This window comes from Pongo abelii, chromosome 19, assembly GCF_028885655.2.
Source record: "Pongo abelii isolate AG06213 chromosome 19, NHGRI_mPonAbe1-v2.0_pri, whole genome shotgun sequence".
NCBI classification, from domain to species: Eukaryota; Metazoa; Chordata; class Mammalia; order Primates; family Hominidae; genus Pongo; species Pongo abelii.
In genome coordinates, this window is record NC_072004.2 from 18,199,450 (window position 1) to 18,429,148 (window position 229,699).

Genomic DNA, 229,699 nt, shown 5'->3' on the forward strand with positions numbered 1-229,699 from the left:
GGTTCAAGTGATTCTCCTGCCTCAGCTTCCTGGTAGCTGGGATTACAGGCACCCGCCACCATGCCCAGCTAGTTTTTGTATTTTTAGTAGAAATGGGGTTTCACTATGTTGGCTAGGCTGGTCTTGAACTCCTGACCTCAAGTGATCCTCCCGCCTCAGCCTCCCAAAGTGCTGGGATTACTGGCGTGAGCCACCGCATCCTGGCACAGTAGATACTTTTTATATTATTATTAAGCAAGAATAACATTTTACATGTTATTCAATTTACAATTATTCTTATTCAATTTACAATGTGCTTTCAGGAGCATCTTCTAGAATCCTCAATTCTTTAGTCCAGATAGAGGCTTTCCACTTTCTGGGTGAGGGAAGTTGGGCTTAGGGAGGTTAGCTGATGTACCTTGAGGGCAGATTAGGACCGAAGGTTGATAGGTGGAACCCAGTCCTCCCATGACTTTTCCATTCAACAAAACAGCCAATAAATAGTGTCTTGGCTGGGTGTGGTGGCTCACACCTGTAATCTCAGCACTTTGGGAAGCTGAGGTGGGTGGATAGCTTGAGCCCAGGAGGTCAAGACCAGCCTGGGCAACACAGGGAGACCCCATCTTTACAGAAATAAAAAAAAATTAGCTGAGTGTGGTCACATGCCTGTGGTGCCAGCTACTTGGGAGGCTGATGCAAGAGGATCGCCTGAGCCTGGGAGTCTGCAGTGAGCTGTGATAGTACCACTGCACTCCAGCCTGGTGATAGAGACCTTGCCTCAAAAGATAAAAATAAATGGCGTCTTAAATCCTGAGTCCAGCACTGTGAACAGTCTATTCCTTTATTGACACCACATCTCATGGGAGAAAAAAGCTTATTATTGCTTAGACAATATGAGATCAGAAAATACACACAACAGGGGAGCTTTGCCCTGCCACTGATGTAAATTCCCTTAGCATTTCAACTTGCTTAAAATTTAGACCTCAACACTTTATACGTTTCCTCAAAATCTCAATGATGTTTCCAGCCATGTTCCTTCAAGCCTCCTAGGGAGGTGGGACCTGAAACGTAACAGAATGGTTTGTCAGAATATACTGTAATGGCTGATTTAGGGATCCTGCTATTTGGGGGTCCAAATGCCCGTGCTTTGAGACTTAGGCATCTTCTCTGAGGACCACAGTCACAGTGTCGAGAGCAGCCCAACCGCATTGCCTGTCCCCATACCAGAACACAAAGCAGGTTTTGGACAGATACCTCTGCCTGCACATTTTCTCTGTGTTAAATAGAAATATAAACCCTTCACATATGGAAAAAAAAAAATGCTTCCACATCTCTGAAGAAATACAGAAATTAACAAAATGGAGCTTGAATAGAAGTGCTGAGCAGCTGAAAACATTCAGAATGAAAAAGGAGCAACCAGACCACTGCAACAGTTGCCCAGAGGGGCCCTCGGCCTGCCCTGGCACACAGAGGTCTCCGGCTGGCGCTGGAGAGCTCCACAGCCACAGGCCCAGAGAGGACTGGTTTCCTCTAATGGAGCTGCTTTGGTTTACAAAAAGGACAAACTCACTGCTTAAATACCTTTATTATTTTTAAAAAATTATTTGGACATTGATAGCTCTGCAAAATACTTCTCCCATCCCAAACCCTCAACTTCTTCCACATGTCCTCCATAAAGAAACAAAATATTTATACTTTGTGCCCATTCAAGTCTAATTTTTAAAAACATTTAAGATTCAAAATCAAATATTATTTTTCTTTCCCACAACTTGTTAGTAATTTTAAACCACAATACAACACAGTTAATGGCATTTCTTTTTAAAAATTAGCTTATCAGACTATTTTATGAGAAAAAAATCAATTCAAGGCCTTAGTGAGAATATTATATTCTCTGTTTCTGAAAGCAAAAGACATTGAAAAACCCCTTTGCTCCTCTGGAGTTTGTGATTTCAACATAACCAACAAAACCAGCACACAGATTGACTTCCTACTTAACAGTAGGTATTGTTTTGTTACTTTGGGACCGCAGCTGAAACGCTATCTAAACTTGAAAAGGGTGGGTGGGTGGAAGTCCAGCACAGAAGAGGGTCGAGGCTGAGGACAGCAGAATGGAAGCTTTCTGAGCAGTGGAGTAAGAACAGCCAAACCCCTAGGATCCCACCTCATGGCAGGCTTGTTTGGGGTGGAAGACAGTAGAATATCTGCAATCTGCACTAATTTCTTAAGGATGGATACAAGTGTCAACCAAAAATATTGCACATAGTTTCAGAGGCATGTAAACCACTGAGAAGTTTCAGGAAAGCATAACTACAGATGAAGATGATTCCCCAAAGTTCCTTCAGGAACAGAGAGAAAGAAGTTGATGTTGGTAATTCAGGAGTTACTAAGAGGAGGTGGAAAAATCCTTAATCCTTTCCCTATCCTCAGTGGGCAGACTTTTAAATGAACAAATCTTCTCATAGATGTGTCTGAAGGATCTAGTAAAGGTATCACCTCTTCATTTTTCCCAGTACAATGGGTGCACTTCATTACCTGGGTAAAAACGGAAGGAAGAAATCCTGCCATAGGACTTGGGCTGTTTGTCTAGAACACAGCAGTGTTTGCAAATGGCCCTTCCTGCCCAGTCAAGCCACTACTCGGAGCCACAGCATGAGCCCTGGATGAGCTCAGGGATGACCTCCGGACTCAGTACTCCAAGGGGAGGCCTATATCCCTCACAGGCCTGTAAAAATGCAGAAGGTATGGGCTCGCATGCCGTTGAGGGGAGAGCTGAAGAGAGTGGAATGGCACGTACGGCAGGAAGGACAGCACAGCCCCACGGCCTCCTTCACTTGTCCATCAGCTCAACCAAGGCCATCAGCTCAACAAAACCACAGTGAGCATCTCCTCACATGACAGCAGCTGGGCTTGACCACAGCCAGCCCTTCTGATGCCTTGTTGAATTTCAGGATTGAGGAGACTGTTCTGACTCATCTCTGGGAATGAATTATTTTTCCCTTTAAGTCATCGGGCCAACTTTTTAGGGTTCCAAAGCCCTGACCTTCCTGAATGGGTGGGTTGCCCCTCTGTACACAGTCCTGGGATATCAGATTTTAGATATCACAAGTGCCCACTGGCTACTTTCCCAAATACCTCTCCCTTAAGGCTTCCCCTAACATTCAATCTCAGTAACATACAGTACATATGTCAATAAAATTAAAGTCACTTCTTAAGAACAGAAAAGGTTTCCCATTGCTCGTCTCATCTCACTGAAGGGCTTCACGTTCTCTTATGCTGCCCGCCCGTGGATATGCAGCCTCCAGGTTGCTTTGCTCCTGGGGGTTATGATGCAATCTTGTTTTTAAAGCTTTTCCTCTTGTATTCGGAGTAAGTCTTGTAAACCACCAGAAAAATGCCAATTCCCCAAAGCCCTGCCCATGTTTGTGGGCTACAACTGATGCCAACCTATTAAGCTTTTAAAACATTTAAAAAAACAAAACACCATACACACACACACACACACACACACACACACACACACTTTGGCACGTGAGCCTCGAGTTATCTGAGCATGTTCATGTTTCCCACGCCTTCCCCTGTCCCAACATTTCAGAGTCACTGTTTTCAGAGAACGACGACCCCTTCTGCCTCATGGAAGGCTGCCGCCAAGCACTGCTATTTTTGAGTAGCAAAAGGAGGAGGCACAAATGCTAAACTGGCCCCAAAAACAGTTCTTGTGTTGAGCACTATAATTTAGGCAATGCTGCAAAACTTTTGTACCAGGATGACTAGTTTCAAAACTGCTGGTTGATTAAATATACATATACATATAGATATCGATATAAAAATTACTAAGTCAACATTTGCTGTTTTCAATGTGAAAACGATAAAATGTAATTCTGAATAATTGTGCATTTGCCATAGGGTCCTCGTTAAAGGGACCATAAAAATAATTTTGTAATAAAAAAATTCTTATTTTTAAGTTTAGTATTGCCCTCAAGTTCAAAAGTTTGGAGCAAATGTACTGAGTAAGCAGGACTGGAATCTGTTCCTGCCAGGGATCTGGAAGCCTTAAATTTAGTGATCCCTGATGGCAGGCCCAGGGAACCTGACAGCCACTCACTAGCTTTGCACTGTTAACAGTACAGGGCTCAGCAGCGCACGCTGACCCGTGACACAATCAGCACTGAAGACTGAGGCAGCCCAGCAGGGACTGGAGCCTCTGCCTCTCGTGTTGTTGGTGGCCGATGCTGCGGCAGCTAGCCAACTCCCTGCACAGAGCTCTGGGGGGCACAGAGGTACTGGGGCTCTGCCTTCTCTTGAGCTACCAGACAAAGCAACCGGCGGGGGGTGGGGGTCTAGGGCCTGGGGACCACTGAGCACCAAGGCTGAGGGTGATCCGGGAGCAGACCTTCTACTCGGCTGGAGGCGAGACGGAGGAAGGAATGGGCATTTCAGTGATGTAGAAGTTAGCTGTGCAGGAAGGAAAAGTGCATTTAAGGTAGCTTAAAAACGGGTGAAGACCAAACTGCCACTGAGGGGAGGAAGAACGAAGACTGCTCCCTCCACCTGCCCCACGGGCCAGCCATGCTCCTTGGATTCTGTGGGTTAACATTCATGCTTTGTGATGCGAGTCTGCTCGTGAAGAAACAGGAACACACTTCTCCTGGTTCTGGCAGGTACACAATTTTCTCAGCAAAGTTCTTTTTTGCCAAGTTCAGTTTTATTTGGTTGCTGTTCTGAACCGTTGTCACCGGAATTCATAGATGGGTGCACTGTGTTCAGGAACATGGGTTAGATTGAGGGACTGATACCTGCAAGGAGGAGGAGACAGAAACGGGAGGTAGTCATCTAATGCACCCTGAGCAAAGGACATTAGTAACCCCTCAAAAACCAGAGCACCCGACAAGTCACATACTTGGACTGAAATGCACATTCATTTTCTATTTCTCAAGTTGAACCTAGTTTGATTTCATTCATTCTTTCTTTTTTTGGTTAATCCTCCTGAACCATGCACAAGATGAATGTTTTTTTTTTTTTCATTCTGCTCTAATCATGAAGTATGGTATGTTTTATAAAAAGGAGACCTCAATAAGCTCTGGGAGAAGATGTAGACCCACGCCCAAGCCCTAACCTCACCGGCTGCTCTGCCCTCTCCTGCTGTAGCATGTAATGCCAGGCTGTCATATCCTAAGAACTTTATGGCTAGCATAGGCATAAACTGATTCTCATGGTATCTGAAGAGAGCGTAGAAAAATTAATTTCACTACTGCCTTAAACTGTATTTTACCTTTCATTTAAATTTTCTCACTTTCCTAGGTACAGTATTAAGCTTGGAAAACATTAGTGATATCTGAGGTGTTTGCCTCCCCTGTTGGCAGGTGCTCCAGAGAGTCATGCAGAGGGAGGAGAAACAGAAGCCGACAATCTACATGCTGGGATGACAACCTCGGGCACATTTAGAGTCAATGTCTAGCATGTGGGCTCTCCCCTACTTGTTTCATATAGGAGTGTGGAAGAACGTAGGAAAAAGCGGCTTATTTCTTACCAAAAACAAATTATCAGGAAAGAAATATGCATTAGCCATCAAAAATATGCAAATTAGAACTACAACGAAATACTGCTTCACATCCACTAGGGTAGCTATAATTATAGAGACATGATAACAAGTGCCAGGGAGGATGTGGAGAAACTGGAACCCTCATACACACTGGTAGGAATGCAAAATGGTGCAGCTGCTGTGGGAAACAGTTTGGCAGTTCCTCATAAAGTTAAATATAGCAGTACCGTATGACCTAGCGATTTCACTCTTAGTTATATGCCCAAGGAATTGAAAGCAGCAACTCAGATATACCCATGTTCACAGCAGCGTTATTCACAAGAGCTAAACAATGGAAGCAATCTAAGTGTCCACTAAATAATGAATAGACAAATAAAATGTTGTATACACTGGCCGGGCACGGTGGCTCACACCTGTAATCCCAGCACTTTGGGAGGCCGAGGCGGGTGGATCACCTGAGGTCAGGAGTTCGAGACAGGCCTGGCCAACATGGCAAAACCCTGTTTCTACTAAAAATACAAAACTTAGCCAGACGTGGTGGCAGGCGCCTGTAATCCTAGCTACTCGGGAGGCTGAGGCAGGAGAATTGATTGAACCCGGGAGGCGGAGGTTGCAGTGAGCCGAGATTGTGCCACTGAACTCCAGCCTGGGGGACAAGAGCGAGACTTTGTCTCAAAAAAAAAGTTGTATATACCTGTAATGGAAAATTAATTGGCAATAAAAAAGAAGTTCTGATACATGGTACAACATGGATGAACCTTCAAAGCATTATGCTAAGTGAAAAAAGCCAGAAGCAAGGGCCATATTTTGTAGGATTCCATTTATATAAAATACCTAGAATAGGCAAATCTATACATATGTAAGAGAAAGACTAGTGGTTGCCCAGGGCTCAGAGGGGATAAGGAGTTTGGGATAATGGCTAAGGGTATGGGGTTCCTCTTATGGTGATGAAAATGTTCTAAACTTGATAGTTAGACAACTCTATTAATATACGAAAGATCATTGACTTGTACACTTCTTGAGATGCAGTCTCACTCTGTCGCCCAGGCTGGAGTGCAGTGGTGCAATCTCGGCCCACTGCAACCTCCGCCTCCGAGGTTCAAGTGATTCTCCTGCCTCAGCCTCCTGAGTAGCTGGAACTACAGGTGCGTACCACCACGCCTGGCTAATTTTTGTATTTTTAGTAGAGACAGGGTTTCACTGTATTGGCCAGGCTGGTGTCGAACTCCTGACCGCATGATCTGCCCACCTCGGCCTCCCAAAGTGCTGGGATTACAGGCGTGAGCTACTGTGCCCGAACCAAAGCTGTTATTTATTTATTTATTTATTTTTGAGACGGTGTCTCACTCTGTCGCCCAGGCTGGAGTGCAATGGCCCGATCTCAGCTCACTGCAAGCTCCACCTCCCAGGTTCACGCCATTCTCCTGCCTCAGACTCCCGAGTAGCTGGGACTACAGGTGCCGGTCACCACATCTGGCTAATTTTTTGTTTTTTAGTAGAGACGGGGTTTCACCGTGTTAGCCAGGATGGTCTCGATCTCCTGACCTCGTGATCCACCCGCCTCGGCCTCCCAAAGTGCTGGGATTACAGGCGTGAGCCACTGCGCCCGGCCAGCTGTTATTATTTTTAAAAAGGTTTATAAAAAGTTTTACAAACTTGCATGAAAACCATTACTGAAAGCCTAAAAATCGTGGCTACAGGGCTGGCATTTACTTGCAGATATAATTTCGTTACCACTGAACAAGGAATCTAGGGTAGGATCACTTCACATATAACAAAGTGTGAAATACTGGAAAGGAAAGAAGGAATTTTTACCTTCAGAGAGGAAATCAGGCATTTTATCATATGGTTTGCCCTCCAGGTACAGCAAGGTGCTTAAAAAGCAGCAAGGAGGCAAGAGAATCCCTCAAAAGGTGGCAAAAGTTAGCATTTAGGCAGAGTTCAGTCCTTTACTGTTGGTGACACACTGGACAGGACTGTCCACTCACAGGCCCCCAGGTCACGAGCCTTAAATCAAATGCATGTTGGACCAACTCTAAGGAATGCAGCCACAAAATTTAAAAAGCTGCTGACAGCAAAATTCACACTGTCCACTACTGGATCAATTCACATTTTAGTTACTAATTCAATTTGCAAGGATTAAATAAAAACCAGCAAGATTGAGATAAACATTGCCAAAAATACAGTATTTCTTAAAAGTGCTTAGAAATGAGTTCTTTTACCTATATTTCATTTTCATCTCATTTACTCTGCTCTGTGCATAGGGATAAGGCCTTATTGTGAGCAACTGAGATCACTGAAATAAGCTCTCAGCATCCAAATAAAGCACAGAATCTATACAGAGACAGGCTAAGATGTTGCTTTTGGGTTTGATGAGCCAAGGGAGAGCCAGCTGGGCAGCAAGCCCTCCCCGTGGCCTCTGTCCTCAGGGGTCCTCACCATTCTGAACTCCTATGGTAGTAGTAGCCCTCTATGGAGGCTGCTGACTTCTGAAAGCAGATGTAGTAGAACCCGGCAAAAGAAGCACCACTGATGTCTTTGATCGTGTGATCTGGGACCAGAAACTGTTCCTGCACACAGATGAAGAGGGTCAGTAACAGATAGCATTCTCTGACCACCCACGGGGCCTCCCTGTTAAGCATCAGCGGGTTCTAAGGACCACTCGAGAAAAATATAGGATCTCATAGTCTAACCTAGAATTGCTGGGTGATGGCGGGCCTGTGGGGTCTCAGCCTGACTTCTGAAAAGCGTCCATGTGCTCCTGGAGTATTCTATATACTAAAGTGACAAACTGTGTCTTGAGCTCACTAGGATCAGCAATTCAGAGAAGGTACCATGGCCGAAACATCTAATACATAAATCAATACCTACTCACCTGCCTGTCTGCCTGCCTCTCTATCTTTCAGAGACCACAGACAATCAACCTAGGAAGAGCTAAGTTTCTGCTCCAGTTCTCAGAACTGTCACCAGATGCTTGATAACATCTAGAACAGTGAGTTGCTTCTGTAGGTCTGTGGACTATTCTGAGTGCAGAGCAGTTGCCAGTAGCCCCTGTGACACCTCCTCCAATAGCTTGACGCCTTGTCAAAAGCAGTCAGAACGGTACTGTTCTTTACCAGGGACCTTAGGAGAGAGGCAAGCTTGCCACCTCTGCTGGAGCTGAAAGCTGGAAACCCAGGTCCTGGCACCTACTTTCCCAGAGAGATGAGGTCAGAAGCTCCAGGGCCTCAGGTGGTCTGCTAAAGGACCACAGATGAGCCACCCTGAGACATTCTTTGGAGGCAAAACAAGTCCATTGCTTTTTAAACAAATTTAAGACACTCTCCCATTCCTTATTCAACTTCTAAAATTGTGGCTTTTAAAATTAATTTTAAAATTCAGGTCGGGTGCGGTGGCTTACGCCTGTAATCCCAACACTTTGGGAGGCTGAGGTAGGTGGATCACCTGAGGTCAGGAGTTCGAGACCAGCCTGGCCAATATGGCAAAAACCCGTCTCTACTAAAAATACAAAAAATTAGCAGGGCATGGTGGCGGGCACCTGTAATCCCAGCTACTTGGGAGGCTGAGGCAGGAGAATTGCTTGAACACGGGAGGGGGAGGTTGCAGTGAACCGAGATCGCGCCATTGCACTCCAGCCTGGGCAACAGAGTGAGACTGTCTCAAAAAACAAACAAACAAACAAAAAACAAAAATTAGCCAGGCTTGGTGGTGTGTGCTTGTAGTCCCAGCTACTCAGGAGGCGAAGGCAGGAGAATTGCTTGAACCTGGGAGACGGAGGTTGCAGTGAGCCAAGACTGTGCCACTGCACTACAGCCTGGGCAACAGAGTGAGATTCCGTCTCAAAACAAACAAAATAAAATTCAAACAATAAACTTCCTTTAACAGGTTGTTTAGTTGACATGTTTCCCGCTAGATGGCAAGCTCGTGAGCATACTGTTCCCTGTTTACTCTCTGCATCTGGCAACCTACTGGAAGAGTGGTGATCCCCACTTCTTTTTTTTTTTTTTTTTTTTTTGGTGAGACAGAGTCTTGCTCTGTCACCCAGGCTGGAGTGCAGTAGCGCAATCTTGGCTCACTGCAACCTCCACCTCCTGGGTTCAAGTGATTCTCCTGCCTCAGCCTCCCGAGTAGCTGGGATTACAGGCATGCACCACTACACCTGGCTAATTTTTGTATTTTTAGTAGAGACGGGGGTTTCACCATATTGGCCAGGCTGGTCTCGAACTCCTGACCTCGTGATCTGGCTGCCTTGGCCTCCCAAAGTGCTGGGATTACAGGCGTAAGCCACCGTGCCCAGTGATCCCCATTTCTTTTTTTTTTTTGAGATGGAGTCTTGCTCTGTTGCCAGGCTTGGGTGCAGTGGCGTGATCTCGGCTCACTGCAACTTCCATCTCCCAGGTTCAAGTGATTCCCCTGCCTCAGCCTCCGGAGTAGCTGGGACTACAGGGGCATGCCAACATGCCCGGCTAATTTTTTGTATTTTTTAGTAGAGATGGGGTTTCACCATGTTGGCCAGGATGGTCTCGATCTCTTGACCTCATGATCTGCCTGCCTCAGCCTCCCAAAGTGCTGGGATTACAGGAGTGATCCACCACGCCCGGCCGATCCCCACTTCTTAAAGTGGTTAGCTATGCAAAGTAAAGACCGGGAAAGGCAACTCAATATGATTCATCTTTATGAAAGCTGGCAAGATTTCAAGATAAAACGACTTTTTCCCTGCAGACTGTGGACTAGGGGTTAGTATGTTCTCAAAGTTATTTAACAAACTGGCTTCCTGATTTTGCTATTCTGGGGCTGTATATATCACGTTATCAAAGCAGGGAGCACAAATGACCTTGCAGCTAAAAGCCAATCCATCAAGTCAGTCAGGTGGGGCTCTCTGAGGTCTGCTGAGTCAAAAACCCGTGTTCCATTCCCGGTCCCTCATTTCCTGAGCTGGAGGGAAGTAGAGGAGGTGAGACTTTCCTGAGCTCTGGGAAAAGGATGTGGTGGAGGGGACCTGGCCCACGGACGGTGTTTAAGCCCGTAGAGGGATCTGGGTACAACTGATGACTAAGTTCAAAGCAAGTTTGGCTCTGCCTTGAATCCACAGAACACTTGGAGTGATTCAACTTGGGGGTTCAACAAGATTCTTGGGTGGGAGAAAGGAAAGGGAGAAGACAATGTTAGAGGCGGCCACCTAGGCCCGAATCCACTTGCTACCCACCAAAAGCACAGCGAGGAGGAGCTGTCTGGGACATCAGCAGTTAACCAGTGTGTGCCCTGGAGCTGTGCCCACTTTTTATAGGTGTGCAAAGACCCTGTCATGAAGACTTTGCCATGACAACCAGCTGTGACGAGCACTGGACACGGGGAGCCCTTGGTTAGAGTGGATATGTAGGTGCAGTACAGGGCCTGGCTTGCTGGGAGTCTGGAGGGCCACCTGGTGGGACCTTACCTTCCACCTCATGAAGACGTAGTCTCCATTCTTCAGCTCTTCATAATCAAAGTCATCTGAGTTAAATGATTTTGCATACTGATAAAAAGCCAGAAACTTGCCCTGAAAGCAGAAAAGAGAGTGTGCCAATTGACTGAGAGAAGGAGAGGCTGCTCTCAGAACTATGCTTATGTGCCCAGGTAAACCCACCTTCCCAAGACATGACAGCTGGGGATGCGGCTCCCAAAAGGGCAGCTAAGGCAAAGTAACAGATGGGGTCCTATGGTCACCCCAGTGAATGCAGACTCAACCCTGGGGCAGATACCTGGACTCCAGCTGAGGCCCCACTGCCCTACGCCTGCCTTGTTAACATGGCTGAGGAAAAGGCCAAAGGATGGGAATGGTGAACAGACAGACAAAATAAACAGACGAAAGCTAAGAACAATTAATGAGAAGACCTCTGCAAGTAAATCCGAAGTAGCAAAAAGAGCCATGCAGAACAGCTTAGAAACAGCCTGCCCAGCCTCAGAGAAGAGGGCTTTGTGAAGCTTGTGTCTCTGCATGATCTAGGGGCTTGGGCCAGCTAGCTAAGTAGACACTAGAAACACGTGATAGCCTTGTCCTTCGATATCTGTGAGGGATTGGCTCCAGGACCCCCATGAATACCAAAATCTGCAGATGCTTAAGTCCCAGATATAAAACAGTGCAATATTTGCAGATAACCTACACACATCCTCCCCTATAATTTATAGCATCTCTAGATTACTTATAATACCTAATTCAATGTGAATACTAAGTGAATAGTGGTTATACTGTATTGTTCAGGGAAAAATATCAAGAACAAAAAATCTATACATCTGCTGGGTGTGGTGGCTCACACCTGTAATCCCAGCACTTTGGGAGGCCAAGGCAGGTGGATCACAAGGTCAGGAAATCAAGACCATCCTGGTTAACACGATGAAACCCTGTCTCCACTAAAAATATGAAAAAATTAGCTGGGAATGGTGGTGGTCGCCTGTAGTCCCAGCTACTTGGGAGGCTGAGGAGGAGAATGGCGTGAACCCAGGAGGCGGAGCTTGCAGTGAGCCGAGATCGTGCCACTGCACTCCAGCCTGGGCAACAGAGCGAGACTCTGTCTCAAAAAAAAAAAAAAAAAAAAATCTATACATCGTCAGTACAGATGCAATTTTTTTTTTTCAAATATTTTCAAACTGTGGCTGGTTGAATCCACAGATACAGAACCCACATATATGGAGGGCTGACTCTACATTTACAACAGGAGATTAGGAATAGGTTACAAAACTGTATCTTATGATCCCATTTTTTAAAAAAAGACAAAAAACAAGTATACACTGTATACCCAAAAGAGATTCAGGAAGAGGTTAACAGCTATTTTAGTTTTAGGTGTTGCCATAGGTGACTCCTTTTCCTCCAGCTTTTCTATTTTTTCAAATATTTTTCAACAAGCATGTGTTAATTTGATAAGAAAACATCTTAAATAAAAAATCAAGATACAGAGATATTAAGTCATAGATTTTGTCACATAGATTTATTTTATCATTATTTTTTGAGACAAAGTCTTGCTGTTGTTGCTCAGGCTGGAGTGCAATGGCATGATCTCAGCTCACTGCAACCTCCGCCTCCCAGGTTCAAGTGACTCTCCTGCCTCAGCCTCCCGAATAGCTGGGATTACAGGTGTGTGCCACCATGCCTGGCTAATTTTTATATTTTTGGTAGAGATGGGGTTTCACCATGTTGGCCAGGCTGTTCTCGAACTCCTGACCTCAGGTGATCCATCTGCCTCGGCCTCCCAAAGTGCTGGCATTACAGGCGTGAGCCACCACGCCTGGTGTCACATAGACATTTTTATCCTATGTAGACTGAATATATGGAATATTGACTTTATAGTACCACTATAATAGCAACTTAAATACCACTCAGGAAAATCTGAGGATGCAATACAATATCTCTGATTCTAGTTTATAATGAAAAAATGACAGCCTAGGTGAAGTGTATTAGACATTGTAAATCTCAGACAAACCCAGGTGCAGTACAGAGCTCCAGGAGTCCCACGTGGGAACCTGGGAGTCCTCCATGAGTGGTGAAAGTTAGGAGAAATGCTGAGTACTACAAAAGCAGCCACAAACTGCTGGAGGAGGAAGCACTCCATAGGTTCAGCTCCCTGGCTCAACCACACCTCACATGCCAGTACCAAGGGTGGCCTTCTTAGTTCCTCTCTCACCCAAAATGTTTCAGTCCAGTCTAGCACAGTCTGTAGACCCAGATATCTTCCAATGTTCTAATGGAAGTCAATGGGAAAATTAAGAGTTGCTTTCCAAGTATTTAATTTGTAGTCAACCTAGCCTAAAACTGAGTGTCAATGGGCCTCAAAGACTTTGCTTTTTGCAGGACCAATATGAAATGGAAAATAGAGTTGAATGGGAGAGAGGCTGTGGTTTACTACAAGGAAGAACCTTCTACTCTGGGACTGTACAGGAGAGGAAGGAGCCATCTCGTGAGGCAGCAAGCGATGCAGGAAGAATCTAGCCCTGGGCAGGGGTGGGCGCAGATGGTACCAGGGAGCCCTTTCCAACTCCACCTGCTGGTGCCCAGCACCTTCATACACCACTTGAGCTCCCCCAACCTTCTGGATACTCAGGTCTTGTGCATTCTCTTGTATCACAGAGAGACACAAATGACTGTCTAGTTTTTAGTGTCCATTTGCTACAACAATCAAAATGTATAGAATTCAAAAAACGCTTTAAAAAGCTCAAGTTTAAATTTAAATTTAACTGAACCTCAGTATTTGATAGATCTCCTTTTTTTACTCAAGTAAAAAACAGCTTGGGGCCGGGTATGGTGGCTCACGCCTGTAATCCCAGTACTTTGGGAGGCCAAGGCAGGAGGATTACTTGAGGCCTGGAGTTCAAGACCAGCCTGGCCAACATGGTGAAACCTTGTCTCTACTAAAAATACAAAAATTAGCCAGGCACGGTGGTGCACGTCTGTAATCCCAGCTACTTGAGAGGCTGATAGATGAGAATCACTTGAATCTGGGAAGCGGAGGTTGCAGTAAGCCGAGATTACACCACTGCACTCCAGCCTGGGTGACAGAGACTCTGTCTCAAAACAAAACCAAACAAAACAGAACAAAACAAAACAAAAACCCCCATAAAAGAAAAACCAAAAAAACAGGTTGGGTGCAGTGGCTCACACCTATAATCCCAGCACTTTGGGAGGCCAAGGCAGGAGGATCACTTAAGACCAGGAGTTCAAGACCAGCCTGGGTAACACAGTGAGACTCTGTCTCTGCAAAAATAAAAGAAAATGAGCTGGGTGTGGTGGCACGTGCCTGTAGTTCTAGCTACTCAGGGTGCGGAGGTGGGAGGATTACTTGAGCCCAGGAGGTTGAGGCTACAGTGAGCTATAATCATGCCATTGCACTCCAGCATGGACGACAGAGCAAGACCCCAACTCTAAAAAAAATTTTTTTTAAATAAAATAAAAAAATAAAAAACATGAGTAAGCAAAGCAACTGATCTCTAGTGAGGTGAACTCAAGACAAGGGTCGGCGGGAGTTCTCTCCACAGACTGCTGTGCCAGAACCAGTGGAGAGTTTAGATAGCCAGGTGTGAGAGGCAATGGGAAGAACGAGTTCTAGAATCTTTGCTACTGACACAGCCATTTCTGGTTGGTTTATGGAGGGTAAACCCATTGAACTTCTTCAATGTTAAACAAAAATTCACCATCACCATGGTCAACTAAAGCAAAAGGCTATTAGACAGGTTGAGAAGCTGATTTTTTTTTTTTTTTTTTTGAGACGGAGTCTCGCTCTGTTGCTCAGGCTGGAGCGCAGTGGCACGATCTTGGCTCACTGCAAGCTCCGCCTCCTGGGTTCACGCCATTCTCCTGCCTCAGCCTCCAGAGTAGCTGGGACTACAGGCGCCCGCCACCACGCCCAGCTAATTTTTTGTATTTTTAGGAGAGACGGGGTTTCACCGTGTTAGCCAGGATGGTCTCGATCTCCTGCCCTCGTGATCTGCCCGCCTCGGCCTCCCAAAGTGCTGGGATTACAGGCGCGAGCCAACGTGCCCAGCCGAGACACTGATTTTTGAAGACACGGTACTTATATGACAACAAATGAAAAGATCCCAGGACACTAACTCTGTCTTGAAGCATTCACCACCGCTGAGTGAGAATGCGCTACACTTGACTGCTAAAAAGGGGGGCAGCGGGATTTATAGTGGTGTACTTAAGACAAGACTATACTTGTCTGTCAGGAGCCAGGATAAAAAGAAATGATGTGGCTCTGCCCTGATAAGCCAGCGGGAGGGCACATTCCCACAACATCATCTCCATCTCATGCCAGCCCCGAAGCCGGAGGTCATCACTGCATTTTTCACAGGGTTTTCCCCAAGCAGAGGTAATTTGAAAGGAACAGTGGACAGAAGATGGACAAACAGGTGGGAAGGATAGGGGGACACGAAGATTCTGATAGCTGAGCAGAGTTCTGGCTGGAACTCTGGGGTTGCTATCATCAGACAACCATTTGCGATTTAAGAAGCAGGTCAGATCGTATTTAAACTCTCCTCATAAGGAAGATGGAACAACTGAGGTTTGTGTGCAGTGCAACCTTTTACTTGGCTGCAAAGCCCCAGTAATCTTCAATAAGGGACAAGGTCTCTGGCTCCCAGCATTTCTCCAATTCTCTAGCAGCCCCTGGATGACCCAGCATAGATCAGATTTACTCACCCAGTGTTTCCGATCAACATCTTCATCTGCATCCCACTTGCGAGTTAAGAAAGGGTGTTTTTTACTGATTATTTCTCCTTCAAAGAAGGTCGTAAGGGTTGGATACTCCTATGGTAAAAACCCAAATACCAAAATAAGATGTTGACTGAGAGTTTTTAACCTTTTTACAAAAGAAGAATCAACTTCACTCTAACTTGTTTCCAGTACCTAGACACTGCTACCTGACAATCCAAACCAGAGTTAGATCCAGCCAGTTTGCCAACAGGCTGTGGCAATGGATCTGAATCTAAATCACCCAGAGAATGAAAGGTTTCCTGCATTTTGCCAGCAGCAGACAGCCCTTCTTTGACTTCAATTGTTACATGCTAGTCTCTTAGAAAATAATTTGGATGTTTCCACAAATAAATTTTGAATATTCTAGCATACAAAGCAGATCATAACTTAGTAGATTTTATTTTCCAAGTAAAATATCTTAGATTTTACCCAAAGAGGCTCCAAAATCACTGTGTTTACCGCTAAGGCTCCCTCAAGCCACTGGTTCTCCAACTGGCTCAGTCATTTGTCCCTTTTACACCAATTCTCCAAGGTTCCAGGGTGGATTTTGGGGTAAAATACTTTTTTATTTTTCCTGAGACAGAGTCTTGCTCTGTCGCCCAGGCTGGAGTGCAGTGGCACAATTTCAGCTCACTGCAACCTCCTCCCACACCCTGGGTTTAAGTGATTCTCCTACCTCAGCCTCCCGAGTAGTTGGGATTACAGGTGGCCGCCACCACGCCCAGCTAATGTTTGTATTTTTAGTAGAGACGGGGTTTTGCCATGTTGGCCAGGCTGGTCTTGAACTCCTGACCTCAGGTGATCCATCCACCTTGGCCTCCCAAAGTGCAAGGATTACAGGTGTGAGCCACTGCACCCAGCCTAGAATACCTTTTATTTTGGCTGGGCATGGTGGCTCATGCCTGTAATCCCAGCACTTTGGGAGGCTGAGGTGGGAGGATCACCTGAGATCAGGAGTTCAAGACCAACCTGACCAACATGGAGAAACCGCATCTCTACTAAAAATACAAAATTAGCTGGGCGTGGTGGCGCATGCCTGTAATCCCAGCTACTCGGGAGGCTGAGGCAGGAGATTGCTTGAACCTGGAGGCGGAGTTTACAGTGAGCCGAGATCACGCCATTGCACTCCAGCCTCGGCAATAAGAGTGAAACTCTGTCTCAAAAAAAAAAAAAAAGTAAATACTTTTTTTCAGTGTTCTACATGTTCAGAGAAACTTCTAGTAATGAACTATACAAATGGTCCCTGAAGGTAGTCTTAGAATACCTTGATATACAGGGATACATTTAATTCTGTCACATGAACTAAGAACAACTTATATGAGGAAAAACATATGAACTAAGAACAATTTATACGAGGAAAAACATGTAAATCATATCTGAATGTAAAAACCACGCCATTGAAAATGTAAGCAAGAAGCCATGTGCTGGCTTGGGTGCTTTGTTAATTGCTCTTTGTTCATGCGTTAATAAGTAGGCACCAATGATTTTTAAAAAGATTAATAAGACAAAAAGTTAACATCATAAAAAGTCTACAATTTCTCTGCATTTGTAGAAACCAACCAACCACCCACCTCTCAGGCTACCTTGCCAAGCCCCTGGTGTCTGCCAGGAGCACGGTTATGAGAGAGTCACTGGCCTGGCAAACCACAGATTACAGTCCTAACGTTGAGGACTGCAGAGGGCCCACGTTTTTCCTTCAGATCAGATGTAAGCCCCTCGTATTCTGCATCAAACACCTCATTCTGATGGCTTTGCCACATCTACCAACCTGGCCTGCATGTAGTGCAGGACCTTCCTGAGAGAGGCTGCCACAGTAAAAGCCACTGGCACAGTGGCTCCCAGGAAACGACATCACCACCGCTGCAGGTGACTAGGAGGCCTGCTTTAGGATGACACCGTGGAGGGGATCTGTTTCCTTAACAGTGAACTTAAAATATGATAAATCTAACACTGCCCCAAACCCACAACCCCCCATCCTAACACTGTTGCTGGATTCTTCACATATTTAAATACATAGACTGAAAAAATGAGAGAGGAGAAATTTTCCTAAATGTAAACCTAATTTTTAAGGTATAAGCTAATTTTTTTTTTTTGGGGGGGACAGAGTCTCGCTCTGTTGCCCAGGCTGGAATGCAGTGGTGCGATCTTGGCTCACTGCAACCTCTGCCTCCCGGGTTCAGGTGATTCTCCTGCCTCAGCCTCCCGAGTAGCTGGGATTATAGGTGCATGCCACCACGCCTGTCTAATTTTTTGTATTTTTAGTAGAGACGGGGTTTCACGGTGTTAGCCCGGATGGTCTTGATCTCCTGACCTCATGATCCACCCGCCTCGGCCTCCCAAAGTGCTGGGATTACAGGCGTTGAGCCACTGCACCCAGCCGGTATAAACTAACTTTTAATTATAATCTGTTCTAGGAAAGACTACTAAGGAAAAAAGTTCTCAATAAATCACCACTTGCATTTGAGATTTTAAACTAGAAGCTATTTTTTTTTTTTTGAGATGGAGTCTCACTCTGTCGCCTAGGCTGGAGTGCAGTGGTACGACGTTGGTTCACTGCAACCTCCGCCTCCCGGGTTCAAGCAATTCTCTGTCTCAGCCTCCCGAGTAGCTGGGATTACAGGTACCCACCACCACGCCCAGCTAATTTTTGTATTTTTTAGTAGAGACGGGGTTTTGCCATCTTGGCCAGGATGGTCTTGAACTCCTGACCTCGTGATCCACCCGCCTCGGCCTCCCAAAGTGCTGGGATTACAGGCATGAGCCAACTAGATACTATTTATATTATTTTTCTGAGTTTCAAGCTTTAATCTTTTTTCTGAACTTCCTTGAAAGGGATAGGATGAAATGATAAAGAGGTTTTAATACAAGGCCAAGCCTGGTGCCTCACACCTGTAATGCCAGCACTCTAGGGGGCCAACGCAGGAGGATCACTTGAGCCTAGGAGATCAAGACCAGCTTGGGCAACATAGTAAGACCCGGTCTCTATTTTTAAAAAAGGGAGGGGTGGGGAGGAGGTCCTAATATGATTAAAATACTTATGGTTTAAATCACTAGTTTTCCTAATGAATAATTCTGCATCGACTTCTTTGTAAACATACTTTAGGCAGTATATCGGGGTGACTACAGGGTACCCTCAAACTTTGAGAATTAAATAAAATAAATACCTAATAAATGAGATTCAGTGTGTACAGAAGTCACCGAAAAGATAAAATATTCTCAGAGCAGGAACAGGAAATTCAAGCACTTTATTACAGCCCAATGATGGGTAATTTATAGAGCGAACGAAAAACCATGTCAGAAGAAAGGATATTGAGAAACGAGTAAGAGAGGCAGCAAAAGCAGGAGTGGGCATGCCTTGGTGGGTCTGGCTGTTGTCAGACATTGAAGTCCCCCAACTAATCCTCCCACTGATTCCAGGCTCACCCAGAACTGTCTGGTGATGGGTACCATGACTTTCCATGTAGACCTGTCTTCTGGGGGATTAACATTCAATTGGCCAAGAAGTCAACAGGAACTTCTGGAACATACAGGAATCTCATTCTGTGACAAAAACTGGCACTTTTGTTTTTGTGAGTTTTGGTAGGTGTGACCTGTCTCCCTAGTTAAGCACAAGTCTAGCACAACTTCAGCTGGAGCTTCCAACCCTTCCAAACCCAAGTAATGAGTAAGTGGGGGGCCTGCCCATGGCCCCCAAAGGCTGGGCTCCCAGGTACCCCCTGAAAGCTGCTGGGTTCCCCGGAAAGGTCGCCTCTCTTGACTGATGGATGGCTCAAAAGTGCAAAAGGAATGTTATTTCATATTTATTCTTTACATTTCTAGAATTTCACTTCCAGAAGGCATGAAAACAAACTTTAAAGCTCTGTTTTGCAATGTGGTAATTCCTCAAAGAGCTAAAAACAGAACTATCATTCGACCCAGCAATCCCATTATTGGGTATATACCCAGAGGAATATAAATCATTCTACTATAAAGATACATGCATGCAAATGTTCACTGTAGCACACTATTCACAATAGTAAAAAGTGGGTCAACCTAAATGCCCATCAATGACAGATTGGATAAAGAAAACGTGGTATATATACACCAAGGAATACTATGCAGCCATAAAAAGAAATGAGATCATGTCTTTTGCGTGAACATGGGTAGAGCTAGAGGCCGTTATCCTAAGCAAACTAATGCAGGAACAGAAAACCAAATACCGCCCTTATAAGTAGGAGCTATATGATGAGAACTCATGGGCTCAAAGAAGGAAACAACAGGCTCACGCCTGTACTCCCAGCACTTTGGGAGGCCGAGGCAGGCAAATCACCTGAGGTCAAGAGTTCGAGACCAGCCTAGCCAACATGGTGAAACCCCATCTCTACCAAAAGTACAAAAAAAATTTAGCCTGGTGTGGTGGTACATGCTACCTGGGAAGCTGAGCAGGAGAACTGCTTGAACCTAGGAGGCAGAGGTTGTAGTGAGCAGATATTGCACCACTGCGCTCAAGCCTGGGCAACAGAGCGAGACTTCATCTCAAAAGAAAAAAGAAGGGAAGAACAGACAATGGGGCCTACTTGAGGGTAGAGGGTAGGAAAAGGGAGAGGAGCAGAAAAAATAACTATTCAGTACTAGGCTTAGTACCTGGGTGACAAAATAATCTCCACAACAGTTATATAGGTAAACTGTGACATAAGTTTATCTATATATCAAACCTGCACATGTACACCCAAGCCTAAAATAAAAATTAAAACAAAACAAACACAGCTGTGCTTGTTTGTGAATGTGAGGTAGCTAAGAGGCCATTTATCTCTTTTTTTTTTTTTGACACTTATCTCCTTTTTTTTTTTTTGACACGAAGTCTCACTCTGTTGCCCAGGTTGGAGTCCAGTGGCATGATCTGAACTCACCACAAACTCTGCCTCCCGGGTTCAAGCGATTCTCCTGCCTCAGCCTCCTGAGTAGCTGGGATTACAGGTGCCCGCCACCACGTCCAGCTAATTTTTGAATTTTTAGTAGAGATGGAGTTTCACCATGTTGTCCAAGCTGGTCTCGAACTCCTGACCTCAGGCGATCCAGCTGCCTCAGCCTCCCAAAGTGCTGGGATTGCAGGCATGAGCCACCGTGCCTGGCCTGTCTCCATTTTAGTAGATACTTTTCCATATTGTATATGTGAGGAAGGCAACTACTATGACTAAAACCCAAATTATAGTTTAATTAAAATAAATTAAAAATTTGATATTTTTGCCAGGCACGGTGGCTCATGCCTGTAGTCCCTGCACTTTGGGAGGCCAAAGTGGGTGGTTCATCTGAGGTCAGGAGTTCAAGACCAGCCTGGCCAACATGGTAAAACCCCATTTCTACTAAAAATACAAAAATTAGCCATGTGTGGTGGCACACGCCTGTAATTCCAGCTACTCGGGAGGCTGAGGCATGGGAACTGCTTGAACCTGGGAGGTGGAAGTTGCAGTGAGCTGAGATTACACAACTGCACTCCAGCCTGGGTGACAGAGCAAGACTCTGCCTCAAAAAAAAAATAAAAAAATAAAAATAAAAATAAAAAATTGATATTTTAACAAATATAAATGGAAAAGAAAAAAAAAGCTAAATACAGGTACAAAATTTATTCAAAGATTCATTGTAGTTTTCTGCATTTTACTATTATCTACAGCAACCATATACTAGACTTATAATTTTAAAAGTTATCAGGCTGGGTGCGGTGGCTCACGCCCGTAATCCCAACACTTTGGGAGGCCAAGGAGGGTGGACACTTGAGGTCAGGAGTTCGAGACCAGTCTGGCCACCATGGCGAAACCCTGTTTCTACTAAAAATAAAAAAGTTAGTTAGGCAGGGTGGCGCACGCCTATAATCCCAGCTACTCGGGAGGCTGAGACAGGAGAATCGCTTGAACTTGGGAGGCAGAGGTTGTGGTAAGGTGAGATCACACCACTGCACTCCAGCCTGGGTGACCAAGACTCTCTCAAAAAAAAAAAGTTATTGGCCAGGCGCGGTGGCTCACACATGTAATCCCAGCACAATGGGAGGCCGAGACGGGCGGATCATGAGGTCAGGAGATCGAGACCATCCTGGCTAACACGGTGAAACCCCGTCTCTACTAAAAATACAAAAAAATTAGCCGGGCGTGGTGGCGGGCACCTGTACTCCCAGCTACTCGGGAGGCTGAGGCAAGAGAATGGCGTGAACCGAGGAGGCGGAGCTTGCAGTGAGCCGAGATAGCGCCACTGCACTCCAGCCTGGGTGACTGAGCGAGACTCCATCTCAAAAAAAAAAAAAAAGTTATCACATAGTTGCACAACTTTGTGAATACACTAAAAACCAATGAACTGTATACTTTAAATGGGTGAAATGTATGGTATGTGAATATATCTCAATAAAGCTACTAAAAAACATTATTTAAAAAGAATTCTTCTACATCTAAGGCCTGAGCAGGACTTGCTTTAACTCAACACCCCTGCAGCAGCATAACGTGGTCTATTTATTGCTCGACCAGGAACAGGCAACTCTGGGGAGGGTATGTGCTCATCGAGGCCACGCCATCTGCAGAGGTTTTGTTAAGAGCCTAGGGCTCCCCTTGGGTTAGCCCCCAATGAAGGGCCATTGTCAGTGCCCCCTCCTCAAAGGAGCCTGACTGCTGCTCTCGACTCACGGGGGCTTCCTAAAGGAAGGGCTACTTGCTCCCGATGGAGAGCTCAATGCCATTAGCATTTCTGTATACTTCTTCAAGATTTCGAATGCTACTTACCATTTCTGTGCAGCTTCTTATCACCCAAATGACTGGTTTTGGAGTCAGCGTTAACATTCCAATGCCTTACACACTTGCCGGTTTCCTTACGAAATTCAGTGTTTATGTTCTGCACCCAGTTAACTAATGTATTTGGCTACCTGAGAGTTGAGCATATTCTGTTTTAGTATCTTTTCTCCTACCACAAACCCAAAGGCTGGAATCCTGTATTTTGCTATCACTTCTACTCCTACTTGATTTGATACAATTCTCGAGTTAAAGAAGAAATACCTTTAGTCTCAACAACAAACTTCATAGGAGATCCTTAATCAGTTAAGCTTCTAATAGAAAAGCAGATAGGAACCAGGAGCCAGAAACTTGTCTTAAGACTGAGGCTCGTCAGGACTTTACAAGAGAATCGCATATTAGTATCATATTCGAGTCTGTCATTTTCTCTAACATTGTTTCCTTACCCCCAGAACAAGTCCATTGATTGTCTTAGACAGAGCAGGGATTTTTTTTTTTTTTTGAGACAAAGTTTCGCTCTTGTTGCCCAGGCTGGAGTGCAATGGTGCAATCTTGGCTCACTGCAACCTCCGCCTCCCGGGTTCAAGCGATCCTCCTGCCTCAGCCTCCTGAGTAGCTGGGATTACAGGCACCTGCCAACATGCCCAGCTAATTTTTGTATTTTTAGTAAAGACGGGGTTTCACCATGTTGACCAGGCTGGTCTTGAACTCCTGACCTCAAGTGATCCATCCACCTCGGCCTCCCAAAGTGCTGGGATTACAGGTGTGAGCCACCATGCCCGAACCCGATTTTTTTTTTTTTTTTTTTTAAAGAGAGAGGATCTTCCTAGGTTGCCCAGGCTGGAGTGCAGTGGCTATTCACAGGCATGATCACAGCACACTGCTGCCTTCAAATCCTAGCCTCAAGCGATCCTCCAGCCTCAGTCTTCTGAGTAGCTAGGACTGCAGGCACACACCACCATGCCTGGCTAATTTATTAAAAATTATTTGTAGCGACAAGGTCTTGCTATGCTGTCCAGGCTGGTCTTCAATTCCTGGCCCCAAGTGATCCTCCTGCTTTGACCTCCCAAAATGTTGGGATTACAGGTGTGAGCCACAGCACCCAGCCTGGAGCAGGAATTTTTAATTCTCAATTTCACAGATGAGGACACTGAAAGAAGTTAAAGGTCACAGACGCAGGAAGGGGCAGAAGAATGCCACCCCAGCTCCTTTCCACTGCCCCACCCAGCACAGCACTCTGTCCAAATACTGCTGGGTCATCAGACCATGAGAGCTGACAAAGGCCAGAGGCCCCCTGCAGCTAGGTCCAGACTGGGCATTCCCAGCATTCGGAGGGCCAGTCCAGCTACCTCCCTTCCACTTCCTGTTTCCTTGCTAATGGAAAAGAAAGGATGCTCCTCCTTGCTTTCTAAAGTCCCAGGAATTCTGAGGTTTAAAAAGTTGGTTCAAAGAAAATAAAATACTCTGCACAGCAGGTACTTCTGCTGGAAACTAGATGGTCACTTCCCTTTTCTTTTTTTTTTTTTTTTTTTTGAGACAGGGTCTTGCTCTGTTGCCCAGGTTGGAGTGCAGTGATGTGATCTTGGCTCACTGCAACCTCTGCCTCTCTGGTTCAAGCGATTCTCTGTGCCTCAGACTCCCAAGTAGCTGGAACTACAGGTCCGTGCCACTATGCCTGGCTAATTTTTTTTTTTTGTATGTTTAGTAGAGATGGGGTTTCACCATGCTGGCCAGGCTGGTCTCCCTACCTCAAGTGATCTGCACGCCTCAGGCTCCCAAAGTGTTGCGATTACAGGCATGAGCCACCGTGACCAGTCAGTAACTTTTCATTGTTCCAATGAACTAAGAGGTTTAAAGAACTTAAAAGCTCATTTTTTATAGGACTGATGCTTATCTCAGAAACTGTTAAACTTATGATGAGGGTGGTAGCTATATTCTTATTATTTTTTCCCCCAAAAAGGGTCAAAAATAAAATCAATAGTGTTGGTTGTGACAATTATGACATACTTATAAACTTTTCTTTAAAAGATTTGTGAATCTGTACACTTCTCAATAGGACACACTGAAACTGCCTGTTTTATGTTCCCTATACAGTAGCAATGCTCAGGAGTAGTCTGCTTTAATTAGGCCTCAAGGAGTTGAGACCGCCTGCCCTTAACCCCAATGAGCCTGTGGAGCACACCACAGACTTTCTAGTGCTGGTTCGTGTGAGCAAGTGCTTACCTCAGTAAGGCCTTTAATCTTCAAGTACCCACAAAGGTAAGAGTTCCCCGTGTCCACGTGCTGAAAAGAAAGGATACGCAGCCTGTCACAAATAGATAAACTTACTAGGGGACATGCAGGAGGGTACTCTGCAAATCCTGTGAGGCCAGACTGGTGGTCAGTGAACACCCAGCGCAGCCCAAGGCTCACCCAGTCTCTGGAATCCTGATAAGTTCTCCCCACACACATGCCTGTTCTGCCAAAGCAAACTGATCCCAAGACCCTCTCAATTTTCTTCAGCTGAATATCATGAGACTGAAGTGCCTTTCTGAAATGGGGTGCCCACTCAAATTCATTTTCTGTACTATCTTCAACACATGTCTCCTGGTCATCTAGAGATCTTGAGCATTGCTGGGCACAGGGCCTCTGTCTCTGCCTGTACACATGGTGTCATCCCTAACCTCAGGCTTGACTTTCTTTCTAATGTCTTTCAAGCCTTTTTCTATTTCTGTGTTGCTTAATCACTGGCCTAGGAGGTCTGCTCCTCTTCTAGTTTTTACACTAAACATCATCCTGCATTATCTCTTTATGAAATGGGCAGACTGTTCAGAAATGGCATCTTATAAAGACTTATGTGGTATAAACTTCAGTTATGAACCAAAATGCCAACCAAAAATCGGACTATATTGTGAATGTCCACTCTGTGGATGCTGTGTTTCTTAATGAAAAGAGTCAGGAGCCTAAAATAAATAGAAATAGCAGGCATAGTAGACTTTGAGGTTTAGCAGTCACCAATTACTGGTTGCTGAGACACTGCCGGATGCCTACTCAACAACCAATTTCCTCCTTTTTCACGCTGGCAGGGCCCAGTTTTTGCTCTGGTACCTACCTACCACATAAGACTTGGTCAACCTGAGGGATCTAAGGCACACAGGTGTCCCTATCCCCTTGCAAGTCATGTATTTAGGGGTGAGTGACCCATTTCTGGCCCATCAGATGTGTAAGTCTCCTGGGTGCATCTGTGAAAAATCCCTGGCTTTTGAAGAGGTGCATGAGGAAGAAATGGCTTTTTTGTCCCCTGGTGGTGACAGTATCTGCATGGAGTGTCCAGTCCTGGGGCAGACATCTAGACCACAGGGGAGAAATAGGCCAGGAAATGCTGAGGATGGTAGTACAGAAAGATGGAAAAAACTGGGCCCATCGTAGGCCTCTGAATTAACCAGCCTGAAGCCACGTCACCTCAAAACTCCTCCTGATGTGAGATTTCACCTATATCTATACAGACTCATTCTGAATAGGGAGTTTCAGATTTTATGACAATTGGATTCACTTACAAGGTAAACCCTTGAATTAAAGCAAACCAAGTACAAGGGTACCTGTGGTACACTGAGATTTTAATGTTAAGTGAGGTCTTATTTCAAGAAATTAGAATAGTTTTGTGGTATTTATCAGATTTGTGAACTTGATTACTTCCAATTATACCATAAATCAAATACTAAGCCATGCTTAAAAACTGTAATGAACTTAGTCAACCAGATGATGTCAGCACCAAAGCAAACGAACTTCAATGAAGCCAAAGTGCCTTCACAGTTTGGTGCTGGTGACAAAGGTATTCCCTGTGAAAACTGCCAAAGCATTTTAAATATCCTCATCTGCTGACCTTGGCATTGGACATTATCTAAAACAGCTAATCCACACTAACATGGTTCAGCAAAGAACTTTTATTAAAGGACACATAATTCTAACCTGAGTCTTTAAATTTCATGTATGTAATTCTCATTGAATTCAATATAGTTTGGGGTTTCACAGCTGCTGAAAAGTGTATCAGGTGGCAAGGATACTTGCTAATAAGATTAAAAATTGAAATGTAAATGGCTAACATTTTGCATGGATTATCACATGCTCAAGAATCAGAATTTCAGCTTGGCTTCCATTCAACCAAGTGTCTCTCTGCGCAAATTGATCTTGATAATGGTTGGTGAACTCAAATACACCACAACGCATAAAGCTTTTGCCAAACGGCAGGCGAGCATCTCAAGAAAGATAACAGGGCACGTGTTTAGCAAGAAGGTCTCACAGCACAGCTGTGTCCAACGGCTGTTCTTTTAAATATTCCTTTCACAGCGACCAGGGCTCCCTTCTACTGCTGGCTTCTTAGACGGCAGAGGAGGAAAGAGGAGTCACAGTAAGTAGGGGGTGGAGAGGAGACCCAGTCAGAAACTCACAAAGGTTTGAGGAACTCTTTACACTAGAATCACAGAAAAGAAAGTACTCCAAAACAACAACATCAACAACAAAAACACATGAAAAGATGCACAACATCACAGTCATTATAGAAATTCAAATCAACACTACAGTGAGAGACCACTTCAAACACACTAGGATGGCTACAACAAAAAAGATGAACAGTGAGTGTTGGCGAGGATGTGGAGAAACTGGAACCCTCACCCACTGCTGGTGGAAATGTAAAACAATGCAGGGGCAGTTTCTCTAAATGTTAAAAAAGAGTTACCATGTGACCCAGCAATTGCACTCCCAGGTAGTTATCTACCGAAGTGAAATATACATCCACATAAAAACTTGTACATAAATGTTCATAGCAGTATTATTCATAGTAGCCAGAAGTGGAAACAACCCAAATGTCCATCAACTGATCAATGGATAAACAAAATGTTGTATATCCATTCAATGGACAATTGTCACAATGAACAATGCAACAATAAAAAGGAATATAAGTGCTGATACATATTACCATATGGATGAACCTTGAGGACATTATACTAAGTGAAAGAAGCCAATCTCAAAGGGACAAATACTATATGATTATATGAAATGTCCAGAATAGACAAACAACAACAAAAACAGATGAGCAGTTGCCTAGGATTGGAGTGGGGGTTATGGCTAAGGGTTACAAGGTTTCCTTTTGGGGTGATGAAAATATTCTAAAATTAGGTTGTGGTGGTGGTTAAACAACTGTGAATATACTAAAAACTATTGAATTGTACACCTTAAATAAGTGAATTGTATCTAAATAAAGATACAAAAAGAAAGAAAAGAAACAAAAAGAAGCTGAGTTATAAAAGGCAGAAGTATTTTAAGTCTAAGAAGGCTGTGTCTGACAAACTAGTCCTGGCTGAAAAACCAGATGATGGGGCAACTCACATGCCACTGACTAGTCGTGATGATGACCAAGCAGCTCACCAATCCAGACGTAGGGCAGCATTCATTGGCATGACCACCACCCCCACCATCAGACATCTTACTCAAGTGGCTCCCAGCCATCCACCAGGTTTCTGCTCTGGGCTGCCTGAGACCTATCAGCCCTGCCCCAACTCAACCACCGCTTCCCTTGGTTCATGATTCTCCTTCTGAAAGGAGCTCAGAAGTGATACCCTAATGACAGAAGGGAGCAGCAGTTGCTGCAGTAGCCAAAGCAGACTCCCCTTTGACGCCTGGCTATCCTGCCAATTGTCCCCTACTACATCAGAAACCATCAAACTGAACAACAGGGACAAATCCAAGATCATCCCAAACGTGACCCACCCAGGGATCTCACCTCCAGAATTCTATGACTAGGTGCAAAACAAACCGAAAAACCCCTGTACCTTCATACTCGACTCTCACATTTTAAGAAAAAGAGAAGAGGATCACCACATTAGGCACACAATTATGAAGACAAAAATATTTCAGCCACAATCGTATTTCCATTATAATAAATATCGTGGCTCATGATAGAACTTTACAGCCCAAAGATATGATTAACATGACGATGCTGTTTCAAGTAAGCAGAGAAAATGATTTATTCCCACAAAGCAGTATGAGAATAAAAGAGTGATGAGTGCTCTGCAGTTAGCACAAAGAAAAGGCACCCTCATTGTCTTTTGGATGGGAGACCTACTCTTCAGAAGTGAAACTAAGATTTGTTTTAAATGACCAAGAGGAGAGCTTGAGGAACAGATATACTGTACATTCCACCCTCACACCCCGGGGGGGTGGGGCGGTGGGGGGCAGTGGGGCAGCACACAGTGCCTTTCAGAGGGACAGGTGCTTGCAGGGGCTTCTGGGAACAGCCTGGCAGACGAGGTGTCAGACTAAGGAAAAAAGGGCAAAGGGAAGGGGAAAGGGGTCCTTAGGCAGGCAGGGGTAGGTATAGAGGAGGAAGAGTTTCATGGGGAGGGGAGATAAAAGAGTATTCACCACTGCCACTCCATTTCAGCTGGCAAAAAGTGTCAAGCCTGAGAGGAGTGAGGTGTGGGAAAGGCCCAGACAAGTGAAGCTGTACTTCCGAAGCTGATCAGGGACTGGCAGCAGGTATTCAGGAATCCAGGTCAAACGAGGGGAGGCGACTGGACATGAACTAAAATTGGGTGAGTTAGATTTCCCAGTACATGGGTACCAGAGACTAAGAGGAAGCCCTGTGCCTGTGTAGAGAAAAGTTAAGAACAGGAAAGAGGGTCCCCTGGAACCAGGATCGAGCAAGACGAAGGTATGGGGTGGGGAAGTCTGGATAGAGGCCCGGAAGACTGGGAAAAGACCGCAAATGGTCCCAGAGCAGGGGCAGGAGGCCTGGGGGTGGAGAAGCTGGAAGGAGCTGGGTGCCTGGACCATCAAGAGAGAGAAGCAGTGAGTGGAACAGGGGACCCAGGAGGCAACATCCCAACAGACTGTGAGCAGCACTCAGGGAGTAAGTGCCTGGTCTTGAGGTGAGGCCAGGGCCTGACCAATCAGTTGTGGGTTAGGTGCTCCCCCGTCTAGGGGTCTGATGAAGCCCTCCTAAGGAGATCTCAGGAGGAGGAAGACCCCAAGGTCTGCGGATTCCTGGAACTGAGGAAGGGGCAGGAGGGCATGTCTCAGGTCTGAGAGAACCTGACGTGGGCCCAGACATGGGGAGGGTCCCGAGTCTGGTGAAACCAATGGAGAGTTCTTCAGGGTCTGAAAAGGGCTGGTGGCAGTCCCTGATCTAGGGACGACAGGTCATGGGGAGGAAGGACCCAGGCCTTGCCCGAGTCATGAGGGGCTTCCGGATCCCAGACAGGCCGGTCACGGGCTTCAAGTCTGGGAGTGTTCGAGGTCCGCCAGGAGCCGGTCACGACGGGCTCTGGGTCCGAAGGGGCAGGTCAGGGCTGGGGCTCGGAGAGTGTGAGACACAGGCTGGGCAGGTCCCGGGTGGGAAGCGCCGGGTGCAGGAGGCCCCGGCGGCAAGGGCCTGTTCCGCCGCTGCGGGCTCGAGGAGCCGAGGCGGGCACGGCCCGTGAACGCCGCGAGGAGGCCCTCGGGCCCCGGCCCGGCCCGGCGCTCACCTGCAGCACCACCTCTACGTCGTACGAGTTCCCCTTGCTCTTCTGGTGGCCGCGGAACTTGGAGCCGCTGTAGAGCAGGCTGGTGGCCACGCCGGGCTGCTGGGTGTTGATAGGCGGCGGCGGGATGAGTGAGGCCGCGGAGGCAGCGGAGGCACCGGCCGGCGGGGGACACTCGGTGCGGACCGGCATCGCGGGGTCCCCCGGAGCCAGGGCTGGGGGGAGTGGGAGAGGAACCGCCGCCGCCGCGCGGGAGCCGAGGAGGGTGACGGGGAGGGAGAGGCCGGGGCGCGCACGCGCGGGGTGGGGGCGGGAGGGGCGACCACCCGCCCGCTGCCTGCGGACCAAGCGCTCCGGCCGCCACCGGGACCCAGGGACCTGTGAGCAGGGCCTCCCACTACTGAGCTGGGTCCCCCTCCCGACTTGCCCTCGCGCACACATACACACACACGGACACTCACAGACACACAGACACAGACACAGACACACACACACACACACACACACACAAACACACACAGACACACACCCCGCCCCTTCCGATTGGCTCAGGCGAGCCTGGGGGGCGGGAGCAGGCTCACGCGGCGCTTCCGCCCATTGGCGGGAGAAGAAAACACGTGGCGCGGTGCGCGAGCGGCCAGCTGGGACTTGTAGTCTTCTCGCCGAGGCGCGGCGTGGATGGGGCGGGGCGAGGTGCGTTTGTGATGCTGATTGATTGGGGGTGTGCGCAGGAGGCGCGCGGCGGCGACGGCGCGCCGTTGGTGTCATGCGGAAGATGGCGGCGTCCAGGGGAGGTTGAGGGCTCTGAGGAGGCGTTGAGAGGTTTCCGTACAGCCCGAACGTGCGGCTTTGGGGATCCCTTCGCTCTGTGTTTCCTGCTCCAGGTTTCGCGTCTCGCATCTTCCCAGACCCTCGGGCGCGATGTGGAGGAGCTGCCTCCGGCTGCGGGACGGGGGACGCCGTCTCCTGAATCGGCCTGCGGGTGGCCCCAGTGCTTCTATGAGTCCGGGGCCAACCATCCCGTCTCCAGCCCGGGCTTACGCCCCGCCGACAGGTAAGACCATGACATGTTCTCTTTTGGGTAGGGGCCGAGCTGGGGTAAGGTGGGCTTCGGGCTGCGGCTGTGCAAAGCGAGGTAACTGAGGCAGGGTTCAGGCTCATGAGGTTATGCAGGCCAGTCAGGTCTTTTTACAGATGAGAAAGTGAAGCCCAGACAAGGGCAGACGACCCGAGAGGGAACAGCGAGTCACGCACGATACATTAATTGATATTTGGCCTGTGTAGCTTTTCTCAAAGCTTATAGCTGCCCTCCCTTTAATAAGGAAAGCAGGTGTCATCTTTGTTTTCAAAAGGGGAGGTTTGGGCTCTGAATCAGGACTTCACCTAGGTTAGAGGCAGACTCTCTCGGAGGTTTGTGGTGGCTGTCTGACTGCTTTCCGTGTCTCCACTGCCCAACACAAGACCTGCACAGAAGGGACCTAGAACCTGGGCCTTCATTCCTCCATCCCGGGCACTTCTGCTACAGGTTTCCTGACTTTCCCTCCTACCACAACCTCTGCCATCTGCAGCCTTCTCTCCTAAATAGAAATTGACACCTCCACCTCTGACTGTGGAGTCACCTCCACCTCCAGCTCTGATGAACCTTACAAGTAGTGGCTCTTTCATTGCTGATGGTGAGTGGTGTTAGGGTAAGAGTGAGAATGACTCATTTCAGTGAATGAAGAGCAGTAACACCCTCCCACCATTCAATTAGTTTTATTGTGCTGGAGGCAGGAGACATGGTTGTCTTTAAGACCCACCTGTATGTATTGGTAGAGAAGCTCAATTAAAGAAGAAAAAGGCCTACCTGAATGATGTTCACTGTTCATTGCAAAAGTTTATAATATCCTGATAAGGAACATACAAAGAAGCTGTGAGAACACGGAGAATCGCCTACTCCCATCTTGGAGATGTTCAGGGTTTAGAATGTGTCTTGGGTGAAAGGGCATTTAAGCTGAGCGATAGATGAGTAGGAGTTCAGCAAGATGGTGGGAGAGTGTTGGGTATCTAGAACATGTCCAGGGTGACAGCAAGGTATGAGGGACTTTTCCCTGACACTGCCTGTTTTAGAAAATCCAGAACTTCACAGGCAGTTTGGCATTGTGGCAGGAGTGCAAATCTAGGATCTGATGCTGGCTGAACCTCTGAGGTCTGTGTGATCTTGGGCATGCAACTACTTCCTCATTTTTCTCCATGCGTTGAAGTACTAGGTTGTCTTTGAGGATCTTTCTGGCTGTCAAGTTCTTTTTTTTTTTTTTTTTTTTTTTTTTTGAGACAGAGTCTCCTGTCGCAGAGGCTGGAGTGCAGTGGCACCATCTCAGCTCACTGCAACCTCCGCCTCCCAGGTTCAAGCGATTTTGTGGTCTCAGCCTCCCAAGTAGGTGGGACTACAGGCGTCTGCCACCACGCCCTGCTAATTTTTATATTTTTAGTAGAGATGGGGTTTATATTGACCAGGCTGGTCTCGAACTCCTGACTTTGTGACCCGCCCACCTCGGCCTCCCAAAGTGCTGGGATTACAGGCGTGAGCCACCGTGCCCGGCCAAGTTCTATAACTTTATAGAAATGGGGAAGGGGGCTGGATGCAGCAGGGAGCTGAAGTTTCACCTGTAGGACTCAGGGGAAGGGCCTGGAAATGGGCCATGAAGGGCCAGTAAAGAAGAGGAAGGAAGGGCATCCCAGGGAGGCATAGCAAAGGGGACACATTCAGGAGTTCACCAAGTTGGCAAAAAGCAAAGGGTTAATTAATTTATTTATTTATGTATTTATTTATTTATTTTGAGACGGAGTTTTGCACTTGTCACCCAGGCGAGAATGCAATAGTGTGATCTTGGTTCACTGCAACCTCTACCTCCCAGATTCAAGCAATTCTCCTGCCTCAGCCTCCCAAGTGGCTGGGATTACAGGTGTCCGCCACCACACGTGGCTAATTTTGTATTTTTAGTAGAGATGGGGTTTCACCATGTTGGCCAGACTGGTCATGAACTCCTGACCTCAGGTGATCCTCCCGCCTCAGCCTCCCAAATGCTGGGATTACAGGCTTGAGCCACCATGCCCGACCACAAAGGGCTAATTTAGATTTGTGGATGCTCACTTTACATAATGGTGGCACTTGATCTACTGCCTTCTTTTCCTTTCTAAGAAGCCTAAACTTACTAGTTAGGCTCTTGGAAGTACCTGGCACATGGTAGGTAGTCAAATGTGAAAAAAAAAAAGGAATGAATGAATGAGGAGGGAGGTGCGTAAATCAGGCCCATGTATGCTTTTTTTTTTTTTTTTTTTTGAGACAGAGTCTCGCACTGTCACCCGGGCTGGAGTGCAGTGGCGCAATCTTGGCTCACTGCAAGCTCCGCCTCCCATGTTCACGCCTTTCTCCTGCCTCAGCGTCCCGAGTAGCTGGGACTACAGGCGCCCACCACCACGCCTGGCTAATTTTTTTGTATTTTCAGTAGAGACGGGGTTTCACCATGTTAGCCAGGATGGTCTCGATCTCCTGACCTCGTGATCCACCCTCCTCGGCCTTCCAAAGTGCTGGGATTACAGGTGTGAGCCACTGCGCCTGGCCCCCACCCCCATGTGTGCTCTTTAAAGACCTTACCAGTTGTGAGATATTTGTGTGTATTTGGAGTAGTAGAAGATTAAACCGCAGTGGGTTCTTCTCAATGAACGCTTCAGTCAGCAAGCTGATTGAACTTGGCCACTTAGGAATGGCCATGCCATTGAAGGTTATCAGAAGGAGAGGAGGAGTTTAGGAAAGGGTCACTGAGGTGTTGGAGAAGGAGATATTGCAACAAGAAGACCTACGTGAGATTGTTGTGGCAGTTTAGTTCTGCACTAGCTTATCAGAGGTCTATTGACTCCCAGAGTGGGAGGTGTTCTGGAAAAACCTATCTATTCAGCATATCTGGCTGAGTGCAACTGCCTAATGAAGTCAAGGCTAGAAGTCTTGTCTCTGCTATTTACCAGTTGTCTGTCACCAAGACAAGATGTTTAGCTTCTCTATCACCTCCGAGGCATTAGCTGCCTTGTCATCCTCATAGAATAGTGATGTGGATTGAGGGAGATTATGTAGTCTGTAGATCAGGGTCCAGCCTGCCACCTGTTTTTGTAAATAGAGTTTTATTGGAACACAGCCACATGCATTCATTTACATATCATCTATGGCTACTTTCACTACAGTGGCAGAGTTGAATAGTTGGAACAGATATTGTATGGCTTGCAAAGCTTAGACTATTTACTATCTGATTCTTTGCAGAAAAAGTTTGCTAAACGTTATACATTTGGCCTGAAGGATTTTTTAAAATAGCTTTATTGAGATATTTACTTGCTATACAATTCATTTACTTGAAGTGTAAATATAATGGTTTTTAGTATATTTACAGAATTGTACAGCCATTGCCATAATCAACTTTAAAACATTTTTATCACCGTTAAAAGAAACCTGCACCCTTTAGCTATCATCCACCCTTACTCCTTCCATCCCTTGGCAACTACTACTTTCCTTTGTTCTTTTATAGATTTCCCTGTTTGGGACATTTCATATAAATAGAATGTGGTCTTTTTTGACTGACTTTTTCACTTAGCGTAATGTTTTAAAGTTTGGATTTTTTCTTTCTTTTTTTTTTTTTAAAGAGATTGGGTCTCATTCTGTTGCCTAGGCTGGAGTGTAGTGGCATGATCACAGCTCACTGTAACCTCAAACTCCTGGGCTCAAGTGATCCTCCTGCCTCCGCCTCCCAAGTAGCTAGGGCTATGGGCACACACCACCATGCCCAGCTAGCTTTTTAGTGCTTTGTAGAGATGGGGTCTTGCTCAGGCTGACCTCAAACTCCTGGCCTCAAGTCATCCTCCTGCTTCGGCCTCCCAGAGTGCTGAGATTACAGGAGTGAGCTAGCATGTCCAAACGTTTTTAAGTTTTATCCACCTTGTATCATGTATCAATAACTCCATTCTTCTTTATTGCCAAACAATATTCCATTGTATGTGTAAATATGCCACATTTTACTTATCCATTCATCCATTGGTGGACACAGGGTCATTTCTACCTTTTGGCTAATATGAATAACGCTACTATGAACATTCATGTACAAGTTTTTGTGTGGACATATGTTTTCATTTCTCTTGGTCATATACCTAAGAGTAGAATTACTGGGTCAAATGGTAACTCTGTTTAACTTTTGGAGGATCTGCCAGACTATTTTCCAAGGTGGCTGTGCCATTTCACGTTTCCACCAGCAGTGTTTGAGGGGTCCAGTTTCTCTACATCTCAACAACACTTGTTGTCTTTTTTATTACAGCTGTCCTAAAGGGTTTGAAGTGGTATCTCATTGTGGTTTTGACTTGCATTTCTCTGATGAATTATGTTGAGTATCTTTTCACGTGCTTAATGGCTATTTGTATATTTTCTTTGAAGAAACGTCTATTCAGATCCCTTGACCATTGTTTTTTTAAAGAGAGGGGGTCTTGCTCTGTCACTCAGGTTGTAGTGCAAGTGGCTCAGTTACAGCTCACTGCAGCCTCAACCTCCTGGGCTCAAGCGAGCCTCCCACCTCAGCCTCCAAAGTAGCTGGGAACTACAGGTGTGTGCCACCATGCCCAGCTGACTTTAAAAATTTTTTGTACAGACAGGGTCTTGCTGTGTTGCCCAGGCTGGTCTCAAACTCCTGGACTCAAGCGATCTTCCCACCTCAGTCTCTCAGACTTGAACATTTTTAAATTGGGTTATTTGTTGTTGTTGTTTTTGAGACAGGGCCTCGGTCTGTTGCCTAGGCTAGAGTGCAGGGGTGTGTTCATGGCTCACTGCAGCCTCAATCTCCCAGGCTCAGGTGATCCTCCCACGTCAACCTCCTGAGTAGCTGAGACTACAGGCATGCGCCACCATGCCTGGCTAATTTTTGTATTTTTGTAGAGACAGGGTTTTGCCATGTTGCTCAGGCTGGTCTTGAACTCTTGGACTCAAATGATCCACCTGCCTCAGCCAGCCAAAATGCTGGGATTACAAGCTTGAGCCACCATGCCCAGCCTATTTGTCTTTTTGTTATTGAGTTGTAAGAGTTCTTTATGTATTTGGGCTGAAGAATTTTGATACCTGAAAAGAGTTGGTTAGAGCCACCCTAGGATACAGATGGCCCTGGAGTTAGAATTTCACCTTTAAGGTTTAAGGCCCACCAGATGGCACTGTTGTAAAAGATAAAGGCATTGAGACAGCTCTGAAACCAGTGCTTCCTCTTCTTGGTGCACTGTGGGAGTTGTGGTTCCTGAGGCTGGTAATCTTTTTAAAGGGAAGCACAGTTCTGCATGATCCTACGAAGCTAGGCTGATTTTTTTCATCTTTAAAGACAGGGTTACCATTGATGTCTGCTAACCCTGTATTCACCGAGAACATGGGAGCTTCATAGGTTTCTGGTCTCACATTTTGTCTTATGTGACATTGTTGGGGAACATGCATCCCCCAAATGAATTGTCCAGAGCATGTTCTTTTTTTTTTTTTTTGAGACAGAGTCTCGCTCTGTCACCCTGGCTGGAGTGCAGTGGCACAATCTTGGTTCACTACAACCTCTGCCTCCTGGGTTCAACTGATTTTCAGCCTCCTGAGTAGCTGGTATTACAGGCAGGCACTACCATACCTCGCCCATCTTTCTGTTTTTTGTAGAAACAGGGTTTCACCATGTTGGCCAGGCTGCTCTTGAGCTCCTGGCTTTAAGTGATCTGTCCCCCTCGGCCTCACAAAGTTCTGGGATTACAGGCATGAGCCACCATGCCTGACCCCAGATCATGTTCCTGTGTGCCTGTGTGGAGCCTTTACTTGGCTCCCTTTGCTGTCTTTGCAGTGATCTACATGTCCCCCAGATGTGGCCCCATAGCCCTCTCTAGCATCTTAGAGAATCTTGCATTCTCCTTCTGACCATCTGTCTAGTCCACAACTGCTCTCTCGAAACCCTGGTCCTTCATGCAACCTGTTTCTTCTTCTGGAAACTACTTCCACAGCCCCGCTCCGCAAAAAAAAAAAAAAAAAAAAAAAAAAAAAAAAAAAAAAAAAAAAAAAAATTGAATCAGTCATAAAGTTTGGTACCTCCTGCCTCACCTTCAAGTTGCAATTTAATTCTGACTAATCGTTCCACTTGCCTGCCCCATCACAGAAGTCACCTTATTGTTTGCCTGGTTTAGTGTCTATATTCCTACTGACAGTAAATGGCTGGAGAGTGCAGAGATGAGCTTTGCACATGTCCCATCCCCAGGACTTGTATGTCCTGGAACATGATCAGTACTCACCAAAGCTTGTTCCAAGACATGTTTGCCCCTCCAAGTGTCAGTGGGTCATTCAGAGAGCCCCTGGCTAAAACACATCTATGTGCACCTGCCTTCTAATCTGAGGCCTGGCAGCCCCTAGGCTTCTTTTGCCCTTCTGCCGTCTCATTTTCTGCATGGTTTTCTTCTGCTTGGAGAAATTTTGGTGGCTCCTTCCCTGCCCTCCATCCATCCCACTCCCGTCTAGTTTTTTTTATTCAGTTACAGAAGTGAGCCTGGCCAACAAAACAGAAAAAAGACTTCCCTTTTGGGAAACCTGGCTGTCCCAGGAGCTTTTGAAGGTTCAGCCCTGTGCTGGCAGTTCCTGCCTTGAGTCTGTTCCTCGGCCCCAGGTCTCTTGGGTTCACTTCCCAGACCGGGCCTGGAAGTATGCTAGAGTGCTCACTCTTGTACATTTGTACACTCTGCTGGCTCTTCCTGCTGACATGGGAAGACCCTTTCCCCAGTGTTGAGTCAGAGCTTTCAGAGCCCTTCCCAACTTCCTGCCTGGCCTGGCTTTTATACATGCTGCCCAGCCTGTTGCATTGGAAAACACAAAGGACATGGTCTACCTCACTCCAGACCTGAAAGAGGAAAGGAGGCCTCCAGACCCATGTCTAGCCTGCCATTTGGATATGACCAGGACAGCATGTAGAGAAATTTAAAAGCAGTAGGGTGCTGTAAACTTCTCATTTTAGTGTCAAACATATGAGATAATCAGTGCTGTGATTTCAGATGAAGGTGGTAAATCGTGCCATAGTAAGACAACATCATCTTGGTGGACAGATCTGATCCTAAAAAAACACTTTATTTTATTTTATTTTTTGAGATGGAGTCTTGCTTTGTCACCCAGGCTGGAGTGCAGTGGCGCGATCTCAACTCACTGCAAGCTCCACTTCCCGGGTTCAAGCCATTCTCCTGCCTCAGCCTCCTGAGTAGCTGGGACTACAGGCGCCCGCCACCACGCCCAGCTAATTTTTTGTATTTTTAGTAGAGACGGGGTTTCACTGTGTTAGCCAGGATGGTCTCAATCTCCTCACCTCGTGATCTGCCCGCCTCAGCCCCGCAAAGTGCTGGGATTACAGGCGTGACCACTGTGCCTAGCCTAAAAAAACACTTTAAACTCCTTGTCTATTTTATTCACTCTTGTATCCCAAGTGCCAAGGCACATGGTAGACACACACATATTTTTGTGGGAAAACAATTTGGGCCTTAGTTTAGTAAGTGCAAATGTGGAATGCAATTTTGGGCCCTTTGTAAGTATTAGTGATAGCAAATGAGATTTATAGAAAACTGATATGATGGGAAAACATAAAAATATTTGGAGTAGGCCGGGCGCGGTGGCTCACGCCTGTAATCCCAGCACTTTGGGAGGCGGAGGCGGGCGGATCACCAGGTCAGGAGATCGAGACCATCCTGGCTAACACGGTGAAACCCCGTCTCTACTAAACAAAATACAAAAAATTAGCTGGGTGTGGTGGCGGGCACCTGTAGTCCCAGCTACTCGGGAGGCTGAGGCAGGAGAATGGTGTGAACCCAGGAGGCAGAACTTGCAGTGAGCCGAGATCGTACCACTGCACTCCAGCCTGGGTGACAGAGTGAGACTCCATCTCAAAAAAAAAAAAAAAAAAAGAAAAAGAAAAAAAATATTTGGAGTAAAACCAGTTGCCCACTTCTCCATTACGCTTCCCTCTCCGTGCACACATACTAATTTCTCCTGAATTTTCATGGTCTATTTGAATTAATGAAATTTTAACTTAAGCTTTTTTTTTTTTTCCCAAGAGACAGGGTCTTGTTCTGTTGCCCAGGCTGGAGTGCAGTGGTGCCATCACAGCTCACCTGCAGCCTCAGCCTCCTGGGCTCAAGCAGTCTTCCTGCTACAGCCTCCCTAGTAGCTGGGACTACAGGCGTGTGCCACCATGCCTGGCTAATTTTTAATTTTTGTATTTTTTTTTTTTTTTTTTTGAGATGGAGTCTTGCTCTGCCGCCCAGGCTGGAGTGCAGTGGCGTGATGTCAGCTCACTGCAGCCTCTGCCTCCCGGGTTCAAGCGATTCTCCTGCCTCAGCCTCCCGAGTAGCTGGGACTACAGGCATGCGCCACCACACCTGGCTAATTTTTGTATTTTTAGTAGAGATGGGGTTTTACCACGTTGACCAGGCTGGTCTCGAACTCCTGACCTCAGGTGATCCACCTGCCTCTGCCTCCCAAAGTGCTGGGATTACAGGCGTGAGCCACTGCGCCCGGCCTTATTTTTGTATTTTTTGTAGAGATGGGGTCTCATGTTGCCCAGCTTGGGTCTTGAACTCCTGGCCTCAAGCAGTCTTCCCACCTTGGCCTCCCAAAGTGCTAGGATTATAGGCATGAGCCACTGCGACCAGCATTTTTTTTTTTTTTTTTTTAGCATTAAAAGCAAACTATTTGGCCGGGCATGGTGGCTCACGGGTTGGATCACTTGAGGTCAGGAGTTTGAGACCAGCCTAGCTGGCATGGCAAAACTCTGCCTCTACTAAAAATTCAAAAATTAGCCTGGTGTGTTGGCACATGCCTGTAATCCCAGCTACTCAGGGGACTGAGGCAGGAGAATCACTTGAACCCAGGAGGCAGAGGTTTCAGTGAGCTGAGATTGCACCACTACACTCCAGCCTGGGCAAGAGAGTGAGACGCCATCTCAAAAAAAAAAATAAAATAAAATAAATGAATAAATAAAGCAAATGATTTACTCTTTTTTCTTCCACATGCTGCATCATTATTTCCAATAAATAACTTCAGTTAGGGTCTCCAAAGACTTTGAGACCTCATTGAACGCATGAACAAGTGAACAAATGAATGAATGAGTGAAAGTTTTGTGTTTGTCACAGACGTGAGAGACTGACTTATAGCTTATAGCTTCCAAAATGTGACTTCTTTGTTATCAGTTGAGGGAATCTGCATAATTCCTTAGAAGTGCTCTTGGTTGTTAATCCCTCCAGGGTAAAAGAAGGAGACTGTTTCATGTAAGATTTTATTCAAGTTATTTTCAAAAGAAAACACAGGACACAGATTTTCCCATTCTTGAAGGAAATGTTTGGAGTTCCTGTTGGATACACAAGCAAGCTGGTTAATTAGGTTAATTAATTGGAGAGAGGGGATGGGAAATGCCCTTGGGAGCTCTGCATCCTGCCTATATATCACACACGCACACCCTGCGCACGCACATTGGCTTTCCACTCACTCCTTAGAGGCATCAGAGTCTTGCCTGAAATGGGTCTCTAGCTTTGTCCCACTCAGACACCGACTTTAGGTTTGAACTCGTTGTGCTGGCATGAGGTGGCACTGGTGGTGGGGAGGGTGGGAGAGCATGCCGAGATGCTCCTGATCAGACTTGTCCCCAGGCTGGGGGGCTGGCAGAGGTATGACCAGCATGTTCTGTTCCTCGCTTCTCCCTGGAGATCGGATGCTCCCTTCCCCCAGCTTTAATCAGAAGCGGTTGATTATACCGTCTTGAGTAGGGCAGACCTTGAATGGGGATATGAAAATCAAGCCAATCAATCAACATTAGCAGTAATGATACAAGCTGGTCCTGTCGCTTCCTGAGTTGTCTCAACGTTATTTTAAACTGCCTCTTTGAAAAATCTTTCTTACAGAAAGGAAGAGGTTTTATCAGAATGTCAGCATCACACAGGGTGAAGGTGAGTGTCTGAAATTTTGGCTGCCTCTTTTTTTTTTTTTTTGTGAATGGTTGGGAACATTTTTCATCTTCAGCTGGTTCCGTGGTGAGATTATCCTTCCTGCTTTTTGTCAGATATTTCTGTAAGGGATTCAGAGTTGGCTTTGTCTGCACCAATTCAAGTGGCTAAATATAGGAATGGTCACTTGATTCCACTTAACAAATCCCTGAGAGTTTTTCATTTGATCTTTCAAGGTGGCTTTGAGATAAACCTGGACCACAGGAAGCTGAAAACTCCCCAAGCCAAGCTCTTTACCGTCCCCAGCGAGGCCCTGGCTATTGCAGTGGCTACTGAGTGGGATTCCCAGCAGGATACCATCAAGTACTACACCATGCACCTGGTAACAAGTTCACAGTGTGAACCTGGACCCTGAGACCCACCCAGGGCTTCGTAGGGTAGACCCCTTACCAAATTCTGACAAGGCCCTGGGGGATGGTCCTTTGCCTGTCTGGCCCCCAGGTATTCACCTCCTCTCGAGTTACTAACGTGCTAAACTCTTTCCTTGTCTGGCCCGGCTACTTGCAGCTCTCTCTCCTAGGAACACTGTGCTGGATGGCTGGTTTCTCCTTTGGTTTCAGGACAGATGTTACCTTCATTGACTGCCCAGCTCTCTTATTTTCTATGACAGCAGCTGGCCATTTGTTTTGTCAGCACTTAGGCAATTTATAATTGTTTTATGTTTGCACATTTATTGTCTGTCTCCTCCACTGCCTGGTAAGCAACAGAAGGGCAGGAGCCATGTCTGTTTTACTCACCAGTGTCTGGACAGCCACTAGCAGGTAATTTAGTTGGTACTCAGTAAATATTAGTTGAATATAAGATCCGCTGGAGGCAGCTGGGTGAGGTGAGGAAGACTCCCTATAGAACCAGCCCCCTCGTCCACACCAAAGTGGCTCGCCTAGGCACCAAGGCTGCCTGGGGAAGGAAGGGCCCAGCCAGATTCTTAGGTCCAGCCTCTGCAGATTCTAAACTGTAACCTTGGGCAGGTTGCTGCCCCTTTCGCAGCCCCATATTCCCCACCTATTAAAGATGAGTGATAATAGTACCCACCTCACAGAGCCTGGTCAGGATGAGATGAGATGATGCAAGACCCTTGCATGATGGGGACCCTTGGCATGGTCCCCAGCACTGATTGGGCACTCAGTCAATATAGGAGTCAGCTGCTGTCATCCCAGCCGCTGCTGTGCTCAACCTTTGCATACCCAGGTGGGCCTCCTCCCAACATCACAGCCTGCTGAGGTGCTGGCCTGGTCCTTGACAACCTAGTGAAATTAGGGTGATTAGGGCTACAAACGAATAGGGTAACCTAAGCAGCCTATTACTGACAAGGTAAGTCTGGAAAAAAAGATTTTTTTTTTTTAAACAGTCTAGGTCTGTTGCCCAAGCTGCAGTGCAATGGCACAATCTTGGCTCACTGCAACCTCTGCCTCCTGGGTTCAAGCGATTCTCCTGTCTCAGCCTCCCAAGCAGCTGGGATTACAGGCGTCCACCACCATGCCTGGCTAATTTTTGTATTTTTAGTAAAGATGGGGTTTTACCATTTTGGCCAGGCTGGTCTTGAACTCCTGGACCTCAGGTGATCTGCCCACCTCAGTCTTCCAAAGTGTTGGGATTACAGGTGTGAGCCACCACACTTGGCTGAAAAAAATAATCTTGATCCCAATTTGCATGGTCTATTTCACTGCTTTCTAAGGTGTAAGGGAGGCAGCTGGTAAAGGTTTCCAGTCAGATTTGAGCTCCGTCACTGATACATGTCTTAATAACTGTATTTGATGATGTACTTAACCTAACCTGTCTGGGCCTCAGTTTTCACGTCCCAGATGGACATCATAATAGTACCTATTCCAAAGGATTGTTGTGAGAATTAAATACACTAGAGCCTGGTAATAAAAGGCATGTGACCATGGGGGAGGTTCACTAATCCTGGGGCTGCTGCACGCTTCCCTTGAGTCCTGTGAGTGTCAACACAAAGCATTTGGCATGGAGCCTGGTTGTGGCACACTCTCAGTAGCTGTGCTGCTGCTCCGGTAATGCAGATGCCTCTGGTGGAGGGCTGTGCTATGGTGCTGTCTGCTATGTGTCAGATGTGGTATCCTCAGGAAAGCAGGGCTTTTGCCTGAGCCCCGCAGGCAGTGACAGGGTGGTTTTTGCCTTTGATTCAGACCACATTGTGCAACACATCATTGGACAACCCAACCCAGAGAAACAAGGATCAGCTGATCCGGGCAGCCGTGAAGTTTCTGGACACCGACACCATCTGGTAATGGACATTTAGATGGGCATTCCCCTTGGATTGAGACTATTTTTCCTGATTTGCCCAGATGGTTATCAGTGGAAGAAGAAACCCTCTCCATTTATTGCAAGGACAGGGAAGGTGGCCCACTTGACTTTGGCACTTGGCTGCTCTGTAGCCCCTTAGGAGGAGGACTCCTCAGGCTACAATGGTGTCAGAACATGGCCACCCCTCTTCTCTAGCCCAGAAGCTGCTCCTTAGGCTGGGAGGGTGGTTATGGAGCTCTTGCAGGTGCCGTGACCACAGGCCCCTTAGGCCTAGGGGGGGCCTGTGACCTTAAACTTCTGCCCACTGACACTTTCTCAGGTAGGCATCCTTGGCACTATGGATGCTGATAACTAGGAGTGTCCTTCTCCAGTTCTGAATTCTCCTCTGTGTCTATGTTTCTTGGCTAATTGTTAAGTGATGCCGAAGGAAAGTTGAGAAACAATGGAATTGATTGAGCAGCACCATGCCTGCTAGCCCAGGTGCTCTAGGATCCTGAGTCATCTCACGATGACACAGGAAGTCAGCACTGACAGCTGGAGGCATGCTTTTGAAGGGGGTGACCCATAGCTAGTGGGAACGCCTACTGCATTTATATTAGAGTTCACTTGATTGCAGGGAGCAGAAACCCATTCAACCTAGCTCAGACAAAAAGGGGATTCTTGAAAACTATATAGGGATCCTGACAGGAAATGAAGGACAGTTGGGTCACCAGGAAAGGGAGCTGGAAGATCCAATGTCAGAGCTCCTCCCTGTGCCCTACTAGGGTGAGAGGAAGGTGAGGGAGGAAAGGCTGGTTGTCCATCTGCCCCTCCCAGCACCCCAGCTTTTCCTGCATAACTCATGACCTCTCTTCCCGACTTTGCTTACACAAGACAGTGGATTTCCATAGTGCCCAGTTGGGTTCCCATCCCATGAGGCCCTGCAGCTCAGCTCCTCTCAACTGACTCATGTCTGTGTCTCTTGGTCAAATGGCACAGCCTGACCTCTAGCCTGGTCCCATCAGGTCTGGCATCTGTGCCAGCAGCTGCATCTGTAGCCAGGAGGTGGGTGGGCTTATGAGGTATAAACAGGCTATTTGATCTGTGACCGGGGCACAGTCTCTTGGAGGGGGTGAGGGTAGAGATGCAAAGACTGAGCATCTGGCACAGCATTCCTGTTCAGCATCTAGGTCAAGCGGGTATGGACCCAGGGTTGCAGTTAGTAGATTGGATCTGCTTTAGGATGGCAGTAACAGTGCGGCAAGCTTGGACCTGTCAAATATTTGGGGGCATTTAGGGTAGTGGTTCTCAAACTCAAGTTTACATTAGAATCCCCTAGAGGGCTTGTTAAAACAGATTGCTGGGCCCCCCTCCAGAGGTTCTGATTTCTATAGGGATGCGACCTGAGAATGTGTATTTCTAACAAGTTCCCAGGCAATGCTGGTGCCAGGGCCACACTTTGAGAACCACTGCTTTAGGGGAAAAGACTTGTGGGGCTGGGATGGTGGTGGTGAAGTTTTTGCTGTTGTCCTTTGTGTTTTTCCTTTTCTATCACTGAATGAAGGAATTGTACTTTTTTATTAATGAAGGTGATTTTTACAATGAATTAGCTACAGGGTGGAGGAGCCCGAGACATTAGTGGAACTTCAAAGGAATGAGTGGGATCCAATCATCAAATGGGCTGAGAAAAGGTAAGATGTACAGCCCTGCAGAAAGCACTGACTGGACACCTGCATTGGTGGAGTGTGGGGGTCAGGGGGCCACGCTGGAAAACTAGTGCCCTTAGCTAGTCAGCTTTCTGATTTCAGAGCACTCGTGGGATTCGGCTCCCCTCATATGATCAGGGATAGGGTCATCCTGGGAAAAAAGCACCTCAAATTTAATTTCAGCCACTAGGTACAGCACACCTGCTATAGCGGTTCATGAAGTATAGGGGCAGCTCTGTGTCCTTGGAGAAGCAGTGGAGTTCCCAGGCCACCTTCTGCCAGCAGGTCAGAGCAGCAGTGTCAGTTTGAATCCCAGCTCTGCTAGAGACTCAGCTGTGTGACTTGGCTAATGAGTTGATCTCTCTGAGCTTCAATTTCCTTGTCTATAAATGGGGCTAATAATCCCTACCTCTCAGGGTTTGAGGAGGAATAAATGAATTGATGCATGTAAAGGCTTAGCATCCTGCTTATTAGCACACAGCAAATGTTTAAATTTTGGCAGTGATTTTCATCTTTGTCACAATTGCTGTACTATTAAATAACAGAACAACATATACGATATGTATGCACTTGGAGAAAAGTCTGGATAGCTTCCTGCAAAATTACGGGTAACATCCAATGGATATGTAGCTTCCAGGAATTGATACGAAATGTTTTTCCTTAATAGGAAGACTCTTTTGAATGCAAAGTTGAATGGATTATTGATGTGGTGGCAAAATAAATTCAATTTCATTTGATCCCAAGGGAAATTTGGAAGGGCTGGCTTTCAGGGTACTACCTTGACCATGGTATTTTCTAAGCTTTTGCAAGGCACATCTCTTGGTATAGCAGTTTTCCACAAAAGTGATGTTACCAATCAGTTCACTGATTTGCCACATGCTGCCAGATGCTCACAGTGTGGCAGGTGTCCTTGGGTCTTAAAGGAGAAGGCAAAGGCAGTGCTCTAAAGACCAGACTACAATACTGTGTGGGAATGTGACAATACAGTGTCATTTCAGAATCTAATGAAATGTAATAATAATTTAGGTGCCTAGAGATCTTTGCTATAGTATAAAATCATCAGATTCTTGTGGCAGGAAATATCTCATCCTTAAGAGTTTACAGAAAAACTTAGCCATTTCTTACAGTCCATTTGTACTATTAGGAATTTCAGCAAGGATTTTTTTTTTTTTTTCTTTCTTGAGATGGAGTCTCACTCTGTCGCCCAGGCTGGAGTGCAGTGATGCGATCTTGGCTCACTGCAACCTCCACCTCTTGGGTTTAAGTGATTCTCGTGCCTCAGCCTCTCGAGTAGCTGGGATTACAGGCGCCCACCACGCCCAGCTAATTTTTGTGTTTTTAGTAGAGATGGGGTTTCACCATGTTGGCCAGGCTGGTCTCAAACTCCTGACCTCAAGTGATTGCCCGCCTCATTCTCCTGAAGTGCTGGGATTATAGGTGTGAGCCACTGCACCCAGCTGGATTTTTTTTTTGAAAGGAGTCTCGCTCTGTCGCCCAGGCTGGAGTGCAGTGGCGTGATCTCAGTTCACTGCAAGCTCCGCCTCCTGGGTTTTACGCCATTCTCCTGCCTCAGCCTCCCAAGTAGCTGGGACTACAGGCATGCACCATCTACACCCGGCTAATTTTTTTTGTATTTTTAGTAGAGATGGGGTTTCACCGTGTTAGCCAGGATGGTCTCAATCTCCTGACCTTGTGATCCGCCCGCCTTGGCCTCCCAAAGTGCTGGGATTACAGGCGTGAGCCACTGCGCCCGGCCCCAGCCGGATTTTTTTAAGCAACAGAAAAAAATCAGTGATATATGGAAGAAAATTACAAAAATTATTTTTATCCCCCATTGTGTTTTTCTGTTTTATTTAGTTATGATTATTCTTGAAAATGTATCTTCTCAGACAGGCGCAGAGGTCAGGAGGCGGAGGTTGCAGTGAGCCGAGATCATGCCACTGCACTTCAGCCTGGGGTAGAAAGCAAGAAAGACTTCATCTAAAAAAAAAAAAAAAAAAAAAATAGTTTGAAAAAATGACTGCTGACTGGTCATGGTGGCTCATGGCTGTAATCCCAACACTTTGGGAGGCTGAGGTCGGCAGATCGCGTGAGTCCGGGCATTTGAGACCAGCTCGAGCAACATGGTGAAACTCTGTCTCTACAAAAAAAATTAGCTAGGTGTGGTGGCACATGCCTGTAGTCCCAGCTACTTGGGAGACTGAGGTGGGAGGATCGCTTGAGCCTGGGAGGTCAAGGCTGCAGTGAGTCAAGATCGTGCCAGCGCACTCCAGCCTGAGTGACAGAGCGAGACCCTGTTTCAATAAAAAAGGAAACCTCCATGATATATGACATATATAAACATTATTTTAAGGAAAACCATTTTAAATATTTTTTTAACTTTTATATGTCCTCAAATGTGAAAAACTTTTTAAAGAGATGTAAAAGGCAGATGGCCTTTTGATGGAGATTCCAGGTAAATGAATGAGCATTTCAGGCAGCTGCATATAACCGAGCCCTAGCTCACATGACTCAGGAACCATCCTTTCATTCAGCACAGTTTCTTGGTCCTCCAAGTTTGCTCTTGAGGGACAGAAAATCAGGTCGGGAGGCCACTGACCATGGTGGCAATTGCTCCTGTAGTCCTCAAGACTAGCTCCTTGGCCAATGCACACACATGCTCTGAAGCTTAGGCCTTTGTTTCTAGTCAAAAGGTGGGCTGCTCTTGGGCTACAGCATGACAGAGACACGCTGAAGCCCTTTTCCTTTCAGATACGGCGTGGAGATCAGCTCCTCCACCAGCATAATGGGACCCAGCATCCCTGCCAAGACTCGGGAGGTGCTCGTCAGCCACCTGGCATCTTACAACACATGGGCTTTACAAGGTATGTATGGAGTTTCTTGTGGGCTTGGCAGGTGGCTGTGAAGTCCATCAGTGTCTGAAGCCTGTACTTGCCCTTCCCCAGGTCCTGTGAGTGGAGAGGCATGGGGTGTTCTGGGCTAGCTGAGTGTGGAGGCTGGGTGGCTCTGATGCTAGCCAGTCACTACGCTCTAGGCTCATGCCTTTCTACCTTTGACTTCTCCAGCAGAAGTCTTGAGTTCAATCTCATTGCCCTGGCTTGGGTCACATGTCTATCCATGAACCAATCACTAGACTGGGTGGGGAAAGCTCTGATTTGCCAAGTTCAGGTCATGTGTCTCACTGGGTAAGAGCAGAGGAGGATCACCCCCAGGGAAGACCAGCGTGCTCTTTCAGAAGAGTGGGCCAATCGCTGGATGGCTCTTTGCACCATTCACTCCTGTTCTCTGCTAGGGCTGCTGGGACTCACAAGGGGTAGGTTGTGGCAGCTGCCCTGTTTTGGGTTCTGACTTGGCTTGTGTCCCTGCAGGGATTGAGTTTGTAGCTGCCCAGCTCAAGTCCATGGTGCTGACCTTGGGCCTGATTGACCTGCGCCTGACAGTGGAGCAGGCCGTGCTGCTGTCACGCCTGGAGGAGGAGTACCAGGTGAGGAGCAGCACCTCAGGTCCTGCCTCCCCCTTCCTAGTTCAGACTCACTTTGGGGGAGCAGCTAACCCATCTGAAATACAGTTATGCATACTTGGCTTTTATTACTTTTGTGTACATGCAGAAATCAAAATCAAGGACCAGCAGAAGTATTGTCAAGTAGGCCTGGCGTGGTGGTTCACACCTGTAATCCCAGCACTTTGGGTGGCCGAGGAGGGTGAATCATTTGAGGTCAGGAGTTTGAGACCAGCCTGGGCAACATGGCAAAACCCTCTCTCTACAAAAATACAAAAATTAGCGCCTGTAGTCTCAGCTACTTGGGAAGCTGACGTGGGAGGATTGCTTGAACCTGGGAGGTGGAGGTTGCAGTGAGCCAAGATTGTGCCACTGCATTCTAGCCTGGGTGACAGAGTGAGACCCTGTCTCAAAAAAAAAAAGTATTGTAAGATAATAACAATAAAAAATAACAGTAAGTGCTACCACTGTGTTCCTGCATTGTATCCATCTCACCTCCTCTCAGCAGCCTGAGCAGGTAGGAGCTGTGGTTATCACTGTTTTACACAGGAGGAAACGGAGGTGCAAGGTTGCACCTCTGGAAAATGTGCCAGCTGGGGTTTGAAGCCAGGTCTGGTGATTTTAGGGCCAAGGCCGTCAGGCCTCACTCTGCACAAGGAGGTTCACGGGTGGATAAAGACTATCTGGGCTTGATAAAGCCTGCAGAACAGGCCCTGCCAAGATGACTGAGAACCCGTTTGTGCTCCTTCATCAGCTGAGCCTTCATACTCCGACATTTTATCTGGCTGGCAGAGGAGCATAGGGTTAGCTGCTGTTTGTATACAAGTTTTGATTTAGTGGGCTCAGAATTAAGGTTTTGCCACAGTATGGTTTGCATTTTTTAACTCTGAAAATTATGGCCATCTTTGCAATCTTTTTGTTGTTATTCCACCAAGCTCAGAAGGTTAATTGCTATTATGAATTGGTCCCTAGTATGGTAAAAAAAAAAACAAAAAAAAAAAAACAAAAACTTTTTGTGATGTATTTCCCTAGTTCTTGTAGTCTTCTGCTCAGAAAAATGCCAGGGAAAAAACTATTTTTGTATAACAAAGGAGGCCCGCTACTATTCTCTGGATGTCAGAACTGATTACACAGGAAGGGGGTGACTTGTAGGGCTGGTGGGAAGCCAGTCTGGGCTCTGCTTCTGACTATGGGACCCAAGCCAGGCCATCATTCTCTGAACTTTGGTTTTGATCCTCTACAAACAGAGGAATAACCTGAATTATGTATGTGATGGTATACAATGAAAGTATGGAATATTCTTCAGATGACATATTACAATTGTACAGTTTGGGACCAGGCAGCCCAGAAGTTCAAATAGCTGTGTAGCATGGTGGATTCTGAGTTCCTGGATGAGCTGGGGCGGCCAGGCCAGGCCTCTTGGGCAACTAGCCAGGGAGGAGCCAGCAGGATTTGGTTGGAGTTACACTGTCTGGACAGCCACATCGTGTGTCTGAGGGTTCCTCCCTCTTGTTTTTAGAGCTCCAGACAGAGAATCTGCAACTTGTCCCCAGTGTGCAGAGCAGAGGCATCTGTAGTTCTGTGACTACCACAAGAGTCAGAGTTGAAGCCATTGTGTGGCCTTACTTGATTTAGTTATTCCACCCACATGGGGCTAGGGGGCACTTGTAGCCCAGCATGGCAAGGCAACTTGCAGAGGCTGTCCGTTCACAGGCTTTCTGGGAGGAAGTGTAGGAGAAGGGATGGCACATAAGTCAGGCCTCCTCAAAGAAGTTACATGGGTGGTTCTGGTACCCAGCCTGCCCAGTGGTGGCTGGGCAGCCATTGACCCTGGGCCTGGACCTGGACTGCACTTCTTCCAGACCATCCATACCACAGAGAGCACAGTGCCTGCTCCGGCTCCCTGGGTGGGGGGGTGTGTGTGTGTGTGCGTGTGTGCGTGTGTGCGTGTGTGCGTGTGTGTGCGCGTGTGCGCGCGTGCGTGTGTGCGGGGTGTTTTTGAGACAGGGTCTTGCTCTGTTGCCCAGGTGGGAGTGTAGCGGTATGATCTTGGCTTACTGCAGCCTCACCCTCCTGGGCTCAAAGCAGTCCTCCTACCTCAATCTCTCAAGTAGCTGGGACTACAGGTGCGCCCCCACCACACCCAGCTAATTTTTAAAACTTTTTGTAGAGGTGAGGTTTCACCATATTTGCCCAGGCTGGTCTTGAACTCCTGGGTTCAAGCAGTCTTCCTGCCTCGGCCTCCCAGAGTGCTGGGATTATAGGCATGAGCCACCGTGCCTGGCGTACCTGGGTGTTCTTACCTGCCGCCTCCCCCTAGGCGTGTCTCGTGTTTTGGCAAGATCCAGACCTGTTGCCCTCAGCCAAGCTATTGGAATGGAACATGGCTTTGGTCAGGAGGCAGCCAGGCACTGGCCACTCACCCAGCAACTTGTCTTGTCCTTCCCTCAGATCCAGAAGTGGGGCAACATTGAGTGGGCCCATGACTATGAGCTGCAGGAGCTGCGGGCCCGCACCGCTGCCGGCACCCTCTTCATCCATCTCTGCTCCGAGAGCACCACAGTCAAGCACAAGCTCCTGAAGGAGTGAGGCCTGGACAGCGCGCACACAGCAGGATAGAGGCAATGCAGCCACAGCTTCCCCGGCCTTCAGGGCTCCCCAGCCTGTGGGGCTGGCTTCCTTGGCTTTTGGGGGCTCGGCCTCAGCATCACCCTGAGATTCCCCCGAGACACAGTGTGCTAGTGCAGCTGTCCGGAGGTCAGCCTGATTTCAACCCAGGTGCCCCTGGCCTGGCCAGCAGTAAATGTAGGAGATGAATTGTACAAGTGACTTTCTCTTGACTCTGATTTTATTAAATATTTCTCCACCCTGGAAATATGCTGAGCCCTGTTTTCATGTGCGCCTCTGCACTTCTCCATTCTTCCTGTTTTGTCTAGGTTCCAGAGGGTTAAACAGCATATCTCCCATGGCGTGTTTGGATATCTGCTGCCTGTGGTCAGGAACCTTCCGCTGGGGAAACAGTCATATAATCCACAGACAATTCTATTTGTGTTCTTCAGCCTCAGCCTAAAGGCTTTTTTTTGGCTGGCTTTTAATCAAACAATCTTTTGAAACAATTGTGGTCTAAGCTGGTTGTTTCTATTTGTTCCTACTGTTCTAAAACAAATGATTTACTCTAGAAAGTAGAAAATAGAAGTTGTTTTCTGGGCTAAAAGCCTGGGCGGGCTTGACAAGGTCACCTGATTTGCATGTTTCCACTCATCTCCCACCCAGGAGTCCTAAGGGTCCTCCTGACATAGCCACCTCTAGCGTCCCAGGAGGTAGGCGCTACTCTCTGGTGTCAGGCCAGTAAGAGGGCAGTGGGGAAGAGTGGTTCTCAGGCAGACAGGCTCTCTCAGCCTTGTGTCCTTGCCAGCCTGAGTAAGGTAATGGCATCAACCCTGCTCACAGGGCACTGATCGCATGCTGGGTGCCTCTTCACGCTTCCCATGCACTGTCTCCCTGAACTGTTCCTCGAAGGCACTGTGAGGTACTGTCACAGATGACACCAGGGCTGCGGGGGTGACATGGTGGAGCTGGATGCCCCGCCTGCACTCTGCTCTTCTGGAGGGTCCTCAGGTCCCTGTGGCTAACCTCAGCCTTGGTGGGCAGGCCCAGGCCCCAGCACTGTGGTGGGAGCTGCAGCCTCTCCTCCTGCTTCCCTGCCCCTCAGCACCCAGAGCAGAAAAGGTCTCAGCCCACACCGGCCTCCTTTGCCTGTGGCCGGCAGCCTGTCTAGGCATGGCAGGGGAAACGGCAGGGGCACGTGTCTGACTTTATGCCACAGCCAAGAGTCTAGCTGATTGCAGTGCCCTTGGAAGTCGCTCTGTCAGCTGGCCTGGGACCGGCTGTTCATCTCAAACTCTTTCTCTTGTTCTTACATGAACATGTTTTTTTGTTTTTTTTTTTTTGAGACGAAGTCTCGCTCTGTCGCCCAGGCTGGAGTGCAGTGGTGCGATCTTGGCTCACTGTAACCTCCACCTCCCAGGTTCAAGTGATTCTCCTGCCTCAGCCTCCTGAGTAGCTGGGATTACAGACGCATGCTACCACATCTGGCTAATTTTTGTATTTTTAGTAGAGACAAGGTTTCACCATGTTGGTCAGGCTGGTCTTGAACTCCTGACCTCGTGATCCGCGTGCCTCGGCCTCCCAAAGTGCTGGGATTACAGATGTGAGCCACCGCGCCCAGCTGATTTTTTTTTTTTTTTTTTTTTAATGAGTAGGGGAAATGTGAAATGAGTCCTTTATTTTCTCTACTTTTGGAAGTTTTTCCAGGGGTGGGGGAAAGAATGGTGTTGGGGATCGCAGTTGAGAGATGCCCAGCAACTCTCCTGAGGTGCTCAGTGAGGCATGTGCACTTCCTTCTCCTGGCTGGGGCTGGTGCTATGTTTTGAAGAAGCTCCTGTGGCTGACACTCATCTAGTCTAGGATGTCGCCACATTCCAGGTTGTCCAGTTCGCTCTGCATGTGGTCGATGTACTGATTGATCTCCTTCACGCGCCTGCGGTTCCTCATGATCTCATCCTTGTGAATCTGAGGAGTGAAACCAAAGCCCGATTCCTTACATCAGATCATTGGTTAATATCTTTCACTGAGTCCAGTTTGAGGGAAGGGGAAAATAGTTCCTTGAGATCTGCAAACCTCCTCATTTGCTTCAGAGCCTCCCCAGGTTCTGCTGATCTCTGTATATTTGAAGTAGGAGTTAGGAAAATGATGAAGCCCATGGGTTTTAAAGTCTCTGGGCAATGTTGTTTTCAGTGTGGAGTTCTATAATCCTTAATTTTATTTCTTCCTTCATTTCATTCCTTAATGAAAATTCTATCCACTACCTAGGGAGGATTTCCATGTCAGCTAGAAAAATTCATCCAGCCTGCTAGGATGGCTTGGCATTGACTCACCTTGTCTACTAAACGTGTACACCAGGAGTTGATTCTGGTCACCAGCTCATCTTCTCGATTGTCAATCTTCAGGAGGTGGATGTCGTGCGATGCCCCGACAGCATTAACAATCGTATCTTTATCGACAAAAAGCTGGTGAGTGAAAAGAATCCAATGAGAAAGTGTGTGTCATTACACCGTGAACACAAAGAGAGCTGAATAGAAAAGGAGCATTTGGAAGTCCCCTGGCTATGCAGGCCACACTCAGAGCAGAGCCCACCTTTGTATCAGCACACTCTGCCGATTCATCTGTGAATTCATCTGTGACAGCCGCTTCCCCAGCCGCTCAGGGCAGGTGTTGTGGGGAAAGGGCCAACCAGGGTGTTACTTTGCAGTCCCCGCTGGAAGCATGTTTCCTCCAGGGTGAAGGCAGATGGCTGCCCAGGGGGCACCTCACCCAGGACATCTGTTCTCACAATGCTTCTCTCTCAATTAACTTTTAAGTCTAACTTGCCCAAAACCTCTGCCTGCTGGGTGGAAGCATGAGGCTGGCTGAGGGTCTCAAGGCTGCTCTGAAGACAGCAGGCCCTACAAACTCATGGGTGTTCACCCCACAGTTGTCTCTCCACTGCCACTCATGTCAACAAAACCAAACTTTGGATTCCATTTGGAGTCTCTTTCTGCCTTCTCTTGTTCCTGACTTTGCTGTCTAGTAAAAAGTTGTTAGAAACAACCATCTTCTAAAAGGCCTCACTGGTTCTAGGTGTTGACACTGTGGCTGTTGTTGCCTGGGATGGTTGAAATGGAGTCATTTCCCAGAGCAGGGCAAGGCCACTGAAGCACTCAGTAAGCAGTTGCTTCCACCTTGAAGCAGAGGCGCTTGGTAAGGCAGAGCACCTGAATGCTCTGTATTGCAGGGAGGATTTGCAAGTGGAGTGTACACTTTTTGTTCTTTCCTATAGTGGCAGTTAACTTAATGGTCTGTAAAACGTTCTGTGCAATCTTAAGATGTTAATATTTCTGCCAAAAAAAGTATTCTTTGGTCAAATACATTTGGGAAAGCCAGCACATCCTAGGCCCCTCCTGAAGATTTGCTGGGCACAAAGTATTCCGAAGGCTCTACGATGTCCTGTGGAAAATAAACCCTTTAAGCTTTGTCTCTCTTGGTTTTCCAACTTTTTTGGCTACAGACTTCAGAGTAATGCCTGTTCATGTCTTGTGGGATGCTGATTTTCCACATAATCTCATGTGGGAAAAGCAAGGTTAGCTGATATGTGGAATGGGGTGTCTGGGGGACCAATTAGCACAGTCACAAGGGAGAAATGTCAAGAAATTATTAAGTTCTTTCCATGTGTGTACAAGGTCCCAGGCCAGGCTCTGGGAATGGTTCAAAGGTGTGTAAAGCCTGTTTTCGGTGAGCCTTGACAGTGTGCTTAGGAGTGGGTGTCCTGGTTATTTTAGAGATAACTACAAGCACAGTGTCAACCCATCACGAAAAGGTTCTCATCCTTCCTTCTAAAAGGTGGGTCATAGTGGAGCTCTAAGCCAGGCAGAGAAATCATACCTCTCAGAGTTTGAATATGTAGAAAACAGCTTCAAAAGCTATGAGAAGCAACAGAAACTGAAGTCTGCTTAGAAACATACATGATTAGAATTGGTTATGAAAAACTGTGTGACATTTGTAAAATGAAAACAAAAGGAAACTGGGTTTAAGGGAATTATTTTGAAATGTAAGTTACAAGTTGTTTCTGGACTTTGGGTGGCCTAGAGTGGTGGCTACTTCAATTTTCCGTCAGAATAGTTTTTATGGGTAGAATATTCCGGATCCCTCTCCAGTTTCTGCAGGTTGAAAGCACTAGGGTGGAGGCAGGGGCTGTGCAAACAGGTATTCCTGAGTCTTTTTTGAGCTGTTGCCCTGCTCTGTGGTCCTTGTGGCTGTAAAGACACATTTCTTTCAAAGCAACTTCTTTGTTTAAACAATGTTGGCACTGGCCGGGCGCCGTGGCGCATGCCTGTAATCCCAGCACTTTGGGAGGCCAAGGTGGGTGGATCACCTGAGGTCAGGAGTTCAAGACCAGCCTGGCCAATATGGTGAATAAAAATACAAAAATTAGCTGAGCATGGTGGTGGGTGCCTGTAATCCCATCTACTCGGAAGGCTAAGGCAGGACGATAGCTTGAACGTGGGAGGCCGAGGTTGCAGTGAGCCAAGATTGCACCACTGCACTACAGCCTGGGCAACAGTGAAACTCCACCTCAAAAAAAAAAAAAAAAATTGGCATTAAAAAAATTGACTAATAACTGTACACATTGATGGAGTACATAGTGATGTTTCAACACCTATCATGTATAGTGATCAGATCAGGGTATTAGCATATCCGTCTCAAACATTTATCATGTCTTTGTCTTGAGAACATTCAGTATCCTCTTTTTAGCTATTTGAAACTATAATATATTATTGTCAACTATAGTCATCCCATAGTGGTATAGAACACTAGAACTTATTCATCCTATCTAGCTGTAATTTGGTATATCCTTGAACAAATCTCTCCCTATTCCTCCATCTCTCTACCCTTCCCGGTCTCTAGAAGCCTGTGTTCTTCTTTTTACTTCTATGAGATCAACTTTTTTAGCTTCGGCATATGAGTGAGAACATGAGGTGTTTAACTTTCTGTTCCTGGCTTATTTCACTTAACACAGTGTCCTCCAGTTCCATCCATGTTGCCATGAATGACAGGATTTCATTCTTTTTTATGGCTGAATAGTATTCCATTGTGTATATGTACCACATTTTCTTTGTCCAGTCATCTGTTGTTGGACACCTAGGTTGACTCTGTATCTTGTTATTGCGAACAGTGCTGCAGTAAACATGGGTGCAGATATGTTTTCAATATAGTGATTTCCTTTCCTTTGGATAAATGCTCAGTAGTGAGATTGCTGGATCATATGATAGTTCTGTTTGTAGTTTTTGAGGGCCCTCCACAATGTTCTTCCTAGTGGCTGTCCTAGTTTACATTCTTACTTACAGTATATAAGAGTTCCTTTTTCTTTGTATCCTCACCAGCATTTGTTATTTTTTGTCTTTTTGATAATTATCATCCTAAGTGGGGTGAGATGTTGCCTCATTCTGGTTCTTATTTGCATTTCCCTGATAACTAGTGATGCTGAAAATTTTTTAATGTATTTGTTGGCCATTTGTATGTCTTCTTTTGAGAAACATCTGTTCAGATGTTTTTAATTGAATTGTTTTTTTTTTTGCTATTGAGATGTTAGAGTTCCTTGTGTATTCTGGATATATTAATACCCTGTCAGATAAGTAGTTTGCAAATATTTTTTCACATTGTATAGGGTGTCTTTTCACTCTTGTTTCATTTGCTGTGCAGAAGATTTATAGTTTGATATATTCCATTTATTTTTGCTTTTGTTGTCTGTGCTTTTGAGGTCTTATTCATAAAATTTTTTCCCAGGCCAATGTCCTAAAGCATTTCTCCTGTTTTCTTCTGGTCATTTTATAGTTTCAGGTCTTTTTTTTTTTTTTTTTTTTTTTTTTTCTGAGACAAAGTCTGGTTCTATTGCTCAGGCTGGAGTGCAGTGGTGCAATTTCAGCTCACTACAACCTCCGCCTCCTGGGCTCAAGCCACCCTCCCACCTCAGCGTCCTGAGTAGCTGGGACTATAGGCATGTACCACCGTGCCCAGCTAATTTTTGTACTTTTTATAGAGAGGTGGGGCTTTGCCATGTTGCCCAGGCTGGTCTCAAACTCATGAGCTCAAGCAATCTGCCTGTCTCAGCCTCCCAAAGTGCTGGGATTACAGGCATGAGCCACTGCGCCCGGCCAGTTTCAGGTCTTACATGTAGGTCTTAGATCCATTTTTAGTTGATTTTTGTATAGAGTGAGAGGTGGGAATCTAGTTTCATTCTGCATATGGATATCCAGTTTTCCCAGCACAATTTATTGAAGAGACTGTCTTTTCCCCAGTGAGTGTTCTTGGCGCTTTTGTCAAAAATCAGTTGGCTGTAAATACATAGATTAATTTCTGAGTTCTCTATTCTGTTTCATTGGTTTATGTATCTGTGTTTTTGTTTGTTTTAAACAGGCTTAATTCACTTTATTTTTCTTATATAAAAACCCTGTGTTACTTTGGGAAGCCAAGGTGGGCGGATCACTTAAGGTCAGGAGTTTGAGACCAGCCTGGCCAACATTGGTAAACCCCATCTCTACTAAAAATACAAAAAATTAACCAGGCGTGGTGGTGTGTGCCTGTAGTCCCAGGTACTCAGGAGGCTGAGGTAGGAGGATCATGTGAACCCAGGTGGTGGAGGTTGCAGTGAGCCAGGATCGCACCACTGCACTCCAGCCTGGGTGACAGAGCAAGGCTCCATCTCAAAACAAAACAACCCTGTGTTGTAGCCACAGCTGAAGCCTGAGTCCTCCACACAGAGACTCTGGTGTGGGTCTTGACAAGATGGTCGGTGAATTACTGAGAGGAAGACTTGGTGAACACAGTCTCCTCCCAGAGGTCAGGGGGCAGGTAGCTATAGGTCTTGGAGACGGCATCAAAGGTGGCCTTGGCAAAGTTGCCCAGAGTGGCACTGCAGCTTCTGGCTGAGGTGTAGCAGTTGTCAATACTGGACATCAGCAGCATCTTCTTGGGCACAGAGGCCAAGAGGATGCCAGTGCCCCTGGGTGCAGGGATAAGGTGCAGCAGCACAGAGCCGCAGCAGCCTGTCACCTTGCAAGGGACAGTGTGGGGCTTGCGATCTTGGTCCCCCAGTGGCCTCTGCACGGGGACAGTGGAGAGCTTGGCCAGGACGATGATCCCTCTGACAGCAGTGGCTGCTTCCTTGGAGCGCTTAACACCCAGACTGACACAGCCATTGTAATCCCTGATGGCAACAAATGCCTTGAACCTGCTGCGCTGGCTGGGGCAGGTCTGCTTCTGCACTGGCATAATCTTTAAAACCTCATCCTAGGCCAGGCGCGGCGGCTCACGCCTGTAATCCCAGGACTTTGGGAGGCTGAGGTGGGCGGATTACCTGAGGTCAGGAGTTTGAGACCAGCCTGACCAACATGGAGAAACCCCATCTCTACTAAAAATACAAAATTAGCTGGGCATGGTGGCACATGCCTGTAATCCCAGCTACTCGGGAGGCTGAGGCAGGAGAATCACTTGAACCTGGGAGGTGGAGACTGTCGTGAGCCAAGATCGTGCCATTGCACTCCAGCCTGGGCAAAAAAGCAAAATTCCGTCTCAAAAAAAAAAAAAAAAAACCTCATCTTTGAGAGAGGCCCCCAGGAAAAAGTCAATGATCTCAGACTACTTGATGGGCAGGGAGAAGAGATAGATTTCCTCCAGGGACTTGATCTTCATGTCCTTGACCAGGCAGCCCAGCTTGGTGATGGGCATCCACTCTTTGGCCTGGGCCTTGCTTCTGAGAGCTCCCCGCAGCCTCAGCCCCTGCCCTGACTATGGCCACAATCCTAGCCCCAGAAGCTGCTGACAAAGCTTCCATGGTTTCCCATTCCAGGCCTCTGGACCCTCCTGCTGCCACGGTGTCATCCACCATTTGGTGTTTTATTGGAGAAATGTGTGTCTGTTTTATGCCAGTACCATGCTGTTTTGGTTACTACAACTTTGTAGTATATTTTAAAGTCTGGTAATGTGATGCCTCTAGCGTTGTTCTTTTTGCTCAGGATGGCTTTGGCTCTTCAGGGTCTTTTGTGGTTCTAAATTGGAGGATTTTTTTTCTATTTCTGCGAAGAATGTCATTGGTGTTTTGATGGGGATTGCATTGAATCTGTAGGTTGCTTTGGGTAGCAACAAAGTGACTTTTGAGAAGGGAACAGCTGGTGCCCCTCCCCAGGACCACCGCACTGCTAGTGGCTTGAGGACTTGCTGCCCCATGGCATGTGGGATCAGATCATTCCGTCATACCCACAAAGGGCACCTGACAACCCTGCATTCTCCTCTGCCACAGACAAAAGAGCAGCTTGGCTTGATGGGCAGGGACAAGCCAACGCGGAGTCTCCTGGTGCCAGCCAGAATCTTGTGGCAGTCTCCCTATCCAGAGACTGCTGGCTTGGGTCAGACCCACTGCCACTTGAGCAGACCCTGGGGACTTGCATCCTCCCTGGGCCTGAGCACTCACCCTGCCCTCGCAGCCGGACACCCGCGTGGATGTTCAGAGCAGCCAGGCAGCACCTCTGTCCTCCCCACCTCCCTAAACGGGCAGCTGTGGCTGCCAGCACCACTCAGACGCCCTCCCTCAGTGCCAGCTCCAGGCTCTCTCCTCAGCATGTACGTTCTGCTTTTCCTCTCAAAGCTGAAGGACTTGAAAATAGACATGGGACAGATTGGCCCCACGTAGGTCATGAGCTGATAACAGTCACTCAACTGCATGAGTGGAGTTTTAGAGATAACCTCATCAGGGTGACTTATCAAGATATGCTCCTTGATAATTAGGTAACAGTAGCTAGATTTTTTTCACTCACAGCCCTAGTCCCTCCTCTGAACATCCCCATCTTGCTATACAGTAGACATTTTGTCAAAGGCTTTCAATCAAACTGCCTGGTTCAAATCACAACTCTATCTGTTACAAGCTGTGTGTCCTTGGGCAGGTTACCTTCATCCCCGTACCTCAGTTTCCTTATCTGTAAAAGGGAACCATAATAGTACCTACTTTACCGTGTTGATGTGAAGATTAAAAAAGCAAACATGAGTTCAGTGCTTCTCAGAGGGCTGGCCCTCAGGAGGCCCCCAGTCAAATGTCAGCGATGTATTATTCCTTTATTTTATTTTTTTGAGACAGGGTCTTGCTCTGTCACCCAGACTGGAGTGCAGTGGCACAGTCATGGCTCACCTTGACCTCCCAGGCTCAAGTAATCCTCCAACCTCAGTCTCCCAAGTAGCTGGGACCACCAGGTGCACATCACCTAATTTTTAAATTATTATTTATAGAGAGGGGATCTCGCTATGTTACCCAGGCTGGTCTCAAATTCCAGGGCTGAAGCAATCCTTCCACCTCAGCCTTTCAAAGTGATGTTGGTATTACTCATATGGTCAGAGCATACTTTTTCCTCCTGAGAAGGGTAGGCCACATTTTTTGTTGCTTAGATGGAAGGAGAGTTAGGCCATGGTATAAGGTCCTGGGGAGTCTCTTCCTATAACTGCAGGCATAAAGCCACAGGAATGGCGGTCAGCTCGCACCAGGCACAGCCAGCTGGGCTGGAGGGAGGGCTGGCCACTGAAAATGCCAGCCCAGCCTGCTTCTCTGCTGTTGGCCTCTGGAGTCATCTTTTTCTGTGTGTCCCAGTCATTAGAAATTGGGCACGTTTCAGTCCTGTGCCTTCTGGGTGTCACAGACATGGGAGCTGTGCTGGGAGGGATCTCCACCCACCTCAAGATGGTCTGTCTGGGGAATTCCAAACTGGGCACTCAGGGACAGCCTTACTTCGCAGAGAAGGTGATGTTTTCCTGTGTCTGGTCAATAGCAATTAGCTGCAGTTAACAGCTTAGGGAGGGAAGGCTGGTGTCACGGTGACCCTATCACCACACTGCTATGTTGGGTGTCTGTCTGGGCGGACCCAGGACAGAGGCTGTGGAAGTCAGGGACTGCTGGTCCTGTGTGTCTGCAAGACTTAGCCCCGTATCTGGCAGAGTGGAGGCTTGGTGAGCATACGCTCTCACACTCATTCTGCAGATGATGCCTGGCATCTGTGCTGCACATTGTACACTGTTGCTGGTACTGAGGAGGTACATGGTGGTGAAAAGGCCATCCCTGTCCTCCCTCCTGAGCTTACATGTAGTGTGAATAGTCACATCAGCAGCAAATACACATCAGCCAGATAGTTTGAAACTATGATGAGGCTCTGACCTGACCTGATAAATGGGGCATGTGATACAGAGATGGTGGTTTTTCTGGAAGTTGATGAAGAAAGGCCTCTCCCAAGAGCTGATAGTCAAGCTGAAATCTGAATGACAAGGACAAGCCAGGCACATGGGGACCTAGGAAGAGTGTGTCTGCCAGGCGGAATATCAACTGAAAGGAGCAAGCCTGGGTGACTGGGGAAGAGCTCAGAGGCTGCCGCTGAGCATCAGGAGTGAGGGTTCTGGGGGTGGGAATCGCCCAGATGGGCAGGGCCAGCCACGAGGGTCTGGGGGACTATGGGGAGGAGCTGATGCTAGGGGTCATGAAAGCCACTAGAAGGTGTTGTGTAAAAGTGTGCAGTGATAGGGTTTGGGTTTTCAAGGGTCCCTCTGGCTGCCACATGGAGGACAGACTGTAAGAGGACAGTAAAGAGGCAAGCAGTCCAGGCCAAGGACGATAGTGGCTTTCCTTGGTGGTGATGTGGTGACAGAGAGAAGCTGAGACACTGGCAGTGGAGTGAATGATGCATGCACTAAAGCAGGCTCTGACAACACAGTATCTCTGTCTGGGCCCTTGATGCCCACACTCCTCCCAGAGACAAAGACATGCTGCTGCGGGACCCCAGCGCAGACATCCAGGAGAGCCTTCTTAGTGTGCAGACCCCAGGGATGGAGCCAGGTTCCCCAGGCCGACCCTGCTGATTTTGTGACCATTCATCAGTGGATATGCTGGTGCAAACCGGATGGCATTGTGCGGGATCAGAAATGGTGGTTCCAACACCCCCACAGTACTCATCATACAGACTCTAAAGTTAAGAAGACCTCCAGGGGAAATCTCAGACTTCAACCTCTACCTGTAACTGCTTCTCTTAGAAAGTGCCAGAAGCCTCCACATAATTGAACTTTTGGAAACGACCCTGTTGGAAAGTTGAAACCATCTAATTATCATGAGCTCCTCTTTAACTGGGCCCCACTGGGTGCCCCACCAGGTGCTTTGTTAGCCTATTTTATCTGCCAGCAACCCTGTAAAGCAGGTTAGTGTGCCCTTTTGCAGATGAAAACATTGAGGCCCTGGGAGGTTGTCAGGCTTACTCACAGAGCCTCAGTCCAGCCACAGAGCTGGGCTGGACCACATCTGTCAGGCTCCGAGCAGCCCGCCCCTCCCCGCCCCTCCCCTCCCCTCCCCTCCCCTCCCCTCCCCTTTCGCCCAGCTCCACCCTTCCCAGCCCCATCTCCGCCCCTGCCCCGCCCAGTCCAACTCCATCCAGCCCTTCCCCGCCACGCTCCGCCCGCCCCGCCTACTGCGCGCAGGTCGTCAGGCAGGTCCTCGTCCAGGTCGCCCTTGACAATCTTCTCCAGGGTGCTGATAGAGATCTCCAGGAGCTTCTTGTGGTGGTGATTCTCCAGGTCCCGGCACTGGGCTATCGTGCAGCCCCGAGTTAAGCAAAGGCCCGGGAGGAGCAGGCCCGGTGCGTCCCTGATGCACTCAGAGGGCCGGAGACAGACTTTAAGGGTCCAAGGCGAGCTCGGAAATTCCAGCTGGCAGCACCGTGCACTCACAGGCTCCGAACCCTGGGCCATCCCTGACTCCCTGCCTCTGCCCGACACCTCGGATGGACCCTCAGCCCCTGCCATCACCCTCTTCTCTCCCTCCTGCATGGAGGCTCCTGGCGCTGGCCTCTGGGTTAACTGCTTCTCACCCTGTGCATTTGCTACCACTTGTTGCCTCTACAACTTGTCTCCCCGAGGGACTGTGAGCCCCAGGAGGGCAGGACCACAGGGCTGCTGCTAGCTGGAGCACAGCAGTTTGCCCTGTGTGGAGTGCCCTGAGTTCGGGTGGAAGAAGGGTTGGCCATGCTCCAATGTTGGCTCCTCACCCTAACATTTCACCTGATATACTCCTTATAGTGTCTTCCACGTGGGGGTTGCCTCAACCCCAGAGTGTGCTTGCCCGCAACACAGGGGGCGTCATTTCCCAGTGAACATCACCCATATGAGAACAATCATGCTGGGACCCTACTGCAAACAGTTTGGATGTTGTCCCTCTGGGCATCCAAACCACAGCTCTAACCAGGCCATCACTGTTCTGAGGGTCGGGAAACCCCCTCAGACCCTGTGGAACATTCTTTTGTCCAGAGGCCAGGACAAGCCCGGGGGCTCTGTAGCACCTCCCCATGGGGGAAGGTCATTACAGAAAGGATATAGGCTTTGGACATTTTCGATAAACAGTCCTACCATGTCAACAATGTTCCTTTCAAACATGTTTATAGTCTCCTGGAAATGTTAAAGAACACAGTTAACATGCATATTTAGACGTCCAGCACAGAGCAAAAGGTACTCCTTAGAATTTAGCAACCAGCTTCTCTAATCACAGCCCCTCAGGGTAACGACCACCGATCTTGACCCTCCTGAGCAGATGGTTGTGAACCTACCCCTCTGCTCTCTCTAAAGTTGTTCCCCAACCGTATTAACTCCCTCACCATCTGAATGTTTAATGCTGTCACCGGAACTTTGCCAGGAACACTTGTCCTGGTCTTACTCTCCTTACCTGCCTGCCCAACACACACACAGAGCCAACCCCCTCTCCTTTGGGTTTCTCAGTGATATCTGTGCATCACCTCCAGGCAAACAGTGGAGTGAGCTGTTAAGAGTTAGACTGCCTGGGTCAGTATTCCCAGCTCCAGCACTGTGTGTAACTCTGGGAAAGGCATTTCACCTCCTTGGGCCTCATCTTCGTCATCTGGGAAATAGGTTACCTGCATAATCCCTGTGTTGTGGTGTCGTGGTGAGGTTAAATGAGTCACTTCACACAAAATGCTTTGCAAGGTGCCTGACAGAGAGGAGGCCCTCAGTAGGAGCTGGCTGTCACCCGAGATCTCTTTCAGTTAGTTGCTGTTTTGTGGTGCTTAGCAAGGCACCTAAGGCCCAAATGGGAGTTAGTATTGATTGAAGGAACAATGGAAGGTGTGATTTCCAGGCCTGCCACTCTAGCAGTGCCCCACCCCCATCTGCCATAGACTCCAGGGGCTGCAAGGTAGGCAGGGGTGGAATCTATAGGAATGTGAGGACTGTCTGCAGAGTGAGCACATTACATAATTTTCCAACACATGTATGTGCTGTTCTCGTGAATAAAAATAAGGTCATTGAAAAGCATGATTGCGCTTGTGGCTTTCTGGCCACCGGTAATACAAGTAGGATGGCACATGGGTTCTGGGAAATGTTTGGATGTTGAAAAGCAATCTCCGTGCCTGAAAAGGCTGGGAGCTGCTGCCTCACTCTCCCCTGGCACTGTGTGCTGCTTCTGCAGTGCCTGTGTTCCCCAGCGGGGAGGGAGCACCTGCCCTGTGATGTGATGGGGAAATCTATCCCATGTCTGAGGTGTCACTTGACGTGTGAGGAATTGATTAGGCGCTATCACTTGGCCCAGCCACGGCAGCATCCGATGAAGTTCAATTCATCACACCACTTCAGACTCCCAGCCTCCGCTGCCTTGTAACACATACTCTGGCCGCTAATGAATTTCAGACAGCGGCGCTTTTCATTTCCACTACTTAGTGCTGAGTTGCAGCCTCCTCGCGTCGCCTGAGAAGTGGCAACTGCAGGCTGCAATGCGGAGGGGTCTTTGTTTGGTCCCCAAGTGGGGGTCCACTTTGCCTTTAGAGTACCTGGATAGCTCCAGGGGTCTAATCAAAAACCTCTCCCCACTGACTTCCAGGATAGGGGGAACATTGCAGAAGAATGACCTCACCTCTCATTTTCCACAAGAATCACTTCCAATGTAAATGATTAAAATGTAATAAAAGCAAACAGGACTGATGAGCAAGAAAGCTGCAGCCTGCCACGCTGAGTCGTGCTGGACATTTCCAGCAGAGGCATGCCCATGAAGGCTGCAGTTCACCTATGGATGTGCAGCTGCATCCCCAGATTCTGGCAGTTGTGTCCAGGGCCCACCCTTACCTCCAGCTGCTCCACCAGCTGCATCTCCAGCATCATGAGCGCATCGAACAACTCACTGATGTCAGCGCTGCATTCTAGGATCATCTTCTCAATGTTGGGCAGTTCCGACTCCTCTCGAATGGCACTTAAACTCTAGAAACAATAGACTGCACTTTAGGAATCAACAACTAAGTGTAATTAGATAATGGCAGGTGGCAATTTGGTTTTGTGGGAAATAATTTGGACTCGAGTCAGCCTGTCCAAGTGCAAGTCTCAGCTTTGCCATTTGCTGGCTCTGAGAGCGTGTGGAAGCTACCTACCCTCTCCATGCCTCAGTTTCCTGGTCTGTCAAGTGCGATTGATAGCCCCTACCCTTGACACAAGTGAGAGAACACATGTGAGGCTCTTTGAGCACTAGCAAGTGCTCACTCCTTGTTAGCTCAGGTTTTTATTAGAGGCTGGTAAGCAGCGTAGAAGGAGCCATGGCTTTCATGGGGTTCAGAGCATTTCACACCAAAATATGCCGCTTTGGCATAGTGATTATTTTGAGTTAAAGATACTTAAAGGCCGGGAGCGGTGGCTTATGCCTGTAATCCCAGCACTTTGGGAGGCCGAGGCGGGCGGATCACGAGGTCAGGAGATCGAGACCATCCTGGCTAACATGGTGAAACCCCATCTATACTAAAAATACAAAAAAAAAAAAAAAAAAAAAAAAATTAGCCAGGTATGGTGGCGGGCACCTGTAGTCCCAGCTACTCAGGAGGCTGAGGCAGGAGAATGGTGTGAACCTGGGAGGTGGGGCTTGCAGTGAGCCGAGATTGCGCCACTGCACTCCAGCCTGGGCGACAGAGTGAGACTCTGTCTCAAAAAAAAGAAAAAAAAAAGATACTTAGAAAATGCAAAGAGGACACCCTGACCTCCCTTTTTCTTCCTGAAAGCAGGAGTTAAATCTCCCATGGGAAAGGTGCCCTCCCTGTACCAGGAGGAAGGAAACCATTCTTTTTTTTTTTTTTTTTTAAGACGTAGTCTCACTCTGTTGCCCAGGCTGGAGTGCAGTGGCACAATCTCGGCTCACTGCAACCTCTGCCTCCTGAGTTCAAGCAATTCTCTGCCTCAGTCTCCTGAGTAGCTAGGATTACAGGCACCTGCCACTATGACTGGCTAATTTTTTTTTTGTATTTTTAGTAGAGACGGGGTTTCACCATCTTGGCCAGGCTGGTCTTGAACTCCTGACCTCGTGATCCACCCACCTCGGCCTCCCAGAGTGCTGGGATTATAGGCGTGAGCCACCGCGCCCGGCCAAGAAGCCATTCTTATCATCAGAGGGAGGGAGTCCGGGCCAAGGGGAATCTGTGTGAACAAACCTTGTTAAACTAATGCTCATCTGCCTTGTCACTTCTCCACGATGAACTGCCTTAGCCCAAACCTCTTTGTCTTGTCACGTTCTCACAATTCACTACTCCAACCAAGTATATAAGCTTTCGGCCCTAATGGCTTCTTGAGCCTTCATTTTGCTTGTGAATGCTCCCATCTACATGTAAAAATTACTCAATAAAATTTGTATGCTTTTCTCGTTTGTCTTATGTCAGTTTAATTCTTGGTCCCAGTCAGTGACCCTGATAAGCTACAGGAAAAAATTTACCTGCCTTACAACTTCAGAGTTAGGTGGACCTGAATTTGAATCCTGCCTGGGCCACTTAGCAGTGTGACCTTGAGAGACCCACTTTCATTCTCTGACTCAGTTTCCTCACTGTAAATGGGGAGAAGCATCTCTGCCTCACGGGGTCCTGGGGATCAGAGGCTGTGTACAGAAAGCACCTGGTGCACAATGGAGCTCGGCTATTGGAAGCTCCTATAAAAGGCCTATCACAGGCACAGGCCAGGAAAGACCCTGGCAAGGAAAGACAGTTCCAGTCTTTGAGGAGATGAATTGAACCCACACAGAACCCCAGTAAGCAAGTGGAAGCTACTGCTAAATAGATGCTGAGCCCTTTGGAATGAGGGGGTGCTCAGAGGGTATATGGCAACCTGGGGTCCAAACAGCACTGACTACCAGCTGCTTTCTAGCAAAGGGCCTGGGTTACCACCAACACCAGATGTGATTTTGGCTTGTTTTTGTTGATGCCTGGTATTAGTCATGAAGGAGGATGGAGTAACAGCATGATTGAGGGGGGCGAATGACATAATAATAGCTACTCTGTCTGGAGAAAAACCAGGCTCGATCCCTACCTCAAGCCTTACATGAAAACAAATTCCTGATGAAGATTCAAATGTAAAAAATTAAACCATAAATGTGCTAGCAGAAAACCTGGGAGATTTTTTTTTTCTTTGAGACAGAGTCTCACACTGTCACCCAGGCTGGAGTGCAGTGACGCGATCTTGGTTCACTGCAACCTCTGTCTCCCAGTTTCCAGCGATTCTCTCGCCTCAGCTTCCTGAGTAGCTGGGATTACAGGTGCCTGCCACCATGCCCAGTGAATTTTTGTATTTTTAGTAGAGATGGGGTTTCACCATGTTGGCCAGGCTGGTCTCAAACTCCCGACCCTCAGGTGACCCGCCCGCCTTGGTCTCCCAAAGTGCTGGGATTACATGCATAAGCCACTGCATCCGGCCAAACCTGGGAGATTTTTAATAAATAATCTGAGACCTTGCCAAGTATAACCAGAAGATTGGTAAATTCTACTACCTTAAAAAATTTAAAATTCTTTTAAATTTATTTATATATTTACTTTTAAGATGGGGTCTTACTATGTTGCCCAGGCTGCTCTCAAACTGCTGAGCTCAAGCGATCTTCCTGCCACAGCTTCCCGAAGTGCTGGGATTACAGTTGTGAACCACCTCCCCCAGCCAAAAAAATTTTTCATTCTGAATGGCAAAAGCACCACAGACAACATTGCAAGATAAAACACAAAATGGGAAAAACATTTGCCATCCATTTCACTGACACAATCTACAAAGAGCTCCTACAAAGTAATAACTTTTTTTTTCTTTTTTGAGACAGACTCTCGCTCTATTGCCCAGGCTGGAATGCAGTGGCACGATCTTGGCCCACTGCAACCTCTGCCTCCTGGGTTCAAGTGATTCTCCTGCCTCAGCCTCCCGAGTAGCTGGGATTACAGGCGTGCATCACCACCCTGGCTAATTTTTGTATTTTTAGTAGAGACGGGGTTTCACCATGTTGTCCAGGCTGGTCACGAACTCCTGACCTCTGGTGATCCACCCAACTTGGCCTGCCAAAGTGCTGAGATTACAGACATGAGCTACCACGCCCAGCCAAGTAATAACTTTTTAAAAAAGAAAGGTCTGGTCTGATGGTAGTAGGTTATCAGAACTTATTAAATTTGGTGTCACTAAAGTTGGTATACAGTCTCCCACTGCTAAATTTGACTAGCTAAAAAAAAAAAAAAAGAAAAAAAGAAAGAAACAGCCAGGTGTGGTGTTGTGTTCCTGTAGTCCCAGCTACTCAGGAGGCTGAGGCAGGAGGATTGCTTGAGCCCAGGAGTTCAAGGCTGCAGTGGGCTATAATGGTGCACTGCACTCCAACCTGGGCAATGGAGTTAGACCCTATTCTGAAAATAATAAATAATTTAAGAAGAGAGAGAGAAACCAAAAACCAAATAGAAAAGTGGGCAAGGGCAAAATATAAGTACAAATAATTCACAGAATAAAAAACACAAATGGTTGTAAAACATGTAAAACATGTGTTGCTCATCCCCACTTAAGAGAAAATAAACGCATACTCAGGGTGCACAGACTGGCAAACATGAGGAAGCCTGTGACACTGGCCTGACGACGGCTGTGGAAGGTACAGGTTCTGTGGGTTACAGTTGGACAATAACCATGAAAAAAACCAATGCACAGTTCCACTTCTAGGACTTCATCCTGCAGGTCAAACTTGCACCAACTTATTCAGTGGAACACTAAAAGAGCAAAAGGTTGGGAAAAAACCTAACTGTCCATCAACAGGGACTAGCTAAATAATTATGGCTCACCCATGCAATGCGATATTTTAGTTATAAAAAAAATGAAGCAACTCTCATTTTGGAAGGCTCTCCAAGATGCATAACATAGGAAAGCAAAGTACAGAACAAGGCATGCTATGCACACAGACACACACACACACACACACACACACACTCACGTGAAAGCAAAGTACAGAACAGGGCATGCTATGCACACACACACACATACACATATAGGAAAGCAAAGTACAGAACAGGGCATGCTATGCACACACACACACACACACACACACACAGGAAAGCAAAGTACAGAACAGGGCATGCTATGCACACATACGAAAGCAAAGTACAGAATAGGGCATGCTATGCACACATGCACACACACATAGGAAAGCAAAGTACGGAACAGGGCATGCTATGCTCACACACACACACGAAAGCAAAGTACAGAATAGGGCATGCTATGCGCACGCACACTCAGACACACACACAGATACAGGAGTAGGAGGGAGACCGTATCCCCCAGTGGCCATTCTTCAGGCTGTGCCATGTGCACACACCACTCATTCGAGAGTGCAGCTGACTACACACAGACATGCTGTCATCCTTTTGGGCTGACTCTGCTCCAGGCCTTGCACAAGTGCTTTCCCTCTCTGTCTCTGTTTCTCACTACAGTTCTTCGAGGTGGTTATCTCTGTTCTGCAAATGAGGAAATGGAGGCTAGGAGAGGGTCAATAATGTGTCTCTGGGTCACCAGTGAGGAGTCTGCCTGAGCCCCAAGCCTTACATGGCTGCACCATGACCCTGTAACGTGACTCACTGGGCACCTGGAGCAGTGCACTGTGTGCAATGGATGAGGCCTAATGGGGATGAGTGGGAGGAGCGTAGGAAAACCTATAGGAGAGGGCCTGTCAGGGAGGGAACTGGGGGTCTGCAGGGCCTATGGGGTCTTGGGAACTTCCAAGTCAGTGGCCTCTATCTAGGCTGTGCATGGAAAGCACCAGGGGAACAATGGAAAATCCCTGTGCCAGGCCATGCTCCTCTAAGTGGGTGCTGCTGGGCCTGAATGTGAGCACATTTCCAGGGCCCGGGGACTCCGTGTGCAGGCTGAGCAGGATCCACTGCTCTTGGCTCTAGAAGGGGAGCACTAGGATAGTCAGCTCGTCTGAGGTGGTCTTTGAGGAGCTGGCCCGCACTGAAGGCAGGTGCCTGAACAGAGGAGCAAGTGGCACGTTCCATGTTCCAAGTCAGGCTTGGCATGGCCCACATCCTGCTTCGGCAGAGGGACTCGCTGCTGAGGGGCCGGGTCCCTGCACCAGGCCTCAGGAAGAGCCAGCTAGCTGACACTCCCAAGAACAGTGGCTACAGGGACCAGATAAATGTCAGGAAGGAAGGCTGGGCAGGGACTGCGGGACTGGAGACATGACCTGTCCAGAGGGGACAACTGCCACTCAAGCCCTGATGACAGCTGCTTCCAGAGAAGCTGGCAACCACAATTTTTTCTGTGAAATCTGCTAGTTTCTAATGTCAGCAGGATGTTTGAAATGTTTTAAAACCCTATGCAGGCCAAATAAAACACATATGTGAGCCAAATGTATTCCTCTGCTGACAGCTTTGAACTTCTGGTTGAATGCAGTAACCCCTGCTCCCTAAAATATAACAAGGAGGGTCTTGAGAATTAAATCCACAACATGTGAGGCCCTGGAGGTTAATGAGACAGGAATGGGGGTGGCCGTTGGGGAGGCGGGAAGCACATGGGAGTGGATCACCAACTCCATCAGATCTGAACTTGTGCATCGAGGGACTTTGCTCTACTTTAAGTTCACAACAAGGAAGGGCCTTAAGTTCACAATAAGGATGGGCTCCCTAAAGCCTCTTATGCTACAAGCAAGCTTGGTGTGTGTGAACAGTTTTTTGAGGAAAAAGAAGGTCCACAGCTTTCCTTAGCATCTCACAAAGATCTGTGATTTACAATAGGCTAAGCATCCTGTCTTTAAAAGTAATGCCAACTCAAAGAGGCAGCTGCCATCAAATACAAAGATTGGTGCCCTTCCCAATGGCCCCTGCTTGGGCTGGACCCCATGGCCTAGTTAGGCCGAGTCCTGACCACCCAGAGTCTTCTCCTTTGCTGCTCCTAGTGGGTGGAGGAACGCCCTTCCTCCCCATCAACTTTTCTTTCTTCTGTGAGCCTCAGCCTTCCCTAAACTCCCCAGCCTAAGATAAGGCGCCCCTAGGGCACCCCCAAGGCTCCCCAGGTTTCCCTCCAGGATGGCACTGATCCCTCTGCTTGCTCAGGTAGGGGGTGGGGCCTGGGCCTGGGTCTGAGCCCCACAAGGGCAGGAACCATGTCCAGTGTGGCTCCAGCTTCTTAGGATCAGGCAGAGAGTAGAGCTCAGAAAATGTCTATTAAATGAATGAATGAATAAAACGATGGTAATCATTACTGTCAAAATAGTAATGGTCATACTAATACCATTATTAATAGTAACGATGATGATAAGTTAAGGGGTAGGGCCGACCTTGAATCCCAAGGGCGCTTTGTGTGACAAAGACCCACAGGCCACACGTCAAGCAGTGGGGAGCTGTGGTTGGTGATGCTGGGGTAAGGTGGGCCTTGGCTCTGCCACTGATAAGCTATATGATCTCTGGCAAATGGGGACAATAACCATTGGCCTCAGGGGTCATCAGAGGGTACAGGAGTTGCAGCCCCTCTACAGTGGGAGTGGCAAGAGCAGGGAGGGCCTACAGCAGGAGACAAGGAGGGCCTCAGGAGGCTTGGGGCCTACCGACAAGTGCTTCTCCTCGAACCTGGCAATCTTGCGTTTGCCCTGCTCCTGGTTTTCCTGGATGGCCTCGTGGACACATTCACTGAAGGTGTCAAGCTCTGTTTTCCGCTTCTCCTGCTGTTTCAGGCCATACTCAAAAATGTTTACGCAGATGATGACAAACTTGTCCTTGTAGGTGAGTGGCTGTTAAGGAAGCCCACAGTTGTTTCAGGAGCAGGCTGCGGAGGGCACGGCAAAGGTGTCGGTAACCCTGGCACAGTGCGCACACTGTGCGCTCAACAGTGTGTGAGACTCAAACTCCTGGTCTCATTTGGTTCATATGACGGATGAAGAAATCAAAGGCCCAGAGAGCCAGGATTGAGATGTGGTTACAATGTGTGTTTGATGCATCCCCACCCTCAGCCTGAGGGATTCAGGAATGGGGCCTGTGTGAAGGAAGGAGGCAGAAACCGTTGGGGAGTCTACAGAGCAGAAGGCAGACGTGCTCAGAGAGGCCCCAGGAGAGAGGCCTGGGGACCCTGGCAGCCTGCGAGCCGGTCCCAGCTGGGGAAGCAGGCAGTGTGTGTTTCTGTCTCTGGTGTGCTATCTGGAAGGGCACCCTTACTGAGGGCCTGTCTTGGTGCTCAGCTGCTGTAGCTGTGCTGGGGATGTTCAAGTCCTGGCTCTGCCACTGCTTCCAGGACCCACCCTGGCAAGTCACTTCACCTCTCTGGGCCTCAGTTTCCTCATCTGCGGCTGAGGGTACAAAAGGGCCTGCCACATGGAGTCCTTGGAGTCAACCAGGTAAAGCCTACAGGACCTTGGTGATCCTGTGGGATGGAAACTGATGCCCGGAGAGATGAAATGCCTTGCCCGAAGTCACATGGCTACACAGGGCTACAGCCAAGGCAAACCTGGGTCACTAGCTGGCAGAAACAACCCAGCTCTGGAGCCCTGCTCTTCACTGTTCCTCACCACCCTGCCCTCATTCTTTCCAGAATGTCAGGTGTGTTTGGTTTTTTTTTAGAGATGGTGATATGGTTTGGCTGTGTCCCTACCCAAACTCATCTTGAATTGTAACTCCCGTAATTCCCATGTGTTGTGGGAAGAACCCGGTGGGGGGTAATTGAATTATGGGGGTGAGTCTTTCCTGTGCTGTTCTCATGACAGTGAATGAGTCTCATGAGATCTGATGGTTTTAAATATGGGGGTTTCCCTGCACAGGCTTTCTTTCTTTGCCCACTGCCTATGTAAGATGTGACTTGCTCCTCCTTGCCTTCTGCCATGATTGTGAGACCTCCCCAGCCACGTGGAACTGTAAGTTCAATTAAACCTCTTTCTGGCTGGGCACGGTGGCTCACGCCTGTAATCCCAACACTTTGGAAGGCCAAGGCAGATCACCTGAGGTCAGGAGTTTGAGACCAGCCTGACCAACATAGTGAAACCCAGTCTCTACTAAATACAAAAAATTAGCCGGGTGTGGTGGCGCATGGCTGTAAGCCCAACTACTTGGGAGGCTGAGGCAGGAAAATTGCTTGAACCCAGGAGGCGGAGGTTGCAGTGAGCCGAGATTGCGCAATTGCACTCCAGCCTGGGCAACAAGAGTGCAACACTGTCTCAAAAAAAAAAACAACAACCACCACCACCACCCAAAAACCTCTTTCTTTTGTAAATTGCCCAGTCTCAAGTATGTCTTTATCAGGCGTGTGAAAACAGACTAATACAGATAGGGTCTCAGTACATTGCCTAGCCTAGACTGGTCTCAAATTCCTGGCCTCAAGCAATCCTCCTGCCTTGGCCTCCCAAAGTGCTGGGATTATAGGCATGAGCCACCTCACAGGCCCAGAATGTCAGGTTTTTGAGTGAATTTTTCTCTGTCCAGTGAAGGTGACTCCACAGACTCACCTGTGACTGGATGCCTTAGCTCAGAGCTCTCAGATCCAGGAGCTCCTTGATTCTGTCCTGAGTCCCTCAGCTCACAATTTAAGCCTATTGGTCGGTGGTCACAGCCACAGCCCTAATGACAGGTACCAACCACGTCCTCTGGGCTCCAGGCAACTGGGGAAAGAATGAGATTCTCAGGGCCCACAGACAAAGCTTCAAAAGCTGGCCTCTAATGGGGTGACCCTGGACAGCCAAGCTGTGTTTCTCCAACTATAAAATGGGGTTAATGATGGTACCTGCCTAGTGGGGTGGTTGAGAAAAACAATAAATGCCAGATCTAAGTGCACAACAAGAACAAGTGAGTATGGCTAATGAGAACACATTTCAATCCATTTCTCCACCTCTGAAAACCTGGCTTGCCAAACATGGCCAGCCCATGCCATGCTGACCAGATACTCCACATGTCCCTGAAATCCAGACATCTCCCCCATGCAGCTTAGTTGACCTGGCTCTGAACTGCCTCTTGGGTACACTGCTCTCAAGTGGAGATTTTACCTCCCAAGGTCTTACAAGAGAGATGGAGAAACTGAGGCCTAGAGCGGAAGGGGCCTTGCCAAGGCAGGCTGCTGGCACAGGCTCTGAGACAGCCATGAACTCAGAAGGATATGTCTCAAGGAGCTCACTGACACCGGGCAGGTAGGACAGCTTGTTGCCCTCTGAGTCCTCAGCGTACATGCTGTCAAACAGGAAGGAGCCGTTCAGATGTTCCACAAACGCAGTCTGCGGGCAGAAACACACCTAGGTAGGATGGCTCCTGTCAGGGGCCCCTGCATCATCTCACAGGCCCAGGAGGAAGGCAGGTCAGGAGGGAGCATGTTCCAGACAAAGAGAATGGCATGTGCAGAGGTGCAGAGGCATAAAACTGCAGGCTGTTTCCAGAATGTTACACATTTCTCAGTCTGGTTGCAAGGAGGGGTGGAGACTGGTGGGAGAGAGGCCAACTGGATCTAGTCATGAATTCAGGGCCATGCTAGGCTACGGGACCTGAGCCGTTCCTGGCATGTCATGGGGAACTGCCTTAAGGGTCTTAAGGGGCCTCTGACAGACTGTTTTTAGCACATTCTCTCCAGCACCTGGAGGCAGGAATGCCAATAAGGAGTAGGGTCAGGGTCTGGACTGAGACGGAGCTGGCCCTGGGGCAGAGAGCAGACGAGCCAGGCAGGGAGAGGGCATCAGGCCCTGTGGAGGGAGCATGATTTCTGCGTTTTCAGAGCCTGGGGATCCCTGTGGACCGTTTTACTTCATCAGTGCCCTCTTGTGGGCATCTCTGAGCGGGGCCGAGGGCGTGCAGCCTGCCGGAGCAGTACCTTGTGCTTCTCTAGCTCCTCCCGCTGTGCCTGCTCCTCCTCCAGCCGGGCCTGCATCAGGTTCTCCCGGTGCTTCAACTCGTCGATGCTGTACTGGTGCTTAGCCTCCGCAAGCTCTTTCTGACCAAGGAACGGGAGTGGCATTGTTACCAGAGGTTCCTCTGAGCCACGTTGCCTCTGCCATGCCGCCTCTGCCACGCTGCAGCCTCCTGCGCATGGGCAGGGGTGTTGCACAGGGGCCTGCATGAAGGCTGTGAAAGCCATGAGGTCTCGTGGATGAGAATGCCCATCTCCTGATGACCCTCACCAGGTTTTTGTGAGCGCAGGGAAATCAGGGAAAGACCAGGAGGAGCGGAAGGCAGCGTGGCAGGCTGGGGTTCCCGGGGCCATCTCCAGGGCAGGAGCCACAGCAATGGAGCGCTCCCCTCGCCCCAGACTGGGTGTTCTCCACAGAGGACCTGCTCTCTCACTCCCAACAGCCCTCAGCAGGCCTTCTGGCCCTCCTTTAGGGAAGGAGGACAACAGGACAGAGGTAGAGTGAGGCCATAGGGCCAGTCACGAGGGTCTGGCCCTTGGCTCTCTCCACCACACTGGCTTATCCCCCTGTACCTGGCCAGGAATGCTGGTGCCTCTAGAACTCAATCCCCGTGCCCCAGCTCACTCTCCACATGCCCCAGGTGATCCCACCTGTACCATGGCTTCAAGTACTGCCAATTGGTAATCCTCAGATGACACTCAGGTCTCTACCTCCAGCCCTGACTCTGCCCCTGAGAGCCAGGCCTGAGCCTCTGATGGCCTGGTTCCTTCTGGAGCTCAGCTGTTAATATTGCTCCTGGGATGACACCAACTTGCGGTGAATCCTGGCTTGGCCTTGAGCCAGTGATCCTGGCTGCTTGCCCTCCTTGGGCCTCCTCAACTTCTTTTCTTTTCTAATTTTTAAATTTTTTCACTCTGTTGCCCAGGCTGGAGTGCAATGCATCTTCTTAGTTCACTGCAGCCTCAAACTCCTGGTCTCAAGCGATTCTTCTACCTCAGCCTCCTGAGTAGCCAGGATTACTGGTGTGTGCCACCACACCTGGCTAATTTTGGTAGTTTCTGTAGAGATGGGGTCTCCCTATGTTGCCCAGGCTGGTCTTGAACTCCTGGGCTCAAGCGATCCTCCCGCCTCAGCCTCCCAAAGTGCTGGGATTACAGGCTTGAGCCACTGCTCCCGGCCCTCCTCAGCTTCTTCATCTGGAAAACTGGACAGTGCAGGATGGCTGTGAGGTGGCCCTGGGACAGTGTGTGGAAGAGGCCTGGCCCCTGGGAATGCACACAAAACAGTACTTACAAGGGTGCTGCTGGAATCACTCTGACAGAGTCATGTAAAGGGATTAGGAAGAGGGAGCTGCCCTTTCTCTCCTAGTTGTGGGCAGGGGAAGCTACCCTTCAATGCCCCTTTTCCAAGAAACCTGGGGACTTGAGGACTCTGTCTCACAGAGCTGGGAGACTGAGAGGGGGACACTTGCTGTGTGGTCATCAATGCGCCGGAAGTCCAGGTACACGAGGTCAGCAAGGTAGGCACAGATGAACATCTTGTAATCCTCTGCCTCAGAGATAGGGTTCCCAGAGAGGCTGAGCGTCCGCAGGCACTTGAACCGCCGGAGGTAGATGATCTGGGGAGAAAAAGAGAGAAAGGCCCATTTTCTTGGCTGCCACAGAGTTGAAAACACAGCTGCGCCTCCCTCCTCAGTACTCTTTCAGAGTCAGCCTGGCCACAGCACCATCAGCACTGGGTGGGGTGACAGGCAGTGTGCACGTATGGGGGTGTCCCAGGCTGGGAAGCAGTACTGAGACCTTCCGTCAGAAATGGGCTTTTCAAAGAACCAGCAGACCGTGGTTCAGGTCTGCTGAACCATGTGGTGAGACCTTGAACAAGTTACCCAACATCTGTGAGCTTCAATGTCCACATCTGTTAAATGGGTATAAGGATATCATGTGTGTTACAGTGTTATAAAGACCAAGTGAAATAAGCTATGAAAAGCACTGGAAGAGTGCCTGACACCTATTCAGTAATGGGCGTTTTAGTTGCTGTTACTAGTATAGGCACACCCTTTTATTTATTTTTTAAAAATCTTTTAAATTTAACTTAATTTTATTTTTTGAGACAGAGTCTTGCTCTGTCGTCCAGGCTGGAGTGCAGAGGTGCGATCTTGGCTCACTGCAACCTCTGCCTCCCCGGTTCAAGTGATTCTCGTGCCTCAGCCTCCCGGGTAGCTGGGATTACAGGCGTGTGCCACCACACCTGGCTAATTTTTGTGTTTGTAGTAGAGATGGGATTTTGCCATGTTGCCCAGGCTGGTCTCAAACTCCTAGGCTCAAGCGATCCACCAGCCTCGGCCTCCCAAAGGGTTGGAAATACATGTGTGAGCCACCGCGCCCAGCCCTATTTTATTTTTAAGTAGGGATGGGGTCTTGCTATGTTGCCCAGGCTGGTCTTGAACTCCTGCTCACAATAAATCCTCCCACCTCAGCCTCCCAAAGTGCTGGGATTACAGGCGTGAGCCACTGCACCTGGCCAGGCATGTCTTTTTAGATTGTAAAGCCCCATGGAAGGTACAAATATCTTAAATTAAATGGGACCCAACTTACGGCTAACCTTGGATTCCCTGGATAACAGCTAGGGGAACATTCCAGTAATTTTATCTATTCTCCCTACACTCTATTTTTAGTAAAATGAGGAAAATGTTAACCAGGTAGTTAATATTAGATTGGTGCAAAAGTAATTGTGGTTTTTGCCATTAAAAGTACTGGCAAAAAAGTATTTTAAAAAAGGAATACTTCGGCCAGGTACAAGGCTCACACCTGTAATCCCAATACTATGGGAGGCTGAGGCAGGCAGATCATGAGGTCAGGAGATCGAGACCATCCTGGCTAACATGGTGAAACCCCATCTCTACTAAAAATACAAAAAAAAATTAGCCGGGCATGGTGGCGGGCGCCTATAGTCCCAGCTACTTGGGAGGCTGAGGCAGGAGAATCGCTTGAACCCAAGAGGCGGAGGTTGCAGTGAGCCGAGATTGCACCACCTGCCATATAGCCTGGGTGACAGGGCGAGACTCCATCTCAAAAAAACAAAACAAAACAAAACAAAAAGCAATACTTTACTGGATAGCATCTAGACACTATACTATGCAAAAGATAGAAAAAAAAATCTAGCATGCTTTTCTGAATGAATTTCTTTCAGTCATTTATTAGTCACCTAGCAGCAAACACTGTTAGTCACCTAGCAGGCCTCCAGCATGTGCTAGGTTATGAAGATACAGTGGGGAACAAGGCCTATGGGGTCCCTGCCCTTATGGCAAGAGCATATATTTTAGGAGTGGGGGAAAAATGTTTTCTTTTTAATTTATTATTATTTTTTTGAGATGGAGTTTTGCTCTTGTCACCCAGGCTGAAGTGCAGTGGTGCGATCTTGGCTCACTGCAACCTCCACCTCCCAGGTTCAAGCGATTCTTCTGTCTCAGCCTCTGGAGTAGCTGGGATTACAGGCACCCGCCATCACACCCGGCTCATTTTTATCTTTTTAGTAGAGACGGGTTTCGCCATGTTGGCCAAGCTTATCTCGAACTCCTGACCTCAAGTGATTCGCCCGCCTTGGCCTCCCAAAGTGCTGGGATTATAGGTGTGAGCCACCGGGCCCAGCCAAATGTTTTAAAAAGTAAATAAAATCATTATGGTTTGAGTTAAGTGTTATAAGGAACATCAAGATGGCACCCTGAGAGAAAATAACAGGGAGGCCTCTTTCAGTTAGGAGATTCAGAGGTCTCTCTGGGGAGGTGACATTTAATCTGAGACCTGAGGGAGCCAGCCGCAGAAGAGCAGAGGAGAGCACATGCCTGGAAGCCAAGACAGCACAGGCAAAGGCCCCAGGCAGCAAAGAACTTGGCACATACCAGGCACTAAGCAAAAGCCAGGGTGGCTGCAGAATGGTGGGGAGAGGGCTGGGAAGAAGTTGAGATGGGAGTAGAGACAAGGTCAGGGGCTGATTCATGCAAGACCATGCATGGGTTTGGATGCTGCCTGTCTGGCATGCAGGGCAAACTTCTGAGACTCCACCACCTCTGTGGCTTGACCAGGTGGAACTGCTAGTGACAACTCGGTGCTTCCCACCCCAGGCCGTTCATGTAAGCCCAGCCTGGCTGTCACCCAGCCATGATGTTAGGCTGAGGGTCAGTGTAGACCCTGAGGTGGCTTGATCAGACTGAAGGGCCACTGTCAGAAGGAGAGTTCTTGCTCTCTCCATCCTGCTAGATGCAGACAAGGAAGCCCATGTCCTTGACTGCAACCATAAGAGAATCAAGCTCTAGGGAGATGCTGAGGACGGCAGAGCCCAGAGGCAGAAGGAACTCACGTCCTTGAAGCTCTGCTGATAAGCACCGCTTCCTTGCAGTGCCAATTATCACACCACTAAATGCCCTTGTTGTTTGCCGCAGGGGCTCAGCTTACCTCCGGCTTCAGCTGTAGCCATGAGAGACCTTAGCTGGCAGTGTCCTATCTCACTACTCACTTTCTGCCTCAGAGATGTCTCTGAAGCCAAAGAAGCCCACCCAGCCCAAAAGCCAGGTGGCGAGAAAGTTAATCCCCCTGGGGTCTCCCTTAGCTGTTGGGGGGATCAATGCCTCAGGCTCCTGTCCTTAGATAGTCACTTCTGGGAGGCATTCTGGACACTTCCGAGGCCAGGGGCAGCAGTCTCAGTGACACACCTGTGTGTTGGTTCTTCCCTGCCTCCCTTACTCCAGCTTCCTGAAGCCACCTCTCAAATCAGCCACCTGCGTGCAAGTCCCTGCCTTACCTCTGCTTCCAGTCAGTTTGGGGCCAGCTTCTCTTCCCTGCAGGTACAGCATCCTTTCTGGTCACACTGTCCTGGGGTAACCCATTCTCACAATCCCCCTCAAATCCACCCTCACGGGGGTGAATTCCTTCCTAAATGTAGACCTGTCCCAAATACATCTCAGATAGAAGCCTCCTCGGCTCCCACTGCTTCTCTGGCCATCCTGACTGACTGCGGCGAGGCCCGGCCACATCCTGAGCCCAACCCTGCACCACATACCTCTGACCTCGTCCAGGGACCCTGCGCTCCTCAACGGTGCGTGCGGGCAGGCGTTCCCAACTTACCTCCAAGGCCTTTGCTCACACCATTCCATTCCCCTGGGAAGCCTTTTCCTTCTGCTGGATGGCAAATTCTAGTCATCTCTCAGTGAATCTGCATCAAGTTCCCCTCATCCCAACACTCACAGGAAGGCCCTCAGCTACGACAGTCCTCCATTTGTTAGGAACATACTCCAGCCTGACACCGAACCAAATACGTTACATTCATGACCCCACTTGATTCCTGCGAAAGCCTGGGCAGCAGGATCATGGCCATCATCTCCATCTGACAGATGAGGAAACTGAGGCATAGAAGGCTTGACCCTTGGTTGGGTTTAGATGCTCCTGTCTGGCGTGCAGGGCAAACTTCTGAGACTACAGTGCCTCCAGGGTTTGGTCCTGCTGGACAGACTTACATACCGGTCACAACTCAGCACTTGACCCTCCCAGGCCACTCATCTAAGCCACCATGGCCTGCAGCTGGGATCTGAACCCAGGCCACCAGGCTGACCTAAGCAGAAAAGGAATCTTCAAAGGCTACTGGACAGCCCTCAGGGTTGGTGGGTTGCAGAAGCAAGCCAGGAGCCATCTGATGTATCACCTCTGACACAGGACCCTTAAAGCTGCTGCCACACCCCCAGCTGTGTCCACTGCCACTTGTGCACACCCCTAAGCCTCGGGGTGCCCTCCTACCACCCACAGGCCTTGTTTTATTGTTCCTCAGGACACCGGCTTCTTGTCTCCTTGTGCCTTGACTATGGGGGTGTGTGCTGGTCACTCCAAAGGGACCACATCTTGTCTGTCTCTGTTCCCAGTGAGCACAGGACATATGCTCAACACTAATAGGTACGTGCCTCAGCAAATGTTTGTTAAATAAGTGCAAGACTCAGGGAAAGAACTGCCACTAATATGGAGGGTGTAAACTAGTGCTCTCCGATGAATTTTGTTGGGTTAAGCATGGTATTTAAACATGAGCAAATGCCTCGTGGAGTAATCCAGATTCCTGACTTTTCCAGGAAAATGAGAAGATCTGAACACTCAGCCTGTACTTCCCCTCACCACAGACCCCCACTCAACCCACGGCGCTCCAAGGCCCTGCAGGTGTGCGTGAGGCCGGGCTGGGCGGCCACTCACGTTCATCATGTTGTCAATCCGGTTGTTGCCCAGAGACAACACCTGCAGCTTGACGAGGGTGTCCAGGGAGTCGATCTTGGAGATCCGGTTGTTGAACAAGCTCAGGTCCTCCAGGTTCACCAGTGTGTCCAGCCCCTCGATGGTCTCAATGTTGTTGAAAGACAGATCTGGGAAGAAGAGAGGGCTGTGAGGGTCTGCTGCCTGGGTCAGGGGATGGGCTGTCCCGAAATAAAACCATCAGGGCTATTGAGTGCCCTGTGAGCCAGCACCAAGCTGCCAGGGCCAGAATTGGACTCACTGTCTAATAGTTTGTGATTTTTTTTAGAAGCCGGGTGTGGATTCTTTCCTGCAGCCTCCAATGTTCACTACCCTCTCCAGTTCTGCCAATCATCCTCCTGGCTGGGGACATGTGGGCAAATACTGGTGTCTATGCTCTGCCATAGTTCTGGGAGGAAAACACTAACCCGCAGGTCTGAAGCAGTGCCCTTGGGGGTCAGGGGTAGACAGTGGTGGAGTGTCCCCTTTCCTCACACCTGTGGCATTTTAGCAAGACCACCTCCTGTCTGCTTTGCATTTACCAGTTTATCAAGCACTCATGTGTATATCCTCTGACAGCAGCCCTGAGTGGCAGTTTGGAATTTCTCTTGCTGTTTTATCATTTGGGAAGCAGAAGCTCAGAGAGACTCAGTGATTTGCCCAAAGCTACACAGCTAACTACAGTGGGGCCAGAGTTCATCTAAGGCTTCTCCCTGGACATGTGGCAGGTCAGGTTCTTCCAGCTCCATCACAGCTGTCTCAGGCTCCCTCATCAACTGTAACCTCAACCCCAACCGAGACTTTTGACTAATTCTACATCTTTGGGAATAAAAGTACCTTCCTTTTTTTTTTTTGAGACAGGGTCTCACTCTGTTGTGCAGGCTGGAGTGCAGTGGCGCAATCACAGTTCATTGCACCCTTGACCTCCTGGGTTCAAGTGATCCTCCTGCTTCAGCCTCCTGAGTAGATTAGACCACAGGTATGCGCCACCACATCCAGCTAATTTTTTAAAAAATTTTGTATAGAGACAGGCTCTCACCATATTGCCCAGGCTAGTCTCAAACTCCTCGGCTCAAGTGATCCTCCCACCTCGGCCTCCCAAAGTGGGGATTACAGGTGTGAGCCACCATGTCTGGCCTAAAAGTACTTTTTCCCCACCACAGGTTTTCAGGGTTAGCTGGCAGGTGGGGCTGTTACCTTGTCCTGGAACACCAATGGCCTAGAGGCCAAAAATGAGCATTTTTCCTGGGCTTGGAAATATGAGCATGATAACCACAGGGTGATCACATTTAAAAGGTGATTTGGGGCTAGGCGTGGTGGCTTACACCTGTAATCCCAGCACTCTGGGAGGCCGAGGCAGGGGGATCACTTGGGGGTCAGGAGTTCCAGACCAGCCTGGCCAACCTGGCAAAACCCTGTCTCTACTAAAAATACAAAAATTATCTGGACATGGTGGCACATGCCTGTAATCCCAGCTACTCAGGAGGCTGAGGCACGAGAACCACTTGAACCTTGGAGGTGCAGTGAGCCGAGATTGTGCCACTGCACTCCAGCCTAGGTGATGAAGTGAAGCTTTGTGTCAAAAAAAAAAAACAAAAAACAAAAGGTGATTTGGGAGATGAGTTTAACCACATCTTAATTTAGCCTCCTCCGCATATCAGGGGATGCTCACCTGTTGACATTGAGACCAATGATAACTCTGTCCTTTCTCTATGCCAGGCCCTTTAAGTGCATTACCTTGTTTAATCCTCATAGCATAGATATCATCCCCATTTTATAGATGAGGAAACTGAGATTCAAATGGGCCTCATGGTAATATGCTCAAGGTAGCACAGCACATAAAGGAATCGAGGTTCAGGCCAGGTGCAGTGGCTCACGCCTGTAATCCTGGCACTTTGGGAGGCTGAGGCGGGTGGATTGCTTGAGGCCAGCAGTTCGAGATCAGCCTGGTCAACATGGCAAAACCTTGTTTCTACTAAAAATACAAAAATTAGCCAGCCATGGTGGCACATACCTGTAATCCCAGCTACTTGGGAGGCTGAGGCATGAGAATCACTTGAACCTGGGAGGCAGAGGTTACAGTGAGCTGAGATTGTGCCACTGCACTCCAGCCTGGGTGACAGAACGAGACTCCGTCTCAAAAAAAAGAAACTGAGGGTCACAGAGTGGAATATCTTGTGCAAAGTCAGTGTGTTGGCCAAGCTGGGGTTTGAATGGGGGTCTAACAAATGCCAGGCCTGCACACTTCCTTTCCCACCATGCCACTGGGTTCTATTCTTGGGAGGCTTAGCCCACCCCCTAGTGGTGTGCTAGCAAGTGTTTACCAACGGGGGCTGAGAAAAACCCCTGATGTGAGGTGCTTGCTCATTTCTGTGGTGTAAATAGTCCCACCGTGGCCAATTTCCAGCTACCAGCGTGGCATCCCTGGAAGCAAAGTTGGGAAGAAATGTGTACAGCCAGCTGTTGACAGCCAGTGCTAGCCAGCTCCAGCACATCCTCAGCCCTGTGCATGTCAGTGTGGGAGGTCGTGCTGAACCATGGGAGTGCCATCTCCCTAACCCCCATCCTCAGCACCCCAGGGACCCAGCTATTCTGGCTGTGGTTGGGTCCCTGGGCACCTAGTGCCATGGCTGCACAAAAACCAGCTTCTGACTATACTCTGAGGGGCAGTGTGACCTCTTAACAGAGCCTGCCCTCACTGCTCTAGCACCCCCATCCCAGGGAGCACTGGCCATCAATCCAATGACCCTTGGAAGTGTGGATGGCCACTGCAAGGGGTTGGGGGAACGAGCTGACTAGGAAGTGTGTGTGCAGGGGCTCCAAGTAGTAGGAAGATAAGCTTCTGTTAGGGAGGGAACTAAGACCAGTATTCAAGTTTCTCTCTGGGTAAGCAGACAGAAACAGGGGGCTGTCATGGGGCTCAGTGGCACTTGCTTTATGTCTGAGAGACAGCCAGGCCAGAGAGCTCCTGCTTAAAACCATGACATTCATTAATCAGCATTAATGGGTGCTAGGGTGCAGAGAAATGAGAAACCTGGGACAAGAGACCTGGGCCCAGGTGTCAGAGGACCTGGCTGTGGTTTGCTTCTGCCACCTGTAGCACGTGACTCCCATCAAGCTGGTCAGCCTCCCTGAGCCTCAGTTGCTGCATGTGTGAAATGGCAGCATAACCCTGCCTGTGGGTTTGCTATGGGCTTGCAATTGTCAGCACAAAGGAGGCTGGGAATGTTTGGCAAATTGGAAGGCTCACGATGCCCCAGGGTGCCCTTATTACCAGAAGACCGCCTGATAGGATGGAGGGAATGTGGGCTGTGAGGTCAGACAGGTGTGGGGGTGAGTCCTAGCTCTGATACTTCTTGGTCATGCAGCTTTGGGCAAGTGCCTGGGGCTCCCTGAGTCTCAGCTCCTCTTCTGTAGATTGGGATTATAACAGATGCCCAACTCTTAGGATTAAAATGGGGGTTAAACAAGACAGTGCATAAGGAGCTCTCAGGCCCATCACTTTCTCCCTGCTAGGGACCCACTGCCCCTCACCAGATGTGAGGATGCTCCTAAGAGGCCAGCAGAAGGGACATCTCATCAAAACCCTCCATGGCCTTGGCAGTGAGGCCTGATGCGGTGCGGTGACCTCAGTTTGCTCATCTCTATGATGGGGATGCTGTGTGAACTGAAAGACCCATATGGAAAGCATATAGGCCCCACTTAGCATGTAGTTAAGTGCTTGATACACACTAGCCTCTATGACGATTATTCCTGGTTTGATCTGGGTCCCACCAGCCAATGGTTACCTGTCGATGGTTATCTGTCAGCCTGAGTCTAGATTAAATAGGAGTCCACAGCTGCCCCTTTGTGCCCCATCCAGACTGAAAGTTTGGGCAGATGAGAGCAGAATATTCTGTGGTCCTGTGTCTGAGCACATCTTTGCTGCATTTTGCCCAGCACAAGCCCTAGGCTTTTAAAAAATAGCAGCTTTCTTGCTCCCAGCAGGCAGAGCTTCTGCTGTACCCTGGCTAATGATGGGCCGGCAGCTGAGTGTCACACACAGTTATTGTCTCCTGGGAAGGCAATAACCTTGGCAGGGTGTCACCTTCGATTAGGGTGGACACATAGAGTAAAGGGCCTTACCCAGCCAGACCAGGTGTGTGAGGTTCTCCAGGCCCTCGATCTTCTCAATGATGTTATTGTTCAGCTGCAGCTTCCTCAAGTTCTCAAACTGCCAGAGGTTGTCTATGCGGAGGATGTCTGAAATAATGGAAGGTGATTTCAGCCTCAGGTTAAGGTCAGAGTTTTGTGCTAGTGTACAGGATGAGTGAGGCAGAACCATACAAAAGGGACCTACAACTCTTCTGCCCTGCCCTGGAGTACGCAGGCACCCTGGAGATGTAGGCTGAGCATTGAGGAACGTTTTGTCCCTATGAGGTGGGCGGGGATCGGTACTGCCACCCAGAGCCACAGAAAGACCTAATAGGTTTACTAGGGTGGGGCTAAAAAGTCGTTGGGGTGGGAGTGAGCTGGACCTGGCCTGGGCAGGAGACTCGCTTGTGCTGTTTCTGGGGCCAGGCCAGGGCCTCTCCAGGAGGCTGGTCCACCTTGGGACACAGGACACAGACAGAGGCCCTCCTTCCACAGTGTGATAAATAGAATGAAAACATGTGTCTCTGTTGGTGGGAGGGTTGATCACCTCGTTCAGCCTTTTTGGAGCACTGTTTGGCAATGTTTATTGAAATATTTAAAGTCAGTGCCCTTTGAACTATAATTTCTCTACATAGAATCTGTCTCCACACTGTATATATGTCCAAAGGAATCCCTCAGGCACGTAAGGGGCAGAAAAGCTCCCAAATGTCCATACGTAGGCGATGAGATAAGTCATCCATGCAAGAACGAGGCAGGTTCCTGATATCATGGAAGTGCCTGGCCCCTGTGGCCTGTGAAGACCACCCACGCCAGCTACACAGCTGGTTCATTCTGTTTCCTAGGTAAGCCAGAGTTTGGTTTCTGTCACTGGCAGCCAGGAGAGTTCTGAATAACACATACATATAAGTAAATATGTACTGTATATGTAACACTCTAGAGGCCAAACTTGTCTGCCAGGTTTTCCCAGAAGCCACGTACAGCTCTGTTGTTTATAGGCTCCTTTTTTTCCATATTTGCTTTTGTAATGATTTCTAAAATTTACAAAATTAGAATATGCTAATTAAGGGTGGGCACAGTGGCTCACACCTGTAATCCCACCACTTTGGGAGGCCAAGGCGGGCGGGTCACAAGTTCAAGAGATCGAGACCATCCTGGCCAATGTGGTGAAACCCCATCTCTGCTAAAGATACACAAAATTAGCTGGGCGTGGTGGTGCACGCCTGTAGTCCCAGCTACTCGGGAGGCTGAGGCAGGAGAATCACTTGACCCAGGGAGGCAGAGGTTGCAGTGAGCTAAGATTGCGCCACTGCAATCCAGGTGACAGAGCGATACTCCAGCTCAAAAAAAAAAAAAAAAAAAAAATAGAATATGCTCATTAAAAGAACTGAAATAATACAGAAGTGAAAGGAATTTTAAAAATTGGTGCTGTGGGCCAGGCGCGGTGGCTCACGCCTATAATCCCAACACTTTGGGAGGCCAAGGTAGGCGGATCAGGAGGTGAGGAGAGGGAGACCATCCTGGCTAACACAGTGAAACCCCGTCTCTCCTAAAAATACAAAAAATTAGCTGGGCGTGGTGGCGGGCACCTGCAGTCCCAGCTACTCGGGAGGCTGAGGCAGGAGAATGGCGTGAACCCAGGAGGCGGAGCTTGCAGTGAGCCGAGATCGCGCCACTGCACTCCAGCCTGGGCGACAGAGCAAGACTCCATCTTAAAAAAAAAAAAAAAAAGAGATGGAGACCATCCTGGCCAACATGGTGAAACCCTGTCTCTACTAAAAATACAAAAATTAGTTGGGCATGGTGACACGTGCCTGTAATCCCAGCTACTCTGGAGGCTGAGGCAGGAGAATCGCTTGAACCCAGGAGGCAGAGGTTTCAGTGAGCCTAGATTACGCCACTGAACTCCAGTCTGGATGACAGAGTGAGACTGTCTCAAAAAAAAAAAAAAATTTGGTCCTGTGGCTGGGCATGGTGGCACACACCTATAATCCCAGCACTTTGGGAGGCCAAGGCCGGTGGATTGCTTGAGACCAGGAGTTTGAGACCAGCCTGGCCAACATGGAAAAACACTGTCTCTATAACAAAAATACAAAAATTAGCCAGTGTCCCTGTAGTCCCAGCTACTCAGGAGGCTGAGGCAGCAGAATCACTTGAACCCAGGAGGCAGAGATGCAGTGAGCCAAGATCATGCCACTGCACTGCAGCCTGGGTGACAAAGCAAGACTCTGTCTCTAAATAAATAAATAAAAATAAAAATCGGTGCTAAGGCATTGTGCCTCAGAGGAGCCTGAGCCGGCCAGTCTGCTGCATCCCTGCCACATCCCCCACTGCGTCCCCTGCCAGGACTGACTGACCTAAGCCGGGCTGCCATGGACCACAAGCCCCTGCTGTGGGAGTGGCTGCCCACCTACAACCTAGGGGCCGGCCAGGGTGACTACGCATGCAGCTTGCATGGCTATGGCATCATCCCTGCTGCCCACCCCTTGCTGCTGCCCGCCTTCCCCTTACCTCATCACAGGGATACCCAACCACCACCCCAGGGTCTACAATGACCACAGCTGGACTATCACTTGGTACCCTGCCAATGCCATCGTCACAATGAGAGGCTGTCCCGTCTGCAGGGATAGGGTGCTGGGGGACTGCTTCACCTTCCTGGGAATCCTCCTGGCCATCATCCTGTTCCCCTTTGGGTTCATCTGCTGTTTTGCCTTGAGGAAGCAAAGATGCCCCAACTGCGGAGCAGCCTTTGCTTAAAGGGAACACCACACCTGGCTTTTCTACACCCAGCTCTCTTTTTCTAATGTACAATAGTTTTATTTGATTAAGCTTCAGGACTGTTTTGTAAAGTGAGGTGCAATAGATGTGGCACATGGGAGCCAGGGTTTCCTGGAGCATGGAGAGGCAGCGCTGCTGCTCCTGAGGTTAATGAGAACTCAGTAAAGCACTGCTTTTATTTTTTGCAGTCTTCAATTTGAGAAAGGTGAAATATAATGTTTTCAATAAATGAGATTCTTACCATTAAAAAAAATAAAAAATACAAATACAAATTAGTGGCCAGGTGCTCACACCTGTAATCCCAGCACTTTGGGAGGCCAAGGCGGGCAGATCATGAGGTCAAGAGATTGAGACCATCTTGGCCAACATGGTGAAACCCCGTCTCTACTAAAAATACAAAAATTAGCTAGGTGTGGTAGTGTGCGCCTGTAGTCCCAGCTACTCTGGAGGCTGAGGCAGGAGAATCACTTGAACCCAGGAGGTGAAGGCTGCAGTGAGCCTAGATGGCGCTACTGCACTCTAGCCTGGCGACAGAGCGAGACTCCATCTCAAAACAAACAAACAAACAAAAAAAAGCTGGGCGCAGTGGCTCATACCTGTAATCCTAGCACTTTGGGAGGCTGAGGCAGGCAGATTGCCTGAGCTCAGGAGTTCGAAACCAGCCTGGGCAACATGGTGAAACCCCATCTCTACTAAAATAAAAAAGAAATTAGCCGGGTGTGGCCGCATGTGCCTGTAGTTGCAGCTACTCAGGAGGCTGAGGCAGGAGAATTGCTTGAACTCAGGAGGCGGAGGTTGCAGTGAGCTGAGATCGCACTACTGCACTCTAGCACTCCAGCCTGGGCGGCAGAGTGAGACTCCGTCTCTACAAAAACAACAACAACAACAACAACAACAACAACAATAAAAAAACAAACAAAAAAAACCATACAGTCCAGCTGCAGTTTCAATATTCATTCAGAGGGGCAGAGCCTGCCTGTGAGGTTGTGAAAGTCCCAGTGGGAAAGTGGGGAACCCCTCCTAGCTCCCCTCCCTGCACAAAGGTCTGGGGAAGACAGGGTTCTCTGACCCAGGTCCAGAGGGGCCCACCGCCCTTCCCCTAGAGCTGGATTGCTGCCTTGCACCTCTCCTGGGTTCCCAGGGCTGGGTGGGACTGCCCTTCCCCTAGAGTTGGATTGCTGCATTGTGCCTCTCCTGGGTTCCCAGGGCTGGGTGGGACTGGTGCCTGTTCTTCAGCTCCCTGTTTGTGGCCAGATTTCCCAGAATGATACCGGCCACAATTCCCACCTGTGCTTCCAGGGTGGGGCCAGTTCTGCCCCAGCCTCCCGGCCACCTCCCATCCCTGGGTTGGATTTTCCAGGTGCCTTTTCTGGGCCTGATCTGACAGCCCCCCAGCAGTAGCACTCCCCCTATGGCTCCTGCACACCTGGTGCTCTGCCACACACGCCAGCATGCTGGCTTTTTCCTAGGTGTCAGCAGTTCAGGAGGAAAAGCCAAAACAACACAACAAATCAGGATGTACTTGGCAGTTAGCTCTAATGAGTTACCAGCATGACAGGACTGCCAAAAGAGCCGATTTAATCTTCAATAAAGACACTAAATCTGCCTCTGTGGCCACCACCTCGGCCAGGCCTGTGGTCATCACTTGCTGGAGTACAGCAGTGGCCGTCTTACTAGATCCTTGCCTTGGCCCCTGGCCTCCACGGTCTATCCTCACGCAGCCAGCAGGGTCCTGTGAAATCCTAAGTCACATCCTGTCCCACTTCTGCTCAGGATCCTCCCAGGGTCCCCACTTCACTCACTGTAAGAGCCAAACACCTTCCATTGGCTCCAAGCTGACACCATGACCTCCCTGACCTGTCTCCATACTGGCTCCTCAGCAGAGATGATAAGGCGGGGTCCAGCCTGCCCCAGGCCTTTTGCACTGGCTGTTCCACTTTCCCTGGTGGATCTGCACGGCAGCTCTCTCCCTCGCCTACCTCAAGTCATTGCTAAATTGTTACCTTCTTGGTGAAGCCCGTGGCCACCCTATAAAACACTGTACTCCACCCGCAACTTCCCTTTTCTCCTCTCCTTCCTTTTTTCCTCCACAGCACATACTACCTTTAGCAAATAGTATTATTTTCCTTCTTCATTTTATTTCTTTGTCCCCCGCCAAGTTGAATGTCAGCTCCACGAGGACAAGGCTTTTGTCTTTTTTTGCTCATAGTTGAATCCCTAGTGCCTATAACAGTACCTGGCATGTAACAGGCAGGTGTTCAACACTGGCTGCATGGACCTCAGGTTGGGGAGGGGAAACAGAGGGAAAGCGGTCAGCTGCAAAAGCCCCCTCCTGCCACACCTGTTCTGTGCCCCTTTACCCCTCTCGGGGCTGTGGCTCAGGGCCCTCCCTGCTTGGTGGTCAGCCCTGGGAGCCTGTGGGCTTCGTGGGGCTGTGCCTGGGCCATGCCTGACTTGCCCACTGTCGTGTCCCTGGCTCTGGCAGCAGGGCTGGACTGAGGCAGGGTCTCAATACCTCCTTGTTGTTGACTGGATGCCGGCCAGCCTAGGGGCCCCAAGACAGAGCAGGAATGTGAATCAGACCAGGTCACTCTGCTGTGGCCTTGCCTGCACACGATACAAAGGGGGTCTCAGGATCCCTGCCCACCTCTCTCACTGCCCTCGTACCACCTCTGCCTTGACTTACTGTGCCTGGCTCGCTGTATGAGCCAGGCACTGTGCACGTGCTGTCTCACCTTGTCTCCCCACCCAATGCTTGAGACAGGGATGACAGCCATCCCATTTCACAGACGGGGCACTGAAGCAGTAAGGGTCCGCCTGGTCCTGAGCCACATCTTCCCACTCCTGATGTGCCTCCCTGCCTCAAGGGCCTGTGCTCCTCCTGCTACCAGCCTGTCTTTGGTCACCCCTTCCCTGAAGCTGCCCTCCCAGTGCCCGCTCTCCCTCATTCTGCCACACTTCCTACCCTCTGCTCCTGGCCACGTGGGACCTCCTAGGCTCTGCCTGCCAGGGACCCCCACTCCAAGGACACCCATGTGGAGGTGTGTGATGGAAACAGCACAGTCTTGGGGGCTCACGTAGATTTGGCGTGGGACAATTTTATCTTGTTTTCTATTCTTATTCAGAATCAGGAGTGTTGTGGATATTCAAATGATGAAGACACTAAGTATGACGCTTTACAAACATCTGTGCTGCTCCTATGCCTTGTAACCCAGGTGCCCTAATGCTGATGTGGGAACCTCGACTGTGGACTTCGGCGGGAATCCTGGGGCTTGAAGATGGAGCAGAGAAAGCCAGGGAGGGCCCCACCCTGGCCACCACCCCTGAACCTTGGATACATACTCCGAAAGTCCAGCTGCAGGGATAGGACATCCTTGAAGAGGATGCCCTCCTGCTTGGCCAGCTGCCCAGCCTCCTCCTGGGGGCCCTGGTCCCCGACAGCCAGCTTGAGCATGTCATCGTCCATCACCCTCGGCTCCATCGAGTTGTACAGCCGGTTCATCTTCCCCCACGTTTTCCCTAAAAAACACCGCATTCCTCCTTCACGGCCTGCTTCTTTCTCTCTTTGAGGGCAGGGTCTGGCTGAGGTTTCCCCCTATAGTGTCTTGTGGCCACTGGCACTCTGAGGAACGCCCCACACCCGGCCCTGGGTCTGCTGCATCTCGGGGTTTGTATACTTACACCAAGGCTGCTCCAGGGCTTAGGATCGACACAGACAGAGGCTGCCTCCTTCTTGCTAGCTTTCCAGTCTCTAATGTCCCTAGGTCCAGGTCTCATGAGAGTTTCCTGTTTCTCACATGAAATCCTCTTTTACTTAAGCTAGCTCCAGTAGGTTATTTTTTAATTTAATTAATTAATTTTTTTTTGAGACAGAGTCTCGCTCTGTCGCCCAGGCTGGGGCGCAGTGGCGTGGTCTCAGCTCACTGCAATGCCCGTTCTCAAGCGATTCTCCTGCCTCAGCCTCCCGAGTAGCTAGGATTTCAGGTGTCCACCACTATGCCTGGCTAATTTTTTGTATTTTTAGTAGAAACGGGGTTTCACCATGTTGGCCAGGCTGGTCTCAAACTCCTGACCTCAGGTGATCCACCTGCCTCCACTTCCCAAAGTGCTGGGATTACAGGCATGAGCCACCGTGCCCAGCTTCCAGTAGATCCTGTTGCTAATGGTCCAGAGGGATTTGACTGAGACACCACAGCACAGGGGGGATGTGTAGATTTGGTCACTCACAATGTGAGGCTGACTCCAGGCTGCTGTTTGTGGCTGGACCCCATTCTCATCCTTATCAACCCTCTTGGTGAGGACATCCAGGAGGCATATTTAACCCCGCTTTCTGCCACTGATTCTTGCCTCCCTGCTGGCCCTACTCCTATCTTTGTCTACATGCCTTCCCAGCATCTGGGCCTCCCTCAACCTCCTGTCCTTCTGCCCTGCTGGTCCCTGATGCTAGGCAGCCCCTGTGCTCTGTTTTTCATTCCACTGGGCACTGCTGGAGAAACTCCTGGTGCAGGGCTGACTGATGGCGTCCGCTGAAAAGCCAGGTTGGGCCATACAATCCTGTTACCTGGTCTTAGAGACTTCCCTCTAAGACTGCCCTCCTCTTGCCTCCCTGACCATCCACTTGGATGCAGCTTCTGCAAATAGGCATCCTCTGCCCTGAACTGTCCCTCATCAAATGTCCCAATGAGCTCTTGTGCACACTTCTCTCTTGCTTCCAGGGGAGGCATAGCCTCCACACCCTTCAACCTCTACCCCTTCTCCACCTGTGCCTTCCGTCCTCCCAAGACCTTGGTCCTTTTCCTCCCACTCTCTCCAATCTGTTCACACTGGCTCCACCTCGTTGGGGTGACTGATTCTACCCCCAAAGACAGTTCCAGCCCTCGGCCTCTCTCTAGCTCCCCACTCTTATGCAATGGTTTCCCCTAAGGTTTCCCATAACTTGTCATCAACTTGTCTTTGGGGGAATTTTAATGTGTTATATTTGGCTGATGTTTTCTGCAAAGTGTTTGGCCTTTTTTTTGGGGGGGGGGGTCAGGCATGGTGGCTCACACCTGTAATCCCAGCACTTTGGGAGGCCGAGGTGGGCGGATCACAAGGTCAGGAGATCAAGACCATCCTGGCCAACATGGTGAAACCCTGACTCTATTTAAAATACAAAAAATTAGCTGGGCGTGGTGGCGCATGTCTGTAATCTCAGCTACTCGACAGGCTGAGGCAGGAGAATCGCTTGAACCAGGGAGTCGGAGGTTGCAGTGAGCCGAGAGCGCACACCACTGCACTCTAGCCTGGCGACAGAGCAAGACTCCATCAAAAAAAAAAAAAAAGGTGCTATACTTTGGGAAATGACTCTTAATTTTGATTTCAAAACTTTCACTGACTTATCCCTCCTACTTCATCAGGGCCTGGTACCTGTGACAGATCAAGTTTGCTTTCAGTCAAGCCCAGCAATTGCTATGCTAGGAAATGGGGGATTGTTATTACACATGCTATTTGTTAAGCACATCAGAGCAGGATTTGGATCCTGACTGTGCATCTTTTAGCAACTCACTTCACCTATCTAAGCCCTGGCTTTCCCATCTGTAAAAGGTGGATAATTTCTCCCTCCTGCATTTGTGTGAGATCACGTATTTAGTCTACACACGGGTAGTGAGTAACTGCTATATGCTGTGAATAAAACAGATGGATTTTACCCCAGCTTCAGGCATGAATCAAACAATAATACAAATATTTAACTACAAACCATGACAATTTGTAGGTGTAGGGAACTATGAAATTGTACATTAGGGGCACCTGGCCTGGCCAAGGAAGACAGGGCTGATTTGAAGGACAAGTAGGAAAGAAGGAGGAGATAACTTTGTGGCAAGCCCCTTTAGGTGGGAGAGAACAGACTTGTTGCACTTTGGCTGAAGTGATGCAAGTTTGGAGAGGTGTGTGGGAGTTTTGTTATTATCCCAGAATCCCTGGAAAGCACCTAGGGCTTAATAAGGGCAGCAACATTAGCTGGGCATGGTGGTGCATGCCTGTAGTCCCAGCTACCCGGGAGGCTGAGGCAGGAGAATCACTTGAAACCGGGAGGCGGAGGTTGCAGTGAGCCGAGATCGTGCCATTGCACTCCAGCCTGGGCAACAAGAGCGAAACTCCATCTCAAAAAATAAAAAACATAAGGGCAGCAATGTGATCAGATCTTAGTTTTTAAGAAGCTCACTCTAGCAGTAGTACTGAGAATTGCAAAAGTACTGAGGTGAGAGATGACCAGGGTGTTACCAAGATGTGGATGAGAGAAATTTCTAGAAACTTAATTTACATGTAGGGCTAATACTCACCAATATCCAGATAAGAAAACAGAAGCTAGTTTAAAAGGTTAATTAACATGCCCAACTTCATACACTTAGCACATGGCAGAGTCCATTTTCCTAATCATGACTCAACTGTACCCAGGGTACTGGGGACTAGCATTGCCACAGCTCACAATGTTTCTCACAGTTGTCCTGGGTTCAGGGCCAAGGCCCAAACAGTCCTCCTCTATGGGGATCTTATAGTTTACCACCCAACCTGGGTCCCCTTTGACTTGCCTGATGATAGTGTTGTTGAAGACCAGAGAGGTTGGAGCTGGGGAAAGCAGCAGAGTTTTACACAACTGTCAACGGAGTGGCCTCCTCACAGATAACAGATCCAGAATTTTCCTGGGAAATGATAACCTGGGGTCAACAGGATCTGACAACTATAATCCCTATTGGCCACGAATTAATAAGAAGAAAATTGGTTGGTCGAGATGGCTTACACCTGTAATCCCAGCTCTTTGGGAGGCCGAGGTGGGAGGATTGCTTGAGTTCAAGAGTTCAAGACCAGCTCGGGCAACATAGCAAGACCCCGTCTCCATTTTTAAAAATAAATAAATAAATAAATAATGAACAAAAATTTTTTTAAAAAAGAATAAAATCAATCACTTACTGAATGCTTACTGTGTGCTCAGTGCACATGCATTATTTAAGTACATGTAAGCTCCGGAGGCCATAAAAAGGGAGTCCTAATGCCCTTATTTCCCAGCTAGGGAACCTGAGGCTCCAGGGAGGGAAAGGAACTTGTCCAAAGTCGTACAATGAGTTACTGACAGAGACGGATACGGAACCTGAGTAGCGGTATTCACATCCAAAGCGGTATATACAGTACCAAGATGAAATCATTTGATAGCTATGAGGTCAGATATGATGGCTAAATTCTGGGGAAAGTTATCAGTGGACCGGGTACCTCTCTTTCTATGAAAGGCGGCTGGAAGACGGAACCCCTTAAAAATCCATTCTGGCCCTTCTCCCTCGGGAAATGCTCCCTTAGTTTTTTTTTTTTTTTTTAATTCAAAAGCTTGACAAGCCCAGGACTAAAGTGTCTTGGCTGTCTCAGCACGACTGTAAAGTGGCTGGGAGAGGACCTACGTGCTCAGTTTATAAATGAGAAGGGCCGGGCCGGCGTTCTCCGAGAAAAAGGTCACAGGAAAGAGTTAAGTCGGGCACTATCTGTCCCTGCGAGTCCTCCGGGAGCCTCAGCTCCCGGGTCTCACCTTCTCAAGCGCTGGGAACTCGGCTGGTTCCACGCAGCAGACGCGTCTCCCGGTTGCTGGGGAACCAAGCGCCGCGACTTGGTTGCTAAGGGGAAGTCAGGAGGGAGACATCCTGGGTGAAAGTTGACAAGTCACGTGACCACATCTCCGGGTGGTGAAACACTCCTTACACCAACCAGCCGTAGAGAAAACAAATGTTTCTCCAATCAGTACTTTCTATGGGCGGGGATATTCCTAGATTCACCTCTGTTCCGTCCTTCTATTTGTGTGATTGACTCGTCTTTTGTCCAATAATAGTAAGAATCCTTTAGATTGACCAATATACAGAGGAATCAAAATGCGCAGCTTCCTCTTTGGGGGCGGGCCAGGGGAGATGCCGCCACGGCTGACGGGGACTCCGGTGACCTAGCTCGCTCCTCCGCCCAATCGGACGCTGAGGGGTGGGGGGGGCTTTGCTTACGGAGGTGTAACGGCCAATCGGAGGCGGGCCTTGTTGGTGTCCCCCAATAGAGACGCGGCAAGGGGGCGGGGCCAAGGGCCCGGCGCTCGGCGTTCCAGAGGGTGGGGAGGGGGCAAGTGTCAGTCAGGACGGGAGTCCGGCGGGTTACAGCGGAGACCTAAGTGGCAGACAGGGGGCCCAGGCCGCTGCGTGTTGTCCACCCAAGATGGAGTTCCTCCTGGGGAACCCATTCAGCACACCGGTGGGGCAGTGCCTCGGTAAGGCCGCGTGTGGGGCAGGAGGCTGGGCGACGGCGGCCGCTGATCCGGCTGGTGAGGACCGCGGGCCTCCGCCGGGCGCCGGTGCCACTTCACGAGCAGGCTGGGCCTCCGCCAGGCGCGGGTGCCACCCCACGAGCGGGCTGGGCATCCTGGTCGTCGGGCCTTCGCCGGGCGCCTGTGCCACCTCACGGGCGGGCTGGGCATCCTGGTCGTCGGGCCTTCACTGGGCGCCGGTGCCACCTCACGGGCGGGCTGGGCCTTCGCCGGGTGCCGGTGCTGTCCCACGGGCAGGCAGGGCATCTGTGTCCTCGGGCCTCCTCCCTGGCACTGGTGCCACCTCACGGGCGCCAGTGCCACTCTGCCAGGAGGCACCCCTGAGGCCCAACTTGGACTCGGAGATGCCCCAGGCTTCCCTGCCCATCAAGGCTCAGCCCTTCTTTTTGCTGCTAGAGGTGGTGCCAACTGCTGGTCTGCTTCCCCAGTGCGCTTTGGGAGATGCCACTGCATGTGTCTTTATCCAGCCCAGCAGGCTCACTGCCACTGCCCCAAGGACCCAGTTCTCCCGAACCCTTTGTGGGATGTCACCTTCTTCTCCATCTTTGTCCCTCCTCTTCGGTACCAGCAACCCTCAGACTGGGCACCCTCCCAGAAATGCCCCCTGCTCCGGGACTTGCTAATTTGAGCTGCAACTCAGCTGGGCTGTAGGAGGGACTGGGATAGGAGGAGGGGCTCTTGGAGGGTGATTATCTTGGCAGGGGGATGGCATGCCTGCAGTGCCTCCCAGGAAAGAAGGGAGGCTGTGTTATTTAATGATAACAGCCCTGGACTGGGAATTATGGAAGCCTGGACTCTAGCAGTGGTTTTGTCAGTGACTCCATATGACCTTGTGCCCTTTCTGGTTTGAAGTTCCCCTGTCTGTCAAAGTGTTTGGAGATGAGATGTGATAGATCCCTTAAAGTTCTCAAGTTTTGATATTCTTTGTAGTACTCTGCACATTGACTGTTGCTTCCTCCCCCACCTCATATTAAATTTACCAAAGCTGAAATCTTTTGTTGGCAATGTAGAGAGAATGGTACTCAGCATTATCTGTTAATCCTGTAGGGGGGATGTGGACACCTGGGGACACCAGAGATGGCCAGAATTATGGATAAGGAAGGCCCAAAGTGTAGGTAAAGGAATACTGAAATGGCCACCATATGGGACTTCCTTACTAAGAAAGCAACTTGCCTTTTTACCCAAGGCAGTGGCTTATGCCACTTGATCAGTCAAGAATGCTGATTAGTTTGTTTGAAAACTGGGTTCCTCCTGGTTGGTTGAAGGACTGGTAAAACGTCTTTTATGAGCCAGGATCTTTGGTGTTCTTAAGGGCCTGATTTCAGCAGTAGTGATTTGTTTATTTTCTGCTTTGCTTATGAAATTCTAGCTTACTTTCCAGCCTTTAGTGGAGCCTATAAACTTATTGAGGTCTCTCCTGTTGGCTAATTAGCATTTAGGAGCCTTTCTTTACTTTCTGGCATAGTATCTTTTATAATGCATGATGGACCCCAAAAGGGTGTTTTCCCACCTTTTTGACATCTTGTCCCTTGCTGCCCACTGGAGAGTCTCTGGATTCTCACTTCCTTACTTCTGCCCGGTGTCCTTTCCCACTCTCTTCAAGTGCTCTTGTGTGGCAGCCACACTCCAAAAACTAATTTCCAGCCAGTTAATGGAGGGAGCCAGAAAACTTGGGGGAATTGTTTTCCTTTCTGTCCCCTTTATAATAGGAAGCTCTACACCTTTAAAATGACAAGGTAGTAAATGAGGGGTAGAAGTTAAAGGGGATTTAAAATACAAATGTGGTTGGGTGCGGTGGCTCACGCCTGTAATCTCAGCACTTTGGGAGGTCGAGGCGGGCAGATCACAAGGTCAGGAGATCGAGACCATCCTGGCTAACACGGTGAAACCCCATCTCTACTAAAAATACAAAAAAAAATTTAGCCAGGCGTGGTGGCATGCGCCTGTAGTCCCAGCTACTCGGGAGGCTGAGGCAGGAGAATCGCTTGAACCCGGGAGGCGGAGGTTGCAGTGAGCAGAGATCGTGCCACTGCACTCCAGCGTGGGTGACAGAGTGAGACTCTATCTCAAAAAACAAACAAACAACAACAACAACAACAAAAAACAAATATAAGGGATACAGGGATATATAGCAAGTAGAAAGAGCTTGATACTTCTGTCAGGAAGCCATTTCTTGGCTGTGTGACCCCAGAAAATTGTGTGTAGCTTTCTGAGGTTTAGTTTGTCAGTCTTCTGAGAGAGAGAGAGAGAGAAAGATTCATATTCACAGAGTAATGTAGTTTAAATGAGATAATATATGAAAACACTTAGCATAGTATCTGGAACATAGTAGAAGCTCAGTAAATTGAAACTGCCACTGTTAATAACAGAATACTTAAGTTAGGGTTGGATTTTCTATGTGGAGAGGCTATGTGAAACAACTGGCCCGTCTGTGACCTCTGAAGGAAAATACCCTACCAGGCCCCAGGATTCACCATTGCTCATAAGATGCTTGACCAAAGATGATGATGGCTCCCCACTGTCAGGTAGCCAATAGGTCATTTCAGTTCAGTTCAGGTAAATGATTAATGGACAGAATTAGGTTCTAATGTATATTCTGTACTGTTGTGACAAAGTGTCAAAGTGACTTTCGTGATATTTAGTGTTGTTGGTATTCTTTTAAAAGAGTGTGCGGGGGTGGGGGATTGGTGGGAGGGAGGGGGAATACAGAAATAAAATAACAACTACAAAGCTAATGATTAAAAACAGCAGCTGTAGGCTGGTTGTGGTGGCTCATGCCTGTAATCCCAGCACTTTGGGAGGCCAAGGTGGTGGATCACTTGAGGTCAGGAGTTGGAGACCAGCCTGGCCAATATGGTGAAACCCTGTCTCTACTAGTAATACAAAAATGAGCCGGGTGTGGTGGTGGGCGCCTGTAATCCCACCTATTCAGGAGAATCCTATTCAGGAGGCTGAGACAGGAGAATCGCTTGAACCTGGGAGGCAGAGTTTGCAGTGAGCCAAGATTGTGCCACTGCGCTCCAGCCTTGGCGACAGAGTGAGACTCTGTCTCCAAAAAAAAAAAGGAGAGCTGGTCCCTCTCTGATCCCTGTCCTCAATGGATTTACGGTTTCAGGAGAGAAGACAGAGATGCATGCAACAATAAGTGGTGTAGATTGTAAGTGCCGAAGGAGTCAGAAAGAATTCAGAAGAGGCTGGGGTGACAGGGACTGGCTTCTTTGAGTCTGAGGGCTGTTCATAAAGGATGGGTAGGAACTCTGCATGCAGAAAACAAGATCATTGGACCTAGGGACAGCTGAATGAGGCAGGGAGTGGGGCACGGGCACATCTGTGAGCACCAGTCTGAATGGAGCAGAGGTGGCTGTGGGGAGTGGTGGCACAGGATGTTTGGGCACGGGCACATCTGTGAACACCAATCTGAATGGAGCAGAGGTGGCTGTGGGGAGTGGTGGCACAGGGGTTTGGGCACAGGATGAAGCCCTGCTCTGGATGGGTGGCATCAAAGACTACATTCTTTTTTTTTTTTTTTTTGAGATGGAGTCTCACTCCATCACCCAGGCTGGAGTGCAGTGGCGTGATCTCGGCTCACTGCAACCTCTGCCCCCCAAGTTCAAGTGATTCTCCTGTCTCAGCCTGCCAAGTAGCTGGGATTACCGGTGCTTGGCACTGTGCCGGGCTAATTTTTGTATTTTTAGTAGAGACGAGGTTTCACTACCTTGGTCAGGCTGGTCTTGAACTCCTGACCTCGTGATCCACGCACCTTGGCCTCCCAAAGTGCTAGGATTATAGGAGTGAGCCATTGCACCCGGCCCAAAGACTACGTTATTTAACTGACTTCAACTTTTAGTCTCTTTGGACCTAATTTTCCCTGCTTATAAAATAATACTTCTCAACAGCTGCATGGGGCTTACACCTAATAATTTTGTCTGTTCACTTCAGTAGGCAGTTATGAGTGCCTGTGGGGGGCCAGGCCTGTGCCAGGCTCTGGGGATACAAATATTAACAAGCTGCTCTTAGGGAGCCTTCAGTAGAGGTAACATGCTCCCAAAAGGTGTCCTGGGTCTGAGCGGTTGGTGGAGTAATTCTTACTCTGTCTCATGCGTGGGCCTCATGTGAACATTCTAACCTGGTACGATTTAGTAGAACACTTAGCGTGTTCATCTCAAGCCAGCAGCTAAGACCACAGTCTGACATAGTTAACTGTGCATTTCTTGCATCCATCCTGCCCTTTATTCTGGAGGGCAGTTCCTGAGTAGAAAGCATGGTTTAGAGAGAGAGTAAGCTGGACAGGTGCGGTGGCTCACGCCTGTAATCCAGCACTTTGGGAGGCCAAGGCGGGTGAATCACCTGAGGTTAGGAGTTCAAGACCAGCCTGGTTAACGTGGCAAAACCCCATCTCTACTAAAAATACAAAAATTAGCTGGGCATGGTGGCACGTGCGTATAATCCCAGCTACTCGGGAGGCTGAGGCGGAAGAATCCCTTGAACCCGGGAGGCAGAGGTTGCAGTGAGCCGAGATCGTGCCATTTGCACTCCAGCCTGGACGACAGAGTGAGACTCCGTCTCCAAAAAAGAAAAAAAAAAGAGAGAGAGAGAGAGAAAGCCTAGCCATGGTGTGCGAGGCTAAGAAGTGTGGTGGAAGAAAGAGTACTTACTTGTATTTCTTAATTTTCTGTTCTGCAACAAGCTTCAAAATGTTAACTGTCTTAATCTCAGCCTTCCACAACTGCTTGGAGTTGGATGTCATACATGGGGAGTTCCCCAAGTCAGGTCCATTGTGTCTGGAACAGTTTGCAGTTTTCTTTGTGTTGGCTAGAAAAAGTTTTCAGAAAATCCTTTTCCAAGAGTAAAGTTTAGATTCAAAGATCAGTGAGTAGTTAGTTAATTCTGACCAGAATATTGGGGGTGGTGGGCATGTATTCTCTTCATTGTTCTGCTTTAATAAACAGGCAAGAAGCAGATATTCTGTTGCAGAGTTTGTTTGTAGACTGACTGGTGTTGGACATAAACTGCTTCATAATATCCTGTGAATGGTAGACGTTTAACCTGGCTATTTGTACCAAGAATAGTTAGTTGTCCCTCAGATTGCTATGTGTATTAGGGTTCTCTAGAGGGATGCAACTAATAGGATAGATGTTTACATTAAGGGGAGTTTATTAAGGAGTACTGACTCACACAATCACAAGATGAGGTCCCACAGTAGGCCATCTGCAAGCTGAGTAGCAAGGAAGCCAGTCTGAGTCCCAAAGCTGAAGAACTTGGAGTCTGATGTTCAAGGGCAGGAATTTGCAAAGCCCTTTTGCTTCAGTCATTTTATTTAGTGTTCACAACCTTGTGAGATATACAGGAAGAGAACTGGAAGGAACTTATAATTATTAAGTACCAACTATATGCAAACTCTGTACACAGAATCTCATTTAACCCTCACAACATTTAACTATTTGGGTGTTATCATCCCTGTATCACATAACGAAATCGAAGCTCTGAGAAGTTAAGAGACTTGTGCAAGGTCAATGGCAGAGTGAAGCCTAGAATCTACTCCTGATCCAGTGCTCATTCTGTGCTGCCATTTATGTTACTTTTTGCCCTCAGAGCTCATGATTCAGCCTCAAGGGAATCACCTGGAGGGCTTGTTAAACGTGGATCCTACCCTCAGAGTTTCTGTTTCAGTAGGTTTGGGGTGGGAACTAGCATTCTACATTTCTATCAAGTTCTCTAGTGATGCTGATGCTACTGGTTCACTTCGAGAACTGTAGTTCTTGATTTGAAGTTCTGTTTCTTTAATCTTTTCTTTATCTTTCTTCAAACATTAAATGTAGGTTTTCTTGTGGACAAGCTAAAAGAGTGATTATTTAGAATTCGTTCATTTATTCATTCAGTGGCCCTGTACTATCTGTATATAGCAAGCTAAGAATTTCCCAGTGTGTAGGTATCTAAATTAGATCAGATAGAAAGTAGTTGCAAGATTGGATAGATAAATGCAGTAAGGAAATGTAGGAGGGGAGGGGTGAGCTCAGGTGGTAATAATAATAGCTAAAGGCTTTTGGGTTTTTTGTTTGTTTGTTTTCCAGATGGAGTCTTGCTCTGTTGCCCAGGGTGGAGTGCAGTGGCACGATCTCAGCTCACTGCAACCTCCACTTCCTGGGTTTAAGGGATTCTCCTGTCTCAGCCTCCCAAGTAGCTGGGACTACAGGTGCCCACCATCATGCCCGGCTAATTTTTGTATTCTTAGTAGAGACAGGGTTTCACCATGTTGACCAGGTTGGTCTCAAACTCCTGACCTCAGATGATCCACCCACCTTGGCCACCCAAAGTGCTGGGATTACAGGTGTGAGTCACCATGCCCGGCCCCGTTTTTGGGGTTTTAAAAAAAGTTTAATGTTGTATTCCTATGCGCCAGAGACTGAAGTGGGCACTTCATACATCTTGCAGTCATTCGATCCTCACAACAATGCTGTGAGGAAGGTACTGTCATTATCTCCATTTTCAGATGGGGACATTAAGACAATGAGAAAGTATGGAACCTACCTAAGGTCACACAGCTACCAGTGAGGGAGCTATAGTCTGAATGCAGCTTTCTGGCTCCAGAGCTGGTATCCTGTCATGCTGTGCTGCCCTCAGCAAGAGTAAAGTGAGGAGGAACACTGTAGGAGGGAAGGAAGAACTCAGGAAAACTCTGAGGAGGTGGTGTCTGCTGAGCAGGGCTTTGATGAATGGGGAGGATTTGGTTTGTGTAGAAATGGAAAAGGATGTTTGGTTTCTTGGCAGAGACAACTTGAGCAAATGCTGGATGTTAAGGGGTAGGCGGGGCTGATGGGATTTATTCTATGTGCCTAGCAAAGGGGGAGTGATAGGAGGTGAGACTGGGAAGAGAGGATAAGGCCTGATTAAGTGGAGGGCTTGCTTCATATGTTGGCTAAATAGTTTGAACTATTTTTTAGAGGTACTGGGGAGACATGAAAGACTTCTAGGGAGGGGAATAGCATGGAAGCATGAATATCATTACAGAGGTAGGGAGATTTCTCCTTAGCAGTCACCAGAAGATCATTCTCTCTACCATGAAAGCCTGCTTCTGTGCAGAATCGGGGAGGGAAGGTGGGGAAAGTCAGCTGTGGTCAGTGCTGCTTCCTCTGAGGTCAAGGGTAGGGACACTGTCTATGAAGTCCCCTCAGAAACAGAAAGGTGCCAAGGCAGGTTGATGGAGCATTGGGAAGAAGTCTAGTCTAGAGCATTTGTCCTTAATTGCCTGGACAGGTCTTAAAACCCCTGACATTGAAAGTCACGTGGGGTGTCAGCCTGCTCCTCCTCCTGCTCTGTTTATCATATACAAGGACAGGAGCTGACATATTCCCAGGGCTTTTCTAGAGGAATGCCACTGCTTAGGAGTGGGCTATCGGAATATCTAAAATTCTCATATAATTGTGCTTTTTTTTTGAGACAGGGTCTTGCTTTGTCGCCCAGGCTGGAATGCAGTGGCACGATCATAGTTAAAGCCTCAACCTACTGGGCTCAAGTGATCCTCCTGCTTCAGCCTCCCAAAGTGCTGGGATTATAAGTTTCAGCCACTGTGCCTAGCCTTTAATTGTGCTTTTTACAAAACGATGTATAACCGATAGAAAATATGAAAGATATAGAAAAAATGCAGAGGAGGAAAAAATCTCCACAATGTGCGTCCTCACAAATTTGTTGAGATGCTTATTTCACATAATGGAATACTTTTGTATTTCACTCTTCATCTTCTCATGCCTTGAAGAGGCAACATTGTAGAACCACTTTTAGCATATTTCTGTATAATCTACATTTATTTATTTATTTACTTGGGATATTAGGAAAGGAAAACGGTGTAAATACATTGCCGAGAGGAGCATCAGTTAAGGGTTGTTGCTCTTGACCTAGCAGATAAATCACCCAGAAATGTTGCGCTAACCTAGTAGTCTGAAAAGATATGAATAACATTCAGGCTTTTTCTGCTGACCCAGCTTGTTGTGGTTAAAAGAGGCGACTTTTAAAACCAGTCTCAGACTTGGTTCCATATGTTATTGCTCCCTCCAATCTTCTTGATTTAGGAGATTCTCTGCTTTTCTCCATTCAATCATCGAGCCTGATGCCCATCAGCCCTCACCTCTTCCTACAGGCAGCCTTCCTAGACCACCCTGTTTATGGTGATGAATCCCTTCTCTGAGCTCACAGTGCTTGCTATCCATATCATTCATTTGGCTCTTCTCTTATCTATAAAATAGAAAATATTACTTGTCCTCCAGGTTTTTGTGACAATTAAATGAGATAATGTGCTTAAAATCCCTAGCAGTGTCCTGCAGTCAACTAATATATTTAGACTTCTTGATTCCTTCCCTCCACTGTTACTGTTGTTATTTATCTTGTGTTATTTATCTTGTGTTTATTGCCATACCTTCTGAATAAGGCTGGAGGCTCCTCTACTTTCTGTTTCCTTGTGACCTTCACAGCACATGGTAGAGTATATTCTGCATAGTTATTCACTCTTTTTGTCACTGGTATTTAGCATTTTTCAAAGCTAACATTACTAGCCATCATTTCCTGGCCCTTCACCATGTGCCAGGCACCTTGCTGAGTGCTGTGCATACTTATCTCATTTAAAAATTTTTTTCTCTGGAAACACTGTTATCTTCATCTTACAGGTGAAGAAATAGAGACTTAAAGGGGTTCAGAAACTTGCCCAAGGTTTCCTGGCTCAAGTAGGCAGAGCAGTCCTCTCCAGCCAGGGGCTCTAGCTCCAGCGTTTTTGTTTGTTCATGTTGCCTTTTAGACATCAAGCATGGTCTGTTTCCATTTGGACAAGAAGGAGCCTAAACTGATTTCAAATAGGAATTCCAGAAAGATAGCATAGTTCCACCAATAGGAATGTGGACTCCCATTGCTCTCTCTTTGTTCTCTTCCAGCACCTAGCACTCTTTGTTCTAGGTTGGAGTCAGTCCCATCTTTGCTTCTCAATGTGACTGCTTTTGTATGAGTCCAATAACTGTGCTAAAACTCAGTTTCCCAATCTGTAAACTGTGGTGGTGAAGGGAGTACAAGAATACTTGCACCGTCACACCTTACAGGGGTCAAGTGAGTATGTAAAAGCAAAATGTGTTGTTATGTTTTCCATCATTTAGACTAAATGTTTGTTCCATGAGGGTACCTGTTTCTATTTATTCTTTAAAAAAAAACAAAACTGTGATAAAATATATATAACAAAATTTAAATTTTTTTTTTTTGAGACGGAGTCTCACTCTGTCACCCAGGCTGGAGTGCAGTGGCATGACCTCAGCTCATTGCAACCTCCGCCTCCCAGGTTCAAGTGATTCTCCTGCCTCAGCCTCCCGAGTAGCTGGGCCTATAGGTGCGCACCACCACACCCAGCTAATTTTTTTGCAATTTTAGTAGAGATGAGGTTTTACCATGTTGGCCAGGTTGGTCTCGATCTCTTGACCTTGTGATTCCACCCACCTCAGCCTCCCAAAGTGCTGGGATTACAGGCGTGAGCCACCACACCAGGCCCAAAATTTACAATTTTAACCGGTTGTTAAGTGTGCAGTTCAATGGCATTAAATATATTCACATTGGGCCAGTCGCGGTGGCTCACGCCTTTAATCCTAGCACTTTGGGAGGCCGAGGCGGGTGGATTACCTGAGCTCGGGAGTTCGAGACCAGCCTGCGCAACACGGTGAAACCCTGTCTCTACTAAAATGCAAAAAAATTAGCCGGGCGTGGCAGTGTGCGCCTGTAGTCCCAGCTACTCGGGAGGCTGAAGCAGGAGAATTGCTAGTGGAGGAGGTTGCAGTGAGCTAAGATCGTGTCACTGCACTGGGTGACAGAGCGAGACTCCGTCCCTAAAAAAAAAAAAAAAAAAAAAAATATATATATATATATATATATATATATTCACATTGTTATGCAACAATCACCACTAGCCATCTCTACAACTTTTCTAGTCTTGCAAAAGGGAAACAATAGCTCCCTGTTCCCTCCTCCCCCCAGCCCCTGGCAACTACCATTTTACTTTGTCACTATGAATTTGACTACTCTAGGAACCTCATATAAGTGGAATCATATATTTATTATGAAACCTCATATAAATGGAATCATATAGTATTTATCCTTTCGTGACTGACTTCACTTGCATAATGTCTTCAAGTTTCATCTCTGTTGGAGCATGTCGAAGTTTCCTTCCTTGTTAAGGCTGTATAATATTCCGTTGTGTGTTTATACCACATTTTGTTTATTCATTCTTCCATTGATGGTCACCTGAGTTGCTTCCACTTTTTGGCTATTGTAAATAATGCTGCTATGAACATGAGTGTACAAATATCTATTCATGTCTGTTTTCAATTTTTTTTTTTTTTTGAGACGGAGTCTCGCTCTGTTGCCCAGGCTGGAGCGCAGTGGTGCGATCTCTGCTCACCGCAAGCTTCGCCTCCCAGGTTCATGCCATTCTCCTGCCTGAGCCTCCCGAGTAGCTGGGACTACAGGCACCCGCCACCACGCCTGGCTAATTTTTGTATTTTTAGTAGAGACAGGGTTTCATCGTGTTAGCCAGGATGGTCTCGATCTCCTGACCTTGTGATCTGCCTGCCTCGGCCTCCCAAAGTGCTGGGATTACAGGTGTAAGCCACTGTGCCCGGCCCTTCAATTTTTTTTTTAAGATACAGGGTCTCCTTCTGTCACCCAGGCTAGAGTACAGTGACATGATCATAGCTCCCTGCAGCCTTGAACTTCTGAACTCGAGCAATCCTCCTGCCTTAGTCTCCTGAGTAGCTAGGACTGTAGTCATGCACCACCATGCCCAGCTAATTAAAAAAAAAAAAAAATTCTTTTTTTGTAGAGGCAAGGCCTCCCCATGTATCCCAGACCAGTCTTAAACTCCTGGACTTCTCGGACTCAGGTGATACGCCCATCTTGGCCTCCCGAAGTATTGGGATTATAGGACATGAACCCCTGCACTTGGTTCATGTTTTTCTTTATAGTAGCCATCCTAATGGGTATGAATTGGTGTCTCATTGTGGTTTTGATTTGCATTTTCTTCGTGATTAGTGATATTGAGCATCTTTTCATGTGCTTATTGGCCATTTGTATATCTTCCTTGGAGAAATGTCTGTTCAAATCCTTTGCCTAGTTTTTAATTGGGTTTTATTGTTGTTCGGTTTTAGGAGTTCTCTATATATTCTGAATATTAATCTCTTATCAGATATGTGACTTACAAATATTTTCTCCCATTCTGTGGGTTGCCTTTTGTACTCTGTTGATAGTGTCCTTTAATGCACAAAAGTTTTAAGTCCAGTTTCTCTATTTTTTTCTTTTGTTGCTTGTACCTTCCGTGTCATGCCCTTATCTTTCAGTAGAATCTAACACAATGCCTTAAAGATAAGGATGGTGCTATTAGTAGCAGTCAGAATGTCTCTCCTTACTAGGTACTGGGTTATGTAGTTTACATGCATTCTTTTAATTCCCACAACAATTCTGTAAGGCAGGTATTATCACTCTGTTTTGTTTTTTTTGAGACAGACTCTCACTGTGTCACCCAGGCCTATCAGTCATATTTTAAAAGACTGGGAAACTAAGGCCTAGAAGTGAAGTACCAGCTGGGCTCAATGGCTCATGCCTGTAATACTAGTATTCTGGGCAGCCAAGATGGGAGTATCGCTTGAGCTCAGGAGTTCGAGACCAGTCTGGGCAACATGGTGAAATTCCGTCTCTACAAAAAAATACAGAAATTAGCTGGGCATGGTAGCGTGCACCTGTAGTCCCAGCTACTTGGGAGGAGGCTGAGGTGGGAGGATGGCATGAGCCCAGGAGGCAGAGGTTGCTCTGAGCTGAGATTGTGCCACTACACTCCAGTCTGGGTGACAGAGCCAGAGATCCTGTCTCAAAAAAAAAAAAAAAAAGTCAAGTACCTTCCTCAAGGCCTATGGATTATCAGTGGCAGGGCAGGGATTTGAACCCAGGTCTGTGGGCAGCAGAGCCGGTGCTCTTAACCACTAAACCAGAGAGCTTAGTATTGTTTGTGGGATTGAGTGAATGAATGCCTGAATGAACTTGGTAGCTGAAAAATCTAGTAATAGTTGTCTTAAATCCAGACCTACACTAGTATTGTAAATTATGTACTCAGTTTCAGTTCTCCTCCTGTAACTCAGTGTACAAGTGTCCTCTTCATACCAGCAAGTTTTCTGAGAATTTCCTCAAAGGACATGCTTTCTTACATCCTCGCTGAGGCACTTCTTAGTAATGGAAGACCTGTGTATTTTACTTTCTCTTTGGATTTGCTTTAGAACTACAGTGTTGGATGGAGGAAAAGACGGGATTTAAACAGATGCCAAGTTGTCTAACTGACCAACTTGCTTTTAAGACATTACCAGCTGCTCTTTTAATCATTAATGAAGCATAAGCCTTGTAGTCTGGGAGGCATGTCAAAGATTCTGTTTCGGGTTTTGGTTTAAAACTGAGTGTAATGGAGAGAGACTGATTCTTTCATCTCAGAGAATTGGGCTGTCTTTGAGAGCTGGGGACAAGAACTGGGTCCTGTAATAGGACACTGTGGAGTTTTTTTTGCTGCTCCTCAAAGGAGAAATCACACAGATTTCTGGCACGTCATTAGTCGAAATAGGAAATGAGGCCTGAGAAATGATGTTGCTTGGGGTTTGAAAGCTGAATTTGCTAGTGGCTTCCAGAGAGCGAGAGTCTCCTATGCTAACTGTGGAAATTCTTAAACCAGCAATTCAAAGAATCAGAAGACTCTAGTTGAAAGGGTCTTAGTGGTATTTAGTCCAACCCTCTCATTTTTACAGGTTGTGGAAACAAGGCCAGAGAGGGTGTCTGTGACGTATGACATTTCTGACAGCAAATGTGCAGGGATTTTTTTGGTTTTTGGTTTTGTTTTTTTCTGATATCAACTGGATGTCCTACAATTGAATTCAGTTCCAACACTAACTACCTGGAGCTGGTGGTGCGGACCCCAGAGGTTAAGGGCTTAGTCCCACAAGACTGCCCCCACTTCACATGCCAGTCACAAGTTCCTGGTTACCATCTGTACTTCCCATGACCGGCTATAAATTGGGGATTCCCATGATGCCTTCCGCATGTTTGATCATATGCTTGAATGGCTCACAAAACTCAGGAGAACACTTTACTTACATTTTCGTGACAAAGGATACAACTCAGGAACAGCCAAATGGAAGAGATTCATTGGGCAAGGTGTGGGGAAGGGGCAGAGAACTTCTGTGCCAGCCTCCCAGCACCTTTATGTGTTCAACCTGGAAGTTCTTTGAACCCCATCGTTTAGGGGTATTAATGGAGGTTTCATTATGTGGGCATGAGTGATTAAATCTGGCCCTTGGTGAATAACTCAACCTCCAGTCCCTCTCTAACTCAACCTCCAGTCCCTTTCCCCTCTCCGGAGGTAAGGTGGGATGAGGGTACGGCTAAAAGTTCCAACACTGAAATGTACCTTGGTCTTTCTGGCTAGGGAGCCCAACCCCTAGTAATCTCATTAGCATACAAAAGACACTTATCTCTCAGGAGATTCCAGGAGTTTTGGGTGAGGTGTGCCAGGAACCTGGACAAAGACCAAATATATATTTCTTATTGTATCACAGTAGGAGACTTGCCAAGGTCCCACAGTGAGTCAGTTTTATGACTCTTACATGTCTTCCTACTTAGCTCACAGCCTCTTGCCAGTCATTTAGATATTTGTATATTGGCAGGGAGGGTAAGCATGGGGTAGTAAGTCTGTCATTTTAATGCAGTGGAAATTTTCAACTCAGCCTCATGAAGGTAAATACATTTTATTGTTTGAAAGTTAATCTCCTGATTTAGACTGGGCTTGGTCGGGGGTACTATTTAGCTCTAGATTTGATGGTTTAAATGAAATTAGTCCATAAAATCACTGATGGTCTTCTGTTTTATCTACTTTTTCTGGCACTGGTCCAGACCAGAGAAACCAATCCCAGGCTAGGACTGGGAAAGTCTGGGACCTTTCACTGCTCTGCTGCTGATTTGCTGTGAGACTTTGGGTGGGGCACATCCTGTCAGTTTACTCATTTGAAGAGCATGGTTTGTTCGTTTGTTCGTTTGTTTTGAAGAACAGGGTTTGAATAAGCTTTCCAAGTTCATTTCAGACCTAAAGCTTAAGGCCCAAATCAAAGTGGCTTTTAGTTTTTCTTTTTCTTTTTTTTTTCTTTGAGATGGAGTCTTGCTCTGTTGCTCAGGCTGGAGTGCAGTGGCACAATCTCGGCTCACTGCAAGCTCCACCTCCTGGGTTCACGCCATTCTCCTGCCTCAGCCTACGGAGTAGCTAGGACTACAGGCACCCACCACTACGCCCAGCTAATTTTTTGTATTTTTAGTAGAGACAGGGTTTCACCGTGTTAGCCAGGATGGTATTGATCTCCTGACCTCGTGATCCGCCCACCTCGGCCTGGGATTACAGTGGTGAGCCACCACACCTGGCCTAGTTTTTCTTAAGACTTACAGCTTTCCATAAGAGACTGTACATACCTATGAATCATATGTGTGTGTACGTGTGTGTGTATAGCCTGTGATATGTGTGTAAGTACATACACACATGTAAATATATGCGCACAGGTAAATATATACATATAATACATATTTTATATATTTTATATAAATATACTTTATACTTTATATATATTTTGTATAAATATATATATTTGCCTTCTAATGATTTTCATTCAGGTAGTTTACTTGTAGTAAAATGCATACATCTTGTTATAATTTTGACACATGCTTACATGTTGTCACCTTACCCCATCAAGATATACACTGTCAACCTTACCCCAGAAAGCTCCCTCAGGTCCCTTCCCAGTTGATCCTCTCCTCCAACACACTGCAGAAGGAACCACTGATCTTTTATCTCTTCATGAGTGGAGTCATACAGTATATGCTCTTTTGTGTTGAATCCCAGTGATATTTTGAAGAAGAATCATATGCATTGTTTTCTCTACCTGCCATTTTGAAAGGCTGTATAAGGGAATGGTGGGTCATTAATCCCAGCATTTTGGGAGGTCAAGGCAGGAGGATTGCTTCAGGCCAGAAATTTGAGACCAGCCTGGGCAACATAGCAAGACCTTGTTTCTACAAAAAATTTAAAAATTAGCTGGGTGTGGTGGTGCTACTGCCTGTAGTCCTAGCTACTTTCGAGGCTGAGGCAGGAGGATTCCTTGAGCCCAGGAGGTGGAGACTGCGGTGAGCTATGATTGTGCCACTGTACTCTTGAGAGGTGACAGCGTGCTGGCGGCCGTCGCTCGCTCTCAGGCGCCTCCTCAGCCCCTGCGCCCACTCTGGCTGGCTTGAGGAGCCCTTCAGCCCGCCGCTGCACTGTGGGAGCCCCTCCCTGGGCTGGCCAAGGCCGGAGCCGGCTCCCTCAGCTTGCGGGGAGGTGTGGAGGGAGAGGCGTGGGCGGGAACCGGGCTGCGTGCGGCGCTTGTGGGCCGTCGTGAGTTCTGGGTGGGCGTGGGCTCGGCGGGCCCAGCACCGCAGGCCCCGGGCAGTGAGGGGCTTAGCACCCAGGCCAACAGCTGCGGAGGGTGTGCGGGTTCCCCCAGCAGTGCCGGCCGGCCAGTGCTGCGCTCGAATTCTCGCCAGGTCTCAGCGGTCTCCCTACAGGGCAGGACTCGGGACCTGCAGCTCACCATGCTTGAGCCTCCCTGCCGCGGGCTCCTACGCGGCCGGCTGGAGCCTCCCTGAGGAGCGCAGCCCCCTGCTCCACTGCGCTGGTCTCATCGGCTGCCCAAGGGCTGAGGAGTGCGGGCGCACCTCCCCGGACTGGCAGGCAGCTCCACCTGCAACCCAGGTGTGGGATCCACTGGGTGAAGCCAGTGGGCTTCTGAGTGTAGTGAGGACTTAGAGAACCTTTATGTCTAGCTAAGGAATTGTAACTACGCCAATCAGCACTCTGTGTCTAGCTCAAGGTTTGTAAATGCACCAATCAGCACTCTGTATCTAGCTAATCTCATGGGGACTTGGAGAAACTTTATGTCTAGCTAAGGGATTGTAAATATACCAAGCAGCACTCTGCGTCTAGCTCAGGTTTGTAAACACACCAATGGGTACCTTGTGTCTAGCTCAAGGTTTGTAAATGCACCAATCAGTGCTCTGTGTCTAGCTAATCCAGTGGGGACTCGGAGAACTTTTGTGTCTAGCTCAGGGATCGTAAACACACCAATCAGAACCCTGTCAAAACAGACCAATCAGGTCTCTGTAAAACAGACCAATCAGCTCTCTGTAAAATGGACCAATCAGCTCTCTGTAAAATGGACCAATCAGTGGGATGTGGGTGGGGCCAGATAAGGGAATAAAAGCAGGCTGCCGGAGCCACCAGTGGCAACCCAGTTGAGTTCTTTTCGTGTGGTGGAGGCTGTGTTCTTTTACTTTTTGAAATAAATGCTGCTGCTTATTCTCTGGGTCCATTGTTTTTATGAGCTGTAACACTCACTACAAGGGTCTGCAGTCTCTCCTGAGGCTGGTGCAGACCACGCACTCACCAGAAGGAATGAAAAATTCCAGGTGGTAGGAGCGAACAACTTCAGACATGCCGCCTTAAGAGCTGTAAAACTCACACCGAAGGTCTGCAGCTTCACTCTTGAAGCCAGTGAGATTACGAACCCACCAGGAGGAAGAAATTCAGACCACATCTGAACATCAGAAGGAACAACTGTAGACATGCCACCTTTAAGAACTGTAACACTCACTGCGAGGGTCCGTGGCTTCATTCTTGAAGTCAGTGAGACGAGGAATGCACCAATTCCGGACACAGTCTAGCCTGGGTGACAGAGCAAGACTCCATCTCTTAAAAAAAAAAAGAGGCTGGACGCAGTGGCTTACGCCTGTAATCCCAGCACGTTGGGAGGCCGAGGCGGAAGGATCACGCGTTCAGGAACTCAAGACTGTCCTGGTCAATATGGTGAAATGCTGTGTACTAAAAATACAAAAAATTTATCTGGGCTTGGTGGCGTCTGCCTGTAATCCCACCTACTTCGGAGACGGAGGCTGGAGAATCGCTTGAACTTGGGAGACAGAGGTTGAGGTGAGCAGAGATCTCGTCACTGTATTCCAGCCTGGTGCCAGAGCAAGACTCTTGACTCAAAAAAAAAAAAAAAAGGAATTGTGTAATGTGGGGTCCTGCCTTTCCCACTAGCTGCTGTGGTTTGAGAAGTGAGGGCTCTCTGGCAGTGGCCACCATATTGTCTGCTGAGTATGATGGAAGAGGTGGAGAGAACAGCTTGATTTCCAGATTCTAGGTTGAGTTTGTTTCTATAATTGTTGGTGTCACAGTCTTCTCACTTGTCAGCTGGGCAAGTCAGATCCACCAGCAGATGAGAGACTGACACCCGAAAATGTCACTTGTGATGGCACATTTCTGACAAGGTGCCCATGAGATGCAATCATTTCAATTTCATAAATGCTTTTTGAACATAAAGACATTGGTCTAGGGTGAGCAACAGCAAAAGAAAGGGAGGTCAGGAAGGGGCTGAGCAAACGGATGGAGGAGCCACACTGTGCCATGGAGGTTCTGGGACTTCTCTTGGCCTTAGAGTGTGGTATCTGTGTGAGAGTTTTTTGTTTGTTTTCATAATGTGTTTAGCATGTGTTTGCTCTTAGTTTTCTCCTCGTCTTAGTCCAGCCCTTGGTCATGCCTGGACCATTGCTTGAGGCTGTAAGACCAGTTCGATACCACCCAGCTGGTCTCCTCCTTGCTATTCTCCCTCCCTTTCTACACTCTGGAACCTTCCAAAACTTTGGACAACTCCACCAGAAAATTTCTGGAACTTCCCCATCTCCTTTAGAATGATTTACAAATAGGGCCAGGCGTGGTGGCTCACACTTGTAATCCCAGCACTTGGGGAGGCCAAGGTGGGTGGGTCATCTGAGGTCAGTAGTTCGAGACCAGCTTGGCCAACATGGCGAAACCCCATCTCTACTAAAAGTACAAAAATTAGCAGGGTATGGTGGTGGGTGCCTGTAATCCCAGCTACCAGAGAGGCTGAGACAGGAGAATCACGTGAACCCGGGAGGCGGAGGTTGCAGTGAGCCAAGATCGCACCATTGGACCCTAGCCTGGGCGACAAGAGCGAAACTCCATCGCAAAAAAAAAAAAAAAAAGAATGATTTATAAATGTAGCCTGGTGTTCAAGGCCTTCACTGACTGGGCTTCTTCCCGTCTTTTCTCTTACCAAGGTCTCTACTCACTTTGCTGTTCCCACTCACTCCTTTTCTGTGCTCAGCATGGCCTTTGGCCCTGCAAAGCATCCCTTCTCTCTTGCTCATGGTTTAGACCAATATACCCTTTGAAACCTAACCTAGATCTTCCCACTGCCACAAAGCTGGCCCAGAAGCCTCTGAACTGCAGTGGCACTTACAACTTATGTGTATTTAATAATTATCTGACTATTCGAATGCACTATGTTGAGCTGGTGGGATTTTGAATTCAAAGATGAACAATGCTTCCCCTGTCCTATGCCTGTCCTGAGAGCAGCTAACTGTACAGGGTACAAGGGAAGGCATCCTTGTGTGACTTGGAAGAAGAGGCAAGGCAATGAACATGCATAGAGCACCTGCTTGTGCAGGGGACTGTGCTGTGTTCTTTCAAGATTTTATCTCATTTAACCCTCTTGACTTTGTGAGCTGGCGTTTTTACCTGTGTTGTGACTTTCTCAGAATCACACAACCAACAGGATTGAAACCCAGTGAGGCCCACTACACACCCTATGTGCTCCCCCTACCCATGTGTCTTCATGTGTGTTGGGCTGGTGGGGGCAGGTCAGTGAGGTCAGCTGTGGGCTGTTTCTGCACCCCATCCATGTGCATGCTGTGGGGCACAGGTTTCCTCCTGGGTTAGGGGCCAGGTGATGCTTAAGGCTCTGCCCCCATGGTGGTCCCTATGTGGGATCTGTCTCTTAAACAGTTGGTGACGCCTTTTGCAGGGCCAGTGGTTGTCTGTCCTCCTGAGGTGGGAAAAGTGATCTGGGGCATTCCTGCTTGTCTCTAGCACCTGCAGGAATACTGCAGCAACCAAACTGCTGCTTCCTGATTAATTGATGCTCAAGGACAAGACTGACTCTCTGCAGTCTTTTGTTTTTATGGTGGTAAAATACACATAACATTTACTTTTATTTATTTATATTTTTTTGAGACAGAGTCTCGCTTTGTTGCCCAGGCTGGAGTGCAGTGACAAGATCTCGGCTCAGTGCAACCTCTGCCTCCCCAGTTCAAGCAGTTCTCCTGCCTCAGCCTCCTAAGTAGCTGGGATTACAGGTGCGACCACCATGCCTGGCTAATTTTTGTATTTTTTTTGTAGAGACGGGGTTTCGCCATGTTGGCCAGGCTGGTCTCAAACTCCTGGCCTCAAGTGATCTGCCCACCTCAGCCTCCCAAATGAAGGGGTGGGGACCAGTCTGTTGGGCATGGCGTCCCAGAAGCCCCATTGCAGCCCTATTGTGGTGGGCAGGCTGCTTTTGAGAATGTGCACACACCTTTTCAACCTTCCTGTTCCGTCAGGGCAGCAGAGGAGGAAGTGTGCCTCAGATGGCTAAGGGGCCTTCCTGCAGCAGGACCAGCATTCCATGTTGCTTCTTACTCCAGTGTTCGTCTACACCAGAGGCTGCCTTCTCTTTGGTCTTTTGCGCATACTGGGCATCCTAAAGCTGTTTGTTTGCCCTTCAGTGAATAGGGCTGACACAGAGACCCATTTTTGTTTTTAAAAATTATAAAATATAGGCTGGGTGTGGTGGCTCACACCTGTAATCCCAGCACTTTGGGAGGCTGAGGCTGGAGGATCTCCTGAGCCCAGGAGTTTGAGACTAGCCTAGGCAACACAGCAAGATGTTGTTGCTACAAAAAATATTTAAAAACTTAGCCAGGCGTGGCAGCATGCACCTGTGGTCCCAGCTCCTCAGGAGGCTGAGGCAGGAGGATTGCTTGAGCCTGGGAAGGTCGAGGCTGCAGTGAGGTAAGATCACACCACTGCACTCCAGCCTGGGAACAGTGAAATCTTGTCTCAAAAAAAAAAAAAAATTAGAAAATAAGCAATTATTGTATAAAGAGCGAGCCCTTAATTTCTCAGCCCAACTAGGCTCTCCAGAGGTAATGTCTGGCAGCTGCTTAGTGTGTGGCCCATGTTCCATGAAGTTTCTTTTGTATAAATGGGATCCTACTGTAGGCTTCATTTTACAGCTCGCTTTTGTTTTGCCATGTCATTGTACATTTTGGAGACCTTTCCATGACAGCATATTTGGATCTATTTTGCCATGTCGTTGTGCATTTTGGAGACCTTTCCATGACAGCATATTTAGATCTATCTCATTGTGCAAGCATTCCACAGAATGGATGTACCGTTTATATAGCCATCCTCCTCCTGGTGGGCAGTGGCTTTCTTGTCCCTATAAATAATACTGGAACAGCATATCTTTGTGCACTTCTACATTTATAGTTTCGATTCCTAGGGACAAAATGCTCATGTCAGACTATAAGAGTATTGGAAATTTGGATGGAGACTGCCAAATTGCCCTCTAAATGAGCCCCTCACCAACAGAACCCAAGTGACTGCCCTGCACTCTCATCAGTACTGGGTATCTTTTAATTCTACATATCTGAGGAGGGGAAAAGGCATTTGGTTGTTGGTCCACATTGTCTAATGGAAAACCACCTCTAAGATGTGTGGATGAAAGTTGCCTTTGGCTAACTTCCTTCCTAAGCACCACGTCCCCATGGAAATGCAGAGGTAGAGAATGCCTGCTGGTGGAGCTGCCGAGACTCATTCCTCCTGTATCCTTGGCCTCCCCTTGCCCTGTAAAAAGACTATACAGGACCTTTACGTTTCTTGAAAGGTTTTTTGCTAAGAACCCTTTGGTCACCATTCTTCAGTTAATTTTCATATGGTTTTTATTTATTTGCCTTACCTGTCTGCTACTCCTGAGGAAACCAAATTTTTCTGTTGCCACTCCACGGCAGCAACCTTTTATGCGCAAACTCAAATTCCCTGCATTTTACTGGTGACACATGAGGCTTGAGAATCTACAGTATCTTCCCAAGTACTAAATGTTCCTCCTTTTCATCTCTAACCCAGTAAGACAAAGTGAGATCAGGCATTTTGTATATCCTTTAATTCTAGTCAGAACAGAGAAGTACGATTCTGTTTCCTCTAAATCTTATGAACATTCTCAGAGACTGGATCTCAGATCTGGTCCCTGCCAGAGTTAGGAAAGGGCTGGGTGGGTGAGGGAACTGCCATCTACTGGGTGCTGGTCATTTTCCTTGCAGCCCCGCGAGGGAGTGGGTATTATTATCTAGGATTTATGGACGAGGCTGATTCACATCCCAGAAGCCTCTCAGGGAGTAGGTAGCAGAACCAAAACTTGAACAGGTCTGCCCCACACTAAAGCCCTTACCTGGCTTTTTAGGTTGGCTCCAGGTAGATCCCTGGAGACATCCTGCCAGGGATCCTCCCCCTAGGGGGGAAGATGAAACAGCACCCCCTTCCTGGTATGTCCTCCCTGCCTATAGGCCACCAGAAAGAAGAAACTGCAGTGTCTGCTCTTTCTTTTCCCTGTACACCAAGGCTCTGGCCTAGGTGTTCCCAGATCTAGGGACTACCTTCATGGTTTTCCCTTATCTACGAGTCACCTATGCTGTCACAGATTTTCTGTGTATTGATTCACTATTTTTTACTTGGGCACATATTCTTTTAAAAGGCTTCTATCACTCTCAATTGAAAAGTAGTTTCACTTGGCATTAATCTAAAGTAACATAAAAATTAAAATAAATAAATACATTGAAATCAAAGCAAGGTTCTTCTAGCAGGATCCTGTTGTCTGCCTAAGGCTTCCTGCCAAGACTTGCTCTCATTAGAATGGGAGCATACAAAGTATTGGAACAGCGACCAGGTGCAGTGCCATGCCACTTAAGCCCAGGAGCTCGAGGCAAGCCTGGGTAAGATAGCATGACCCTGTCTCTAAAAAAAAAAAAAAAAAAAAAGAGAGAGAGGCTAGGCATAGTGGCTCACGCCTGTAATACCAGCATTTTGGGAGGCTAAGGCGGGGAGATCACTTTAGGTCAGGAGTTCGAGACAAGCCTGGCCAACATGGTAAAACCCTGTCTCTACTAAAAATTTAAAAAAAGGAGCTGGGTATAGTGGTGCATTCCTGTAATCCCAGCTACTCGGAAGACTGAGGCACAAGAATTGTTTGAGCCCAGGAGGTGGAGGTTGCAGTGAGCCAAGATCGCACCACTGTACTCCAGCCTGGGCGACAGAGTGATACTCCATCTCAAAAAATAAAAATAGGGCGGGTGTGGTGACTCACGCCTGTAATCCCAGCACTTTGGGAGGCCGAGGCGGGCAGATCACGAGGTCAGGAGATCAAGACCATCCTGGTTAACATGGTGAAACCCCGTCTCTACTAAAATACAAAAAAAAGTAGCCAGGCATGGTGGCGGGCACCTGTAGTCCCAGCTACTTGGGAGGCTGAGGCGGGAGAATGGTGTGAACCCGGGAGGCGGAGCTTGCAGTGAGCTGAGATTGTGCCACTGCACTCCAGCCTGGGTGACAGAGCAAGACTCTGTCTCAAAAATAAATAAATAAATAAAATTTAAAAAATAAAAAGAGAGAGAACAGATTCAGTGTTGTAACATTGCCCTGGCCCACCTAAACTTGCCCACTGGTGATCTGCAGGCCACTCTCTGAGGAGTGCTCTTCTGCCTTCTGGCCACTGGACTGTGCACCTTTTCGGGACACCCCACCAGCCTTCTGGCCTTTGCTTCTGTCCTTCCGTCCCCAGGATGGCTGTCTCATCTGCTTCTTGCTTATGTGGGAGATTCTACTTCTGCAAGGTGAGGCTTGGATGCCACACTTACTGAGATATGTCCTCTGAACAGGGAGCCACTGTCTTCACCCCAGGTGCCCTGATGACTCCCTGTGAACTTTTTTCATATACCCACCCTGGCACAGGTCAGATTGTAGCATCAGAGTGGGGTGGTATTTATCCTGTAAGACTCTAGCTGCTGGAAGGGGTACTTTGTAACATTTATTCTCCTGACTCAGTTGGGCCTCCTTGGGGGCTGAGACAGGCTCTTGTTAGAGATGAAGCCTTGTGATGTGGCATTGTCTGCACTGGGCCCTATGCCCTATGCTGTGCCATGCTAGATGTTCAGTAATGTCGTTGATGATGAGCTGGGTTTTCCTGGCACAAGTTCCACACTGCTGTTCCCCATTGGAGAGCATCACCTAGCACTGGGAAAAGGTGGAGGTGGAGACCCTTAATGGCAGGTGGCAAGAATAAATATATTTGGGGTAAAAGGCTCCTGTGTGAGAAATGCATGGCATGAAACCCACATGGAGGGTCCCTAAGAACATTCAATTAAGGTGTCCCTGACCTTTCACCTCATGGCTCCAGCTCCCCATTCTCTGGTCTATGGGACAGTCACTCCTTATGTGGCCCCTTCTGGCATTTTGACCCCTGCTTGGCACTCTCACTTTTTGGCTTTGCCCAATACTTACTCTGAGCAGCCCTGGCTCTGTACTCCAACTCTTTCCCCCCACCCCTCACAGGGTCAGCACAGATCATGGGGGTCTTTGATCCATCAGGCAATAGGAGGGAGGCTGGGTGTGGAGAGTGTGGGGCTGATAGGGAAGGGGGAAGCAAGCCCTTCCTAGGACCCCTGCCTCGCTCTGGGCACTCTGCTGATCTCACTCAGCAAGAGGGGGTGTGGACTGAAGTCAGAGCCGCAGGGCTGCTCAGCAAGGCTGTGCTCTGGGGTTGCTTCCACTCTAAGGAAGGGCCACCTTTTTCTTTTTTTTTTGTTCTGAGGTGAAGTCTCACTCTGTCACCCAGGCTGGAGTTCAGTGGCATGATCCCAGCTCACTGCAACCTCCGCCTCCCAGGTTCAAGTCATTCTCCTGCCTTAGCCTCCCGAGTAGCTGAGATTACAGACGTGCACTACCATACCTGGCTGATTTTTGTTTTGTATTTTTAGTAGAGATGGGGTTTCACCATGTTGGCCAAGCTGGTCTCAAACCTGACCTCAAGTGATCTGCCTGCCTTGGCCTCCCAAAGTGCTGGGATTACAGGTGTGAGCCACCACACCTGGCCAAGGGGGCACCTTTTTTGATTGCACAGAAGCTCCATATGGGCTAGCAGCAGCTCTGGAGGGCTATTGCCCTCCCCAGCTGTACTTGACACTCTCTCCAAGGTAGGGACTAGGGCGTATTTATCTTGGTATCAAGAGTATCCAGTACAGCAGGTCTCAGTGAAAGGTTGATAAATAGAATTTAGTACACTTGGTCTTTCAAAATGAAACTGTTTGACTAAGGAACTTAATTAAAGACAAACGTTGTATCGTGATACAGTCATTTAATGTCTCTGAGCCTTAGTTTCCTCAATTATGACTAATATATATCTCTTAGAATTGTTTAATATTCAAATTGGATAATGCTTGTAAAGCACTTGACTCATTAATTTTCTTTTCCTCCATCAAAAGTATTTCTGAAATGAGGGGATTCTGAATTTGGACTGTAACCAGGTATATTCTGGAAAGAGTATATATTTAAAAAAAATAGAACAAAGATTTTTATTTGTTTATTTTAACAGTGTGACCCCTCATGCTACCAAAAAAAATTAAAAATGAATACAACTTGTACTTTCTGGAAAGAACAAAATCTTCAAAATCAGACAGACTTCACTTTGAGTCCCAGCTCCAGTAACCTCTTTGGGCCTGAGCTTCCTCATCTGTAAAATGAGGATAGAAGTCCTATTTTTAAAAGTGTGTATCGGGGCATTAAATGAGACGTTTGCTAGGGCTACCGTAACAAAATACCACAGACTGGAAGGCTTAACCGAACTTATTTTCTCATAGTTCTGGAGGCTAAAAACCCAAGATCAAGCTGCAGGTTTGGCTTCTTCGGAAGCCTCTCTCCTGTCTTGCTGTGTCCTCACATGGTCATTCCTCTATGCATGCATGATCGGATTAGGGCCCCATTTTAACTTAATCACCTCTTTAAAGACCCTATCTCCAAATTCAGTCAGTCATACTGTGCTTAGGGCTTCAACATGAGAACTTGAGGATGGCACAATTTAGCCTACAATATTTGCAAAACAGCTCACTGGCCTGGGCACAGTGGCTCATGTCTGTAATCCCAGCACTTTGGGAGGCTGAGGCAGCAGGATCACTTGAGCCCAGGAGTTCAAGACCAGCATGGGCAATATAGTGAGACCCCCCACTGTATAAAACTGAAAAGCTCACTGGATGGTTGTAGCTCTTCCTATTTAAATCCCCGTTCTAGTGTTCTTTCCTGTTCCTTGCTGAAGATTGTATTTACTGTATGGGATTGTCCTGAGGGCTGGTATAACTAGTCAGTACTTTCCTAACCCTGAGGCACTTCTGTTAAAATTAGATCAACACTTAGGCTGGCACGGTGGTGTACACCTGTAATCCAAGCACTTTGGGAGGCTGAGGCGGGCTGATCACTTGAGGTCAGGAGTTGGAGACCAGCCTGGCCAACGTGGTAAAACTCCATTTCTACTAAAAATCCAAAAATTAGCCAGGTGTGGTGGCACATCCCTGTAGTCCCAGCTACTTGGGAGGCTGAGGCAGGAGAATGGCTTGAACCTGGGAGGCAGAGGTTGCAGTGAGCCAAGATTGTGCCATTGCACTCCAGCCTGGGCGACAGAGTGAGACTCTGTCTTAAAAAAAAAAAAAAAAAAAAAAAAGCTCAATACTTAGACCAATATAATGAGCTGATGTTTAGACAGCAAAACAGGCCTCCTGCAGCCTCTGCACCCGTGAGCCTAGCTTAGGGTCAGTAACTTGTGGTTTAGCAAAAAACAGACTTAACTTTATAATGTTAGCAAAGGATTAAGTTTTAAATATATCAGAATCGAGATGGGAAAGAAACCTAACAAAGTGCTAATAAAAAATAGAATTGGGTAAAGATATTATGTTTCATGAAAGAAGCCAGACACAAACAGCTATATATTGTTTGATTGCATTTATAGGAAATGTTCAGAATAGACACATCTATATAGAGAGCAGGCAGATTAGTGGTTGTAGGTGGCTGGGAGAGGGGGAATGGGAAGTGACTACTAACAGGTACAGGATTTATTTTTAGGATAATGAATATATTCTAGAGTTACATAGTGGTGATGGTTGCACAACTCTGTGAATATATGTATTAATGCCCACTGAATTGTACACTTCAAGAGGGTAGATTTCATGGTATGTAAATTATATCTTGATAAAGCTCTTATAAAAAATTGAATTAGGGCAGGGTGTGGTGGTTTATTCCTATAATCCCAGCACTTTCGGAGGCTGAGGCAGGCAGATTGCTGGAGCCCAGGGATTGGAGACCAGCCTGGTCTCCAACATGATGAAACCCTGTCTTACCAAAAAATATGAAGAATTTAGCCAGTCGTGATGGTGCACCCCAGTAGTCCCCGCTACTCGGGAGGCTGAGGTGGGAGGATCACTTGAGCCCGGGAGGTTGAGACTGCAGTGAGCCATGATTGCGCCACCGCACTCCAGCCTGGGTGACACCGAGATCTTGTCTCAAAAATAGACATCTTTTTTAAAAAATAAAAAAAGACAAAAGATTGAATTAGGGTGGTGGCAGACTTATGTGACTAGCTTTTCTTCTTTTTCTTCCAGTTTTCTATAATTACTTTTTCTCTTTTTTTAATGGAAAGAGTCCTACATTTCATTAAGATACTTAAGATCCAGTTTTATGTGGTGCTGAATTATAGCTATGCAGAGAAAGTCTCCGTGAAATATTAAGGTCACTTTTGCTCACAAAATATCAATGATTAACTGAGATGTATAGGCTGTAAATAGAGATAAAATGGGTATGTATGTGATAAGGAAGTTTAATGAAGTCTGATCCCATGTAATGTGGGTCTCCTTAAGAGAGGGTCTATCTTTTCATCAATAGCAGATCTGTGGTCTGTGTTGTCTGATGAAGTCTACCTGGTATTGCACATTGAAATCCATGTTTGTTTTGATGTATAAGTGTTCTGTCAGAGAACAGCTACTTCCCAGTTTGACACTGTTTTCAATCCAGTGCCAATGCCAAGAGATTTCTGAGCCATATATTTTTTTTAATGTAAGTTAAATAATTCATCAAGGAATGAGTAAGAGAGAGAGAGAGAGTATGTGTGTGTGTGTGTGTGTGTGTGTGTGTGTGTGTGTGTGGTGAAACATTTGGCTCTTTCCACCTAATTTTTAACCTTGTTGGTCCTACTGGCAATCTGTTTCTTAGCTAATGACTGCATAAAATCATCTCTGAAAAGAAAGCTAAAGACTTTTGCATTACCTTTTGCCAGTTTCTGCTTTAAATCCACCCTTTGGTATTTGCAAAGGTCAGATGAGCTATTTTGGTGTCCACGGCCCTGATTAATGGGAAATCCTACATTTCCATTGGCCCCGGAGGATGAAGGATTAGTGTGGCGGCGGCGGTGCGGGCAGCATCTGCTGGAATGTCAGGAGCACGGTGTTGGGAATTGCAGGAGCAGCCAGCCTATGAAAAATGGAGGAGGAGGGGAACTCCACTAGCACTAGCCCCTGATGAGTTTTTCTCCATTGCCATCAGGCAGACATCTCCGGGAGCATTTGTTCTCCTCTGTTAGGCCTTGTCGCTAAGCATTTAATATGGAGAGCACAAGTGCGGGCCTCCTGTTTCCCCGCCAGAAGGCTTCCGTAGCTCCCTGTTAGTCGGCATGTTTGTGTTCAGCTTTTCACCTCTCCTTGTAGGAGACGTTGGTTTTATACTACGTTAAATAAAAATCATTGTGTTAGCTCATAGATTTTCACAAGAGAAGCAGGTGCCTGGTGCTTTGGGGAGAGTAACTCCGAATACGGGAATCTCTTTCCCCACCCAAGAGCAGATGGTCTGCGTTGGTTTGTCTTGTGACCTTTCTTTGCTTCTAAGACACCAAATCTCTGATCCCACGGATCATAAATATTCTTTAGGTTTGCAGCCATGGAGGTGAAGGGAGCGTCAAGCTGTCGGTGTCATTTTCCATTTGTCTGGAACCTTTCAAAGAAACTGTTACAGCATTTTAGGCACTGAATTAGCCTCCTGCAGCCGTGAGGTTACAGACTCATGAAGGGCACCGCAGCAAGGCTGCCTCAGCCAAGGTCAGGAGGGAGCCCTCTTGCTCAGCATCCCTCTGCTCAGCATCCTGCCATCCTCACCTGTCCACTCACCAGGCAGCCTCTCACAGCAGCCACTTTGTGCCAGGCACCATGATGGCTCGCACAGCCCCTGCCTGCCTGTCCGGGGGCTGCATTATTTATGTCACTAGTAGTGTTAATAGGCACCTTGTATTGATCACCTTGTCTGCTGCCTCTCCCTGCCCTAGAGCCCACCTTCTCATCGAGAGGAAGACCCTCAGCATGCACTGAGAGGGGCAGAGTAAGGACTGCCTTCACAAAGGAGGTGACATCTGAGCTGGTCTCCTGTAGGAGTTTACCTGGAGGGGGAGGGGTGTGCAAAGAAGAGAGAACATTGGAGAAAAGGGGCCTGTATGTTTGTTGCAGCTAGACCTTGGGCTCTGGATGTTCACGTGGGGCCCTGGCAAGGGTTAGGAAGTAGAAGTCAGGGCTGGTTAGAGATAGTCACCCTGAGGATCAGGTTGAGGAGTGTAGACCTTATCTGGAGTGAAATGGGGAGATCTGGGAGGTTTTTAATACTTACCGGGAAGATGAGATCAGATTTTCTGTTTGGTGCAGACCACCTGGGGCAGTGTGGAATGTAGACTATGGAAAGAGAGACTGGAGGAAGTGATAACAATGGGGAGGCTGCAGCAGCAATCCCCAAGAGAGATCTGGAGGCAGCTCAGCCTCTGGGCTCCCCTTTCCATGCATTTGCACTGGCTACTCCTTCTCTCCTTTGCCTTCACATTCCTACATTCTCCTTTGGATCATCCACATTCTCTCCATACCCAAGTGTGGTTACCTTGCTGAGGCCTTTCCTGCACTCTCCAGGCAGCAGGGTTCAGCCCTCTGTCGCACCCCAGCGGCAGTCTGGTCTGCCACTATCTGACCCCTAATGGAGACTGCTTTGCCTTCCTAACTCCCCAGCTCTAATTAGCAGCACTTTGGACCCATATCATAAAGATGGAAAGAAGAAAGGGTTTTTTAAAGTGACTATTACAGTGGATTGGAGAGGACTTAGAATTTGGGGACAGAACATACCCCAGTTTGAGACCTGTTTCTGCCTTATACTTTCTCCAGGAGATGAAGTATTTTTTTATTTTTGCTTTTTATCTTCTTATCATAGAAAATTTCAAGCGTAGGTATGAATTGGGAGAACAGTGTAATGAACCTCTGTGTACCCATGACTCAGCTTCTAAGCATCTGGCCAATCCAATCTTGTTTCATCTAATCATCCTCCCCTCCCACTCTGCATTATTTTGAAGCAGATTCCAGACATCATATTACTTTATCCATAAATACTGAAATAGATAAAGGGCTCTAAAAGATAAACAGCTTTTCGTTTACCTCTAAGAGTCTTCATGTCTCTGAGCCCCAGGTTCTCATCTGTAAAATGGAATGATGGCCCATCCCAGGGCTGTCGCGAGTAAAGCTGGCAAAACCTTTCCTGGAATTCTGACGGCTTCCTTTTCTATACTAACTACTGTGCTGATGTGACTGCTTAGTACCATTGTAATAACAATAAGAACACAGTCTTTGGAGCAGACAAACCCAAGTCACATTCTCATCCCAACACTTACCAACACTATCTTTTGGGGCAAATTACTTACTCTGAGCCTACTAAGTAGCCTCATTTTTTAAAATGGGAGACATAATAGCTCCCTCATAGGGTTGTTTTGAGATTTAAAAGGGTAGATGTACATATTGGCCCATAATAAGCTCTTAATACATAGTAACTAGTATTATAAATGTCCTTTAAATAGATATGATTTTCTGGTTAATATAGCAATCCTGCAAAGTATATAGTTTTTAATCCCCATTTTACATATGATATGACTGAGAGTTAAAGCCAGTATTAATGAACTTGTCTGAGATCTTGGGGCTAATAAATTACAGAGCCAGGAGTTTGAGCCCAGGTCTGCCTGACTCCAAGGCCCCCATCCTTATTACTGCTATTTATTAATGGAACCTTGCAATGTGGCCTTGTGAAAAAGAACATGCTGATCTTGGGTCAGGCAGATCAGGGTCATCTGGTACTTACTTTTGTGTGCTGTTTTCAGCTAGCGCTGGTTTTTTATAAGATGGTGAACTGGATTACAAATTTTCCTTAGACTCCTTTGTCCATATCTTCTGCCTTCTTTCTGCCTCTCATTTTAGGAGCTGTTAGTGCTCATAAGCCCCTGTAATGGAGAGAAGTAGAGAGAACAGAACATTCAAATAAAAAGTTCACTCACATGAGCTCTTTTGTGCTACGTTTTTGTGGGAAAGTGGCTGAGACTTTTGTTTTATAGAGATGAGGTCTTGCTATGTTGTCCAGGTTGGACTTGACCTTCTGGCCTCAAGGGATCCTTCCACCTTCCCTCTCTAGTAGCAGGGACTATAGGTGCATGCCACTGCGCCTGGCTTAGAGGCTGAAACTCCTTAAGGCAAAATGAGGTTCATAGGTTATCTGTGGATTTTTGTTTTTCAGTCAGCCGAGATAGTGAGGCATGGACAGGGCTTATGTATCCATTTCCACTGTAAAATTGCTAAGAATGGAACATTGGAAGATAATGTGGCAGAGCCAGAAATCAAACCCAGGCCTGACCAACTCACTGCCTGGCTGGTTCCATTGTTCCACGCTGACTTTAGGGATGGGCAGGTGAGGGACCCACAGGGAAGACTTAGACTGCCTGTGAATATCTCCTCATGGCTTGGAATCCCTGTTCTAAAAGATCTGATCTAGTTCTGGCTTAATGGGAGTCAGCGTAATGATGATTCTCAGCTTTTTGTCTAGCTTTTTCACATATGTTTTGTTTTCCTGCTGCCATGAAGTTTCAACTTGTTTAAAACCAAGATTTTAAACAAGGAAGCCAAGCAGATAAGGGAGTCGTCTATAGTCATTCGAGGGCAGAGCCAGGACACAACTGCCATCCTTGGACTGCGACCAGTCCTCTTCCTGCGCTTCCCTCTGGAAAGCCCGCTTCCTGCGCTTCCCTCTGGAATTGCCCAGCAGTGGTGCCCCAGCCATCATGTAAGGAAAAGAACTTTGAGTTGGAACAGGAACTTCAGGGGGCCAGTAGCCCCTCCCCAGAGTGCTCAGAGAAGGGGCAGTTAGCAAAGGTAGAAGGCTTTCCTACTGAGATGACCCTTCCACCTGTTCACTGGAGAAATGGTCTCCAGTGGCTGTGTTCTGGGGTGCTATCTCTGGACAGCCATCTTCAGAAGTGTAGTTTCCCCAAAGAAAACACTAGAACAGATTTTAGCAGAAGATTGAGAATCCCAGTGGTGCAGATCTTACAAGTATGATTTGCAAGCATCATAGAGAAGCCTCCTTTTTGGGTAGGAATGCAAAACCAATCACCTCATTGCTCGAATGACAGTCTGGCTTTCTTGGGATCCAGCCAAGAAAACAATTTATGAGACTGACCCACACACTTAACTAGCTAAAGCTTTGGGCTGTAATCCAGAATCCTTATTATGGAAAGCACAGTTAAAACTGTTCCCTCTGAAACCCTGTGGCTATTTATTTGAATTAGCGAGGTCACCCCAATGACAGCTGTGGAGACCAGCGTTTAATTAGGAAAAGAATTTGCCTTGAACTTCATCAGAATGGCATTTCTGAGGGTCTTGAGTGCTTTTCTTCCTTCATTCTTTCAGGCTTACCTTATTCCTGCTCTTTGTTCAGGAGTCACAGCTCATTTCTTCCCTGAAAGCCTGACTTCTCCATGCTCTGCACCCACAGGACTCTCTCCTGGCTATGCTGGCTATGGCATGCCAGAGTCCATCCCTGAGCTGGGTGGGGGCAGTGCTGACTCTGAAATTCAAATTCTCCCTCATATTGGCAGCATGACTTTTGGGACAAGTTATCATACTTTTCTGAGCCTCATCTCCCTCATCTGTAAAATGATTCTAATAGTATTTATTGCATAGGGTTGTATAAAGCTACCATTTATTGATTACTCTTGCTATATGCCAGCCACTCTTATCAGTGCTTGACACGTATAAGCTCATCTCATCTGAGTAACAACCCTATGAAGCAGAACTCTTCTTTTTTTTTTTTTTTTTTTTCTGAGATAGAGTCTCGCTCTGTCGCCCAGCCTGGGGTACAGTGGTTTGATCTCGGCTCACTGCGACCTCCGCCTCCTGGGTTCAAGTGATTCTCATGCCTCAGCCTCTCAAGTAGCTGGGATTACGGGCGCCCGCCACCATGCCTGGCTAACTTTTGTATTTTTAGTAGAGATGAGGTTTCACCATGTTGGCCAGGCTGGTCTTGAACTCCTGACCTCAAGTGATCCTCCCGCCTCGGCCTCCCAGAGTGCTGGGATTTACAGGCATGAGCCACCACACCTGGCCTGAAGCAGAATTCTTAACACTTCCATTTTATAGATGAGGAAGTAGAGGCTACTGCAGGGCCTCCTACATAATGGGGACTCAACAAATGTGTTTATTGAGTTTGAATCTCTCCCTTACTTATACTTTCGTTACATTTATAATCTCTGCCCTATGTTTAACTTTTCTCTAAGAGTATTGAATGTGTCAATTTTATCTTCAAATTTACTTTTTAAACTTTGTGTTATAGAAAATTTTAAAGATGCAAAAATAGAATAGTATAATGAACTTCTACAAACCCTTTATAGAACTTCAACAATTATCAACTCATGACCTATTAGATTTTGTCAATATGCATACCCGTTCCCTCACCCTGCCCATATTATTTTGAAGTAAGTCCCCCAAATCATATTATTTCAGCATATATTTCAATATGTATCTCTAAAAGAAAATGACTCATTTTAGAAACAATCACAATACCGTGATTGTACTTTTAAAATGTAATTTCCTATCATGTATCCAGCTAGTGTTCAAAATTTCTAGTTGTCTCATAATGTCATATATTTTTTAAGACTGTTTGAATAGAATCTGCTAAGGTCTATCACAAGTACAGTGAGGTGACTGTGGCCAGTGGCTGGGCACAGCCCATCTGGGAGGCCTCCCATCAGATGAAAGTTAAGGTTCTTTTCAACTCTAAAAGCCAGCTGCCAACTTTTTGCCCAGTATTAGTCTTAACACAAAAAGTTAGGCACTGTTAGGGAGAGAAAGTCACACTGGAGAGGGCTGGCCTCTCTTTGCAAAGGTTTAATTCAGATGGAAGATACTTCAGTAATGGGTAGAAACAAGTTACTTAGAGGCTGTCTGTATATCAAGGTTCTTCATTTTATCCTTTTCATCCCATTACTGAGTAGCTACATTATAACTTATTGGTGAAACACTTGGGTTCAGAAGTCAGACAGAATGGAATTCTAGTCCAGGTGCCACTGCTTGCTGTGTGTGTGTCTGGGCAAGTCATTTAGCTTCTCTGGGCGGGCCCTCCCCAGTGTGTAGAAAGTGAGAATTATAAGTTTTGACCTAGGCTGGGTGTGGTGGCTAATGCCTATAATCCCAGTACTTTAGGAGGCCAAGGTGGGGCGGTCACTTTAGCAAGACCTCTTTACAAAATATTAAAAAAAAAAAACAAAAAAAACCCTTTCAATCTTTGCCTCATGGTGAGGATTAAATAAAGTAATGAGGTAAGGCATGTAGGATATTATAAGTCAGTAAAGGTTAGGTAGTATTGGTTTGTGACTGTCTGCCTGCTGGGTTGCGTCCCTGTGCGTTTATGAGTATGTGGGTAGAAGTGGAATCTGGAGAGATTTGTAACCTCATGCCTATCTTGAGTCTCATTGGCTTTTTCCAGAGCACCTCGTCACTCCATTCTCTAGTGGAGGATTGAGTGGCTCCCGTATTCCTCCCCAGTGCCTCTCCTGGTAGTCATTTATTATATAGAACATCCTAGTCAGAGCGGGACTGTTGTCAGCCTTATGTTACCAGTGAAGAACGCAGCTTCAGGCCACTACAGTGAAATCAAAGGCACCAAGGGTCTAAGAGGTGGAAGGAGCTCTGTGGGTTGCTGAGGGCAAGGTCTTAGGCACAGCAGGTGCCCCTTCTAGAACGTCCTGCCAGGTGGCTACCAGCTCAGACTTGTATACCTCCAGTAATGGAAAACTCATTATCTCATAGGCAGCACATCCCACGTTGGTCTCTTCTCCAGTTAAATGAAAAGGACTTGCTTAATTGGATCTAACTGCCTCCCTCTCATTTCTACCTGCAGTCCTGGGTCCTCTTCTCTTCCCATTGCACCACGCTGGGTGAGAGAGAGTAACACAGAGGGAGGTCTCTGCTCTTGGTAGCATTGTGTTCTGGAGAGAGCCCTCCAAAGCAGAGCCACCGTATGGCAAAATCCCAGCCAAGCCTTTGTGTGGAATCAGTGGAGACCTTTCTGTGAGTGGCAGGAATGGAGTGTAATTCTCTATTAGGCAGTGTCAGATGCAGGTGGACTGGTGAGACATGAAGGAGACCAATGCGGGAGCTGTCTTTAAGCTTAAGAGCTATGATTTGGAGCCCAATGTGGAGTGCTAACCTTTCCACATGCGCCCCTCCACTGTGCAGCTCTCCCAAATATCCTTTGTTATGCTCTTGTGTGAGTGGTGTTCACCTCTGCATTATTTAGTGCCATTTATCCTTGCACTTTCTCATTCCTACAGCCTGCAGGAAAAGAGACTGTAGCATGTGGGCTATGTGTCATTGCTGAGCAGTTTGTCAGCCTTAGAAAGCTGTTCATGAGCTGAGAGCACATGATACCAGCAGGTGACGCAAAGCCTGCATGACTTGGGGTCCTCAATCACTGGGAAAGGCCCTCCCCCACTGGTGACACAAAAAGGCAGGAAAGAACCTTTGTTTCATCTGGTTCATATGTGACAGCCTTCATTTGCTACAGATCTTTGGCCCTCACCATTGTTACCTGTGAAATTCCCCTAATCCGAGCCTGATGGGACCCAGGTATGAGGCATTGATCATGGCTGGTTATTCATCAGGGGTGGATATTGGCACACAGGCTACCATTTCCTTATTGGTTGACTCTGACCAAAGACAAAAATAAAAATGTCAGTGTTCCTTGAATAGGATTATAGTAGAATGCTTGTTACAAAACCAGAGGAGGGAATTCATTAGGCTTTTAAGATCATCACTTCTGTGGGAGGAAGGGTTCATGTTGAATAGCCTGCCAGATAACTCTGGAATATGTACCACTGGAGTAGGGACAATTTGCCAGGCATTGCTCTCCTTTATCCTTTGGGGCTGCAGGGACAGATGGCCTCCAGCCTTCTTTCTGCTCCCCTGGCATTTGTCACAACATGCTATGGGTCAGGAGACCCTAAGCAGAAAGATCGAGGGAGGTCAGCACGGCAGCGTACAAGAGGCCAGTTCAACTCTGAGCCCTCGTGGTATGAGGCAGCTTTAGAACAATGTGGAAGAATCAAAGAGGTTGAACTTAGACTGTTAAAAAGCCTTTTCCCCCTGAAAATTCGAAAGCAGAAAGAAATGTAGAGAAGTAGAGAAAAATATTCATTATCCTACTACACAAAGGTTACTACTATAAACATTTTGGCGTATTTTCTTCCTGTATTATTAAAACATTTTTCTTTACAGAGATAATGCTGTAAGTATAATTTTGTGCCCTGTTTTCCCCACTTAATATAGAATAAGCATTTTTAATTAAAAAACAGCTTATAAATATCATTATTAAATGACTACATAATATTCCCTTATGTGGATGAATACATTGCATTTCACATTACCATTCCTCTAATGTTGGACATTTAGATTATTCCTTTTCTTTTTTTCCTTGCTATTATAATTAATTCAGTGATAAACATCTTAGGGCTTATATCTTTGTCTGCATTTTAGATTATTTACATATAAAAAATTCCTTTAAATAGAATTACCATGTCAAAGGGTATGCTTATTTTTAAGTTTCTTATTCTCCAAAAAATTTATACTGCTTTACATATGCTTAGTTTTTATGGAGACCCCACCTAACCTGGCCCAGGTTGGGGCAGGGGCACTAGTGTGAGGAACAGGGTTGGGGAAAGCTTCCTGGAAGAAGGGTTTTAGGCCACATCCTGAAGGTGTTAAATGTTAACAAGAGTAGAAGCAGATAGGATGGTGGGGAGAGACTGTCCTAGATATCCAGGCAGAGAGAACAGAATGTGTGAAAACCCAGAGCTGCTGAAGGGCACAGGCCTGGGGGAGCTAAGGCCAGAGGCCGAAGGGAGGGTGGAAAGAGATGGGCTGCAGAGGAAGGCAGGGCATGAGCAAGTGAGGCCAAGTGACAGAATGTAGACTTTGTCCTAACAGCAGTGGGAAACCGTAAAGGAGCTATAAATGCAGGCCAGTGACATGATGAGATTTGCATTCCAGAAAAGTCACTAGCTGCTGGGTGGAGGATGGACTGGGTGGGACAGGAGGGGAAGACCTCCCTTCTGGGAGACCAGTTCAGACTGTTGCACAAGGCAGGCACCACCAGTGTGAGTCATTCCTCAGAATTTGCTAAACTGATAGGTGGAAGTGCATTTCACTTGAATTTTGATTTCTGTAATTCCTGCTGAGGTTGAATATTTTTATGTTGATTTGCCAACTGTATTTCATCACTTGTGACCTCGTTCCTTATGTCCTAATGGCTCTTGGAGCATTATGGCGTCATTGTTGGACTTTAGAGATGGTAAAATCAGGTGTATAATTCAGCTTTGCATTGGATCCCATAGAGACCCAGGGAGGAGGTGACTTGCCCTGGGTCCCTGGGACCAGGATTGGGGCTTCCAGGTGCACCATCCTCTGCTTTCTCCAGTCCTCTAAGCTACCTCCTAGAGCAGGCACAGTTACCAGGACCTTGGAAAGCACAGCTCGGCAAGCTCAAGGTCTACTGACAAGAAAGAGCAGTAAGAGGATGTGGAGAAGGTCACTTTTCTGCCATTCAGATTTGGAGGAAGTGGTTCAGAATGCAGCAAGCCCAATTTAAATCAAGGAGTTCTTAGCAACTGGGGGCATCTTTGTTTCAGAAGAAGCTCAGCTAAGGCTGTTATTTGTCAACAGATTATAAGCATTTGCTAGAGTAGAAAGATGTATAGAGAATAGAGCCTTCCATATGAAGTTATCTCCCTAGACCTGACTCACAGTTCAGCTGCCTCCCCAAAGTTAACAGCATCCAACTTGTAGATCTTGCCTATTAATATATTTATTAGTTTGCTTGTTTGATAGCCACAGAGGCTTCCTGAGGAAATTGCAGGCAAGGGTTTGCTGAGAATGTACCAATTGGAAAAACTTTTCTTAATAGCTGGCTGCTTTCTATGCTGTGGGGTCTTGTGCATTTTGGTTCCTCCCAGAGGGTGGCTGGCTTTGTATGCAGTGCACATGGTGCCCTGAGTTCCACTCTAATTGCTATGTGCAGGATAACTGAGTGCAGCACGGTGGCTGAGTAATGAACCCGCATTTCTCTTTGCAGCTTCTCGACTAGGAAATCGCAGGAACTTGGAGCCTGTGTTTCATTCTGAAGGATTTCCCCTGTTAAATCTGAATGGTTTCAGATTGTTAAAACACTACCATTGTAGGCAGTGGCCTTGTCACCATGCCCCGCATACACAGTCATGCCCTTGCTTTGGATGCCGTTCTTATTTGCCTTTTAATTTTACCCAAAGACCAGATAAGATGAGATGTCACATATTGTTATTTCTGATGGCTGTATAGGTCGACACATTTTTAAAAATCATAAATCTTGTTACAAAATAAATATGTATTTTTAGGAGAAAAATTTTAGAAATTATCCCCCTAAACAAAACAAAACACAGTAAGACATAATTACTCTCGCTACTAAGATGTTTACCATTGTTACTGTATCAGGGCCTAGCCTTTCAGGCTTTGTTCCTTTGCCTAGGTATATACTGGTTTTTTGTGTGGTTTTTATTTTTGAGACAGGGTTTCACTCTGTCTCCCTGGCTGGAGTTTAATGACGTGATCATAGCTCACTGCGGCCTTGACCCCCGGGCTCAAGTGATACCCCTCCCTCAGCCTCCCAAGTAGCTGAGACTACAGGAGCACACCACCATATCTGTCTAATTTCAACATTGTTTTTGTAGAGACAAAGTCTCACTATGTTGCCCAGGCTGGTCTCGAACTCCTGGGCTTAAGCAGTCCTCCTACCTTGGCCTCCTAAAGTGCTGGGATTGCAGCACTTTGAAAATGGCTACCATGCCCAGCCAGGTATACACTTTTAATTTAAAACTGTATATAATTTTAATATAAAATATAAAAAATATACTAGTTTGTGTCTTGATTTTCCCCCCACTTAATGTGTGATGCACACTTGCCTACTCAGATTTTTTTTCCTAACCTAGTATCTAAATATGTCTGTGGATTAGGGGCAAGCCTTTCCAGGCAGTGAGTCACCTTGTGGGATGATACTGTCATCTCAGGCAGGGTCTCATGCTTCAGCCATGTTTTGGGCCCAAGTCACATTCTTTAAATATTGTCAAGGGTGGCAGATCATCATCTTTTGAAGGATGGATTTGATTTATAAAATAAGCCAATAATTTTTCACACCCCAGTGTTGGATGCTGAGCAAGGCCATTTAGGGCAAACTTGAGTTGTGGTGGTAACAAACAAGAGTGGGTTTTCTGGGTGACTTGTAGGGGAAGGAAAGAGGATGAGAGTAAATATCCATCAGACAACTATTATGGCTCCACCAGGCTAAACATTTTAAAGCCAGATCTAGACCTCTGCATAAGTACTGTAAGTGTGGTGGTGGCCCTCAAAATGATGCTTAGGGGGCATCAGAACCTCCTGGGGAGCTTGGTGAAAAGCCCATGAGGCCAGGATTGATGGGGGTCAAGGGAAAGAGGCCCCAAGCGAACATGAACCTCATCTGTAATTGCAGTAGACACTGTTCCATAGGCTCCCAATACCTGTTCCTCATTTCTTCTTTACTGACGGAGACTTGATTTTGTTTGGAGTGCCTATGTGCCCAGCTATATTCTCTTACTAGTTTCCCTTGCAGCTAGGGATGATTGTATGACACAGCTCTGGCCTATGAACAAGAGGCAGGAGCTCCTGAGGAAAGCACCTCTTCATAAATAAGATGGCAAAGTCCTTTGGCCCTTTCGCGTTCTTCCTGCCTGCTTTATGGACTGCCAGGTAGAGCAGTGGTGCCTCGCAGCTGGAAGGTTGGAAAGGAGGGAAGCCTCAGGCCAAGGATGGCAGAGGAAGAAGATAAAAAGTTCCTGGGTCCTTTATGGAATCCTTGAGTGGATTCCATAAATCCACTCCAGCTCTATACTGCCTGCTTCTAGATTTCTTCTTGTTCCCTGAGAAAAATAACCCCCATCTGTTTAAATGACTGTTAGTTTTTTAATTGCTTGCAGCTGAATGCAATCATAACTGATAAGGTAATGTTTTAATATTTTACAAGGGGGAAATGTATTTACATATTGTGCAATTAAAAATGAAAAATAATTTAAATCCCCACAGATTTCTGGGCCCCACATCAGATGCACTGAAACAGAAATCTTTGAATCTTTGGGGATAGGACTCATGTAGCTATATTTTTAACTCTCCAGATGATTCGAGTGCACAATAAAATGGGAGAACCATTTCCATATGTATTAACAGTATTAACTCCATTTTATAGATAAGAACATTGAGGCCCAAGGAGTTGAAACAACTTACCCCAATATTTTAAAGTAAGATTTGCATGTAGTTCTGTCTAGTTCCAAAGTACATTCCCCACCACATCCCGTGCCTGCTCCAGAGAGGCCTGGCTTTCCCCCAACAATACAGCCATGCTACTTCTGAGGGGAACTTCTAAAATAGAAGATTCAACTGTTTGTAAAACAGTTTTACACTGCTGCCCAGGGACAGCATTACCATAATTCATCTATCCCCAGGAAACAAAGGGACATGTTTTCTGGCATGTTTGTTAAAAAAGAAGGCTGGGCACGGTAACTCATGCCTGTAACCCCAGCACTTTGGAAGGCTAAGGCAGGAGGATTGCTTGAGGCCAGGAGTTTGAGACCAACCTGGGCAAAATACCAAGACTGTCTCTACAAAAAATAAAAATAAAATAATAATAATAAAAAAATAAAAAGCATGTTCATAAGTTCTTGGTCTTGTCTTCTACTTTCAAAACAAAAATTCTTTGAAATTAGCTTTTTCCATAGATTTTCTAGGGTTAAGTCACTTAAGAATTACTAGAACATCTCACCCATGAAAGGTAATTATGGTTGTTTTATGAGTGTGGAAGACATATAGCTGGTAAGTACCAGAATAGTCTCCTGTGACTTATTAGAACTCACAATATTCATGTTGTACCAAATTAGCCATCAAGGGCTGATAGATTTTATCTGTAGTTCATCAAGGCATTGGTCAGTGATATACATTCATAACAATTAAACACACACCAGCTCCCCTTGATGGGATCTTTGGGTAAGGTGGCCACCTCGGGTTATATTAATGTGATTTGCATGGGTATTTGGAGACCTGTATGATAAGAATTATTTTCTGACAAGGAAGAGGATCTTTATTGTGTGAAATAGGAAGTCAGTGTGTTGAGACCCTCAAGGGGCTAACAGTGTCACGTGTGTAAAGTTTGGCCCAGGAGTTATAGGAGCTTTGCGTTCTGAACCTGGATCTGGCATGAAGCTACTGCATGTCAGACTCTCTGATCTAATTCCAAACAGTCAGGCTTTTAGATAACTCTGCAACTCCATTTTTGAGGTCCCCTCATGTGTAAGGTCTTCTGGGAGATGCTTCATTGTATTGCCTTTCAAGGAGCTCCTTTTTTACGGGGGAGGGGGAGAGAAGACAGATACCCAAGTCTCTATTATGCCAGCTATTGCTCCCCCAGTTCTCCTGAGTACTCCTATGTGCCAGGCCCTGTTTCTGTTCTATAGATGTGGAAACTGAGGCTCAGAGACATTTAGTTATTTGGTTAGGATCACACAGTGTATAAGCAACTGAATCAGATTTGAGCTCAATTGGCCTGACTCCAAAGATCTTGCTGCCACTTCTGCATGACTTTGCCTTGTTGATGCTCTGCCTTGCTTGGCAGTACAGAGGCATAGGATGTGTGATAGAATGAGACCTCTTTTGATTGGAGAATTGGGGAAATCTGTGTAAAAGAGGAAGGATTTAAAGAGGATAGGATGGGTAAAAATAGGTAATAACGAAAAGGTGGGGATGTGTTCTTGGAAAGAGGAGTCTGGTTTGGTTGACTGTGTAGTTCTTTGTGGGGATGGGATGGGGCAAAATAGGAAAAGAGGAGAGGCTGCAAAAGTAACTGGGACAAATGGTAAAGGGCAGTTAATACCAGGCTAAGTTACAGGAAGAACATTTTATATTTTATATAAAGCTGTTGTTGAAGACATTCCATATTATGCTATTCATTATTCCTTAATATGAGGGACTGCAATAAATCTCAAAGCTTACTGTTAGGGAAAAAAAATCTCCCTCCTAGAGGAATGCCTTTTATTCTGCCTTTAATCAGCAAGGAAGGACTGTGGAAACTCATTGTCTTTCCCTTCTTGCCCAGGCCACCAGGAAGCACGGGCCTAATTAGTGTCTAGTTGCAATAACTGTCTTCTCTCTCTGGTTCTTCGTAAAACATTTCTTCTTTTATTCTGTTTGGTTTTCAGCCTTCTTGTTTTATTTGTCTTGGGTATAAATTATTACTAAAATTACCCTAAATTCCTTTTGGAAGTAAATGGGACATACCCTTCTTGTACCATCACGGGGAAAGTTAATAAAGGGCTGGAACAGGGCAGTGATGTGACCAAAGCTTGTTTCAAAACATTTTCATGGCATATTGATGAGCTGATTGCAAGAGGCTGCTGGGAAGGGAATTTTATTTCTTGGACAAGAGGTGGAATAGGTCAGACTTAGGAGCCCCAAGTGTCAGGAGGGGCCTGCCAGGTGTGTGTCTACCGTGAGGGTCTCTGCAGTCCTCCTTGTGCCTACCAAGTTCGAAGTTAGGTCCTACACATTCCCAGACCCCTTTTTTTTTAACCACTTTTACAAGAGTCTCTGATTTGGTCATTTTCTAAGACCATCTGTACCAATTTTTTGGTTTTTGTTAGGAGAATGGGCTAAAGTTTGTATGTTGGTAATTCTCTGTACCCCACTTTCTGGAGCACTTGAGGCAACACTCAGCAAAATGACTCTGCATAATGAGTAGTGTCAGCATTCCAGTCCAACAAAAAGAGGCTGTGTCATGGTCTGATAACCTTAAGGACTTCAGGCTTGGCAGTCTCATTTCTGAAGAACTAGAATGGAGTGTCTTTTTTGTTTTGTTTTTGGAATGGAGTGTCTTAACCATGGTGCTCTTGCCTTCCTGTGTGTGCCCAGGCATGGGCTCTGTATCTCTGCTAGTGGTCTTCATAAAGACACAGAGACAGCCCTCCCAACAGAGCTGTCACTCACTCTCTGTAGTACCTCACTCATCGCAGCTGCCTTGCTGTTGTGGAAATTCATGTTGTGTTTAACTTGTCTAAGTGTTCATACCAACAGCCACAGCTAAAGCTCTAGGGCAGGAGTGGTATCTGACTGAGGCCAGGGATTGGTGAATAACCTGTTGAAAGTGTGTGCAGAACTGTGTGTGTAATTCTCTTGAAAGGTCTTATCAGATTTTCAAAGGGGATGTATTCTTCCTTTAACATCTTATCCAAAAAGTTAACTACTGCTCTGAAAAATGACAGTCTATGGATTTCTTCCTGACATTCTTTTTTTTTTTTTTTTGAGATGGAGTTTTTGCTGTTGTTGCCCAGGCTGGAGTGCAATGGTGCGATCTCAGCTCACCACAACCTCTGCCTCCTGGGTTCAAGCGATTCTCCTGCCTCAGCCTCCCGAGTAGCTGGGATTACAGGCACGTGTCACCACGCCTGGCTAATTTTGTATTTTTAGTAGTGATGGGGTTTCTCCACGTTGGTCAGGCTGGTCTCGAACTCCTGACCTCAGGTGATCCACCTGCCTCCCAAAGTGCTGGGATTACAGGCGTGAGCCACCGCACTCAGCCTCTGACATTCTTGAATATCCCTATCAACCCCTCTCACCTACCCAAAGCCTGCTGCTCAAAGGAGCTCTAAGCAGAAGAGATGGAGAAACATTCAGATTGGGTGGAGCATGGCCCAGGCTGTGTTGCTGCCCACTTCTGTCTAGATGGGCAGTTCTTGACTTCCCCGCCTGACGCTGCTGAGGAGCCACAGTCCCAACTGCGTTCTGGCTCGTACCCTTCACTATAGTGCCAGCCACAGAGGGCAGCCATGCAGCATTTTTAAGTAGCCAAGGAAAGGCCTGTTCTCACAGCAGTACTTGGGGAATCTTCAGACTTGGTATTAGGAACCATAGCAATGAGACTTGTTACAAGCTTGTGAAACAAAATGGGATTTTTCTGTGTGGTCCAGCAAGGATCTAGACAGGAAGTCTGCTTGATTTTGTTTTGCCTTGCTGGCTTCATAAACCCACGTAGCAGAAGCACTTTGTGAATCAGAAATGGAAGCATTGTTCTCTGATACTGAGGAATGCCTTTCCTGAATGGCTACTGTGGGTGGGAATAGCTTTAAAGAAAAAAAAAATCCTGAGGCACAGACAGCATCTATTTATGTTCTATTCTGTTTGACACACATGATTGAGTACCTACTGTGTGCTGGTAAAATTCATGGTCCATCAGGGAAGGCAGGTCCATGAGGAACCATTACACAAGCAATAGGGGCTGGATGAGACTCAGCAAGTGTGGACTGTGAGATCCCAGAAGAGTGCAATTAATTCATCTGGTGTGTGCATGCTCACGTGGGAGCCATCTGGGGCCCTCACTGAGAGGAGGCAACGAGCTGAGTGTTAAAGGGAGGATGTCACCTTCTGTGTTCTCTTTTGACCCTTTCCATTATGTGAGCATGCATTTTTACCTTGTGGTGATTAGTATGCACATAATATTTTATCCTGCCTGTTTTCCACTTAGCATTCCTATACCGATTTCCACTTAGTGACTAGGCTGAAGTATTTATCATTTTAAAAAGCCACGTAGCATTTTTGCCTTATTGATGTACCCTCGTTGCTTAGCCATCTTCTCGTTTGTTGGGAGCAGCAGTGTTTTTCTCAATTATGCATCTTTGCAGAATCAGCTCTCCCCTTCCCCCTTATTTATTTCCTTAGGGGGCTATTGCTGGGTCAAAGTTATGAATGGTTTTATGCCGTCTCCTACTGATTTTTTTTTGTTACAGAAAATTTCAGATATATACAAAAGGAAAAAGACTACTATAATGAACCCCCACATACTCATCATTGAGCTTCTACAATTATCAATTCATGGCAGTTTTGGTTCATCCATAGCCCCACACACTTTTATCCTGGATTATTTTTCAGTAAATCCCAGACATCATATAATTTCATCTATGAATACCTAAGTATGCATTTCTAAAAGATAAGGAATCTTTTTAAAAGTATAGCTGACTGGGTGTGGTGGTTCATGCCTGTAATCCCAACACTTTGGGAGGCCTGGGTAACATAGTGAAACCCTGGCTGTACCACGAATACAAAAATTAGCCAGGTGTGGTGGCACATGCCTGTAGTCCCAGCTACTAAGGAGGCTGAGGTGGGAGGATCACTTGAGCCTGGGAGGTTGAGGTTGCAGTGAGCCAAGATTGTGCCGCTGCATTCCAGCCTGAGTGACTGAGTGAGATCCTGTCTCAAAAAAAAAAAAAAAAAAAAAAAAGATAGCCAACAGCTTATTATCATATCTAAAATAAATTAATCATAATCCTTAATATTATAAAATATCTAGTCATCCAACTGACAGTTTAAGATTCCCTAGTGTTTTCTGTGGCCATTCTCATGAGGCCAAATGTTTATTTGTTCCACCATGTTCTTCAGGGAATGTTTCCCTTGGTGGATCACGTTGAGGTTGAGTTCTTTATCAAGAAAGGTCTGCATGCAGATCCTGGCCTCAGAAAGAGATGGAGGGAAAGAAGAAGGGATAAAGAGAGGCCTCTCTCCACAGCCTCTGCAGCTGGCCTCATGTGGTTTGCATTACTCACATGGTAAACCCAGCTGTGCTGCTTTATCCACATACCAGCTTGACTTTGTGCGGTGTGCTGAAAATAATGTCAGGCCTGTCCCTTTGGACTCCACCCCCATTGAAGAATGCAGTATCATGCTGTTGGTTTTTTTAGTGCTAAAGAAACTAGATAGATACTATGTTTATTTTTCTACAGTAAAAATCGGAAAAGCTAGGAAAATGCCTATTCCCTGTTGGATTTTGATCTTATTTGCATGTTTCCCTTGGCAAGCTTTGTTTCGTATTATTCAAGGTGACCCAGTTAGAACTACTGTTTAAAGTCACATTGTCATTAATAAGTTACACAATCTGTGTGTGATAAGTCTTTTAGCCCTGAATATTGTATAAACAGGAATACATGCTTGTGTTGGGGCTCTTCTTCATATTTAAATATGGTTACGTTTCTTTTTCTTTTTCTTTTTTCTTTTTTTTTGAGACAGAGTCCCTCTCTGTCGCCCAGGCAGGAGTGCAGTGGTGTGATCCTTGCTCACTGCAACCTCTGCCTCCCAGGTTCAAGCAATTCTTGTGCCTCAACCTCTCGAGTAGCTGGGATTACAGGTGTGTGCTACCAGGCCCAGCTAATTTTTGTATATTTTGTAAAGATGGGGTTTCACCATGTTGGCTGGTCTTGAACTCCTGAGCTCAAGCAATCCGCCCTCCTCGGCCTCCAAAACTGCTGGGATTACAGGTGTAATCCATCACACCAGGCCCAAGTATGGTTACATTTAAATGTAATCTTCCCTGTTTGTTCTCACTGTTGATATTCCTGACCTTTCTATGTTGATGAATAGGAGTAATTTCCCAGATGATCTAGAACCCTATTGTATTTGGCTTTGGAATGTGAAACACATGTGTACATTTATGTCCGCATCTCCCCTTGTGTCAGTCCAGACTGGCTCTCAGTTTGGTCCTCCTTAACTAGCTGGGCACCCTGGGTGACCTCCTTTGGGACAAGGGAGAGTTAGCAGGGAGGCCTGGTCAGAATAAAATGCCCTTTGAGAGATATTGGGATTACCAGGCTTTTATTCTTAGTCTGTATGTTCAATAACGAAGCTTACTTGTGTTTAGGCCAGCTTTAAAGCTTGTACCTAGCTTTTTTTTTTTTTTTTTTCAAGAGACAGAGTCTTACTCTGTCCCCCAGGCTAGAATACAGTGGTGTGATCATAACTCACTGCAGCCTGGACATCCTGTGCTCAAGTGATCCTCTCACCTCAGCCTGTGGAGTAGCTGGGACTACAGGTGTGCACCACTGAGCCCTGCTAATTTTTAAATTTTTGGTAGAGACGAGGTCTTGCTGTGTTACCCAGGCTGGTTTTGAATTCCTGGGCTCAAGTGGTCTTCCTGCCTTGGCCTTCGGAAGTGCTGGGATTATGGGCATGAGGCACCACGACTAACCTATAGCCTATACCTAGCTTTTTTTTTTTTTTTGAGACAGGGTCTCACTGTGTCACCCAGGCTAGAGTACAATGGCATCATCACAGCTTACTGCAGCCTCCATCTCCTGGGCTCAAGCGATCTTCCTACCTCAGCCTCCCAAGTAGCTGGGACTATAGGCATGCGTTACCACATCTGGCTATTTTTTTTTTTTTTTTTTTTTTTTTTTCTGTTTGGTAGACACGAGGTGAGGTCGCTATGTTGCCCAGGCTGGTCTTGAACTCCTGAGCTCAAGAGATCCTCCCACCTCAGCGAGGCAAAGTGTTGGGATTAGAGGCATGAGCCACTGCACCTGGGCCATACCTAGCTATTTTTCGTGGAAGAACTAAATAACTGGCTTTTAGTTTTGGTTATTAGTTTGCCACTTTCTTTCTTAGTCTTTTGTTGTATAATATCTTCTTTCCTTCTTTTTGTAACAGTAATAACATAAAAAATTTTTAAAGTTTGCCTTTAAGCCAAATACTTCAACACACTGATTATTTTTACTTTTTCCCATTTATCTTCCAGGCATTATCCGTATGCATGTTTTTTTAAAAATCAATTTTGTGTCTTGTTTTTTTCTTACATCATTACAAAATGTTTCTATATGGTTTTAAGAATTATTACTTATAATGGCTGTATTAGGTTGTTCTTGCATTGTCATAAAGAAATACCTGAGGCTAGGTAATTTATAAAAGAGGTTTATTTGGCTCATGGTTTTGCAGGCTGTATAGGAAGCATAGTACTGGCAGCTGCTTCTGAGGAGGCTTCAGGAAGCTTTCACTCATGGCAGAAGGGGAAGGGAGAGCAGGCACCTCACATGGTGAAAACAGGAACAAAAGACAGAGAGAGAGAGTGGAGGAGGAAGTGCCACACACTTTTAACTGACCAGATATTGCAAGAACTATCACAAAGACAGCACCAAGGTATGAAGGATCTGCCCACCAGGCCCTACCTCCAGCATTGGGAACTACAATTCAACATAAGATTTGGGTGGGGACAAATATCCAAACTATATCAATAGCTATATGATATTCAGTGGAATCAATATACTATATTTAATCATCACTTTTTTATTTTATATTTGAGAAGTTTTAAGAATTTTATTTTATTTTTGAGGCAGGATCTCACTCTGTCACTCAGACTGGAGTGCAGTGATGTGATCACGGTTCGCTGCAGCCTCAGTCTCCCGGGCTGAAGCAATACTCCCATCTCAGCCTCTCGAGTAGCTGGGACTACAGGCATGTGCCACCATGCCTGGCTAATTTTGTATTTTTTGTAGAGGCAAGGTTTATGTTGCTCAGGCTGGTCTCAAACTCCTGGGCTTAAGTGATCCTCCTGCTTGAGCCACTGCACCCAGCCAAGGATTTTAAATAATACTACATTGAACACATTCCTAGTAGCTTTTCTCCCATTTTTCAGCAGCTTTATTGAAATATAATTCCTATGCCATACAATTCACCCATTTACAATGCACAAGTCAGTGGTTTTTAATATAGTCACAGAGTTTTTTTAAAAAAAACATTGTATTCACAGCGTTGTTCAACCATTACCACAATCAGTTTTAGAACATTTTCATCATTCCGTACCCATTAGCATTCACTGCCCGTTTCCCTCAGCCCTTCCAACCCTAGGCAATCACTAATCTATTTTCTGTCTCTATAGATTTGCCTATTCTGGACATTTTATATAAATGGAATCATACAATATGTAGTCATTTTTACCTTTGTTTTTGTTTTTGTTTGAGACAGAGTCTTGCTCTGTTGCCCAGGCTGGAGTGCAGTGGCGTGATCTCGGCTCACTGCAACCTCTGCTCCTGGGTTCAAGCAATTCTCCTGCCTCAGCCTCCCGAGTAGCTAGGATTACAGGTGCATACCACCATGCCTGGCTAATTTTTTATTTTTTTGGTGGAGACGGGGTTTCACCATGTTGGCCAGGCTGGTCTCAAACTCCTGACCTTGTCATCTGCCCGCCTCGACCTCCCAAAGTGCTGGGATTACAGGCGACAGCCACTGCGCCTGGCCTTTTTTTTCTTTTTTAGACACAAGTTCTTGCTCTGTCTCTCAGACTGGAGTGTCTCCCAGCCTCCAATTCCTGGGCTTAAGTGATCCTCTTGCCTCCCGAGTATCTTTTTTACCATTTTAAAGATGTGTATAACATAAAATCTACAATTTTAACCATTTTTTCTTTTGAGATGGGGTCTCACCCTCTTGCCCAGGCTGGAGTGCAGTGGTGCGATCACGACTCACTGTAGCCGTGACCTCCTAGCCTCAAGTGATCCTCCTGCCTCAGGCTCTGGAGTAGGTGAAACTACAGATGCTCACCACTGCGCCCAGCTAATTAAAAAAAAAATTTTTTTTTATAGAGACAGGGTCTCCCTGTGTTGCCCAGGCTTAAAAATACATGTTAATGCAAATGTTGAAGTTTTACCATGGGTGTTTGTTGTCGTTGTTGTTGTTGTTTGAGATGGAGTTTCACTCTTGTCGCCCAGACTGGAATGCAATGGCGCGATCTCGGCTCACTGCAACCTCCACCTCCCGGGTTCAAGTGATTCTCCTGCCTCAGCCTCCCAAATAGCTGGGATTACAGGCGCCCACCACCATGCCCGGCTAATTTTTTTGTATTTTTAGTAGAGACCGGGATTTCATCATGTTGGCCAGGCTGGTCTTGAACTCTTGACCTCAGGCAATCCGCCTGCCTTGGCCTTCCAAAGTGCTGGGATTACAGGCGTGAGCCACCGCGCCCAGCCAACACTGTGGCTTTAATGAGCACAGCAGGTATGAGCCCTGGGAAACTTTGGGAGTCTTTCTCCTGGTGTGGAATTTTGTAATCACTCTTTGAGGCCTTTTTATAGCCTTGTTCCTGGTGGTGACTGCGGTCCCTGGTTGACCTCACAGGCTACTTGGTGCCTGGCCAACAGATTGCAGCCTTGTCCTGGTCCTCTCTGCTCACACTCCAGGAGGGAGTTAAGGTGGCCACTTCACTTTTCCACCTGGAGGCTGCAATAAAAGCATTGGAGACAGTCACCCTCTCCTTCTGCTTCCCCGCTGGAATTCCGTCTTTCCTGAGATGCAGTCCACAGAATACACAAGTTAAGAATTGTGGTTCATATTTATTGCACCCTCACTATGTTCCAGGTTCCCTGTTTCGTGTCTTACATCACTAACTTATTTGATCTTACCACACCCTGTGAGGAGGTACAATTGTTTTGCCCGTTTTATGGATGAAATTCAGAGAGCGTGAGAAATGTGTCCCAGGTCAGAGAGAGCCAAGACTGACCCCCAGTCCCCAGATTCAAAGCCATGACCTTGACCAACATGCTGTCCTGTCTCCTTTTCTCACTGAGCAGTTGTGATAACCTGCCCCCTGCTTCCTGCCTGCAGTCTCTCCACTCCACTACAGCCCCCATGCTGTTACCAGAGCGATCTGTCTCAGACATAAATATTCTTGTCACTCCTGTTGAAAAGCCCCATGTTGCCTCCTGTGGAAAGCCCAGACTCCTTAGAGAAAATGAAAGGACACTCCAGAGCTGGCCTCCTCTCACCGCTCCCCTTCACCGAGGCCCTGGCCCTGGGAGGCTGTTTGCATAGCCTGTGATGTTCCTCTCTCTTCAAATTGCTGCTCTTTCATTGTACCAGGCCCGTTTCTTAGCTTTCACAGTCCCCTCTGCTCCCCTGTTCAGCCTCAGGTCTGTGCCCTGTGTCCTGGCTGGCTCCGCAGGTCTCTCCTGGGGAGCGCTTTGAGTGTAGGGGCTCCATCTTGCTTCTTTCCATCCCAGTCTGGCAGGGAGACGCCTCACGGTTAAAGTTTTTAAATTGAGCTGGGAAGTCTTTGGATAATCCTTCCCAAGGAGTGGCATTCACATCTCTGGGGTGTGTCTCTGTCATCGGGAGAAGCTCAAAAAAAGACTGGTGACAGTGTGGCACACCGTGAAATTCTCAGGCACACCTCTCTTCTCTGAGAGTGCTGGTGGTGAATGGTGGGCACGAGGGCAAGGGGAACAGCCCCTGGGAGGCGCTCTGGGGAAGAAGAAATTGGCAGCAAAGCAGACTGCACGAAGAAGAGGGCGAGAGGAAGACAAGACAGGTGAATCCCACCCCCCCACCCCCGCCCCCACTTTCCCTTATCTGCTCTGCTTTAAGCAGAAGCTGTAACCTGAGCACCAGGTCCCAGAGGACCTTTGATCCTCCCAGCCAACGCCACCTGTCTGACATTAGAGCACAGCCTGCTAGGCTGGGACAAGCTGGCCACAGCCCCCTCTTCCCCAAGGCTGGCACCATCTTGGGGCCTGGCTGGCTCCTGCAGAGGCCTCTCCTCCCCCATGGCCAATTTCCATCCCGGCCCTAAGTTGGCCTCTTCCCCCAGCTACTCTCACACACTGACTCACACGTAAGTTATTCCATTAAGTACAAAGAACGGAATACATCAAATACCAGTGGCTCTGCTTCTAGAGAGCACACCCCAAATGCATTTTAAATCTGTGGATCCTCCTCAAGGGAATTCCAGTTAAAAAAGAACTTGGGTCAGCAGCCTCGGGCCTGTGTGGCTAACAAGCTTCTGTTTTCTCTGTTGTTTGGCTGGCCTGAAGGGTTCCTTTGTTTGGGGAGTGGGAGGATGTGGTGTCCTAATGAGGCCAGGGTGTGGAATTGGGGCTCACACAGAGCTGTCCTTTAGAACTGAGCTCTCCAGACAGGAGAATAAGTTGGGGAGTTTGCGAGTTTATTGGTCTTTAAAGAAAACAGAAGATTTCAAAGAGAGGAAAACAAAATGCAATGTGGTATTCTGGATCGGATCATGAGCAGAAAAAGGGCATTATTGGAAAAACTGGAGAAATCCAAATAACATCTGGAGTTCAGTTAATAGTACTATACCAATGTTAACTTTTTAGTTTTGGCCTGTGTACAGTGGTTATGTGAGATGTGAACTGCCAGGCACAGTGGCTCACACCTGTAATCCCAGCACTTTGAAGGCTGAGGCAGGTGGATCACCTGAGGTCAGGAGTTTGAGACCAGCCCTGGCCAACATGGTGAAACCCCCGTCTCTACTAAAAATACAAAAATTAGCTGGGCATGGTGGCAGGCGCCTGTAATCCCAGCTACTCAGGAGGCTGAGGCAGGAGAATTGCTTGAACCCAGGAGGTAGAGGTTGCAGTGAGCCGAGATCGCACCATTGCACTCCAGCCTGGGCGACAGGGTGATACTACGTCTCAAGAAAAAGAAAAAAAGCTGGACGCAGTGGCTCACTCCTGTAATCCCAGCACTTTGGGAGGCCAAGGAGGGCGGATCACGAGGTCAGGAGTTCGAGACCAGCCTGGCCAACATTGTGAAACCCTGTCTCTACTAAAAATGCACAAATTAGCTGGTGTGGTGACAGACATCTGTAGTCCCAGCTGCTCGGGAGACTGAGGCTGGAGAATTGCTTGAACCCGGGAGCCGGAGGTTGTGGTGAGCTGAGATTGTACCACTGCACTCCAGCCTGGGCAACAGAGCGAGACTCCATCTCAAAAAAAAAAAAAAAAAAAAATTGAACGTTAGCGGAAACGGCGAGAAGAGCAAATGGGAACTCTGTTCTATCTTTGCAACTTTTCAGTAAATATAAAATTATTCCAAAATAAAATATGTATTAATTAAAAAAAAAAAAAAGAAGAAGAACAAGAGAATAAAGTGCCCCAGCATCTAATTTAACTTGACACTTTCACCAGCACTCTCTTTTACACTTCTTAGCCCAGGGTCTTTAGACTTCACCTAAAAATCAGGAGGGTGGGCTGCATCCAATACTCTGGACCATCTATTGTGGAGGCCAGGGTCTTCTTTGCCCCTGTGACCCTCTACCTGAGGATGGATCAGGGTCCAAGGCCAGGCTTACGAGGAAGACCTGGGTCATGTGGTTGGCAGTATTGCTACCTCCTATCTGCACGCTGTGGGGCTAGTCACCCCACTAGGCTTCATTTTCTTCTTCTTAGAGAGAGAGAACCTGCCTGGCAGCTGGGGGGTGGGATGGTAGGGTTAAATGAGGTAATGTCTGTCAAGAACGTGGCTCAAACCAAATAAACAGGGGTTTTCATTCTCTCTTCTGTTTCTCCATTTTTTTGGTGAAAAGAATGAGAGCCATTTCCTTGAAGACTTGAGACCAGTGGTTCAATGTAGCTTTGAGGGCAAGAAACTGCCCATAGGGAACTTGCAACAACACCGTGGCCCCTCCTCCCCCATGCCCCACTTCCTGGGGTCCAGGAAATGTGGACTTATGGAGAATCTTTTTACTAGATGGTCCCTAAGACTTCTTGGAGTTTTAATGCTTGGATTCTTAAGGAAATTGTGGTGTGCTCCTTTACCCTACAGGTGGGGCAAGCCAAGTTTGGGGGCTTCCTTCTGGAAGCATGGAGGTCTTCCTGGCTCAGTAACGCAGAAATCCAAAAAGCTAGAGCTCCCAGGGTATTGAATCTGATGGGTGTAGCTTGTGGATGGCTGTTTACCTGTAGGTGGCAGTGGTGACACGGGAATGGGAGAGGAGGGGGGTACAAGGGGAGGACACTGGCAGAGCTCCTTTCAGAAGAGCTGTAATAAGGATAGAAGTAACAGCAAGGGAAGGTCCTCTGTATTAGAGGCTCTGTCAGGTGTTTTCTGTATTATTTAGTCTCATCTAACAGCCACTGTGTGAGAGAGTGCTATTATTGCAGCATTTTACAGCAGTCCAAAGGCTTGGAGAGGTCAGGTTATTGCCTGCGGTCACACAGTAATTGGCAGAACTAGAACTCACCAAAATCTGAGTTCACACTCCCTGTTCCTAGACTCCATTATGATGCACATTTCTCCTGCTTCTAAGTCCGAAGGGAGAACCGGGGACAGCTGGGAACCGAGCTCTCATCTCACCAGACTGCCCAGTGCCTGTCACCTGGGGGCCTCAGAAGGGTTGATAGTCATCATTTTACTTCTAAAGGGCCCTCATCAGCATAAGGCCAGGCCTTCTTGACATGAAGATGTCCTGCCTCCAAGCAGTTTCCAGTTTAGGTTGGGGTTGGGGGCTAAGAAGGTACTTACGGCTCATTAAGCTGGTAAGATTTGGAAAAGTTCTCAGAACATTAGAATGGTCTTGAAGGCTCAGTCCTTGTGTGGACTGTACCATCAGGTGCTGGAGCCCATCAGAGGGCCTCTCTTGTGGGCGGCAGCAAAGAAGGTTCTGGAGAGGACGTTGGATGGGAGCAGATATGGGCAGATAGGCTGGAGAGAAGGCTTTCCAGACAGGAGAAGTCTGAGGTGACTTTCTCAGGGCTTGCAAAGACCTGCAGATCCTGATATGGTTCCTGTTTTCACCCTCTTGCAATTTTTTGTGGAATAAGGACTCAAATGGGTCTTCTCTTCAGCTTTGTTTGCTCTCATGGTGTATGACTGTGTTTTGTAAAAATACATATAGGCGCAACAATGCTGCCTTTCACCACTTCTATTCAACATGGTATTGGAAATTGTAGCCAGAGCAGTTAGGGAAGAAAAAGAAATAAAAGGCATCTAAATGGGAAAGGAAGGAGTAAAATTATCTCTGTTCCCTGATGACATGACTTTACATGTAGAAAACCTTGAAGATACCACACACACACAAAAAAAAACCTGCTAGAGCGAATAACATAAATTTACCAAAGCTGCAGGATACAAAATCAACATTCAAAAATCAGTTGTGTTTCTGTTAATATACATTAACAATGAACAATCTGAAAAGAAAAGAAAACAATTCCATTTACACTAGCCTCTAAAAAAATAAAATACCTAGGAATTAACCAAGGCAGCAAAAAATTATGCACCGAAAACTATAAAACGTTGCTGAAGGAAATTAAAGAAGAAAGAAGACATAAATATATGGAAAAACATCCTGTGTTCATAGAAGGGAAGACAGTTTTTTTTTTTAAGGCAGCCTCATTCTGTTGCCCAGGTTGGAGTGCAGTGGCGCAATTACGGCTCACTGCATGCAGCCTTGACCTCCCGGGCTCAAGTCATCCTCCCACCTTAGCCTCCTGAGTAGATGAAATGACAGGCACAAGCCACCACTCCTGGCTAATTTTTAAATTTTTTGTAGAGATGGGGTCCCCTTATGTTGCCCAGGCTGTTCTTAAACTCCTGAGCTCAAGCAGTCTTCCCACCTTGGCCTCCCAAAGTGATGGGATTTAAGGCATGAGCTACCATGCCTGGCCTGGGAAGCTCATATTTTTAAGATGACAACACTACCCAAAGTGATCTACAGATGTAACGAAATCCCAGTTAAAATTGCAATGAAGCCAGGCATGGTGGCATACACATGTATTCCCAGCTACTTGGAAGGCTAAGATGGGAGGACTGCTTGAGCCCAGGAGTTTGAGTCCAGACTGGGCAACATAGCAAGACCCTGTCTCTGGAAAAAAAAAAAAAAAAAAGACGAATGGCATTTTTTTCAGAAATAGAAAAATCCATCCTAAAATTCACATAAAATCTCAAGGGACCCCAAATAGCCAAACAACCTTTATTTTTTATTTATTTTTGTTTATTTTTTTGAGATGGGGTCTCGCTCTGTCACCCAGGCTGGAGTGCAGTGATGTGATTTTGGCTCATTTTGCAACCTCTGCCTCCCAGGTTCGAGTGATTCTTCTGGCTCAGCCTCCCAAGCACCTGGGACAACAGGTGTGCACCACCATGCCCAGCTAATTTTTTTAATGTTTTTATTTTTTTAGATGGAGTCTCGCTCTGTCGCCCAGGCTGGAGTGCAGTGGCGTCATCTCGGCTCACTGCAACGTCTGCCTGCTGAGTTCAAGCGACTCTCCTGCCTCAGCCTCCAGAGTAGCTGGGACTATAGATGTGTGCCCCCACGCCCAGCTAATTTTTGTACTTTTAGTAGAGATGGGGTTTCACCATGTTGGTTGGCCAGGATGGTCTCAATCTCTTGACCTCGTGATCCACCCGCCTCGGCCTCCCAAAGTGCTGGGATTACAGGTGTGAGCCACTGTGCCTGGCTAATTTTTGTATTTTTAGTAGAGACAGGGTTTCACTGTGTTGACCAGACTGGTGTCAAATTCCTGACCTCATGAGATCCACCCACCTCGGCCTCCGAAAATGTTGAGATTACAGGCGTAAGCCACTGCACCCGGCCCTAAACAACCTTTAAAAAGAACAAACTTAGAGGACTCACACTTCCTGATTTCAAAACTTACTTCAAAACTATAATAATCACAACATCGTGGTATTGGAATAAGGAATGACATATGGACCAATGGAATAAAGTAGAGAACTCAGAAATAAACTCTCCCATATATGGTCAATTGATTTTCAGCAAGGGTGCCAAAACTATTTAGAGGGGAAAGGACAGTCTTTTCAACAAATGGTGCTGGGAAAACTGAATATCCACACGCAAAAGAGTGAAGTTGGACCCTTATCTTATACCATATGCAAAAATGAACCCCAAACAGACCAAAGACCTAAACATAAGAGTGAAGGGAAAACTATAAAAATCTTAAAATAGGCCGGGTGCGGTGGCTCACGCCTGTAATCCCAGCACTTTGGGAGGCCAAGGCAGGCAGATCACGAGGTCAGGAGATCGAGACCATCCTGGCTAACACAGTGAAACCCCATCTCTACTAAAAATCCAAAAAATTAGCCTGGCGTAGTGGTGGGCGCCTGTAGTCTCAGCTACTCAGGAGGCTGAGGCAGGAGAATGGCATGAACCCAGGAGGTAGAGCTTGCAGTGAGCCGAGATCGCGCCACTGCAGTCCAGCCTGGGTGACAACGCGAGACTCCATCTCAAAAAAAAAAAAAAAAATCTTAAAAAGGGGAAATCATGACATTGGATTTAGCAAAGATTTCTGAGATATGATACCAAAACCACAGGCAACAAAAGAAAAATAGATAAATGGGACAATCAAAATTTAAAACTTTTGTGCATTAAAGGATACTATCAAGAGAGTGAAAAGACAACCATAAAATAGGAGGGATTCATATTCAGAATATATAAAGAACTCTTACAGCTTAACAACCAAAAAAAAAAAAAACTACTCAGTTTAAAAATGGAGCCAAGCATTGTGGCTCATGCCTGTGATCCTAGCACTTTGGGGGGCCAAGGCAAGAGGATCACTTGAGGCCAGGAGTTCAAGACCAGCCTGGGTAACATAGCAAGACCCCATCTCTACATAAATTTTTTAAGAAAATGATCTAGTTGTGGTAGTGCATCCCTGAAGTCCCAGCTACTTGGCAGGCTGAGGTGGGAGGGTTGCTTGAGACCAGGATTTCGAGGTTGCAATGAGCTATGATGCTATGATTGGGCCACTGCACTCCATTCTAGGTGACAAAGTGAGATCCTGTCTCTTAAAAAAAAGGGGTCGGGGGCAAAAAAAATTGAATAGATATGTCTCCAAAGAAGATATACAAATGGCCAAAAAGCACATGAAAAAATGCTCAACATCAGTAGTCATTAGAGAAACACAAAACAAAACCACACTGGGATACCACTTCACACCTGGTAAGCCAGGATCCCATCATTGAATTGGTGGTACCAATATTTGATCCTAGTTCTGTCTCTAAAGCCTGGATGTTTGCATGATATAGTCTCACCTGCTAGCAAAGCCTGAGTTTGGATCTGAAGTTAATATCTTGGAGGAATTCTGAAACTACCCCATCCTAACTCTCAATTCATGAAAGGATACCATCACCACTATTTTAATAAAAGTTTAATACAATCCACACTTCGCCGATACTCGGATAATAACATAGAAGACCTCTGTACAGGCTGGAAGTGTCCTTGTTTTACTGGATGCAGCTATGGTGAAGTGACACTTGTTTTTTACGTAACATACTAGATAGAACTCACACATCCAAACAAAAGCTATACTTTACAAGCAGTGACAGCACACTCCAAAAATATAGCTGTTGCTCAAAACATTTGTGCAACAGTCTTCCGTCTGCATTAAAAAGCCTCATTGTTTTATTTACTGCTCTTTTTAAATTCTTTTTACCTAAAAAAGATACATCCCTAACCTTTTCTCTTTATTCATCACACTTGGCACTCAAAGACTCAAAGACTTGACCACCCAGGTGCCTCCAAGCCCCTGCTCTTGAGAAAGCAACCCCGCCCCCAAATAGTAAGAATCTGACTTCACATAAATGCAATACACAGGCAGAGGACTGGGCAGGGGCTAGGAGGCTCTTGATATTTGGAGAAATCTTAACCAAAGTCAGTCCTCAGATGGCACCAGGCTGGCAGGTACAGAAGCAGTATTTTGATACTTGTCTACAAGACGGGGAAAGTGGAGGAGGAGAGGAAGGGATGAGAATGCATGTCAGCAATGGTTAAGAACTAGATAGGCCCCAGAGATGCCATACCCCCTCTCTGCCCTTTTCATGCATGTGGGAAAGAGAGTAAAAGTCATAAAGCCAGCAAGGAGCAGAGCTGGCTACCAGGGAAATCAGAGCCCCCCGAGGGAGGGCAGGCAGGCCTAGGAAGAATGGGGGTGGTGGTAGGCACCATCCGTTTAGTCTAGAGAAGAATAGACTAAGGGCAGAGGCTCCAGGAAGGTTAAGGGGGAGGACACAATGTAGCCACTGAGACAGCAGTGTGCCCTGTCACCCTATGGCTTATCCAGACACAATGAGCCCCAGGTGTGCTGGGAGCCTGCAGCAGTGAAATGGTGCCTGCCTCCTGCCCCTGCTCTTCCTGCAGCTGTGTCTGAACACCCCTCCTCTTCAAGGTGTCCACGCCCAGAGGAATGACTCACCACCTGGGTCACACACAGTAGGGGCATGTCTGCAGCCATAAATCCAGCAGCCTCCTCAGGAGGAGACTTATCCTGATGGAAGCAGCTTTGCCTGCGGGCCTGGACTTGCTACTCTTTCGAGCCAGGAAGGGGAGAGGCCAGCTGGCCAGCGGGTAGTCGTCTCTTCCCTTCACAGAACTCAAGCTGTGGCACAGACTCTCATGGAGAAGAAAGTACAGAGATTGCACTTTGGTAGGGCCACAAGGGATACAGTCTTGGGAGGCTTAATAGAGGAAATATTAAATCAATGAAACCTCATTTCCAAGTTCGGTTTAGCAGCAGAATCCATTAACCTTATATTCACCCTCTCCTTTCCTCTTAAGATACTGGGGAAGGGTTCAAAGGCATGGTAACTTATCCTCAGGGTCAGCGCATTCTATTCAATTACTGGGGTTTGAGTTTTCAAGCTAAAAGATATATACTCATTTTGATTATAAAGAACCAACCCAAAAAGAATGCTTCTTTCTTTTCATTTTGCAGAAAATGCCACACAAACACAACCATGGGTATTTAGCTCTACTGAAACAGATGAGGGAAGGCTGACAGAGGAGCTCAAATCAGTTCTGATTTTTCTCTTCATAAAAGAATTTCCAGCTAATCAAGAGCAAAGTTGGATCTGATTGCCTCTGGAACTAAGGCCACTCAATGTGGGCTCCCTCACTCAGTCCTGTCCCCAGGCCAGAGGAAAGCAAAGTTCAGTCTCATTTATTTTGTCACCTAAATCGTCAAAACCTAAAATAAAACCTGGTGCAACAGCAGAAACACAGTGTTATAGGGAGCAGTGGGGCAAGTCCTTCCCACCAGCCAGCCCTCTGGACGGATAATTGTAAAGTGCTGACCTCTCTGGTGATATGCTAATGGCCAAGGACTGGGCTAGGGAAGAGGCTGGGTAGGGTGGGCCAGGCTGAGCTGGACTGGACAGGGCAGGGCAGGCCTGAGCTCGGGTAATCAGATACGGCTCCCATTAAATCTTCAGTGCGAGAGCAGCATAGCATCCTGATGCCGTTGCCATGGCATTTTCTCTCGCCTGGGGTAGGACCCAGGCCAGGATGCCCTGAAGCCTTGACGCTGACAGCAGTGATAGTGCTGGCTCTAAGCATGGTTTTACTGCCCACACACCCTCCCATGCTCTCTGAAACCTAAGGCAGCCCTATTTGGAGGAACCTCGCAATCCAGCGGCTTGGCTTTTTGGCTGCCGCTTTCTACACTTTGATGTTAAATATAGTGACTTCAGAAGCAGCCAACACCAGAAGGCAAGAGAGGACTGGTTTTAGCATTTTGCATTCAGCAACATCCTTTTGGTGAGAATGGAGAAGAAAACAGCCAAATGATCTACCTCCTCAACCATCAATAGTGTTAGGGCTGGGCACAGTGGCTCACGCCTGTAATCCCAGCCATTTGGGAGGCTGAGGCGGGTGGAGCACCTGAGGTCAGGAGTTCGAGACCAGTCTGGCCAACATGCTGAAACCCATCTCTACTAAAAATGCAAAAATTAGCTAGGCATGGTGGCACATGCCTGTAATCCCAGCTACTTGGGAGGCTGAGACAGGAAAATTGCTTGAACCCAGGAGGCAAAGGTTGCAGTGAGCCGAGATCACGCCATTGCGCTCTAGCCTGCACAATGGAGCGAGACTCTGTCTCACATAATGATGATAATAATAATAATAATAATAGTGATAGTAATAATCCCTGAATCCCACCCCATACCATTCAAAGTAGAACCTCTGGGGCATGAGGCTCAGGTTTGGGGCTCTCTAGAAGCTCCCCAGGTGGTTCTCATGTGTGAGATCCATAACTTAGAGGAAGGGATGCTAATGCAGTCATTCATCTGATGTAAATGCATTGCACTACTGCCAAGTGCTGGGCACTGGGGACCCAGTGTAAGGCAAGACAGACCTAGTCCCTGCCCTCACAGAGCTCACTCACATCTCAGAGGGGGAAGGGAGTCAGTGACCCTGGCTGTAGTCCTGGCTCTGCCACTGACGATCCTGAGCTCCTGGACCTTTCCTTTTTCTTCTGCAGGCCCCGGGTTTCTCGTCAAAGGAGGTTACAGATCCAAATGATCTCTGATCCCCACCCTGCTACTCCCTGACCCAGCAGTCCATTGACCTATGTATAATTTTTCTGTCTTTTTTGGTGGTGGTTTTTAAAATACACATAACATTAAATTTATCATTTTAACCATTAAACAAAAAGTTTTTTAAGAGACAGGGTCTTACTCTGTCGCCTAGGCTGGAATGCAATGGCTCAATCATATCTCACTGCAGCCTCAAACTCCTGGACTTAAGCAATCTTCCTGCCTCAGCCTCATTAGTAGTTAGGACCACAGGCACAAGCCACTATGCCCAGCTAATTTTTAAATTTTTTGTAGAAACAATGTCTTGCTATGTTTCCCAGGCTGGTCTCAAATCCTGGATTCAAGTAACCCTCCTGCCTCAGCCTCCCAAAGTTCTGAGATTACAGTTGTGAGCCATCTTGCCTGGCCCATTTTAACCATTTTAAAGTATACAGTTCAGTGGCATTAAGTATGTTCACATTGTGTGCAACCATCAACAACCATCTCCAGAACTCTTTCATTTTCCCCAAACTGAAATTCTGTGTTCATTAAACAATAACTCCCCATTTCCCCACCCCTGCACCCCCCAGCAGCCTCTGGCAACCACCATTCTACTTTCTGTCTTTAAATTTGACTATTCTAGGTACCTAATTGTAAGTAGAATCATCTAGTATTTGTCTTGGTGAATGGCTTATTTCACTTAGCACAAGGCCCTCAAGGTTCAGCCATATTGTGCATGCAATAGGATTTCCTTCCTTTTTAAGGCTGAATAATATTCCATTATATGTATATCCATTTGGCTTATCCATTCTTTAGTTGATGGACACAGGCTGTTTATACCTTTTGGCTCTTGTGACTATTGCTGCTATGAACATGACTCTGCAAATATCTCCTCAAGGCCCTGCTTTCAATTCTTTTGGGTATATACTCAGAAGTGAAATTGCTAGATCATAGGGTAACGCTGTGTTTTTTGTTTGTTTGTTTGTTTTTGTTTTTGAGACAGAGTCCGGCTCTGTCGCCCAGGCTGGAATGCAGTGACGTGATCTCGGCTCACTGCAAGCTCTGCCTCCCAGGTTCAGTGCCTCCCAGGTTCAGGCTGACTGCCTCAGCCTCCCGAGTAGCTGGAACTACAGGCACCCACCACCACACCCGGCTAATTTTTTGTATTTTTAGTAGAGATGGGGTTTCACCATGTTAGCCAGATGGTCTCGATCTCCTGACTTGGTGATCCGTCCTCCTTGGCCTCCCAAAGTGCTGGGATTACAGGCGTGAGCCACCACACCCTGCTGGGTAATTCTGTGTTTTAACTACTATCCTGTTTTCTATAGCAGCTGTACCATTTTACATTTCCATCAAAAGTGTAAAAGGGTTCCAATTTGTCTATATCCTTGCCAACACTTGTTATTTTCTATTTTTTTGATAGTAGCCATCCTACTGGGTGTGAGGTGATATTTCATTGTGTTTTTGACTTGCACTTCCCTAATACTTAGTGATGTTGAACCTCTTTTCACATACTTGTTAGTCATTTATATATCTTCTTTGGAGAAATGTCTGTTCAAGTCCTTTCCTATTTTTTAATTGGATAGTTTGGGTTTTTTTATTATTAAGTTATAGGAGTTCTTTACATAGTCTGGATATTAACCCCTTATCATATATATAATTTTGCAAATATTTTCTTCCTCTGCAGGTTCACTCTGTTGTGTCCTTTGATGCCTGGAAGTTTTTATTTTGATGTAGTTCAAAATTTTTCTTTTGTTGCCTGTGCTTTTGGTGTCATATCCATGAGATGATTGCCAAATCTAGTGTCATGAAGCTTTTTCACTATGTTTTCTTCTAAGAGTTTTTTAGTTTGAGCTCTTATATTTATGTCTTTGATCCATTCGGAGTAAATTTTTGTATATGGTGTAAGATAAAGGGTCCAAGTTCATTCTTTTGCATGTGGCAATCCAATTTTCACAGCACCATTTGTTGAAAATACTGTCCTTTCCTCATTGAATGGTCAGAAAGTCATTTTGTGGATGAGATAAAATAATGTACATGAAGCACCCAACACCACGCCTACAGTGGCTTGATAACCAATGGTCCTTTCTTTCTCCCCCTTATCTGAAATGTAGTTTTTAACTACTGCAGTTGATTTTTAATAATCCCAATAGCAAATACCTGTATAGTACTGACTGTGTGCCAGGCTCTGTTCTAAGTGTTTCATGTATATCAACCCATTAATTTTCATAACAAATATATCAGGTAAGTACTGTTATTTTCACTAGCTTTGGCACCTAGAAGTTAAGTAATTTACCCAAGACCACACAACTAGTAAGTAGTGGAGCCTGTATTTGAACCTAGGTACTTTGGCTGCAGACTCTATGGGTTCATAAACCTACTATCCTCATGTTTGGAGTGATTTTTGATGGCTTAGGCCTGTCATAAGCTTTTCAGTGTAGAGTTTGGTGAATGAAGAACCTGTTATAACATCAGCCCTCAGGCCAGGACCTTTCCCGGGTGTTCTCTTGTGATAATAGCACTCCTAGAATGGCTCTGTTGGCTCAGCCCATCTGCTTGGGAGGAGAATGTGGTGGTTCTGGTCTCTCCCCATTTCCTGCCAAGGCCCACTTATTCCAGGAGAAATGTAAACCCATTTTCTCTCTGATTTCACAGAAAAGGCAACAGATGGCTCCCTGCAAAGTGAGGACTGGACGTTGAATATGGAGATCTGTGACATCATCAATGAGACGGAGGAAGGGTACGTGTGCCCCCTCTCCTGGGAAGCCTCTCTCAGCTTTTAGGGGCCACTCAAAGCTTGTCAGGACCTAAGGGTGGCAGGTTTTATTTTTTGTTTTGTTCCTAGTCTGTTTGGTTTGGCACTGAATAAGCTGACACACTCTGAATTATCTGTCCTTTTTGTCTTCATCCCTCCCCCACTTGCCCAGTGGCAGTGCTGGAGGTAGAACAGGGACGACCTCTTTTAATCACCTGCTTTTAATCACAAGTGGAAATGAAGCTGCTTGATTGCTCGGTTCCCAGTGGCCATTAGTCTCTGCAGCCCAAGTGTCACCTCGTCCCTCCTCTCCTCCCTGGCCTCTGCCTCTCCTTCACAGCCTGTCTCTGCCCTGGTTTGCCAGGAGTCAGAGAGCACCGCCGTGTCCATGGAGGGAGGTCCAGGGCATGGGGCAGACACGGCCAGGAGTGGGAAAGCAGCATGAGTGGACTTAGAACACGTTGCCCCTCCTGCATTCCTGCACTGCTGGATCCGTTCTTGTTGTTATTTCCTGAATCCTCTTTTGTTTTATAGCTGCACTCTTATTTGTACTTCTTCCAAACTGGTCTGTATTTAGCCCTCTGTCCATACCACTAACACTTACTTTACTGTAGCCATGCCCTCTTAAACCATTTTCAGAGTGGCAAGGAGAGCAGCTGGGACTCAGGCATCCCTGGGCTGGCATCTCAGCACTGTCACTCCAGCCTTGCCATGTGTGAACTGGGGACCAGCCTCTCAAGCTTGGTCCTGCTTTCATGCAACAAATATTTCTCGAATGACTACCTTGTGCCAGGCCCTATTGTAAATACTGAGGACACAGCAGTGAACAAGATAGATTCCTTCCCCCTGGGGAGCTGCCACTCTATAGTAGTAGGGAGGCAGGCCATAAACAAGATAATTAAACATATAACCTGGTCAGATGAGGACAAGACTGTGGAAGGGAGATGGGGAGAGAGGAGTCTGGGAATTAGCAATTTTAAATAGAGTGATCAAGAAAAGTCTTGGCTGGGCTCGGTGGCTCACATCTGTAATCCTAGCACTTTGGGAGGCCAACGTGGGCCAGTCGCTTGAGCCCAGGAATTCGAGACCAGCCTGGGCAACACGGTTGAATCTTGTCTTTACTTGGGAGGCTGAGGTGGGAGGATCACTTGAGCCCAGGAGGTCAAGGCTGCAGTGAGCTATGAGCATGCCACTGTACTCCAGTTTTGGTGATAGAGAAAAACCCTGTCTCAAAAAAAAAAAGAAAAGACAAAACAACAGAAAAGTCTCATTTAGAAGGTGACTTTGAACAAAGACCTGAAGGAGATGAGGGAGTAGGGGATGAGGATTATACAAGGGAAGAACTGTCAAGGCTCATGGAACAGCAAACCCAGAAGTCCTGGGACAGAGGGTGTCTGATGTGTTTGAGGAATAGCAAGGTGGCTAATGGGCCCGGAGTGGAGTGGTCAAAGAAGAGAGTACCTGGAGAGGAAGTTACCGACATACTGGGGATCCAGATAACGCAGGGCCACGTAGAACCAGAGCGACTCTGGCTTCAACCTTTTTGGAGATTCAAGCAGAGGAGTGGTGTGGTCCCACTCTTATTGGAAAGAGATCACTCAGTCTACTGTGTTCAGAGTGGCCTGACTGGGGGCAGGCCAAGGACAGATGCAGAAAACCCAGCGATGGCCTGGCATAGTGGTGTGCACCTGCAATTCCAGCACTGTACGAGGCTGAGGCAGGAAGATTGCTTACGCCTAGGAGTTCGAGGCTGTGATGAACCAGGACGATGTCACTGCATTCTAGCCTGGGCGACAGAGTAAGACCCTGTCTCTAAAAAGAAAAAGAAAAGAAGAAAGAAAACCCAGTGAGGAGGTTATCACAGTAATACTGGTGTGAGATGATTAGAAGTGATGGGATTCTGAATGTGTTAGAAGGTAGAGCCAATGGAATTGGCTGACATGGGACAGGAAAGAAGAGTCAAGGGAAATTGCAAAGTTCGGGGCCTGAACAGCCATGGGATGGAGCTGCTGTTTCCGGAGGTGGAGCAGGCTGGGGAGCAGAGATCAGGAGTAGATCTTTGCTGCCAGCTAGGCTCCTGGAAGATGTGACAGGGAACTGCACAGGGAACTTGAGTTGGGGGCAGTGGCCTGCACTAGATGAAAACTTGGGAGTCTTTGGTGAAAGGTGGCATATTTTCACCAGCTAAATATAGGTGATCAGCTTGGTGCCTGGCACACAGATGTGACTCACAAATAGTTGTTAGGGACTACACATCTCTAATCCCATCGTCACTGGGCTCTGAGTGGCTACCTTCCTCACGTCCTCCTAACACGCCACTAATTCACTTGTTTGTCCAATCATCCGGCCATGTTTACTGACCCCCAGGGGTGGAGGTATAGCAGCTACAGGATGCCAAGGTGAATGTTCCAGCCTGCCCTTGAAAGCTCACCTGGCAGGACTGGCAAGGGCTGTGGCCGAGACCTGTCCCTGATGCCATGGTCCCAGAGGGAAAGGTGGGTACAGATGCCTCCTGGAGGGGCTGTCTTCCAGGATGGCAGGAGAAATGTGTCCCGTAGCCAAGGGTGGCATCAAAAGGGCCAGTGTGTCAAGGGATACAAGTGGTCTAGGATGGACAGGGTGACGTTGGGGGAGCGGGAGGTTCTGGAATCCAGCTGGAAAGGTAGTCAAGGTCAGGTGCCGCATTCTCTGGTGTCTGCACTTTACCCTAGAGGTGCACCTCTGCTTCGACCCCTTCCCTCCTACCCCTTCCTGCTGCAGAACCAGCAAGTTGCTCCCTTGCTAACAAGCCTTCAGGGGCTTCGCAGGCACTGAAGTTAAAAACCCTAACCAGGCCCCTCATGAGGAGCCCCAGACCCCTCGGCAGCTCCACTTTGAGCTCTTCAACCCTGCTGATCTTTCAGCTCCTTGAATTTTCAATATTCCTGGTCCCGGCTTGAAATTCTCTACAGATTTGAGCAATACACAAATATGTTGGCAACTCTTATTTTCCAGTGAATTGCTCAAATATCTCTATGACTTGAGGGCAGGAAGCCCAGGAACCCCAGGAGCTTCCTTATTCTGAAGGGGCCAATGCCTTCTTTTTCAAATCCTCAGTTCCCAGAAGGCTGGTCACACACATCTTGCTCTTCAAGTGGCTAAAGCTCCTGTTGCTACCTTTTTGAGTGAGAGCATCTCAGTGATTCCTGAGAATATTTTTTCCTTGCCTCTGCTGTGAGGTGTCTCAAAATCTCTTCCTAGCCAGGTGCAGTGGCTCATGCCTGTAGTCCCACCTATTCAGGAGGCTGAGGCAGGAGGATTGCTTGAGCCCAGGTGTTTGAGACCAGCCTAGGAAATGTAGTGAGACCCCATATCTTAAAAATAATAATAACAATAATAGTAATAATAATAATAATAATCTCTTCCTGAGTGAAAGAAACTCCCACAAGTTGAACTGACAGTAGGGCGCCCCACCCACCCCTTTGTGCCCTCCCTGAAGGGCCTCTGACCTGCTGTCCCTTCTGTTCTCGTCACCTCTCTCACTAAGTAGATCCTGTCATTCACTGGATCTCTCAGTTTGAATCTCATTTCCCTAACCCCCTCCCCTCCTGATTTGGACAAGTCCTCTGTTATATGATTTCATAACCCATGTTGTACTGATGCTCATCACAGTTTAAACTTATAGATCTGTGGGACGGTTGTTAGTGTCTGTCTTGCCCTGCAACCCCCACAAGGCTGTGATCTCCATGAGGACAGGATTTCCATCTGTTTTACTCAATATTTTTTTGTTTGTTTGTTTGTTTGTTTTTTTGAGATGGAGTCTCACTCTGTGGCCCAGGCTGGAGTGCAGTGGCGCGATCTCGGCTCACTGCAAGCTCCATCTCCCAGGTTCACGCCATTCTCCTGCCTCAGCCTCCCGAGTAGCTGGGACTACAGGCGCCCACCACCACGCCCGGCTAATTTTTTTTGTATTTTTAGTAGAGACGGAGTTTCACCATGGTCTCGATCTCCTGACCTCATGATCCACCCACCTCGGCCTCCCAAAGTGCTGGGATTACAGGCGTGAGCCACCGCGCCTGGCCAGTTACTCAACATTTTGTCCCTAGCACCTAGCATAATGCATTTGATGAGCTGTTAATAAATATTCGTTAAATAAGTGAATAAATGAACGAAGTCTCTAACTCACAGTCTGATGAGGAATGTAGGCATATAAACATATGCCTAACACAGCATAACGAGTGCTGGGTGAGGGGCACGGAGAGAGAGAGAAGCTATATATAGCTACGGAGACTAGTGCAGGGGCAGTGGGCAGCCTTGGGACTTTTGGCAGCAAAGCCTTCTTGGAGGAAGTGACACCAGACTGGAGTCTTACAGAGTGCCAGGGTATCAGCCAGATGAGGCGGGTGGATGAAGGGGAGGAAGGTGGACACCCCAGGCTGGAGCAATCCTAGGTCACCACTCGCTTATTGTGCGAGCCTGTGTGAGTTACTTCATCTCCCTGTGTCTGTGTCCCGTTTCCTCACTTACAAAATGGGGTTGCCAATAATACCTATCTCATAGGGTTGTTATAAGGATTAAAGGAGTAAATATATATGACGTATCTGGCTACATAACTGTGTCTTCATATCTATACTATGTCTATATGGATGTACTATTTCCCTTTAAAGATTTCCATTGCCCATGACTTTTGTCATCACTTTCATTTGGGTGTCAGTTATCTGCCCAGTCTTGGTGACTGTCTTTGTGGATTCACTGCCCTTACCCTGTCTGCCATCTCTGAGCACTTGCCATATGCCAGGCCCTGCAGGCCCTGTGTCCAGCCCTGCAGTGCATCATCACAAGCAGCGCCCCCTACCCCCAACAGTTCCATATGGTAGCGACAGCCTGTTTCAGTGTTAAGGAAACTGAGGCTGAGTAGTTTGGTCACTTGCCAAAGGCCTTGCAGCACAGCTTGGAAGGGCACGTGCAGGATGCAAGCACAGGCTCACCTGGCCACAGCCACTGAAGTGCTGTCTGCACTTCTTGTATTTGTGCAATACTTTACCAATGGGAGGCTGTGGTCCTGGTGGGTGCAGATTGGTAAACTGCCCCAAAGGCCTCTCCTTGGGCTTTCCCTAATGTCCAGAGCTGAGGTCACCATCAGCCTGAGGAATGCTGATGCCTAAGGCCTTGTATGGCAGTCCTTCAGGCATTAACCAGGAGTGGCTGACTGAATAACCTACCTGGGAGTGTTTTTATTTATTTATTTTTGAGATGGAGTTTTGCTCTTGTCGCCCAGGCTGGAGTGCAATGGCGTGATCTCAGCTCACCACAACCACCGGCTCCCAGGCTCAAGCAATTCTCCTGCCTCAGCCTCCTGAGTAGCTGGGATTATAGGTGTGCACCACCACGCCCGACTAATTTTGTATTTTTAGTAGAGACAGGGTTTCACCGTGTTGGCCAGGCTGGTCTTGAACTCCTGACCTCCCATCTGCCTTGGCCTTCCAAAGTGCTGGGATTACAGGCGTGAGCCACAGCACCCAGCTGGGACTGTTTTAGACTCTGTTTTCCAGGCCTCACCTCAGACCTACACAATCAAGGCACAGCTTGTGGATTTGGGAATGGCACTCCAGGTGACTCTGATGTGCAGCTCTCATGAGGAACCCCTGACCTGGGTCATTTACATGGCCATCTCTGGACCCTCCTCAGCTCATAGAATCTTTGTGTTCTACCTTCTAAGCTGGAGAGGGCACAGAGGAGGAACTGAAGACATGCAACAGAGCAAGATAATAATGGGGAGGGGGTGTTGAGGATGACAGAAGAGGGGCAGCCATGTCCTCCTTGGGGGTGATGAGGAGAAAGCTTTTCCAAAGAGTAGTTCTGAAGCTGAAGGACAAAGAGATATAAAGGCTGTGGCTGGAGGGATGACAGGAGGCTTGTTTGGGGATCAGGGAAGAGTTCTTATAAGTCTGGGGTCCAGGGAGACTTTGAGGAGCCTGATCATGGCCCAGAGGCCAAATCACGAGGCTGTGACCACTGCCTGAGGAGCCTGACCTTTCCCCTGAAAGCTGCTAGGGCTTGGTGCCATCTCAACACAGGCCACTGATTCTTCCTGATCCTTTCTTTCTGCTCCATCTTGGCTCTTGACACATGCTTCTGTCTCTTCTCCTGGTTTCCAACTCCACACTATCTAATCTGCTGCAGCTTCTTGAAACTTTGTGAATCCTTTGACCTGACTTTGATCCTCCTCTCTGAAGCTTCTCCCCCGGGGAGAGAGATAAATACTTGCTTTTGTGCTCACCCATCACTCTCGGCCAGTACTTCCCAGAGCCTGTGGATGAATTTTCATTTTAAACCTCATCCAGGAAGCTGCTGACTGTCTGATTTCCCACCCCATGGCCACCACACCAGGAGAGCCCTGAGTGTGCTGGTCCTCTGCCAGCCAGAAATGATTGCAGCCCTCAGGCGCTCTTCCTATTTTCCTGTTCCATGGAAGTTCAAGAGGACAGAAGAGAGGACTGAGGGGTGTGGCAGCTGTGGGTCAGGGACAGCGGTGGTTTGGCAGAGCCTTGGAGAGAGGAAATCAGTCCATGCTGTTGGCCAGTAGCCACTGAATTTCATCAGCTCTCATACCACAAACAGCCCTCAAAGCAGAGAGCTGGTTAAGTCCCATATTTGCAGAAATCAGCATCCCCTTTTGGAAATGGCAGCCGTACTGCAGACATACTTGGCCTTGGGCCCAGTCCCCATGGAGCCTTGTGTCTGTCTCATCAGCCCTTTGACCCAGGGGCCAAGAATTCCTACAGGGCAGCCATATGTCAAGCTGGGAATGGGAAACAGGTGATTCAGGGTGTTTTAAAATTTTCTTCCAGAAGCCTTGCTCCTTTCACTTTTTTTCTTTCTTTTTTTTTTTTGAGATGGAGTCTTACTCTGTCACCCAGGCTGGAGTGCAGTGGCATGATCTCGGCTCACTGCAACCTTAACATCTCAGGTTCAAGCGATTCTCTTGCCTCAGCCTCCAGAGTAGCTGGGACTACAAGCACGCATCACCATGCCCAGCTAATTTTTTTGTATTTTTAGTAGAGACAGGGTTTCACCATGTTGGCCAGGCTGGTCTTGAACTCCTGACCTCAAGTGATCCACCCACCTCGGCCTCCCAAAGTCCTGGGATTACAGGAATGAGCCATAGTGCTGGGCACACTTTCTCTTTTTTATTTTTTTGGAGATGGAGTTTCGCTCTTGTCGCCCAGGCTGGAGTACAATGGCGTGATCTCAGCTCACTGCAACCTCCGTCTCCCAGGTTCAAGTGATTCTCCTGCTTCAGCCTCCCGAGTAGCTGGGATTACAGGCAGCTGCCACCATACCCAGCTAATTTTTGTATTTTTCAGTAAAGACAGGGTTTCACCATGTTGGCCAGGCTGGTCTGGAACTCCTGTCCTCAGGTTATCCACCTGCCTTGGTCTCCCAAAGTGCTGGGATTACAGATGAGAGCCACCACGCCCGGCCCAGTTTCTCTTAAATTAAGCTGATTAGCAGAGCATCAACCCTTTCCCCTCCTCAACTTCCTCATACACATTTGAAGGGGCCTTTTCATTTGGTAGAGTATAAATGTTTTAAAACTGTAGGAATAGGAGATCCCTGACTTACAAACATTCAAGCTGGGAAAGACCAGTATATTGACACATAGATTAGTGGAAGGCTGGAACCCACATGTGATAGCAAAGCGCTAGCCCACAGCCGAACTAACGGCTCCCCAGAGCATAGGGTGATGGGTCAGGTCAGCACAGGGGCTTTGTGCCAGGGGCAGCTGCTAGGCCCACAGCTTTGTTGAATCCTGAGTTAGAATAAATTAAATTACATGTTAGACACAAGACCTACATGTAATATGTATACTTAGAGGGCTGCCTGGGAATCCTGACTCTAAGGTATAACAGTAATTAAGGAAGAACTCACTCCAATTTCCAAACAACTCCACTCCAACTTTTGGACATAGCCCATTTGTGAACTGAGTACTGTCTATAATTCTGCAAGATTTTATCTGAGAATCTACCTCAGATCTGTCACCTAAAAACACAAAACTTGTTGGGTTTTAAGGAGACTCACTTAAGCTTTCTCTGGGAAAAGGAGTTCCATAGAATTCGGAAGAGCCAGGCATCCAGGGCTCACAAGGACCTGGCACGCTCTCTTCTGTGTCTCTCATATGGTTTATCTGGAAAAACTCTCTTCTATGTACCCACACACCAGTGGGTTAGTTATGGTTTTGAATAAATAATACTTGCATGTGATACAGAATTCAAAAGGTCTGCAAAAAGGCAGTCCAGTGAAAAACCTCTCTGCCCCTTTTGTTCCCTTCCTTGGGGGCAGCCACAGTTACCAGGTTGTTATAGCTCTTTCTGGAGGGTCTCTTCCCTACGCTGGCACCTGTGCTATGTATGTTTGCTTTCCTTCTATAATTCAACTAATAGCTAGCTTTGTACACTGTTACGCAAAGAACTTTATGCACATGTCTTTGAGTTTGGTGCATATTGGTGCATGAGTTTCTTTATTCTTTTTTGCAGCTGCGTAGTATTCCATTGTGTCAATGATTTAATTTTACCTGTTGTGTATTGATGGACATTCAGTTTGTTCCCAGTCTTTTACATTTACAAACATGCTGCAGCCAGCAAATAGTCTTGCATATATGCTAGTTCACATATCTGTAGGGTCGTGTCCTCAAGTGGGATTGTAAGTATCTTTATATGTCTGTTCTTTTTTCCAGGCCAAAGGATGCCATTCGAGCCCTGAAGAAGCGACTCAACGGGAACCGGAACTACAGAGAGGTGATGCTGGCATTAACAGTGAGTGCTATTCTCCTTGAGGAGATAAGTCATCTGGGGAACTCCTTGCTCCTGGCCTTGCCCCACTCACAGGGCCTTCCCTCTGCCCACTTAGCACAACCTCTGAATGGCTTGGTGCCTGGGCCACTGGAGTCCAGCAAAGCCTTCTGGTATTGCCTTTGGGTTTTCCTGTCCTCTGAAACAGGGAGTGGTGAGCTTCAATTTGGTAAATGTATACCAGCAGAAGATAAGGTGTGTGCAGTGCTGTCAGGTACAGAAGCCCAGAGCAGAGGAGCTAAAGGTTTTGGGTGGGTCCCTTTTCTGTCACCAGCCTGCTCTGAGACTGAGACCAACTCCTTCTCTAGACATCAGTTTCCTCTTTATAAAAATGTTGGCCAGGCGCGGTGGCTCACACCTGTAATCCCAGCACTTTGGGAGGCCGAAGCGGGAGGATCACAAGGTCAGGAGTTCAAGACCAGCCTGGCCAACATAGTGAAACCCAGTCGCTACTAAAAATACAAAAATTAGCCGGGCATGGTGGCACGTGCCTGTAGTCCCAGCTACTCGGGAGGCTGAGGCAGGAGAATTGCTTGAACCCGGGAGGTGGAAGTTGCCGTGAGCTGAGATCGCGCCACTGCACTCCAGCTTGGGCGACAGAGTGAGACTTCGTCTCAAAAAAAAAAAAAAGTTAACTTCCACCTATTGAGTACCTGCCCCTGCCTGGGACTGTGCTGAACTTTTTGGACATTAATGAATATGTTTACAACCACCCTCCAAAAGAGATTTTACTGTCCCCCTCATACAGATGACGAAACTGAGGCTCAGAGAGGTCTGGAAGTTTACCCAGCCTTCACAGCTAGTGAGGTGTACCGAGCTGTGGATTGCCATCATAAAGTGGTCTTTTGCATGGGGTAAAAACTGAAAATAGCTACAAAGACTCTTGAAAAAGTCAGCCAAGTGATTTTTTTCAGGAAGGAACAGACCAGATTTTTGCCCTTACCAAAGCTGTCAGAGAATTTAAAAAGACGACTTCAGGTGTTATTTCTGTCTTGAGAACTAACAGTTTTTCAGATGTGGCAAAATCTGGGCCACAGTGAGTTCTTAAAATAGAAACTGTAACAGGTCACCAGGTCGACTTCTCTAGGGCTTTGAAATAGTAGGTTATTTATCCAAAACAACCATGTTTCCTTTTAAAGCAGAGAACCTGTTTGGATTTTTAGCCCAAGCGAAACCCCAAAACTTATTAAGAGAGTTCTGCCAGGGAATTGGGATTTGAACAATAAAGGAGAAAAGACTGGTTGAGAAATAGGGAGTTGAAGCTTTTATTTTATTTTTTCTCAGAATTTGAGCCACAGCATTCACTAAACCAGGAGTGATGCCCAAAACGAATGGCTTTCAATAACTCATATCACCAGGGAATGAGCTCTAATAAGTCAGGGTATTTTACTGCTATCTAAAACTTCTCCATTTACACACCCAACTTCATGGTAATCGTGTTGGATGGAAATCTTTCTAAAGTGAACTCTGCGTTTACTTGCCTTCCTCTAGCAGGGCATGATGGACACTGTTTGACACTGTTTGACCTTTCCTGTGGGTTAGGTCTTCACTGCAAACCCAGCCATGCCTTTGGGAGGCCTGTGAAATGCGCACGGCTGCCATCCCTACACCGAGGCCCCATCCTAGTGCAGTTTGCATGGTCTCACGTCTGCTGATAGGGCTTCACTTACTCTCTTAGTCACTTTCAGTCCTCCTGTTTCCTGTGGCCCTCTCCTGACTTCATATCTGTACCCACCAAAATTGTTAATATTTACCCAAAATAAGTTAGTAAGAAGCCCTGAGGGGCTCTCTGCTTGTGTCTTCGTTTGTGGACTTAAACATCATTTCTGATTGCTTAGAGGCCCCGTTTACTTTCTCCATGGCTTTTGGCTTCATTCTGGAAAATTACCACTGTATGTTTCATGCCTTTCAACCCATAGGGACAAAACTGCCAGGGTCCTGTTTGGCAGGGTGGCCTAAAGGGGCTCTTGCCAGCCCAGGGAGGACCTCCTAGATCTCCTGCTCAGATAGGCTTTGGGGCTGCTCTGTGGCACATGCATCTCCGTCCAGGGCACTTCCAAGACCAGGCTGAGGCACACTGACATTGAGGACTGCTGTGCAGGAGAAACTAAGCATGTATTCCCTAAAGGCGGGCAGTGGTTCCTGCCCAGTGTTGCTCTGAGAGTGGAGTGGAGCCCCAGGCTGCTCTACTCCTCAGACCTATGCCTCTTTTTCCAATTCTCTTCCCCATTCATAATTACACCCTCACCTTTCCCACCTGCTTCTCACAAAATAAAGCATACTTCTTGCCATCTGCCTTGACCCCAACACCCCACTGCCTGAGTTGGGAGGAAGGTTTTAGAGAATCCTAGAGAGAAGGGTGCCTGTAAGACCCTTGAGAACAGAAAGAACCCCTCTGGTTCATCTCAGTGCCCCCATGGATCACTACGAGAGAGTGAATGCCAGTTACCTCACGGTTACCAGAATCAGGCACAAGCAGAGACTCAGAAAGGAAAATGCCTCCTTGGCTTAGTAAAACCTGTGGTTGCTCAGAGACCCTGAGGGTGCTAACCTCCAGAATCTTCCTTGGCAAGTCCAGAGGAACCCGGGGCCTCCTAAGGTGCAGCCAGCAGCGAGGCAAGGAACGATTCTGGCTGGCTGCGGAGCTGCCTGGCATGGGGAGTCCCAGCTTTGGCTCCTAGGTTAAGTTACATGGTACCTCTGATCCTCAGCTTCCTCATCTCTAAAATGGGATGATTCCCACCTTACAGGGTTATTTCAAGGACCAAATGGGGGAACAATAAATCTAACACATGTTGCCTGTCATCTGAGGCACTCTCAGCTGATGTGGCTGCTTGGAGGAGAGCTGTGAGGGAGGGATGGCCCTGTGGCCTCAAGGTGGGCGAGGAGACTGGGGCTCCAGAGAAGGCTGATCACAGCTCCTGTGCTCCTTCTGGCACTGACTGACAATTTGTACATAGATCAATGTCTTCACCTTTCTAAACCTCTTAACTCTAAAACATGGGATATGAAGCTCCACTTAAGGAGAAGTAATTAGTTGTGAGAATTGGATAAAACTCCATATGTTATGGAAGGATCTCTCATAGTGCCTGGCATATAGTCGCATTCAGTCAGTGTTCCAGTTATGGACCTTTCTTTACGGCTATGATTTGTCCAGGTAAAGCCCAATTGCTTGGACCTAGCCCTGTGGGATGGCTGCAGAAGTTAACCAGTGGTTGGATTAGTTTGGGCAAATGAGAATAACTGAGGTAGTCAGAAATGTTCCCTGTTGCTGGTGACATCGTTTCGAGGAGGCATTCCCCAGTTAGTAGACTGTGGCACTGGGGGCTGTTGGCATGGGAAGGGCCAGGTAATCCTATGGGTTGGTTTACAGAGTGCTGGGAAGTTCAGAGCACTCCTCCCAGTTGGCACCTCCGAATTCCAAGAGGCTACATACCTGTCCTGTGGGAGGATAAGAGGCCATCCCCTTCGTCATGTGTACAGCAGCCTTCTGAACAGTAATCATGTAATCATGGTCATCAGTTATTGGGTACCTCCCCTATGCAGGATACTTTGCTATGTGCATTATTTTATGCATGTATGTATGTGTGTATGTATGTATGTATGTATATATGTTTTTGAGACAGAGTTTTGTTCTGTTGCCTGAGCTGGAGTGCAATGGTACGATCTTGGCTCACTGCAACCTCCGCTTCCCAGGTTCAAGTGATTCTCCTGCCTCAGCCTCCCAAGTAGCTGGGATTACAGGCATGTGCCACCAAGCCTGGCTAGTTTTTGTATTTGTAGTAGAGGCGGGGCTTCGCCATGTTGGCCAGGCTGGTCTTGAATTCCTGACCTCAGGTGCTCCACCCGCCTCAGCCTCCCAAAGTTCTGGGATTACAGGCGTGAGCCACTATGCCTGGCCTTTGCTTTAAACGTATTCTTGCTAATCTTTCCAACAATCTTGCAAGGGAGAGCTCATCATCTCTGCTTTACAGATGAGGATGCTGAGGCTAAGAAAGATCTGTCCTGGGCCATTCAGGGAGAAAGTGGTGGAGCCGAGGTTCAAGTTCTCACTGACCATCTGGCCAGAACCAGTATGCTGGGCTTTTCTGAGCAGCTAAAGCCTGTGTCACTCATTTTCCCAGACAAAGGAGGAGCAGGCAGGGTCTGAATTGAACATGGACATTAAAGTCACCTGGCAGCTGAGGTCCACAAACCATTTGTCAAGAGTGGAAAATCCTTTGTCATTGCCAATTTTGGTTGCAGAAGCAGGGTTGAGTGGGGGATGTGTGTGTGCATTTGCTTTCTCACATATAAGGGCCAGTAACTCACTAAGCAATTCAAGCTGTCATAGCAGCCTCCTCTTGTGACAGAGCCCGTGTCCCATTGGCTAATGCCTCATACCCAGAGGCCCAGAGAGAGGAGTTAAAATGCTAATTTTCAGGGACCGCTCAGTCATTTTGATCCCATTAAAACACTAGCATCCTTCTCATGCAAAACTGGTGCCTCAATTACCAACTAATTGCCTGATTATTGTGCAGGGACAGGAGACTTCAGTCAGTAAGGGGCTGTTGTCATCCCTGGAGAATGGAGTGTGGGAATGCGTGTGCCATGCAGGTTTGGCTCTGGAGGATACGTGTCAGAAAGCTGATCTAGGAGCAAGACAGAGGGGATGGTGGAAACTCAGCTGCGCTCCTCAGTTCCCAGTGTCTTCTCCAGCTCCCACTGGGGTGACCCTTCTCCTTCCCTCCCGACATCAGGTGCTGGAGACATGTGTGAAGAACTGTGGCCACCGCTTCCACATCCTTGTGGCCAACCGAGATTTCATCGACAGTGTTCTGGTCAAAATTATCTCTTCCAAGAACAGCCCTCCCACCATTGTACAGGACAAAGTGCTTGCTCTGATCCAGGTAGGTTGGACCCCTTGCCCAATTTGTTGGGACAGAGTAAGATGAAGTCTGTTATTGATGAGTCCTCATGCTCTCCCACCATTTGGAGGAAAAAAAAATGGAGACTTCTACATTTAAATATTTGATGCAAAATACTTCAAAAAAAATTCTCATCCCACTGGAATGAAATTCTAATTGATGGCTCTCCAGCCAGTTAACAGAGCCTTCCTGAAGCTTTCTGGGTGCCATCCCTCTGCTGCTCACAAAGGCAGGTAGGGTGGCCTCAACAGGCCTCTGAGAAAATGTGGAGTAGGAAGAACCATGTTAGAGCTACGTGCGAGTTTGGTGAGGTCACAGGGCAGGGGCCAACTCTGGGTCAGGCGGAGCAATGTAGGGGGCTGGGGATGGTGTTAAGGGATGTTTCACTGAGGAGATGACATTTCTGTTGGACCCTGAAGAATGATGGGGAGTTTGGTGGAAAAGTCAGTGGGAGAGACTTCACAGGCAGGGAGAATAGCATGTGCAAAGGCCCAGACGCATCAAAGAGAGCAGTTGGCATATTTGGGTTGTATTTGTTATCACTCTGTTACAAATTACCTCAAAACATACCTTCAAACGGAAAATGTTCATTACCTCTTAGTTTCTGTGGGCCAGGAATTCAGGAGCAGCTGGCTGGGCAGTTCTGGCTTGGAGTCTCTCTTGAGGTTGCATTGTCTGAAGTCTCGACTATAGCTGGAGGCTCCACTTCCACCATGGTGCACCCACATGGCTGTTGGCAGGAAGCCTCAGTTCCTTTATGACTATTGGCAAGAGACCTGAGTTTGTCACCACGTGGACATCAAGATTAGGTCTTGATGACCTAGCCTTGGAAGTCACATACCATCTTTTCTGTTATATTCTATTTGTTAGAAGGGAGTCACCAGGCCTAGCCTCAAGAGTAGGGGAAGTAAACACCATCTCTTGAAGAAAGGAGGATCAAATAATTTGTGGACATGTTGTAAAGACCACTATGTGGGGAAGGGGGTGTAATGAAGAATGTTGGGGGCAGGGTTTGGGGCGGGGAAGCAGGCAGGAGATGGGGCCAGAAGGATGCCCAGAGGCCAGTGGCCATGCATGCTGAGGAGCCATGCTTGGTCCTGTAGGTAGTGGGAAGCCATCGAAGGGCTCTGAGCTGGGGTATATGCAGACCTGGGTTTTAGACAGAGCACGTGGTGACACAGAAGGCACATAAGTCAACAGGCACATCCAGCCTGGGTTATTAGTGCCATGGCAGAGGCAAGACAAGGGCCTGCAGGAGCCAAGAGGAGAGACAAACCCAGGGCTGGGTGTGGGTCTCCAGCAAGGACAAAGGGAGGCAGCCAGGCAGAGGCAGCGGAGAATGCAGGAAGTGGAGTGCTGGGGCAGGCCGGGCTCTCAGATGGGTCAGGTGTGCAGCTGGAGAGGAGCCTCTGTCCATTCCCTGTGCTCACTTCCTTCTGCCTGAAAGGTCTTTCCTCAGCTTTCAGAGCAGTGACTCCTCCTCCTCATTCACAGGTGCCTCGGAGGCCTCCAACTGGTTTTAAGCACACACACGCTCTGTCTCACATCATCCTTTTTTGTGGTCTTCAAGACTGGCTTTGCTAACATTTCTTTTGTCTGCCTCATTCTTCGTTCCCTAAGAACCCAGGGACATGCTGTCCCCAGGTCCTAGAGCAGTGTAATGTGTAGAGCGGGTGTTCAGTATTTCTTTATAATGAATGAGTGAATGTAGTTAATTCTGAGGAACTCTGGGAGGCCTTCCCATGTTTACCCTAGGGTTGTCCCTCGTCCCCGTTCTGCCCACCCAACATCCTTCTCTCTCTCTCTCTCTGACATAAACACACACACACACACACACACACACGTGTGCATGCACTTTACCTTCCTCATACACCCCACTCTACCACAGCCCTTCCTTCTGGGGCTGCACTCCCCTACCTCAATACCCCCAAGAATTCGTGTTAGGAAAACAAATGGTGGCTTCTTCTCACAAAGCATGTCCTGTGGTAGAGCTTTCTGACCCTGAGGCCTGTCTGCAGGGTGGCGGGCCCAGCAGGGTGGCCGGCCTACCGCATGGCAAGCACAGCTATCACAAGGAGTGTGAACTGCACTGTCCCTGCTGACTGTGTGGGGACCGTGGCTGAGGGCAGACACAGCCTTCTTCACTGGCTGTGGCCCACACCTCTACCCTGAGGATGCCCGTCCCCGCACACCCTGCCCTCACCTCCAAGCTTTCCTATCAGGATCACCCCTCCACACGTTCCAGCTCCTCCCAGCTTTTACCAAGCCCTGCTGCTAACCTCAGACAGGTGTACTAATTTATGTGGGCATATACCACCTTACCTGTAAAATGGAACTTGGGGTTCTTGCCTGTCTGTTCTCAACCCTGAGCCCATGAGATCAGCCCATGGTGTGAAGTGGCCAGTACCATGTTCTGAGGCCTCCCCCTGCTGGTCTGGCAGTAGCAGTGTGTGCTGGCCATGGGGACCTGAGCAGAACAGGGCCTTGAGATGCCTCGCAAGCTTCTGCCTGGCTGGACACAGTTTCCTGGTCCAGCTGTGAAAAGCATGGGCTTCAGATAAGGGTGCTACTCCTAGATGGGGGTTGATAACCCAGCTGGAGAGTGTTCTTCCTCTCCAGATCTGCAGTGTTCCTGAAGAGCTCTCACCTTTGGTAATGGCTGCCCAGCAGAGGACAGCAGGCAGCATTCAGCTGTGGGTGGCTTGGCTTCTGTAACAGGGTGAACCAATAGAATAAACAGGATCCTTAGCCCTTTCTTTTTTTTAAATTTTTAATTGAATTATAATATATATACAGGAAATCACACATAAAAGTGTGTACAACTTGATAAATTTTCACAAACTGAACATGTAACCAGCCCCTGCATCTGGAAACAGAATATGACCACACCCAAAACCTCCCACCTTCCGGATGACCACTTGCCTGAGCTCTCACAGCATAGACGAGTCTTCTCTGTTCCTGAACTTCATCCAGAGTGCTCTGTTGCCTCTGCTGTGTTTGTGGGTGTCACACGCATTGTTGCCTGTGATTCTAGGTCTTTCGTTACCACTGCTGTGCCAAGTCCTGTTGTGTGAACACGCTACAGTTTATTTACCCCTCCCACCGTTGATGGGGACTTGGTGTTTGCAGTTTGGGGGTACTGTGAAAAATGCTGCTATGAGCATCTAGCACTTGACTTTTCTTGAGCATATATATATTCCTTTTTAATGGGAATATATTAAGTTGAATATGTGAAAGTGCCATCTTTGTTGGTCAAAAATGGCCAAATATTAGCAATTTCATATATATCCACCTCATACCAGGGTGTGAGGTTGCTGTGTGGTGGGGAATGGGCTCCACTGGGCTCTTGGGTGTTCTCGGCCACCAGCACCCAAGAGTGTTAGTTGCTTCGCATCCTCACCCACACACCCTGTTTTCAATCTTCTTCATTAGAGCATGGAGTAGTATTGCATTGGGTCAACCTTTTTTTTAGCCCCTTTGAGAAAGAAAGTACTTTTATTTGCATGTTGAATATATTTTAGAAAACTTAAGACTCCCCCAGAGACTCTGACAATTCCCCCAGGAGAGAAAGTGCTGCTCCTACCATGAGACAAGAATGAGGTTGGAGGTGACAGGTCACTGGCTGCCTTGCCAGCCTGTGAGTTGGTAGCAGCTCTCATATCAATGTGGTTAGGCTGAGAGGAGGTTCAGCTAAGTGTGGGGTGCCAGAGCGGTAACAGACTCCTCTGCACCATCATGGTATCAGGATGCTTCTTGGTGCTCTTCAGAGAAGTGAGGCAGGGTCAGTCCTGGCCCTGCCCTCAGGGAGCCTGCAGTTTAACTGGAGAAACGAAGGTTTGCAGATGACAGAGGGTGAAGGCCCAGCCAGGAAGGACTTAAACTGGCTTTTGACTGTTTGTGGGTTGGGGGTGGAGTGGGGTACAGCCTTAACCTTTCCATTATGGAAAAGTAGATCGAATGTGTTAGCACTTGAAAAGCTTTCAAGGTAAAGGGGCCACACAGACGTGCCTCCCTGACACCTCTTGCCTGTGAGGCATGGTTGGGGGTCCTGGCAGAGGTAGAACCCATGGCTCTGATTACCAGCTGCTGGCCAAAGCCCACTGCCCCTTTGGTTGCCCTGAGGATGGTGGAAGCAGAGCTGCAGCCAGATTGAGGGGAAGGGGGAGGTTGGGCTCCACACTGGCTTTTCCAAAGTCCCCCTGTGCCTGTAGGGAAATGGGTGATAGAGCTGATCCGTGCACATCTGCCTGCCCCCAGCCCACCTTCTGATTCCCTTTCAGAGTGCCATTCGCGGGCATGGTCAGCCTACCCAGTGGCACGTTTGCCATCAGTAGCACTCTGGCCAACTGCAAAGAGAATCCAGCTGATGCCTACCCCTCCTTCCCCCACTGCACTCCTTCCCTTCCTGTATGGGGGCTTTCTGTCTTCTGGCTGCCCTCCAGCCATCCGTAGCCACCCCATCCCCCTCAACCCGCCAAAAGACAGATCCAGCAGTGTGGTTCTGGGACTTTTTACCAACAGGTGCGGGGGCTCAGTCGGCTTACCCGCACCACAGGATCTGCCTTACTGGATGGAGCCGGTCTCCCTGGGAGGATGGGAGGAAAGACACATTGAGAGTGGTGCAACCTGGTTAGTAGCTTGCTGACACTCACTCCTACCCCCAGGGGCACCAAAGACTTCACTTCCAGCAGCTTTCAGCTTCACCCCTATGTTTTCACCTCATGCCTTGTGTCCCTTTTTGTTTTGGCTTGTGTCCCTTTTTGTTTGCTCACATTGACTCCCATTTGTTGAGAAGACAAAAAGGATGCTCCCACTCTATGCCATCCCTGAGCCTTTCCCTTGAAATTGTTTTCAGGAGCAGAAATGGAGTCATCCTGGCAGAGTCACCTCAGTGTGGTCATGCCTCCCCGGTCCCCCTCCCCATGCCCCAGCAATAGTCTAACCATACTCTCTTTTCACTGAAGGTTTTTCTTTCCACTGAAGAAAGGGAACTGACTGGGGTGGGGATGGGAGTGGGGACAGGAGAAGCTGGAGGTGTGTGTTCTTTGAAGACATCAGAGCCTGGTAGCTGGGCTCTGGCCAGATTCTGTGTGGACAGCAGCTCCCTGGGGACCCTGTCACTGGGAATAGGAAGTCTGGTCTGGGGGCATAAGCAGGAGCTGATAGAAGCTCCCTTCTATCCAAAGGCATCCCAGAGCCCATAGTTTAAATCAGCAATAGTTTATTGGTCTGAAATTTGATGATTAAAAGCTTTGTCAAAACTTTGAGGGACACAGAAATGAATAGGATATGATTTATGTTTGTGTCTGGTTTTATTCTGGGGTTTTGTATACAGTCCAAAGGAATGAAGGAGATCTGAATTGATCTCTTTCCTTTTTTCTCCTTATTAGACCTTCCTCTGGGTCTTCCAAGCCCCTAATCTTGTAGCCACAGGCAGGAAAAGGCGGCTTCCAGTGAACTGGCCACTTGGCCATTAACCAGCTAGCTCCTGTGACAGGCCCTCAGAGTCTGCCCACACCACTGCATCACTTTGCTTTCTGAAAAGGCAGCTTTAAGGGGGGCAGCCTGCCCCACCCTCTCTGCTGCTCCCAGGCTTCAGGTTAAGCACTCCAAGAGTGGCCAGACCTCCTGAGGCTTGCCACATCTCCTCTAGGGAGTATCCTCAGCTGGGTCAGCCTTCCAGCACCCCTCCTTTGTCACTGTCACTTCAATCTGTTGACAGCCTAAGTGGCCATCTTTCCTCTGTTCTCTGAAGTAGGAAAATAAGGATGCTTAGTAACTGTGAGAACTGAATTCAGTTTAACCTGATAAATGTTGACTGACTGCCTTCTCTGGACAAGGGTGAGAGACTCGATGTCTGCCTTCAAAAGGTGTCTAGGCTGGGCGCAGTTGGCTCATGTCTGTAATCCCAGTACTTTGGGAGGCCAAGGTGGGTGAATCCCTTGAGTCCAGGAGCTCAAGACCAGCCTAGGCCACATGATGAAACCCCATTTCTACAAAAAATACAAAAATTATCCAGGCATGATGGCACGTGCTTGTAGTCCCAGCTACTCTGGAGGCTAAAGTGGGAGGATTGCTTCATCCTGGAGGCAGAGGTTGCAGTGAGCCGAGATGGCACCATCATTGTACTCCAGCCTGGGGAACAGCTCTGACCCATGCCCAATTATTGAGGCATGTCCCAAGAAGATGCTAGGGACACATGGCATCTCTGGATGTCTCCCATCTGTACGTTTTCACATATGAATGGGAGACACCCAGAGATGAGAGACACCCAGAGCTGCATTTCTTCAGAGGTGCCCGTGCACCCCGTTTTTTCCTCTGTTGGCATCAGAATCCTATTCAGTAGAGATTGCCATCATGAATATCTGCTCTGTTAGCAGCCATCTCATCCAGTCTGCACAGAGGTCCCAGATAGGGGTTGGAATTGTGGCAGGTGGGAAGCGGGTACATTAGCCAAGACTACTTGATTGCAAATAACAGATGCCAACTCCAGCTTGCCTAGGCAAAGAGAAGAGTTTGTCATGACAGGGCAGAGTCTCCCAGAAGTCCAGGTCACCCAGCCCTGGGAAGGGACAGAAAAGATCAGGAAGGCCTTCCAAATCCTCTCCTGTACGTCTGCACCTCCGAGCACTCTAGCTGCTCCTTCTGGAGAACATAGGCTGTCTCTGCTTCCAGTCCTGTGCTGGCACATGGCCCTGGAGTTACAGAGGACAGTTCTGCCTACTCAGTGAGAACAACCCAGCTCCTAGTGCTGCTGAGTTCCTGGAAGGAGGAGCATCTGATTGGCCCAACTTGGGTGTGCATTTCCCTCCCACTCCAATCTATCTTTGTAAACATGGAAGCAGAGTGCCTTAGAAAGTGGACCCGAAGAAATATCCTCCAACTGGAGAGAGGAGCCATAGTTCTTTCATCTTTATTCCTATTATCTCAAATTTGACTTGGGTAGAGAGCTAGATGAATTGAAAGGAGTCCCTGGAGCTGTTGGTACTCCATGTACAGAGGCATGAAGTGGTGCCAGGAAGAACTGCCATGTGTTTGTTCCCCAGCCTCCCACAGTTGGCTGTGAAACTGGTTTTTAGACCTTAAAGTCAACACCCTAAACTAAAATGCTAGGGCATTTTGAGGTTGGCGTCACAGGACTTAGCTGGATTTTGAACCAGGTGGAGGCAGCCAGCGCAGCTGGTGGGGGCGGGGCCAGAGGCACTCCCTGCGGGCAACCTACTCTCCAGCTGGGCCTTCCAGACAGTGCTCTGTGAGGCACCTTCTTTGGCCCTCCTCAGAATCCAGAAGGAGTGTTGGCCAAGAGGGGCTGTCCTGTAGTTTTAAATCCCTGAGCATGCAAATTAAATAAGTGCATCAGGGAAAGCCAGGCTGACAGTACTGTTCCTGGTAAGTGAGATGCATCAGTCATAATTAAGGAGGCTTTTTGGAAACTGACCTTCTAACTTCAAGTGGGTCTGTTGGTTAGAGATAGAGTTTCTGTGGCTGCCTCAGGATTGGTTGTACCGCATTGCTGGAGTGAGGGAGACAGTTAAATTCTGTGACAATGACAGACTTGGCAATGGAGTCATGGGCGCAGGAGGCTCTGCCTCCGCCTTTGGGTATGTATGGTGAATGGACAGCATGGGAAGGGCCATTTCTGGGGAGCCCTTTGGGTATTCTTTTTCTGATACAGTCTGAGACTTCCAAAGAACAGAATTTTTTTTTTTTTTTTTTTTTTTTGAGACAGAGTCTCGCTCTGTTGCCCATGCTGGAGTGCAGTGGCGCCATCTTGGCTCACTGCAAGCTCTGCCTCCCACGTTCACACCATTCTCCTGCCTCAGCCTCCTGAGTAGCTGGGACTACGGGCACCCGCCACCATGCCCAGCGAATTTTTTTGTATTTTTAGTAGAGATGGGGTTTCACTGTGTTAGCCAGGATGGTCTTGATCTCCTGACCTCGTGATCTGTCCGCCTCGGCCTCTCAAAGTGCTGGGATTACAGGCGTGAGCCACCGCGCCTGGACCAGAATTTTTTTTTAAATTTTTAAGTTTCATGAGTCAACAGAAATGATAATCTACTTGAATTTTTGCTCTTTCCTCTCTGTGATATGTTTTCACTGAAGGGAATCTGGTGATCGTGCTTTTCATGGGATTTTTCGATTTGGGCACATGTGTGCTGACATTTTTGGCAGCGGACATCATGAAAGAAGCTTGGGTCTGGGAAAAGGACCCCGGGGGGTGAACTCCCCAGTCTGGCCTGCGTCTGGCCCCCAGTGGGCTCTTCTTCCCTTGAACCACAGTCATCTCACCTACCGGCAGCAGCGCTAGACAGAGCTAGGCTAGACAAGCTTGGCATTAGTTGTCTCTGATCTGAGGAAACCTGTAGTTAGCCTTTGTTTCATGTCATACATCAATTTCTCCTTTCCTTTTTGCTCAATTTGTTGCCGGTTCCCAACTCCACCAGTAGAAGCTCTCAGGGCAGAGGTGCTCCTGCACAGAGGGCAGGCACCCTACTGAGCTGACAAGGCTCCACCTTCCACTCCCTGCAACTGAACAGCCCCAGCAATTGATTTCCTTGCCATTAGGGAAATGCCTGCTTTTTAGGATGCACCACAGTGCATAGGTGTTATTTCTCTGTCTCTTCTCCAAGGAAATACATGCTAAATTAAGTTTTGTGTTTTTGTTCATGCTCAGCAGCACCACTGAAAGCCAGGGTTTCACCAGCTGTGTTGTGGCAGCAGTTGCGGAAGGAGAGGAACAGAATAGGTTTAGCCAGTGCAATTTGCATGTGCAAGTAGGAGAGCATTGGTCTCAGGGAGAGGACGTGGGCCATTTTGGATTTTCAGATACCACGGCAGCTTTTGAGAAATGCTTCCTAACAGGCCTTCTATTCTCCCAGGCATGGGCTGATGCCTTTCGAAGCAGTCCTGATCTCACCGGCGTTGTGCACATATATGAGGAGCTGAAGAGGAAAGGGGTTGAATTTCCCATGGCAGACTTGGACGCTCTGTCTCCCATACACACACCACAGCGGGTAAGCTTCCAGCTGGCACTTTCTAGAAAGACCTACTGCAGAACGGGTGAGCCAAGCTGCTGCAGCCACCCTTCTGCTGCTGCCTTTGAATTATTCAGCTTGTCATCATGCTTTCTCAAAGCTCGGGGGCATTCCTTTTTAATAACAAGGGGCATGCAGGAGTGAGACAGCTGGTTGACTGGTGATTAAGTGGCAGCAGCGTCTGTGGAAGAATATAATAGAGGGATCAGTTCAGGGTTTTCATGGAAGTGGCTACTTGGGCGGGGCCATCCTGTGAGGGTCATTAGCACCCGCTTTTCAGAGGCCCCTAGAATCTGGTGTGGGAATCCTGTTGTCCCTCAGAGCACCATAGCACCTCAGGGCTTGATGTCACTCTTGGGTCAAAAAGTAGCTTTCTGTTTTTTCAATTGTACCGAGTCAAATGGATCTAAAATTTATTTTGAGCTGTGAGCATTCAGCATCAATCCAGAATTGATTCTGGATTCAATCCTTGATTCCATCAGCCTTGGGATCAAAGCCCTGGGAAGGTCCCTTTAGGGGCATCCCACCAAAGCTTTTGCAGTGCCAACAGTAACTCGAGCACCATGGAGGGGGCAGCTTGGCACTTCAGGGTTAAAAGTATGTAGGTCATGCCTCATGGTTTCTCAAGGAAGCTAGTCCCTCTACTGGCTGGGAATCAGCTCCACTCCTAGCCTGGGGGAGAGCCAGGAAAGTGCCAGGGTCTGGGAGAGGCACCTCATCCCAGTACACTTCACCTTGCCTGCCCCCACTGCCCATCTCTGAGAAGGACAGCACACCTGTGCACGTCTCTCGTAGGAACACGACTTAATCTTAATGTGCAAGAGGTCATCTGAGATGCCCAAAGGGCAAGCATGAGGGATTGCCCTTTCTTTTTTTTTTTTGAGTCAGAGTCTTGCTGTGTCGCCCAGGCTAGAGTGCAGTGGCGCGATCTTGGCTCACTGCATGCTCCGCCTCCTGGGTTCACGCCATTCTCCTGCCTCAGCCTCCCAAGTAGCTGGGACTACAGGTGCCCGCCACCACGCCCGACTAATTTTTTGTATTTTTAGTAGAGACAGCATTTCATCGTGTTAGCCAGGATGGTCTCTTATCTCCTGACCTCGTGATCCACCCGCCTCGGCCTCCCAAAGTGCTGAGATTACAGGCGTGAGCCACCGCACCTGGCCCGAGGGATTGCCCTTTCTAGAGCCTGTTTTCATCATGATCCCTCCAGACCATGCACTATGCTTTGTGAAATCAACATAACCTGTTTCATTCTTCTAATAATGACAGAGAGCAGTGTTGTTGTTCCTATAATTACAAAAAACATTTGGTAAATTGCATAATTACTATTTATATTAGTCTACTTGTAAAGACCAAAAAAGTAATTCTTATGGTACCAAGTAAAGATCTGTGATTAGCAAAACTTAATAACCGCCCTCCCTCCACTTGGATCCTGAGGTGGTCTTAATAATAGGAACCATGACCAGAGGGCTCACAGAGCACTCTCGGTGCTGCCTTTTGGAGTTGCTTTCATTGTCTGCCACACATTCCTTGAGAGGTAAGTAGAGGGAGGAGCCACTGGCAGCCCCACTTCCTGGATGGAGAGCCTGGGCTCAGTGGGGTTCTGTGAGCCTCACCTGGGCAGCAGTGGAGCAGGGCCTTGAGCCTTCCCTGGGCAGCCTTGGGGAAGTGCCGCATGGGGTGGGGTAGGTACCAGGTCCAGCTATGCAGACAGCCCAGGTAAACAGAGGACTTTGTTGTTGCCATGCCAGAGTGTCCCTGAAGTGGATCCAGCCGCGACCATGCCCAGGTCCCAATCACAGCAGAGGACAAGTGCTGGTTCCTATTCCTCGCCGCCTCCTGCTCCCTACTCCGCACCGCAGGCCCCAGCTCTGAGTGTGACTGGCCCCATCACAGCCAATTCAGAACAGGTACTTGCATACTTCGGGGCCGTAGGCAAGCCAGCTGACTATCCTTATTCATCTTTCTGGGAGACACTTACAAAGGCCTCCTAAGCCAGATATTGTGCTGGGTGTTAGGGACACAGAGATGGAAGGGCTCAATCCCCAGGGGAGACAGATGCTGAGGAAGTCATGATGGAGTGTGGTCAGGTTGTGGTGGGGAGCAGAACCAAGGGCTCAGAGTTGTGAGCCCAGGGTTGAGTGGTGCCTGGGAGGCACCGGGGACCTGATATGTAGAGGGTCCTGACACAGGAGTCGGGCTTTGTCAGGTGAGACCACATGCTCAGCAATGACATTGCAATGCAGAGGTGCAGAGGCTGCTCTCTCGGAGCAGCAGGTGGCTGGATTGGAGAGCAGGCGCATATGTAGGGCCCAGATCTGGGAGGAAACCATGGCAGAACGTGAGGCCAAAAGCATAGACGTGCAGCTGAGTTGCGACAGGCTTGTCTGTCATGCAGAGGCTTAGATCTGTCCTATAAAAAAAGTCAGCCATCAGAGGCCTGTGACCTGATCAGGGAGGCCCTCCTAAAGCACAAGAAGCCTGCTTTTATCCCAAACACTCCCCACCTTCCCAGGTTACTTCCTGATAAACTAATGCAGTTTTAACCCCACGCTGGATTTTTTAGATGAATTGGGGAGTGCTCTTTAGAAGAATCCATAGAACTCCAATTAGTTACAATTTGAGAATTGGTCAGACTTGGGGGAAAAAAAAAAAACAACTCTCCAGTGTTTATATTTACCAAATCCTTATTTTCCATTTGCGACAATGTCATGACTGCAGAACCTCACTGAAGCAGAGGGGTCAAGCAATGTGTGTGTAGGGATGGCAGTGTTGTGTCGTGTTCCTCACACTTCCCTGCTAGCTCTGAGCAGGGAGTATGGTGAGAGCAGGAGGAGTGAACTTGAAGCCCCCAGGGCCTGGGTGTGAGCTCCCAGCTCTGCAGCCCACTGTAGGCTTCAGTCAGGACATTTAACCCCAGTCTCCCATCAGTAGAACAAGTGATTTGTTACCCCACCAGGCAGCTGTGGGCTTGACAGGCAGATGGAAGAGGTCCTCATTGTGGCTACCCAAGTGCTGTGGGAAAGAAGGTCTCTGGCTTTTGGCCCTGCTTCCATGGGCAGAACTGTGCCCTTCCTGCTCTGAGGGAAGGCAGAAAATGTTTGAAGTTGGACAGTACTGAGCCCCTTCACCGACTCACAGTGTGGGAGGTCCTCGGGAAGGCCCTCCTAGTAGCCAGAAGATGCTGGGTCTGGAGGGTCTGGGCATAGGTAGCACAGGAGCCCTGAGGCCTGTTGCCCCTGGGGGAGCAGAATGTAAGCAGAGATAGGCAGGTCAGCACCCTGCCTGGCCAAGAGGACCCAGGGCTTCAGAGTCTACCGGCTGGCTACCCATAGCCTTCCTGGGCCTTCCTAGCCAGAAACCTCTTCTCTCTACCAAGACTTTGAAGAAAACCCCTGGATCATCCACCAGGCAGAGCCAGAGGCTAACAAGAGCCTCTCGGGACCCAGACCATCTCCCTGGTAGACCATTGATTGAGGTCTCCTGTCCCTGTCTCTGTGCTGAGGGTGTAAAGCTCAACCCAGCTGAGTTCCTGCCCTAAGAAGCTAAAGGTCTGCTGAGAGAGCCCACCCACACAGGAGAGGCTGCTACAGCTGCAATATTGGAAGATGGCACAGCGAGTGGGAACCCGAGGAGGCAGGAGTGGTTGCTTCTACCTCAGGATGGGGTGAGGAGAGTCAGAAAAGGCTTCACTGAGGAGAGAAGTTGTCACTTAAGCTGGGTCACAGTGCAGGAAGAATGACATTACAGTTCCTCTCTCTGGACCTTTGAGCAGGAACAACGGCCGTATGTGTGTAGTAGAGAGCATACCTGCATGCCAGGCGCCGCATGGGAAACTCACAGCAGCCTGGTGAGGTTAGTGCCACCTTTCTGTAGGTGAGGAAACAAAGGCTCAGAGAGGCTCAGGTCCGGCTCTGGATGTTGCTGCTGAGTCTTCCAGGGCTCCCTCCAGTGTCCTGTGCAGTTCTTGACCTCTGTCCAGCGTTATTTGGTCTCTTGTCACTGAGTGATGGGACCAGTAGGCACTTCTATGCAGATTCTTCTATGATACTTTACTGTGGGCAAGGAAGGTCCCTGTGGTTTCTGCAGATGCTTCGAGGGGGTTGAGGGAGTGAAGGGGCAGATCTGGGGCACAGGACTGAGGGCGAGGGGAGAAAGTGTATGATGTCTCTGTTGCTGGAGAGGAGCCTCGGGCCTTGGCCCGGGTCCAGGCTTTGGGATCGCTGATGGGCAACTTGGGTATTTTTCAAGGGGCTGTGTTACCACGTAGGGAGCTGGGTGGGGAAGGTGTCTCCCCTGTTGTCTTCCCCTGTTCTCTCATTCTTGCCACAGCAGAAAAGTGCTGTTGACACTGCCCAGCCTCTCAGAGGATCCTAGTGTTTAGATGTAAAACTCCTAGGAGCGGAGTCTCTAACTCAGAGCTTTGTAGAATAGGATCTCAGTTCTGAAGGGATCTCAGAGCTCCTGCCCTCCTGCACTTGGATTTTAAAGAGCAGCCACGGAAGCCCTGAGAGGTTCAGCTTCTACTCAAGTTCCCGTGGTGGGAGAGCCGAGACGGAGAGCCAGCTTGGTGCATTCCTGACACGGAGCCCTTCACTACGTGGTACTGCTTTCGTGTCACAGTCAGAGAGGCACAAAAGACTGTTGGTGGCAGGGCCCATTCAGCTCTCTCAGAGCTGACAGGCAGGCCAGAGGGAGATGAGAAGGTGGCCTCTGCAGTGTGCACTCAGAAAGGCGACCCAGATCTCCCAGTGAGAAGGATTGTCACTAGCCTAGGAGCAAGCTGATTCTGATATTGCAAGTGCAGGCTGACTGACCTTTCCTTCCTGCTTTCCTTCCTCGTGGCCCCCACCAGATTGCCAGGCTGCGGAGTGAACTGGACGTCGTTCGAGGAAACACAAAAGTCATGTCTGAGATGTTAACAGAAATGGTCCCTGGACAGGAGGATTCATCTGATCTGGAGTTGCTGCAGGTGAGTCATTTTTCAGAAGCACTTGGCCTGTGGTGGCAGCTCTACCACCGTACACTGTTGGAGGATCCCACCTGGGGACACAGCGGCAAGGCGGGACAGGTCCAGTGGCCCTGTTGTTGATAGTCCATGTGAGCGCACACGCAGCCTCACGTTGCCTACGGACAGGCAGAGGCCAGTACCACTGTCTGTCTTTTTTATTTTCCTTAATAACATTTTTTTTCCTGATTATAAAATGCCAATTGTAGAATACATGCTCACAGAAAGAAAAAGAAAGCACAGAAAAAAAAATAATAACTTTCTTTGACCCAAGCATCTGTAAATAACCACTGTAGGTGCTCTGATGTATTTTCTTTCTGACTTTTTTGTAGGTTTATTTTAAATGTAGTTGAGCTTTTACTATTTCTGTCTTTTGGTCCCTCAACATCCCATTTTGCAGGAGGGCCTGTTCAACCTTGACTGTGCACAGGAGCCCTTCTAGTGGCACCTCACTCCCAAGGTGTCCTGAGACTGAGATGAAGTGTGATGCTCCCATGCTTTTCCCTAACACTGAGGATTCCCAGGCATATTGTGGTTTGCCATTGCAAACTGGCCTCTCCGCCTCTGGACAGCCCATGGATCTGAGGGCATGGCAGAAAGGGGTCCAGGGGTGGGCGGCCTGCAGTCTACCCCTGAAACCAGGGTCAGGGCCCCCACCTCAGGCCTGTTTCCCAGGGCAGCCAGGTCCAGAGCCAGTGCCCAGATCTCCACCATACCCAGCCTCAGATGACCCTGGCATTTGCAGAAAATGTCAGTGGTACTGCCCTTAGAAGCAGTGACCTTCTGGAAGGTGGAAAAAGGATGCTGTGAACTGCAAGGCCCCACACACTTTTCAACGGGAGGCAAGATGCTTGAGGGAACAGGTCAGGAGCCAGACTGATTTAGCAACCCGGCATGAGTTTCTCATGATACACCTGCTGCCGCTGCTGATACTGCCGTTTGTGTCCGGCCCTCCGTTGTCAGTCTTGGTCCCCAAGTGCTACACCTTCTACCCTGCTGCTGGCACATGCTTGCCGCCTGTGAAGGCCCTGTCCTGGTCCCACGTTGCTGCTTATTGTGCCCCCTTCCTACTCCAAAGCCATCAGCTCTTATGGGGGTGAGGGTGGTGGAGACCTGTTCCAGGCCTAACACAAAACACAGTCCTAGGGGCACAGAGGTGCATGAGCTGTGGTCCCTGGAGCTTGCAGCTTTTTCCAGGAAATAGACCGGGAAACAACTTGTCTCCATGTAACTACACCAGCCTGCTCTTGAAGCCGAGACAAGTACCCTTGGCCCAGCCCCAGTGAGGAGTCCTGAGAGGCCTCTCCCTAGTTCCCAGGCCTCACTCCTGACACACCTGCATCAGCCCAGGCTTGCCTCAGTTCAGCAGATCCAGCTGAATATGTGCCACACTCCAGGGGACCTGGCTTCCCTTGAATGCATTGTCATTGGCCTCCATTCCCAGCCTGCAGGAAGGTTCGGCCAGGCGTTACCCAGATGCATAGGATTCTGAGGTCAGTCCAGAAACTGAGAAGGCCTCTTGAGGCAGCTTTGTGCTGTGTCAGCGTCGGAATTCCTGCTGACAGGGGGGATTTGCTCTGGATAGAGCCGTGCTCCTGGCAGCAGGGGGTGTGTTGAACAAAGCCAAGATGCTTCCAGACAGCCAGAGCAGACCCAGACAGCAGGAATACTTCGTGTTTTGTGGGGAGAGGGGTTTTGGGTTTTTTTTTTTTTTTTTTTAAACAAGCCCATCAGCCAAGACAAACAGAACCTAATCTCCTGGCGTCAGCTCACAGTTTTCAAAAATAGGTTGCTTCCCATGACGTTTTCCTTCCCTCTGTTTTGTTCCAACTCCAAGCCTCCCAGCCCTCACTGCTATCTTATAAATCAAACAGAAAAGGAATGACTCTGGGTGCCAGTGGGAGGCTGTCCTTCCAGCAACAGGAGATTCAGGAGCTGGGCAGCACTGTGGACAGCCGTGAACAGACACAGCCCTCCTGGCTGGTTGGCTGCACGCGTCCGCCATCACTGACATCTTCCCTCCCCTTCTTCCCCTGGCAGTCAGAAGCCAGCAGGCAGGGTCTCCCAAGGGTCAGAGCCACACTGAACCGCCAACCTTCCATGTGGAGAAATACCACTGTCTGCTTGGAAAGTGCTGGAATCAGAATGTGTCCCCAGGACCCTCCATCAAGCTGGAGGGCAGCCAGAGTGCTCGGGGCAGAGAAGTGCAGAGCTGAGAGTGCTGGCTAGGCCATGGAAACAAACAATCCAGATGTTCCCACCAACAGAAGCTGCTCCCAGTTCAAGTACAAATTGCTGGGGTAGGAGGTGGGGGGAATAAGAAGAGAGATAATTGGTGGTGTCTGCCCTAGGATGATCATAACTGTGGGCAGGTTATGTCCCAGTTGCCTCCTGCACATCGCAAAGCACTTTTGGGTGTAGCTTCCCACAGTGAAGCAAGAGCAGCAGGGAAACTTGGCAGTGTGAGTTATTTGCCTGCAGACTCATGGGTATGTGGCTGGTATTTGAGGAGAGGCAGAGGCCACTCTAGCACCCTGTGCTGTCAGCATAGCTGGAGCACCTGAGGAGAAGGAAGGAAGGGTGCCCAGAGTGAACACAGCAACTCCTCCTCTTGAGCTATGTGTCAAATCCTCCACTCTCTGAGTTGGGGAGACCTTCCAGGAAGTTGGTTCAGTTCTACACCTGTGTTCAGGTTTCTTCCACAGCATCTTATCTGTTGGGTCTTTCTGCGCGTCCCCAGTGACAGGCTGTTCACAGCAGCCCTCTTGCTTTCAAATGGACATCTTGGTTAGACTTCGGGCAGCAGCACAGCAGGCATACAAATTATACAGGCCTATGAATTAATGCCTTCCCATCCTTGCCCTCCCACTGATGAGCTGGGCGATGCCAGGTAAGTCACCAGCCGTCTCCAGGCCCTCTTCTCCTCTCTAGACTGGAGTGATCACTTGCATCTTGACGGTGCCTGGCGCAGGGCTGGGCTTAGGCAAGGCCTCACAAATCCTAGCTTTCGTGACTATTGTTAGAAAGCCCTTTCACACATTGCTCTAAGGTGTGGCTCCCTATAACTTTGATCCTGGTCTGTCTTCTTAGACACTAGAACAAGACTAATTCCTCTTTCACATGGGTAGATCCTTAAATATTTGAAGATTGCCGTAAGCCCCACCCACTGCCCAGTCTCCACATGGAACAAATGTGGCATTTGGCAGCCCACCACGGGGAGGGATAGGCAGTTCTTCACAAGAGGCAGACATAAAATGGAGAGCTTCTATCAGCTGATAACCCTGCTGCATCACTTCTCATCTGGTGGTTAAGCCTATCTTTGTCATCCTGTTCAAGGACCCTTAGGTCTGGGCCCGAAATTCAAGACACTGCATCTGTCCCTGCTAAAGTGCATGCCCTTACCTGCAGAAAGCCTGAGTTCGGCTTTCTGGGATCTTTAAAGATTGCGATTCTGTCATCCAGTGCCCTCTGTCTCTCCCAATTTAGCCTTTTGAGCTTTGTCTTCAATGGATAACTTTTAATTAATACAATGATGCCAAAAATATATGTTCTTTTGTGGCCATTCATCAGCATCAGATAATAACAGAGGCCTCCTCGTTTCTCCAAGTAGCAGATGGTGTATCTCCTCTTGCTTCTTGCGTCTCATTTCAACAAAGACAGAACGGCCAAGGCCATTTTCTTTAGAGAAATCTAGTTTATTCTACATGTTTAGTTTCATTATTCCCCTTTCTTATCAACAAAGACTTTTTTCTCCCTCCCATCTTTGCAGCAACAGAAAACAGATCTTCAGGACCTTATTCTGTGTTCCTTCAAACTTGTGGAGGGCTCAGAGGAAATCCATAAAGATGATTAAAAGACTGTTGCATGAGGTAGGGATGAGAATGTCCCTTGAAGAAAAGATAAAGGCATTGGGATTAATTAGATAGAAAAAAGAGGATATTTACCAAGGTGTTCTAATAGATGGAGGACTTTTGTACAAGTGACCAGCTGTTCTTCCCTCTGTTGAGGACCAGAAATAGGAGAAGGCCAAAGCTGAAGTCGTCAACGTTTAGGAAATTCCTGTCCTGGCTGTTGCACAGTGGAAAGGGTGACCTGAGCAAGCGGTAGGCTCTCGGGTGTCTTAGGCCCAAAGAGAATCACACTTTGACTGATTTGGAGGTGGAGGAAGCAGAGGAAAGTCTCCCAAGTGAGCCTGCTGAGGGTCTGGCTGTGATGACACCACAGAGGACATGCAGGTGGCTGGCTGGCACTGTGGTAGCAAAAGTCTTTAACATCTGGCCCTCTTCTCACCTTCTCACCTTCTGTCCTTTTTTTTTTTTTCTTTTTGAGAAAGAGTCTTGCTTTGTCACCCAGGCTGGAGTGCAATGCCATGATATCGGCTTACTGCAACCTCTGCCTCCCGGGTTCAAGTGATTTTCCTGCTTCAGCCTCCCGAGTAGCTGGGATTACAGGCACCTGCCATCATGCCTGGCTAATTTTTGTATTTTTAGTAGAGATGGGGTTTCACCATGTTGGCCAGTCTGGTCTTGAACTCCTGACCTCAAGTGACCCACCAACCTTGGCCTCTCAAAGTGCTGAGATTACAGGTGTGAGCCACCATGCACGGCCTTTTCTTCCTTTTTGAGACAGGTGTAAAAGACAAGCCAAGAGATGGTAAAGCTTTCTCTGTGCAGAGACCCCTGGAAATCCCTGATGCGGAAGCCCCAGGTCATAGTCTCTGGGGCTGTCTTTAGCGTAGCTCTTTGGAAAGCCATCAGGATGCTTCTCCAGGATTGGAGCATAGAGGCCCCGCCTGTAGGGTTGGGAGCTGTCTAACCCACCACCCCAGTGGGAAGGCTGTGAGGAAGAGGCAGCAAACACAAGGCCAGAGCAGATGTTCCTGGTGCTGACTGTTGATGAGATCACTGCATTCTGTGCCCTTGGGGCTCATTCTTCCTCCAAGCTGAGGCCACAATGTTAGAGCCTCAGAAATCATCTAACACTTCCCAAACGTTTTTTTAAAGTAATGGAGGCCAGGCACAGTGACTCACACCTGTAATCCCAGCACTTTGGGAGGCTGAGGCAGGTGGATCACTTGAGGTCAGGAGTTTGAGACCAGCCTGGCCAACACGGTGAAACCCCATCTCTACTAAAAATACAAAAATTAGCCGGGTGTGGTGGTGGGTGCCTGTAATCCTAGCTACTTGGGAGGCTAAGGCAGGAGAATTGCTTGAACCTGGGAGGTGGAGGTTGCAGTGAGCTGAGATCATACCACTGTACTCCAGCCTGGGTGACAGAGCAAGACTCCATCTCAACAAATTAAATAAATAAATAAATAAGTAATGGCTGGGCGTGGTGGCTCATGCCTGTAATCCCAGCACTTTGGGAGGCTGAGGCGGGCAGATCATGAGGTCAGGATATCAAAACCATCCTGACTAACATGGTAAAACCCCATCTCTATTAAAATACAAAAAATTAGCTGGGCGTGGTGGCAGGCGCCTGTAGTCCCAGCTACTCGGGAGGCTGAGGCAAGAGAATGGCATGAATCCAGGAGGCGGAGCTTGCAGTGAGCCGAGATTGCGTCACTGCACTCCAGGCTGGGCCACAGAGCGAGACTCCATCTCAAAAAATAAATAAGTAAGTAAATAAATAAATAAAGTATGGAACCTTTTCCTCCACAAATAAAATTTTACAATGAATGGCAATGTTTAAAATCGAGAAAAGCAGAGCAGCCCCAGCTGCCCTGGCCCCGTGCCATGGAGGCCGCTGCAGCATGTCAGTGGCCTTCTGCAGAAGAACTTCCTCATGAATGCAGCCCCCTTACTTTACACAGGGAGAAGCAGGCCTGGAGAGGACTGGAGACTTGGAGAGTGTATCCAGTCACGGGCTACTTGCTGCCTGCAGCTTGGTCCCCAGCACCCAGCTGGGGCTAGGGCTCTGTTGAGGAGACTGACATCAACCCCTACTCCCTTCCATCAGGCCGCCGGTGCTGGGAGTATTTGTAGCCATGTTTCTGAGATACTTCCTGCAGTCTACTGAGGAATCTGGTTTGGTTCTCCTCTAAATCCAGTGAACCACCCTTGAGGCCTACTCTTTGTTTTGGGGCTTCTGCTGTGTGGAGTGCAGATGGGGGCTGGTCACCCCTTGCTGGAGGTTTTTCTAGAGGGTCTCTGATGACAGACTGGAGTGTGTTGAATGCTTTGGGAGTCTTGAGGAGGGTGGGGTGGTGGGAGATCCCCAGAAAACATTGTATGTGGACAGGAAGATGAATAAATGGGAAGTATGTGTTAAAGTTGTCACTGTAAAATGTTAATGGTACAATCTAGGTGATAGGCATATGGTGTCTGTTCACTGTAAAATTCTTCCTGTTTTGCTGTATGTTTGAAAATTTTTATGACAAAATACTGGAGTGGGGAAGCATCCTGAGGCCTTGAAGGATGAGTAAGAGTTTGTTTGATGGAAAAGGAAATAAGGGACATTGCAGGCAGATGGCCAACTTCTCAGGAGCCCTTGAGCAATGTGGCAAGTGCCTGAGGCCACCTATATCCTAGAAAGTCTGAGGTGTATTTGAAGATGGTCTGTGGGCCTTAGGTGCTGATACCCCAGTCTTCTGGAGGGTAACTTGGATCTGTTTCCCACAACATACTGCCACACTGCCCTGACTTGCAGGTCCTGTGCCTTGTGATTGGCCTGCAGCTTGAATGAGAAGTTATTGACTTTTTTCCTTCTCCCTCCCCAACCAAGGACAGCCAGGGCTTGCTGCTAGGAGGCCACACTTTCTTGTAATGGGCCTGTTTGCTGGAGGGGGTGGGTCCTGAGCTGGGGCTTGAGATCCTTTTGCTCATCAGAGATTTTCCGCAGACACCTGGAGCGCTGGAGCAAAAAGGAGCTCAGCAGTGCCTGGCTCAGTCCTCATGTGTGTTGGCACGTCCACATCTCTGGAGAGGAGACCCGCATGGGGGCCCGGAACAGTCCATGGCAGAGCAGAAAGGCAGAAGTTTGTTTGACCTCTTTTCTCTGTCCTACTGCCCAGCCTCCCTTTTCCATCCTGCACACTTTGGCCAGGTCTCCCTCTGGTGCTTCTTCCAAAGTATGGGGTAAATCTACTGCCCAAGTGTTGGCCAAGTATCCTTTTTTTCTTTTAGGAAGCAGGGGAGGATGGTCTGTCAAAGTTAACCTAAATCTGTGCTCCCCTGTCAGTCCTGAACAGATGCTCACTGCATTTTAACAATCTATTAGAAATACTATAATTATTTTAATTGTTCACTTCAGTCCTGATGGTTGGAATCCTTCACGTGATCTAATGTGATTGCTTCTTTCATAAGTTAGGACATTTTTATTTTGTTTTTGTTTGTTTTAATGTTAAGGGCCTGGCTTGGTTTTCAGCATCACTCCTGAGTATGCTTCATTCTGTAATGAGTGTTTCCCCTGTGTTGTTGGTTTTCCTGTGTACAGTAATTGTGACTGGGTTTTGACCTGTGAGTGTCCATTGGCGCCTGTGGCCATTATTGCCTGGCAATCCAGACCACATCTGGCAGGCCCCAAGGCCCAGGCAGCTTTTTGAGAGCCCCTCTCCTGCCTGGCCTGGGGACATGAGCCATTCACAACAGAAGAGAGTGGGCATTTTGTGGAGTTTTCTCTTTACTGGATAGTAGTGTCCCCTGCAATTAAGATCCCGTATTCACCTCTTCTTATTAATTCTAGCACTTGTCTGTATGTTTATAAGTGCTTACTGCTGGTTCAGTGGGGCCTGGGATGAGTCCTAGAGAGGGAAAATTAGATCCTGGATGAACAAGAATTCCCCATTCTCTGAGTGAAGAGTGCTGAGAAGACTGAGCGTATGTGGCTAACTGAGCTGGTAATTTGCGGGGACCAAGAGTTCAGAATACTTTATATTTTATGTTTATTTTTTGGAGACAGGGTGTCACTCTGTTCCCCAGCCTGGAGTGCAGTGGTGCAATCTCTGCTCACTGTAGCCTCTGCCTCCCGGGTTCAAGCAATTCTCCCACCTCAGCCTCCTGAATAGCTGGGATTACAGGTGCATGCCACTGTGCCCAGCTAATTTTTGTATTTTTTCGTAGAGATGGGGTTTTACCATGTTGGCCAGGCTGGTCTCAAACTCCTGACCTCAAGTGATTCGCCCGCCTCAGCCTCCCAAAGTGCTGGGATTACAGGCATGAGGCACCGCACTCGGCCTCTGAATACTTTTTTTTGAGATGGAGTCTCACTCTCTCTCCCAGTCTGGAGTGCAGTGGCGTGATCTCGGCTCACTGCAAGCTCCGCCTCCTGGGTTCACGCCATTCTCCTGCCTCAGCCTCCCAAGTAGCTGGGACTACAGGCGCCCGCCACCAACGCCTGGCTAATTTTTTGTGTTTTTAGTAGAGACGGGGTTTCACCGTATTAGCCAGTATGGTCCTCAGCCTCCCATAGTTTTGGGATTGCAGGCATGAGCCACCACACCTGGCCCCGGCCTCTGAATACTTTAGAGTCATTAATTAATTCTCTCAGAAGTACTTGGGGAGTGCCTCTCATGTGTCAGTCACGAGTACCAGGGAAACGCCTTCTCTGCCCTCAAGGAGCTTCAGTCTAGAGGGGAAGGCAGATAAGAAGCCCGGCCCCTGTGTGAGTGCTGTGTTGCAAGATACCAGGGACATGCAGGGGGGATGCCTTTGATTCCCCACTGGCTGATTGACCACCTCGGTGATGTGTTCAGCGGATGATTACTGGGCTTTTTCACTGTGTGTGGCTCAGTGCAGGGCTTGAGGGCATCCTTGAGTGGATAAATGGCAACACCCCCTCAAGAGTTTATGATGTGGTAGGAAGGAAGACTCTCTAGCCAAGCTAGCGAGATTATGAGACAATATGAGGAATTAAAGAGAGATTGCCATGTCTCCTGTGAATAAATCAGTTACTTCTACCAGAAACGGTTTCAAAATGAAGTCGTTTTGAGGCTGAGCTGTGAGAAGGAGAGACTTATCCTTCATGTCTTATCCCCTTAACTCACTGGCACCCTCCAGTGCCCAGGTAGGTGGGGACAGCATTTCCCTCTGCTTTAACCCTGTATGGCACACTGGGACTTGGAGCTTTGGTCACGTGCTTGGGGGCCAGCCTGGCAGTGTTGCCAGCTTCCTCCTCTGTAGCATCCTCAGTCTGGCATCGAGATGGCAAGGGGCCTGGCAGGAATTGAGGGAGCTCTATAAGCAAGTTTGAACAAGGGCATCAGTAAGTCTGCTGTTCTGGAACAGGGAAGGCTCATGGAAGCCGGGCCATAAAGTGCTAAGGCTCTGTCGTCATGGGGATGTTGCTTCTAAGGGTAGTGAGGGCTCCAGGGGCAACTGGGGGTGTGCGAATTTCCTCTTTTGGCCAGCCAGGGAGCTGCCTGGGCTTCTGAGGCCTCGGCAAAGTGGCAGACATGCCACCAAAATATACCTAATGCAGTCATAAAATACACTCCTGCTGTTGCTGGGAGTGTAAGTAAACTGATGTCATATTTTCGGAGGGCCTTTTACTATTACTAATTAATGTTATAAATGACCATACCCTTTCACCTAGAAATTTCCCTGCTAAGGAACTTGTCCTATGGAAGTGCTTGCCCAAGTGCATATGCATGTGTGTGTACAGGTGTTCATTGCTGCATTATTTGGGTTGGCCACAAAAAGAGAGACCACAATCTAAATGTCCAGCAATAGAAGAATGGTGAGATACATTATGAAGCACACACAAAGGAATGAGGCAGTCTGTACCAAGTGATGGAGAACGGTGTCTGGAATATTTTGTTGAGAAAAAGCAATCTGGAAAGAATCACATTTTAATATTTTTTAATGATTTGTACAAGCATGTACTTGTATACGTACAACAGTATGTCTGTCTGGACATTTGTCTGCTGAAAAAGTACTTGTTTCCTCTGGGGAAGGAGGGGCAGGCAGTGAAGAGGGAACTTCTACTTTGAATTCTGCACATGTCTGATTTTATGAACAAGCATGTACTCCTTTTGTGACTTTTAAGAATCAGTACAAATTTTTTCAAAGGAGATAGAATGTGACAAAAAGCACACCCAGCAGGCTACCCAGAGGTGCATGTGTTCCCTAGGAGCTCAACAGGACCTGCCGGGCCATGCAGCAGCGCATCGTGGAGCTCATCTCCCGCGTGTCCAACGAGGAGGTCACCGAGGAGCTGCTGCATGTGAATGATGACCTCAACAACGTCTTCCTTCGATACGAGAGGTGGGAGCTGGATTTCTTTTTTTTTTTTCCCCCCTTGAAAAGATTGTTGCCATAACAGAGGGATTTCTTTCATAAACAAAGGAAAGAGAGGGAGAGGGAGAGAGATTAGAGTTGGAAAATACTCATCAGAGATGCTAATTTGTTCCCGGCTGACAGGAAAAATGCTTCTTGTCCTCCTGGGAACTGAGCAGCAGAAGCAGCAGGAAGTTGACGTGCAGAATTAGGCTCTCTGCCCTTTGTAAGCCTCAGGCTGCTCTGCCTTTCCCCACTGCCCCGCCACCCCCAGCCCCAGGGAGGGGTAGCACTTGGGGGCCTCTGGGCCCCAGAGCTTCTGCACCTGCTCCTTTGATGATCCTTTGAATTTGAAAAGGATTAAAGGGAAAAAAAATCTCTAGTAAGAAAAAGGATTTCCTCTTTCCCATCTTAAAAAAAAAAAAGAAAAAAGCTTTTTCCTTTGCAAATGTCAGTGTTATCTAGAGCATTCAGGGGAAGCAGGCGGGTGTAAGTGCCGGAATGCTGCTGCTTAGGGAAGCGTGCACACATTCATTCCAGTTCTTTCTGCAGCCAAATCATTTTTGGGTTTGAGGCAACAAACCTGCAAATTCTTTTTCATTTCCAAAGCCTTCCCTCAGGACAAAGTCCAAAATGTCTTATTTAGACCTAGTTTTAAATAGGAAGAATAATGGCAAGCACAGTTCCTATCTCATCACCTGATGGGAGCACACTGGGCTTTCATGAAGGACTCAGCATAAGGACCAGAAAGGACCATGATCAGGCCAACCTTTTCCCCTTAAAGATGAGGCTTGAGAGGACAGGACAGTGGCTTGAGTCCCCTGCAGACTTAAGGTCCTAGTCCCCTCTGCCGCACCAGCTGACTCACAACCTACTGCTGGATTCATCAGGAGGACAAGGACCTGGCATCAGTTAGGGTGAGTGGGACAGATGCTCGCATTTGTGTTACCCTTTGGGGGCCTAAAGGGTGGTTTTGTTATGACTGTCACAGCCTTGGGCCTTGTCTCATCTTTTGACTATGGAAGTACACACCAGTGGCTCTGTGCCCACCTGACAGGTGAAGAAACCTCTGCAGTAAGTGTGGGGGCATCCCTAGGACCCCCCAGTGCATCAGTTGGAGAACAGGAGCAGATCTGAGGGAACCTGACTCCCAGCCCGAGGCCCCTTTGTCTTGCCATGTGATTCCAGTTTCTCCATGGTAAATGGGCTTGGGTTTAACCTATTAAACCTATTTAAGCCCTGCTAGAAAGCGTAACAGGAGCTAACTAATATGAGTATTTTCACCCAAGAGTCCCCCAGTCCCAGCATTACACATAATTCAGAGGCAAAGCCTGGGGCTGGTGGCTGGAAGTGCTATCCTGGTTAGAGTATCTTTGATAATACTCATTGTTCGTTGAAGATGAGTGTGGGAAAGGTACCCCAGGATTAAAATTGTTTCCGATGTATTAATATTCCTGTTCTCCTTGTAGACCACTGTTGAAAAAACACACAAGTCTTTTTTAAAACCACAGTGGACACTCACTGCCTACCCAGATCATTCCTCCTGGGGATCCCTTTTCACCAGCTGCTGATCCCAGCAAGTTGGGAGACAAATGTGGAGCAGCATAACTCATTAAAGCTGGGTGTCTAAGGCTCCAGCTGGAAAAAGTCTCTTAGCTACCGCTGCCTGTGGCATTTGGAGTTTTTAAATACGATACAGAACATAATCTATTCTGCCCCACCCCAACACACACCTCATAACTACTCTTCCATTCCCCACCTGACAGAAGAATGACCTGGCCTTCAACAGTTGCTCAAAGCCAACTCCCCCTGCACTGCCTGACTGGGTGCAGAGGACACTCACTTCACCCTCCTAGCAGTCCTTCGATGATTGGCCCAGGCCTCTCTGTAGCAGCTACTGGCGAGCATTTCCCCAGGCCGTAGCCAGGGCCATGCATCCGCCTTCCTCCTGCTGGTGCCCACCCTATGTGTGCCCCACCCCCTTTCTCCAGAGGTTGAGTTGGGAGCATGTTAGGAACACTAGCTAGTTGCTCCTGAACACAGCCCTATGAAATAGGGAGTCTGCAGCTACTGCCTGGTGTTGTAAGCATTGGGAAGCTCCAAGGTAAGGTGGTTAAGCCACCCTCCCTCCAGGGACAAGAGGAGCTCTCTGGGCCCAGGTGTGTGAGGAGAGGCTGGGGACACTCACAATGACCTCCATGATGGGCCAGCCACCACCCCTTTCTGATGCCCACTCTGGGTGCTGGGTGAGAAGCTGATCCTCTCAGGGGGAGCCCCACACAGAGGAAGCCATGGCAGAGTTGATGTATGGTTTCACTCCCTAGCCCCCAGGTGGGACTGGCTGGTCTTGGTCCCAGGGATTCTTCATAGGACTAGTGAGCACCCCACAGGGCCATATCACAGGCATCCTCTCTCCTTACTTCTGCTTTCCCTTCCCCCGTTAGGTTCGAACGATACAGGTCTGGCCGATCGGTTCAAAATGCCAGTAATGGAGTAAGTATTCCTTCAGAATCCTCTCATCTCCTGAGGCCAGACCTACCCCTCCACGTTTTGGAGGCTGGAGAGACCTCCAGTTTTTCTAACTGGGGTTGAAATATTTGGGAAATTGAAGAGGCAAGCTCTGGTTGATGGGATACTAGGGCAGAGCTAGCAGGCACCCCTGATGGGAAGGTGGCAAGGAAGCCCTAAGTTTGCAGCTCCCAGGACAGTCACTGTTGACTCAGCAACCCCTCCTTCTAGTGGGGACGGGGAGGAGGCAGTGGGCAGGGCTCACTGACATCCAGGCCCACCATGAACCTGGAAGGCAAGTGGGGGAAGTGGCCTTGCTTCTGTACTAGAGCAGTGCTGATGCTTTTCTTCTTGGAACCCTGCATAGTTGCCTTGCTAGCTTCTACCTCACAGAGCCTGACTCCAGGGTTCTGGGGCTTATGGCCAATCTCATGTTCTGACAGGTACTGAATGAAGTGACCGAAGACAACTTAATAGACCTGGGGCCAGGGTCTCCAGCCGTGGTGAGCCCGATGGTGGGGAACACAGCGCCCCCATCTTCCCTCTCCTCCCAGCTTGCAGGCTTAGGTGAGTGTCTCATAGGGACAAAAGGGCCTACCTACTTCCTACCACTGGCCTCCCTTGCAGGCCACCTCTCTTTCTTTCTTGGAAGACTCAAAGAGAGTCTTTTGGGAAATACATGTGAAAGTGTTTTCCTGAGTCCTAGCCAGTTGTACCACCTTACCTTCAATTCATACCTTTTTTCCCCCTAAATTTGAAGTTTAAAATCTATGTTGGAAAGCAGGGATGGGGGAAATTCCAAAGAATTAAAGAAAGGTCACAGCCGTGCGCAGTGGCTCACGCCCGTAATCCCAGCACTATGGGAAGCCAAGGTGGGTGGATCACCTGAGGTCAGGAGTTTGAGACCAGCCTGACCAACATGGCGAAACCCAGTCTCTATTAAAAATACAAAAATTAGCTGGGCATGGTGGGCGCCTGCAATCCCAACTACTCGGGAGGCTGCAGCAGGAGAATCACTTGAGCCTGGGAGGTGGAGGTTGCAGTGAGCCGAGATGGCGTCATTGCACTCCAGCCTGGGCGACAGAGCAAGACACCGTCTCAAAAAAAAAAAAAAAAAGAAAGGTCACCTGCCATGTTTTATATGGAACATTCACTATGATTGAAGTAATTTCCTTTTCAATATTAACTAGGTCAAGGCCGGGCGCGTAATCCCAGCATTTTGGGAGGCTGAGGTGGGTGGATCACTTGAGGTCAGGATTTTGAGACCAGCCTGGCCAAAATGGTGAAACCCCGTCTGTACTAAAAATACAAAAAAATTAGCCAGACTTGGTGGCGGGCACCTGTAGTCCCAGCTACTCAGGAGGCTGAAGCAGGAGAATTGCTTGAACCCAGGAAGCAGAGGTTGCAGTGAGCCGAGATCGCGCCATTGCACTCCAGCCTGGGGGACGACTCCATCTCAAAAAAAAAAAAAAAATCAATATTAACTAGGTCAAGGAGGGCAGATAAGTTTCAGCTCTTTGGCTTCTTGGAACACAGGTTTGAGGAGGATGCTGAAGCCACATCAGGGCTTAGACAAGTCTGTGATTGATTGATTGTCAGTATCTACAGAGGGCTTGGAAACAGGAGGTAGCACACTGAAATATTTGCCCTCCTTGAACTTTACCATCAGCCTAAAGCAGTCCATTGTCTGGAACTTAAAAGAAACTCACCACTTTCCACAGTTCATTTAGTTTGTACATTCAAAGTGTGTATATGACTCTAGCACATTGGTTATACTTACTGGATGATTCCAATTTATAACAAATGAAATTATAACATTGAAATAATAAGCATGGCCCTCAAAATTCTTTCCTCTGTCTTGCTTTTCTGTTTTCCTTTTAAAAAAATATTTCTTGTCTACTTTCCTTTCATTTGACTTGAGTTAAACTTCTAGTGGCTATCAGTTGCTGTAATTCTAGCTTCTCAATATTTCGTATATTTGTAGCCACTATTTCTGTATCGGAACAGATGTCTCTGCCTTCAGTCAGTCCAGCATATATGACTGCCAGATTTAATACTTAAAAATCAAATTGTCACGCCTGTAATCCCAAGACTTTGGGAGGCCGAGGCAGGTGGATCACCTGAAGTCAGGAGTTTGAGACCAGCCTAACCAACATGGCAAAACCCCATCTCTACTAAAAATACAAAAATCAGCTGGGCATGGTGGTGTGTGCCTGTAATCCCAACTACTGGGGGGTTGAGGCAGGAGGATCGCTTGAACCCGGGAGGCGGAGGTTGCAGTGAGCCGAGATTGTGCGACTGCACTGCAGCCTGGGCAACAGAGCAAGATGCCGTCTCAAAAAAAAAGAAGAAAAAAAAAGCCGGGTGTGGTGGCTCACGCCTGTAATCCCAGCACTTTGGGAGGCTGAGGCGGGTGGATCATGAGGTCAGGAGATCGAGACCATCCTGGCTAACATGGTGAAACCCCGTCTCTACTAAAAATACAAAAAATTGGCTGGGGGTGGTGACTGGCGCCTGTAGTCCCAGCTACTCAGGAGACTGAGGCAGGAGAATGTCGTGAACCCGGGAGGCGGAGCTTGCAGTGAGCCGAGATCGCTCTACTGCACTCCAGCCTGGGTGACAGAGTGAGACTCTGTCTCAAAAAAAAAAAAAAAAAATCCAAATTGGATTCTGCTACCTCTCTTCTTAAAAAAGGTATAGTAGGCCAGGCATAGTGGCTCACGCCTGTAATCCCAGCACTCTGGGAAGCCAAGGCAGGCAGATTGCTTGAGTCCAGGAGTTCAAGACCAGCCTGGGCAACATAGCAAAACCTCATCTCTACTAAAAATACAAAAAAATTAGCTGGGAGTGGTGGCACACACCTGTAGTCCCAGGTACTCAGGAGGCTGCAGTAGGAGAATCTCTTGAGCCCAGAAGGTCGAGGCTGCAGTGAGCTGAGATCGTGCCACTGCACTCCAGCTTGGGCATCCAGAGTGAGACCCTGTCTCAAACAAAACAACAAAAAAAGTAGTGTCCACCAGGGGTGGTGGCTCACACTTGCAATCCCATCACTTTGGGAGGCCGAGGTGGGAAGATCACTTGAGGCCAGGTGTTTGAGACCAGCCTGGGCAACATAACGAGACCTTGTCTCTACAAAATAATTTTAAAACAGCTGGGCATGGTGGCACATACCTGTAGTCCTAGCTACTTGGGAGGCCAAGGTGGGAGGATCGCTTGAGCCCGGGAGGTCAAGGCTACAGTGAGCCATGATCATGCCAAGAGAGTAAGATTCTGTCTCTTTAAAAAAAAAAAAAAAGTCTAGTATCTTCCCACCCACTCCTTTACCTGGTATTTGAGGTATTACCAGCCACTTCCTCCACAAATCTTTTCCTATGAGCATTGTTCACTTCGCACACCCTGGCCTCTAAACCCTGTGCCTTTGTATCTGCCTTTCCCCTTCTCCCCACAGCATCCTCCCCCTTATCCTTACAGACCCACTCTTGTGTTGGTTTTGAGTCTTTCCTGATGTCTCAAGCCAAGCACTGCTGTGGCTTGTCTCTTGCCCACTCTGAACTTCTTGAAGCTGAGGACCATATCAGATTCAATTTGGTCCACTCAAGATCTAGCTCTGAACATGGTGGGTACCTAAGAAATATTTGCTGAATAAATAGATGTTCCAGGTCCTTGGACATTGTGATTGAGTTAATGAGGAGCCCAAGCGAGAAGGGCATTATGGAAAATCTGCAGGTGCACTGGCGCCAGTCTGTGCCTTGTCACCCCAGCAATCTCTTTTTTGTTTTGACTCTTTCGCCTCCTTGAGCAGTTTGAGGGGCAGTGGCTGTCCCATCCCCCATCTGGCCCACCCTGGCTCCTCCGGCATGTGGTGCACTGGGAGTACCAAGGAAAGTCCCGTCCCACCCTCCCCATGGAACCTAAACCCGCCTGGCTGGCGTCCTAGCTTGGGGCCCCTTCATCAGATCTACAGTCTACATTTTGTTCTCATCTGCCACCCATTTGTTTTGTTGCCACAGACTTGGGGACAGAGAGCGTCAGTGGCACCCTCAGTTCACTCCAGCAATGTAATCCCCGTGACGGCTTTGACATGTTTGCCCAGACGAGAGGAAACTCCTTGGCTGAGCAGCGCAAGACGTATGTGGGGCCCCTTCTAGTGGCTCTCTAAAGATATTGGGGGGATTGACCCATGCCTGGTCACAGGCCAGCACAAAAAGGCATTTATTTACCATGTCCAGGACTGCCAGGAACTTTAAAGCATGGCTGTAAGGACTTGGCATTAGACACAGATACTGAATAAACACCAACTGCCCACCTCCTCCCCACCCCCAACGCACACACATTGTCCTGCCCTCGGGGTTGATTGGAGTGTGATTTCTCCTGTCAGTTGTAAGAGACAGCTTTTCTCTTTTCTCCCCATGCTGCTGCTGCTGCAGACACCACCCTGCCTGGCCCCTCATCCACAGGAGATGCTTGGAAGCAGGAGGGTGCAGCCATGCAGGGTGAACCCATTCCTTACAGCAAGATTTTCCTGACTAAAATAAGTGGTCAGAGCAGAGGCTCCTCTGATAGCAGCTCTGGCTAGGATGAGCCATCTGGAATTCAGGGAGTTGATTCCAAAAGAGAGAATCCCCTACATCTCAGGGAGGCACTGTACATGTTTTGAGCTTTCTGTTCAGCCTAAAGGCGGGTGAGACACACTTTTTCCCACCTTTCCCAGGGACCCAGCATCTTGGTGCACTCAGCATCCTGAGTCCTGCTTGGGACTCAGTAGGGTAAACAGAAACCCAAGGTCCCATGTACCCTTCACCAGCAAAAGTTGCTTGTAAAACAGATATAGCTAAAGGAGTCAGAGAGTGGAGGAAGACCATCCATAATCAGTGACAGTCCCGGGTCCCAGAGACCACCTTCCCTGTCAAATGCCACTGAGGCTGCTGCTAATAAAATAAGAATTAATGTTACTTTGTGTTTATCTAGTCTTCCCTCTGAGGAGTATTAGGGCACTTTGGACACCCTGACATTGAGCTTCAGAGATGCTCAGTATTGTTACTCAAGAGAGGGATGTTGAGGTGCACAAAATCTGAGATCGCAGAGATTAGTGGCTCAGACTGAGCTAGGACCCAGGCCTCCTAGCATCCACTGCAGGGAGACAGACAACATGAGCCCTTAGCCTCTGCTCAATGTCAAGGTCTCAGGAAATGTTTTTCCAAGGACATCTGAGGAAGGACCATAGGATAGAAGTGATTACAGGCCACTACCCCATCCTTCCATGACCATTGGAGGAAAATGAACTCTGCTTGTGCTGCTTCTTCATCTCCAGGGTAACCTATGAGGATCCTCAGGCTGTCGGAGGACTTGCTTCTGCCCTAGACAATCGAAAACAGAGCTCAGAAGGGGTAGGTCTTTAACCCTGTTTTTCTGCCTGGAGTCTTCTGGAGGGAAAGTCAGGTGATTTGGCAAAGCTGGCTGGGTAATTCAGCAGAAACTGGCTTGCACAGGGGGCAGGGACACCCCGGGGGAGAGACCCACGGGGGATACCCCGTAGAACCCAGGTAGCGCCTCATTGAGTCTTCACCTCACCCCGTGAGATGAGGCCACACATGAGCTTCCCAATCCACCCAAGAGGAAACAGTCCCAGGGAGGTGGGAGACAGGCTGAGACACCCAGAGAGCAGACAGCAAGCCGGGGTTCCAATCCTAGGATTAGTGTCCATCTCCAGAACCCCTGCTCTTCCTACCACAGTGGCCCCAAGTTCTCCAGGCACAAGTCTCCTATGGTCACCTGTTACAGTGCCACAGGGTGGTCAGTGCTCTGATAAAACCATGGCCTGCACCAGGAAGGACAATGCTGACCCAAGCCACATCTCTGATGGCCATTTGTCACTGAACTAGCAGAGCAGTACCAACCCCATTAGAAGGCACTCGAGAGCCAGGGTTTGTTTACAGAGCTGGCGCAGTTGGGTGGTGGCTGGGAGGGTGTCCTGTGGTGGTGAGGGGGTGCAGCACAATGAAGTGGAGGGAATGGTATGTGTTTGGGCCTCCCCAAACATAGCCATGCTTTCTGTACAATTTCAGATTACTGAAGGGGAAAGGATGTGTGTCTTAATGCTTCTCATGAGATTTTTCTTTTTGCCTAACTAAGAAATGTGTATGGATGCATGTCTGTTTGCAGGGGCAGGGAGGAGGAGGGTCCTTGGAATAGCTGCCGACAACAGCTGGAACTCCTGTCTGGGTCCCCCAGCTGGGCTAGAGAGGGCAGTGATCATCTGTCCACTGGACAGGAAGGTTTGCAAAGGGCTGTTTGCTTCCTGGGTCCCAATTTTTGGCCTTCTGAAGCCCCTGTCCAATAGGCCCAGGCAGGCAGCAGTGCTGGTTTCCACGGGATGCTCCTTCTTGGGGGAAGGGACTCTCCCTCATCCATGCTGGCCTTTGCCTGGTGGATCTGAGGGCATGCATCCCTCTGCACTGGTCACCAGAGGGCGCAGAAGAGCCAGCTGGCTGCCTTGGGCCCTCAGTGCCCTGCCTTTCCACAGGAGTGGGCAGTGCCACCTGAACCCCTGAGACTGGGACACCCAAAATCAATGCAGTGCTCATGACTCTGATTGTCCCAGTACTTAGAATGTCCTCCCACCTGCCCCAGCATGGGCATTAGAGAGCCCAGCTAGGGGCCTACCAGGATACTGCCTGGTGAGGACATCCCCTCCTCCTGGCCAACCCTGGCCTGCACTGGGAGCAGCCCTGTTGTGCCCCTACGAGGCTGACCTCATTTGTACCTCACTCTGGCTCTAGGACTTGCTTTGTCCATGCCAGGGTGTGTCCTGCTGCACCCCTGCCATTATCAGTGCCCAGGCCTGGGTCTGAGCCCAGGAGATGTGAGTGACTTCCCGCCCTTCACCCTTTGCGTGTGTGGCTTGGACTAGCTCCCTGTTTTCAAAGGTCCTGATGACTCCAGCAGGTTTTCCACCCAGCAGTAGGCAGATTGCTTTTTTTGAGATGGAGTTTCGCTCTGGCGCCCAGGTTGGGGTGCAGTGGCGCGATCTTGGCTCACTGCAGCTTTCATCTCCCAGGTTCAAGCGATTCTCCTGCCTCAGCCTTCTGAGTAACTGGTATTACAGGCGCCCACCACCACCACAGCTGGCTAATTTTTGTGTTTTTACTAGAGACAGGGTTTCACTATATTGGCCAGGTCGGTCTCGAACTCCTGACCTCAGGCACTCCGCCCGTCTTGGCCTCCCAAAGTGCTGGGATTAGAGGTATGAGCCACCGTGCCTGGCCATCAGATTGCTTTTCATGTTTGCTGCTCCATGGGGCAATGTCATGGCCACAGCCTTAGCGATACAGGGCAGCAGAGCATGTGGGCTGTGTGTGTATGTGTGTGTCTACACATATTCTTGCCCACCTGCAGCATTTCAGGTTACCTTGTCCCATCCCAAGCCATGCTGACTTGGAAATGAAAACGAGGCCAAGGGAGAAATTAAGAACACAATAAAAAAGGGGAAGGCTGGGCACGGTGGCTCACGCCTGTCATCTCAGCACTTGGGAGGCCGAGGCTGGCGGATCACCTGAGGTCGGAAGTTCGAGACCAGCCTGACCAACATGGAGAAACCCCATCTCTACTAAAAATACAAAATTAGCTGAGCATGGTGGCACGTGCCTGTAATCCCAGCTACTCAGGAGGCTGGGGCAGGAGAATCGCTTGAACCCAGAGGCAGAGGTTGCAGTGAGCCGAGATCATGCCATTGCACTCTGGCCTGGGCAAGAAGAGTGAAACTCCGTCTCAAAAATAAATAAAATAAAATAAATGAATGGGAGAAAATTGTGTAGCCACACCTCTACAAATCAAATCCAACCAAGTCAGTCAAGAAAAGGTCATCCCAGGGCCGGAAGCAGTGGCTCACACCTGTAATCCCAGCACTTTGGGAGGCTGAGGTGGGAGTTCAAGACCAGCCTAGCCAAGATGGTGAAACCCTGTCTCTAATAAAAATGTAAAAATTAGGGCCGGGCACAGTGGCTCACGCCTGTAATCCCAGCACTTTGAGAGGCCGAGGTGGGTGGATCACGAGGTCAGGAGATTGAGACCATCCTGGCCAACATGGTGAAACCCCATCTCTACTAAAAATACAAAAATTAGCTGGGCGTGGCAGCGCATGCCTGTAATCTCAGCTACTTGGGAGGCTGAGGCAGGCGAATTGCTTGAACCCAGGAGGTGGAGGTTGCAGTGAGCCGAGATAATGCCACTGCATTCCAGCCTGGCGACAGCTAGAATCCGTCTCAAAAAAACAAAAACAAAAATTAGCCAGGTGTGGTGGTGGGTACCTGTAATCCCAGCCACTTGGGGGGCTGAGACAGAGAATTGCTTGAATCCGGGAGGTGGAGGTTGCAGTGAGCTGAGATCGCACCACTGCACTCCAGGCTGGGTGACAGAGCGAGACCCCATCTCAAAAAGAAAAATAAAAAGTCATTCCAGCTACTCAGGAGGCTGAGGCAGAAGGATCGCTCGTGCCCAGGAGTTTTTGAGACCAGTCTGGGCAACATAGTGAGATCTCATCTCAAATAAATATTTTAAAAGGCAATAATACACCTAAATTTAGTATTCAAGAGTTTAGAAAAAGAATACACACGCCACTAGAAAAGAGAAGAAAAAAAAAGAAAAAATGCAGGAAAAAGAAAAAAGTAGAATTGCTTTTGTAAAAGCTGGTTCTTTGAAAAGTTGACCCCCTCCCAACCCTGATAGCCGTAATTGAGAGAAGCGGCTCTGGTCAACCTTCTGTGATCTCCTGGAGATTTTCCAAGGGCACGGGAGTAGTTGGCATGAGTATGTGTTATCCTGTTGGGATTCTTGGTTACTAAACTTTTCTTCTTTTTTCCAGGCAGGTAAGGGGGGATGTTCCAGGGGTGGAGGTTGGGAGCAGGGCATCACATTTCCTTACGTGGCAAAGGATCACGTCTGAAGAGTGACTTTTCTGTTTCCACAATATGTGCTATTGACTTCTTTCTCATGGGTCTTGCTGTGACTTTTCTTTCTGAGACTTTTCTGTCCTCGGCCCAGAAGAGAGGTAGAGGTGGGGAGTCTGACCTGGAGCCCATAGACAGCTGGCTCATAACCCAAGGAATGGTGAGGAGTCACCAGCCGAGCCAAGCCTGCTGTCCACCCCAGCCCCTACCTGTGTAACAGCTCATGTCTTCCTCTTGTGACCTGCGGAGCCTTTGTGAATCAGACAGTACAAGGCCACACTCTCTCTTTCTGGCAGGGGTGCCAAATTTCCCCTCCTATTTTTGCATAATCGCTGTAAGCCACAGATTCCCAGTCCCAAAAATACCTCCCTGTCCCCGGGCCTTAAGAGTCTGGGACATTAGCAGGGATGAGGAGAGGGTCCTTTCCTTCCTTTTACTGTCTCCGGAGCTCCGGGCAGTATTCACTTTTCCAGGATGAGCACAAGTTACTGTGGCTTTTGCTTAGGAGGGAACAATTCTAAGGGAACAGACTCAAAGCATCTGACCAGTCAGGGAAGCCCCCTGTAGCCCAGTGCCTGTGAATTCGGCAGTCCTAGGCTTGACAGATTTTTATAATATAGTTGCTTGTATCCACTAGGTCCCTAAAAATGATTTGAAACCTCTTGAAGAATACACAGGCCGGGTGCGGTGGCTCACGCCTGTAATCCCAGCACTTTGGGAGGCTGAGGCAGGCAGATCATGAGGTCAGGAGATCGAGACCCTTCTGGCCAACATGGTGAAACCCTGTCTCTACTAAAAATACAAAAATTAGCTGGGTGTGGTGGCGTGCGCCTGTAATCCCAGCTACTTGGGAGGCTGAAGCAGGAGAATCGCTTGAACCTGGGAGGCAGAGATTGTAGTGAGCTGAGATTGCACCACTGCATTCCAGCCTGGTGACAGAGTGAGACTCCCTCTCAAAAAAAAAAAAAAAAAAAAAATACACAAACACAGTAGAAACAGAATAAAAAGAAAACAAAGCCCAGGGGAGTTCAATGTTGTAAACACAGTTAGTTCTCATGTAGCAGAGCTTTCCTGGCCCACAGACCTGCAAGGGTCTCTCCTGCCTTGTCTGTTCAGGTGGCCTGAGCCTGGTGCATGGAGAGAGGGTCAGCTCATCTCAGGCTGTATACCTTGGGATGACCATTTCACCTCTAGCAGAGCCCAAAGCTCTGGTACATGTGGTGGAGCCTGAGCTGGAGAGAATGCAGAGAAGGAAAGATGATGAAAGCAGTGCGAACATGCACCTCTCCCTCCAGGTGGGGTGGGGTGAGAGGAATACATAACTGCCCCTAGTGTGCTATGCTAGGCTGTGGCCAGACGAAAGGCCAGCAGGTCCTAGACTGCAAGCAGCACAGGGTCCACCTGCTTGAGCAAAGTGTGACCAGAGAGCAGGAACTTGGGCCATGCAGGATCACCCAGAGCCGTGGGAGCAAGGAGCATCTGCCTCTTGGGCTGGTGCCCTCTGCACAGCTCTGCTGTCAGCCTGGGCAGGTCTCCCCGCCACCTCTCATAGCAGCAGCACACTCCTGCTCTGGGTGAGAAGGCAGTTCCTCCACTATACCCCAAGCCCATTCTTAGAGAGATGTGCTGGCCCAGGCCTCTCATTTGCTTCTTCAGGGACGGGCTGGCTTCTGGCCCACATGTCGGGGGCCTTTGCAGCAGGGCTTCTGGAGACCATGCCCGTTCATTGGGAAGATCCAGCCCATGTGCCCTTGTGCCTATTAATCCTGCAAAAAAGGATACTGCCCACACAAACTCCCCTGAGGGTGGCCTTGGCAGCTGGTGGTGGTGCCTGTCTCTGCCCACACAGACTGCCTCGCCACTGCCAGGTCCCACATAGAGCTCCAGTCTCTAACTTCCCAGAAACAAACCTAACTAACAGCTAACCTGGTGTCTTGCCTGACTGACTGCAGTTTTTTTTTCTTTACAACAAATATTAATTGCTTTGCCTTATTTCCCATAGTGTAGAAACCTTGAGTCTTTTCAAGCCTCCTGAGTACAAATTCTTTACTTGGAAACTTTTTGTACTATTGAGTGAGATGAAAGGCTTTTAGACTTTGTCCCAGTGGGGTGGTGCTTGAAGTGTCATAGGAAGGGATTCACAGCTTCTCTGGAAATAGCACACCTGAGCTACACAAATTGTTTTTGTTGCATTGAAAACTGGACAGGTGGGTTTCCTTGTGGGCCTGGGGCTGTGGGAAGCTGCAGAGGAGCATCTGTTGGAACCCTTATGCTCCTGGGACTCAGGTGTGTGGATAGCCAACACAGAAGTTAACTGACACCACCAGGCTTATTACTTGTTGAGGAGAAATGAGACTTGTCAATGGGCTAGGGCCAGGCGGCTCTCAGGGAGATTGCTAGGCTTGTGCTCTCCCTCCCTGGCCTCTCTAGTGTGAGGTCTTTTTGCCTCTCCTAGCTGGTGATCAGCTAGGGGTGTCTCCCTTTTGCAGGGTGCAGCCAGAAAAATATCCTCATGTGAGAGAATCTAAGTCAAAACAAGAACAGAGGTAGGTTAGTAAAGAATGCTGCTGCCAAAACCCAGGCTTGGGTTTGGAGGGCGGGACTCCCTCCTCAGACCTGGAGGCCCCCAAGGCTCCTCTTACACTGGAAGGATAATCCTAACCCCTGGAGTACCAGACACATGCCTCTCCCCCTTGGGCAGGCAACCCTCCCTCCTGATCCCTGAGGCAGAGCTGCCCCTGCCTGCAGTTGCAAGTGAGAATCAGCTGACAGCAGGATGGCTCACCTGCCACTCAGATCAAAACCTGTGGCTTCTGACATCCAAGATGTCTGTGGACTTTGAAAATGGGCAGGGCTAGTCTAACCACTGCCTCAGCCAAGCCAGCCTGGCCTACCTATCTTCAGAGGGGCTGAGCTTCAGGCAGCAGTCTCTATTGGAGGGCATTCCTCTGCTAGCTTCCTTCCTTTTCTCTCTTCACATGTCTTCTTCCTTTCTGCCCCACTCTTCCAACTCATCCTCTTCTTCAGATCCCTCAGACCAGCCTTCAGCTTGTATCATTGCCCAAGAAAATGCTGAAACTATGGCATGTCAAGCTGGGTGCAGTGGCTCACACCTGTAAACCCAGCACTTTGGGAGGCCGAGCTGGGCAGATCATTTGAGGCCAGGAGTTTGAGATCAGCCTGGCCAACATGGCAAAACCCTGTCTCTACTAAAAATACAAACAAACAAACAAAAAAATTAGCCAGGTGTGGTGGCTCACGCCTGTAATCCCAGCTACTCAGGAGCTGAGGCACAAGGATTATTTGAACCTGGGAAGCAGAGGTTGCAGTGAGCTGAGATCACACCACTGCACTCCAGCCTGGGCAACAGAGCAAGACTCTGTCTCTAAATAAATAAATAAATAAATAAATATAAAACAATGACACATCAGAGCCAACAGCCTTCTTAGGAATCTGCCGGGCCAGCCCCTAGTCTGACAGATGAGGACACCGAGGCCTCCTAGGGGCCTGGTGACTTGCCCAAAGCTGCAGGGAAGAAACAGAGTCCCCTAAGACTCAGCGCAGTGCCCCCTCCTCCAGCCAGGGCCCCACTTCCCTCCCATCAGCCTGACAAGGAGTGCGTCCTCGGCCTCCCACAGTTTCTTTAGTTCATATTTTCTAAGCAGTGTACATGTTTAGTCTGAGTCTGATAGCACCTACGTTATTAGAAGGAACTTTGCCCTGTTATAATACTCAAGGCATTTATTTACCAGGACAAGAGGTTTAGATAAATAAGGTTTTGTGTCTGGCCACAAGAAAGTCAATTTAAGCTTACGTTATATAAGCTTAACTGTTAACCATCACCCTGCTCCACCATGGTTCACGCCCTGAGGCCAAGTGGCTTCCATATTGTAATGAGTCAATTCCCATAATTTCTGACATCCCTGGGTTTCTGAATTAGAAAACAGAAGCACCGACCTGAAAGTTAAGGTTTCTGAGTCATAAGAATTGAAAGCCAAATACAACCTAGCAATCGCCTTATTTCACAGATGAGGGAATTGAGGCCAAGCATTGCTCAGGCCTCTGTCCCCTGCTCCTGCCTCTCCACCCAAATCTCTGAGGCTTCTTAGGATAGAAGAAACTCGGGAGCTCTCCGGTGAAGAAAGTGGGGTCCAGAGAGGAGCGACTCACCCCAGGTCCTGCCACCAGTGAGTGCGAGGGCCCAGATGGACCCCACCCAGTGCACTCTCCTCAGCGTGCCCTCTAGGGCTTGGTCTGGAGGATGCCATTCCATAAACATACCACTTATTTGGAAAAATCTAGGACATGGAAGAAAAGGGTTCCCATGATCCAGCTTTTGGGAAGTTATTTTTGAGGGGGTGAGGAATTTCTTAAGTGTCATTGTTTATTTTCTGAGCATGTTGGCTCTCAAGATTAATCCCCAAAGAAGAAAATTAAAGTATGACCCCAGGCCTCAAGAGATTTGTTCTTTAACAGCAACAAAACAATACAAGAAAAATCTGAAGGTTTAAGGCCCCTGACCCCGTAATGTCTTTGTTCTAGCTTGTGCAACACACTGGAAAGCTCAGGACATCTAATCTGTTTCTGCTAAGTGGACAAAAGCTGGTCAGGTGTAAAGAAAGGGCTGGTGCGCACTCTAACCGCTAATGTGGGACTGTTTTCTCTCTGGAGATGCTGCTGACTTTCTAAGCTTCAGTTCTGGGGACTCAGCATGGCATGCGTCCTCCCAGAGGCCACACATTCTGACTTACAGTCATAGAGAGCATGATAACTGGCGTGTCCTGTTCCAGGAATGTCAAGGCACAAGGCCTGCCAGCAAGCACAGAGTAGCAGTGTGCCCTACTGCCTTTTGATGGGCAAGGAAGTACCAGCCTTAGGCATTGTTAACACATCTGTCAGTCATTTGTGCCTCCATCCCCCCAGTGAGGACCCACATGCCTCCTGTCCCTAGGCTTCATGTCTGGGTGATAAGACTCCCTGATACCTTTTCAATTCAACATTCTTTTTTCTTTTTTCTTTTTTTTTTTTTTTAGACAGAGTTTCACTCTTGTTGCCCAGGGTGGAGTGCAATGGTATGATCTCGGCTCACTGCAACCTCTGCCTCCCAAGTTCAAGTGATTCTCCTGCCTCAGCCTCCTCAGTAGCTGGGATTACAGGCGCATACCACCACACCCAGCTAATTTTGTATTTTTAGTAGAGACTGGGTTTCTCCATGTTGGTCAGGCTGTTCTCGAACTCTTGGACCTCAGGTGATCTGCCTGCCTCGGCCTCCCAAAGTGCTGGGATTACAGGCGTGAGCCACCGTGCCCTGCTCAATTCAACATTCTTAAGTCTCCAATAAGTCAAAGAAATAATGGGCAACACAGACTCTTCCTAATCTGATCAGTGACTGGCTTGGGCCTTTCTGAAAGTGCTCTTGTGGGCTTCCCACATTGGGTCCGAAGTTAGGACACAGAGCACATTCCTCAGAGCAAAGGGCCAGCTGAGCTCACTGAGGGAGTGAAGAGCTCTGGTGGCATCATAGACACCTGCTCGGAGTGCTGGACTCCACCTGGGACCCCAAACCACCCTCCACCACCATCAGCAGCAGGTGTCAACCCCCAGGACTGGAGTTGTCACATCACTGCTGGTGATATGTGTTCTTTGTTCTTTTTCTTTGTGAAGGTCGTGTTATTTTTTACATTTGATAGACACTGGGGTATGCATTCCTTTTACTGCTTATTTTTACTTTAGTCTTACCCTAGATCATGGCATTGGGTGAAGCCAGCTATAGACACAGTGCTGGCATTTTTGTAATAGAAACAGGGGTCTTGCAAGTGAGCCCCGGAAGGGTACCTCCCAGAGCCAGGATAGGTGAGGAGGCGATTAAGGGCCATCACCTCATTTCTCTAGGCTAGGAGCCAACATTGCATTAACATGGCTTCTAGGGAGTTTACTTCTTATCATGTCATATTTGACAGCAACTTAAACCTTTTTAGCCATGTGCATTTTTCAGAGCCTCTGTCCCTTAGGTGCTTGGCACAGGGGCCCAAGCAAGGTGACTGTTCAGGCACCCCCGTGGTACACCTTAGTATGCCTGGAAGCTGTCACCTCCCTGGCTCTGGCTGCTGCGCCCCAGTGCTCAGATGAACTTCGTTTCTTTGACTCCTGAAGCACAGCCAGCCATTGAACACAGGGAAGAAAGGACGAGACTAAAGGGAGCTGTTGCTTTCAGGGCTGCTTCATGAGTTTCCCCTAAAGAGACACAAAGAAGACTAAAGCCCCATAGTCCCCTTTGTCATCAGAGCCCTCGTTTTTGCTGTGTTTCTGTTGATGGTAAAATGTGCCTGCCTCTGTCTACCAGGCCACACCCAGCCCAGCGGAGCATGCATCTCCTCCAGTTCCCCTCTCCACTCAGAAATGCACCCGGACGCATTTCAAAATCTCTTCAGCAGAGCAAACAGACCCCCTGCATCCCCCAGGGCTGGTGCTGCCCTGCCCTCTGAGCACCTGTACCCTGCTCTGGGCAGGCTGTCACTTGGCCTCCCCTGGGTTGGGCTTGACAGCGGACTGTCATAGTGGCTGAGTTCAAAATCAGCCTGCATGGCAGCGCCTTCCTGAAGTTAGAAGGTGTTTTGCAGCCCCGGGCTGAGAGGCCCTGCAATGTGAGAGTGGACACTCATAGTCAAAAAGTTCTCCATTTCAAGAACGCGTACAGCCACCTTCCTTACCGCCGGCCCTGCCGGGGAGCCTGCTTCTTATCATTTGCACCTCATTGCTTTCCTCACCTGCCATCTCACACGTGGCTGCCCTGTGTTGCCCCTGTGTGCCGTGCCAATTGTGTTTTTTTGCTCTGTGTACATTTTGGTTTTATTTGGGGTTGCTGTTGATGATTTCCTTTGTTCCGGTGTTCTGTCTCCCCTTGCTGGCTGTGTGGGGGCTGCCTGGCCCGCTGCTTGCCGCCTCCATAGATCCCCGTTGCGCAGCCCTCTGTCATGGACGACATTGAGGTGTGGCTCAGGACCGACCTGGTGAGACTCGACTTTTCTATTTCATCTGTGGGGTGTGGAGCGGCAGAGGCTCTTCTGAGGACAGGCCTTGCGGGAGCATCAGCAGGGGCTCCACCCCTGTCTGGGTCAGTGGAGAAGGGAGGTCTGGGCAAGCTCCATAGCTGCCCCTCCTCCCCGACATCAGCCCATAGCTGTGGGTGCTGCAGTGGCCTCCAGGCCTGCGGAGGCCAGCTGTGCTGGGGGCAAGGCCCTGGGCACAGCCTCCTTCACCCACACAGTCCTAGCCGTAGCCGGCTCCAAAACACACACTTGCCTTCCCCCCAGTATCTTTTCCATTTCAGATGTGTGTGCGTGCTTTGGTTTTTTGGGGGAGGGAGTGTAGGGGGAGCATGTTTTGTATTGTTTTTTGTTTTCATTTCTTTTTTTTTTTAATTGTGAAGTATACACACAGTGCTTTTGTTTTTAATTGGCTGTCATCCCCCTCCTCCCTTCCTGATTTTTGATTTAAAAGAACCCCTGCCCCAAAGACCCATTGTCTCCATCCTCAGAGTTAGGGCTAGAAGATGAGGATACTATGCATCCGAAAATGGCAACAGGTCCCAAGAAAGGAGAGCTGCAGTGACTGCATGTGATAACTGCTGGCCCCTCCCTCTGTTCTTTACAAAGCACTTTCACTCTCAGCAGCCCAGTAGGGGTTCAGGGTGGCGGATGAAGAAGTGCACTCTGGAAAGTGGCTTGCCCAGAGTCATGGGGTAGTTGGATTCTCCCCCAGAGCTGGAGACACCTCATCTCCCTCCTAGCTGCCTCCTCTGCAGGGGGCCTTGTCCCCAGGCAGAAGAGCCTGTTGAGTTCTTTAACCACAGGGTCAGCCTGGCTGGCTGTGGGCTGGTGAGCTGGCCACCTCCCACACTAGGACAGCAGGACTCAGGTTGGGGCCTCTGGCTGCTCTGGACCTCCTCCCCAGAAGGTCAGTCTTTCCAAACACATGCCTTGCCAAAGAAGGCAGCTGCCTGGGTGTCAGGGAGGAAGAAGACACCCCGGGACATCTTTCCCAAGGGGATGCCTCGAAAAGAAATTGCTTCTCTCACAGAAGCAAGGCAGGAAGGACCAAGGTCCTTAACTTCTAAGGGGGACCCCAGGGTCCAGACAGGGAAGGGATGTGTCCAGTAAGGCTACATAGCAGGTCAGTGGTAGAGCCAGGAAGGAACCAAGGTCTCCTAGCCCAACCCAGGGCTTTGTCACTTCCCCATCCTGCCCCTTGCCAATGAGGCCCTGCACATGCTGCTCTTCCCCAGTCCCCAGGGAACCCCATGAGCTCAAGACACTACTGTGTTCTCCAAACAAAATCAAGTCTGGTGCACTTTAATTTTTGAGTGCACAGAGCCTCCATGGCTCCTTCAGGAGCCAGCAGCAGGTAATATAATCTGGGCCACGGGAGGAGGCTGGTGCAGCTCCCAGGAGGCTGCAGGACATGGCTTCTGGAGGCACAGCCTCCACTGCCAAAGTACCTACTGAGTGACAGGCCCTGTGCTGTGGGCTTTGTGGCCCTGAGCCATCAAGGCCTCGTGTGGTTTCCAGCTATTGGTGTCAACAGCGTCTTCCCAGAAACCCTGTGGCTGGCAGTGAGTGGGTGTTGTGTTGGGTACATGTGACCCTGTGTGTGCTCAGGCTCAGCCCCCTGTGGCTACTGCTCTGTGCCTCTCCCTAGAGCCTCAAGAGTGCCAAAGGTGGGGTCCCGCCCTCCACAGCCCAGGCTGGAGAACCAGCCTGCACCATTTTTGGAGTTTTCTTTCCAGCCCTTCTGGAAGATCAAAACCTAAAACATGTTTGAATTTTTTTGCTTTTGTTTTTTAAAAACAAAGCTTCTGTTTCTCCAATAAGAAGAGCAGTATTTTACTATTACAGAAATCTGGAAACAGGGAAAATTAGGAAGTTTTGTTCGGGCTACCCTGGGCAGTGCTGCCCTAGGGTGGCCATGGCAGACAGAGGTGGCTGGGCGGGCAGTGCTTGGACCAGTGCCCTAATTTCATTCTCTCTGCTCCTCCCACAGAAGGGCGATGATCTGGAGGAGGGTGTCACAAGTGAAGGTATGGCCTGGCCAGTGGCCTTACAGCCCCCTTTTGTTGCCTCTGCCCAGGCTGCACAGGAGCCAGCCCCCATCACCTTGGAGCCCCCGCTGCCAGAGCACCTACTGGTGCCAGGCACTGAGCCGTGGGCTTCACGGGTGGCTTTGTCCCACCCAGGTCTTATGCTGATTTGGGAAGTGTGATTTATCTCGCTTATTGGGAAACAGAGGTCAGAAAGAACATGTCACTTCCACAAAGTTGCAGAGCTGGTGAATAGCGGGTGCAGATTGCCACCTGGTCCTGACCCACAGATGCTCAGCCCAGCTCAGACACGCAGTTTGTGGAGGTGCGCAGCAGCACCCTTGGGCCACTGAGCCAGAAGGGAGGAGCCTCTCCTGGGCCTCAGCTGATGGGCTGGATGGGAGCAGCGGGGTCTTAGTTCTCCCACATGGCCACCCCCACATCCCCTGCCCTTCACATCCTGCCTCCCCAAGCTCATCTTGCCCCACTCCACCTGCCTCTCCATGCTCCTGTCCTCCTCTCCCCAAGTCTGCCAGACCCTGTGGCCAGACCACTCCACACGGAGGGAAACTTCACAGGACCCTGCTCCCTAGCTCTCAGTGCCCATAGAAATGGGGCACTCCCCCCTCCCCACTGCATTCCTCAGCATCTCCTCAGTCCCCCATTGGTGGGCAAGGCTGGGGTAGGTGGGATGGTTCCTGCCTGTTTAATCAGAAGCCAGCCCCTCCAGCTTACCCTGCCCCACCCCCAGTGCTGATCTGGAAAATGGACAAACTAGAAAATGGACAAAACCCAGTGCTGATCTGGAAAATGGTCAGCAGTGGGGTGAGCACTCTGGGCTGTGTTTTCCAGAGCCTTTCCCTCCAGGGCCGGAGGGCTGGGCACAGCCGGGAGCCTCCCCGCACCCCGCAGCTCACGAACCCCTCCCTACCCACCTGCTCCTAGGTGGGCTTCATGCTTGCCCTAGAAGATGAAACAGGCTGGGGAGTGGAAGGGTACGCTTCCTCTGGTGGCCGGCCCTCACCAACCCTGACCCTTGCCTTGGTTTGTATTGCAGAGTTTGATAAATTCCTTGAAGAAAGAGCCAAAGCTGCTGAAATGGTTCCCGACCTCCCCTCGCCCCCCATGGAGGCTCCTGCCCCAGCCTCAAACCCTTCCGGCCGGAAGAAGCCAGAGCGGTCAGAAGATGCGCTCTTCGCCCTGTGAGCAGCTCTGTGGTTTGCCTCCCCAGATGGCGGGTCCCCGCTCGCACCCCGTGGACACCAGGCACTGGCCACTCCTACATCCCCAGCTCCACATGGCCTGCACACCTGTGTCTCCATGGAAATGCCGTGTCTGCTCCCAGGCCTCCCACTAGTCAGGACCAGCTTCAGCCACTTCTTTTCTCTGAGTGGTGGGACAGTTGCAGCCAGAGACTCTCTCCCCTCCCACCATGGGCCCCTCTGCCCATGTTTCCTCCCAGGAAGAGCGGGCAGAGTGGCCCAGCCCCAGGCAGTGCTTCCTGAGCAGACCACCCGGACTGTCTTTCCTCCACCTGCCCACGGAGAAGGAGCAGGCCCGGCCCCGCCCTGTGCTCACCTCTGCCTGGCTCAGCGACCTTCTCAGGCATTCTGCCCTCCTGGGCCCCTCTCTCTCTGAAGGGGCTTTGTGGCACCTCTGGAAGAACAGGGTGTGCTGCACCCATGAGCCTGGTCTCACTCCTTGGACTTGTCACCTTGTGACGTTTGGCTTATCAGCATTTGAGAAGGCTCTGCTGGGTGTCCACGGGGGGTCTCTCACCTCCTTGACCCTCTCTCCATCACTCAGCTGCCAGCCCAGGCTTCACACCCAAGCTGGCTCAGCAGCCGAGCCTGGCACCAAGGGGCCCTGCAGGCTCCCAGGGCAGGGAGAGGGCCAAGGACAATTGGGAGGGCAGCAGGCAGCCCACAGATGGTGGCCATGTGGCACGCTGCTGAGACGACACTACCAATAAACCAAACTGCCACGCACACGCTGCAGGCTCACACCCACGCACCTGGTCCTGGCTTGTGGAGGGACTTGCACTGGAGGCATTGCTCTGGCTTGCCTGGGGAAGTGTCACAGATGTGCACATGGGCCACACTCAGTGCTGTGGCCTGGCCTACCGTAGCCTCACACATCTGCCTCAAGAGCCAGCAGCAAACAGCTTTGCGGCATCCTTGGAGGTTCCCAGTGACTGAGAGGACTGGGCAGCACTAAGGCCCCTGCTCTGCTCCCTGGCATAGGCCTTGGCCTCCTTGCACAGACTCTCCTGACAGTCTGGCCTCCTCCCACCTCAGAGGTCCTCTGGCTACCAATTTATACTCTCTCCCCAAGCTGATCCTGAAGGCAGACAGAGCAGCTAGGGGCTGGTAACATGTATTCCCATCCCGTGTCCTCACTGGTGTGTCTCCTGGCCATGGGCAAGGGACTCATGGGTCATCCCAGGCCCTGGTCCAGCCAGACACCTGACCCACACCTCTCACCAGGCTGCTGTTGCTCAGAAGGAGAATACTGCAGTTGTGCGCATCCCCGTGTGTCTTGGGCCCAGCTCGCTGGGTCAGTCTGCTCCTGTCCCCTCCAGCATGCACTGCCTAGGTCAGCACAGGTTCCTGATCCATGGTGTAGTTAGCCCTTCCCACCTGGCAGGATGGCCCAGACCACCAGCCGAGCAGGGAAAGGGCTGGGCTTGACGGGAGAAGAGACCAGCGACATGGTCGTTGGGGAGCATTCAGGGTGGCGGCTTCAGCTGGGGGTCATGCTGAGCATCAACAGGAACTATTCGTGAAGACCAAGTGCTGCCTGACCCAGGACCCTGTGCCAGGCTAGCAGCCCTCCAGCTTCTTCCTCCAGAGAGGAAACCTCTGTCTGGCTGAGGGCGGGACTAGCTGGGATGTCACACTCCAGTTCCTCAGGTTCACCCAGGAAGCTCCTCCGTGGAGCCTGGCCAGCCTGATTCTAGCCCTGTCCTCTCTGGCAGCACATGCCACACCTGCCTGGCCCCTCTGCTCCCTGACGCTTGATGAGCCCCTGCCTCTCTCCTCAATGTTTCTCAAAGACAGACCCCCCCTGAGGCCAGCTTGAATGTGAAGACTTCTGAAGTCAGCTGGCTTCACTGGAGCTGCAGAAAAGGTAGCTGGGATGGCCCAGGTGCACCCAGAGGCCCCAGCCCTTTGGCTGCCTTTGGGTTGTGACTTGGGTTGTCTCTGAGGCCCTGCCAGAGCTGGGCCTGCGGGTGGTGGGCAGCCAGACCTCGGGCAGTCAGTGCTCCACAGCCTCAGCACTGCAGCCCAGACCCAGTGTCCTCAGAGGGAAGAGCCAGCCTCCCTGCCTCATGGAACCGGGAGTCCCAAAAAGTCAGGAGCCTGGAGGCTCTGAAAGCAGGGATTCCGTAGTGTGTGAAGCTGAGATAGGCACCCTGCTGGGGAGCCTTCAGCAAAACTGTTTTTCATATCCACGCCCAGAACTGCCCTACCCCAGCGCCAGCTGGTTGCCAGGCATCATTGGAGAGGCCTGGCTGCCCCAGGGGCAGCAGGGAGTGGTGGACCTCTATGGGCTGGCAGGAGGCCATTGGCCATGCTGACAAGTATCACCTGCCTTCTTGGCCTAGAGCCACCCCTCGGGTGGCCTGCTTGCACCTCCTATCCGGAGGTAGCCTGCCCCACCTGTAGGCAGAGGGGGCTCTTGCTTGAGGCCTGCACAGGAAGCAAGTACAGCCCCGGTGCCCCAGAGTGGGTTCCGCTTAGCCCCGGCGAGATGTCCTGTCCTGAGGTCTCTGCTCCCAGACCCCACCATCTGGGGAGCACAGTCCTTAGGCTGCTTGATCCAGGAAGGGGGCGTGGCCCTGTCAGGAAACCTGGACTCTCAAGGCCCACCAGCCTCTCCATGAGTGTTAGAAATCACAGATACAGTATATACTTAATTACACTAAATTATTGTTGGGATTCCTTATAAGCACTAATTATACCTGATTATAGGTTAAAATATTTATTTTGTCAAAATATTTTCTTGGGAATGTGTTTAACCCTTTCTGCGTTCATTGTTGCTGAGATGTGAAAACTAACCATTCCCTCCCGCCTACCTTTTTGGCCAGTGGGCGGCAGAGAATGGCGCTATGTGCAGTTGGGCCCCCGGCACCATGGGCCTTTGGCCTGCCTGCCGCAGAGTAGCCCTGCCTGGGCAGTCTCCAGGCACTAAGCAGGCCAACTGTGGCCAGGCTGAGAATGACTGTCTCACTTACCAGCATGCATGGGACAAGGAGCTTTGGAGCCTCAAGGGGTTGTTGCTGGCCTGGGCTAGAGGGAAAGGTGACCATCCGTCTGTCCTCCTGTCTTTCTGTTAGCGCCTCCACGTGAGTGATGGTGCCTTGGTTCACTAGCCTTCCCCCACCACCCCACCATGCCACCTGGTGGTCTTGGGGCCTGTGCTGTCACTCCAGCCCCTGGGGAGGAGAGGACCCAGCTTGGAGAGTTGGGGCAAGGGCTCCACATGGCCCAGGGGCAACAGATGCTCGCAGGGCAGCTGCTGCCGATGCTCACGCTCCTGCCTCCCTTCTTCCCACTGCCACACCCCACCCTCGGCCCCCGCAGACACACATCTCTAACTCAGTCGGGCCCAGCCTTCTGGATGGCTTGGGGTAGGCCATGGGCCCACCTGGGGCCAGGCCAGCCCCTGGGGCAGCTCTGGAAGAGCAGTGTGGAGGAGTGTTTGCTTGCAGCCTGGCCTCAGCCTCTGGCACTGCTGGGGTGGTCCCCGGGAGCCTCTGCACTGTCAGCTGTGGGGACGTCTCACCCACTTGGGTTACAGCCAGTCTTCCCCACCCAGAGAGAAGTGTTTCCACCCCAGAGACATTGCCTGTCAGCCCCTGAAGTGCTCGCCTCCCCCAGTGTCCGTCACCAGCCCTTCCTATCTGTGGGGTCCAAGTCAGGCTTCCCCTGCAGCCACCAGCCGTAGGGAGCAGCCATCAGCCCCTGAGTCAGAACTGCTTCTGTCTGTCCATACCTCCAGGCTCTCCCGGAGAGGGGGATGGATATTTATTTCCTAAAGTTTGCACTTAATTGTGAGGATTCTCAGGATTGTTGGGGGCTACTGAAAAGAGGAATGTGTTGAATGTTGTGTTTGCTGTCCACTTGTCCTAGAGTTTAGTGTTTTTGTCACTGTCGTGTGTTTCTGTGGGCAGAGCTGGTTCTGGAGGGTGGGTCAGTGCACCCGAGGCTCAGAGCATCCATCCACCCCACTGGCCTCCTTCCAGATACCCTCTCTCTAGTTGGGTTCTTGCATGTAAAATATTCCACAATAAATAAATAATTGAACAAATTGTGCCTGTGTGGTCTGTTGAATTGGCTATGACTGTCCGAAGGGCTTGCCAGTTTTGACCACCTGCTTTATTTAAGCAGGGGCAGCCATGGGGACCCTCAGTCCATCCTTCCCCAGTGGCCAGGCTGCCTGAGCAGCCCCTTACCTGGCCAGGAAAATCCCTGTGCGTGGCCCAGGTTGTGACATCGGTGGGAGTGGCTGTGAGCCTGCTACAACCTGCCTGAGAGCTCTAGGACCAAGTGCTGTGGTTGTTCCTAGGTCTCACCCCAGGTCCCAGATGGGCAGGAGGAGGCCACTCACCCTTGCCCAGGGCACCCAGGCCTTGAGCAAGCAGGCCTGAGCCACCCCCTGACCCCCTCTAAGCCCCAGCCCCCCACCCTTGGCTGGACTCCCACAGCTTGGCTGGGCATCATCTGCAGAGCCTGTGCTGGGCACTGAATTTGAGAACTGCTGCTCCAAGCCAGGTAGACTTCACACTTTCCTTGTTAACAGTTTTACTGAGATATAATTCACATAGCATACAATTTACCCATTTAAAGTGTACAATTAAGTAGTCTTTAGAATGTTCATAGAGTTGGGCAATCATCACCGCAACCAAATTTAGAACATTTTTATTCCCCCAAAAAGAAACCTGTCTCTTCCCATCCCCACAGCCTGCTCTCCCTTTCTAAAAAGGCTTCTTTCCCCCTCTCCCCTTGTCCTGGAGGTGGGCGCCTGCAGCCCTTTGTTGTAAGGCAGCTGTCCTCCTGGAAGCAGGCCCCTCAGGCCCAGAGGCATAGGGGTTCATGAGGGGTGCATTGTGGGAGCCTCTGGGAACTGTGCCTTCTCCAAGTGGCTTGGGAGACCGAGGGCCCTTTAATCCCTTCGCTGGGGCTTAAGGACGGACCTCAAGTCGGGGTGGACTCACCAAACCCCTGATGAACCTGGAGATCTTCCCAACCTCTTGCTGTGCCAGTGAAGACATGGAGGACTAGAAAGAGCTGTAGGCTTGCCCCAGGCTGCACAGGGAGTAGTGGCAGAACCAGCACCCAACCCAGAGCCAGACCTCCCAGACAGGCCCACGAAGTGGGCAGGAAAGACACCACGTCCATGGCCAGCAGATAAAGCTGCCCCACCCACCCTGAACAGCAGCCCTTCTGGGAGCGTGGCTCAGGAGGGGCTCTCCTGCCTACTGATAGGAGTCAGGTCACGGCAGGGGCCATTTTGGGACCACCATCATCACCAGTTGTAGCCAGAAGGGGCAGCACCCAGCTCCCTCTGGCCAGTTGCCTCCCTGGGCTCCAGGGAGCTCTGCAGAGCCCTGTTTCTGACCAGTTGGAGTGAGATAGAGGTTCCCACACCCAGGGGAGAAGGGGAGTGGGCTTCTGAAGCGGGGGTGGGGGGCTGCAAACCCAGGTCCCTTTAAACAGGTAGCATAGATCCTGGCTCATTATGTGCCCCCAGCACTATACCAGGCAATGTGGGCACTGAAAGAGGCCTGAGCTCTGTCCCTATCCTGTGGAGAGTAGATTGCTCCTGAGACACTACTGTGGACTCACCAGGACACCTAGGCCACTTGTGCTTTCAGCAGTGTTCCTGAGAGCCTGCTGTGTGCCAGGCTGGTGCCAGAGGGGAAGGACAGGGCTGCTCCAGGCCTGCCCTTGGGGAATGTGCAGCCTGGTTCCATTCCCAGAGTCAAGGACACTCTGCAGCCAGTAAGTGTTGCAGCTCTCTTCCACGGCCTGCAGGGAGAGGAGGCTCTGAGCACATAGCTGAGCCCCAGGGCACTCAAGCTGCACACTTGAGGGAAGTATTGTGGGAGCCTGTGGTTTTTCCAAGAAAAAGGTCTCCTTTGGGTCCTGGGGGCAACGGGAGGGCAGAACCTGAGACCTTGGACAGGTCTGCATGACCCATCCAGAAATTCCATCAGTTTAATTTACAGGAGCCCCTGTCAGAGCTTTTGGGGCAGACCCCAGAGGAGTCTGTCCAGGGCCTCCAAGCCCAGGCCCTCAACATTCCAGGACGCAAAATCTCTACTCTCAGCACTAGGGAGTAAGTAGGATGCTTCCGGAAATTGAGTGGACTCTATTGTCTGGTGCCATTTCCTGTCCACCCCATTCCTCCCTGGGGTTGCAGGCTTAACTGTAGGTGTTGGGTAAGTCACAGTCTCACTCTGTTCTTTACTCTCCTGATCCGTAAACTGGTGTAGTGTGTGGTAAACCCAATGCCCACAGGGGTTTATTACATTGATTTCCTCACTCTCCCTGCTGCCAGCTAGACTCACCCCATTCAATATGCAATTGGCCTCTCCCCTCAAACAGCCAGTTACTCCCCAGGGAACAGGTATCAGTCTTCCTCAGCCTTTGTGAGCTACACCCCTCACTGTGCAGCAATCTTTGGGGTTCAAGTAGCTCTTTTGTGGAGGGTGTGTTCAATGACTCATGATAAGCCTGCAGGTGCCCACATGGGTGTGAGCCTCCAGGGGCAAAGCTGGCCATGGAGGCTCAGAGAGGGCTGGAAAGAACTCGCCCAGCTCACCCCAGAGCCCAAGCTGGAATGAGACCACGAGCGTCATCTAGAACCAGAATCACCCATGTCAACAGTCATCTGACCCCATTATATACAGATGGAGAAGTGGGGGAGGCGAGACTCAGGCTCTCAGCAGTCTCTTCCCACAGCCTGGCCCCTCGGCCATAACCTGGGCAGGTCCCAGCTTGGCTCCCACAGCAGTGAAGGATATGCAGGGCCAGGCAGGGTGGCAGGGGGGCTCTGGGAGTGGGGAGGGGTTTCAGTAGCCTAGGCAATGGCTAGAGTGGACAACCCAGTTTTCCTGCCCAGTGCCTGCCCTGCCATCCACCGCTGAGCTCCGGGCACCGAGGGCATGGCTGGACAGGACAAGCGGCCTGGAAAAGGCCCTGCCCGTGCTGGACGCCTGACCGAAAAGGCTCGAAACCCACAGAAGCTGCCTCTCAGTCTCTAAGAGGCTTGGAGACGAAGCGGGGAGATGCGAATTCGTATCTTCCAGTTGGCAACGCCGAGGTCGGGCAGGGGCCGGGCTGGGTGACCTGGAAGGAATCCTCCGCTCTGGGCGCGCCACGCAGTCCCGGGTGGGGCTGTCCCGTGTTAGCCCTTCCGGTGCCCGGGACGCGCACCTGGCGGCAGTCCTGGCCAGGTGTCTGGCCTGGGGGCTGAGCCCAGCCTGTCCCCGCCGCCCCTCCCTACCTCCTGGGTAGAGCGGGCGCGGCGCATGTGACCCAGGGCTGGGCTCCTGGGAGTTACGCGCTGACGCCGCGTCACCCCACTCCGGGCCGGGCGCCCATTGGCTGCGCCGGGCCCGCGGGGGCGGGGCTTGTCTGGCTCTGCGCCCCGGCTCCCCTGGGCGCCAGCCGCTGCCCTGGCCCGCGCGCGTGAGGAGCCGACCCGGCTCCCCGGGTGCCTCCAGCCCAGACAAAATCAGGGGCAGCAGTGCTGTGAGGTCCTGAGCAAGTCGCTTCACCGCCCCGCTCCACGTGCCTCAATTTACCCATCTGTAAAATGGGATGGTAACGGCCTCAACCGCCTGAGGCTGTCGAGAGGAGTGAATGGGTTTAAACAGCACTGAACACTGTAAGCGCTCAGCAAGTAAACTGTGCCGAACTTGCCCGCCGGGGTCACCGTGGACCAGGCTGGATCCCTGACCCCTGATAGGCACACCAATACAGAGGGGCTTGTGTCCACGTTACTTGGGCGTGCTCAACGCTCCCCAGCCAACCGGGGCCCGAGGGTCTTGTTTGGAGGTCTCAGGATCTTTGAGGAGAGAAACTGCCAAGACAAGCATGTTCCCCCTGAAAAATGGATCCTTTCTCCTGTTTTCCCCTACCCTCACGTTGAGGGTTGCCCTGATAATCCCAGGCTGTGGGGCAAAGATTTGTTTCTTTGGTGGCAAAGATGTAAATTCCTCCCACCCCCACGTTGGACTGTGCCCCATGGGGGTTGGATTTTCTGGGGTGCAGGTCTCCTGTTGACCTTGTCTTACCTTCTTTCCCTTTCCCCTAACTCCTGCAGTTACGGAGTGAATATTTATTGAGCTATTCTATTTACATATGTGGTAACCCATTTAAAAACGGTGAGGCGGGTTGGGTGCAGTAGCTCACGTCTGTAATCCAAGCACTTTGGGAAGCCGAGGTGGGTAGATTACTGTAGGCTAGGAGTTCGAAACCAGTCTGGCCAACATGACAAAACCCCATCTCTACTAAAAATACAAAAATTAGCCGGGCGTGGTAGTGCATGACTGTAATCCCATCTACTTGGGAGGCTGAGGAAAGAGAATTGCTTGAACCCGGGAGGCCGAGGTTGCAGTGAGCTGAGGTTGTGCCACTGCACTCCAGCCTGGGCAACAGAGCGAGACTCTGTCTTAAAAACAATAACAACAACAACAACAACAACAAAAACAGTGATAGCCAGGTGCAGTGACTCACACTTACAATCCCAGCACTTTGGGGGGCCAAGGTAGGTGGATCACCTGAGGTCAGGAGTTCAAGACCAGCCTGTCCAAAGTGGTGAAACCCCGACTCTACTAAAAATACAAAAATTAGCCTGGAATGGTGGCGTGCGCCTGTAATCCCAGCTACTCAGGAGGCTGAGACAGAATTGCTTGAACCTGGGAGGTGGAGGTTGCAGTAAGCCGAGATCATGCCACTGCACTCCAGCCTGGGTGACAGAGCGAGACTTTGTCTCAAAACAAAAAACAGAACAAAACAAAACAAAAAACAGTGAGGCAGATCTGTTGTGATGATGACTCCACAACACCCTCCCTGCCTCTGCAGAGGGACTGCAGAAAGGGTTATTCCCATTTTATAGATCCAGTAGCTGAGAGTCAGAAGTGAGGTAAGTGGATCCAGGTCATGCAGCAAGCAGGTGAAAACCCAGATCACCTGCCTAGCTCTGAAGAAAATGGTATTTAGGCTTCATCCAGCACTTCCTATCCCACCCCCTCCCTGGGAAGAGCTGTTTAAATTTTCAGGGAAGTCACCAGCTTCCTGCAGCCTCTAGAGTGTTGGTGGGGGTGGGGCACTGAGGGGAAGCCAGCTTTGTTCTCTGTGTTCTCCAGCAGTTGTTCATCTGGAGGGAGTGGGTCCTGGGTGGACCCTTGTGAGCAGGGCTACTTGGGGAGATGTGGTTTGACGACCCCTATGACTTCTGGCGCCCCTATTCTGGGTAATTTTCCACCGCAGCCACTTCTGGGAGAGGAACAAAGGGAGCTGGATGTCCAGGCTGAGCCCCAGAGACTTGGGCTCTGTGGCTTCTCTCCCCCACACACCCCTTCTAAAATGCATCATGAATGTTACTCCTGCTTAGGGCGTGGCCAGATAGGCTATATCTGGAGTCTGAGGAAGGCAGTCTGCAGGATGGCTTGACTCATGAAGGTCCGGGGTCGGGAAGGCCTGAGGCCCAAGCCCCTGATGAGTTTCCTGGGCTGCCCTCCACCAAGGGTGCTTCTCTCTGCGTGCATACCTCTGGGGACAGGGAGCTCACTGCCTTATCACATTCAGATACCTGAATGTTAATTCTGGTTTATTTCAACCCACCTCATTGGGACCCCTTCCCTCCTTCCTGCCGCACCTGCCTCTGTCCCTAGGCCACAGAACCAGGTTCGGTTTCCATCCCTCTTCTCAACAGGGCTGCCTGCTCTGATCTAGTCCCAGCTTGTGATGATCCAGGGCAGCCTGGCTCTGATCTAAAGCACAGCCACCTCTTCCTTGCAGCCCCTATCCTGGCTGCTCCTGGGAATAAGTGCCAAATCTGGGGTCAAGACAGCCCTGGGGCCAGTCTTCCTTGGGTACTGGCTTCCTCCTTCAGGAGCTGCACTGGACCCACTGGTATCCTATCCCTACAGCTGGATCTGGGAGGAAACCAGATGAAGACGATAGGAAGTTCCAGCCTCTTTCTTTGGCCACTCCTGTCCTCAGAGGCCAATATTCTGGTTTCTTTGCAGAGAGGGGGCAGGCTGATCTCACAGGTCATGCTCCCCTCCACATTGTCACTAGCCTCCCAGCCTGCCCGTGAGGAAGCATCATTAGGCC

The 229,699-nt window shown here is 48.5% G+C and overlaps 4 protein-coding genes and 1 pseudogene across 10 annotated transcripts; 3 read left to right on the forward strand and 2 right to left on the reverse strand.

Annotated features, from left to right (window-relative positions):
• Positions 1 to 1,545: 1,545 nt before the first annotated feature.
• Positions 1,546 to 30,700, reverse strand: GID4 (GID complex subunit 4 homolog). Of its 3 annotated transcripts, XM_002827110.6 has the most exons (6): positions 29,992 to 30,700; positions 24,713 to 24,772; positions 15,687 to 15,794; positions 10,956 to 11,057; positions 7,958 to 8,088; positions 1,546 to 4,772 (listed from the first exon to the last, which is right to left on the reverse strand). In XM_002827110.6, the coding sequence occupies exons 1-6, from the start codon at positions 30,427 to 30,429 to the stop codon at positions 4,709 to 4,711; spliced, it is 903 nt and encodes a 300-aa protein (XP_002827156.2). In that variant the 5' UTR covers positions 30,430 to 30,700; the 3' UTR covers positions 1,546 to 4,708. The 3 variants fall into 3 exon arrangements, with proteins under 3 accessions (XP_002827156.2, XP_009249643.3, XP_054391459.2); XM_009251368.4 differs by lacking the exon at positions 7,958 to 8,088 and having other exon boundaries at positions 29,992 to 30,663; XM_054535484.2 differs by lacking the exons at positions 1,546 to 4,772; positions 7,958 to 8,088; positions 10,956 to 11,057 and adding an exon at positions 12,895 to 13,233 and having other exon boundaries at positions 29,992 to 30,671.
• A 2-nt stretch (positions 30,701 to 30,702) lies between these two features.
• Positions 30,703 to 51,361, forward strand: ATPAF2 (ATP synthase mitochondrial F1 complex assembly factor 2). Its single transcript, XM_002827109.4, has 8 exons — positions 30,703 to 31,042; positions 40,939 to 40,983; positions 41,217 to 41,362; positions 43,185 to 43,282; positions 44,892 to 44,972; positions 47,739 to 47,851; positions 48,356 to 48,471; positions 50,938 to 51,361. Exons 1-8 carry the CDS (start codon positions 30,910 to 30,912, stop codon positions 51,073 to 51,075), a joined length of 870 nt encoding a protein of 289 aa, XP_002827155.1. The 5' UTR covers positions 30,703 to 30,909; the 3' UTR covers positions 51,076 to 51,361.
• Positions 46,468 to 96,110, reverse strand: DRC3 (dynein regulatory complex subunit 3). Of its 3 annotated transcripts, XM_024234995.3 has the most exons (15): positions 95,945 to 96,101; positions 94,962 to 95,072; positions 91,735 to 91,911; positions 85,609 to 85,725; positions 81,448 to 81,614; positions 76,692 to 76,838; positions 75,184 to 75,303; positions 74,484 to 74,596; positions 71,954 to 72,128; positions 65,227 to 65,358; positions 63,473 to 63,543; positions 62,572 to 62,695; positions 53,424 to 53,555; positions 50,910 to 53,058; positions 46,468 to 46,967 (listed from the first exon to the last, which is right to left on the reverse strand). In XM_024234995.3, the coding sequence occupies exons 3-14, from the start codon at positions 91,892 to 91,894 to the stop codon at positions 52,945 to 52,947; spliced, it is 1,572 nt and encodes a 523-aa protein (XP_024090763.1). In that variant the 5' UTR covers positions 91,895 to 91,911; positions 94,962 to 95,072; positions 95,945 to 96,101; the 3' UTR covers positions 46,468 to 46,967; positions 50,910 to 52,944. The 3 variants fall into 3 exon arrangements, with proteins under 3 accessions (XP_024090763.1, XP_063574116.1, XP_063574117.1); XM_063718046.1 differs by lacking the exons at positions 46,468 to 46,967; positions 50,910 to 53,058 and adding an exon at positions 62,124 to 62,186 and having other exon boundaries at positions 62,572 to 63,543; positions 76,635 to 76,838; positions 95,945 to 96,110; XM_063718047.1 differs by lacking the exons at positions 46,468 to 46,967; positions 50,910 to 53,058 and adding an exon at positions 62,124 to 62,186 and having other exon boundaries at positions 62,572 to 63,543; positions 95,945 to 96,106.
• Positions 87,987 to 88,371, forward strand: LOC100440781 (membrane protein BRI3-like; annotated as a pseudogene).
• Positions 96,111 to 96,482: 372 nt separating the features above from the next.
• TOM1L2 (target of myb1 like 2 membrane trafficking protein) lies at positions 96,483 to 223,658 on the forward strand. Of its 3 annotated transcripts, XM_024234841.3 has the most exons (16): positions 96,487 to 96,661; positions 159,722 to 159,806; positions 168,538 to 168,616; positions 173,392 to 173,541; positions 182,439 to 182,573; positions 184,346 to 184,504; positions 187,450 to 187,566; positions 197,671 to 197,804; positions 200,261 to 200,309; positions 200,768 to 200,891; positions 204,335 to 204,452; positions 205,636 to 205,711; positions 209,343 to 209,429; positions 216,220 to 216,279; positions 218,309 to 218,345; positions 219,403 to 223,658. In XM_024234841.3, exons 1-16 carry the CDS (start codon positions 96,610 to 96,612, stop codon positions 219,549 to 219,551), a joined length of 1,611 nt encoding a protein of 536 aa, XP_024090609.1. In that variant the 5' UTR covers positions 96,487 to 96,609; the 3' UTR covers positions 219,552 to 223,658. The 3 variants fall into 3 exon arrangements, with proteins under 3 accessions (XP_024090608.1, XP_024090609.1, XP_054391460.1); XM_024234840.3 differs by lacking the exon at positions 209,343 to 209,429 and having other exon boundaries at positions 96,483 to 96,661; XM_054535485.2 differs by lacking the exons at positions 209,343 to 209,429; positions 216,220 to 216,279 and having other exon boundaries at positions 96,500 to 96,661.
• Positions 223,659 to 229,699: the final 6,041 nt, after the last annotated feature.

Coding starts and splice junctions, on each gene's coding strand:
- TOM1L2 (XM_024234841.3), top strand. CDS start 96,610: ATGGAGTTCCTCCTGGGGAACCCATTCAGCACACCGGTGGGGCAGTGC. Junction 159,807..168,537: donor ATCAATGAGACGGAGGAAGG/GTACGTGTGCCC, acceptor TCTTTTTTCCAG/GCCAAAGGATGCCATTCGAG. Junction 204,453..205,635: donor TTGGCTGAGCAGCGCAAGAC/GTATGTGGGGCC, acceptor CTTCATCTCCAG/GGTAACCTATGAGGATCCTC.
- DRC3 (XM_024234995.3), bottom strand. CDS start 91,894: ATGAACCGGCTGTACAACTCGATGGAGCCGAGGGTGATGGACGATGAC. Junction 85,726..91,734: donor CCTGCAGCTGGACTTTCGGA/GTATGTATCCAA, acceptor CCATTATTTCAG/ACATCCTCCGCATAGACAAC. Junction 81,615..85,608: donor CACACACCTGGTCTGGCTGG/GTAAGGCCCTTT, acceptor TCTTCTTCCCAG/ATCTGTCTTTCAACAACATT.
- GID4 (XM_054535484.2), bottom strand. CDS start 30,429: ATGTGTGCGCGAGGGCAAGTCGGGAGGGGGACCCAGCTCAGTAGTGGG. Junction 24,773..29,991: donor ACGTAGAGGTGGTGCTGCAG/GTGAGCGCCGGG, acceptor CTTTCTTTTCAG/CACGTGGACACGGGGAACTC. Junction 13,234..15,686: donor ATGTTGATCGGAAACACTGG/GTGAGTAAATCT, acceptor GACTTCCATTAG/AACATTGGAAGATATCTGGG.
- ATPAF2 (XM_002827109.4), top strand. CDS start 30,910: ATGTGGAGGAGCTGCCTCCGGCTGCGGGACGGGGGACGCCGTCTCCTG. Junction 31,043..40,938: donor GGCTTACGCCCCGCCGACAG/GTAAGACCATGA, acceptor TCTTTCTTACAG/AAAGGAAGAGGTTTTATCAG. Junction 41,363..43,184: donor AGTACTACACCATGCACCTG/GTAACAAGTTCA, acceptor CCTTTGATTCAG/ACCACATTGTGCAACACATC.